This window comes from Mixophyes fleayi, chromosome 11, assembly GCF_038048845.1.
Source record: "Mixophyes fleayi isolate aMixFle1 chromosome 11, aMixFle1.hap1, whole genome shotgun sequence".
NCBI classification, from domain to species: domain Eukaryota; kingdom Metazoa; phylum Chordata; class Amphibia; order Anura; family Limnodynastidae; genus Mixophyes; species Mixophyes fleayi.
Genome location: NC_134412.1, coordinates 8,470,033 through 8,758,390, shown reverse-complemented (window position 1 = coordinate 8,758,390; position 288,358 = coordinate 8,470,033). Strand labels below are relative to the sequence as shown.

The 288,358-nt window shown below is 38.0% G+C and overlaps 4 protein-coding genes across 5 annotated transcripts; 3 read left to right on the top strand and 1 right to left on the bottom strand.

Moving 5' to 3' along the window:
* Positions 1 to 58,454: 58,454 nt before the first annotated feature.
* On the bottom strand, positions 58,455 to 282,304 carry LOC142107450 (uncharacterized). Its single transcript, XM_075190884.1, has 14 exons — positions 282,272 to 282,304; positions 281,737 to 281,896; positions 281,127 to 281,225; positions 280,220 to 280,344; positions 279,624 to 279,905; positions 279,368 to 279,493; positions 277,413 to 277,572; positions 276,806 to 276,904; positions 267,870 to 267,994; positions 267,272 to 267,553; positions 64,178 to 64,315; positions 62,031 to 62,190; positions 58,563 to 59,534; positions 58,455 to 58,483 (listed from the first exon to the last, which is right to left on the bottom strand). The coding sequence occupies exons 1-14, from the start codon at positions 282,302 to 282,304 to the stop codon at positions 58,455 to 58,457; spliced, it is 2,790 nt and encodes a 929-aa protein (XP_075046985.1).
* Positions 100,906 to 112,794, top strand: LOC142106912 (lysozyme C-1-like). Of its 2 annotated transcripts, none has more exons than XM_075189964.1 (5): positions 100,906 to 100,981; positions 105,481 to 105,646; positions 107,198 to 107,356; positions 108,704 to 108,782; positions 112,598 to 112,794. In XM_075189964.1, the coding sequence occupies exons 2-5, from the start codon at positions 105,508 to 105,510 to the stop codon at positions 112,656 to 112,658; spliced, it is 438 nt and encodes a 145-aa protein (XP_075046065.1). In that variant the 5' UTR covers positions 100,906 to 100,981; positions 105,481 to 105,507; the 3' UTR covers positions 112,659 to 112,794. The 2 variants fall into 2 exon arrangements, with proteins under 2 accessions (XP_075046065.1, XP_075046066.1); XM_075189965.1 differs by lacking the exon at positions 100,906 to 100,981 and adding an exon at positions 102,021 to 102,120.
* Positions 173,801 to 181,262, top strand: LOC142106914 (lysozyme C-1-like). Its single transcript, XM_075189966.1, has 4 exons — positions 173,801 to 173,945; positions 175,559 to 175,717; positions 177,916 to 177,994; positions 181,119 to 181,262. The coding sequence occupies exons 1-4, from the start codon at positions 173,816 to 173,818 to the stop codon at positions 181,177 to 181,179; spliced, it is 429 nt and encodes a 142-aa protein (XP_075046067.1). The 5' UTR covers positions 173,801 to 173,815; the 3' UTR covers positions 181,180 to 181,262.
* LOC142107407 (lysozyme C-1-like) lies at positions 205,430 to 216,687 on the top strand. Its single transcript, XM_075190839.1, has 5 exons — positions 205,430 to 205,436; positions 205,807 to 205,962; positions 209,106 to 209,264; positions 211,485 to 211,563; positions 216,486 to 216,687. The coding sequence occupies exons 1-5, from the start codon at positions 205,430 to 205,432 to the stop codon at positions 216,544 to 216,546; spliced, it is 462 nt and encodes a 153-aa protein (XP_075046940.1). The 3' UTR covers positions 216,547 to 216,687.
* Positions 282,305 to 288,358: the final 6,054 nt, after the last annotated feature.

Here is a 288,358-nt window from a genome sequence, read left to right as displayed (position 1 = left end):
TCATGTCGGAACAGCGCGTTCGATAGAGTCATGAATGCGCAGAAGCCATTTGCAGAAAACAAAGTAGAGAAGAGCAGCAATGCTGCCAGAGAGGGATTCGAAGATCTATCTCCTGCAAACCTCTCCCCATAGGATTCAAAGGCCAACACCATCTTTAGATAGCGTTACCCATCGGGGTCAAGCTCTGAAAAGCTAAGCTTAATATAATGGCCCAGACCGCAGTCCCCATTGAGTATTATGGGGACTGTGGTCTAAAGCGGTAAATGCCTAATACTTAAAAATGCCTAAACTATGTGGAAAAGCAGTTTCCCCATGGGTTAGGGCTTCGTAAATAGGCCCCTAAATTCCTAAGAAGTTGCGGATATTACCTGTCTCATCTAAGTACTACGCTCCAGTGTTTCACATAGTGGGAATAGTAACAAAGTGATATCTTCCATATTTATCAGTCACTTTTGGCCAACTGTAAATTTACTTTCTCTGCTTAACAGCAACATCTAAAACAGTTCCGGTCGCACAGAAATTGGCGTGTAAAAAAGACCGCCGGCACTCTTACAGAAAGAACTGTGCAAATGTTGTTGGGAAACGTGTGCGCTGCAACGAAGGATCCACGATGACAGCCGAATTTACGTGTATGTAGATTTCAACATTCATATTTATTTAAAAAAATGTTTGATGATAGTTATTTATTGCTGTAAACATTTCAATAAAATGTGCTCTTCGAAGATGCAAATGAATTTCAATTTTAATTTTCAATTTCAATTGAAAACAGTTGATTTTAATACTTGAGATCAATAAAGAACTCATTACAGTTGCTAATTGTCACAATTTAGTTTTCTCTATCTTTTCGAAACACCAGCCAAAAGAATTGAGCCATGTAAGTGGTTGTACAGATAAGTGTCTGAGCCCTTATGCGAGTAATATTCTACTCACCATAAATTTTCTCTGACAGAAGTGTTCAAATATTCCACAAAACATTAGAAAGAAAAGAAGGTGACACTAGTGGGCTGTTATTGGCACTAGTTATAATACATACCATTCCCATGTTCACTAGAATTTTCAGTTGACAAACTCTACACTTACCTATTACCCCATTTGGGTCTTCTGGATGCAATTTGTCTACTTTGAAAGCCCATCGTCCAGTGACGTTTACATTACTCGTGGATGATATATTGGCAATTTCTGGTGACAGGGAGCCTGGGATTATGTAGTATCCTGTTTTATATCCACTGTTTAGACCAGCCTGTGGAGTGCAAAATAACATATATAACTATCTATCTATCCACTCAGTGTCCTCTTTATTAGGCACACCTTTCTAGTACAGGGTGGGACCCCTCCTTTGACCCCACATATCTTCTTGGACTTTGCCAATACATTCTTTCATCCGCACTTTGTGGTTCTCCATCAGCCTGGGGTAACTACCTGTTTCTCTTTTGTATCATCTTTCCCGCTGAACATAGAGCCAGGACACTTGCCCCCTCATATTTGCAGAGTATTATAATCTGGAAACAACCCTGTTTTTGGTGTGATTTTGCTCCTCCTACCCCCCTTTGTTATTTCCAACTCCCTTATCATTTTTTTACTTTTTTAAACTGGTGAGATTATCATCATCAACATGATCATCGTGGTTTATTTAGGTGCCACAAAATTCTACGGCACCGGAAACCTCAGATTTACCAATCATACAAAATGTAAATCCACAAGAGAATAGGTGAGGTTGAGCAAGGAGTTACAGACATGAGTCAAAGGGTATAAAGTGCCCTGCTTGTGAAAGCCTAGAGTCTAGATGACTTATATGGAAGGTTGGGCACATAGCTCATCTTAAGTACATCCATCTCCAATTGCCATCTAACTGCAAATGAAAAGGACAGATAGTCATCATCATCTAGCTTTACATCAGGCCTTTAGTAACCACAAAAGATACGCCTGTGAAGAAGGAAATCTGCTTGAAAGCACCTGCTATGAGCCTATAAATTGATTGAGCAACTTTCACTTTCACTGTATTTGCCTCAGATATCCGTAAAGTCATCTACCAGGAAATGTTGTATGTTGTCAAAGAATAACTGGATATAGTTGTACAAAAATAGACCTTGTGATTTAGGTGTAAACTATTTCCCTGTGAGTGATACAACACAGCAACAAGTGGCCAATTTAGATGTGCTGGTGAAGCCAGTAAACTTCAACCATACAATGAAAAAATCCAGAAGATATTATCTTTCTTACCAGTGCCGGGGTGCCTCCAAGTCCTGTAAGATTGTCTCCACCACTTGCAGTGCCTGTTGTCCACCCAATGGCTTCATAATTAAACAGAACAAAGGTGGAATTCCAATCTGTAATCAGGACAGCCTGAAAAGTGTTCACCTATAGGTACAGAAAACGGGATAGAAATATTATAATGCATGTCAAAAAAAAATATGAGGAATAAGTCTTTATACAAAAGCAAATGGTGAATATAATAATGGAAACTCAGACAGTAGCCTGGAGTCCAGGGAACTTTAGGCTCTTTGACCTTACAAGGAATATATGGCTTGCTATATTAATGTGTGGTAATACATTTGGCTGAGGAATTTGCAATAAGTTTTAATGTAAATTACAACAATTGTTGTAGAGAGGATATTAATTTACATTAAAAATCACAGGTTGCATTTAATTTCTAATATGTCCCTGAGAACAGCAGTCAGTGAAATGCAATTCTCTTTAACAGCCAAATGAACCTAAATATAGCCATACTTGCCAAGTCTCCCAGAATGTCCGTGAGACTTCCGGATTCCGGATGGGTCTCCCATACTCCTGGTAGAGCATGGCAGCCTCCCGCATATGCCCACTTCATAGCGAAGTGGGCAGAATTAGATCCAAAATGCCGCGAATCTCAGAGAATCGTGGAATTTGGCTCCGCTGTAAAATGACGCGTTTGCGTCATTACAACATAGCGTGGGGCCAAAATGATGTGATTTTCTGATCCCCTTCCCCTGATCGCCCACCTACCCTCGACAACAGCTCCCGGACGCCGACTGCTAGATGTTGGAAGGTATGAATATAGCTGAATGCTCCAATGTACCTAATTAGTAAACATGCTTAAATTTAATCATAATTTAGGAATACTGTAATAAAAAAATTGATGGGAGTGAGCCAGTTAAGGCTGATTACAACCTTAACTAGCTATGTTTCTGTACTCTTTTGTTTTGAGTAGAATCTTAAGTTTCTTCAATTTATATCTTCTTTCATTCTTAAAGTAAATGTGTAGAAACATTGAGCCTGATTCATTAAGTTAAGTAAAGCAAAAAAAAAAATTATGAATAACTTTGCACCTTGGCAAAACCATGTTGCATTGGAGGGGGTGGTAAACTTAAAATGTCATGGGAGATTTATAGTTGGGGTAGGGCATGCCCTAGATCAACTTTAAATGTCAGTGTAAAAGTAAAGCTAGCAAGTATTTGTGTGCTACATGACATAACAGCCAGTATTAAACTTATGTGCAAAATAATAAACTAATTTGCACCCCTTGCATTGCAACATGGTTTGTCCTACTTTCCTTAATGAATCAGGCCCCTTGTGTTCAACAGTGTAAAATACAATGTTTTACATTTAAACCACCCTTCACATAAATAATCAATCCCTTGAACAAAAGGCAAGGCATTGAAGGAACTTGTTGCCTCACCTACTTAATCTCTGCTCATGATAATTTAATGTGAAGTTCTATGGATAACTTTTCTGTCACTTTATGTAATTTTATAGCTTTTATGTTATTTTGTAGCTTAAAAATGACATAGTATGAATCAAAAAAGTTAGAAAAAAATCCCCCTCTATTCTTAAAATCACTTTAAAATAAGAAATACAGAAGAGTCAGCCAATATTTCTTTACATGACAATTTTAAAAAAATATTTAACATTGGTGCACTTTTAATTATTATGATGATATGATTATAATTATTTTATACTCTAAAAATGTTATATTTTATATCATAATGGTCATGATGAAAGCATAATGAAATATTCCTTATTCGATCAATCATTAATATTATTAATATTTTATGATTATTTTTATAAAAACATAATGAAAGGTACCTTATTTGATTTTGATCCAAAACAGGCAACTTTATCCCATGTCACCACTAAAACCCATTGTGCAGTGAAGTTCAGGTGATGGAAGTAAGTTGCAATATCAGATGTGGCCCGGGACAAGATACTTGGAACTTTGCTTATCCGTGCATATATGTCTCCTGATATCCGATTGTCTACATCAGCCCAGAAAGGAGCGATCAAAGGAATCCTCTTCTCCACGGGGAGATTTTGGGGCGTGTATTGCATTAGAAGTTTGTTGAATGAAAAATAACCATTGGTGTGCAGCTGGGGGTCAAATAGAGCAAATAGAGTGCAATCAGAAATGCACATGACACATTGAAATATGAAATGTCTAACCTGTAATAGCAAATATTACTCTCAATCAGTTGTATTTAGAGAGTTAAAATTCTTACATATATAAGTGAAGAGACATTCCCGAAGATTGTCATAGAAGTAGGTAGATTTGCAGAGACATATCCATCATCAATTTTTTGAAAGGTATAATCAACTCCAGGTCCATATGGATAGAGGAGATCTATGGAGCATACACAAGACAGAAATACTTCAGCCGTGGAACCTGGACAAAGGTTGCTACCGCAGGATCCATGTACTTTGTATAAATATCAGTGAGAGGGTTATTCAGCTGCTCATCAGATTACAATTAAATTTGATTTGCCAGCAGACTTACTAGGCAGTTGTTTAAGAGTTAATGGCAGACAGGGTCTCCGTACCATACTGACCATACAATTAAAAAAAAAAAATGTATATAAATAAGTGAAATAATTAATTACATTTGCATCTATTATTGCAAAATTGAATGAAAGGATTTATCTTATTAGATGTATTGGTTTAAAATATTTCATGTTTCTTTAACCTACTTGTTGAAACATCAACCTTAATTGACAAAGACAAGCTTAGGATGATGAATTGTACAGACAGACATGCTGTATATTTTGGTTAACTGTTCTCATGACAATTAAATTATGTTGGCTGACATTTATCATGTAATGCTCCTGTGTGCAAAAGTATGTAAACAAATGATTTCTATTGCACACAGACTGCTATTTACATATGCTATGGGAAGCCATCTTAAATACTAACAACTGTGTTTGATGGCTTCACAATAAATATATTTTGCTATATCTTTATACTATACCTTTTATATACTTAAAGGATAGTTCTGATCATTAATATAAGTCTGATGTTTTTCTTGGTGTAAAGGAGATTCATTGTGTTGCATGAATCATACTGTGCAATGTTTGTAATACATAATGATATATGAATAAAGTTTTATGGTACTACAGATTACTGGTATAGTCTGCATTGAGGATTGTAGGAAATATTTGGAATGCAAGTTCTGTGATTTAAGGAGTCCAATAAGAGACAAATGGTATTATTTTGGATGCCAGAATGAATTCAGGAAATCTTAAGAAATGCGTGACAGCTTATTTGCTGGGCTACTGGCCTTTTCTTAGGACTTATTGGGAAGGGGGGTATTTCCTGAATAGGTATTTTGCATGTGTGTGTCTATGTGAATTGAGGTCTAAAGGATAGGGTAAGGGAATACCCTATTTTAATGAAACAAGGAAAGATTTCAATATACCATGGAAATGCATAAGATAAGTGGTTTAAGAAAAAAAATAAGACACTGGAAATACATGCTGTGCAAAGTATGAGGTTTTTTTTAGCTCACAAGTATCTTTAGAAAATATATAACTATAATCAGTTTCATTTTTAGTTTAAAATGCCATTTAAAGGTTCTTGCTGTAAAACAAGCCCTTTTAAATTAATTGATCTCATCAGTATTTACATATTTATGCAAAAATGGTTCTAATAGCATCTTAGACATTTTTTTTAGGTTTTTTATATTGTGAAGATTTTTTCCCTGTAATCCAGTGCGTATTTCCATGATAAAATTACAGGGTATAGCTACTTTCTTGTTTTTAATTTTTTTGTGTTGCTTAGGTTTTCTCATTCTTTATAATGTAGTTATGTAGCTGTGGTTGCAGGTAGAAGTTTCATTTATTGTCATGCAAGCTAACTAAATTACAAATAAAGTAGATGGTATGGGAGAAAAAATATTTTTCTTTTTCTATGAGCATAAAAGTATTCTGTATTAGATTTAGATAGAACTTTATCTACTTAAATAACCTGGAGAGAAGACTTAAAATAACCCCTAATGGCAGATGAGAACAATGGGGAAGACTCTTTCTGATTGACTGATTGCGTATTGAGCTTTCTAGCTCATTGAAATTAAATTAATTGTGTCGCAGTTATATTATATCAAGCTGTGCTTATTTATATAGATATTTTGCATTTGTGTTAATTACTTTTTAGACTTAAAATAAGATTTTCTCATTCATTAATTACACTGTCAAGACAGTGTTCTCTCTTCTGTACATGACACTTCATTTCATTATTATATTGTGTACAAATAGGGTAATATGACTTTAGCATTTACTACTAAAACTGTATGATATTGTGGGGTATATGTAAACACATTTCTAATGCTTGACGTACGTTTGTTCCAAAAGCTCCTGTTTTTGTGCTGGACGCATGTTGAGATGCGACCAACTCAACATATGCACTTAAAAACACATTTTTGTGTGCATCTTTTTCCCTACATATGTCCTGAGCACATAGGTGCCCACCTCTAGATGAGCCTCTCTATATAAATAGAAACAGCATCATACCGGTTCCATAAACTGGCAATGTAGTTGGAGGAGTAGTTGTTGTGCTAGCTGTGGTGCTCGTTGTCTCCTGGTTGACAACTGTAGTAGTTGACATAATGGTCAGTAGGTCTGCGATGATGGTAGGAGGAGGAGTTTCACCTGAAATAATTGGATAATAATCATTCCAGTTATTTTAACATAATCAATTCTCAGGATTTTTTTAAACACACTCTGAATGCCTTGACTGTTCATCATCATCATCTTCATCATCACCATCTATTTATTTATATATATAGCGTCACTAATTCCGCAGCACTGTACAGAGAACTCACTCACATCAGGGTTCACATAAACAAGAGTCCTCCAATGAATGAGAAATACTTTCCTCAATGGTACCTTTCTCATCATTCATTGTTTTAATAGTTAAAGCTGTTTCTTCTGTGCTAAAATCTCTATTCAGGAAAAAAACTGGTTCATCTGGAAGATCGCAAAAATCAAGATTTTTGTAAAAAAAAATTCTAACGATGAATTGTCTATTTTCAAATTTATCTATGTTCAGATTTCTATAAATCTGTAGATAAACAGATGAACAAGTTTATTTCCTAAATAGAGATTTTAGTACAGAAGAAATAGCTTATATAACTCACAATAAAAATTCCTAAAAAATAAAAGTTATCATTGGGATCTTCTAGGTTAATTATTATATTACATATTTTTCTGGTTCTAATTATATTTGCCAGGATAGTTTTAGATTGTTTAGCTTTTTCGTAAAAATTGTTTAAGGCATTTTAATGTATTAGCTGTTTTTTTAGTTATAAGTCTATTTAATTGAACAATTGTCCAAATATCTCCAGATATGTTTTTAAGATATAATTTAAGTTTATTTTTAAGAATAGTTAGGGTATTTTCCAGATCAATACTTTTCTTATTAAATAGTGTCTTTTCATGAGATATTATGCTTATCAGTGTGCCTCTAATGTACGTTTTAAGAGGTCCCCACTTAGTGACACAAGAAGGGTCTTTAAAAGTCCTTAACAATATGTGGATTCTTTGAATTAATCTCTATAATCCTCTTGAATGTATCATTCTTAAGTAATATATTATCACTTAGTCTCCATATAATGGGTTAAGTATCACCAATAAAGCGAAGATATTGATATATTTTAAAGAGTGTTCTGTGTATTGTAGTGATTGTCTTCTTTGTCAATCACTTTTTGCTAACTAGTGAACTATAATACATATTTAGCTATAGCAGGTGGCTAATCTCCACTGGGCATATACCATTGTCTCTCCTTAAAGGACCAATATGCTTTCCCCAAGAGAAAGCTCCCACAGAATATGGCTGTGCCTGTATAGAATGGGAGCGGAATCAGAATAGAACAGGATTGAACTATGCCAACAGGATCTCCACCATAATATCACACAATCTATACGATGGGCAGATCCATAAACACGTTTAAAAATTTCTTGCACACTATGGGGCTAATTTACAAGAGTACAAATGTTTGTTATTTTGCATAAGATAATCCTTTATGTACTTCCGATGAGCAGCACAATGACTTACATATATGTCCATATATATATTTTTGCATTTTTTTCTGATTGGCTGATTGCGTATTGAACCCTGTAACAGATAGTACTTAAATAATGTGCATCACGGCTATATCCTATCATGCCATGGCCATCTATTCATATTATTTAATTGACATTTGTATTTGGATTACTGCAACATAGAAGATTCCCATTTTGTTTTTTTTTAAAGGAAGAATAATGTATCCTTTTAATTTCATTTTTATTTCTATTTTGCATTTGCTTTTGTATTTAATTCATTTTTTATATTGAAAACGCAACTTCAACATTTTTTTAATAAGTGTATTTTCTCTTGTGTATATGACACATTAAATTATTATATTGTGTACACATTTGACTGAAGCATATACTATTAAAACTGTAAAGCCACAACTCAAGGGTGAGAAAGCAAAGGCCAAGTACACTAAGGGGTATATTTACTAAGCTGGGAGTTTGAAAAAGTGGAGATGTTGCCTATAGCAACCAATCAGATTCTAGTTGTCATTTTGTAGAAGGTAGTAAATAAATGACAGCTAGAATCTAATTGGTTGCTACAGTCAACATCTTCACTTTTCCAAACCCGTGGTTTAGTAAATATACCCCTAAGGGTGTTTTCATGTAATTGTGACACAATAAAGAGTTGACTTATCTGCAGATACATCTTTTAAGACGTGTTTCCCCCAAACAGAATTGAACAAGTCCAGCAGGAGCTACACGGACAACGTTAAATGGTGAGCTTGTCCATAAACATATAGAAAAATAACTTTCATATTATGGGGCTCATTTAGGAGTGGATATGCATCTGTTATTTTTCATAAGATTACCATATCTGCTTTGCACGAGAGCAGCAAAAATGTGAACCACATATATCCATATATAAGATTTTACGCATTGCTGACTTGCGTTTCTTTATGACGGGAGAGGAGGAATGGGAGTGGGCAGAGGCGGAATGTTGATGATGAGCAGGACTATCTAGCCGCTTCTGATTGGCTGATTGCATAGTGACCTCTCCAGCTGATGGTGGGTAAAATATTAGCATGGCAGATATATCATATGAAGTCTTGGCCACCTACTTGTATTAATTAATTGACATTTCCATGTGGACTACTGCAGGAAAGAGGATTACCATTGGAAAACAACAATGGTGTGCATTTAATTTTATTTGTAATTCTATTTTGTGTTTGTGTTGTATTTAATTACCTTTTGCATTTATTAAAAACTGTCAAGACAGTTTTTTGTGTGTATATAAGACTTTATTACATTATTATATTGTGCACAAATTGGGTAAAATGGCTATAGCATTTACTAATAAAACTGCCAAGTCACATCTCTTCAATACCGTGGGGTGTAAGTATACTCATTTTTTATGCCTGATGTACATTTTGCGCAAACGCTATTGTTTGTTTAGCTCGATGCATGTTGAGATGCGTCCGGCAGGATATAAGCATTTTTGCATGTGTCTATACCTATCTATGAGCACAGAGACATTCGTCTCTAGATGAGCACCAATATATAAAATGAAACTGCGTTATACCTGGCGTAATAGATGTAGGAGTAGTTGTTGTGATGCTGATGGTCTCCAGGTTGACGGCTGTAGTAATTGGCATATATACGCTAGTGGTCAGTGGGACTATGGTGGTTACAGGAGGAGCAGTTGTCCAATAATCAGTAGGTCCACCTGAAATAATTGGAATATAATAATTTCAGTTATTTCAATGTATTTATTTATCAGGACTTTTTCAGACAATTCCCAGTGAATACACTGATGGTTCACATAAACAAGGGCCCTCCAATGTATGATAAAATGCTTTCATTAAAGACTCCTGTTTTCCCTTAGGGAAGACTCCCACAGAACTGTGCTATACCCACATACAATGGGAACCTATTCAGAACCGAATAAAATTGAACAAGTCCAGCAGGAGCTTCACCTACAATGTTACTTTATCAAGTCCAGCAGGAGCTTCACCTACAATGTTACCTTATCAAGTCCAGCAGGAGCTTCACCTACAATGTTACTTTATCAAGTCCAGCAGGAGCTTCACCTACAATGTTACTTTATCAAGTCCAGCAGGAGCTTCACCTACAAGGTTACTCTATCAAGTCCAGCAGGAGCTTCACCTACAAGGTTACTCTATCTCTCCGATGAGCTGGTCCATAAACATGCAGAAAAATTACTTTCATAATATCGGGCTCATACAGGAGTAAACATGCATCTGTTATTTTTTTGGAAGATAAGCATGTCTGCTGTGTGCATCAGCAGCAAAAATGTGAGCATATATATATATATATATATATATATATATATATATATATATCTATATATCTATAATATAAATGCTTAATGGCGTGTGTTAGTCTGTCTGTGTGGAAAAAATAAAACCAAGCTGCAGCCCCACCTGCTGGGCGGAGCTATACACTGACCTACTTAATTCTTAGTGTGTGTGGAAAAAAATATTCAGAAAGGGCTGAAATTTGGTATACGAAGATGTTTTTAATTTGTTAATTTAATTTGTTAATTGTTAAAAGTGTTTATAAAGATTTAAAAAATATATATATATATTTCTTGAAGGAGAAGTGACAGTGGGGAGTGGTTGGTGGTTGCCAGGGTGACAGTGGGGAGTGGTTGGTGGTTGCCAGGGGTGACAGAGTGAGAGGAGTGTGATACTCAGGACCGCTGAGAGAGATCCCTGTGTCTGGATAGACATCTGGATAGATGTGGCGATGAAAATGAAGGATGAGGTGATGGAGAAGAATGATAAGGTGGTAACATGTGGACAAAACCACGTTAAAAAAGGGCGCTTACGTCGGGAAGTAACGCTCTTCCCCTGAGGAGGCCTGGGCTATGGCCCAAATGCATGAGAAGAACCTTTTTAACACCTTAAGTAGCTTGATTTGACTAGAATGCATGAGTATCATGCACGGGTTAACTTGTATATATATATATATATATATATATATTTTATATATATATATATATATATATATATATATATATATATATATACTCATATACATATGTATGTTTATCTCTGCTGTCTCCGTCCAACAGCCACTACATTGGCTCCCCATGGCTTACAGAATTAAATTTAAACTTCTCACCCTCACCTTTAAAGCTCTTAAACTATCCTCCCCTCCCTACATCTCCAATCTCATCTCTACCTACACTCCTAGCCGACCCCTCCGCTCTGCCTCCGACCACCACCTCACTGTTTCACTGATCACCTCCTCTCACTCTCGTCTCCAGGACTTTGCCTAGGGCTGCTCCCCAGCTGTGGAACGATCTTCCACGTTCCATCAGGTTAGCATCTACTCTCAAAGGCTTAAAGTGTGCCCTTAAGACTCATTTTTTTATTCAAGTCTATCAGTCCTCCTCCTAACTCTCTCCCCCAGTTAGTACCACCCTATTTGTGTCTCCCCTCTCCTTTAGGTTGTTAGCTCTCAGAAGCAGGGCCCTCTTTCCTTGTTTGCTCCTTCTACTATTCCATCACCCTCTGTACCTCCTTGGCTGCTTCCCTAGCCATATTTTCTTAAGCTTCGGCCTACTTCTCACTGATTTCTACCATCACTTTCACTCTTTGTCCCAGTAATAATTTGATATGCATTATCATGTTACCTGTGTCTGTGTATATATTTTTGTTAATTGTTGCTCTTTCTGTATCATGTTGTGTCATGGCACACTGTTTTTGGTATGTTATGTATGGCGCTGCGGACCCTTTGTGGCACCTTATAAATTAAAGATAATAATAATATGTATTGCTGACTTGTGTCTCTTTATGGCAGGAGAGGGTGAATGGGGTTGGGGAGAGGTGGGTAAGCACAGGCCGACTACAATAAGGATCTGTTCATGTAATTGTGACACAGTAAGTAGTGGATGTCTCTGCAGATAGATCTTTAAAGAGATTATCTCCTGTGGGTGCTGGAGGGCAGGTGCAGTGGTATGCAGTGTCGATGATGACTATCAGCAGGACTATTTATTCTGATTGGCTGATTGCCTATTGACCTCTCCAGCTGATAGTACTTAAAATATGAGCATGGCGGCTATATCATAAGAAGTCTTGGCCATCTATTTGAATTAATTAATTGACATTTCCGTGTGAACTACGGCAGGAAAGAGGATTACCATTTCATTTTGTAGAGTGAAAAACAACAATGGTGCGTATTTAACTTAATTTGTATTGCTATTTTGTATTTGTGTTGCATTTAATTACCTTTTGCATTTATTAAAAACTGTCAAGACAGTATTCTTTCTTGCGTCTCTCACACTTCATTACATTATTATATTGTGTACAAATAGGGAAAAGTGGCTATTGCATTTACTACTAACACTGTCAAGTAACATTTATTCGATACCGTGGGGTGTAAGTATACTCAATTTTTATGCGTGACGCACAGTTTGCGCAAATGCTATTGTTTTTTAGCTTGATGCATGTTGAGATGCGTCCGACAGGACATAAGCATTTTTGCATGTGTCTATACCTATCTATGAGCACATAGGCATTCATCTCTAGATGAGCACCAATATATATAAAGAAACTGCGTTCTACCTGGCGTTATAGATGTAGTCGTTATGATGCTGCTGGCCTCCAGGTCGACAGCTGTAGTAATTGGCATATATACGCTAGTGGTCAGTGGGACTGTGGTGGGTTCAGGTGGAGTAGTTGTCCAATAATCAGTAGGTCCACCTGAAATAATTGGAAAATAATAATTTCAGTTATTTCAATGTAAATATTTATCAGGACTTTTTCAGACACTTCGTAAAATTTCCAGTGAATATACTGATGGTTCACATAAATAAGGGTCCTCCAATGTATGATAAATGCTTTCCTGAAAGGTTCCTGTTTTCCCTTAGGCAAGACTCCCACAGACTGGGCTATACCCGCATACAATTGGAACCTATTCAGAATCAAACAGTATTGAACAGCAGAGGCTTCACCTACAATGTTACTCTATCTATAGGATGAGCTGGTCCATAAACATATAGAATAAACACTTTTTTAATACTATCCTCATTCAGTAGAGGACATGCGTCTGTGAACATACAGTATAGGGCATGGGTCATTAAGGTAAGTAATGCAAAAAAATGAAGAAAGTTTGCTTCTGGACAAACCATGTTACAATGCAAGGGGTGAAAATCAGTTTATTGATTTGCACATAAATTAAATACTGGATGTTTTTCATCTAGCACACAAATACTTGATAGCTTTACTTTTAAACTGAAATTTAAATTTGATCTAGGACATGTCCTACTCCAACTATAAATCAGTCCCCACATTTTAAATTTAGCTCCCCCCTCCAATGCAACATGATTTTGCCAAGGTGCAAAGTTACTCCTCTTTTTGCTTTACCTTCCATAATGACTCAGGCCTTTACAGTATATCCATGTATAGGTATTTGTGCATTGCTGACTTGCGCTTCTTTATGGCGGCAGAGGCGGAATGGGGGTAGGCAGCGGCGGGCAAGCATAACTGACTACAGTAAAGGCGTATTCATGTAATTGTGACACAATAAAAGGGGACGTCTCTGCAGATATTCCTTTTAGAAGGGCAAGTGCAATGTATTGCAATGATATTGATGATTATCAGCAGAACTATCCTGCTGCTTCTGATTGGCAGATTGCAAATTGACCCCTCCAGCTTTAATACTTAAATAATTTGCATGATGTTGGCCCTCACACAATTGCATTCGGCTTGAAACACTTGGGATTTTAATAACAAGAAATATATATATTTTTGTGGGGTGTGCAGCTTAGAGACAAAGAGCACCCTTTTTTTGGGCAATTTGTGCTAAAGATGTCACCGATACTGCCCCTCACACAACTGCACTCAGATTGTAACACTTGGGAGTTTAAAAGCAAAAATTATATTTGCTTTTCTTTGGGGTGTGCTACTCACATCCTGATTTTTCTCCACTCCTGATTTGTCTATAATATGTAATATATAGTATACTATCACAAACAGTTGCCACTGCTTGTCTTCTATTCACTCTCTAACACCCAATTGATCGGCACAGAACCCCAGCAGACTGATATATAAATAAAATTTTAAGGATTGAGCAGTAAAATCACAGCTATTACAATATAAATTGCTTCCCCTGTCCAGTGATTTTCTTAGCATTTAGAATTCTAGCAAACTTCCTATCCACATGCAATCCCTTCTAAAATGGCAGATGAGATTAGAGGCAGGGCTATATATGGAAGATATCGAACCTAAACTTGCAAAATCCGTCATTCTACCGGAAATGACGTTTTGCCTCATTTTCAGATCCGAATTTGTCATGACTCAACCCGGAACCCCAAAATTCGGATCTGTCGGATTTCTCCAAATACGAACCGCTCATCTCTATTATACAGAGGCTTCTGATTGACTGATTGTGTATTGACCCTTCCATCTCATAGTTCTTACATCAATCGAGGCGCGGTTATATTATATCAAGCTGTGCTTATTTATTTGTATCACTTAATTGACATTTCCATTTGCACAACTGCAGGAAAGAAGCTTACCAGTGCAGTCTTAACATTTGTATTTAATTTTATTCAAATCATATTTTGCATTTGTGTAATTTTTTTTCATTCATTAATAACACTGTCAAGACAGCATTCTCTCTTGTGTATATGACACTTCATTACATTATTATGTTTTGCATAAATAGGGTAATATGACTTTAGCATTTACTACTAAAACTGTCCAGCCATATCTCTATGATATTGTGCGGTATAATTATACACATTTCTAATGCCTGTCCTACGTTTGTTCCAAAAGCTCCTGTTTTTGTGCTGGACGCATGTTGAGATGCGACCAACTCAACATATGCACTTAAAAACACATTTTTGCGTGTATCTTTTTCCCTACATATGTCCTGAGCACATAGGTGCCCACCTCTAGATGAGCCTCAATATAAAAATAGAAACTGCATCATACCTGTTCCATATACTGGCGATGTAGTTGGAGGAGTAGTTGTTGTGGTAGCTGTGGTGCTCGTTGTCTCCTGGTTGACAACTGTAGTAGTTGACATAGTGCTCAGTAGGTCTGTGATGGTGGTAGAAGGAGGAGTTTCACCTGAAATAATTGGATAATAATCATTCCAGTTATTTCAATATAATCGTTTCTCAGGAAATTTTCAGACCCACTGTGAATGCATTGAGGGTTCACATAAACAAGGGTCCTCACAAGGGTCAAGACAGTAATCTATCCTGTGCATATTGTCAAAGTCAGCATATTGGATAAAGTCATTTCAATTACAATCGAGCAAACTTGGTTGTCTTTGTTTGAAAAGATGCGTACGGTACGCTACGGCGTGGAAGGGCGTACGCAGCTGCAACACATGGCAACAACAGTATTTAGTCTTTTACATACATTCGCACAAACACTCACACTTGTAAAATAGTACACATTAATGGTAGTTGCAAAACATAGTCATTTATGTCGAAATATAGTAGTATTTATATGTAATATTATCAGTTATAGGCATATCAGTAAAACATATGGTACACGTTGAAGGAATCATGTCATGTGTGGTATCATACTAATCCTCTTCGCATTTGCAACTGTCCGGTTCACTCTACGAAGGAATCGCAGAGTGCATACGCAAGTTTATTAATGTTAAGGAATTATGGACTATTAGGATGAGTAATCTTGGTGGGAAGATCAGAGCTCATCCCCTGGAGAGATGACCCCCTCCTTTGGATTCTTGAGCTTAAACTAGCCTATGATCTGCAACCCCCTGGACCCTCCTGATGCCTGGACCAATAGAAGCAAGCCACACCTTTGCATTGTTTTACTGTATCTCTGTTTGCATATAAACAGCAGCTCCTCATCCAGAGTTCAGTCACCTAAACCACAGACTTCAGGACTGAATGACTGTTCACTGGATCCAGAGCGCCTGCGATAAGTAACGGCTGTACTTACTATTATTTCGCTTGAATTATTCTGTTACTTTTTGAGAATAAATCTTTGTGCGTTGGAAACACAAATCGAGATTCGACAATCGTTATTGGATAGCGACAAAACGCTCATAACAATATGACACTTCATTACATTATTATATTGTGTACAAATAGGGGAAAGTGGCTATAGCATTTACTACTAAAACTGTCACATCTCTATGCTATTCTAGGGTGTAAGTACACACATTTCATAATCCTGAAGTACGTGTGGACCAAAAGCTTAATTTTTTTTGGCTGGACGCATGTTAATACAAGATCTGAGCACATATGCATCCATCTCTAGATGAACACCTATATGTAAAAAGAAACAGCGTTGTACCTGATGGAATAAATGTAGGAGTAGTTGTGATGCTGGTGGTCTCCTGACCAACAGATGTTGCATTTGTTGGGACTGTGGAGGTTACAGTAGAAACAGTTGTTGAAGAAACAGTAGGTCCGCCTGAAATAATAATAAAAATAATAATGTATTTGATATATAATAGTAATTTCAGTTATTTCAGCATAAACATTTCTCAGACACTTTGTAAAATGTCCATGAATGCACTGATGGCTTACATAAACAAGGGTCCTCCAATGCATGAGATATGCTTTTCTCAAAGGTTCTTATTTTCCCTTAGGCAAGAATCCCACAGAACAGGGCTGTACTCGTATTGAATGTGAACTGAATCAGAGTCTAACAGAATTGAACTAGGCAGCTGGAAGTGCATGTCACCTTATCTATACGATGAACAGGCCCATAAACATATATTAATAAAAATGGTATCATACAGTTGAAATGAGAATGTGGCTATAGTGTAGTATTGTAAAGTAGTTAAGTGTGCAAAATTACTTTTAGCGAACATTTAATATATATTTGATCCATTTATCTGATGTACTGTATCTATATCTACCTGATGTACTGTATATTTATGGGTTAGTCATAAAAATGAAACAGGTGCCACCTCCTTGTGCAGCATTAAATTGTAATTTTAAAAGAATATCGTTTAAAACCTATACATGGGTTTAGAAAACCAGAAAGCTGGAGCACATGGAAAATCAATCACTAAATTAATCTTGTAATTATTATTTCTACTTTTTATCAATTATATTGGTAAGAAGATACTGTTTGCACTAGTAAATTAGTTTCCTATGGTGCAAAGTGATCTCATAGGTTCAAAATAAGTTGATGTTATATCAAAGTAGCAATAAAATACATATTATCGAATGATCTCCTCTACCTGCCCAGACCCTCACACAGCTCCAACCAAATCCCGAACCTGTCTGGTATTCATCTTTATCCTCTGGCTCCGCATGGTCAAGATGGACATCACTCTTCATCTCTCTGGCCTATGTCAGTCCTGAAGTTTTCCCTGAACTCTATGTTCCAATACACCTCTTAGCGCTCAGGTCTCCTCTCCACTGCATGAATACCTACCTTCCTACCAAACATTCTACCTTCTCTCTTCCTGATCTCCCTCGGAACCACCTGATACCACACAATCATGGTTCTTACTCTTAGCAAACTGCTAACACCTACCTCTATTTTACTCATTACACTTAATGTCACTCACCTGTACTATAACCTAAACTAAACCGACCCACGTTATCCTACTGTCTATATTCCTCCTCCCCATTATAGAATGTAAGCTCTCATGGGCAGGGTGCTCTCTACTATCTGTCTCATGTCTGTCCCTTGTCATGTCTGATGCGGACATTGCATGGCTGTATGCTTGAAATTATGCACCTGAAAGCTAGCAAATATAATAATTTTTTTGGTTAGCCAATAAAGGTATCACTCCTATAATACTTTTGTCTTTTTTGACATAAAAGTATTTAACATCACATACCCATCATAACCAAAGCTACAAGAACATTGTGAGCTCCTAAAATTAGACGCTAGCATGACACGGAAGAGACTATCTGCTCCCATAAAGTTTGGAATAAGCCAGAGTCGAGCCCATGCTTGTGGAGGCAGAAATTGTTAGCGAAAGTGTTGAAGTCAGGATGTCCGTTAATTTGAGGAAACCTATTACATTTAGCGGCAGGTCCCATGATGGCTGTCACGTGAAATATGGTAAAGTACACAGGCAAATGCCCCTTCACCTAAGAGCTCCAGTAAAGGAAAGCTGAGCTGCACTCAGCAGCCTGGGATTGTTTTATACTATGGTTTTGTACCCCCACAATTATGATCTCAGCTCAGACTGTCTAGTGTCGCAGCTGGGGGTTTTAAATTTGGTTTACTATAACTTTGAAATTTGATCATAGAGTACTCAGGTAGGCAATAGATTTAACTAGAGTTGACTTAATGCTGGAGCTCATGGTTTGTGGGCAGTTAGAGAATGCAAAGGCTACAACACAGGATAGCTACAATACCTGGCATGCAATTATGAATGTGCATTGTATATAACCATATGCAAGACCACAAAAAGAGGCATTTTTTAAAAATTTCACTTGTCCATCATACATAGAACAAGCTCTATTGTTTTGTTTACCAGTCTGTAGAGGATGGTGCTTCTATATGATTTAAATACTTACCAAGTGTATTTCCTTTTGAGTCTTCTGGGTATAGTTTGTCCACTCTGAAAGTCCAGAGTCCTTTGACGTTTACATTACTTGTCAGTGTCACATTGATAATGGCTGAGGTTAAAGATCCTAGTATTAGGTAGATATTAGTGAGAGAGCCACCATTCAGCCCAGCCTGTGAATCAGTGGAATCCATGTATAATTAGTGGTGCTATAGAAATAACTGGTGATGATGTTGATGATGATATTAGTGCAAAACAATTATCTATTAAATTTAAGAAGCATTACATTGACACACACATATATATTTACATATATATATATACATATATATATATATATATATATATATATATATATATATATATATACACATACACAAGTTAACCCGTGCATGATACTCATGCATTCTAGTCAAATCAAGCTACTTAAGGTGTTAAAAAGGTTCTTGTCATGCATTTGGGCCATAGTACAGGCCTCCTCAGGGGAAGAGCGTTACTTCCCGATGCAAGCGCCCTTTTTTAACGTGGTTTTGTCCACATGTCACTCCACCTCATCATTCTTCTCCATCACCTCATCCTTCATTTTCATCGCCACATCTATCCAGATGTCTATCCAGACACAGGGATCTCTCTCAGCGGTCCTGAGTATCACACTCCTCTCACTCTGTCACCCCCGGCAACCACCAACCACTCCCCACTGTCACCCCCGGCAACCACCAACCACTCCCAACTGTCACTTCTCCTTCAAGAAATATATATATATTTTTTTAAAATCTTTATAAACACTTTTAACAATTAACAAATTAAATTAACAAATTAAAAACATCTTAGTATACCAAATTTCAGCCCTTTCTGAATTTTTTTTCCCACACACAATAAGAATTTAGTAGGTCAGTGTATAACTCCGCCCAGCAGGTGGGGCTGCAGCTTGGTTTTATTTTTTCCACACACACAGACAGACTAACACACGCCACTTTATATTATAGATTATATTTATATATATATATATATATATATATATATATATATATATATATATATATATATATAATGAATGCAATATAACCTGTTACTTTCGTATTGTGTTTGCTCAAGTCTTTGTTAGCAATCATTCTATATGTTGATCTCTAAAGCCACTGCTGTTTTGTCATCTGTGAAAAATATTTAATTTTACTCTGCTTAACATATTGATTTGGCTGCTTCCATGCAACTTCTACTAATAAAAATAAATGTAAAAATAAATAAAAAGTATGGGTAAGATTGTTTGTCTGAAACACATATAGGTTTTACAGATTGTAAATAGCAAATATATTCTACAGATTGAGCCAACCTTATCCCATAAGGAAGACATATTAAATTGACAAAGCCTACTTACAGATGCAGCCAATATTATCCCAAAATGTATTTTGCGTTAACTTGAGCCGTCATAATATAATTTCACATAGGAATGCAACTAAACAAATAAATTAATCTTTCATTATTTGGGCTAGCCTCAAACATTGGACTAAAATAATAATGGTTAAATCTGGCTTAAAGAGATTGTAACGGCTGGTTACCGTACGGTATACATTTATAAGTTTACACTTCGAGCAAGTTCTTATATTTTTCAAGTAATGCGAAGCTTACCATGGCTGGGACACCACCTACTCCATTTATAGGATCGGCCCCGCTGAATAGGCCTGTAGTCCACTGGATGTCCTGATAGTTGAAGAAAATGAAAGTGGCATTGCCACCTGTGATCAAGACGGTCTGAAACGTATTAATCTGTAGGTACAAAATAATAGAAGACACTTATAATAAACTAAAATAATTACATATTTAGGTTTAACATGAAGTTGGTCTTAAAATTAGATATCCATTAATGGGCCTGATTCTAGAACTAATTCACATACCATACATAGTAAGGTATGTAATTGGTGATGTAGATAAAAGTGAAAAATCAGAAGTCCATCCAGTTTATCCGTTTCTGCGTGGGTTGATCCAGAACAAGGAAGATAACCTGCATACTCCCCCTAAGTGGGCAGCTCTCAATTTAATATAATAGGGCACAAATTCCTTACAATCCAATTTCCTGGATCGGCCACCCTAATTGTGTTATATGTTAACTATTGTTACAGCTACCACTAACTAAACATAAAGGCTAAGTGCCAGCTGGGGTTTCTTCTGAATCGGTGGGTTCCAGACATAGGTGCACAGTAGTTTAACAACAAAATAACATTTCCATGGAGTAGCTATTTAATTAGTGGCTGTTTTGAATTTCTGATATGAACAAACAAACAGCAGGATGTACTAAATGCCAATGATTGTCTTTTAAAATATTTTTTTTAATGAAAAACCCAATAAAATATGGTTAAATATAGCAATACACAGAAAAATGGACATTATAAAATTTGGTTTCCTGATTTGCAAAAGGATTTACAGAACTACTGGCCTTATATCACAAATCTCTGGATGGAAACCTTGGGGGATTTGCTTTCTCTAACTCTATATAGCCTTTCAGGCTGTACAAAGATATAGAAACCTTATATTTTATTTGTACATGTCATAGTTTGCTTCAATCATTGTGAAATAGTTTTCACTGCAGGGGCAAATGCAATATTTGTAGAGGGGGGTTTCCACACTACGCCGCCAGTGTGCATGACCATTATGCATGGGGGCGTGGCTATGATTTTAGACAGTGCTTGGCTGCTCTCCAACTCTTCCTATTTCTATAATATACATGGACAATGCTGCGTGTACTGCTGTTAGGTGCAAGCAGCTCTAAGTTTTCAAGCAGAGCCGTGTGAAGCGGGGGCAGGGTCCAGCCACCTCAATTATACAGTGCCCCAGGCTTGGAGGTGGGTTTCCAGGCACTAGGAACCCCCCCCCTCTAGGTTTGCCTATGCACTGTATTAAGTTTTGCCCAGATGCAGTATAAAATGTAAAGCAGAGCTTAAGAGGGAACCACCAAATTTTTCTAGAGGCTTATTTCTTCAATGTATATTGTGTTGATTTAAAATATTAGCCATTAACATTGTTTGCTGCTCTTTCTTGAAAATTCTGTATAAAGTAATAGATAATTTCACCCATAAATGAAAAGTCAATTTTGGGTGAAATATCGTAAGCTAAAACCCACACAATCCTATTGGTCCTTTAATGTCTTGAATGTGCAAAATTGAATGAGTAGAGTCTTCTCCTACTCTTCTTCTGCACTCCCCCAGCTTTTTCCAACCCATTCAACTCATTCAGGCAGTCTGTTGAACCCTTGGCAACACACTGTCCAGAGAAGCAAACAGGGGTGAGCTGAACAGGGGTCAGGAAACCAGTGGATCGCATGAGCACTGGACTTTTGGGATCTGGTTTTACAGGTAATAATTCATACAAAGTTGAAATGTATTATTTTTTATAACCCATCTACTTGTGAGCTGGAAACTTTAGCTAACAAATCAATTCACTAAATATCTAGTAGTCTGGGCTCTCAGATCTCCATTTCTCCCCCATTTACGACAATTGAACCTGGTAGGCAGTCAAGAATAATGTTAGTTTTTAAATATATTATGATTTGGGGAATGACTTCTTTCTTTTTTTCATTGAGTGGTCAGCTCCTTTAATAACATACTTTAATAGCAGACTTAAGTTAAATGTTATTTCAAACCTCACTAGGGGAAAATAATAATAACTGAATGATACCTTTTTAGATGTTGAACCAAAAAATTTAACCTTGTCCCACGTGGCCACGAAAACCCATTGAGCAGTGAAGTTTAGATTATGGAAGTAAGTTCCTATGTCCGATGTGGCTCTGGCCAGGAGTTTAGGATCTGTGCTCTGATGATAATATATATCACCTTCACCTGTATTATCCACATCAGCCCAGAAAGGAGCGATAAAGGGAGACCCATAATTCTTTTGTGGAGTGAAATCTTCAATTGGCGCAGTGAATGACAGCAGTCCATTATTGTTTACCTGTTGAGTTAAATGAACAGTCAGTATCAAATGCTAACATTGACCAGATTATACAAAGATCACTTGACCTTTTGGACTGTTTCTCACATTTCTAAAGGGCATTAACTGATTGACCCCAGACAGGAACCATTTTATCATGTGGTTTGAGGCAGAACACCTCTGGTTATAATAGCCCTCTGGAGGTCAGCCGGTTAATGTCTGGTGCAAAAGTGGCAAACAAACCAAAGTGTTCCTAAGTGAGCATTGTAGTATCCAAAAGAATGTGAGAGTATTTAAATACAGTTTAGATTTTCTTGCATTTTTTTTTTTTAAAAAATCATTAATTTTCTTGGTTGGTCAAGAACATGTGACAGTACAATTGATCAGTAAAGAGGAAACAGCAAATGAAATACATAGTATAATAAGATGAAACATTAGCAGCATAAAAGAATCATTAGTAGAAATGAAGTGTAGAAATACATATGACCACATTTTTAAGCCAAAGGAGAACCATGGGTGTTAGTTAAAAAGGAGGATGAAGTGTGTATGTGTGTTTGGGGTGGGGGATTTGACAGAAGAGGACTAGCAAGGAGAGCGAGCCCATGATGTTTGCCAAATTTGTTTCTTTGAACGTGGAAAGAGATGGTGAGTGCAGGCTTTCCCAATTTTTGGCTATTAGGCACTTAGCTGCTAGGATATGTGTAACTAGCTTTCTATAAAATGTATTGAGGTCTTGGGAAGAGTAGCACTGCCAGAATACCCAAGAGCCCTTGCCTCAAAGAGTCTATTCAAGAATATGTGTATTTTATCTCAAAAGTGAGTTATTACAGGACATAACTACCACATTTGAACCATGGTGCCCTTGTGGTCTTCTCCAGCAATCAGGAGGAACAGGGAGAAACATTTTTGGAGCCTCACAGGAATATAGATCTACTGTACATTTTGTAGGAATATTCCTTGATTTTAGTTGAGATGGAGCTTTTAGCGATTCCCAGCCGTAAGTTCTCCCAGGCCAACTCATCCGTTGGGGCCCCAAGGACCCCCTCCCATTCCACCTGCTAGTTCTGCAAAGCTAGGGCAGCATTGACCAGAATACCATAACTTTGGGAAATTTATGATGTCGGTAAATATTCTTAAACGTGATAATATCTTGAAGAACGTTGATTTTGGATGGGGCCTACATGTTAAGTATGGTAAAAGCTTATTATTTATTGTTCCTACTACGCTTAAATAGATACCTTCTTTATTTATGAGGAATCTTTAAGCTCGAAAGTTAGATGGTGGACAAATATAATTGACACTCCTCTCTTTTTTGTTTGGTCACAGGCATAAGATTCGGGATATGCTTTACAGTGTAATTCAATGTGTAAGCCATGTAGGAAATACATCTCCTGAAGGAAGATTAATTCTCCCTTGTAAAGTTTAAAAGTGGCAAGATTTTACCCTCTTTTCTGAGGGCTATTGAGTCTTCATACATTAAACAAGAGAACCCTAAGACCCAAGCACGGTGGACAGAATAGAAGTTTGAGAAGAACTTGGGCTTCAAGAGCTATAACGGCTCCTAGGGTGAAGTAGACATAACAAACAATTATTAAGAACACAAAAATTTGAAGAGTAGGGTCTGAGTTTCTTCCAGGGACCAGGAAACGTCCATCTTCACTGATGCCAGATCATGGTGCAGAAGGAGTACCCCCCCACATGTACTTGATATCACACTACCTTAGAATAGCGGTGACATGCATTAAGACTCTCCTTTTGGCTAAAGTGGTGGATGAGATGTCCTGGTAAACCTACAGGCTAATATTATTGAAGGTAACAACCGGTAATTTATGTGCTTCTCGCAGCATGACTTCTTTTGCTGTGAAATAATGAATTCTCAGAATGACATTTCTTGGCTGAGATGGGTCCTGAGAACTAGGGTTTAGAGCATGGTACACTTAGTCCAGGAGGAGATGGTATTTTGGTGTCAAGGGGGAAAACTGGGAGAAGAGTTTCTTCAGTTAGAGGTTTGGTGGGTAGGTTTGACCTCCTTAGCAATCCCCAAAGATCCACATTCTTTTTTTTAATGAGTCCTATAGTCCTTGTCTTCTTGGACCTCCTGTAAGTGTGTGTCTCAAAGGCTTGCTTGCATATCACCACCTCCTTTCCCTGGTATTCCAATTGATATGTTTTACTGCCTATTGTGATATCTGCTTTCAATGCAGATTTTTTTCACACCATATCCCTCTTAAGGAGGGATAGACAGCATCTATGTGTGATTGGGGTAAGATCATCACCTTCACATTCCGGGTCTGTGAGTTCATGGGGTGACCCAGGTTTGCCAGTTTTAGCCAAAGAAGGAGTTTTCTGTTCAGTTAGGTAATGATTAAGACCACCATCTGCTGATTTGTTACCTCCAGGCCTTTTCTGATAAGGGTTGACTGGTTTGAGTAGAATATTTTGCTAATGTGACTTGGGGTTCCTTTATTTATTAGTCTCAGGATCAAGAGGGAAGATAGACATTCTGGAACACAGTCATTATATTTTGATGGATAATGGTTTAATATAAGTATAGATGAATTAGAAAAAGTCCTTTTGCAGTTCTAAAAGTTACCACAAGAGGGCTGTAAGGATCTGTTGGTGAACCACCTATACTAATTAAGTGCTTTAAGGCTAGAAGGTGGCAGCAGAGGATCTAATTTTCAGCAAAAGTGTATTAAAGGAAAACTGTGCAGATGGTCAGCAAATTTTACTATATCAAATATGAGCAGCAGGTGTCAGCAGAGCTCTGAAGGCGAGAAAAGTAAGGCTGAGTAATGCAGGATAGAATGGCTGTTGTTTAAATGCAAAGGTTACTGCAGTGAGCTAGAGAAATAGATCTGTAGGAGTTATCAGGTAGAGTGCTGAGAATCAGCGGCTCTATATCGTATTTGAGAAAACTGGAAAGAGTCTCTCCTTTGTATTATTCCAGTTCTGCAGTGTTGTTAAGTGGTTCAGGAGAATTCCCTAAAATGTGCTGTAAGGAAAAGTGCCATTACTCAAAACATAGAAGGGGGTGCTGGGATATGACCAGATTGATCGGGTGCACTTTTAGTGAAGACAGGTAACCACATCACTGTAGCAGGTCCCATGGGATGATGGGACAAGCACACTGGAGTTCCATGGCAGGGTAATCCCGCTCAGAGTATTCCCTTTTGGAGACTCACTGGACTGGTTGGAAAGATCAGAGTGTACTGTAGTCAAACCTCAAGGCTAAATCACTGGTTTGGAGCAAGAAAGGCACATCACTTTTGAAGATGACCCCTGTACATGGGGAGATGATCCTCTGTGGTGTGTTCAGGAGAGGCTGCAGGTGTTGAGCCATTAGTGATGGATGTGCTGGGCTCCGGAGGGGTCCACGATGTTGAGTGACTGGTATCAAGTAGAAGCACCTCTGCTACAGGAGCACAGGCTTCAACGTGGTTGTACTCCAGGTGGTTGTAGGACAGGCCGGTTCTGGATCTGCATTTACCTGACAAAATAAGCACCTTCACAGTCAGCTCCAGGTGTAAAGGTCCAGATTGTCATGCTTGGCAGGCTGTTGAGCGGGGTATTCTCAATGATGGTTCCAGGCAAAATTGACCCTACAGACAGAGCACTGAGAAGGCACATTTTATAACAATGTCTGCCAAGCCAATTTTATTGTATTTTAAAAATGCACTTGATCTATTTGAAGTAGCCTCATTTTATTTCCATGTCCAGAGCCCAATAAATGCAGTATTAAATATAAAAGAGAGGTAATCTTTGATATTACCATTAAAATATCCAAAAGTAAAAACACTTGATTTTGCCTCACCACTAAAAAAAAACATTTTTGCATGTACACTGCTTTTCCTTTTCATATCAATGACCCATTCATTTCAATGGGCTTTCTACACTTAGCCCCTTTGAAATTAATGGTCTATTAAAATAAATGGGAAAGCTTTGCTAATAAAGAAATAAAATTATGGAGTTTGCTCCTCATTCCTCAACCAGTCCAATCAGCATAGAGCCTGGCTGATTCCTTCTATAACAGCAAGACCATAAGTGGAATACCCCTATCATAGTGAAAATCAGCCCATCAACCAATCACAAGCAGCTTCCCACACTGACCACTTGTGATATTGGCTGGCTTTGAGGGGAACCAAAGGGACTCCGTACTTTACTTACACAGTCAACAGAGACAAAATAAATCGCTACTGTTATAGGAAAGAAACACCTAACAATTTTGTGGAGTTGCATTGATGTCAATGGCTCTATTAATTTCAATGAAGTTTGTTCATGTAGTGCATAATCCCATAAATATATAAATAAATGGGCTACTGAAATTAACAATAAAATCTCTGCTATTTCAAGAGTAAAGCTCTTTAATTGCCCAATGCCAAATGATCACTTTAAAGCAAACGGAAAAAAATAGATCTTAAGTATCATGGAATCTAAATTACATAATATTATGTTAACTGTTTTTCAGTTAGATATTTGTTTTATTTTGTGATAAACACTCACGTAAAGGGAGGAGTATTTAGTTCCAAAAATAGGGATCTTAACCGAGAGCGGTATTAATGGTGAACTTCCATCATCTGATTTTGGAGTTACAACATCAAGGGAAGGTCCATATGGGTAGAGAATACCTAAGCAATAGAAGGACTAATGTGAATTCCAAATCGTAACACAATAGACATTTGTACTCATATGCTTGGTTGGTAATTGGCAATCCCCTATCTGCTCGGCTTCTCACATCAGATGCAAAAGTTTACACTGCCACTATGGCCTGCAAATCATGCACTTTCTGCAAAACGGCTTTTGTGCAAATATAGGTATTGTGGGAGGTGTGTATTTTGCATTTCCAAAATTACTGAGTTTTTGATTATTTGGTGGCAGACTAACTTAATGTAAAAAACACATAGGAAATAGAAGCCCAAAGTTTCTGTTTTAAAATGTTGTTTAATGTCTTTTCAGAGTTCAATTTTCATCTAATTTTGTTATTTCTATATCACTAAATTAATGTTGGTTAAATGTCTTGATATCCTCCCACATTTTAAAGATGTACTGATTTTTCTCTTTAATCTGATGTTCAAGTCATTTTTTTCATAGATAAAACCATTTTCTAGCATTTGTATTTCAATAGGGATCATTTTAATATAATGTTAGCACTATTTTTTTCACAACTAATGAGGTAACTAGTGCAAATGGGGTATTGTTATCAGTGATACTGTTATCAAAAGTTGGTGTACCTTTAGATTGTGTTTCAGTTGTCGCTGTAGTTTTCATAAAAGTTGTAGGAGCTTCGGTAGTTGCAGATTCCACGATGTTTGAAAAGAGGTTCGAAGTGGTTACTTCAGTATCAGTTGTCATTAATGACGATGTCACACCATCTAAGAAAGGTCAATCATTGATACTTATCTCATCTATTTCATCAAGCTAATTATGGTTTCAGTTTACAAATTTTATAACCTTCGAGTTGATCTGTCACCTGCCATCGTGAGAGAATGTATCCTATAAATTCACCAGAAACTAATGATATCACTGAGGCATGGCAAGAATGGTTATGAAGTACCTCATTCCATAGTAATATCACTAGTTGTGGATCGATAAGTTGAATTTCGGTTCAGCACATAAAATGGCTGCCTTCACTTGGATTTTAATCTCCTTCCATTTATTAATAAACTGATTGACCAATAGCGCTGCTAATCTCGTTCTCAGAACGGTTGTTTTTTGCAATATCATTCTCTCAAAATAAAAATACATAGTCATTATTATCTCTGGCATCTCTTTTTCAATTGATTAGACAGCTGCAATGAAGGCTATTTGAGAGAGAGTTCCAGGTGAAATTATCTGTTCACAATATTTATATTACAAGGCCTATGGGATACATCAAGCAGAACTCTCCCCTACATAGGGTCTGTGAGGGTGGCAGGTTATAACAGGATCGACTATTCTATAATGTGGGTCTAGCATCCCTAAGTTTTAGCCTGCTATGTGGGTGATTCGAAAGAAGTCTTTTCTTTCCTTGGAGTAAAGACATTTTGGGTCTAAGTCATCAAGGAAAGTAAGACAAAAAAGGAGTAAATGTTCTCCAGGACAAACCATGTTACAATGCAAGGACTGCAAATTAGTTTATAATTTTTATTTTTATTTTGCATATAAGTTAAATACTGGCTGTTTTTTCAGGTAGCACACAAATACTTGATAGCTTTAATTTTACAGAGAAATTTAAAGTTGATCTAGGACATGCCCTACCCCAACTATAAATCTGTCTCCACATTTTAAATTTACTCCTCCAATGCAACATGGTTTTGTCCAGGTGCAAAGTCACTCCTTTTTTATGCTTTGCTCTCCTTAATGACTAAGGCCCTTTATCTTTTAATCTATCATCATAAAACATCATCAAAATATCATAGAAGACTATAGAAAAGCAGTAGCCGAAAGGGGCTGGCAAGTCTGCTGGAGGGCAACTCTTTTCTATGTCAGTCCCCTAGACATGATAGAGAAGGCAACATTTCTAGGGCTTACCAATCAGGAGAACCAGGAGTATGAGGCAGATATCCATATTTAGGATCTTCCAGTAGAAAGTACTTGAAAATACAGTATATATATTTTGTATTACCTATTAAAGAGAGAATGTGTAAATTTATATGGTATATAAAGGGACCGTACCCAGGGGTGTAAGTAACCTTTGTGGACACCATACAAAAAATAAATGAAGGACTCTCATGAGCTGCCCAAGGGTGAAAAAACATTTACACATGGGGCTTTTACATGGAGAGTGGGACTCCCAGCTCTGTACCCAATTGCAGCTCCCCCCCTCACTACTAAAGTAGCTATGCTCTTGACTTTACTCATATTATTCCACTACTTTACGTATCAAGTGGTTCCCCCACCTCTTAGATTGTAAGCTTGTTTGGACAGAGTCATCTTTACCTTCAGTTTCATGTCATTGTATGTTAATTGGTATCCCAATCCCCTCAATGTACAGTGCTGAGTAATATATTTGCCACTTTATAAATAAATATAAATACTAATAATAAATTTGGTTTGAAGGATTGAGTAGCACAAACAGCACAAAAGTATAGTAACTTTAAAATAAATACATAAATGAATAAACAAAAATGATAAAAGTGTGGGTGAAACTTCAAATAACTTGATCATTGTCAACAGGAAAGACTTGTCATGCCTAACAACTATGACTAGTTTCTATGAGGAGGTGAGTTTCAAACTTCACACTGGTACTGCAATTTGTATTTTTGTGATATTGTCCAATACTGTTCCACATAATAACCTGGTGCATATGATGAGAATACTGGGCCTGTTTCATTAAGGAAAGAATACTGGGACTTTATATTCCACTTATGTATTGGGCGCATTCTGTAGTCTATTGTCAGAGCAGAGCATGTCTAAACCCATATTCAACAAGAGACGTTTCTTCAGATCCATTCGTAGTTGAATATGGATGTGTGTATGCCCAAATTATGTGAATTTTGAAAGAAAAACAATTCAATTTACATTAATTTTGCTTGCCTTAATGAATCAGGCCCATTATGTCTAAAGAAAAAAGGCTGTACATTGGTTGAGACTTGTTTGCCCTTCTGGATGGCCTAGAATATAATGTGTCCTAATAAATGCACATGATGCAAAGACAGTATTGTCAATGTATTAGTGACTAGCTAAACCCCAACTTAAATACGGAGTAGAATTTTGGGCACCTCCCGGTTAGAAGGACATAAGAGAACCCAAGAGGGGTAAAAGACGTATAACCTAATTATTAAAAAGAATAAAAGAGCTAGATTATAAAAATGTGTTTTACTATGTTTGTTTACTTTGGAACTTTAGACGTAACCTAATATGTGTGATGATTATGTATTGCACCAATCACTGATTATTACTTTCCTCTGAATATTCATGTATGCCAGTGTGTATTTTGTATGCAACAATTGTGCTTTGCTGAATGACATGAGTTGGACCTGTGCAAGTGCCAAGAGTCTTTTGAAAGTAATCAGGCCAGTCAGATAACATCTCTGAAGCTTTACAGAGTTTGTGTAAACAGTCTAACCAGCCAGAGGTGAGAAATCCTGCCCTTTGAGATGCCAGACCTATATCTCGGGGAATAGATAACTCATTTCGAAAGCCTGGTGTCATTCTGAGAACCTGTCTGCTCTGACAATGGGAAAATGAATTGCCAAAGGTGGGGGTGGGAGCAGTGTGAGGAAGATTTAAATCAGCTGCCTTACCCAGTAATGTTGTTCATTCTATGAGGAGACCTACTGTATCTATGATGGAGTGCTCCATCTTTGCCAAAGTGTACTTCTCTCACGGCAAATCATAAACTAGTAAGTTAGTGACTCTGGTTTTATTTCCTATTTTATTCCTGAAACTTATTTGTGCAACTTATTTTGTATGTCTTGTTAATAACTGATTTGTAATTAAGCCTTGGAAACAGTTTTCAAATTAAATATATTTAATCTAGCATATTCTCCGTGATTCTTTGTGATTTTACGAAGCCAAGTCATGCTCATGCTACATGTGCATGCCATTTAAGTGCCAATATGACTAAAACAATATTGCTTTTCTTATCTTATGAGCAAGTCACCCAGTTGTTACAAACATAGGCAGTATTCCAGGACAGTTTGCATGAATTGACTTGCACAAGAGACTTCTTAACTCAGATAGTTGCTATGTTCTCATAACTAGTGTATACTAACAAACATCCAGCCAAACCAAAGAGTTCCAGGGTAAGCTTCAACCTAGAAAACTGGATAGAGATATGCAAATTGCTCCTTACTCCCCCCCTATTGTCCAACCACGTGTCCAGAACCTTAAGCTTTCTAGCATGGATAAACCCTGAAATACAATAAGAGATGAGTAAGACACCAGTTCAGATGCAACTTGGAGCGGCAGAACGGTTTCATGCACAAGTCAATACAGTAGTTTCCATCCTCTTCTTTGGCATCATTCACAGCTATACAACCTTCAGTAATAACACCAGGGGGTAAATGTATCATACTCCGGTTTCCTCAACTCGCGGGAGTTCGGCGAGATGACAGCTAAAATTTAAAGCAGCGCTGCCTTGTAAAGGGAAACTTGCCAGGGGTGGTAACAAAGAGGTTTTGTTGGTTGTAAGACCAGTTTTTGTTTAGTATTTCCTTAATTTTATTCTTGCCCAAAAAATCCCCAAGTCAAATAATTTTAAAAATTCATGCTCTATAGAAGGATGAAACAGCATATTTGACATACTGCATACTAGCAATATTATTAAGAGGGGTTAGCCAAAGGCAAGAGAAAAATTCTTATGCCCAACCCAACTCTTTCGCAATATAGGGTTATAGCTGGTAAGGTTGAAAAAAGACAGGTCCATCTAGTTCAACTTTCATACCAGTTTGAAATTCTTCTTCTTCTTCTTAATATTATAAAACAAACCCCTAATGTGTCAGTTGTGAATTTAGCTTCACTGGGGAGAAAATGTTTCTTCCTGACCTCTGAGAAATGGACGTTGGATACATTCATTGGATCACTTACCCAAAATATCCTCTACCAAGTTTAGTTACAGATACCATTTCTTAGAGGAAAACTAGAGAACACCTTATGTGTTTTGGGGCACTCAAAGGATAATGGAATTATATTAAAACATATCCACATTTTATTAGTATCAATTAAAAAAATATTAACACTTGATATGAGATTAGGAGTAGTGAAATATTAAAAACAAGTACATGACATAATTGACCAAAAAATATGTAACTATTAAAACCGATAGATTGACTATCGGGATGCGCTGTTTGTCCACTAATAGTACATGAGCTATATAATGGATGCTAAGTCGAATAGAGAGTTATCATAAGTTCTCTACAAAGATACATTTCGCATAAGGCTAAATGAAAGATCTATTATGCTATTATGTCATGTACTTGTTTTTAATATTTCACTACCCCTAATCTCATATCAAGTGTTAATATTTTTTTAATTGATACTAATAAAATTTGGATATGTTTTAATATAATTCCATTATCCTTTGAGTGCCCCAAAACACATAAGGTGTTCTCTAATTTTCCTCTCAGATTCTATAATTTGTGTGGGTGCACCTATCTCTAGATGTTGAACAATATATGAAATAAGAGATCAATAAATCATCACACTATATTCCTTCATCTGGAGTATTTAGGATTATCCTGGTGCGAAAGGGTGGTTCTTTAATAAATAGATACCATTTCTTGTAAGAAATGCCTCCAATTCTAAATTCTGTTAGGGAATTTGCCATCATCATCTCATGTAGTGGAGGAATTCCACAACATATCTGCCCTTACTGCAAAGAACCCCTTCCTATGCATGTATGCTCTATGAAACAATTCATTAGAACATTTTTGTAATTAGAAAATAACTAAAGCAGTATTTCTATTGGGAACTTAACCTTTCAATTTTGTTTATTATTTTGTTTGGTATTTGGTTCTTACTCTGAAGTGTATAAAACTCTAGCCTACATTTAAGAGTCAATCTACCTATTGGCTTATACAATAGATATAATATGTTTATATCACATGCATTTATGTTTATTTACCCTTGCAGTCACTGACTGGCAGTGTGCACTGCTACTTAGCTTTGGGTTCATCATCATCATCAATTTATTTATATATAGCGCCACTAATTACGCAGCGCTGTACAGAGAACTCATTCACATCAGTCCCTGCCCCATTGGAGTTTACCGTCTAAATTCCCTAACATACACAGACAGACAGACATACAGACAGACAGACAGACAGACAGACAGACAGACAGACAGACATACAGACAGACATACAGACAGACATACAGACAGACAGACAGAGAGACTAGGGTCAATTTGATAGCAGCTATCTAACCTACTAGTGTGTTTTGGAGTGTGGGAGGAAACTGGAGCACCTGCAGGAAACCCACACAAACACAGGGAGAACATACAAATTCCACACAGATAAGGCCACGGTCAGGAATTAAACTCATGACCCCAGTGCTGTGAGGCGGAAGTGCTAACCACTGAGCCACCATGCTGCCCACATTAAATAGTATTCCTAACTCCTTTTCCATGTCAGAAGTATATAGCATATAGTACTGTTTATAACTATATATGTGACAATATACCCGCTAATATAGTTTAAATGGTATTAAAAGCCACTAAGGTGTTGATTGTAGATGGTTTTAAACAGGGCAAACACCTGAAATTACTTCAATTACCCTTATAGTCTAGGATAAGAGCGTGATATTATTTTATAATATACAGGTGTTTCCATTGATTGCTGAAATGATTATTACATCACTATCTTTACAAACATCACTAGAGCCTGTATATCAATTCTGTTTCTGTTCTATAATTACAAGCTATGTACAATATACAATACATTTAAATCCTTTCTGAGTAGTTTTGCTATGACAATTTTTTATCTGATATCTAATACTTCTTCAGTAGAAGTGCTCTTCAAGATTTTGCTGGGGAAAAATTAGAAAATACATTGACAAACCTGTAGAGGAAAAATCGTTGCATCCTCACACCAAACATATCGACAGACAATCCTGAGCAGGAACCACGCCCTTCTTTAACCTTCTGTAAAAGAAAGTACTGAAAAAGGAATTTAAGGGTGTAATTACTTTTTTTTTTTAGCACACAGTTAAATGGTATTGGCATCCTGCATATTTGAGATTTTTATTTTGACAGTGGTCATAAAATTATAATAAAAGGTAAATTTTATAATCTGTTTTTGAAGGGGGTGGGGGGTGTTAGGTGCCTAACATCTGCACTAAGACTATGTTTGATTTGAATAGATTAATTGTTTCTCCTGTATATGAACACTTCTTATCCCCTAAGATGAAGGACTAAATGAAGAATCCCTATTTTTATCACTGGTACAAGATTATTATATTGTATAATGCACCCCTTCCTTTACAGTATAATGATATTGGAAATTACAGCAGAGTTTATAAAAACCTATGAACTCAAAGGTAACTGTCATTATAACAGTTATAACAATCCTCAGGGCTCCCTAACAGTGCAGGTTTTCTGGATCACATGTGACATAATTATACCACCTGTGGATCTGTTACAATGTGTCAGTCAGTAATGAATACACCTGTGCTCCAGCAAGGAGTTATGGAAAACCTGCACTGTTGGGGAGCCCTGAGGACTGGGTTTGGGAAACCCTGTTATAACTTAAAATGTACCATAAGGGGTCTTGAATTTCATTCCCACCATGACACTATCTATGCATGGACTTTACACCCAAATAGTCCAAAAAACAGAGCTATATAACTAATAGTAATAATAATAATAATAATTATTTTTTATTTAATTTTTAGTTTTAGTTTTTATAGTAAAAACAGTACTTACAGTTATTAAAGCTTTAATAATTTAAATACAATACCATGTGAGTTTAAGTCTTTTAGTCTTAGGGGTATATTTACTAAACTGTGGGTTTGAAAAAGTGGAGATGTAGCCAATAGCAACCAATCAGATTCTAGTTGTCATTTTGTAGAATGTACTAAATAAACGATAACTAGAATCTGATTGGTTGCTACAGACAACATCTCCACTTTTTCAAATTCACAGTTTAGTAAATGTACCCCATTAGTCTCTGAATATTACAAATACTCTGACAAGATGCAGTCATTAAGCTTACTGTCAGGAATAATGTTTTTGGTTAAATAATCTTCTTATTAGAATACTGCATTTAATGCACATATACCTTGTAAAACTTTTGAAACGCTTGTTTTTTTTAGTCAATAGAACATTTTCATTTGTCTCTGACATTGTATATTTTATTATTATTTTATTTGCTATTCATTTTTTCACGACCCTGACATAGCAAACTTTATTGGTCTCCTTGAAGCCCTGCATGGTTCTGCTATTTTCCAAATATAAATAAGTATATAAATCAAGCCCTCTTTTTACACCCCTCTGCCATTTACCTGCAGGGCATTTTGTCAAATGTCATGTCAACGGTATGTCAAGCATCTTTACCTCTGTAGAGAGAAAGTGACAAAAACAATATATATATGTTAATAGTGTGCATGAGTTAACATATATTTCCAGTATCTGTTTTATGCATGGAAATATCAATCAATTTAATGGCTACATTAAGTGCAAATACCTTTATTAGCTGCATTGTTCTTTTCTTTTGTTTTATAGGCAGAGTTGGTACAACTAATGAGATCACTGCAACAAAAAAAAACATAGCTTCAGAGGAAATGCTGATATTTTTCTAGTAAAATATATTACATGTAAGGGTGATTATATACGTACTTCGACCAAGGGGGTAAATGTATCAAGCTGAGAGTTTTCCGGCAGGTTTGGAAAACCAATTGGATTCTAGCTGTCATTTATTCAGTATATTCTACAAAGTGATAGCTAGAATCTGATTGGTTGCTATAGGCAACATCTCCACTTTTTAAACCACCCGGAAAAATCTCAGCTTGATACATTTACCTCCAGGAATTAATATATGAGAAAGAAAGTCCCCGTTGATTGTAGTTTAGAACTAGTTTATCTATTGTACTGAACATGGTCAATTACCTCCTTATTTTTTTTTATTTTTAGTGCGTGCCTGTAAGCGCAGACCTTGTTTTTATGTAAGCAAATACATATGGGTGCACAAATCATGTTACCTGGTTATCAGAGTTTTCTGTCTTTATTTGTCTTTTCTCTTGGGATTGTATGTTATTTGCTCTTCAAGTTGAAGTTCCATTATGAATTGTCTATGTCAAATTTATTTGTAAGTGTATATAACCATTGCATTTTTCCATGTCATGTCAGATTGCTCTCTGATGAATTCATCTGTTCTTTGCTTTTAATAGAGGAACTTCTGAACACTCAATATTATAACACCTCTGAGATAAGCAAGTTCTGCTATGACTAGGTTCTTACCAAGTAAAAAATCCTAAGCCAGAGACCCAAACGTGAGCTTCTTTATTCAGGCATGCAAGCATGTGTGCAGCACTTGGACAAAAATCTGAACAACAATGCATTTACACAGTATTAATACCGTTCTTGTTGCTTGGCAGATTTTACTTACACACCCTCTCCTGGGACTTTCTCCATACATTGTTTGACATTGCAGGCATCCACAGTACAGATAAAACATTGATAACTCCATTGAATATAGTGCAGTGCAATCCATAAACAGGGGTTCTTAAATGAAGTATTCATATTACTTTACAGTGGATTTGAATTGGAAAACGAAAACATCTTTTTTTATATCATTCCCCAAGAGCCAACCTATACTTTTGCTTTGTTTATACACAAATTGCAAAATTTCAGCAAACACATTTCTCCCAGGTATGCCACAGGTCTTGTGAAACTGAGGAAACATTGTCACCATTAATTAATGATTTTATGTGTCTTATTGTCTTATGTGAGCTTATTATACATAAATAATTATACAGCTTTGTTGGATTTTGTAAGCACTTAAATTTACACAAATATATGATTGTACAGTTCACATCAACTTTTAGCAACAAATCCTGTGTTGTCGTCAGGTTGTGGACAACAGTACCACAACATCATCACTATGATGATTATGAAATATATCTAATGACTGTTTGTTATTTTCTGTTGAATTTATGTATGACCATGTGAATATTTTTTTTGTAACCGTGTAATGTAATCTCAAAGGGTGCTTTGCTAAATGTTTGAAAATATGCAAGTGTAATTAATCTTTTGAAACTAGCCAGGCCCGGGATAGATAAGGATCTTGGAAAAGTTTGAAGCACCAAAGTTAAAAACCATCTAGCCACTCAAGTAGAGCAGAGGTGAGAGATTCTCTGAGGTGCCCAAACATATATCTTAGTGATATATGTTTTATTTTGGGAATCAGCAGGCTTAATTGAAAATTTAATTCCTAAGGTGGGGGTGAAGAGCCTGTAAGAAGAGTTTAAAATCTTCTGCTTTAGACAGTAGATTGTGCATTTTCATGAGGGGGTCTAGCAAGACTGAAATGCCCCATATTTTTCAATTGTGTTCCCTCACACACCAGGTCTTAACTAGTAAGTAGTGGCTCTGATTTCTTTTCCTATTTTATTTTCTGAAATTTATTTGTGCAACATGTTGTATGTCTTGTTATTAATTTTTGTAGCGAAGCCTTGAAAACATTTTTCAAATTAAATAATTTTAATCTAGTGTGTTCTCTGTGATTTTTTGTGAATTTACGAAGCCCAGGAGCTACATGTGTATATGATTTAATTGTGAAATATTAATAATTGGTTCTGGTGAATGTAAGGACACCATAATAAATCCTTTGTGGTGGCAGAAAAGGTGTAATCATTGCTAAGTGACTAAGATGACGCCAGTCACGGCCAGCTCTTTAGATGCTGTATCTGGGACAAGCTGGACGTTCGTGACAACCACAATTTATTTATATAGCATCACAAATTCCACATCCGCTCTACAGAGAATATTTTGTCGTTCTCATCAGTCCCTGCCCCAATGGAGATTACAGTCTAAATCCCTAGCACACACACACTAGGATTAATTTTGTCACCAGTCAATTAACTTACTGGTATGTTTTTGGAGTTTGGGAGAAAACCGGAGCACCCGGAGAAAACCAACGCAAACACAGAGAGAACATACAAACGCCACACAGATAAGGCCATGGTCAGGAATTGAACTCATGACCCCCAATAAACTTTTGAACAAGAGACATACTGTACAAAACATTCATTGTTTTCAAAACAAAAGTATGTTCCCCAGAAAAGTAATCCCATGTCAATCCCCCTTTCATCTTTCATCAAGTTGTCACCACATAGCCTATGGTAATTTTGAGATAGTTTGTTTCCTGTTTATACGATAATGTACATTATGTAGGAAGCGTTGGCACAACCAATGGTAACACTGCAACCGAGTCATTAGCATCAGTGATTGTAAATATTGATTTCCACCAATACCTCTGTACTAGTGCTATTACTAAGACTACAAGTACTAGTTTTAAATATTTTTTTAGTAAGGTAAGAGTTAAATACAAATAAGTATATTGCTTGTCGGCACTTGTTAAGCGTGCATTTAAATCCCGGAGCAGATTGTTAATTTTGCTGGGGAAAACTGAGCTTACAATCTATTTTTTTTTTCATTTAATGTATTTATCAGACATGCAAGAGTTGCTTTAAGGCAGAAGTCAATTAACTTTTCTGCATGTTTTGGACTTTGATAATAAACACACGCATCCATTGTGAAAACTTACAAACTCCATGAAGGTAACACGCTGTTCGTAATTAAACCTAAGGAACCAGTTTCTCAAAGACAGCAATGCTAACCACTGAACATCCAATGTATGCGGTGGATAGCCAAACTGCAATATGGATGGGGGCCATTATTTTTCCAGTGTGTTCATTTTTAACGTTTTGGCTATTTTTCCACTCTCACTGTATAGTTCTGAAATATCTTGGTGTTTTTGGTGCTTATTGACTTTGCTAAAACGTCCACTTGGTTGTAGTGTCACATCTGCTATATTTTTAGATCAGATCTCTGTACTTTCTCCTCCTAACACACCTATCTAATGGAACAAGCTGGTCATTTTTTTCGAAACACTCTTTTCAATGCTTGCCTTTAAGTCCCTTCTCTGTGTACCTGATCACAATGTATTCCACAATCTATTATTATTATTATTATTATCATTTATTTGTTAGGCGCCACAAGGTATCCGCAGCGCCGCACACAGTACTAACAGTAGACTATACAGGGTGAAACCATACAGAACAATGAACAAAAAGTACCAATACTTCAGAAACTCCGGCCAGTCATATGCAGTAAATACGGAGCGGAAGAACAGGTATGGAGACAGGAGGGGAGGGGGCCCTGCTCATACGAGCTTACATCCTAAGGGAGGGTAAACAGACCAGGCTCAAGAGGAGCCAGTTGAGGCAAGAGAAGAGAAGGGAGGACGAGCTAAAGGGAGGAGATGGGGGTTAAGTAGATGGTTGGTAGGCTTTGAGGAAGAGGTGAGTTTTGAGTGCACGTTTGAAGGAGCACAGAGTAGGAGAGTGACGGATGGAACGAGGGAGGTCACAGACCAGGCTCAAGAGGAGCCAGTTGAGGCAAGAGAAGAGAAGGGAGGACGAGCTAAAGGGAGGAGATGGGGGTTAAGTAGATGGTTGGTAGGCTTTGAGGAAGAGGTGAGTTTTGAGTGCACGTTTGAAGGAGCACAGAGTAGGAGAGTGACGGATGGAACGAGGGAGGTCGTTACTAGTGAAGGGGGGCTGCACGGGAAAATTCTTGGATTCTGGAGTGGGAAGAGGTGTTAAGAGTGGAGGAGAGGCGGCGGTCGTTGGCCGAGCGCAGGGAGCGGGCAGGAGTGTGAATGGAGAGTAGGTTAGAGATATAAGGGGCAGTAGAGTTGGAGAGAGCCTTGTAAGTGGTGGTGAGGAGTTTGAAAAGGATTCTGTAGGGGAAGGGGAGTCAGTGTAAGGCAAGGCAGAGAGCGGAGGCAGAGGAGGAGCGGCGTGAGAGGAAGATGAGTCTTGCGGCCGCATTGAGTATAGAGCGGAGGGGTGAGAGACGGGAGTGGGGGAGGCTGGTGAGGAGGAGGTTACAATAATCAATGCGGGAGATGATGAGTGCATGGATGATAGTTTTGGTGGCATCCTGAGAGAGAAAAGGACGGATGCGGGCATCCTGCAGAATGTGAAATTGCCTCATTATTTATTGTTTTTGTGTGTTTGTAATTAAAAAACATCCACAAAATCTGATTGTAATGTTTACATCAACTTTTATCAGCAAATCTTTCACTTGATTGCAATGTTGTCATCAGATTGTGAGCAACAGAACCCCGTCAAGGTCCTTCCTGTGTCTGTTGAAAAATTTGGGTGGAGCTCTGCTCTGCTCCTTGTTCTATACAATGGTACATGCACTGTCAAGGTTTTTGGAACCTCCTCGACCGGTACCAGAATTTACATGTTTTGTAAATACAAAAAAGAGAATGCATGGATTGGACACTTACTTCAGTTTCATATGTGTGTGCTTCATAAGGAAACAATCATCAAACCAATAAAGGAAACCAGCTCCTCTCCTTCGTTTCTCGGCAACAGATGAGCAGTATTGTCATATACTCAAGACATTGAACTAAACACGACTGAGATGATGTAGAAAAAACATAACACAAGTGGAAAGAAGATCTGATTTATATGATGAAAAGAAAGTTTGTTAACAATATTATTTCAACTTGCCAAAATATATAATTACCTACCATAAACAAAAAAACATATAATTTCAATTAGAATGTTGCTTATTTCAAATGTTACATAAAACTAAAGCAACAATACATTACAAAATATAACTTTACCTGCATTTGTTATGTAATATAGAAAATAGCATGATTTTAGTATTTTTCGGATGTCCTCCTGCACCCTATATCAGACTGTATATTCTTGTATATTTAAAGCAATCAACTTTTTTTAAAAAAACCCTATTATTAGATAATTTAACGCACGAACCGCACCCCGATTTTGCAAACACTTCATGTGAAGCCGCAATCAGTTTCCTATGGTTTACACCCCTTTTATGGTTCGATTAATCTGGATTGTTAGACAAGTTATTACAGCGATTTGAAATTTCTATTAAACCGGGTCGGATTGACGGCCTTAAAGTTGTCCTCTGGACGATTATGATTTTGGGGTCAGTTCGTTCACGGTTTGACATAAATTTGCAACAATCATATGCACTCTTCATCTGCTCTTTGACATATCACATGCACTTGTTACATGGAATTGTGAAATAAATCCGGACGCACGAGATACTGATGTGTGAAATAAAATGATAGGACAGCTGCAAATGCTGCTGGGAAAATGTATGCGCTCTAACGAAAGATCCATGCTGGCGAAGGCAGCCGAGTCTGCTTGTATGTAGGTTTCAATATTCATATTGAGTTACATAAAATAATATTGACTTTAATTATTATACACAAATTATAAAACTATACAAATAAAATGCAATTAAAGAAATGAGTAACTGTTTTGAAATTTTCTAACTTAAGAACTAATTACAGTTGGTAAATGTTACGTTTTTTAAAACACCAGCCAAAATAATTCCATCATATAAGTGGTTGACACGGATGAGTGTCTGAGCTTATATCCGAGATATATTCTACTCGTCATAACTTTTCTCCCGTTCACAGGTACAGATGTGACTAATATTCCCTTAAAGTTGTGCACACTGGAAACTATAGTGTTACATGCTGAACTTGTTATGAATAGTCTAGTGTGTCGGGCTGCACTGAATAACAATCTTAGTATAGCTTTTTAGCGTATAGATTTCATTAGTTTAAGTGTATAACTCTTTTATTTCCTGAGCACACAGCTTACAGGGAAGTAAAAGTGGCAGTATGTACAGTGGATAGGACCTTTATGAAAACTGTTCTACTGGTAATTGTGTAGAAACATTGGTGTTGCCCATAGTAACTATTCAGATTGTTTCATTGTCTAACCTGTACTTACATCTGATTGGTCAATATGGACAATACTTATTTTTACATAGTTACCTCTAGAACAGTTTTGATATCCCAAACTTACCACAGTGATCAATGAAAGCTGAAGTCTGCATTCATAGGACTGAGAGCTCAGGTGTAGGCTCACCTGTTTGCACAAGCACTAAACCTTTACCATTAAAGTATGTTCTCAGTTCATGGAAGGAATTAGAACTTTTCTACATGTCCAGGCATGTCCTTGGCAAATATTTCACAAAACATGAGATAGATAAGAAGACCACATTAGAGGGTCACTATGGGCACTAGTTAAATTACATATCACTTTCATCTACACTGAATTTTCATTTAACTTACTCTTGACTTACCTATTATCACATTTGCTCCTTCAGGTTGTGTTTTGTCCACTCTGAAAGCCCATCGTCCAGCGACATTTACATTACTGGTGGAAGATATATTGACGATGTCTGATGACAGGGAGCCTGGGATTATGTAGTATCCTATATTATAACCACTGTTTATACCAGCCTGTGGAATGCAAGAATACAGCTGATATCATTTACTGTTTGTATCTCTATGTTTAACCCATAATAGCCAACTGTCCTTAATTTCCATTGAGGGTTCCAGATTTTAAACATTTGTCCTTCAACATGTTTTCACCTTGAGATGTTCTTGTCATATCCATCTCATATGTAATGGGTTGTAACCAAAATTAACAGATCAGATGTTAACTTTGATTTGTTTAGGCTAATGAAAGCAAAGTTTTGGGATTGCCAATGTTTGCAGTACACTTGTGCTATTAATAGAATACATGTAAAGGACCACTTTATTTATTTACATACGCTAATAAGTTAAGTTTTACAAACAGAAGTCTTTGCCTGAGTATTTTCCATGGTGTGACTACACTCTCTCAAAAAAATGATCTGTACTGTAATGTCATCTGCCCAATATGCAAAATTTAGAAACTACTGTTACAAATTGAGAATTTGTAATCCGCTGGCATCAGGTAGATGACACCGGGCATATCAGAGGCCGATATATTACTCCCTACTCTCTGAAACCAGGTTCCTTGGTTGCATCGGTTGTAAGAGGGAGAGAATAACTCAAGCTCTCAAGGGCAGGTAGCTCTACCGTATGCCTCTGATCAGTTCACTCTCTATACTACTTGTTGTCACTACCATATTTTGTGCCAAGATTTGGTCTGTTAATTACATCCATTCATTTATTATTCTGCTCAATTGTAGCCTTGTTCCTGTTATTATGGATTCTGTTTTCATGTATGTTATATCTGTTCAATTTAACCATTCCAAAGAAGATAGAGAAATACTATTTTAGAGTGGCACTCCCACCATATCAAATATGGGTCTGTAGATCGAAATATTTGAACACACTTGTTGGAGAGATTCGGAGGTAAAGGGCTCAATATTTGAATCCTTTTTCATAGAGATCTGTACCAGTTGTATCTCTCATTTACGAGGATTCCCATGAGATTATCCATATATCTAATTCATCATTGTATATGGCGAAGCCAAATGGTATCACCCTATCTAGGTCTTAATGCATCAATGTGTCTCAGAAGATTTTTATCAGATTTCTTACAACAGTCACATTAAATAGAGTCAAATTTACACTTTAATGTGTCATAATCAGTAGTATGTGTTTGTCTTTATTGAGACAGATATGTCCTGCTTCCAGCCCGGCAGGTTAGCCCCTCTGAGTGGTAAAAAACCCAGAGTGTGCATTAAGCCTTACAGTTAGGATATAGTTGCGCTATGTTTGCAGTTATAGTTTCTGTAGCAAACCGAGGATCTGATTCATTAGGGAGAGCAAGGCAAAAAAAACGAGTAAGATTTCTCCTGGACAAACCATGTTACATTGCAAAGGGGGCAAATTAGTCTATTATTTTGCACATAAGTTAAATGCTGGCTACTTTGTTATGCAGCACACAAATACTTTATAGCTTTATTTTTACACTGAAATTTAAAGTTGATCTAGGAAATATCCTATCCCAACTATAAATCTGCCATCACATTTTAAATTTACCTCCACGCCCAATGCAACATGGTTTTGCCAAGGTGCAAATTTACTCCTTTTTTTGCTTTACTTTTATTGAATCAGGCCCCTAGTGTGCAGCGTCAATATTTCTCTTAGATTCCCCACCCACTGGATGAACTATTCCAATGTGAGAGACACAGAGCCAGTCTTAGATGTTTTGGTGAAACTAGTGAACTTAAACCCATGCAATGAAGAATTCCAAAATAGATTTTCTTTCTTACCAGTGCTGGGAGGCCTCCAAGTCCTGTAAGATTGTTTCCAAAACTTGCAGTGCCTGTTGTCCACTCAATGGCTCCATAGTTAAACAGAACAAAGGTGGCATTCTGATCTGTAATCAGGACAGCTTGAAAAGTGTTCACCTAGAGACACACAAACAGCTTATAAATATTATAATGCATGTAAGATGTGTATATATATATATATATATATATATATCTACTATATAAATGCCTAGTGGCGTGTGTGGAACAAAAAATCAAGCTGCAGCGCCACCTGCTGGGCAGAGTTATACACTGACCTATATATTTCTTGAAGGAGAAGTGACAGTTGGGAGTGGTTGGTGGTTGCCGGGGGTGACAGTGGGGAGTTTTTAACACCTTAAGTAGCTTGATGAAGGATGTGGCGATGAAGATGAAGGATGAGGTGATGGAGAAAAATGATGAGGTGGTGACATGTGGACAAAACCACGTTAAAAAAGGGCGCTTGCGTCGGGAAGTAATGCTCTTCCCCTGAGGAGGCCTGGGCTAGGCCCAAATGCATGACAAGAACCTTTTTAACACCTTAAGTAGCTTGATTTGACTAGAATGCATGAGTATCATGCACGGGTTAACATATATATATATATATATATATATATATATATATATATATATATATGGAATAGGGCATCTTTAAATAACAACCAGTGGTAGATTGTAACACAATTATTTTGGGATGTATCCTGTGGACAATGGCTGTATGTGGTCTATGATCTTCCCCAATTCAGACTGTGTTAATGTGCCATAATGCACTTGGCTTAAGAAGAGCTCATGTGTTATTGGCATAGAATATGCAGTTTCTCTAAAATGTCTTTAGAAACAAAACTAAAACACAGGGTGGGTTGTTTATCTACAGTGTAAATATTACTGCAGCATTGCCAGATTGTCTGAAAGCACTTAATCCTGATGATGAACTGCTGGCATATAGGCAGTAGACGCTTTATCAATGGCCAGAATGATCCAAATTTGCCAATTGAAATAATTTCTTGCCCTTGGTCTACAGCTTTGTAGATCTACAGGTTTTTATGAACGTGTCTTCTGTGATGAAATTTCAATTGAAAAATGCACTTTTGTTTCCCCAAAAATTGGGAATTTAACAATGGATAACCCTCTGCACAACACTAACAATAACAGAAAACAAGCCCTTTCTACAACCAACACCTGTGATAATATTCACAGTCTTTTTATTGTTATCATCATCTCAGGATGGTGATAGCAAAATATAATAAATGAAAAAATACCTTATTTTTCGTTATAAAGCATGCTTTTAATTTGGCAATAGGATTAAAATATTTATTTTTTACAATTTTTAAACATTTCTTTTCCAATTACTGGAATTGAAAGTCCAAGCTGAGCATGGGCGAATTGACTAGATGGGTTATGCATGCGCCTATCCATCATTGTGCTGCGCAAGCAATATTTTACTTTGGGTTATAGGCTTGACATCTATAATAAGTGCCAAATCCACTTCAGGGATGTCACATGCAAAGCCAGTGCAGGCCTCTTTAATCCCATTTTGGTCGAGCTGGGCTGGCTAACATCGACACAATCATCATCATCATCTATTTGTAAAGAGCCACCAACTTCCGTAGCGCTATCGGGAAGGCCCCTTTCAAAGTGGTCAGACCCTGGACAACTCAGTCCTGGGTAGAGGGATACAGGGATAGAAGTGGGAGATAAAAAAAAAAGGCTGTGGTCCATTGTACTAAATATAATCACCCCCAGTGCTGATATGCATAACTTGCTCCTTCTAGCCACTCTGATGACTGTGTTGGGTAAGGGAACATGGTTGAACCTCTATGAGGTGGCATTACATCACCTTTCATGTCCCTTGTTGTTATGGTCCAGGGGATCAGAAACAGATTCTCAATAGCCAATTTTGATTTGTTAGCATTGTTTTGGGGATAAACACTATGTGGACTCTCACACAACAATTTCTAGAACCTGGATATTCAGTGCTAGGCTCTTTGAGTTTAATATATTGGGGCAAAAAAGAGAGTTGCTCCCATCTACTAAATACAACTTTCGTGGCGTCTTTAGCAGAAATGGGGCAGAAAGAAGCCATCCAGGGGTAAGAATTGTGATTTCCCGGTCCCCTGTTGTATTCTATATATTTTTTTATTTGTAGCAGAGCAAGCTCACAGACCTGTCTCACACGTTCAGCTTCTCACTGAAACACTACTAGACCTCATTATTAAATCTTCACATTTAAATTTCTCTAAATTGTTAAAAGTTAGAAATGCACGATCCAGCACAAAAACTACACTCATGTCAAGTTTTATGGATTACTTTGCTGTCTTTTTGTAGCTGAAGAGTGCCAAAAAAATCTGATGAAATTCTTATCTAGTTTTAAACTAATTTATTTCAAATTTGACTGAATTCCCCTGAAACTTTCCTAAAAATATATTGAAAAAAATCAATAGTTCTCCATTTCATTTCTTATGATTTAACTGCTCTAAAGTTACTAGTATGTGAGTTTTGTGTTATAATGAAAAGATCAGTTAAACCATAACGATACTGATGTATAATATACTGTATACATACTTTATAGTCAGTCCTTATACTGCCATACATCAGACTAAAGATCTGAATACAGCCTCCAAAATAATATGAATTTAATACACATATAAGCAATTGTTAAATGTGCTGCTTTGATACTTATTTTGATTTTTCAGAATTGTCAGAAATACATTGTGAGCACTATTATTATTATATGATGATTATTATAAAACATAATGGAAGGTACCTTATTCGATTGTGATCCAAAATAAGCAACTCTATCCCATGTGACCACAAAAACCCATTGTGCAGTGAAGTTCAGCTGATGGAAGTAAGTTTTAATATCAGATGTTGCCCGGGACAAGAGATTTGCATCATTGCTTATCCGATAATATTCATCTCCTGATTTCACCGTGTACACATCAGCCCAGAAAGGAGCGATCATTGGCACAGTCACCACTGAGAGATTTTGGGGTGTGTATTCTGTTAGAGGTTGGTTGAATGTAAAATAACCATTGGTGCCCACCTGAAGGGTAGAAAGAGTAAAAGCAACAGACATTGAAACATTGAAATATGATCTGTTTAACCTGTAATAACAAGTATTGCTGTTAGTTTACGAAATTTACAGAGATAATTCTTACATATAATACTGAAGAGACTTTCCCAAAGATTGGCAAAGAAATAGATAGATTTACAAGTACGTATCCATCATCCACTTTTGGAACTTTAAAATCAATTCCAGGTCCATATGGATAGAGGAGATCTATGGAGCATACACAAGACAAAAATGATTCAGTTTTGGAACATGGAAAAGGATTTATGTACATTGTATAAATATCAGTGAGAGGGTTACTCCCCATCAGCAGTTGACCACAATGCAATTAAATACAATTTGCCAGTAGTCAAAGTTAGCCGTGGATGGCCTAAGAGTTAATGGAAGACAAGGGGCTAATCAGATTCTAGTTATCATTTATTTAGTACATTCTGCAAAATGACAACTAGAATCTGATTGGTTGCCTATAGGCAACATCTCCACTTTTTCAAACCCGCAGTTTAGTAGATCTAGCCCCCAGTCTCCACACCATACTGACCCTGAAATAAAAAAAATGTATATAAACAAGTAAAACTCTAGAGCAAAAAAAAAATAACAAGAAACATTGGCAAGAAAAAAACAGTGCTAGAAATAGTTTATCTTAAAAATATAAATATTAAAATAATTATAATACGGCAGAATTAGTAGACAATGTCTTTGGAACTGGCTTATGCATTAAATTATATTTATTCTTAAATACACACAGAATACAATTATAAAAAATATTAAAATCAAGTGATCAGTGAGTGAAGAGATTCAAAACAGATCCAAACATAGAAATGCAACTGTGCAATATTAAAACCACATAATTGTATATAGTATTAACCCCAAATTAGTAACAAATTATTCCAAAACAAAAATTATAGAGGGCCCTCCATCTGGAAATTCAAAATGTTCTTGGTCCAGTCCAGATAAATTGGAAAAATTCCCCACCTGGGATATTGTTCTTATTATCCGATAAGGCCATAATAGATTTTCTAAAGTCAATTTAGCTAGGTCAGAATAAATAGCTATAAAACAAATTAGAAGGAATAAATCTAATGTAATCAAATCTGCACACCAATGGAGGGGGGGGAGGTAGTCATACAAAATGTACAGGACTGCACAAAAGAAGCAGGAAGACAACTACAAGACAATTGGTTCTACCATCCTGTTTCTGACTTGCCTTTCCATTTAAGATGTAAAGTCTCACAAGCAGGGCCCTCGTATCTTGTTTTCCTTCTACTATTCCATCACCCTCTCTACCTCTTGACCTGCTGCCCTAGCCCTGTTTTCTTGAGCTCAGGCCTACTTCACATTGGACATTACAATCACTTTCACTCGTTGTCCTGTTAATAATTTGATCTGCATTTCCGTGTTATCTGTGTACTTCTTGTTTACTCGATATGTCTGAGCTTTGTGTTTTGCTTTTGATTTGTTAGGTATTGTTTAAGGTGTCTGTATATGTCATGTACGGCATCGTGGACCTTTTGTGGCGCCTTACAAATAAAGATAATAATTTCTGCAAGAATTCTTTTAAGATTTCTACAGTGACGGGATCATCTCTTGTGTCTTCCAACAGTGTGCAATGGCTCCCACTGACCCTGGAAAAAACCTTTGTATCAGACAATGGAGAGTTGTCACCTATAGTAAGCCACCTTTCTCATATCTAGCAGTATTCTCACAAGTTCTTGCATGCCCCCCCCTCCCCCAGATTTGAGCTCAGAGTAGTAATAATTTATTTTAGATTCCAGTTAGAAGTCTGGAAACTAGCAGTAGCTGGCCAACTGAGGAGGAATACCAAGTGGTAGTCAAGAGAGAAACAGAGATAATGCAATGGTCGAGGCAGGCAGAGAACAAGGATAACCAGAGACAAGTCAAGTTTGGGTCAAGCAGCAAGCAGGAGAGGTCCAGCAAACAAAACCAAAGGGTCGAGATGGGCAGCTGACATAGAATAACCAGGGACAGACAAGGTAAGTCAACAGGTAATAAGCAGGAAATAAAGCAACACAGCAAGTTCACAAATGCAGGAACAAATGATATATAACTGGCAGGGAGGCTAAGCCTTCCCTGCTACGTAGGGTATAGAGAACCTGTGAAACACGCTCCTCATAACGAGCCTGCACTTCTCCCTATAGGTAATTTGTAATCATGTGATCATCCAGCGGTCCCAGAGTGTTTTGGTTGTTCTAAATTTTACAAAGATATGCACCCTTGATTAAGGTTGCACCAGGATTTTTTATATATTTTTATATTTTTTATAGTTTATAGTTATTTTTATGTCACCTTGGGTTTTAGTGCACAAGAGTAGTTGTATCTAGATATTGAAGAGGAGACTGATCTGTCATGAGTAGCGGAGTCATCATTACACTGTAGTGCACCAAAAGAGGTGCCAGTTTCTAATGACTGTTTTTCTATTGGTGGCCGATATTGCTTCTACCTTACAATAGCCAGACAGTCATTCCTGACCAGCAGGCACAATTGTTATCTAGATTTCCCCAAACCTCTTAGATTGTATGTCCATTTGGGCAGGGGCACCTTTGCCTTCTCTTTCATATAATTTAAGGTAATTTGGTTGCGTACTGAGGACTGGACTGATTCACTGCTGTCTACAACACCTGTTATAGCATTTACCAGCCTAGGTGTCCTTGCTCTGTCTTGTGTTCCTGTCTGCTCGTTACCAACCCTGCTGGTGTTTGAACACTCTATTTTGTCTGCCACCTAACACAACCTCTATAACTTATTGGTTACCCTTTCTGCTGCCTGTAGTGACCGCTGAATGTTTTCTGGCTGCCACCTAGCTTGTTCTTTGTGTGTTTATCCTACCTGCTTCCCATACTACAATTATTCCTGACTGTGGGATATATTGACTTTTGCTTGTTACTAATAGTACTTGTTAGATGCCTGCCCTGACCCTGGTTTATGACCCTTAACACTCAATTAGTCTCCTGTCCTGTTTATATGCTAGTCACCACTGTGGATGCTTATTACAAAATACAATATAAAGAAAATAATATAAAAATATATAGAAAACTATGTCTATTAATTTTTTTTATAAATATTAAAACATTAATTAATCCTATTACACTGCAGTGTCACTAAAAATAGTGAATACATACAACGTTTTATTATTGTATTCTTCGTATATTTAGAAATAAACACAATTTAATGTTTTAGACAGTTTTATAGCCATTGTCTAGTAATTCTGCCATATTATAAGTATCGTTATATTTTTTCATTTTTATATATTTTAGATAATTAACTACTTCTAGCTATGTTTCCTCTTTCCAAGTAACACTATAACGATTATGCCAGATACTTTTGAATAGAAATGTGTGAACATTTACTTTTTAGTTTTGCAAAGTATTACAAGCCATTGGACCATTGAACAATTTGCTCAAATCTTAAGCTTTGGTTGAAAATGTGGTTCAGTCAACAGTGAAATAGTTGTGTATTTTAGATAATGATAAGCATCATAAGAGCTCACCGATGTCCATCCAACAAGTGTGTGAGTGGTTAATACACAATTGCTGTCTAAGGGGTTAATTGACATGTTATTAAAATGATAAATTTCTACGGGGCATATTCAATTGTCGCGGTTTTCCGTGGCATTAAAACTACTACCGTTATTACGGTAATAGTTAGCTGGATTTCAGCTCGCGGCTCAGGGAGCTGTGAGATAAAATCCAGCAAGAAAACTACCGTAATAAAGGTTTTTATGCGTACTATTACCGTTATTACGGTAATAGTGCACGTGTTGCGGGATTTTCAGCGTTTCCACCAACAATTGAATATGCCCCACCATGTCTTGTTGATACTTTAGACCACAGCATGAAATCATAATGTCCTTGTTGCTTACTATAAATCAAGAGACGCAGCTGATTCCGAAATAGCTGGAGTTACTGAGAACAGGATGGAGATATTGCTCATGAAACTGTCTGTAGAAGCTCTATGGTAATAGATGTATTTATTTATGATCATTAATTATATTTTAAATTTCATAAACTGCTATAATATAATTTCTCTTTTCATGTTTTTTTAAAAAAAATTCTGTTTACAGTTTCAGTTGTAATTTAAACTGTTCCAACAATGGACTTTTCAAGCATCGCCCACTTAACACACTGTTGAAATGTTGCAGCAATTTGTTTAGTGGCTTTTTTTTTAATTGGGATAAAGTGGCAAGTTATTGTTTTATTGGAAATAATTGTTTGAGTTTGTATTTTTATGATCATTGAAATAATCTGTAATTTTGTACATTATTATTTTACACAATACAGTTTTAAGAATTTTCTGAAAGAACATGTTCAGCTGTATGTGTTTAAAAAGATATATAAGCGACTTTCACAGATTGTTTTTTAACCAATCAGGAGTCTGCTCTGTTTGTCTAATAGGAATTAGAGCAAGGTCATTTGATCTTTTGACCAAACCAGTGATGTCTAGCGACAGCAATACCTCTAATACTCTCATACAAAAAAGTTTTAATATCACTTGCATTTGAACATTAGGTATACTATTACTATTTTTGGTCATGATATATATAGTTTTAGTATATATTTAATCAAAGGTTTTTTTGAAGATCTTTGCATACTTTTTGTTTACGTTATGTGATACTTTTTATTGTGATGTTTTCCCTGGATTATCCAATATCCAAATAAAATATGATGACTTTTTCTTTGTACCATATTTTGTTCATATATTTCATTTCGTAGCAGGATTTGGCTTTATATATTTACATATTTATATTGATGATCACGGTTTGCTAAGCTTTTGCGTGGCTGTAAATTACTTATATACATACATAAAAATCTGTCTGAGATAATCGTAGAGTCATTGTGCCAGTGTTTGTTTTTTTTTTGTAGTATGCCTATAAAGTGATTACCTTTACATCTTTTTTTACCAGTGTGTTGTACAGTGTTCTGAGCATTTTTATACTCTTTATGTTAACTCCAGTGATCTATAAGATTTTACCGGGCATACACCATGGAAACTAAACAAAACAAAACTAGACCAGTGGGAGCACACATCATTTCACTGTATCTCAATAATTAACAGGTCCGTAAATATATATAACAATAAATTGCTTACTATTTAAAATAGAAGCAAAGTTATACCTGTTTCATATATTGACTGGTTATATGTTGTGCTTGTTGTAGTTCTGGTAGTTGACATACTTGTGGTAGCAGTCACATAAGGAGAAGGGGGGACCGTGGTGGTCACATGAGGAGTCATTGTTGAATAAACTGTATTTTCATCTGAAATAATTTTAAAATAACCACTTCAGTTGTTTCTATCATGTAAAAATTTCACACAATGTTCTTAGACACTGTTTTAATAAATAATCAGAAATAAACAAGGTGATCTTGTGGAAAATGAAACTTGTAAAAATATCTCCGATTCAGCATTGCCATATTCATGCACAGTACAGGCACCACCAATGACCATAACTTTGACATATGGGCGCTATTTGTCATCATAATGTTTATCACAGCAAACAGTGTTCGTTTTTATGGCTACTTGTCGCTCTGCTGCCATGCCGAAAAATATTCCTTGAGAGGAGATGTTATGCACTCATCATTTCCCGTCTTGATTACTGTGACCTTCTCTTCTCCAGCCTCCCCCACACCCGCCTCACACCCCTTTTGCTCTATACTCAACATGTCTGTAAGACTTATCTTCCTTTCACGCCGCTTCTTCTGCCTTACCTCTCTGGCTCCCCTTCCCCTACAGAATTCTTTCAAAACTCTTCACCCTCACCTACAAGGCCCTCCACCTACTCCATTGCCCCATATATCTCCAAAAATTCTTTCCATTCAAACTCTTTCCCATTCCCTGCAATCGGCTAATGACCATCGCCTCTCTTCCACTCTGATCCCCACATCCCATGCCAGAATTCAAGACTTCTCCCGAACTGTTGCTCTCCACTGGAACATCCCCCATGCTCTATCCGATTGTCCCTTAATCTGTGCTCCTTAAAACGGCACTTAAAACTCATCTGTTCCTCAAAGGCTACCAACCTTCTACCTAACCATATCAATGCTTGGCCTCCTCACCTCTATCTTCACCTGTCCATGTACATACTCCTTTTCTGCGTGATCCCCTCCACTGACTTCCCATTGTGCCTGCATCTGTTTGCCCTCCCTTTAGTATGTAAGCTCTTGTGAGCAGAGCCCTCTTCCCTCCTGGCACCTTACCATTTCTTCTCCTCCAACTTCACTGTACTAGCTAAGCTTGGAGCTGTTGGAGTCTTGGTTTTACTTGTTTAATGTTGTGTACTGTTTTACCCTCAATGGTCAACTGTTTGCATTCTGTACAGCGCTGCGGAAACCTTGTGGTGCCTTATAAAAGAAGGATAATAATAGTAATAATAATAATAATTAGGGCTACTTTTAGCCCGGTAGTCCTCCATTCTGGTCTATCAAGCATGCCTAGGTTAGAGCTTCAAGGTAAAATGATCATCATCAGCAAGGTCCTTTGTGCCAAGGGTCAAGCACCCACAAGAGATATGCCTGCTGACAGGCGTATCTACAGATGCGTCCACTACTAATATCGCCGCAATTATAGATATAGACTTATAACTTGTTTCTGTATGCAATTAATAAGAATCGATAATACTACTGGAATTGAAATTCCATAAGACTTTTACATGCCACCATCATTCATATCGAAATATCTATATTTAAAAAAAGTTAATTGCTTCACATACCTAACTTGAATCTACATACAGTGCATTGTTATTAGCATTTCTTTGTATTTTCCTTTCCAGTTTACATTACAGTGATTCATAAGTCTCTACTGGTCATTTAACTTTGTCCCTTTCAAAGGACCACTACACTTTGCCTTAGACAAAATTCCCACAGAACAGTGGTATACCTGGATATGATGATTACTGAACAGAAATAAACTAGGCCAGTGGGAGCACCCATCACGTCACCCTGTCTATATACAATAAACATGTCCATGAACATATTTAAAAATCAGTTGCATACTATATGTATGAATAGAAAGTCATACCAGTTTCATATCCTGGCCAAGTAGATGTTGTGCGTGTGGTGGTCTCCAGGTCAAATACTGTACTTAGCATATCTGTGGTAGTGGCTCCAATTGAAATAAAATCAGAAATAAAAAATCACTTCAGCTGTTTCAATCATACAAACATTTCTTAGGACATTTTATCAGACACAAAAATTAAAAAAAAAATCTAAATAAATACCGTTATATGTCAGAATCTGAAAATAAATTTCTCTGATTCAACATTGCCATATTAAATTGTGAATAAGTACAAAATGTAAGGGTTACAAACGCCCAATGTCGGATCAGAACAGTAACAGTCAATCATAAAAATGAGCTGATTCCACAGTACAGTAGCTTAATACAAGTACGTTTTGACTTTCTTCCTGGTTGTATAAGATAAGAAACATCTCCCTATGTGGGGCCTATTTATCATCATAATGTTTATCACAGCAAACAGTGTTAGTTTTTCTGGCCACTTGTCATTCAACTACCGTGACAAAAATTATTCCTTGAGATAAGTTACTTGAGCTACTTATATTATTTTCTTTTTTGCTGATCAAATAAATTTGAAAGACTTAATTTATTTTTAATTTTTATATTATTAATATGTTTAAATACTAGAACCTTCTGAATATAGATTAAAACAGCGTTAAAACAGAAATAATTAGGACTGCTTGGAATAACTAACACATTTTATATTTAATTGGTAAACGTCGAACTGAGTATATATATATATATATATATATATATATGTAAAGCCCATAGGTCAAATTATATTTAAATATTTTAGGAAATTTTAAATACTTTTTTTTTTAGAAAAATGCTGCATGCAGAGAAACGTGTCAGATTCACTGTATTTAGGATTCTATACACAAAACTAGAAAATAGGAAATATCAATAGTTTATGGATCCGTCGGCCTGTCTGGACATTTAGGAGTGGTGAGACTTACACTGATCTGTTTGTTAGAAGACTGATATAATGAAACATAGTTTTGTTCCATGTTCAGTCCACTAGAAACACTGGTGAACGTTTTATTCCTATGGCTCTCTCTGCTATTTTTTAATTAAGGAATTTCAGATTTTACATGAATCTTTTGATATATTTATTTATTTCCTAGGGTATGTAATCATTGTATAATTGCCTTTTTATTATAATCCTTAAGGAGTTTTATGCTATTGATATAAATGTATGTATGTTTAATCACTTTTGATTTATTTTATATTGATTATATTTAATATATGAGGGATATATATGAATAAACATGCTATTTTTATCAGATTTCTTCTCATATTTGTGATTATTTTCAGAGATACCCCCAATTTTATATACTTTATTTATGCATTTATTTACTCAGAATAATTTAGTGCTGTTTTTTAAATTAGTTTAATTAAAGTATGTGGATAACCTATCATAATTGTTATGCAAACTTGGTAAAATTTAGCACTACCACATGTTTTTTTATTGGTAAGCCCATTGAAATAGTAAATAATAGATACCTAAATCCTTGTATACAGGATATGGAAATTGTCTTATGGTTCCTATAATGGTGCATGCAGGTAGTTTTATTTTTTAGTATAACTTTTGCAAAGTTATAAAAATAATAATAATAATAATAATAATAATAATAATAATAATAATAACAACAAGTAAAAAGCACATATTGTACGGAATTGATCCAACTCTGTTTACGTGTAAACACGAACTGGGACCACTCACTTGCTGACATATGACTTCATGCAATTTGAAGCTATGAAATGTAACTATTTAAGAAAAATAAATAATATTAGAGCTGAGGAGTACATTATATAGAGTTTGCTAATTGTTCCAAAATGTATTTTTATGGATTAAGAAATTCATGTGACATTACAAACAGAACACTTCATAATGTAATTTTATTCTGCAAACAAATAAGATTTCATTGTTAAAGACTAAATAACACACAACTGTAGTACATACCATCCCATACAGTAGTTGATGTGCTGAGGATGTATAGCATTGTAGAATCAGTTAGAGTAACGTACGTGGTTTCTGGTGGTTTAGAGTCTGTTGGAGTATTAGTTGTGGTATCTAAAGGTTCACTATATACAGGAGGAATGTTGGTAGTATCTAAAGATACAGTCTCAACAGGAGGAGTGTTGTCAGTGTCTAATGGAGTATTATCAACTGAAAGAGTACTGGTGGTAAGCAATAGTGTAGTATCAATGGAAATAGTGCTGATAGTATCTACTGGTGTGTTATCAGTTGGAAGAGTGCTGTCAGTATCTAATAGACTAGTATCAGTGGGAAGAATGCTGGTGATTGCTGATGGTTTATTATCAGTGGGAGTAATGCTGGTGGTAACTAATGGCATAGTATCAGTGAGACGGGTACTGGTGGTATATAATGGTGTAGTATCAGTGGGAGGACTGCTGATGGTATCTAATGGTGTAATATCAGTGGGTGGAATACTGGTGGTATCTAAAGGTGTAGTATCAGTGGGAGGAGTACTGATGGTATCTAATGATGTAGAATCAGTGGGTGGAGTACTGGTGGTATCTAATGGTGTAGAATCAGTGGGTGGAGTACTGGTGGTATCTAATGGTGTAGTATCAGTGAGAGGAGTACTGATGGTATCTAATGATGTAGAATCAATAGGAGGAATGCTGATGGTATCTAATGATGTAGTATAAGTGGGCGGAGTGCTGGTGGTATGTAATGGTGTATCAGTGGGAGGAGTGCTAATGGTATCTAATGATGTAGTATCAGTGGGAGGACTGCTGATGGTATCTAATGATGTAGTATAAGTGGGCAGAGTACTGACGGTATCTAATTGTGTAGTATCAATGGGAGGAGTGCTGGTGGTATCTAATTGTGTAGTATCAGTAAGAGGAGTGCTTCTGGTATCTAATTGTGTAGTATCATTGGGAGTAGTGCTGATGGTATCCAATGGCATAGTATCATTGAGAGGACTGCTGATGGTATTTAATGATGTAGTATCAGTGGGAGGAGTGCTGATGGTGTATAATGATGTAGTATCAGTGGGAGGAGTCCTGAAGGTATCTAATGAAGTTGTATCAGTGGGAGGAGTGCTGATGATATATAATGATGTAGTATCAGTGGGAGGAGTACTGATGGTAGCTAATGATATAGAATCAATGGGAGGACTGCTGATTGTATTTAATGATGTAGTATATGTGGGAGGAGTACTGATGGTATCTAATGATGTAGAATCAATGGGAGGACTGCTGATTGTATTTAATGATGTAGTATATGTGGGAGGAGTACTGATGGTATCTAATGGTGTAGTATCAGTGAGAGGAGTACTGATGGTATCTAATAATGTAGAATCAATGGGAGGACTGCTGATGGTATATAATGATGTAGTATATGTGGGAGGAGTACTGGTGGTACCTAATGGTGTAGTATCAATGGGAGGAGTGCTGGTGTTATCTAATGGTAAAGTATCAGTAAGAGGAGTACTGATGGTATCTAATGGTGTAGTATCAGTGGGAGTAGTGCTGATGGTATACAATGGCATAGTATCATTGAGAGGACTGCTGATGGTATCTAGTGATGTAGTATCAGTGAGAGGAGTACTGGTGGTACCTAATGGTGTAGTATCAGTGGGAGGACTACTGGTGGTATCTAATGATGTAGTATCTGTGGGCGGAGTACTGGTGGCATGTAATGGTGTAGTATCAGTGGGAGGAGTACTGATGGTATCTAATGATGTAGTATCAGTGGGAGGAGTACTGATGGTATCTAATGATGTAGAATCAATGGGAGGACTGCTGATGGTATTTAATGATGTAGTATATGTGGGAGGAGTACTGGTGGTACCTAATGGTGTAGTATCAATGGGAGGAGTGCTGGTGTTATCTAATGGTAAAGTATCAGTAAGAGGAGTATTGATGGTATCTAATGGTGTAGTATCAGTGGGAGTAGTGCTGATGGTATACAATGGCATAGTATCATTGAGAGGACTGCTGATGGTATCTAGTGATGTAGTATCAGTGAGAGGAGTACTGGTGGTACCTAATGGTGTAGTGTTAATGGGAGGAGTACTAGTAGTGTCTAATGGTATAGTATCAGTGAGAGGAGTACTGATGGTATCTAATGGTGTAGTATCAGTGGGAGGACTACTGGTGGTATCTAATGATGTAGAATCAGTGGGCAGAGTACTGGTGGCATGTAATGGTGTAGTATCAGTGGGAGGAGTACTGATGGTATCTAATGATGTAGAATCAATGGGAGGAGGGCTGGTGTTATCTAATGGTAAAGTATCAGTAAGAGGAGTACTGATGGTATCTAATGGTGTAGTATCAGTGGGAGGAGTACTGATGGTATCTAATGATGTAGAATCAATGGGAGGAGTGCTAATAGTATTTAATGATGTAGTATCAGTGGGAGGAGTACTGATGGTATCTAGTGATGTAGTATAAGTGGGTGGAGTACTGACGGTATCGAATTGCATAGTATAAATGGGAGGAGTGCTGGTGGTATCTAATGATATAGTATCAGTAAGGTGAGTGCTGATGGTTTCTAATGGTGTAGTATCAGCTGGAGTAGTGCTGATTGTATACAATGGCATAGTATCATAGAGAGGAATGCTGATGGTATCTAGTGATGTAGTATCAGTGAGAGGACTGCTGATGGTATCTAATGATGTAGTATCAGTGAGAGGAGTACTGGAAGTACCTAATGGTGTAGTATCAATGGGAGGAGTACTAGTAGTGTCTAATGGTATAGTATCAGTGAGAGGAGTACTGATGGTATCTAATGGTATAGTATCAGTAGGAGGAGTACTGATGGTATCTAATGATGTAGTATCAGTGGGAGGACTATTGGTGGTATCTAATGATGTAGTATAAGTGGGCGGAGTACTGATGGTATCTAATTGCGTAGTATCAATGGGAGGAGTGCTGGTGGTATCTAATGGTATAGTATCAGTAAGATGAATGCTGATGGTTTCTAATGGTGTAGTATCAGTGGGAGTAATGCTGATGGTATCTGATGTTGCAATATCAGCTTGAAGAGTCCTGGTTGAAGTGTGAGCTGTACTTGATGTGACACCATCTAAAAAAGATGAACCATTTATCATTATGAGTTTTTCCTCATCATGTTAATTACATTTTCTATGTTCACTTTACAAATGTTATGATGTTCATAAAAGATTTGTGCCTTTTTTTTTTTATAAATAAAGTTCTCTCAATAGATCTATTGCAAGGCCAGTGATTTTTTTCCAGCTTACCAACACTTATGACAAGGCTCAAGATATCCCAAAGTCAAGGTTCTTGCTATAACACCTACTTACTTCCAACATTATAAGTTCATTCAATTTCTTAATTACTTGACAAGTTTCATCACAAATCTGTTTTATCCATTATCAGATCTCTCCTGAAATAGCTCCATTGTGTTCTGTACTTTCTGAGGAAGGAGGAAGTTTGTATCTAGTCTATTACCACGTAGGAAAGTTTATTTTAAAAACTCTGAAGGTTACCATCTTTTCTTAAATCAATTCTTACATACAATTGTGCTTCCTTCTCTGCTCAGTGAGATGGCCATATATGGAACCTCTTGTCCTAGAGGATACCTCCTTGTCATGTAGATACGGTCAAATCTTCAATTAGACTCATATGCCATGAAAAATAAACACATAACAATAGATAGTGTAACATGTAATGACCACAACTGAAAAATGTCCACCACCACTATTTAAACAGTTCTTTATCCAAATTGGTGATTATAGCTATCAACGATAGGAATCCACCAGTACATTACCTTAATAAAATGTTTATTAACAAACACATGTATAAAATACACTCATACTTATACATTTGTTTGTTAATAAACATTTTATTAAGTTAATGCACAAGGATTGTTTCTGTGTTACTCTTCATTGTATGTGTCGACATGAATATCATTGATGTTTGAGCTCAGAGGAAGGAAGGGAATTTGAATAGGAGCTGATTTTGAGAGGCGCATTGTAAAGTGCTTTCCTGTAAGCAGACACCCTAAGGGGTTCAGACAAGGAGGATATGCACTGGTGGATCCCTATCGTTGATAGCTAGAATCACCAATTTGGATAAAGAACTGTTTAAATAGTGGTGGTGGACATTTTTCAGTTGTGGTCATTACATGTTACACTGTGTATTGTTATGTGTTTATTTTTCATGGCATATGAGTCTTATTGAAGATTTGACCGTATCTACATGACAAGGAGGTATCCTCTAAGACAAGTGGTTCCATATATGACGATCTCACTGAGCAGAGAAGGAAGTACAATTGTATGTAAGAATTGATTTTTGACATTGTGTATTTTTGAATATTAGTGGTTATTCATATTTACATACCAAGCTCCCATACCTGAGTGGAGCGCCTGAGAGATCTTATATATTTTTGTTTACCATCTTTTATTGTGTTCTACATGCCTTTAAAAATCTTCATTCAAAGAACAATTTCTCTATTTTTCTCCTAAATTACCCCTTGGATATTCTTAATGCCAGGTTTATAGTATTAATTTCTAGATTGATATTAATTATTAGTTTTCTCTGTTATTTGATGTTTCAGTGATAATCTTATTATGACCAAAAACCTGATGACCAAAAATTTAATATATTATGTACTTTATTGTGAACGGAAGTTATTTTCAAATCATTTAAGTTTACACTTAAAAAAAAAAAATCTTTGAACGTAGCACCCCCCACCCAAAGTTAAAACCTAATTTATATACCTATTGTAGAAAAACAAATTTGATCTAAAGTTCCATTCCAAATGCACTCTTTCTTATAAAGATTACTAAACTCTGCTATTTACCTACTATAGAAAACCAGATTTAATCTGAAAGTTCCATTTTAACTTCACTCCTTATAAAGATGACTAAAAACTCATTGTCAAAGATAAAATATTTATAATATTTATAGTAAAATTTCGTAATATTTAGTAATATTTATATTATTTTTTATTTATAGATAATATATATTATTACATCTAAAATATATATCCAGTGTTTTAGGAACCCATCATCAGAACCCAGATATTTTTTAACAATTAGGATACAGTTACTGTGTGGTATATTCATATTCTACTCTTGCACATCCCATAATTATTACAATATTTATAACTATTATTTATTTATTGATACGTTAGCCAAATGTAGCTTTATTTCCATTTATTACTCATAGCTTCCTACGAACCACTGTTGTGTATTTAATGTAAGATCTCAATAAAAAAACATCTGCTTGTTAAAAGTGGTATCCAAAAAGAAATATTTAAAGTTAAAGAACTAAACCCCAAACTAATAGACCAACCAGATGGAGCTATAAGGTACTTGTGTATTTTAGGTGTAGGCTCACCTGTTTGCACAAGCACTAAACTTTTAGCTTTAAAGAATGTTTTCAGTTCATGGATGGAATTAGTAGTTTTCTATATGTCCAGGCATGTCCCTGGCAAATATTCCACAAAATATGAGATAGGTAAGAAGACAGCATTAGAGGGTCACTATGGGCACTAATTATATTATATATCACTTTCATCTACACTTAATTTTCATTTGACTTACTCTTCACTTACCTATTATCACATTTGCTCCTTCAGGTTGTGTTTTGTCCACTCTGAAAGCCCATCGTCCAGCGACATTTACATTACTGGTGGACGATATATTGACGATGTCTGATGACAGAGAGCCTGGGATTATGTAGTATCCTATATTGTAACCACTGTTTATACCAGCCTGTGGAATGCAAGAATACATCTGATATCATTTACTGTTTGTATCTCTATGTTTAATCCATATTAGCCAACTGTCCTTAATTTCCATTGAGGGTCCCAGATTTTAAACATTTGTCCTTCAAAATGTTTTGACCCTGAGATGTCCTTGTCATATCCATCTCATATGTAATGGGTTGTAACCAAAATTAACCAATCAGATGTTAACTTTGATTGGTTTAGGATAATGAAAGCAATGTTTTGGGATTGCCAATGTTTGCAGTACACTTGTGCTATTAATAGAATGCATGTAAAGGACCACTTTATTTATTTACATACGCTAATAAGTTAAGTTTTACAAACACAAGTCTTTGCCCGAGTAATTTCCATGGTGTGATTACATGCTCTCAAAAAAATTACCTGTACTGTAATGTCATTTGCCCAATATGCAAAGTTTAGAAATTATCTCTACAAATTTTGAATTTGGAAACTGCTGGCATCAGGTAGATGACACCGGGCATATCAAAGGCCGATATATTTCCTGAATACTGGATACTGCTTGACCTCTTGTTGCTCCAGACCTCGGCCTGATTACCGGACTATGCAAGTTTGCTTGTCACCCTGTACTTTGCCTAGACTCTGTTTGCTTCCCTGGACAGACTTTTGCATCCTGGAATTGGGTAACTCACCATTCTTATCCCTGCATTTAAACTATAATTACATTCTCTGGAACATGTTATATCTGTGCACCTTCCTGCCACACCTGTTCATATTTATGTTGGGAGTTATACCTGTTTACGAAAACCTGCATGTTTCCTTGAACTGAATCTTTGCTTATATATTTTGCCGAAATAAAAACATTTGTATTATACTTCCGTGGCCACTTCCTGAGTTTACTAGGAATCATAACATTATATCTCAGTAAATCTATATGCTCTTATTGTTTTTACAGATCCTTTAGGATATCAAAATACAGTGACTTATTCATATTTTAATGCTTGAACAATAGGCTCAATGTGTATTTACACCATTTTATTACACCAATATGTTACTATGGGTGAAAGATCTTGGTTATACTGCACCTCTCATTAGTGCTCTGTCCTCCTATTTCCTAATTCCAATGAGTATATTTATATATCGTTGTATATGGGGTAGCCAAATAGTATCACCCTATCTAGGTCTTAATGCATCAATGTGTCTGAGAAGACTTTTATCAGATTTCTTACAACAGTCACATTAAATAGAGTCAAATTTACACTTTAATGTGTTATATTCACTAGTATGTGTTTGTCTTTATTGAGACAGATATGTCCTGCTTCCAGCCCGGCAGGTTAGCTCCTCTTAGTGGTAAAAACCCAGCGTATTGAGCCTTAGAATTACGATATAGTTGCCCTATGTTTGCAGTTATCGTTTCTGTAGCAGACCAAGGGCCTGATTCAATAAGGAGAGTAAGGAAAAATAAGGAGTACGTTTTCTCCAGGACAGAAACAAGTTATAATGCAAAGGGTGCAAATTAGTTTATCATTTTGCACATAAGTTAAATACTGGCTACTTTTTCATGTAGCACTTAAATACTTTATAGCTTTAAAGTTGATCTAGGACATAACCTACCCCAACTATAAATCTGCCGTCACATTTGAAATATACCTCCCCCTCCAATGCAACATGGTTTTGCCAAGGTGCAAAGATACTCTTTTTTTTGCTTTACTTTCCTGAATCAGGCTCCGAGTGTGCATCTTTAACATTCCCCACCTACTGGATGATGTAAAAAACACGTCATAGTGATGTATTGTTAGTTCCCCTCATACACATTCCTTTCACGTGGACAATGCCAGCGTGTTAAGGATGCTTCAGACATCGTGTCTTTCAGTTCCATAAGTCGCACAAAGACAGATAGTTTGGTGTGACCTATTCCAATGTTAGAGACACAGAGCCAGACTTAGATGTTTTCGTGAAACTAGTGAACTTTAACCAATGCAATGAAGAATTACAAAAGAGATTTTCTTTCTTACCAGTGCTGGGATGCCTCCAAGTCCTGTAAGATTGTTTCCACCACTTGCAGTGCCTGTTGTCCACTCAATGGCTCCATAGTTAAACAGAACAAAGGTGGCATTCTGATCTGTAATCAGGACAGCCTGAAAAGTGTTCACCTAGAGACACACAAACAGCTTAGAGGTGTTATAATGCATTAAAGATATATATATATATATATATATATATATATATATATATATATATATATATATATATATATATATATAAATAAAGAGGGTGCTCCCATCTACTAAATACAACTTTTGTGGCAAGAAAGAAGCCATCCAGTGATAGGAATTGTAATTTCCAGGTCCCCTGTTGCATTCTATATATTTTTTTAAGCAGAGCAATCTCACAGAACTGTCTCACACTTTCCGCTTCTCACTGAAACACTACTAGACCTCATTATTAAATCTTTACATTTAATTTTCTCTAAATTGGTAAAAATTAGAAATGCGCGATCCAGCACAAAAACTACACTCATGTCATGTTTCATGAATAACTTTGCTGTCTTTTTGTAGCTGAAGAGTGCCAAGAAATCTGATTCTTATCTAGTTTTAAACTAATTCATTTCAAATTTGACTGAATTCCCCTGAAACTTTCCTAAAAATATATTGAAAAAATCAATAGTTCTCCATTTTGTTTCTTATGATTTAACTGCTCTAAAGTTATTAGTATGTGAGTTTTGTGTTATAATGAAAGTTAAATCATTGATACTGATGTATAATATACTGTATATATACCTTATAGTCAGTCCTTATACTGCCATACATCAGACTAAAGATCTGAATACAGCCCCCAAAATAATATGAATTTAATACACATATAGGCAATTGTTAAATGGGCTGATTTGATACTTATTTTGATTTTTCAGAATTACCTTGTGAGCACTTTTATTATTATATGATGATTATTATAAAACATAATGGAAGGTACCTTATTCGATTGTGATCCAAAATAAGCAACTCTATCCCATGTGACCACAAAAACCCATTGTGCAGTGAAGTTCAGCTGATGGAAGTAAGTTTTAATATCAGATGTTGCCCGGGACAAGAGATTTGCATCATTGCTTATCCGATAATATTCATCTCCTGATTTCACCGTGAACACATCAGCCCAGAAAGGAGCGATCATTGGCACAGTCGTCACTGAGAGATTTTGGGGTGTAAATTGTGTTAGAGGTTGGATGAATGTAAAATAACCATTGGTGCCCACCTGAAGGGTAGAAAGAGTAAAATCAGATATATACTTGAAACAGTGAAAATATAATATGTTTAACCTGAAATAACAAATATTACTGTTAATTTACAAAAGTTAGAAAGATAATTCTTACATATATTGCTGAAGAGACATTCCCAAAGATTGGCAAAGAAATAGGTAGATTTGCAAGTACGTATCCATCATCCACTTTTGGAACTTTAAAATCAATTCCAGGTCCATATGGATAGAGGAGATCTATGGAGCATATACAAGACAAAAATGATTCAGTTTTGGAACATGGAAAAGGATCTATGTACATTGTATAAATATCAGCAGTTGACCACAATGCAATTAAATACAATTTTCCACTAGACAAAGTCAGCTGTGGGTGGCCTAAGAGTTAATGGAAGACAAGGGGCTAGATTTACTAAACTGCAGGTTTGAAAAAGTGGAGATGTTGCCTATAGCAACTAATCAGATTCTAGGGCCTGATTCATTAGTGATCTTATCTGCCGTTTTTTGCTTATCTTAAGCAAATCCACTCTGTGCATGCCCAGAAAAGGGAGATAATAAACAAAATCCACTGCGTAAGTGAAGAATTTCTTAAGTTAATATGAAAATCCATCTTAACTTCACTCTTCTCTCCCCGTTTTTTCCTAAAATAAGCATCTTAACTTTTACACAAGATAAGGGGCCCGATTCATTATGGATCTTAACTTGAGAAACTTCTTATTTCAGTCTCCTGGACAAAACCATGTTACAATGCAAGGGGTGCAAATTAGTATTGTGTTTTGCACATAAGTTAAATACTGACTGTTTTTTCATGTAGCACACAAATATCAACTTTAAATTTCAGTGTACAAATAAGCTGTCAATATTTGTGTGCTGCATGTGGGGTATATTGACCTCTGCTTGTTACCAATTGTCCTTGGTAGATGCCTGCCCTGACCCTGGTTTATGACCCCTAGCACTTCATTAGTCCTCTGCACTGTTTATATGCTAGTCAGCATTATGAATGCTTATTAAAAAATACTATATAAACAAAATAATCTAAAAATATATAGAGAACTATGACTGTATTAAAAAATATTACCCATGTAAAAACATAAATTAATTATTTTACACTGCAGTGTCACTAAAACTAGTGAATACATACAACGTTTTATTATTGTATTCTTCGTATATTTAGAAATAAGCACAATTTAATATTTTAGCCAATTGTACAGTCATTGCCTAGTAATTCTGCCATATTTTTTTGCCGTATTTTTATATATTTTAAAGAGAAACTACTTCTAGCTATGTTTCCTCTTTCCAAGTAACACTATAGAGATTATACCAGATACTTTTGAATAGAGATGTGTGAACATTTACTTAACTTTACAAATTATTAAAAGCCATTGAACAATTTGCCCAAATCTTAAGCTTTGGTTCAAAATGTGGTTCAGTCAACAGGGAAATATTTGTGTATTTTAGATAATGATAAGCATCATAAGAGCTCACCGATGTCCATCCAACAAGTGTGTGAGTGGTTAATGCACAATTGCTGTCTAAGGGTGTCGTAAACATAGAGAGCTTGCAGTTATTTATAAGGGATTCATAACTGCAGTGTAAATAGGTTGTATCAAATGAATCCGTTGTAAGGTAGTGTGAAAGTTAAAGACGTAGGGGGTAAATGTATTAACCTGCGGGTACTTCAACACCCGCGAGTTTGGCATCTTCAGCGCTTAAATTTAAAGCGGCGCTGCCTTGTAAAGGGAAGTTTCCCTGTGTTTGGGGGCGATTCCGTAGGTCTAGAACCTGTGTGATAGGTGAGAGAGACTGCGGGCTGAAATCGTGTGTGACCTCATACAAACACCCCAAAGTCACGGCAGCTGGGAGCGTGTTCGTGACAAAGGGGTTAATTGACATGTTGTTAAAATGATACTTTTCTACATGTCTTGTTGATACTTTAGACCACAGCATGAAATCATGATGTCCTTGTTGCTTACTATAAATCAAGAGACGCCGCCGATTCCGAAATGGCTGGAGTTACTGAGAACAGGATGGAGATATTGCTCATGAAACTGTCTGCAGAAGCTCTATGGTATTAGATGTATTTATTTATTATCATTAATTATATTTTAAATTTCATAAACTGCTATAAAAGCATTTTACTTTCATGTTTTTTTTTAAATTCTGTTTACAGTTTCAGTTGTAATTAAAACTATTCCAACGATGGACTTTTCAAGCATCACCCACTTAGCACAGTGTTGAAATGTTGCAGCAATTTGTTTAGTGGCTTTTTTTTTAATTGGGATAAAGTGGCAAGTTAGTGTTTTATTGAAAATAATTGTTTCAGTTTGTATTTTTACGATCATTGAAATAATCTGTAATTTTGTACATTATTATTTGACACAATACAGAATTTTCTGAAAGAACATGTTCAGCTGTATGTGTTTAAAAAGATATATAAGCGACTTTCACAGATAGTTTTTAACCAATCAGGAGTCTGCTCTGTTTGTCTAATAGGAATGAGAGCAAGGTCATTTTGATCTTGTGACCAAACCAGTGATGTCTAGTGACAGCAATTACTCTCATACAAAAAAGTTTTTAATGTCACTGCATTTGAACATTAGGCATCCTATTTCTATTTTTGGTCATGATAAATATAGTTTTAGTATACATTTAATCAAAAGGTTTTTTTGAAGATCTTTGCACACTTTTTGTTTACGTTATGTGATATTTCTTATTGTGATGTTTTCCCTGGATTGTCAAATATCCAAATAAAATATGCTGACTTTTTGTTTGTACCATATTTTGTTCATATATTTCATTTCATAGCAGGATTTAGCTTTTTATATTTACATATTTATATTGATGATGGCGTTTTGATTAATTTTACAGCCACACAAAAGCTTCTTATATACATACATAAAAATCTGTCTGAGAATATCATTGTGCCAGTGTTTTTTTTTTCTATGTTGTCTATAAAGTGATTATCTTTACATTTTTTTTTACCAGTGTGTTGTACAGTGTTCTGAACATTTTTATTCTCTTTATGGTAATTGCAGTGATCTATAAGATTTTACCGGGCATACACCATGGAAACTAAACAAAACTAAACTAGACCAGTGGGAGCACCCATCATGTCACCGTATCTATATAATTAACAGGTCCGTAAATATATTAACAATCAATTGCTTACTATTTAAAAATAGAAGCAAAGTCATACCTGTTTCATACATTGACTGGGTAGATGTTGTGCTTGTTGTAGTTCTGGTAGTTGACATACTTGTGGTAGTGGTCACAGGAGTAGTCGGTGTTGAATAAACTGTATTTTCATCTGAAATAATTTGAAAATAACCACTTCAGTTGTTTCTATCACGTAAAATTTTCACACAAAGTTCTCTGACACGGTTTTAATAAATTATCAGAAACAAGGTGATCTTGTGGAAAATGAAACTTGCAAAAATATCTCCGATTCAGCATTGCCATATTCATGCACAGTACAGACACCACCAATGACCATAACTTTGGGCGCTATTTATCATCATAATGTTTATCACAGCAAACAGTGTTCGTTTTTATGGCTACTTGTCGCTCTGCTGCCATGCCAAAAAATATTCCTTGAGATGAGATGTTATGCACTCATCATTTCCCATCTTGATTACTGTAACCTTCTCCTCACCAGCCTCCCCCACACCCGCCTCGCCCCCCCCCCTTTGATCTATACTCAACGCTGCTGCAAGACTTATCTTCCTTTCATGCTGCTTCTTCTGCCTCGCCTCTCTGGCTCCCCTTCCCCTACAGAATTATTTTCAAACTCTTTGCCCTCACTCCATTGCCCCATATATCTCTAAACTTCCTTTCCATTCACACTCTTTCCCGTTACCTGAAATCGGTCAATGACCGTTGCCTCTCTTCCACTCTGATCCCCACATCCCATGCCAGAATTCAAGACTTCTCCCGAGCTGCCCCTCTCCACTAGAACATCCCCCATGCTCTATCCGATTGTACCTGAATCTGTGCTCCTTAAAACGGGAACTTAAAACTAATCTGTTCTTCAAAGGCTACCAACCTTCTACCTAACTATCTCCACACCTCTATCTTCACCTGTCCCTGTAAATACTCCTTTTCTGCGTGATCCCCTCCTCTGACTTCCCAATGTGCCTGCATCTGTTTGCCCTTCCATTAGTATGTAAGCTCTTGCAAGCAGGGCCCTCTTCCCTCCTGTCACCTTACCATTTCTTCTCCTCCAACTTCACTGTACTAGCTAAGCTTGGGGCTGTTGGAGTCTTGGTTTTACTTGTTTATTGTTGTGTACTGTTTTACCCTCAATGTTTAACTGTTTGTATTCTGAACAGCGTTGCGGAAAACTTGTGTTGCCTTATTAAAAAAGGAAAATATTAATAATAATAATAATTAGGGCTACTTTTAGCTCGGTAGTCCTTTATTCTGCTATATCGACAATGCTTAGGTTAGAGCTTCAAGTTAAAATGATCATCATCAGCAAGGTCCGTTGTGCCAAGGGTCAAGCACCCACAAGAGATATGCCTGTTGACAGGCGTATCTACTGATGCGTCCACTTCTAATGATGCTGCAATTATAGATTATAACTTGTTTCCGTATGAAATTAATAAGAATCAATACTACTGCTGGAATTCAAATTCCACAGCACAGTAGCTTAATACATCATCAGAATTGTTATGCAAACTTGGTAAAAATTAACACTACCACATATTTTGTTTTTGGTAAGCCCATTGGACAAGTAAGTAATACTTACCTAAATCCTTGTATAAAGGATATGGAAATTGTCTTAGCGTTCCTATAATGGTGCATGCGGGTAGTTTTATTTTTTATTGAAATCTTTGTAAAGTTATAAAAATAATAATAATAATAATAATAATAATAATAATAAGTAAAAAGCACATTTTGTACGTAATTGATCCCACTCCGTTTACGTGTAAACAAGAACTGGGACCACTTGCTGACATATGACATCATGCAATTTGAAGGTATGAAATATAACTATTGTCGAAGTAATAATTAACAAAAACCCTACATTACCAATTAGTTCAATAGAATGAACTAATGAACTTGAATTTTATGTGTCTGTGCTTTTAAGAGAACGGGAAAAAAAACATGTATTGCACAATAAAAGAACAACAAGTTATATGATTGTCACATGATCTTCATTTCACAACATAAGTCCAAAAGACATATTTGATCCAAATAAGGTCAAGGCGACCCTTCCAAAAGACCCCTCCAAGAACATGTCACTTTAATGAACACTGATGATAATAACTTAGAGTGCAAGCAGTGATGTAGCTGGGAAGGTGTGTTTTAAAGTAATTATGAGTAACATTTTCTATGAAAGAATGACTTAATAAAATATAGATTGTCAATTGGCATTTGAGAGCCTGGGCATATGTCTGCTTCGTCCAGTATGGCTGTATCTATGCATATCTTTTTGATAAAAAATAGAAATATTATATTTTGGAAACCTGCTCATCTCATTGATTTATTTAAAGAGAAGAATAGAAAAATCTTATACACTATTTAAGAAAAATGAATTGTATTAGAGCTGAGGAGTACATTATATAGAGTTTGTGAATTGTTCTAACATGTCCTTTTGTGGATTAAGAAATTCAAGTGACATTACAAGCAGAACACTTCATAATGTAATTTTATTTCTGCAAACAAATACGATTTCATTGTTAAAGACTAAATAACACACATTTACAGTACATACCATCCCATACAGAAGGTGATGTGCTGAGCATGTATTGCATTGTAGAATCAGTTAGAGTAATGTGCGTGGGCAAGTGGAGCAGTAGTTGTGGTATCTAAAGGTTCACTATATGCAGGAGGAGTGTTGGTAGTATCTAAAGATATGGTCTCAACAGGAGGAGTGTTGTCTGTGTCTAATGGAGTATTATCAACTGAAAGAGTACTGGTGGTAAGCAATAGTGTAGTATCAATGGAAATAGTGCTGATAGTATCTACTGGTGTGTTATCAGTATCTAATAGACTAGTATCAGTGGGAAGAATGCTGGTGATTGCTGATGGTGTATTATCAGTGTGAGTAATGCTGGTGGTATCTAATGGCATAGTATCAGTGAGAGGGGTACTGGTGGTATATAATGGTGTAGTATCAGTGGGAGAACTGTTGATGGTATCTAATGATGTAGAATCATTGCGAAGACTGCTGATGTTATCTAATGATGTAGTATCAGTGGGAGGAGTACTGGTGGTATCTAATGATGTAGTATCAGTGGGAGGAGTAATGATGGTATCTAATGATGTAGAATCATTGCGAAGACTGCTGATGTTATCTAATGATGTAGTATCAGTGGGAGGAGTACTGGTGGTATCTAATGATGTAGTATCAATGGGTGGAGTACTGATGGTATCTAATGATGTAGTATCAATGGGTGGAGTACTGATGGCATCTAATGATGTAGTATCAGTGGGAGGAGTAATGGTGGTATCTAATGATGTAGTATCAATGAGTGGAGTACTGATGGCATCTAATGATGTAGTATCAGTGAGAGGAGCACTGATGGTATCTAATGATGTAGTACCAGTGGGAGGAGTGCTGATGGTACCTAATGATGTGGAATCAGGGTGAGGAGTCCTGGTTGAACCATTTACCAGTTTTTCTCATCATGTTAATTACATTTTCTATGTTCACTTTACAAATGTTATGATGTTCATAAAAGATTTGTGTATTTGTTTTATACATAAAGGTTTCTCAATAGATCTATTGCAAGGCCAGTGATTTTTTCCAGCTTACCAACACTTATGACAAGGCTCAAGATATCCAAAAGTCAAGGTTGTTGCTATAACACCTACTTACTTCCAATAAAGTTCATTTAATTTCTTAATTACAGGACAAGTTTGATCACAAATCTGTTTCATCCATTATCAGATCTCTCCTGAAATATGTCCATTGATTTCTGTACTTTCTGAGGAAGGAGGAAGTTTGTATCTAGCCTATTACCATGTAGGAAAGTTTATTTTAAAAACTCTGAAGGTTACCATCTTTTCTTGTGTTCTACCTGCCTTTGAAAATCTTCATTCAAAGAACAATTTCTCTTTTTCTCTCCTAAATTATCCCTTGGATATTCTTAATCCAAGATTTATAGTATTCATTTGTAAATTGAAGTTAATTATTTGTTTTCTCTGTTATTTGATGTTTGAGTGATAATATTATTTATGACCAGAAACCTGATAACCAAAAGGGGAATTTGTTATGTACTTTATTGTGAACGGAAGTTATTTTCAAATCATATAAGTTTACACTTAAAAAAATCTTTGAATGTACCATCCCCCCACCCAAAATTAAACGCTAATTTATATAGCTATTATAGAAAACCAGATTTGATCTAAAGTTCCATTCCAAATGCACTCTTTCTTATAAAGATTACTAAAATCTCAGAGTGATTCCTATCTACCTACTGTAGAAAACCAGATTGAATCCGAAAGTTCCATTTTAAGTGCACTCCTTATAAGATGACTAAAAACTCATTGTCAAAGATAAAATATTTATAATATTTATAGTAAAATTTATTGTAATTTTTCTTTATAGAGAATATATTTAATTAAATCTAAAATATATATCCAGTGTATTTTTGGGATTCCATCATCAGAACCCAGACGATTTTTTTTTTAACAATTAGGATACAGTTGCTGTGTGGTATATTCATATTCTACTCTTGCACATCACATAATTATTGCTATATTTATAATTATTATTTATTTATTGATACGTTAGCCAAATGTAGCCTTATTTCCATTTATTACTCATAGCTTCCTACGAACCCCTGTTGTGTATTTAATGTGAGATCTCAATGAAAAAAACATCCGCTTGTTAAAAGTGGTATCCAAAAAGAATATTTAAAGTTAAAGAACTAAACCCCAAGCTAATAGACCAACCAGATGGAGCTATGTTTTCCCCTGTTTGGACAACATCCCATAGCAAGAGCTGTCCTTAGTACATCTTGTATGTTAACCTTATACTGTGGGCTAGAGACCATAATAGGCAGATATAAAAGTTGACATAATTAAATTTATCTATATGATTCCACCTCCTTTATCTGCTGCCTAATTATGAGTGAATCTTCAGAAATCATTTGTTTCAATGCTCTTGTTTCCATATATGTCAAAGTCAAATTTGTTTTAGATATTTTATTACAGCAACTCGGTCTGAATTCTTCCATTGCAATCTTTTAAAAGCTTTCACTCTTATGTTGTAAGAAATTCAGACTTTTAGGCTTATTTTTTTTTTACCTAATTGCAATATTATAGTTTGTTTCTACATGTTCATCTTTAGACATTCTTAGCTACACAATCATCAAAACCGGTATGATTTCTAAATTGTTTACCTTATAAAACATTATTAAATCTCCTTTACTACAATATTTTCTTCCCACAAGGCGTCAAGTTCATCTAAACCTTTCAAATCAATTAAATTTAATAAAAATGAAATTGCATGCAAATTTATTTATTTTTATGTTTTTGAGATAATTATGCAAAATGTATTTACAATTTCAATTCCTAACATATCAATTGAGTTCCACAAAGTGACTGAACAAATTAGGATCCAATCAGGAGACACTTTATTAAGCAACAATATCTGTTGACCTGATAGAAACTTTGACGATAAATTGTATATTCCTTTTTATTGTTAATTAATTCTTCTTTTAATGTGATTTACACCCCCTTGTCCCCTCCTTTGTCTTTATTATACTTTATTTCTCTTTTTGGAGCTCCCAAACATTTTTGGATTTAGATGAATGAATGATTTTGGATGGTCTATTTTCAAAAAGTTAATGTATGCTTATGAAAGAGAATAGACAATTTGTAGGACTTACCAATCACAAGAACTAAGAACATGAGGAAGAGGTCCATAGTTTCCATTTTCCAGCAGTAAGGACTTCAATTCAGTATATCAATTTTGTTTTACCTGTTAAATAGTAAAAATGTGTTGGCATATGCAGTACAACTCAAAAATATTCCGTATCCATATTAAGCTTACTCCTAAGCACTGAGAAGAGAAAGCAGGGAGTAGAATTATGACAGGTCATCATTTATTTATATAGCGCCAGCAAATTCCGTAGCGTTTTACAATTGGGAACAAACATTAATAAAACAATACTGGTTAATACATACAGAGAGGTAAGAGAACCCTGCTCGCAAGCTTACAATCTATGACCTTGTAGATGGATTATAATGTAGGCTATCCTAAAAAAGGCTGATAAGTGCATAAGCACAGTATTAACATTGTATAAGCAAAAAGGTATCGTACAATTAACCTAATTAATGTTCATAAATATATTCATACTGATAGCCATACAGAGGGCAAGGGGTCATCAATTGCAAAAAGAAAGAAAGACGTTTTGACCATCAGCGTAGGAAATGACACTTCACTCATACCACAGGAGGTAGTGATGATTATTTTGCTAACAGAATTTAAAAATGGATTGGATGCCTTCCCTATAAGTGGTGGTACTTAAAACTATAGTTAGAAGAGCACATTACGGGGGTGATTGATCCAGGGAACTTATCCAATTGGCATTTTTCCCTTTTGAGGCTTAAAATGACAAATGTCACGTTGGGGTGTTTTTTAACCTTCATCTGCACCCAACTCTCCTGTTCGGAGAGCACGAAACTTAAGCGTAGATCCGACTGCCTTCAAAGTGAAGTGATTCTTAAGATGAGTTTCTATATGAATCTGAGTGTACCTACGCTCTGCCTAAACCGTACTTAACTTATGTAGACAGACAGCACAGACTACAGTATATGTACATTTGTATGTGCAATATAAGGTCACATCAGAACACATTAAAAAAAATTGTATTATAAAATAAATGATCAACTATTACAAGTAAGATCATTCATAGAAATATGAATTTTCAAATCTTTTTTTATATTTAATACATAAATCAAGATGATTTCAAAAATATATTTTTAAAACCTATAGACTTTATGTCTATCTTACTTGAATGCAAATGTTCTGTGCTAGCTAATGGCAGGCATGTAGTTTTTAAACCAAAGACTATGCTGTGTCAATCATCACTATCCGAAAGCACTTACATCTTCCCTGTAGCTTAGCTGGCACACATACGTGGGAACACCCTCGGCACGCCCTTACTGCACATTGCCTATGTTAATCTGCCCCTTACCTCCCCTGTTCCATCATCATCACCATTTATTGATATAGCGCCACTAACTCATTCACATCAGTCCCTGCCCCATTGGAGCTTACAGTCTAAATTCCCTAATATAGACACACACTTACACACAGGCACAAACAGACAGAGAGTGAGACAGACAGACAGACAGAGAGGGAGAGACTAGGGTCAATTTTGATTGCAGCCAATTAACCTACCAGTATGTTTTTGGAGTGTGGGAGGAAACCGTAGCACCCGGAGGAAACCCACGCAAACACAGGGAGAACATACAAACTCCACACAGATAAGGCCATGGTCGGGAATCGAACTCATGACCCCAGTGCTGTGAGGCAGAAGTGCTAACCACTAGGCCACTGTGCTGCCCGACCACCGCTCAAGTCGTAGGCTATCGTAAGTGTCATTTGAGATTGAACATGAATTGTATGCAATTGTATTCATTGCAGTAAAGTCCATTTCTGAGTACACACAGAGTTATTTCACGTAATGTACGGCACACAAGCAGATATACGTCTGAACATGCAATCACATTGGGGACATGTTTTGAAATTATGGTTTGCATATAATGAAGGGTCATTGGCATATAAATGTTATTTATTTAATATTGGGTGTAGATGACACTCCGTATATCCTGGGCTGTACCAATAAAGAGTGCTTAGGAAGTCTATTGTAATAAAATTCCTCCAATTGATATAAAATGGAAAACTTCAAATGACGCTGCTTATATGAGAACCGTACACAAATGTTCATTTTACAAATAAAACACTAACACTGACACTGAAATTATAAATATATTAATGAAGTGAATTTCAGTAAATCAATGAACTTCTATATTTTGCAATTAGTAAATCCCTTTTTGAAGGTTGTTCACAAAAAATAACTTTTTGGTTTAAACCAGGAAAAGATTTATGAATTTGAGAAACACCCATGTGTGTTATTGTGTGATCTCTTGTACTGCTGTGACTTGCATACAATATATATACATGAACTACATTATGCATGGACCTGTATAGCATATGTAATATAAAAACTGATCACATGACTGCAAATGATTCAGTATCTTGTTAAATAAATGGAAGTTTGGGCAATAACAATATGATATTTGCTATGTTTTCTTTAACTGGCTAAAAGGAAATAACTAATTTGTTGTTGTAGACAACTAAAGCTGGAATTATAGGTTGTGAAATCACAACTTATAACAGATAGTTAGCCCGACTTCGAAGCCTGCGTGCCCTTACACAAATGTAATGACCAACAATTATCTGATTTAAATTGATCAGATATTTTAGATTGTTATTGAACACGGGTGTCCAGCCTTCTGCCAAACACACCAAAAAGAAACTTGTATCTATTTGAACTTGATGGACTTTGTTAATAGCAGCACTTGGCTTACATCTCTTGAATGTCTGTGGTTGAATATAGTATTCCAGTGGAAGCAGTCATTTTACTCATTTATAGACAATAAGCATATACATTAAATTATTGATAAGTACAGTAACAATATCACCAACGTACACATGTACATAAATAATGACAGTTGCGGTACTACACAATCAAACATAGAAATTTAAAACCTTTGAATGCACTCAAAATACATAATACATTTATAAAACATATTACTATTTCAATGATATTTTCTTAGGTATCTATTTCTCTTTAGAGACAACTTTAAAGTTATGTCCATTGTCTCCACACATTGGACTTCTCAATAGTTTTCTGACTACACAACTTTTACTAGTTTCCTGGTAACCCCAGAGGTGACAAGAGTCAGAAAACGGAATGTGCTACTTGTCAGTCCCGTATTTATTTAATTTACATTATTGCTTATACAATGGACTTTTGCAAAAAAATCAAAAACAAAAGAATTCAAATAATTTTAAAATAACGTTAAGTTTATCTGTTTCATAAATATGAATCAGCATATTTGACTTTCTGTAAATTAAAAACATTAGCTTAAATAGCAGTGTCATAGGGTGTGTTTCGCCAAAGGCAAGAGATGTCTTTCATGCTAGAAGAATTCTTCTGCTAAAACCCCACTCACTGATAAATGTTTACCTAACTTTCCTAAGGTTAACACAGTTCCATCGAGTTCAACCCTTCTAGTTGAACCAGAAAATTGCACAAAAATTGCACAAAATTGCAGAACAAAACCCCCCAATGTGACAGTTGCCAATTTAGCCTCACAGGGGAAAAAGTCTCCTTCTTGACCTCATAAATGGTGCAAAAAAAAAACAACAGTCCAATAAATTCCCTGGAATGTCCTCTATTAATTATAGTGATAGATATAATTTCTTGTAAGAAAAGGCATCAAATCCATTTCATCTAACTGCAAAGATGTATTGAAATGTTTCTGACAACGCACACTGGAAAACTATTGATTTCATTGTTAACTTACTATTCACAGCCCGTTAATTGTATACAATATAGAAGTAGTTCCGTTATATTTCAGACAGAGGACCATGTGGATGGTACCTCGATTTATTGGACATTATGGCAAAAGTAAAATGAGACAATAAAATTTGTTGATAATTAACTACAGTTAATGACTTAACTACTTAACATGACCAGTTTTCCAAATGACAGTCTCTATTGTATTACTGTGAACTTGAGCATAAATAAAAGGGTATATAAAAACCAGATCATGATGATGATGATGATGATGATAAAGGATAAGGCTTTACACTAACCTGTAATATATTGCCATGTTCAGCTAAAAGTTTCTAATGATACATCCATTGAGCGCAGTGCATAGCAACACATTGTTGGCGGATACAAGCCATAAAGAGGGGGGATTTAAATTAAGTATTTATATTACTTTGCCTAAAGTGTCATTGCTTCTGATTTGGAAATCCAAAAGATTTAATTTGAGCCCCAAAGTGCCAGGCTATCATATGGCTTAATTTGCACGCACATTAAAAAAATCCCGCAAACCACATTCACTCATTTTCCACTTGTCTGAAATATCATAACTTAGCTAGTTCAAGATAAAGGTTTCCACTGGAATAACAGGCGATTTTGAGGAAAGCTGGGACGATCGGCTAATGTTCGTCGTTTCGGCATTTATTTTAAAATGACTGTCTCACCAACAATCAAGAAACTACATAATTCCCGACGGTAAGTCTAGTTGTTTTTTCTAGATGAGTATTTGGAATATGCAGTGACTAAGAACTGGATAGTATCTCACTTCGGCTCACATTTTATCATGTATGAAATAGCTGCCAATTGTACCTGAAACAATGCCATTAAATTAGCCTTATCCTCTTAATACAATCTTTAAAAAAGTTTATTAAGGCTGCAGTAATTCTAAGCACTATATAGTACTGTGCGATAATATCCTTAATGCAGTGATGGTCAACTTGTGGCCCTCCGTGGCTTCTCCTGTCCCCATCTCCTTCCTGTTTTAGTGTTAAAATTGTTAATAGTATATAGTATATTTATTTGTCATAGCTTGTAACACTTGTTTAAAATGCATGATGATGTGTTATTACAAATAGGAGTCTCTTTCTTTGATTGAATGTATTATTTTAACCTATTCCCCTTCTATTGTAGAATAAAATCATGATGTTCTTTTAGAATACACTGGTGTTTATAATGATTGCTGCAATAACGGCATCGCTGAGCAACAATTAGAGACTACATGATATCTTTACAGACATATTCTACAGCAATTTACATATTTCTATTAATGCCATGTGTGTATTATTTTTGCAAGCTTTGTACAGTACAGTAATCATATAAATCCTTATGGGTATTTTTGCTGTGAGAGTTTTTTGACTGATACCCATTAATATTCTAGTGGTCTTAAAGCTGCTAACTTGCTGGACTGTGGGGGGAAAGAAAAGTCATTGACATACCTGCACAGGACAGTGTGTTGCATCCCCGTACAAGACATTTCAAAAGATAATGGTGTCAAGTTCATTTCTGCTCTCTTATTGCTGAAATAGGAATTTCAGGTATGCTGGTTTTTTTACATTGTTATGTATTATTGATATTCTACATTTTGTCTCTTTGTCAGTATTTAAAGTTTTAAGATTTCCTAAAATTATAATAGAAGTTCTAGAATTCATTTCTGAAGGGGGGTAAGACTGTGCAGATATTACCAACCTATATTGTATATAAATAAAATGTTATGTATTGTTATTAATTGCATTCCCTAGATATTGGGCCTGATCCATTAAGGAAAGTTAAGCAAAAGTAAGTAAGGCAAAACCATGTTGCATTGGAGGGGGAGTAAATTTAAAATGTGATGGCAGATTTATATTTGGGGTAGGGCATTAGGTGTCTGTTATAACTTAACAGATGTAGATTACAATATGCAATGTTTCCAAGTTCTTTAGTTGGCTTGTGGTCTTAGGAAGCCTTACCTTTAGAGAGAAAATGCCGCTAACCCAACACAGGAAGAGGTGAACAGTGCACTTTAGTAATGTACAGTTATTGTGGGGTATAGATGTTGAAGTGGGAGAAAGGTTTGTTGGAATGGGGAACAAATAATGTTGAAGTGCAATTATCACAACAGAATAATTAAATCATTTTAATAGTTAATAATTAAGCCATTGACCGGACTGTGATTTAAGGCAATATATTAATAAATTAAGGTTAAAATCTCAAGAACAGATTATGTTTTATTTCTCCAGTCTCTTATCCTATAGACAATCATGTTGGAAAGGCCCCAATTTTAATCACTATTTGTAGTAATTTTAGCGTCCTAATGACATCACCCTTCATCTGGCTGTAAGCACACTGCAGAATTGGAACAACATCGTTCCATCGCTGAACAAGATTTTTAGTCCATTTATAAAATCAAATCAAATGATACAATGTGCCTTGGAATGATAGTCGTTGATTGTGGGAGCGAACACATTACTGTGATATTGAGCTGGACAGTCGTTTATCGTGTGATTGCCCTGATAATTAGGCTGGATAGTGTGTATCCAGCCTAATGCTCAAGCCAGCTCTGGCGCCATGTGAATGGATGGAAAAAGGGCGTGGCAGGTGGCTGACACAGGTGCGGGTCCCAGGGCACTGATAGGCTGTCTTGTTCGCTCTCATCATAGGTAGTTCCCCACTTACTGTTTATTGAACACAGTTTAGCCTCTTCAGTTATCACTCCCTTTACATTTAAATGAGTATAATTTACATTCACAGTTAAGTTGAATACCTACATATTTATACATAAAACCAATAGTTCATTACAATAAAAAAAATCCTCCTTTATGTTTTAGAGGGTGTTAAAATAAAAAAGTTTTTCTTTTATTTATTTTGTTTTGCTTCTTTTTTTCTTCGAGAAAGTGACACATAGGGACAGAGAGATGCATATCTTTATTTAGTTTATAATATTTACAAACTTTATCAATTGTATTTCTTTTTTTTACATTAATCTTTTTATTGTCTATTTTTCCTTAGATACACACATCTTCATACTTTGTTTTAAAAGTCTGTTAGACTTACTACATCTGTACCCTGGTATCTCTTGATACCCATCATATGACCAGCTGTGTGCATAGGCACGGGGACTGCCCCATTCCATCTAATTTCTACACTGTTCTGGACATAATGTGAGATGTTCAAATGGAATCGGTCTTGGAGCCACGGTGTTCGGTTAGCAGGAACTGTCAATGTACAGTAATGGACACTCATTAGGATGTATAACTGTCATGTTCTGATACCAGAATACACTAACTATGTGTCACTCACCGGACCGTGAGTGCCTCTTCCCGGACATTTAGGAACCGTGGTCGTCCACCATCCTGAGGGTCTGCGCATGCGCAGCCCTTTTCTATACTTCAGTGTATACCCCTTTAACTCAATTGGCAGATCAGGCAACCTCCCTATATTAAGCACCTGTGGTCAACACCACGTTGCCTGATCTTGGAGTCTCATTCCTCATGAGTCTCTGAAGGTGTTCCTGTATTCCTCGTGTATTCAGCGCTGCTGATTCCTGTGGTTTCCAAACCACTTCTATTCCTGTGGTTTCCATACCACTTCTACCATCAACTGTATCATCAGGACTGTTTGCTGATTCCTATCCGCTGCCTCCGTGCACTACAGTCTTCTAAACCACTTCTACCATCAACTGTATCATCAGGACTGTTTGCTGATTCCTATCCGCTGCCTCCGTGCACTACAGTCTTCTAAACCACTTCAACGTTATTTTATATCAATGTGACTGTTTGCTCATTGCTATCCACTGCCTCCGTGCACTCCAGCTTTTACTTCACTCACCTGCTTCTCATCAAGTCTGTTTGCTGATTTCTATCCGCTGCCTCTGTGCACTACAGTCTCCTGCTTGCAACTCGCCTGTGTTCATCATCGTGACTGCCAGCTGACTACTATCCGCTGCCTCCGTGCACTACGGTCTCCTGCTTGCAACTCGCCTGTGTTCATCATCGTGACTGCCAGCTGGCTACTATCCGCTGCCTCCGTGCACTACAGTCTCCTGCTTGCAACTCGCCTGTGTTCATCATCGTGACTGCCAGCTGACTACTATCCGCTGCCTCCGTGCACTACAGTCTCATCTCATCTTTGCTGTGGCTTCCTCGAGACTGCCGCTTTCATGACCACCTGCTACACTTCATGATCAACAGCTCCTGCCCTGCGCTGCACTCCTGTTTCCCATCGCTGTTGGTTCCTGTGGTTGCTACTGGTTACCTCCGTGTGCCGCTGAGCCCTGCTGCTGTGGTCAGCGCTATCATCCATCTCCTGCTGATCCACTCTCCACGCCTTCACGTGTTCCACTGGTCTCTACCCTCCTGTCAGCATTGGATTTGTATCTCATCTACTACCCTCTGCTGGATCATCTCTATTCTCCTGGGTCCCCTATGAGTCCAGTTCCACGTGTTGCTGACTCCTGTGGATTCGTGTCCCTGTTGGTCTACTCACCTGTGCGCTGCACCTGCTAGACCTCTGCCTCACCTGTCCAGGGACTTTCTATCCAGTCGGCCTCTAGCCGCTCAGGTACCGCTACTATCCCATCTGACTGCTACTGCTGAACCACGGTATGCATACTTCTCATTGACTGTGCTGTGTATTGCATATCTTGCTGGACTGTGTTTGGTTCTCTCTGGAGTCTGCTATCCGCTGAGTCTATTGCCATCATTGACTGTGTTATCATTGTGCTGGACTACTTCAAGAGACTTTCTAGATTGCAGACCTGCTCAGTCATTTATATATATATATATCTATATTGTGCATATTACTGTGGATCGTGTATAAGGTGCCTGTGTATATCCTGTGTTGCAGTCTTCCCCCGTGCACCTCCTCACATATATATTCAGTGGTACAACTTGCTGATGTCAGACCACTGATCCCTGTTTCCGGTATCACCTGTTCCATCCTCCTCTCACATAGCAGTGGTACAACTTGCTACCGCAGACCACTGACTACCTGGATACCTCCACTTGGATTCCATTCCTTCACTCAGACAGCGGTACAACTTGCTACCCGCAGACCGCTGACTCTCATCACCTCCTTGTTTCTGTTGGACATTCCTCCTCACTATAGCAGTGGTACAACTTGCTATCGCAGACCACTGACTATCTTCACGTGTCCTTGTCCATACAGTTCCTTGTGTATTATTATCTCATTATTACCAGTGTTGCTAGTCATAGACTTTCCTGAGCATCTCATCGGCCATCATTTCATGTTCCGTGATCACCCAGCTACCAGAGTACCCTATTACCATCTACATTGCTCTGGTAAGCCTACCATCTGGTGATCCCTGGTTAAAGACTCCTAGTGCCCGTGACACTATGTAAAATATTATTTACAAAACAAGTTATAGCTTTATTTTCCTGTTAACACATTGGGGGCCTAGAAATTTATGAACTGTCCAAAGTTCATAAATTCAACTTTTTTCTCAGTCTCAGACATTCAAGAGTTTATTATTATCTTTTTGATCACTCCTTTCAACAAACACCTAACAAAGGGAGCGATTTGGTGCTGTTATTTGCTCAAAATAAGTAAGAAACTAAAGGACCTTCCTTTCAGCGGTAGAATATATATGTACCCAAGGGCCAGATCTATCTTAGCCCACCTGAGCCGGCCTGGATGGGCTCTGCCTTCATACATCATCTATCACCTTGCTTTGGTATTTTGTGAAGGGGTCAGATGACTACTTTTTTATACAGCAGCTTTCAAGTGTAGCTCCATTTGAGCAGAAGGAGCCTGTACAGAGCACCGTTGATGCCATCAGCAGGTGTTACTGTTGCAGGCACAGTCTCCTTCTCTTCACATGGATGAGGAGGTACTGTATGACCCATGTTGAACAACCAGCCCTCAGACCCCCTTCTCCCCTATACACTAAAGCAGAGTATGTTTTGGTGGATGGGGTGTTATAATTATGCAACAAATGAACAGTTAGTGGATTAAGTGTAACATTGTATATGGGGGGCTCATGTGTGACAAGAGTAGGGTGGGAGGTATAATGTGTCATGAACAAATGTTGGGCGGCTTAATGTGTGTTGAGGGAAGGTTGTAGACTTAATGTGTGAGGAGAGGAGAGTTGGAGGTTCATAGCATTTGAGAATTACTTGCAATTGTCCCCCACCAAATGGTGTCAGCCCTCTCTCTTTACCCCCCTCTATCATTTGTATGTCACTGTGGGGCTTTTTTTTTATAAAATATCATGTCAACTGAATGTCAAGTGTATTTATCTTTGCAAAGAAAATTTTATTAACAGTATATCTGATATTACAGCTGTTTCCAGGAACTGTCTCATGCACGGAATTTTCAAAGTATGGGTGGAATTTTTCTGGCTTTACAAATTTGACTTAATACTTGACTAAAGCTTTGTGTAGTTTTTGTCTCTGAGAAAGGAATCTCCTTTTTTCTGAGATCTTCCATGTTTGTATTATTAACATTTATTAGCATATAACCTACAACGTCTCTAAAAAAGGCTCCAAATCTGATGCGGTTATCGTGGCAATACGGAAAATGTAGACAATCTACTCAAAGCTTTGGCTGCTGAGAAAATTTTGCTAGATTTTGAGGAGAAGAAGAGGAGGAGGTAGGTCGATCACCATCACCCGGATTAGGGTCTGCAACTATCTCTTTGGACATGTAATTTGTTTTATATGCTTAACATATGCTTACTTAAATGTATGTGTAATAAATTTAAGATCGGAAGAATAAATTGTATTATATCTGATCTTTGAGACAGAAACTTCTAAATATTTTTATTAATCTTCCTGATTTGGGATTTATCTCATTAGAGATTTTTTTGAAATCCATATTTTATTCTGCTTTGGACCATGTAGTTTTATATAGTTGTTTGCATCCTTACTAGAAGTGTTAGTATCATGCACATATCTGTGCAACATCTGATGTCTGGTATTTGAATTATTTAGCAAGAAAAATTCTCCTCTGCTCACTCTACTCCTTTAACTCTCAACTCCCCTATCAACTAATATAAGGAAGTAGTTAGGCTTTTCTAGTGCTGTGAGGTCAGAATCATGAGTGTTTACAGTGGTTAATAAAAGGCAATTAGAAACATGAAAATTTGCAAAAATGCTGCTTTTCCCTTAAACCAATCGCGGTTTTGGAGTTTGCAAACCATCGCACATCAAGGAAAATTACCACGATTTGAATTTTAAACCTCAAATCCATGGGATAATACTTTTGGAGTATTAGAGGTCAAACAGTTGGTGATATGCGAAGGGTTCAAACCCCCCCCCCCCCCAAAATAAAATCACAGCTTGATACATTTCCCGCAGACTCAATTTTTATGACACTTTCAGCTGTTGTTCCATTTTTATACTCTGCAACAATAGCATTTAAAATGCAAAACACATCAGGAATTTAGCAAAAATGAAGTTCAACAGCTTGTCTTGTCAAAAACATCGTAACTTAAATGAGTGCTTGAGCACTCTGTCACCCGGTGTCACAGAGTGCTCAAGCTGCAGCGCCACCTGCTGGACGGAGTTATATACTACACTGACCTACTAAATTCTTAGCATTATCTAATATCTAATATATAAAAGCCTAGCGGTGTGTGTTAGTGTGTGTGTGTGTGTGTAAAAAACTATTTTCTCAGAAAGGGCTCATCCAATTGACCTGAAATTTGGTATACTGACATTATTTGACAAAAAAATTATAATAGTTAAGCCAGTAAACTTCCATCATCCCCCTTCCCCCAATGGGAGGGGTAGTAAAGGCTAAATTTACAAGTTGAGGGCTCAAACTCATTTTCGTGAGGTAATTTTACCTCATGAACACACATGCTGTGTGTGTGTGTGTGTGTGTGTGTGTGTGTGTGTGTGTGTGTGTGTGTGTGTGTGTAAAAAACTAACACACGCTGCTAGGCTTTTTTATATTATATATATATATATACACACACACACACACACAAAAAACTCAAAGGAAAATGTCAGTGTTCCGATGTAACACACAACGGCAGGATACTGTACACCATCAACTCCTTCCAACGCTTTTCCATCATAGAACACATGCCCATGAAACACTTTCCTGCTCATGTTCTTTGGCAGTGTATGAACATGGGTTCAGTGATAGCGGTAAAATTGTAACTGAAACCTCAAAAATGTGGAAATTAATAGACAATGGACAACCACCTGAACAATATTTACAATAAGGGTGCTGTTTAACACAATTCACAGTACCAAGGTGTAACATTATTTTAACCCAACAAATATTCTCAGACACAAACAAAATCAATGCCATAAGGTATTAATGTATCAAAGTTTGCATCATTAAGGTTTAACTTTTCAGTAGAAACCTCCTGAGGTATGTTTACTTGATCGTCAATGTCAAGAATGTCAGTCATGATGCTGAAAAGTGCTGATGCAGTGCAAAATTCACTCTGATGATGTCATGCACCTCAGGTTATGCTGATGCACCTAGTCTTCCATCAAAGTGCATGAGTTTGTCGCAAAAGTGACAGAAATTGCTCTGGACATTTTGAGGAGTTGAAGCAGTACAGTATTCCGGACAGAAAGATTATTAACACAATATAACACGGTAGAGAGTGCTCAAGTTTAGGACATTTCATACGTTCCAGAGGGGTGCTCAGTGATTTCCATTCTATAAAATGAATTAAGGTCTAAAAAACGGACAAGGAAAAATGTGATTTACCATTAGAAAATACATTTTTTGGGTAATGATGTGCTATTTACAAATCTACATTCAAATCTTGGAATCTCATACCTCTCTGACCCTATTCTGGGCAAACTGGGCTGGTTAACATGATTTCAGGAAGGCCCCAAAGCCTGGACAACTCTGTGTTGGAATAAGTGTTATATGTATAGTAGATGGAGTAAAGCAAATAAGGTTGTCCCATTCTACTAATGACAGCCACACCCAGTACAGATATGCAGAGAGGCTCCTACAAGCCACCTTGGTGCCTGTGTTGGGTAAGGAAACATAGTGGAACCCTCATGAGGTGGCAACAATGCCAACTTTCTAGGGTCCCTCTGTAACGGACCAAAGGACACCTAACCGATTGTCAACAGCTCATGCAGTAACCAAATTAGACTTGCAAGCATCATTTCGGGGATGAACACAATATGGAGTCTCACAACAAAAATTTATAGCCCCGGGGATACTCAATGCTAGGCTGTTTGTGTGATTTATTATTAAATTTCTCTAACTAATTTAACCAAAAGCCCACAGTTCAGCATAAAAGCTTGTCTTCGGACAAGTTTCATTGACAACATTTCTGTAATTTATTAGCTTTTCTGTCATTTCTTAGCTGAAGAGTGGCAAAAATTCAGATAACATTTGTAAAAGAAGAAAAATCATTTTGTAGCTCTCCATATCAGTTTTCTTGGATATTGGTGTAACTGCTCTACAGTTATTATCTGAAAAAATGTGTTATAATGATAGACTCGGTTGAACCAGAATAACACAGATGTCTAAACACTGTATATATAAATGGTACACTTGATTTGTGATATTCAAAGAGAAAATATTCTTACATTTGTAACCGAAGGAAAATTCCTGAAGATAGGAAACAAACTTGGAGGATAGGCAATAACATTTCTGTCATGAATTTTTGGAAAGATAATGTCAACCCCAGGTCCATATGGATAGAAGAGATCTATGGAGAATATATAAAACAAAGTTACATCAGTTCTGGAACATTAAAAGGGCTCCTACCTCAGTCCTCATGTACATTATGTAAATATCAGTTTAACACATTACAATTAAATAAGATTTGCCAGTAGACTAAGTAGGCAATGGTCTAAGATATAATGGAAGACATGGTCTCCACAACATGGTGACCATAACATTTAGAAAGTGTAAATTGAAGATTGGGAACAATATATAGAGAGCCTGGATGTATCATAATTTAATTGTATCACATAGAAATAATTTTTGAAAAACAGGTGACTCAATACTCCTTTGGTAATTAATTTCGCTAGTTTAGCTCTACTTCCTCTAGGGTTCCTCCCCAGACCTACGTATCACATTGCAACTGTAAATAAGTTATTGTTTGATTGGAGGTGTTAACTGCGAGTTTCTGAAACATGTACAATAGTCTTGGTAGAATATTAATCTTAATTGCATTAATCCCACCAAACTAAGATCTATACCATTAAGCCAAATATTTTTGAATAGCATGCAATAAAAGATTGTCATTTGCTGGATATAATTGGGTATATTCTTTATAGTAGAAGCTACTCCTATTACCTAGCTAGTGGATTGCCTATAAAAAGGGGCCATAGAAATGTAAAATTTAATTTGAACCCTTCTTGCACTTGATGGGGCAGGCGGAGCACAAGGGCTTCCGAATTTGATTGACTTATTTTATATCCTGAAAGTGAACCGTAACGGTTTAATTCTAAGTTTAAAATCTTCATTTAAAGAACAAATTTTCTTAATTGTCCTAAATTGTTCATATAGAATATTCTTAATACTAGATTTACATTGTTGACTTCTAAGATGAAGATAATTATTAGCGTCATCTGGTTTTTCAAAACTATATTATAATCTCATTATTTATAACCTAGAGGGTTAATATTGTGAATAGAATTGAATTTCAATTTATAAAAAATTATTTTTTTAAAAGAAACACAATCTATAATAGAACACATATCTCCTTCCAATAACAATGTCTATATATCGGTCATAGAAGACCAGGTTTGTTCCAAAACGTCCATTTCAAATGCACTTCTGCTTAAACATACGTTTATAAAGAGCAGCAAAAACTCCACATATAATTTATTCCCCTTAGTGGCACTGAGAATTTGTAAATAAAGTGGATTTGTCAAATATAAAATAGTTGTGAGAGAGCATACATTTAATTAAATCCAAAATAAACATCCAGGGCTAGAGTTACTAAACTGCGGGTTTGAAAAAGTGGAGATGTTGCCTATAGCAACCAATCAGATTCTAGCTATCATTTTGTAGAATGTACTAAATAAATGATAGCTAGAATTTGATTGGTTGCTATAGGCAACATCTCCACTTTTTCAAACCCGCAGTTTAGTAAATACACCCCCCAGTGTTTTTTGGGGTTTTTTTGAGACCCCATCATCAGAATTCAGATAATTTTAACAGATAGGACATGTTCATTGGGTGCTGTGTTCATATTTAATGCTTGTACATCACGTGTTGGCCATTTATAGTTTTCCTTTTATTTAATATGAGATTGTTTCCGAAGATCTGCTGTTGCATCTTTGATATGATACCTCATAGAATAAACATGTGCTTGTAAACAGTAATGAACTTAAGAAATATTTGTCCAATTTTTTTAAAAGCTGTCAGAAATTACGCTTTTATATTGTGAGACATTCAGACTTTGATTTAATCTTTATTTGTGATCTATGTGCAATATTAGAGCTTTTATCTATATGTTCATCTTTGGACAAACATTCTAAGCTATGCATTCCATTAATATCACAAACCAGTAGGATTTCTAAATGATTAACCATCTCCTCTACTATTTTCTTTTTCTTGCCATGAGGTTTCAGGGTCATCTAAAGCTTTCAAATCAATTTAATTTGATAAAATTAGACCTGCTTGAGTTTTTCTCTTTTTAAGGTCCTTATATGCAAAATATCTTTTGTGACTTAAATTAAAAATATAGCTATTGAGTGGCACAAACAGATTTAAGAAGTTTGGATCAGATGAAGGGGCAAAGAACAAGCTTTTATTAAGGAACACTATCTGTTAATTTGTTAGAACTTTTGATGTATTTTCTTTTTCTTGTTATTTCCTCTGCTTTTTTCATAGATCTCAAACTGAAAGATTCATATGGAATTAGATGAATGAAAGAATGAATGAACGAACATGTATGGTCTGTTTCAAAAAGTTAATCTGTAAATATGAAACAAAAGCAACAATGTATAACACTCACCAATCAGGAGAAGCAAGAATAGGATGCAGAGGTCCATATTTAGGACTTTCCAGCAGTGAGGACTCCAATTCTGTATATACATTTTATTTTACCTGTTAAATAGAACACATTTGTAGGTTTAACGGATGTATATATCACAGTTTCAAAGATATCATACCAATATTAAACTGAATTCTAAGCATTGAGAATTAAAAACAGCACAGAAGTATAAATACAGTATTTAACAAAACACATTTATAACTAAACATACAAATATTGTAAAACTTGGGTTTGGGTGAATCTAATTTGATAAAAGTGTCAGCAGGATTTTTAAAGCTCTTTATAAAGTTTCCGTTGTTCTAGTTGTGTTTTCTTATGTAGTCACTTTTTCTATTGACTTCTTGTTAAAATCAAGACAAATTCTATTGTTTCCCTTACTCCATACTTATTTGTATAATAGCTATGGCTCCTTAATCAATCAAAAACTAAGATGACGGTGATGGTTTTATGAAACCCGGTATTGTCTAATAAATGCAGTAGGATTAGATTTTATGAGGAGGGAAGTTTCAAATCGGATTTTACTTGTGCAATTGAGCAATTTTTGTGATATATTTGAATTTTGCAATAGCTTCCAATACAGTTCCATATAACAGGCTAGTGCATAAGATAACAGCATATTTACACATTTCTGGGGGAAAAGTATATACACGGGTGGAAAACTAGTTGATTGATAAAAGATTAAGGGTAGTTTTAAATGGAGAAATATTAGACCGGGCTTTAGTTATTAGGGGTGTACCATAGGGAATGGTATTGTGCTGTGTTGTTTTAAACCTCTTTATTAATGACCTCGCCGATGGATTAGACATTACGGTGTCTTAAAGGGGACTTCATTAATAAATATAAATATATTTGAGGTCAAAAGTTGGTTAACTAATTTTCATATTAATAACCATATAGAAGACAAGGGGTCATCGATGGCAAAGGGATGTACGATGGTTTCACCATCAACACAGGAAGGGGTTCTTTTCTGTAAGGGTGGTCAAGCTGTGCAACTCCTTCCCACAAGAGGTAGTGATGGCAGATCATATAATAATGGATTCAATGCCTTTCCTACAAGAAATTGTATCTATAATTATGGATCGAGGTGCGTATTATTAGCTGACTGATATGGGAAATGTTTCTGATTGCCATTTTTGTGGTCAGGAATAACCTAGGCTAAGGCTAGGCTAAAATGACAATTGTCACATTGGGGTGTTTTTTTAACTTTTGTTTTCATCAATTACAATTTATCAATGTTTGAACTCAGTGGAACTATGCCTTTTTTTCAACCTTACTAATTATATAACTTTTGTGTGAATATTTGTATGCAGCACAGTACTATTGCTATCTCTCTTTTATAATTAAATTGACATAGGAGAAACAAATGTCCCCCAGTTGTTGTCTGGCATTAACTGTGGTTGTCCACATAGTCTCAGCTTCGCCCCCCCTTTGTTTTGTTTCATTAACTGCCTGCAATGCACTCTATGGGTCTGCACTGACTAACTTAGGCACTGTACAGTAAGGGCATGCCTAGGCGAAGCACACTCACATTTGGCCATTTCAAGTTCAGGGCAACTCTTAGGTATGTGTTTTTTAGCTGTATCACTTGCACCAGCTACAGGGCAACAAGTGCCGACTGATAGTGATGACTACAGGTATCATCATCATCATCATCATTTATTTATATAGCACCACTAATTCCGCAGCGCTGTACAGAGAACTCACTCACATCAGTCCCTGCCCCATTGGAGCTTACAGTCTAAATTCTCCAACATACACACTAGGGTCAATTTGTTAGCAGCCAATTAACCTACCAGTATGTTTTGGGAGTGTGGGAGGAAATCGGAGCACCCATAGGAAACCCACGCAAACACGGGGAGAACACACAACCTCCTCACAGATAAGGCCATGGTCAGGAATTGAACTCATGACCCCAGTGCTGTGAGGCAGAAATGCTAACCACTAAGCCACCATGCTGCCACATATGCATGCCATAACATGTCTTTATAAGTAGCAGAAACTTAAATGTGCATTTTATAGCCAGTGCGCATAAAGAACAACCTTATTTATGTACTTCATGTAAAAAAAAATAAAAAAAAAATGTTTTTTTAAACATACATTTTTATTAATGATTACAGTATTAAGATTTGTTAATTTATTTTATAAAATAATTTTGCTTTGTGATGGGATTTTATAGTGCACATATGTATGTGCGTATCCTGCAGTCTTCTGTCTGCATACATACGGCAAGTAAGGCATAGCCAGAGCATATTCATACCCAGATTCAAATGGAAATATATCTTGAGATCCGCTTGTATCTGAATACGTATGTGTGTGCATAGTACGCAAGTTCTTTTTAAACGTAAGTTGCGTTCACATTGAGTTCAAAGATGAATCATCATCATCACCATTTATTTATATAGCGCCACCGATTCCGCAGCGCTGTACAGAGAACTCATTCACATCAGTCCCTGTCCCAATGGAGCTTACAATCTAAATCCCCTAACATACACACAGATCGAGAGAGACTAAGGTCAATCTGATAGCAGCCAATTAACCTACCAGTATGTTTTTGGAGTGTGGGAAGAAACCGGAGCACCCGGAGGAAACCCACGCAAACACGGGGAGAACATACAAACTCCTCACAGATAAGGCCATGGTCGGGAATTGAACTCATGACCCCAGCGCTGTGAGGCAGAAGTGCTAACCATTTAGTCACGGTGCTATATGTTGAGGCATCATTTTTAACAAAAATTAAATGTGTGCCTCTATTTGTGCTAAGGGTGTGACCATGTTGTGTTTTGTGCATGAGAAAATTGTGTGTAGCTAACTTATGTGCAAAGTTACATTGAGCACAGAAGTACATGTACAAAAGAGTCACAAACTTGTCCATATAAATACCCCCCCTTGGGTTTTATATTTTATATTTAAATTATTTCTGCTTTAATAATATATCTACTGAAATCTACTTGAAGTCACGCTGTGCGAGTCTTTTATCCTTGTAACTAAGTGTTAGTTTGTTGCCAGTCATCCAATGCATGATATCGAACAACAGTTTGTACAATAAATCATTACACATTTCTGGCAGCGAGCCCAGGCTGAAATGCTGGTTAGGTTTCTATTGTACTTGTGAAATATGTTTTTTTTTTATAGTTTCATATAGCCTCCAGGGCTTTGAAATCAAATAGATTTCAACACACGGAAGACATTAATAACACAACAATTAGGATTATAGTCAGGTGGCTTGGAAGCAGCTCAATAACGGACTTTAAGATAAGCATCAACTTTGCTGTGTGTTCAGATAATGTAAAATCATTGCTTTATGTGTTATAAAGGATAAAGGGCAAATCAAGGCTTATATGAGCTCCTCATATAGAAGAGTACATTTTCTAGAGCTACATTTGTGCGTCTGCTAAATACCTATGCTTGTTATTGTGTAATCTATAGTAAACTGCTGTGACTTGCATACAATATATGTACATGTATTGCTTTTTTCATACACGGTACATGTGATGTAAAAAAAGAATCTGGGATCATGTAACTGCAAATTATTCACTGTCTTGTTAAAGAAATGTACGTTTGGGTAATAACAATTTAATATTTGCAATGTATTTGACAACTAAAGCTGATCACACAGGCTGTGAAATCTCAAGTTATATCAGACAATTAGCCCTAAAAAATGTGATGGCTGATAATACTGATCTCAATTGAGCAGATCTATTCTTGAACTTGGTTGGTGTGTGTGAGCAGTCAACTGCTGAACACAATAACAAGGGAAAAAATTGAAACCCACTCTTCCTAAATGCACTTTATCGACATTGTTGATTGTAGCAGGTTGCAACCATCTTTGCATGTCTGTGGTTAAATTTACAATAGTTGGGAAAATTGCCATCTCACTCACCCATATACGCTACATTACTGATCACTATAGTAGCGATACTGCCGACGTACATAAAAATGGCAAATGTGTTCCTGTACAACCAAATATATATCACTATATTACGCAGCACTGTACAGAGAACTCACTCACATCAGTCCCTGCCCCATTGGAGCTTACAGTCTAAATTCCCTACACACAGACACACACACACTAGGGTCCATGTTAGGGCCTTGGTCAGAAATCAAATTACCGACCCCAGTGCTGTGATACAGCAATGCTAGCCACCGTGCCACCATGCTGCTTCTATGAAAACCTTGAATAGAATTTTTAGTCTTATGCACTAAAATTAGTGACAGGTTTATTAAACTATATTATTGTATTATTGTTCTTTTGATTATAATTTCTAGACTCAGTGACATCACCAGACCTGGACACAGATAGTGTCTCAATAATATAATTAGTTCCTGGCAAACTGATTCATGAGAGCACAAAAAAATAGCTGCATCCTCTATACATACAGTAGGCAATAGGTGTGTTCGGCGGTGCAGCAACAGGGGATGCATTGGTTGCCTTCAGGTGAGGGGAGTCGATCCCTACCCTCTGAGACTCATTCTCCCCCTGATGCTGACATTTTGCTCTCAAAAGAACAGAAGTGAGGCCTCTCCTGAGTGATGTATGCATATTGTTACATGCTCAGAAGCGTCATGCTACTCTCTATTAAGAGCAGAGCAAGGGGCTGGGAGTCAAGAATGGCATAGACAGTACCCTACCCAAATTTTGCTACAGGGCGCAGTGTTGCACGATTCTGTCCCTGGATGTGTTGCCAAATTCCTTGACTGCATGATGTGGTCATTTTAAGCATGTTCCTACTCATGCCACAAATTTTTCTCTTTTCCTATTTGGGGGACACTGCCTATGTTGGGGTTATAAAGAGTGGGCTCTGCTAAGGAGGAAGTGCCCCCAAGACATGGTACTGTCAGAAGTCAGGTCCACTTGCCATGTTCAGCCTTAGTGGGGGCTGCTACAGTGGGAGCCCCCAGCTGACCTCCCTTGGCCACCAGAGACCCTATTTACCCTACCTGACTGAGACCCGATGACTGAGGCTGACAGCTGCAGGCACCATCACAGCTCCTGGATGAGGGAGACCCGGCGGAGATACTGGTCAGCATTGCAGTTGCCCTGGAGTACTGTCAGCAGCACAATTCTGTGGTCTGAGAATTACTAAAAAGCATGAATGAGGCTTCTTATTCCAGGTGCTTCTTAATCACTTCTTATTCCTGCTCCAGCTTCTTATTCAGAAAACTTTATATTTAAAGGATTAAATCAAGTTTGATCACTGATTTAACATTAGATTAAAACTAATGAGTGTCTATTGCACAAATTGCAATTGTATTAAGCCTGGCCCAACATGGGTTAGGACATGAAATCAGGTGGCAAAGTGGGCACAGTGACCATATTTTATCATTTGGAAAAACTAGCTGTAGTGTTGCAAGTGTTAACTCCCATTGGGTCACACACTTGATAGTGGGAATTAACAGAGGGTGGTCAGTTACATATTACCCACTTGTATTTTTCCTGGCCCGACAATGTTTTGGGCATGAAATCAGTTGGCAAAGTGGACACAGATACTATTTTGATCATTGGGAACAAGTAGCTAAAGTTTGCTTATCTCATATTTCTCATTGGATACCAAGCCATGCACTTCAGACACAGTATCATTCATTCATACATACCAGATGAAGTTGTTGTGATCAATTTAACTTACTGGGGCCAGAGAAGCTGTCCCTACATAAGGTCCATTTCTCTTTCTATTTCTCTTTAAGGTCCATTGCCAAGTGACACATTGCTCAGACCCTCTCACACACCACAGACATGCCTGTAACGCAACATTAATTAATGGTTAATTTAATATTTTTTAGATCTATCCTTAAGGGTAATATAAGTGGGACCAACACATCTTTTCTTTACTTGTCTATTGGACTTCTCAACCGAACACTCCCGACTTTTGCAATTAATATGGGGGGAGGAGGGAGGAATCATCTCCTGACAGACCAATATATTCTGCAAATGAAAAGAAGGAAAGAGCTCTATATTGGAGGCACTCTCAATCCATACTGAATTTATAACAAAAAAATATTAGTTTAAAATCGTGTCTTTATTTTTATTCATGAAAAGATTTTTTTTGACAAACTTCTTTTTTCTCTTTTCTCTCCCAAATAAAATATAATTAAAGTTATAGGGAATGTTTGAAATATAAAAAAAAGGTAGGGGTAGAGAGTTTCACCCCTAAGGTGGTCAATAAGTTATTTAGTTATTGTTTTAGTAGATCTAGATAATTGTAATTTCCTTCCTCCAATCACTGCTTTAGATCCAGGTTTAATATCTAATATTTCCAAAAACATTTGTTTAGTTACAGGATATTAAAGGATATTACATTGATATGTTTGTATTTATAATTCATTTGGCTGCTTCTATTAGATTATATGAAGTAATATTTACTTACTGGCATTCCTGATAGCTTCGTGGTAGCTTGCAATATTTTCATAAAATATTGGGTGACTTATTTGCATAATAATCTTTTAAATCATTTAAATCTATAATTACTTCCTCACTGGTTCGAGAGCCATTATAGCATAACAATAGATTAGACAGGAATGCCAGTAGATTTTGCAACACTGAAATATCTTCCAATATAATCTAATAGATGCTGCCATATGAAATATAGGTAAAAAATTTTTATCTAAATCATGAAACTTAGATTTGTTTGGGGGGGGAAATATCAAACTCTGAAACTAAAGAAGTGATTGGTGGAGAAATATTATAATATCTAGATCTACTAAAATAATAATAAATAAAAAAGAAATAAAATGCGCTAAATAAAATGTTGATAAGCTATGGGGTAAAACTATCCCCCCTATTTTTAATCTTTCACACATCTTCTATAGCTGGTTATCACATTATTATTTTAAATTATATTTCACTTGTGAGAAAAAAAAAGATAAAAAGAGTCTGACAAAAAAATCTTTTAATGGATGAAAATAAAAAGACATGATTTTAAACTAATATTTTTTTGTTATAATTTAAGTATGGACTGAGAGTGCCACCAATATAGAGCTCGTTCCTTCTTTTCTTTTAGTAATAGTGACACTTTATTCTGGAAGTGAAGCCCCATAGAAAAATAATATTAAGGATTAATATAAAATAAAAGTGAGAATCCACTGATAATGGTCTCTATGTGACTAATGTGGTAAGACTAACTACCTTCAGATTCTATGACTATTTATTCTTCCTTTGAGGCTTACCCATCACTAGGGAATTATGACCCCCACCCACCACTCCCTTCCCTTTCAGGATTTGCTAATATCTGCCTTATACCAGGGTTCATTATTTTTTCTTCTTCCAGAAATTACTGCTACCATCAGTTTCTCTAGCCATGACTTTCCCACCACTGACACTTGAGTTTTAATTACTCTTTGTGCTCTACTCCTCAAGCCCTTTCCTTCTCCCAATAAACTCTCCTTTTTACCCAATACTAGCCATTTCCTGCTTCTTTTATCCTTACCAATTTCTGCTCCAGAAACATCCTTCTTTTTACTTTTCTTTTTTATACCTTATACTGATGTTTACTTGAGTACTAGAGACCCATCATTTTCTCCAATAATTTCCTCTTCCTCATCAGCGGTACAAGAAGAAGGGAAAAACAATGTAAATTCTTAGTTTGTTCTTTTGGTACCTGCTCTTTCTCCTTTTTCTTTGTTCTGTTGTTACCCACTCCTCCCATGAAAGACCTACTGTCCCCTTTGCAGCCTTAATAGTTTTAGACTTTGCATTTTGTCCTCTGGAGGAGACACCTAAGAAGTGTTTAATATGTTTTTTTAATCTCTAACATCTTTAAAATCGGTCACTCTAAGGTGCCCTAGAGCGTTGCATTTATAGCACTGGTAGGGTTGCCCGGGATAAAGGCACTTGATCTTGTCCTGCCCTATGTATACGGCTATATAAATGTGCGCTGTACGCTGTACAGTGAGACTTTAAGGCACTCAAAGGCTTGACTCTCATCGTCGGGCTCCTTGCTCAGTGATGATTCAAAATATGCATTTCTCTCCAGCCAGTATGTGGGATCAGCTGTACTAAAATGGTGACTTTAACTCTCTCCTGATGGGTAATAGCGATGTGGGGTACACTCCATTATTTTGTATATGATTATTTCCTATCCAGGTTTAATCTAATATACATTTTTCTAAGTTAAAACCCACATACCTTTTTTGGGTATCAATAGGGAAATGCAATTGCTGGCTGTCAGGTGCCGTCCTCGCTGTTCCTCCGTGAAGTGGAGACGGCCGCCCGATAGTTTCGGTCGGAGGCGTCCTGTTGCTAAACAACAAGTACGCAGCGTACCCGGCCGTCCTTGCGCCGTCGGGCACATGCGCAGTAGTGCGTCCCTTTGCTAGGCAACGTGACGCTTTTCTTGAATCAGCGGTCAGCATGGCTGACCACCCACATACTCCTCCTATCACCTCCTTGCTGCCAATATTTTAACTCGCCTTTGGCACATTTTGGGTGCCAGAGTATCAGGTCTCCTGTCTCCAGCTACTGTTCCTGTGTATTGTTGTCTTGGTTGTGACCTCGGCTTCCTTTGACCATTCTACTAGATTATGATACTCCATCTATTTGTTGTGACCTCGGCCTGTCTGACCTCTTTTTGGATTCTCGTTTATGGCTTGACCGGGATTGCCTGGCTCTTCTCTGCCACCACAATGGTAGCTGTCTTGGTTGCAAGGGATACACATGTTGCAGTACTCCAAGTCCAAACCTCCTTACGGGGGTCCCTGGTGAACACCAGGGATTCGATAGACTACGTACCCCCTTGTTCAGTAGCGCTAATATCAATTGGTGATTCTGATACATCCCTGAGTCTGACAGTGGTATCTTTTGAAGTCTGACACTGGCAATGTGCCGTCAGACATCACCTCGACATCCAGCTATGCCCATTGCCGGATATTATGGTACAGAAATCTCTGCTCATTTTCCCTCACATCTCTATGGGGCCAGAAGGAAAATAAACAAAGATTTAAGTAAAATTTCTACTTTGTAAATAGTGGTATAACTAACAATAACTAACAATAACCAACATGTGCAACTCAAATATAGTTACTTAAAATGGTGTATTAAAGTAGACATTATTTGCAAACAGGATATAAGCAGTAAATGGGACATGGTCACTACTACATTTATTACACATATGTACTGCACACAGCATTCTCACACAAACACATGTGTGATACCCCAAAATCTGAGTACCCTAGGGTGTATCTATATGTTTTTAATTTGTTAAATGTTATAAGTGTTTATAAAGATTTAAGAAAAAAAAAAAAAATTCTTGAGGGAAAGTGACAGTTGGGAGTGGTTGGTGGTTGCCGGGGGTGACAGTTGTTGGTGGTTGGTGGTTGCCAGGGGTGACAGGAGAGAGGAGTGTGATACTCAGGACCGCTGAGAGAGATCCCTGTGTCTGGATAGACAGAGAGAAAAATAGGGACAGAATGACAATGGGACAAAGTGATATATAACCAGATTAAAAGTGAAGAAAGTGTAAGAAGAGAAGAAGATAAGAAGTGAGCCAAAGAGAGGTGTGAGTAACAAGGAAAGTGCTGAAAACAAATAAGCAGTATAGAGATCTGTGACATCACACTAAACAGAGACTGAGCTATGTACTGAGAACAGTGTGAGAGGAGAGAAAGTAGAGAGGTCTGTGAATACACACAACAGAGACTGTGTAATTCAGTTTATATGGCGTGAAAAAGTAATTTATGGGCCCCAACCTTGTGCACCACTGCTACAAATAATTATCGAAATATATGATGTGGGTCTTAAAGTTGTATGGAGAAATGAAGTTATACATTAGTTTTAGAGATATCAGTGGTAATAGTAAGGTGAATTTATAGGTTTGCCAATTGTAAATAGTTTTAAAGTGATAAGATATTGGTTAAAAATAATTGTGTGCTTCTAAAATGAATATCAGAATAAGTAATAATAATAAAAGAAAGTTAGTTCAGAACACACTTGTGTCATTTTAAATCTCTGAATAAATCTCCTGACCTCTCTGGTGCATAGAGAATCTGAAGTGTTAAAACCAGAAAGAGAACAATCTAATACTGGTGAGGTGCAATTTCAACGTATTACTCTAAATAACACCACGCGGGGTATTACACATGTACACAGATTTATAGATGTATATACATTATATTATCAAGCACGACATTTATAACTATGCAAAGGCTATTTTAAATGTTCATACTTTAATTTTTTTTTTTTTTATATATATCATATGATATTGTATACAGCGTACAATAAATACACATGCAAACACAGTGGTTACATCACGAGCACATCATATACTATTATTACTTACATTTATATGGTTGTTCTTCTACGGACGGAGTTACCCCATTGCACTCGCAGGCATACTACCAATTCATCCATAATGGTCCACTAGACATAAACAGACTCCTAACAGTGCAAAGAGAAACTTCTGATTACGCATGTTATGGGAAGAACAGCAAGACCCCAGGTTTCTCTGCACAGTCAGATATGTGCTTATCAACCTAGTCATGGAACCATTAATGATGAATTGTCCAAAAACATACTGGTAGGTTATTTGGCTGCTAACAAATTGACGTCTGTCTGTCTGTCTGTCTGTGTTCGTGAAAATTAGACTGTAAGCCCCAATGGGGCAGGGACTGATGTGAGTGAGTTCTCTGTGCAGCGCTGCGGAATTAGTGCCGCTATATAAATAAATGGTGGTGATGATGATGATGATGATGAATTGTCAAAGTGTCTGTTAGTGCAAGAAGGAAATTTAGGAGCCTTTTACTCTCACTGAACTCTTTGACACTCGCCACCAATCCAGGGTCCCTTTTAGGGGTGGGTTTGGGGTTTCTGTTGCCCAGGACCCCCCCTACCTCTATACTCAACTGTACAGAGGTGATGGAAATAAATATAAACCTACTATGTGAAGCAACTCTGGATTTTCCCCCCAGAAGTTCCCCACAGTGATTATGCAAAAAAAGAGAGGTGGGAGGTTCAATCAGCTGAGAACTTATCAGTTATGTGCCAAGTGCCTTCCTTATATAATCAAGGGACACCCAGCATAGATCTAAAGGAAATAGGGAATTTCTAGCTGACTGAACTGCAGAGAAAGAGGGTGAGTAATGTCAGTCTCTCTGTCTCCCAGTCTTGTCTGTGCGTCTGCCTGTCTCCCAGTACTGTCTGTGCGTCTGCCTGTCTCCCAGTCCTGTCTGTGCGTCTGCCTGTCTCCCAGTCCTGTCTGTGCGTCTGCCTGTCTCCCAGTCCTGTCTGTGCGTCTGCCTGTCTCCAAGTCCTGTCTGTGCGTCTGCCTGTCTCCAAGTCCTGTCTGTGCGTCTGCCTGTCTCCCAGTCCTGTCTGTGCGTCTGCCTGTCTCCCAGTTCTGTCTGTGCGTCTGCCTGTCTCCCAGTCCTGTCTGTGCGTCTGCCTGTCTCCCAGTCCTGTCTGTGCGTCTGCCTGTCTCCAAGTCCTGTCTGTGCGTCTGCCTGTCTCCAAGTCCTGTCTGTGCGTCTGCCTGTCTCCCAGTCCTGTCTGTGCGTCTGCCTGTCTCCCAGTTCTGTCTGTGCGTCTGCCTGTCTCCCAGTCCTGTCTGTGCCTCTGCCTGTCTCCCAGTCCTGTCTGTGTATCAGTCTATTTCCTAGTCCTGTCTGTTTGTTTGCATAAGGTATGCAGTGTATTGTCTGTTAGAGCAGACCTAGACCCGTATTCAACAGAGGTTTCTTCACATCCGCTACTTGTTGAATATGGATGCACATGCATTTTTTAAAAAAAATGCACATTATTTTCTTTTTGCGTTTCTTAATGAATGAGGCCCTATGTCTCTAGATAGTAATAATTATATTGTTGGTGAGTAGCATCTCTTTTCTCCCTTTCATTAATTATTTTTGCACTGCCCCATTCCGTTCAGACACGCCTGCTTCTACTTGTCGGCTGGCACACAATCAATAGACTGTGCAGTGTAGCACTGCTTGTCCTGTGCTTTGCTCTCACTGCACAGTATACATGCTGCTAGTAAACTGAAGCTGATTGTTTATACTCAAGTGTCTGATGATCTCCAACTGACAAGAAACAAGCTTGTTACACTATGAAAGAACGGTTACATTTACAAAGACTTGATGATCAACTACAATCAGAGTGTGAATCATCAACTTCAGCATCAACATTTATTTATATAGCGCCAGCAAATTCCGCAGCCCTTTACAATTGGGAACAAACACAGTAATAAAACAATACTGGGTAATACAAACAGACAGCGAGGTAAGAGGGCCCTGCCCAGGAGCTTGCAATCTATGGGAGGAGTGTGAATGCTTTTGCCTGGCTTCTGTAACACATTGCTGGAAGATGTTTTCTCCTGTGAGCTCATATGTGTTTCTATGTTATCTGGATCTCACTATCTGGCTTTTCGGTCTATTGACGAGAGTGGGTTCTATCCTAGATCCTGATTCTTCTTCTTCCCTTTTAAACTGATTGATAACATTCTTTTCAACAGTGGATCAGTTATAACTTCCAGATTTATATGTTCCATGATCGCAGCTTGTTTGTTTAGTAGCCAACTAGGCAGATTTTCTCTTATGGCCATTATATGTTTTAACTGTTATTGTTTTATAATGCAATATTCTGAAAAAAATACTTTTAGCGTTGGCTGTAAACCATTACATGGTGATCAGATTTGTTAAGTTTAAACATGACAATCTAATTCTTCTTCTTCAGATGAAAATAGTGTCTAGCAAGGTGCGCTGGGAGTTGTAGTTCCAGAACAGCTTCCAAGCTTATCTCTGCTCTAAACTTTCTCACAGTAGTGAACATTCATATCTACCTGTCTGACATCTTAAATATTTTGTAGCATAGGAGAAATACAGATATTGATCTTCACATACAAGCTGTCTTCAGTTTATGTAGCAAGTAGAATATTTTTGATATTGGTCACCAGACACTTGAAACTGACATTTGTCCATACAATTTACTTGATATGTACAGGAAGAGTTTGCAGGTCTTTAATATACTAGTCTAGACCACAAGTTAAAAGATAAATAGCAACAGATCCCAGAAGGATTGGTATATTGACTTTAGTACTCAGAACTGTACACTGCATACCATAGATTCTTCATAAACTCCTAAATGCCCTCATTGGCATCCAGTATCCCTCTTTATCTTCCAAAAGTTCCGTTTGTGCCTATTATTGGCTGAATGTGCCTGATTATATACACTATATATGGATTTTGCATGTGAAAGTGGAGAGGTTTCAGGAGGTGCAAAATATTGTGGGTATGGAGCGTTGACAATTATCTGTGGGCTACATGATGCACTCGTAACACTCATTGTGTGCCCAAGTTTAATTTATCTATATAATGTTAAAAAGAACCTAAAACTAATTTCACAATCAAAATTTCTAAAGTTTACAATAATATATATATATATATATATATATAATATATAAATGCTTAGTGGCGTGTGTGTGTGGGAAAAAAAAAACAAGTTGCAGCGCCACCTGCTGGGCAGAGTTATACACTGACCTACTAAATTCTTAGTGTGTGTGGGAAAAAAAAATCAAAAAAGGGCTGAAATTTGGTAGGGCTCAAACTCATTTTCGTGAGGTAATTTTACCTCATGAACACACATTAAAAAGGCCGCTTGCGTCGGGAACTAACGCTCTTCCCCTGAGGAGGCCTGGGCTAGGTCCAAATGCATGACAAGAACCTTTTTAAGACCTTAAGTAGCTTGATTTGACTAGAATGCATGAGTATCATGCACGGGTTAACATATATATATATATATATATATATATATATATATATATATATATATATATAAAGATTCAAGCAACAAATAGATATAACATGGCGCGTAACTCAGCAATGATAATTGTCCCAAAAATTCTGCATTTAGAAGGTACTTTGCCAATGTCCAGGCGGCTGTCAATTCCCATTAAACCAGATGGTGGACTGGAGGAAATCTATGACAAAACATATAGGATAGGATGCCAAAATAGTGTAGTATTGTTAAATAATAGAAAATATTACAGTGACTGTCACCATAAACCAATGAACAGAATGATCCACAAGTGCTGTATAATAGGATATTCCAAATTTGATAGCAGAGTCAACCAAGGATACCAGTGAAAACAGAGAGTAATAATTTTCATGCAAACGCTCTTATGCACCAAGCCTCTTCCATAGTGATATGCATACCAGAAAAATAACTTTAATGCTTATCTGATTGTAGTCATGAGGAATACACTTGTCTCCTGATTGTTCTCAAATATAGGTTACAAAGAACATGGGACCGGATTCATTAAGGATCTTAAATGTAGAGGTATCTTATTTCAGTCTCCTGGACAAAACCATGTTACAATGCAAGGGGTGCAAACTAGTTTTCTGTTTTGCACATAAGTTAAATACTGACTGTTTTTTCATGTAGCTGCAGATTTTTAAAAATGCTTTGTGTGGCAGACTCCTCTCTCTGCCTCCAGCAGGGTATCTACACTCTAGTGAGTCAGTAGCAGACCCACATGTGCTAAAGGAATGGAAGAGCAGGAGGTGTGAGAAGGGGATAAAAAAGGGTAGGGGCGGGGAATCATTAGGAAGAATGAGCATATCTTTTGGCTGTGCATCCTGTTTAGTAGCCTAAGCATTCTGTCCTAGGCTGACCCACGGTGACAGGAAGGGAGGTGAGCCAGACAGTAAAGGGGTCTCATTCACATTGCCAGCAGTAGGACATTTAACATGGTGGTCAAGCCCGATAAGCCTGGGACAGCAAACCAAGGCCCCCAGACCACTCACTTTCCACACACAACTGTGGATATAGGGTTGACCCATAAGTCAAGGTGATGGTATGGGGCAACCAGTAACTATAGGGGATACACCACTGGCTGCTTGTGCTTTAAACAACCCTGGAATATATAATCTTGAAGGAATGTTTCCATCATTCAAATTTTATATGTAGCTTTTGCTTTTTTTTTCTGTTCAGGCGGTGTGATCTCTACTCGGCTTGTACCAGAATAAAAATGTGAATTTCTCATGCAGTACAAGAGAGCAAAGTGGTGTTGCTTAAATTGACATTATAAGGAATAATGCACAAATTACTATCATTTATAATAATTCCAAGACATGTATAAAAGCACTCGGCATATGGCTGAGTTTCATTGTATTATTATTATAATATCACAAAATTTCTTACTTACTTTTAACATTCTTATAACTTACAGCATGAAATGCATTATTCCATATATAATAAACAACACACCCAGTATCCCAAGCAGTTTGCCTGGTCAAAGAAAAATCTCCACTGTTTGTCCCACCCCCTATGACCATGCTTGATACCAGTTAGCAGAATTGGTTTAAAAAAATGCTGATTAAACCCAGGCAACGTTCAATACTTTTAAATAATACAAATGCGATTGACAAGAATCACACTGTTTGACACTACAATGCCAAATTAGAATCAATTATTTTTATAATCAATGTACTTTTAATGTGTTTTAGGTTTATATTCCAAATTATTAATGTAATCATATTGCTTTCCTATGTATCACTTTTTTATATAAAAACAATACTAGAATTCTTCCTCAGATCCTTTTGAAACATCTGTTTTGCTGTTTCTACTATTATTATTGTACAGAAATCACCCCGAATTACTCTAAACAACATGAAGGTCATCCTGTGCCTTGCTTTCTTTCTGTGCTTGCACCTCGGATCAGAGGGCAAAGTCTACACCAAATGCGAATTGATCAGGATCTTCAAACAAAGAGGGCTGGCTGAATATCTTGGACATAGTCTAGCCGACTGTATGTATACTCAATACTAAGATGAGATAAGTAATTTGACAATGAAAAGTTGTATATATAAATGTAGCAGGAATTCAACAAGACATAGTCAATTTTACATTTGTCTTTAAAGGGCCTTATATTTCTAGGAGGGTTAGATATCCTCTTCACCCAAAACATTTGCTCAATTCAGCATGGTACCAGGATTTCCTGTGACCAAGGACCTGTACTGACTGGTTGAAGGATGTGACACATTGCTCAGTCGATATATATTTATTTATTCTTATTTATTTATATTTTGCCACCCTATTAGAGAGCACTGCAGGGAGAATATTTAATCACTCATACATCAGTCCCTGCCTCATCGGAGCATACAATTTAAATTCCCTACCAAACAAACATACACTATGTGCCATTCCCATTATTATTATTATAATTATTGATTTCTAAGGCGCAACAGATTCCGTAGCACCAGACAGTCATACGAATACAGACACGGGGGCTTAGTGGTTAGCACTTCTTCCTCACAGCACTGGGGTCATAAATTTGATTCCTGACCATGGCCTTATCTGTGTGGAGTTTGTATGGGTTTCCTCCAGGTGCTCCGGTTTCCTCCCACAATCGATAACCATACTTGTAGGTTAATTGGCTGCTATCAAATTGACCTTAGTCTGTCTGTGTGTGTTAAGGAATTTAGACTGTAAGCTCCAATGGGGCAGGGACTCATGTGAGGTCTCTGTACAGCGCTGCAGAATTTGTGCCGCTATATAAATAAATGATGATAACTAATATAATAAGTAAAATCACAAATACAAGAAGCAGTTATGCATAAGTAAAACAGATGAGTGTGAGCAAGACTGTAAGTACTCACAAAGAGTGTAGGTAAAGACATGAAAAAGACATTCAAGGGAGACGGACAATAGACAGACATGAGAGAGCGGACCCTGCCCTTGAAAGCTTACATTCCTACTAAACAAATATACACTATGGTCAGTTCTAGGCAGCAACCAATTAACCATTATGACTATTAGGAATGTTAGAGGAATCCCATTCAAAAACAGGGAGAACATACAGAATCTACACAGATTTGTCCCTCCACAGAATCAAACCCGTGACCCCAGTGCTGTGAGGCAGCAATACTAATCACTGTGCCTCCAGAGTGTCAGACAAGCCTGACTAGATGGCTGCAACGCTGGTGCAAGTAGAAGCCATTCCAGTAATTCCATTAATTCCCTTCCTCCTGCAACTCTTTCTTTATTATAGAGTAGATCTAGAGTGGTCCCTCCAGAACCCTGGAACTGCTGAATTGAGCCCATGTGGATTGTCGTAGGAGAGGGACGCCCACATATTTGTTAGTGTAAGAAAGAGAAATGTGTAAAATCCCATCCAAAGGTGGATATCAAATAAAATGTCTCAATGATGTAAATGATCCTTAGTGTATTGATTGACTACACACTCATGATTATTAGTTAAGCCAAGAAAATAGCAGCCACAAGTTGGGTGTAGTCAATGTATACACTCTTCAGGTTGAAAATGCTGAAATATTCACTGTGTAATTAAATCATGTAACAGGGGTGTGCCTCGCCTTTCATGAAAGTGGCTACAACACTAGACTTGTGAACAACAATGGCCCAAGTCGAGACTATGGAATATTTCAGATTAACAGCAAATATTGGTGCAATGATGGGAGGACACCAAGAGCAACCAATGGATGTGGCTTGAGTTGTCAAAGTAAGTATACCGTATAGATTGCTTTGTACAATTAATCTGGACACAAAGCCAATACTTTGTAAGATACCAACATTTTAGGTTGAAATGCCAATTAGCCTGGTGCAAATTAGAAAATTAAATTGTCTGATTGGATGTTATGGTTTAGTAAAAATTTTACACCCGAGAATAATAATAATAATACTAAAAGACCTTCAATCAGTATTTAAGCTAGTGCTACATTAGAAGTCAGAGATATGTAGAACAAAGTATATTCAGTGAGGTTCTCCTACCAAGATATATCTCAACACGGGCGTACCCACAAGCTACTTGCCCATGCCGACTGGCAGAGAGTGTACCAGGGGTTAACAGGCAAAGGTTTCCACACTGTCAGTGCTCACTGGGATACCATCAAGCCTGCAACCTGTATTCAGTACCGTGGACGTGGGAACATATTTTCAAACTTAAGCATATACCGAATAAAGAATGCTAAACGTTTATTAAACATAAATCACAAATAGAGCTAAAGAGCTTTGATGAAAGAGTTAAATCAATACTATAACTTAAAACAAACAGAGCACAATACGATACAAGACAATTCTCTTTATGGTGACCGTGAGGTATCCGTGTCCAACATAAGCTCGTAGATGCTGGGTACAAGGATTGCCAGTCCTTATCTCATGGGGTTACCTATCTCCTTCCTGGGGGTAAATGTATCATACTCCGGTTTCTTCAACTCGCGAGAGTTTGGCGAGATGACAGCTAAAACTTAAAGCGGCGCTGCCTTGTAAAGGGAAACTTGCCTCTACAAGGCAGCGCCGCTTTAAATTTTAGCTGTCATCTCGCCGAACTCCCGCGAGTTGAAGAAACCGGAGTATGATACATTTACCCCCTGGACTTTGGATAATTATTGTGAGTTAAATATTTCTAGTGGAAAAAGAATTTGGCTTTGGTAACCTGGAACACAACTCCAACACTCCATCATAAGAGGCATCAAGTCAGCCATATAGAAATTATAAATAGACACTTTAATTACACTGTTCCGCAATGTCTTCATTTTGTTCCCTTGCGGGTAAGTATAACCTATAAGAAAGTATATGTTCTATAATAAACTTTTAATGTTAAAAAGTGTTATGTAAAGAGGTGAAGGAGGCTAACAAGTCTGCACTGACATATGATACTAACAGTGTGTTTAATGATAGAAATCAATGCCATTTTGAATAAACCTTCATATAAATATGGCAGCATGTGGTGAACATCAATTGTTCCATCATTTAAGAACAGGTGAGACAGTATTGCTTACTTTCCTGTACAACATAAACAATGTTTTTTACTATTATTCTGACCCCAACATATGATTTTGTTATTTAGGTCTACTGAATGATGACATCAATGATGATATTGAATGTGCTAAAAGAGTTGTGAGAGATCGCAATGGTATTTCAGCTTGGTAAGTAAATGCTGATATTGTTTCAATGTTATTAAAAGTGACAGAGCTGTAGATAGTAATGATGGAGCTGCGAGTGAACTGAAAGAGGCAGCAAGGTGGGATTATTGATAAAGATGTATTTAAGTCAATAACAATCACATGAAAAAGAAATCCTAGTCTATTACTTAATGTTGTCTTTTTTCCCCTCAAAGATCTTGAGTAAACAAAAAAGATTATCTTATGATCAAATGTCACAAGACAGGTCAGGGGATCATGGCAGTAAGACCTTGTAGTGATACCCAATGTTGGGGTACCCACTCCACGTGTAGAAAACTCAGCCCAGGCAATTAGGAATAAATTAAACACATTTATTAAGTGCCAGAAGGTATTTATAGCTGACTAATAACCAAAAAAAATGGAAAAAAAATTCTCTCACAAAACACACACAGAGGAAATGCAAAGAATTACAGCCAGGATGCAATATATGTTTGTACTCCTCTTGGGAGCTTGAGCTTGGGAAAATATCCAGTAGCTGTCAGAATGGCATTGACACTATAGATGTCAAATCCCAAAAAAGCTTTGGGGAAAATGGTAAACAGTTCTCTTTGGCCTCACTGTAGGGTGCTAAATCCTCACTGATCTTTCCCCTTTACTTTTAGTGAACCAGAACAGCAGTTAGCTGCTCAGCCCAGGAGTATTCCTGCTTTTTTATGGACTATTATGGCAGACTGAGCCTGTTCCCTGTCACACCAGTCTGGCCTCTCACTAGCACATTCAAAGTACAGCACTGCCTTCAAGTCTCTCAGTAAAACTCAGCCCCTAGTTCTGACCATATACGATACTGCTCCAGAGTCTATACACAGTCCAACCTGATGGGACTTCATTCCATAGTCTCTGCCTGTCTGTATTACCCAGTATTGTTTCATTACTGCATTTGCTCTGCATTTGGAAAGCGCTACATACATTATTTTCTAGTGCTATATAAATAAATGATGATGATGGTCGGCAACAGTGGGGACATCTAATACAGTACAACACATCGACACCCATAGCCTAACCCGATCCTGTGTTAAGCAACAGAAACTAAATCAATTACATTCATTTCAGAAATACCTACCAATAAGTCTCCAGTTATTAGATCTCTCCTTCTCCACTCTCTCCTGTTATAGTTCACATGAAAAAAGGAATTTGCTGTCCTCACTGCAGGGGGTAATCATAGGAGGATTGAGTTAAACAGGGTAACACAAATTACACTCTCTCATTTAACAATATTAACACACAAATAAATATTATAATCCATTAACAGCAATATATTAATACATATTAACAGTATACCTTTTTTTGTTTTGGACACTAACACACTGAAAGAGAAAATGTCTCTGACTACTGCTAAGAGTACGAGTCCCGGGCGAGCTTAGCCTGTATTGAATGTGACTGGTATCAACTCCTTTTTGCACCAGGGGTTTGGAACCTTGAGATTTTGAAAACCTAGCAAGGTTGGGTAAATCTGCAAGGCACCAATCTATTCAAGCTTCACGTTACAATTGTGCCCGTGTCCAAATTCAGCTTTACAACCCTTCCACATGTAAAACGGTCACAATACCTGGTTAGTCCTGACATTTTACTCTACTTTATCTGGCAATGGGGTTGTCCAAATTATTACTAAAACAACGTACCCATGCATGAGTAGCGCTACCTGAGCTACACATTAGACTATGGTGCGGGTTAAAAACAAACACTTCGCATGGTTTCCATAAAACACTAGGGGGCACATTTATCATTATTCGGCAAAAGTGAGAAATAGTTATCAATCCTTATCGCAAGGATAAGGATTGAACTATTTCTCACATTTATTAAAAAGGGAACACAGAAACAGCAGTTCCGAAAAAAATCACACTTACTTCCCTCTTCGGACGCGCTGTGTCGGGATCTCCTCTTCTTCCTTCAATTGCACATGCGCACAAAGTCCCCACTCTGTCTCTGCAACTATCGTTGCAGAGAGAGCGCGCTGAGTGACAGGGAGGGATCATGTGATCCCTCCACACATGCGCTGTCCAGCTCTGCTCTCCGAAGCAGAGCTGACAGCAGTGGATTTCTTCAATTCGGATGATGTACGCCAGCTTCAGCTGCTGGTGTACATTATCAAGACAAGTTCCCGAAAAAAAAAAATTTTTTTCCGGGACTTGTTAGATTGCGGCCAGGAGCAGTCACCATTCTGTTGAATGGTGACTGCTCGCAAAAACGATCAGGAGTGCAAAGCAGCAGATATCCATGATATCTGCTGCGATGCACCTTTAATAAATTTGCGGAGGGCACATCGGGACTTTAATTCCACGGTAAGTGCACAATAGTGCATTACCGTGATTTGTTAAATATGTCCCTAGGAATGATATATTATAACAATATTCACCAAAAGGGTTACAATTACTAAATTACCAAATAACATTTTCGATCATACAATGCACAGTTGTTCCCATGAAGGGAATTACATACAGTACATGAAAGAGCGCAGCCCATGTTACCTAATTGCTAACTCTGGGTCCCATCTGCAGTGGCCGTAGGATTCCCTACCTTGTTTTCGGAGCATCAGTGGTCACGTACAGTGTCACCCATTGCAGTGATAACCAACAGGCTCATTTAAACCACAGAGTGTGTATATTATCGACTATTCTCTCATGGTAGTGTTAGCCCAGGAAAACTTTTATCCTCCAGGCAGTATTGTCAAAATGAATATCCTTTTATCAGGGGCATACTTTCATTTATTCAGGGGAAGCAGTCGTCCCAGCTCTTCCCTGACATCCCTATGGCTGCCCATGCGCTGCTCTAAAAATAAAAAAGAGCAGAGCAAATCCCTCTACTGATGTGTGCATGCTCACTGGGAGGGAGGAGAGAACGGCATTGCTGAGCCCCAACTCCAATTTTGCTATGGGCCTGGCAAACCACAGTTCTGCCACTGCCTTCAATCTCTGGATTTGGGTGATATACTGTGTATCTCCTGGGTTACATTCGATCATTCTTTTGGTGTAGAGAAGTCAGGTCTTCAACACTAACATTCATTGGTCCCGCTTATCTCTGGTTTATGGCACGGGGGTAGATCGGAGGACTTTACTTTCTGCGCAGTAGTCTTTGTTCCCTGTTGATGATTGTTCCAGTGAATCAGGCAATACAGTTTTAGGACAATGGAGAGCATACTTAGGGAACAATGGATTAGTGATTAAATCACAGAGGATGGGGTCTCCTCAATAGTTTAACCTATTATGTGAAAACCTAGTGAGCAGCTATCCTAGGAAGGATTTTACATGTTCAAAGCATAGACAGTTCGCCATTAACAGACATTACATTTATTAACAGGTGCCATGTACCTGCCTCTCCTTCACAGAAGCCATCATTTATCTAAGATTTTCCTCACAAATTCTGTAGCCTATAGACTTTTTCCTTTTGTCACTATTTATTTTGCTCTTAAAATAGATTCCCTTCCTAATGACCCTCACCCAACCCACTAACTTCTGATCTGACTACAAATCCCCAATCATTAACTTCAGCAGCCATTTCTCCTATCCCTGGTCATGACACCATCCACTTACATTCTTCTTTTGCTACAGATCTACTGGATTACCATTATTTTTGAGGCAGGAAAAGAGACAAGGACAACAACAATATTCTACAACATGGCACTACCTCTATATTACCATTATGTAGCACATAACACACAGGTTGTTTTTCACTTTTCAGAAAACAGTTCAAACAAAGCTCCTGGGACTGACACACCCAGATACTATATACAGGCAGTCACATTGATGTATCCTAACTATTTTTTTTGCATTTTTAACTGACAGGGTCGCCTGGAGGAACAAATGCAGGGGAAAGGATTTGCGTCAGTATACAGCAGGATGCTAAAAATGATGAGCAGGAAAGTGCCAGTGTCTCTCATTATACCCTACTGCTCTTTAAATAATTGAAGATTAAATCACATTATCTGATCAACACATACTCAACCAATGTATTCATAAATTAAACATGTTCTGGCACAAAACTGTGTGGTTATTCCTTAGACAATATGAAGAATGTTTAGTAATAACTGAAGTTCTAGCCTATCAACTGGGTTTAGGACTATTTAATTTACAGTAACAGAGTCAGATGGTTCTGTTGAAACAAATGGCGCAATCCAGCACCAGCCTCACAGCATAATAATTTCACCATTTGAACTTTAACCTGCCCCGTAGCCAATTAAATAAAATGGATCAAAATAGTGTACATCTGTATGTTTATTCATAAGGTATTTTAACAGGAAGAAACACATTGAGAGTCACCTACTTTTACAGCATGTCCTGTCATTCAAATGCCTTCTCTCCCAGAATGTCTGGTGGTCTTTTGAATTTCAGGAAGTCCTCCTGGACTCCTGGAAGTATGTGTTTGTGTGTATATATATATATATATATATATATATATATATATATATATACATACAACTCAGCATATTATGTTAAATTTGTGTAGTGAATAAAGGTTTGTTCAAAACCCATCAAAGGTTTTAGGGTATCATCTGTAGAGGTGCCAGTCATAATCAATTTGATGGTGATAACTGACATTTTATTGTTTCTTAAAAAAAAAAAAAATTCCACCACCACCCCAAGACATATGTAATTCAATTAAATCAAAGAAAGAACTCTATTATCACCTACGCCTATGCCACTCATATACACATCCAAAAATGGATATTAACAATTAACCCTTAATAAATTAACGAGACATATCTAATCTAATTCAGACTGAATACACTTTGAATTCTAATTAATCAAGTCCCAGTACAATTGGCTTTACACAGAACGCTTCACATTCATAACATTTTCCATTGTTTCCTGCTGAAACTGGCTTATAGAACCCGAATCTTAAGAGAACTCCACCCAACGCTTTACCTTCTTTGCTTGTAGATGGATCTATTGAGTATGCAGTGGAGAAAATATTAGATTCAATAAGGGTACAGAACCGAATATAATAACTGGTCCATTGGAGGTAGTAGAAGAAGGTGAAATGGTTTGAATCAAAATCTTATAGATATTAGTGTATATATATATATATATATCTATATATTGCATAAGATTTTCTCTTTCCGTCTTTTTAAATAATAAATGAGATGAGCAGGTTTCCAAAATATAATATTTCTATAGTTTATTATTAAAATGATATTATACATAAATACAGCCATACTGGACGAAGCAGACATACGCCCAGGGTCTCAAATGCCAATTGACACCCTATATTTGATTAACCAATACATTTATAGAGATGAAATTCCTTATTACTTCAAAACACACCTTCCCAGCTTACATCACTGCTGGCAATCTAAGTCTCTATAATTAAAATGGCATGTTCATCTTGGACGGTCATCTTGACCATTTACGGTGCCAATATTTCATTGGCCATATCCGACGATATTGTGCAATAATGGAAATTTACTGAAAACTTGTCTCTTGTTATGTAATTTCTGTATTGTGCAATATGTGTTTTTCTGTTATCTTAAAGCACAGAAACAAAATTCAAGTTCATTGGTTCATTCTATTGAACTAATTGGTAATATAGGGTTTTTTGTTAATAATTACTTTGACAGTTTCCCACCCTTTTATATACACATAAAAAAGTACTTTTTCATGTGACTATAATTAATTGAATGAGAGTATTTATATCTGTCAGCACTGATGTGCTCGGATTGGTTTGGCTTTCACAAATATTTGCATACGATACAAACCATACTTTAAACAAGTATACAATATTGCCATAATTATTATCACAATACATTTCATGTAAATATACAATAGGTTAGATAGCCACTTTCCAAGTCCAAAGAACCATATGCTTGGATATAACCATGTCCATGATGAATCATTTTAAAAGTCTTTATAATAATTTTGTCATCAAAATCCTTCTTCATATTATAGGCGTAGGTTATATAACATGTAATTATAGCTTCTGGATCGGAAGTGTCGTTGATTAGGTAATAAACAATGGACTCCAAGTTCAGTTTCAAGGATTAAACTTCATCCTCCTGATTGAGTCGTTAAATAGTCCAAAACTACTCAATGTTGTAAAAGTTCATATTTAAATACCTGTAATCCAAGTTCAACATAATGAAAGGTATCATGATAAATTTCAGTCACATTATCAATTAAATCCTGACAATTTCATATTGATTAGTCATAAATTTATAATTTCCCTAAGTAAACATATTAGCAATATTTATACCCACTGTATTTCTTACCATCTTATTAATGAGTAGAACATATTTTTATTAATAATATCTTTTTCAACTCATCGTACAACACTGTATAAAACTGAGGAACCACTTTTCCTAAACAACATAATTCATAATTAATTTAAATTTATATTTTCCATATTATATTTATATAATAAAGTTTTCCTGGTAAAAGAAATAAACCACAATATTCTAACGCCACGGTTGAGATTATCATACCCAAGTGACATTTTTTATCTAGTATCGTTTTCTCTTCGCCTGAGTCTGGTTCTTATAGTGTATGCTTAAAAAGTCGATTATACTAATACAAAGTGCCTTGTGTACATATTTTACACTTTAGTGCTTTGGTGTTATACCTTTCAAACTTAGTTACATCTGTTTGATGTTCTATCTTTAGTTTAGCTTTCTCATTTTATGTCATTTCTAAATCTCTGTCTATATCAAACATACAAGGTTCTTTACCCTCGGGGCCATATGTTTTGGGCACTGTAACCACTGTGTTACACTTATTCATGCAAACTCTTACAACTTGCAGTATTTATTGTTCTACGGCAGCAATGTATATACCTGATGCTGTCCTTTATCTGAGGTGTTATCGTTTTAACCTCATTTATTGTTTTATTAAACAAAAAAAAGAAATGTATTCAGTTAGGTGGTGCTAAAACTATAACCGGAGGTTTAGTCAAGTTACATATATTTCCCCTAATCTACACATATAAATTCTACATTTGTGAGCAGAAATTATTTATAAGATTGTATACTGTATATAAACGGAATAAACCATACCCTTCATTCAAACTAGATGAGTGATCGCAGTTACTCGTTTGTTACATGTATAAATATTTTTGCTGAGAAATGAAATACATTTGTTACCTGTTAAGAAATCATCGAGAACTGAACGGAATGGTTAGACAAAACCTGACATCAAAGGCTCTCGTTTTTGCTCTTACTATGATTTCTATGATGCATTAGCTGGAATAGAAGCAATAGTAGACTTATGTGTTCCACTGCTTCTCAGCTCGTGAATTGGTTGTCTGGACATTCCCTCATTCACATGTTACACCTTGCTCGTTACTTTGTTTTAGCATTTGCTAGTCTGGGTAGTTGTGCTCTGTCTCATGTTCCTGTCTTTGTTACTGACCCCGGCTTGTGTTTGACCACTAGATTTTGTCTGCATCAAACTCTGCTCATTACTAACTACCCTTTCTGTTGCCCATGATGACCTTTGCCTGCCTCTTTGATTGTGTCTGCTGCTTGCCTCCACCTCTGCTAGTAACTGGTCATATTTCGTGCCACCTGGACCAACCTATGCTTGTTACCATTCTTTCAGAATGCTTCATATGTTGACCTCTGCTTGTTACCATTCCAACCCGTTAAGCTATCCGCCCTGACACTGGTTGGTGACCTGGCCCGTTTATACATTGTGTACCACAGTCACCAGTGCATTTTACTTGTCCCATTTTGTATATAGTTACCTTTTGTATTATCTGTATTCTATTGTTAAGACTTCTATATATCTTTGTTTGCATCAGACCACAAATAAACCTATACTACTGCATTGAAGGGGTGGGGTACCTTCTAACGATAGTGACAACAACGACTGTGAGGAGGCCGACATGATTACACCGGAGGTGTAATCCAGGACAGGCTTATAACACTGACAGCTTGAAAACGACACTGGAAACAGCTCTGATGAAGAAACATCCCGGCAGGCTACAATGACGTCAGTTTCAAGTTCCCCACTGTAATTCTGGCTGTTAAGGTGGTAATTTAAAGAAGCGGTGGCTGCACAATGTTGTAGGCTTTGTAAAGAGCAATGTACAGACAGAGCCTCCTTAAATTAGCAGTGAATGACAGTGCCTATTAACTGTTCAGTGTTGCATTATAGTCTTGTTTTGTGTCTCCTGTTATGCAAGGAAGTATAAATAATTAGAATTATTGTGTTTTTAATCTTGTAATCTGTATAACTGTAAATAAATAATTATTAAAAAAAAGAACTGAGTTTCCATGTCAAATTACATTTTTGGAATCATTAAAACTATAGATATATAGCAAAACTGCATACAAATATATTTATGTCAGATTGCAAAGGTTTGGACAAAATTTTCACAGTCAAAGAGCTAAGATTATACATCTGTGTATATAGTATATTCATTATTGCATAGATATATTTCTTGGACCGTAGTAAAATAGATCCCCTTTTAAAAACCTATGAGCCAGTCATATGCACATACGGGATAAATGTGTTTATATAATGTATGATTGAACTAGAAGTAATTTCGCCCCTTTTATGAACCAACCAATTGCAAGCCTGAAATAATATATCTGCAGATAAATAGGAGAGATATATAGGATATATCTATATATACACTATGTTAAATAGAAATAAATACATATAAATAGCCACACCACAACACACATATATATATATATATATATATATATATATATATATATATATATCTAATATATAAATGTCTAGTGGCGTGTGTTAGTTTGTCTGTCTGTGTGTGTGTGTGGAAAAAAGAAAACCATGCTGCAGTGCCACCTGCTGGGCGGAGTTATACACTGACCTACTAAATTCTTAGTGTGTGTGGAAAAAAAAATTCAGAAAAGGGCTGAAATTTGGTATACTAAGATGTTTTTAATTTGTTAATTTAATTTGTTAATTGTTAAAAGTGTTTATAAAGATTTAAAAAATATATATATATATTTCTTGAAGGAAAAGTGACAGTTGGGAGTGGTTAGTGGTTGCCGGAGGTGACAGTGGGGAGTGGTTGGTGGTTGAGACCTGGGCTATGGCCCAAATGCATGACAAGAACCTTTTTAACACCTTAAGTAGCTTGATTTGACTAGAATGCATGAGTATCATGCACGGGTTAACATATATATATATATATATATATATATATATATATATATATATATATATATATACATACATATATACACACGCACACGTATACTTTGAAGACAGTTTAAAAACTAAGCCATATAAAGCCCATTTCCTAAAAAAGATAAGCATTAAAAATGCTTTACAACATGTGGTAGTGGTATATCATAAGAGAGCAGCTAAAGATATTTCCAAATTAAGACCTCCAGGGATAGTGTTGAAAATCCTTTGCGAGATTTTCCTGTGGTGGTAACCTCTGCTGCCCTTAAAGACTTGTTCTACCCTCATTGGTTTCAAATCAATAATACTTTTTAAAGTTTTTATTAGAGATGGGCAGGTTCGGTTTCCCAAGAACCAAACCCACCCGAACTTTGGGTATCCGAGTACCGAGCTGAGGAGCTCGGTACTCTCCCGCCTGCTCCGAATCGAAATCGAGGCCGAACGTCATCGTGACGTCGTCGGATCTAGGTTCTCGCGATACTTGAAGATTATAAATACACGCCTCCACAGCAATCCATCGCCATTTGACAGAGGCAGAGAGCAGGGTGTAGTCACAGGCTGATTAGAGCAGGGACAGAGAATACAATATTCTTCTTGCAATTGCTCTAACAAAAATCGCTAGAGAAGAGAGGAGGGTAGAGGTTTATAATTTTGTTTTAATATTTGGCACTCCCCAGTGCTTTTGGGGTGTCCCCCATAATTGTGCATAAATATTTCTGGATGTCAAAAGTCATATATGTCAGCAGTATGTACCAAATAATTTTTACCACTACAAGTGCTTTGCGCTCAGAATGGATTCAAAGCAGTCCACATATGATCAGAATGAGCAACCAGGTTCTGTCACCAGTCCTGATGTTAGTGTTCCCAGTACGTCATCTGGGCAAGGCGATGTCAAACTACAGAGTGTTTTGAAATCAGTCCAAGAAACAAAATAAAATATTTTTTTTTTACTGTGTTGAAGCGAAAAAGAAGTGTAACTGAGGAAAAGTTAAGTGCCGATAAAAAAAAAATTGCCAACATGCCATTCTACACACGCAGTGGCAAAGAGAGAATGAGGCCTTCACCTTTGGCTATTAGTGGCAGATCCCAAAAAGTTACCGAGCCTACAATTGGTGCACAACTACTGTTACGCTTCAAAGCCGAGCTGCAAGATAACAGTAAGGCATTAGAGGATAATGTTTGCTCGGATTCACAAATGACACCAATCCCTGTGGAGAGTCCATCCAACAGTGGTATGCTACAAGTGGAGGGCAAGGGGGGACATAGATAGCCACCAAAGTACCGTGGTCCATTTAATTTTACTTTCTAGCTCCACAGTCTATGCAGGCTGCTTTTTTTATATTCAACTACAAGTGTAGAGTGTAATATACACCCAAAGACGATGGCTACATTGCCAATAATCAAAGATGGAGGAGGTAGACAACCAGGTTTGACTGTATAATTTGCAGACAAGTGTTCGCATTAAGGACGGCCTACCAGGGATTAAACTGTTTTTTCATAATTTATTAGCTTTAGAGTTACCTCACTTATCTAAGAAACTGGTGGAGCACAAAATTAGGTTATTTTAGACCAAAAAAATGTTTTTTTTTCAAAAACAGTAAAACAAAACCAAACAAAACCAAAGCCAAAACACGCATGGGCAGTTTTGCAAAACCAAAACCAAAACATGAAGGTAATCCAGATCCAAAACCAAAACCAGTGATACTTTTTACATTTTTGTCCAAAACGTGTTTTAGTACAATGTGGGCCTGTATACCCTTTTGGGTAGTCAAAAGATGCTCACATATCTTTATAATTAAGCGACTTTTATTCCTTTAAAATTTAAAGTTTGGTTAAGTGTTTCGACACTTAACCTGCGAGGTTTGACATTGTCGCTTTAAATTAAAAGGAATAGAAGTCGCACTGACGTTCAAATCTCTTGACGGACACCTCAGTAGTAGGGATGAGCGGACTCGGATTCTGGCAATCCGAACCCCTCCGAACAGTGCGGATCCGAGCCCGATCCGAGCACTGTTTGGGTATTCCCGCCGATGGCCAAACTGAAAACGAGGCTGAACGTCAGGATCCCGCCGTCGGATCTCGCGAGATCCGGATTCTTTATATTCCCCGCTTGCCGCTGCCATCTTCACTCGGGCATTGATCAGGGAAGAGGGAGGGTGTGTTAGGTGGTCCTCTGTCCTGCTCTTTTCTCGTGCTGTGCTGTGCTGTGCTGTGTGCTGCTCAGTCCAGTGGTGCTGTGTCCTGTGCTCTGTCCTGCTGAGTCCAGTGGTGCTGTGTCCTGTGCAATCTATAACTACGTTTCCTGTACTGCAGTATTAAAAAATAGGTACTGCAATCTCAAAATATGTTCACTGTTCCTGCAGTACAAAAAAATAGGTACTGCAATCTCAAACTACTTTCACTGTTCATGCAGTATTAAAAAATAGGTACTGCTGTATAACTCCAGTCCAGTGGTACTCTCCTGTTCCGCATATAATTTTTAAAGGCTTTGCCGAGTGTGTGTGGTTTAGGGGTACGCTCTCTTGTGCTACATATAATGGAGTACAAAAATTTGGAGGATAAAGTAGGGAAAGATCAAGAACCACTTCCTCCCAATGCTGAAGCTGCTGCCACTAGTCATGACATAGATGATGAAATGCCATCAACGTCGTCTGCCAAGGCCGATGCCCAATCTCCTAGTAGAGGGCATGTCAAATCCAAAAAGCCAAAGTTCACTAAAATTAGCAAAAAAAGAAAATTAAAATCATCTGAGGAGAAACGTAAACTTGCCAATATGCCATATACGACACGGAGTGGCAAGGAACGGCTTAGGCCCTGGCCCGTGTTCAGGACTAGTGGTTTAGCTTCACCCAAGGATCTAAGCCCTCCTCCTCCCCCCCTCCAAAAAATTTAAGTGAGTTAAGCTGTCATCAACAACACAGCAAACAACTCTGCCTTCTAAACAGATGGCATCACAAATCCCCAAGGCGAGTCCAAGGGTGTTGGTGGTTGCGGTGTGTAGGAGTGAAAAAAAAACAAAAAATATGGATTTTTAGCACTTTTTATGCTTTTTTAAAAAAAAATCAGAACCCAAAACCAGAACCAAAACCTTTAGTGGGGTGTTTTGGCAAAACCAATCCGAATCCAAAACCTCAAGCTAATCAGAACCCAAAACCCAAAACACCAAAAGTGGCCGGTGCACACCCCTACTCAGTAGTCAGACTCACTTGCGGTCAGCATCCTGCGCCAATCGGACATCTGCAACTTCGGAATACAGGTAAGTCTGCTTTTCTTTACATCGTTTTCTTACAGATTCGTCTTTTTAGTTGGAGGACGTCTCGGTGTCCAAATATTCCACACCGAAAACGCGTACCCCCCCCGTAGTATTGATAGCATTCAACTTACTTTTATTAAGAAACAAGATGGAGTCTGTCATTGATTTTCCGCTGTTCTTTCACTTTCTTTACTTCTCTTTATGGCCACGTTGTTCCTAAAACTAGAGCGTTGGCCTATGTCCTGCAAACTCAGCTTTTTAGGCAAATTAGAACTAAGTCAGACAATGAATATTTACAAAATTAACTTAACGTTGATTTTAGAACAGGGATATTACAAGTATTTGCATATTCTTAAGTACACTTTGTAATGTTTTTTTAGAAGTAACAAATGAATTTATGAAATGCTTAAAATGCTAACTTAGCTGTTATACTTAGAATAATGCTGCCATCTACAGCCCGTATTGAATTAGTATTCACTTTAATGTAAGGATTATATAAGGATGGTATTGTTCAGACGTTCTTTAGACCTCACTGGTGAGTTATGAAAGCTTTGCCAGATGCCCTCCATTAAAGTATCCTGTGATGCATGATTCAACTTGAGCGCTGCTTGTTGAATATGGGGTCTCCATGCACGGATTCCGAGGAATGATGTGTTTGTCTAGCAACTTCTTGAAGCTAAATAATTTTAATTGATAATAATAATTATTAAATCATTTTTTACATAGCATGTGAGTGTATCATTTTTTCTTTATGCTATTATTTCAAGATTGTAATCCTATATATGTTTAATTCACAACCTAACCTATCATAGCCCACAGGCTGGTTCTGGTTTCAGCATGGGGGGGGGGGGTAGGACCATACTGTTTGTCCTCCCCCGTCTACCTTCAACCAGCCTGGGCTCTGAACAATAGTGCTTGGAGAATTTTTTTGGGAGGGTTTCATTCTCAGTTATTTTATGTTAGTAATAGTTGTTTCAAAAAAGCCTAATTTTATTCTTTTGCACATAATCTACTTTTTACCATCTACTAATATTTGTAAACAGTGTCAATGTTATGACATAACATTGGATGTAAGCTCGTATGAGTAGGGCTCCTCTTCCCTCCTGTCTCCATACCTGTTCTTCCACTCCGTCTCTACTGTATTTCCCTGCCTGGAGTTTCTGAAGTTCTGGTACTTTGTGTTTATTGTTCTGTACTATTTTACCTTGTATAGTCCACTATTTGTACTGTGTACGGCGCTGCGGAAACCTTGTGACAGATCTGAAGGAGGACACTTTTACATAACAATAGTGAAATAAACTTGAGTGTAATAATAATACCATAAAGAGTGTTAGTACAAAGTCACAGTACACAAATCATACTCAATGCTTATGTAGCATTACCCTACTCATACACCATATATATGTAAGGAAAAGTCACATACATAAGAAGCAACAATCTATTTACCATGGTCTGTCTTAATTGAAAAATGTGTCATATGCTCTGTTCTGCATTTTTAATCTGCATTAAATTACACTGGCCGCATCTGCACACCAAAGGTAGAGATGGATGTATGTACGCTGGTATACCCCTGACGTAAACCTTCCATAAACACTAGTATTGCATCCAGCTCTACATGAGCCCCATTATGTGGGTCAAACATGAAAGTTTTCCGCACTGTAAAGTATGCAAAAAAGGAGAGGTGAGAATTTGAAACAGCTCCAGAACCTATCAATTATGTGCCAAGTGTCTTCCTTATATAAACAAGGGACACCCAGAATAGGTCTAAAGGAAATAGGGAATTTGTAGCTGTCTGAACTGCAGGGAACGAGGGTGAGTAGTGTCAGTCTGTCTCTCCGTCCTGTCTGTGTATCTGTCTGTCCCCCCCCCCCTTCCAGTCTGCGCATCCGCCTGTCTCACAGTCCTGTGCGCGCATCCGCCTGTCTCACAGTCCTGTGCGCGCATCCGCCTGTCTCACAGTCCTGTGCGCGCATTCGCCTGTCTCACAGTCCTGAGTGCGCATCCGCCTGTCTCACAGTCCTGTGTGCGCATCCGCCTGTCTCACAGTCCTGACTGTGTACCTGTCTGTCTCCCAGTGGTAAATGTATCATACCCTGGTTTTCCCTTTACAAGGCAGCGCCGCTTTAAATTTAAGCTGCGAAGACGCTGCTCTCCCGCGAGTTGAGAAAACCGGGGTATGATACATTTACCCCCCAGTCCTGTTTGTGTATCAGTCAGTATGTCTGTTTCCTAGTCCTGTATGTGAGTCTGCATATTGCTCTTATGATAAGAAGTGTAATACAATAAAACAATAGCATTTTATCTGCTGTCCAGTCTGCTGCACCGAACGCATGAGGTTATAGAGATCTGTGGTCTGTATGATAAATGTATCTGTCATACACGCTGCAGAGCCTACCTGAAACACTGTGTGATGGTCGCAGCTAAATTCACCGTAGGTAAAATGTTATTGTACAATGTGTAAAAATCCTCATTATCTATCTATAAACTGCACAATATTGCCAATTTTTTGGAGTAGTCAGTGAAGATTTTATGTCCAGCAATCACAGTATTGGGGTCACTTCCATCACTAGCCCTGCAATAAGTTGCCTTTAAGAAACTTCTGATTTCACCCTGGTGTTTCCATAAATTCTTTATGGTCAATGTGTTTTATAATTATTTATTAAATTGTGGACTTTTTGTAAGATCTTTTTTCATTACAGTATATAATGTAGGATACATTACAGAAGCTCAGTATGTTGTAATCTCTCTACTGTGTTTGTAATGATCTGTAGAATGATAGAATGCATTGCATGAAGAGCAGTTTAACTTTAAATTATATAGTACTTTTTGAATTACCGTATTTCCCCATGTATAAGACGCACCTTTTTCCCCCAAATTTTGGGTCTAAAAAAAAAGGTGCGTCTTATACACTGCAAGCGCTACTTACCTCAATGAAGAAGTCGGCACCTGGTGTGAGAGAGGAGTCCCCGCTAATCGGAACAGCATGTCCCCGCTGGCTGAATGGAACAGCGTGTCCCCGCTCCGAGAGGTAAGGCACTCAGCTAGGAGCCACCATTGCCATCCGACCATTTGAAATGGTGTCTTAGCCCCCCCCCGCTGGCTGTTTGGAACAGCGTGTCCCTGCTGATTGATTGAAACAGCGTGTCCCCGCTGATTGATTGGAACAGCGTGTCCCCGCTGATTGGCAAAAGAACCTTAAGGTCCTTCAGGCGCCTCCCACAGTCTCGGAGCTGTCAGTATTTATGTTATACATTTTTTTTTCATTTTGGGCCCCAAAATTAAGGTGCGTCTTATACCTGGAGAAATACGGTAAGTGTTTTTAAAACTAAGACTGGGCATATGCACGTAGTCAATGTCTGATTCAAGCTTTGGGCATCTCTAAGGTACTTGATTTTCAATCGTATCACTTGCACCAACTACAGGTCTGTGTAAGAGCAAGTACTAGTGATGATGGCTGTTTATACAGCTAGAACATGTGTTTGTAATCAGGAGCAACTGTAAAAATGCATTTTATGTACAGTAGACATTCATAGCATGCTAATAAATGTTGAAATAAATTCTAATAAATCTATAATAAATCTAAAAGCCTCAAAGGCTAGTCATGAATAAAATATAACATTATATAATAAATCCTGAAAAATGGTCACGAATCACTATAAAAAATATTTATTGATAACATACTATATAGCAACTAAACGAAGCGTACAAATGGATGTTGATAGACCTAAAATAAGTCGGCTAACACAAAAAATAAAAACATATATATTATAAAACACAATCAAATGGAAAAACGCCATTTATAAGAAATAATAATGGAACAGTGCACTGTAGTCGAAATTGGCAAATAGAAATAGAAAATATACAAATCCCCTTTTATCGCTACAATATTTCACATTCTAATAAATGTACAGTGTTTTATGGGGTAAAAAACTACCCCAGTTTTATCCTGGCCAGATTTTAGTGGGATTAGGGTCCTGGTCAGACCACCAGTTAGCAGGGCTGCCAAGTGGAATTCAGGGCCCGGGTACAACAAATTCATGGGGCCCCCCCTCAAAGTCGAGTAAGCCCCCAAAAATTCTTGCGCCGCCCAACGGCGGCAATTTTTTTTATTGTGTAGTTATACATTCTGGGGCGTGGCAATGCGCCGTTGGGGCGTGGCTAGCCTAACGGCGGTGCAAAATTTTTCGGAGGTGTGGTCATGCATTTGGGGGCATGCCAAATGCGCCATTAGGGCGTGGCTAGCATCAAAATCACTAGACTCTCAATTCGCCGGAGCGTCACATATGTTCAAGCACTCCTGACTTTCAGGACATCTACCACCACAGTGTAGTATACAAAGAATGCAGTGTGTACACAAACAGTTCAGTCTTGGCCTACACCTTACATTGGGCACAACATTCACCAAAAATTGCCATTGTCCCTACTAGAATCACAACATTTCACACTCTGTGCTGCTCTCTCCTACCTGTTGTTCTCACTTTCTCCACCTGTGGCTGCTGGTTTCTTTAGTTGTGGCTTGTCCGGATCCAGGAATGCTGAAGGACCTATTTTGAAAAAAAAAATGGCTACATTTAGATAATTACAGCCAGCCCCGGCGTTAAATCAATAGCACTTACGATTAATAATTAGGCCTTCCTCCAGCCCCAACATTAAAATAATACTATTCACATTTAATAAATAAACCTATTTCCCTTCCTGCAAACAGCCCCAGCAATACCTATTTCCCGCAACCATCACTGCCATTAAATAATTCATAGTCACATTTAATAAATAGACCTCATTCTCCCTAAACTCACCCCAACATTCAATAGCCCCCAAACCACCCCATCTTAAATTATTAGTCCCCACCATCACCCTACAAACAAAATAGCACCCATTAATTAGCCACCACCTACCTCACACTCACTACATTGCAACAAGCCCCCTGTGCCATCACACACACACACACACACACACACACACACACACACAATACTGTGCCCCTTCTTCACAACTACACTGTGCCCCTTATGCTCACACTGCACCCTCCATGCTGCCTTCCCTCCTTTTTCCCTTTGTGCCTCTCTCCCACTTTGTTTTATTCCTCTGTGCCTCTCTCCTTTTTTTCCTCCTCTGTTCCTCTTTCCTTTTTTTCCTCCTCTGTTCCTCTCTCCCACTTTTTTTTCCCTCCTCTGTTCCTCTTTCCCACCTTTTTTTTCTCCTCTGTTCCTCTTTCCCACTTTTTTTTCCTCCATTGTTCCTCTTTCCCACCTTTTTATCTCCTCTATTCCTCTCTCCTTTTTTTTCTCCTCTGTTCCTCTTTCCCACTTTTTTTTTTTATTCCTCTGTGGCTCTCTGCTTTTTTTCCTCCTCTGTTTCTCTCTCCCCTTTCTTTATAGTACTGTCCCTCTCGGTTTTCCTCCCCTTGCCTCTCCGTTTCTTTACTTACCTTTTGTCAACTTCTTTTCTTTCTTTTCTTCTCTTCTCTTCTGTCTCCTCTTCTGTCTTCTTTCTTCATGCTGGCTGCGGCGCTCCTCACTGACTGACGGGCGTGACTTGATGACGTCACGCCCGGCAGTCAGTGTGAATGGAGAAGAGGAGAGGAGGGACACGGCGCCGCGCGATCACGTGAGTATCGGGGTTTTTTTTGTTTTTTTTTCTTCCAGCTCCCCCCAGCAACGAATACCCCCCAACCGCCCGCCTCCCCGCGGGAAAAAAAATAAATAAAAAAATTAAATTAGCGGAGAGGGCCCGGCCCGGGCCCCCTGGCATGGCCGGGCCCGGGTAAAATGTACCCGCTCCCCCCCTCTCGGCGGCCCTGCCTGTTAGTGTACGATAGGCAGAAGTTTAATTAGTGAGCCTGTTCTGAGCCTGCATTCGGACACCCCTGCACCAATTGGGGTAAAACAAACGCATGGTGATTCAGTTGGATCCTGGCCAGGTTTTAGGGGGTTAGGGTCCCGGTCAGAACTTCTGTTGGTATACACTGGGCAGAACATTGACTAGGGGAACTAATTCTAAACCTTCCACTGGATGGATTTGGATGAAAACTTCACAAACTGGTAACATTAGATCCCAGAAGACACTTTAGGGAGTTGAGGTCCTGCTCAGACCTCCTATTGTTGTACGCTGGGTAGCACTTTGAGCCTGTTTTGGGTCTTCACTGGATGGATTTGGATGATATTCAATATAAAAATAAAAATTACACTGGGCAGCCACTTCATGGGTGTGTTGGAAGAGCTGCTAATGATTTTTAAAATGTTGACAGTAATAACTTAATAACTTCAAGATTAAAACCCGGGCAATGCTGTGTACTTGAGCTAGTTAAATATATATGTACTGCCCCATTCCGTTCAGACACAACTGAATGGAGTTGTCGGCTGGCCCACAATCAATAGACTCTGCAATGTAGCACTGCTTGTCCTGTGCTTTGCTCTCACTGCACAGTATACATGCTGCTAGTAAGCTGAAGCTGATACATTGTTTATACTCAAGTGTCTGATGATCTCCAACTGACAAGAAACAATCTTGTTACACTGTGAAAGAACTGTTACTTTTGCAAAGACTTGCTGGACGATCAACAACAATAAGAGTGTGAATCATCAACATTTATATAGAGCCAGCATATTCCGTAGTGCTTTACAATTGAGAACAAACACAGTAATAAAACAATACTGGGTAATAGACAGACAGCGAGGTAAGAGGGCCCTGCCCAGGAGCTTACAATCTATGGGAAGAGTGTGAATGCTTTTGCCTGGCTTCTGTGACACATTGTTGGAAGCCGTTTTCTCCTGTGACCTCTAATGTGTTTCTATGTTATCTGGATCTCATTATCTGGCTCTTCGGTCTAATGACAAGAAAGTAGGTTCTTCCCTGGCTCCTGATTCATCTACTTCTCATTTAAACTGATTGATAATATTTTTTTCTACAGTGGATTACAATCATTTCCAGAATTATATGCTTCATGATCGGAGCTTGTTTATTTACTAGCCAGCTAGTTATATTCATTGTTCTTTTGCTATGGCTATTATAGGTTTTAACTGTTATTGTTTTATAATGCATTATTATAAAAAAATGTTTAGCATCGACTGTAAATCATTATCTGGTGATCAGATTTGTTAACGTGGACCTTAGCTTTTTTTTAAACTGAGAACACTGTTCCTATACAGCCTGTCCTCTCTCTGTTTCCACTCACAGCCCCTTAGGTTTCTAAAAAGAGGTTTGTGAGCCCCTCCAAATTGTGGCTATACTGTGTCATTGGGGTAGGTTTTCTGACACACTGCACAAGACCTACAGAACCTCTTCACTGCTAGGTAGACTCCAGACCAGTAAATCCTGCGCAGAACATGTTCCCTTGTTCTCCCTTCCCCTAAGTGTCCGCCGCCCACCTGTGTGTGTGCAGCCTCCAACACTAGGGGTACATGAACCCTTGGAACCACCACCAACTGTTCTACTCTTCTTCCCGTCACAGTAGCAACACGAAACAAAACATTTTCTTTAACAACATATGTTGGCAAGCAGTTCCAATCTCCACTTGCCAGCCTACTACAGATTATTCCAGCCAATGGGACTAACATACTCATACCGTCTCCCAGGGAGCAAGAACATGGGAAAATGTGAGAATTCAGTTGGGATCAGAAGTAAATCTGCCTATAGATGTGGTTGATAATATCTCCAAATGAGAAACAGGTGTATTCCTTGGTGTAGGCATCGAACCACTTTTAACCAGTCTAATCCAATTAACCAGTTAATCTAATGCAAAGCTTTAGATGACACTGCATAGGAGGGATGTCTTTATGCAAAGAATACACACACACACACACACACACACACACACACACACACACACACACACACACACACACACACACACACACACACACACACACACACACACACACACACACACACACACACACACACACACACACACACACACACACACACACACACACACACACACACACACACACACACACACACACACACACACACACACACACCCTCTGCTAATCCCAGCAAATATTTCTATAAAGTATGACCATAGAAGTAATATATGTGGACAGATTGAACTAGGTTTAGTTTTCTAAACTTAGGTCAATCTGTCCACATATATTACTTCTATGAAAAAACTGTCAGAATTTCCCTTATTTGCAAAATAATCAACTCATTGTTCTCATTTTCTTCTATCAGCTCCAAAAAAACAAGAGATAGTCCATTGTACTCACCAATAATATGGAAGATTGAAGCAAATGACTGAAAAGGACACAAATGTCTGAATTTAAGATTCTCTTAGGCTCCTGAAGTCACAAAATGGTTGGGCTGAATGAGGATCTCACCAGTTCTTATATTGATCATGCAGGTGTGTTTTAGTGTGATTTAATTCAGTTGCATTCATTTGCAAATGACATTGCTGCTATTATCTTTACTCCTGATCATGTTTTGCTGCATTAACATAGAGAGCCTAATTCATTAAGGAGAGTAAAGCAAGAAGTAACTTTGAACCTTGGCAGAACCATGTTGCAATGCAAGGGGTGCAAATGAGTTGATTATTTTGCAAATAAGGAAAATTCTGACAGTTTTTTCATGTTGGACACAAATACTTGATAGCTTTAGTTTTACACTGACATGAAAAGTTGCTCTACCCTAATTATAAATCTGTCCTCACATTATAAATTTCCCTTCCCATCCAATACTATATGGTTTTGCCAAGGTCCAAAGTTACTCATTTATTTTGCTTTATTTCCCTTAAAGAATCAGTTCCAGATTCACACTCCTAATGATAGTTTGATTTCAGGTTCCCTTTTATTTGGGGGGTTGGGGGGGGGGTAAACACCATTGTTTTGTATACTATTATTTCTTATACAGGTTTGATCTAATATATTTTTTTCTAAGGTAAAACCCATAAACCTTTTTTATTTATTTTTAAGGGAAATTAACTATGGCTGTTTAAACAGTAATGCATATGCAAATTGTCTTTTTTTTAAGTGTTGTGAATACTATTAAAATAATGTAAGGTGCTAAAAGCACAATTTTTGAATATAATAATAGTCATGGATCACGTTCACAAGATCATTTACGCATTAGCACTGTACACTACATTCACACACACATACTTATACACATGTACACACAATTATATATTTATATACATTATATTATCAGGCACACTATTCATGCATAATGATCCATCACTATAGAGCAGGAAGAATCCCAGGTTTCTCTGTTCTGTCAAATGTGTGTTTATAAACCTAGTGAAGGGGTCTTTATCAATGAATTTGTCAGGTTTCTGTTAGAGCAAAAAGGAAACTTATTGGTCTTTTGCTCTCACTGAACTCTCTGACACTGGCCACCAAGTCAGGGTCCCACGGTCCCATTGTTGCCCACGACCCCCTACCTCTAATCCAAAGTTTACAGAGGTGCTGAAAAGTAATGTAGCTATACTCTGTAAAAGAGCAACTCCCAGAGGGTTCAAATTGGGTTGTGTGCAGAAGGAGAGAGGTGGGAGGTTCACATAACAGCAGAACCTACCAATCATGTGCTGAGTGCTTTCCCTATATAATCAAGAGGCACCCAGCATATAGCTAAGGGAGATAGGAAATATGTTGCTGTCTGAACTGCAGGGATAGAGGGTGAGTTTTGTCTCCCAGTCCTGTCTGTATATATGTCTGTCCCTCAGTCAGGTCTGTGTATCTGCCTGTCTCCCAGTCCTGTCTGTGTATCTGCCTGTCTCCCAGTCCTGTCTGTGTATCTGCCTGTCTCCCAGTCCTGTCTGTGTATCTGCCTGTCTCCCAGTCCTGTCTGTGTATCTGCCTGTCTCCCAGTCCTGTCTGTGCATCTGCCTGTCTCCCAGTCCTGTCTGTGCATCTGTCTGTCTCCCAGTCCTGTCTGTGCATCTGTCTGTCTCCCAGTCCTGTCTGTGCATCTGCCTGTCTCCCAGTCCTGTCTGTGTATCAGTCTGTCTCTCACTCCAGTTTTTTATCTGTCTGTCTCACAGAACTATCTGTGTATCTCCCAGTCGTGCTTGTGTATCAGTCAGTATGTCTATTTCCTAGTCCTGTCTGTGATTCTGCATAAGTTATGTTGCTCTTATGATAAGAAGTGTAATACAATAAAACAATAGCATTTTATCTGCTGTCCAGTCAGCTGCATCGACTGCATGGTGGACACAGCAAGAACTCCTGGTGTTATAAAGATCTGTGGTCTGTATGTAAATGTATCTGTGATACATGCTGCAGAGCCAACCTAAAACACTGTGTGGGGTGGACGCAGATAAATTCACCGTAGGTAAAAAGCTATTATGTAGTGTGTAAATATTATTATTCTTTATATATATACTGCACAACATTGCAGTTTTTTTTAGTCAGTGGAGCTTTTATTTCAAACAATCACAGTATAGGGGGGTGTGAGAGGGGTGGGGGGCACTTCCTTCACCAGTCCTGCTGATATCACCCTGTTTCCATTATTTCTTTATGGCCAATAAACTTAAAGTACAGCTGTAGCATAAAAAACATGTATAGAATATAAAAATGTATTGTTTGTTTCAATCTTGTTATTAGATATTACTATGTAAATAAACAACACTTTGTGATTCAACCGTACTTGTTATTTACTACAATTTGACTTAAAAAAAATGTCTTGGGGTAAATTTACTAAACGGCGGGTTTGAAAAAGTGGAGATGTTGCCTATAGCAACCAATCAGATTCTAGTTATCATTTATTTAGTGCATTCTACAAAATGACAGCTAGAATATGATTGGTTGCTATAGGCAACATCTCCACTTTTTCAAACCTACAGCTTGATAAATATACCCTTTGGATTCTTGTTGAGGCATGTTTTTATGCTTTTTTAAGCTTTTTTTCCCCCAAATCAACCATTTTGAATCCCCCTCCTGTAGAAATCCTGTGTTTACTCTAGCAATCAGTCATAATATTTCAACTTTTTCCATAGGGTGTATCTAAACTACCCTCCTTGCCTCCCAACATTGGATCTGGATATAAGTGCTAAGCGTATTTACTATAGCAAAGCAATAGCAGTCGTAAAACTATTGTTGCTGATTTCATAGTTGTGTAGAGCAAATCTGAACATGTCTGCACAACGATGAATTACTTAAATACATTTTACAATATAATAATTTCATGGGCATGTTCCATCTACCATACCCTTGAGTATTTATTTTACAAAAAACAAGGGCAACCATTGGAGAATCCATTAAACAAGAAGTGGGTTACTTATCATATTCTACATAATAATGTTTTTAAAGAGCGCATCATTAATTGTATTATAATGCATAATTTATTTTCTTACAATAGTTTTTTCTGTTAATAGTTGCCCCATTGACACCAACAGTGCAAACAATTGTTCCATTCAGATAAACAAAAAGCAACACAGACTCTCTTGCTGTACACTCTGGAAGAGTCCTGAAAAGGGAGTACCGCGGTAATACTTTCATCTCCTCTCTAATGTTTCAAAGTTTACTAATGTACTTTGTAATTCATTTTAATATATTGAGAAGATACAAACATTGAAATAATTTTTCTTCTAACACACTGTGTTAAATGAAATTATATTTTTTCATTGCAATATATATAAAATGTAGGAGAAACTATAGAAGGTTAATTTGTTGAGATCTTTCTTTTGTGTTTATGTGTTTATAATGAACCAGAGGATAGGATGCAATGGATGCAGAAAAGTGTAACTTTATCATATGGTTTAGCTCCTACTTGCCAACATTTGTTTTCTTTCTTCCGGGAGATGCCGGCTGGGACGTGGGCGTGCAGGGGGTGGGGCGCCGAAATCGCGTCATTTTGGCCCCGCCCCTTGACGTGATGCCGCAAATCGCGTCATTTTACAGCGGGGGGCCAGGGTTAGGCCAAACTTTCCGGGTGAATCGCGCCGTTTAAACCGAATTTTGCCGATCAGGGAGATTGCCACACTCTCCCGGGAGTCCGGGAGACTCTCGCAAAATGCGGGAGTCTCCCGGACATTCCGGGAGAGTTGGCAAGTATGATTTAGCTTTCCAGCTTGTGAAAGTGAATTAATGTATAAATATTGGATTAAACTTACTGAATTAAATCTTTCTAAACTAAGATGTGACATGTTCAGTGCTTTTGTTATTGGTTTTTATTTCTCTATAAAACACAAATATGTCTGTCTATCTATCTCTCTCTATTTCTTTCTCTATCAGTCGTAGTGCCCCAACTCCCTTTGAAGCTACTCCATGCTCTGTAGACAGGTACTTTGCTTGCTTTACATGTGAGAACAGGATTACAGCTGCAGCAGACAGAGGATCCAGGTTCTCGTCTTTAGTGTGTGTTACGGAACCGCCCATGTCATAGCGGAGATTTAGAGATGGAGATTTGGAGACTTGATGGGTAATCAGTGGGCACAGGACGGAACTCCAAGGGCGCAGCAGTGTGACAGAGCGCATCAGTCACAACTGTCACTCTGCACCTTTCCACGTGAACAGTTTGTGGCAGTGTAACTCCCTCTCTCTTCCTCATTGTTTCATTGTGTAGAGCAGCTGTTCTCTGCTGGCACCGGACTCTTGTACAAACACTGGGCCTGAATTATCTTTGAAAGCAAAGTGAATGCGTTTATAAAAAAAATTACACGTCACTTGCACACACGTGTGCTCACATTCAAGTGTAAGCGGATCTCAAGAAATGCTATGAATATGGGTATAAGCACGCTATGACTGTATGGTCATATGCGAACAGATAGCACAGACTGCACAATGCGCACATGCATATGTGCAATATAAAGTCCCATTAGAATGCATGCCCAAAAAAATTCTCAAAGAAATGAACAACTTTAATACTATAATCATTAATAAAAATATATGTTTAAAAAAAAAAAGTTTCTTTTTTACATTAAATACATAAATTAGGATGTTTTTAATGTGAACTGTACATATAATGCATTATTATAGATTCTCTTACTTGCAAGCACATGTTTTGGCATGCATACATGGGAGTTATCGCTCTCAGTTGGCACTTACACCTGCCCTGTAGCTGGTGCAAGTGAAGCGGCTATAAAACACGTACCTAAGAGATTCCCAGAGCTTGAATTGGACAAATGTGGTGCATTCGACCTCGGCACGCTATTACTGTACATTGCCTACGCGTGTTCGCACCACGTTCCACCTATAAAGTCATAGGCAGACGGAAGATTTTCAAACTTGTGTATGATGGATAATGCCAGCTGAAGCTGGTGTTAGACTTTGAAGCCTATGAGGAGAGGATTGCAGTAGAGGGATCTTCGGATAACTCACCGCATCTACCTGCTCTCCCCTCCGGGCAATATCACAAAGGTGGCCACAGAGGACATAGGAGACAGGTCTTTACAGGAATAGCAGTTTTTCATTCCAAAAGAAGAATTTTAATAAATACAATACTTAATTCCTTATCTTTGCAGTATGGAATGAAAGAAAACATGTTTGAAATGTGGTTCATAATAAATATGCCCCTTAGCCTTCAAACAAATTCATATGGGACTAAAATGTGCCACAGGCACAAGCATACCTGAAGTCCTGTTTCATAGCCAAAAGGTTGCCAATTAACTGATCATGTGTCCATCCAAACCAATCAGAGCTCTGAATGCTTGTGAACACTAAAAGCAGAGTGCAGTGTAAATATTTGTAACTGGTGACACAAGGTCACTGCAGCAAAAGTTCAAATCTGCTATCTGAACCAAAAATGTATATAAAACAGCCACAGAAGAAAACAGACACGTCACCAAAGGCTTATAGATGTTCAAGACAAACACGAGCAGTAAATAGCAAACGGTTTCTAGCAGCATCTTACATTAAAGTAATATTTAGGGTAATGGTCAGGTGATCCACATTTCAGAGAGGTATATATACCGTATTATTTTCTTCTTTTTTTTTCAGTATTCCTTTGTAGTTTTTGAAGGTTATATTTAAATTATTGAATTTGTTTCATTTATTCACACGTGTTTTACTGTTTTTGGGGTTTTTCCCTTTGTTTAGTAGTTTATATTGTGGTGTGTTTTGTGCTTGTTTTGCTGGTGGTCTATTGCTTAGAAATAAATTTGTTTTTGTTCATCCATGTTTAATGGGCGTCCTAATCCCTTTTTCCAAACGCATTTAATAACAGAGCTATTTTGGCTACATGATTATATAATGATATTGAACATGTTAATATCTTTGTTTATTTTTTTTATCTTGTAACACAGTTGCTAGGCAACCGTTTGCTATTTATTGCTCGTGTTTGTCTTGAACATCTATATCAATAACAAATATTGAAATAAACTAATATTTAGAGGCACATGAATTTACTCCGCTTGCATAAGAAGTCAGATCTTTATTACACAAAACATAATAGTTATATAATGTGACCAGCTGATAATATAAACAAACACAGGCATCACATAAAACTGAAAATCCCGGCAGCTACATAGAGATCAAATAAAACAAAATGTATCTCATCAACCAGATAATAAGTAAAATTCCAGATCTGAAAGGCTAAATTATTACACAATATCTGAAGTTGATGCTTCGGATGGAGAAATGATTGACACATTCTTGGAACAACGAGACTCACAGGATTCACACATGGAGTTATGGAGTTTTTAGGCAAAAGCCAGGGGAAATAATATGGGGATATATGTCTAAATAACTAAAAAAGGAGGGGACAGAACAAACATTACAAACAAGGGATGGAAGGAGAGCTAGAGAATATAAAGAAAACACAGATATTAGAAAAGAATACAATTCCTATTAAAATCATCAATCTCACAGATACAAATCTAAGCAAAACACAAAAAGAACTCCTAAGTAAGGATGATCATTTTCACAGACTCAATCCTTTGACAGTTTCAAGATAGAAAGAGACCTGAACCTCTTTGTAAGAAAGTTAATATTAGAAACTATATATAAGAATGGAAGATTAAATGAAAATAGGATACATAATTTTAACCCTACAACATCTCTTCCCTCGGTCAGTCCAGATGATGCTAGGATTTTTCAAACTCTTATGAACAAGAAGCTTTTCATATTCTAGAGGAAATATCTAAAACAAATGTACAGTATACAGATGTATCATCCTTATCTTTTAATAAGTATGACATAATTATGAATATAAAGGGCCTGATGCAACTTGCAAATAAGCGTTTTAAAAAAAGAGAACTGAACTTGTGCTCTTTTCCGATCTTATTCAAATCCAATATACAAAGATACATTTCCATTTTAGTCTGGGTTGCAGTACGCTACGTTAACTGCCGTATGTAGCCAGACAGAAAAGACTGGAGTATTCGCACAAGCGTTTGTACAATATAAGGTCACATCAGGAAACATGCAACAAATTATATTATAAAATAAATGAACTACTCTTAACACCTTCATAATTAATAAAAATCTGGATTTAAAAATATCATATTTGTTTTAACATTAAATACATAAAGATGCCTTTAATGCATACTGAACATAAGTTTATATATTTTATAATGCGTTTTTATAGTCTCGCTTGCTCATTTTCTGTGCTATCTAGTGGCATACATACATGTAGTGTTTAAAACAAAGACTATGCCGTGTCAGTCATCACTATCAGTGACTATCGGTCGGCAGATACACCTGGCCTGTAGCTGGTACAAATAATACAACTAAAAACAAGCGTTTTTACATTTAACTCAGGACTTGAATTGGCCACATCAGCATTGGAATGCCCTCGGTACACACTTACTGTACATGGTCTGTTAGTCCGCTCCTTCCCTCCATTGTTCTGCCCCCCAAGTCGTAGGCACTGGTAAATGTCATTTGCATTCAGAAATCAATTGGATGCAATTGCATTTAATGGTGTAAGGTCCATTTCTGAGCATACACAGAGCTATTTTATGCAAGATGTGCTACGCAAATGGACGTACGTCCAATCAAGAATCCCATAGTGTCATCTCTGAGATATGAACAAAATAAAATCAACAGATATGGATATATGAAGAGACAATATGAATTTAAAAACCAAACAAGCCAACAAAGGGGTGTGTTGTTCTATTAAATAGAACTGAATATATTGAGTGATGAATGCTCATATACCAAATAAAAAAAAGCATCCAACTAATAATTATGTTTTTGATTTATCAATGAGTATAAATATATGTTGCAGAACCACCTAAAAATTCCAATACTGTACCATCTACCCAAAGTTAGAATGGCACAGCTGCCTGTAAAGAAATTTTAATGGATGATCCTCGTATTGAAGATCATTTTAGATTTTTTATTTGTGATCAAATGCTATTTATTTTAACTCACAATGGTTTTCAATTTTTAGATTAATTTTATCTAGAAGTATGTGGTACTGATATGGGGACGATTTTTGCCCCTAGCTTTGCTTATTTACTTATGGGAGAATTGTGTCATGTACAGTAACAATCCTTTTAGCCATATGATCAAATTGTTTAAAAGATGAAAAGATGATATCATTAAGTTATGGAATAATAGAGTAGTAATTTTTTGATATTTTGAAGTATAGTAGTGATAATGATTTAATCTGAATTTTACTAATATAAATAAGTTCAAGATTGAATTTTTAGATTTTATTCTAGCAGGTGATGAAGACAGTAAAACCTGCAGTTACTTTAAGCCTGTAGATATGAATAGCTATGAGCATATTAGAAGTGGAAATATGAGGAAGTGGCAGAGTAACATTCCACTATCTCAGCTTTGAAAGATTAGATGCAACTGTAACTCAGACAAGATTTGTGAAGAACATATTTCTCCTTACGCACAATGATTTCTGGAGACGTTACCCTAATGATATTATTACTGATGCATTGATCAAAACTGAACAGATAGGAAAGCACTTTTTGGAATATAATTATATAGACCACCAAACAGAGAAATTATACCCTTTATTACAAAGTAGAATAGTCAAAAGTAGCTTTCATTTATTTAGTACTTTCTACAAAACCACAGATAGAATCTGATTGGTTGCTATAGGCAACATCCCCACTTCTTCAAACCCGCAGCTAGGTAAATCTAGCCCTGAGTGTATATAATATAGCTTAGCTCCACTGGCTTCAGTCATTCTCTGACCACAGTACTCTGGAGTGAAGTACTGTACGCTGGTACCAGTGGAGCACAGCTTTGCGCAGCGGTATGTATTTATCTTTGGTATCGGCTGTATTGTACTGTAATGTATTATAATTATGTATTGAACTGCTAAATTTTGCATCTGCTAAATAAATTACTTTGTGCTTTGGAAACACAAATGGCTTAGACAATGCTTATTGAAAAAACGATAAAATTACTTTACTAGTTCAGTGGGGGTGATCTCTACTCGACTTGCACAAAGAATAAAAATGTGAGTTTCTCTTGCAGTACAGGAGTGCACTGTGCTGTTGTTTAAATTTATATCCGTGGTCAACGTGGGCTGATATACTGTGGTATGCCATACCGCCACTTCTCCTACCGCCTTCATTGCCTTACATTTTCCATTCCACCACTTCTAAATTTCCACTTCGATCACTGACCTATATTATAAGGAATTATGCAGCCCTTACTGTAATGTATAATGTTTCCCATGACCTGTATAAAAGCACTCTGCCTACTCATTTACATTCTTATAATTTACAGCTTAAAATGCATTATTCCTTATTTTATAAACAACACACCCAATATGCCAAGTAATTTGTCTGGTCAGAGATAATTCTCCACTGTTGGTCCCACTCCCTATGACCCTGATTGATACCAGCAAGCAGCACTGGTTTATAGTAATGCTGATTAAACCCAGGCAACATCAATACTTTTATGTAATATAAATGTGATTGACAAAAATCACACTGTTTAACACTACAATGTCATAATTATAATCCATTATTTTTATTTTCAATTTAATTTTAATGTATGTTTTAGGTTTATATTCCAAATTAATAATGTATTCATATTGCTTTACTATGTATCAGTTTTTCTATAATAACACAATACTAGAATTCTTCCTCATATCCTTCATAAACAAATATCTGTTTTGCTATTTCTATTGTTATTGTACAGAAATCACCTGGATATTAGGTTTCCCACATAAACAACATGAAGGTCATCCTGTGCCTTGCGTTCTTTCTGTGCTTGCACCTCGGATCAGAGGGCAAAATCATCACCAAGTGCGAGTTAATCAAGATCTTTAAAGAAAGAGAGAATGTTGATCGTTACTTCGACAGCTGTATGTATATCCTAAAATAAGATGAGTACATTTCAATTTGCAAAGTTGTATATATAAATGTAGCAGAAATTCAACAACAAGACATATGCACCTTAAAATAGTCATTAAAGGTGTTAGGCTGCCGGTCTGATAATAAACTTACAGAACTGCTGGAAGAGGTCTTCACCTATAGCAGCCGCCTTTACCATAGAGCTTTATGTGCTCACAGGTACTCGGATGCCCCAAGGACTTAATGTAGTGTAAGTTTATTAACAACACCGCAGCGGCAGCCGGCAGGGCTACACAAGACACTGCAGGAGACATCCACTATGTAATATGTAAATTCTCTAAAGAACGTACAGAAAAAAAACTATTCAATTAATGTTACCTGTTAATAATATAAACATTATTGATGAAACATGTAAAATAAAAGTTTTCTTTTTTTTTTTGTTGATGAAAAACATTTATTAGGATGTTCTTAATGTGTACTGTACATAACCTACATGTTTATAGTTGCCCCTGATTGCAGTCACATGTTTTAGCTGTATACTCAGCTGTCATCACTAGTACTTGGGACTCAGACGAGCCCTCTAGCTGGAGCAAGAGATACACCTAAGAAGCAGCATACTTCTGCGTGCGCTAGAGGTTGAATTGGACGTTGCTACACGGGAGCGCCCTTACTGTACATTGCCTACGTGCATCTGTCCCTTTCCCACTCCGTTCCCTCCCTGGAATTGTAGGCTGTCATAGATGTCCTTTTGCGCTCCAAGGTGAATCGGACTGCGCTCTTTGGCATATATAGTTCGGTTCTGGGAATGTGCAGAGTGAATGTGCGGATGATACGCACAAAATTGGCAGATACGCTCCTGGATAACTTAGGCTCACAGACTCTATACAGACAGGGCGCTCCACAGAATCAAACTCATGACCTCGGGGCTGTGAAGCAGCAATGCTAATCATTGTGCCACCAACATGTCAGACAATCCTGACTGGATGGCTGCAAGTCTGGTCTAAGTGGAAATTGAAGGTCATTCCGGTAATTACATTGATTCCTTCCTTCCTGCAGCTCTTACTTCATTATAGAGTAGGTGCAGTAGTTGTCTCCAGAACCCTGATGAATTGAGCACATGTGGATGGTTGTAGGAGAGTGACCCCCACAAATGTGTTAGTGTGAGAAATAGAAATGTGCCTCAATTATGTAAATGTAACTTGTGTATTGATTGACTACACACTCATGATTATTGGTTAAGCACACAAAATGGTTGCCACCACTGTAAGTAGACAATAAGTACACTTTTAAGGTCGAGAATACTGAAATATTCACTTTGTAATTAAATCATGTCACAGCGATATGCATCATCTATCATGAAAGTCGCAAACACAGGTCAAGACGAAGCAATGGACATTTTCAGATTGACAGCAAATTTTCGTGCAATGACAAAATAACACCAGGAGCTGAAAATATATGTAGGATGCTTTGTAAAAGTAAGTATACTGTATATATTGGTTTGTACAACTATTCTGTATGCCAAACCCATATTTTTGGGTGTCACCAACATTTTAGGTTGAAACATCAGTTAGCCTTTATCTGTCTGGTGAAAGCTAGAAAATGAATGCAATTATCTGATTGGTTGTAATGGTTTAGTGCAAAATTAGCAAAAAAAAAAAATCACTTCAGACAGTTTTAAGGTAATGCGATATTAGAAGTCAGAGACATTTAGAACAAAGTATATTCAGTGAGGGTCTCCTACTTAGATGTGTCACAATACAGAGGCACCCACAAGCTATTTGTCTGTGCCGATTGGCAATGAGTGAACCTGACACCAAGTCAATGCTGACTCGGCTACCTTACAACCTACCACCTGCTTCCAGTACCGTGGACGTAGGAACATCTATCCAAATAAAGAATGCTTAAGTTTATTAAACAGAAATCACCAGTAGAGATATAGAGCTTTTATGAAAATGTGAAATTAATAACATTGTTGGTGACCATGGGGTATACGCTTTGGACTTTATCTGGTGTTAGCGAGAGTACTCTTCAATCACTGCCAGAGGTGGCAGTGGCCCTGCTCAATGTTACCCCACCTTCAGCATTAACACACAACCACAAGATCCACAGGGAAGACTGAAGAAGATTGCTGGTCCTTGCATGCCTTGTGATGTAATTTCCACTTATTGGTTCAGACAACAAAAGCCATAACCTCACACCAGACTTTACTTTCAACTTCCAAGATCTCACCGCTATATCTCTCAGAGTATCTCTTCTAGTCTCCAGACAGTCTTTTATCTTGGCCCTTGGTGCCAAGCTCGTGGCTTCTGAGTATATGGATTGATAGCCCTTATCTCATGGGTGTTTGACAAGGACTGAAGCATTACCAATTTCACTCCTGGACACCCAGCCAGTGCCGGCTCCATGAAGATTGGTAAAAAGAGGCTCACACAATGTTTCCTTAACAAAGGATCATAATCAGTGATGATAAAGTTAGCTACAGTAACCACCCCAAGTTAACCCCTCGCAGTCTTTTCGTGCCTAGTCCTATTACAGTCAATGGTAAGAGCAGGTGCATTTAGGGAGCAGGATGCACTTGGAACAGTCTGTGCAGGATCACTCTCCCCAGGGTGACATAACCTCTTTCAGAGATATTATTACACTGTACATGCACAAATCACAGTTTAGACACAGTATACATAGTATATCAATACAGTTAAAACATGTGTAGAGTATCTAAATAAATGCCCAATACCAAACTCTACTTATTCAGGGGATTATGAAAAGTAAAAAGTGCCCTGACCATAGTCCATACTTTGTTTTAAACGTGGCAATAGTGAACCCCTTGTTTTATCTTATTGATATCTCTTAGCTGTCATGAAACCTCTTCATGCCAATAATATATCTCTAATTTGGGCTCTAGATACTAACGTACATAGAGCCCCAGCACTCGGTTTATGGAGCAGAACTGCATCATATGTAATATGTAACTATTATATATAAAGCATCTTTGCTCAAAATTAGGGATGATGGAGGATTTTGACAAAAATAGTAGTCCTCATGGTAATGATTAATATTATAACTTTCACTCTGTTCTGACTCCACGCACCCGGCTGGACAAGAAGAAAATATGGAGATAAGAGTAAAAAAGGGCACCTCTTTCCTCCATATTTGTCACGATTTAGAAGCCTCATTGTTTTGGAGGCAAAATATAGCAAAACAGCTATAGTGACCTGTTTCTTTATAGGTCGTAGTGGAGTTTGAATTATGGGAAATTAATTATTGGGTTAAGTTTTCTAATGGAAAAAGGATTTGGTCTTGGTAAACCAGGTCACAACTCCAACAATCCATCATAAGAGGCATCATGTCAGCCATATTGAAATTATAAATAATCATTGCTCTACAATGTCTAAATTTGGCTTTCTTGATGCTTCCTATGATTTATTTTAAAGTGTGGGATCTGTTTTCTATATACTAATCAGTAAGTATATCCTATAAGAAAGGAAATGTCATAAAATGAACTTATACATTTTAAAAAATGTGATATGTAAATAGGAGAAGGAGGTAAACAAGTCTGTTCTGACAAATGATGCTAACTGGGCAGTGTGTTTATTGATAGAAAATAAGTGACTTGACAATTTGGTGAGCAACAATAGTTCCAAGAACAGGTGAAACAGTGCAGCTTACTCTCCGGTACAGCATAATATTTCTTTTTGTTTTTTTCCATGATTTATTCTACATCTACTAAATATTCTGACCCCAACATATTATTTTTATATTTAGATCTTCCGAATAATAATCTAGAAGATGATATTAAATGTGCTAAAAAAACTATGAGAGAACTCGATGGTATTTCAGCTTGGTAAGTTGTTGTTTCAAGATTGTTATAACTGATAAAGCTGTAGGTAGTAATGGTGGTGTTGTGAGTGGATTGAAAGAGGCAGCAAGGTCTGATTATTGTTAAAGTTAGAAGAGGTATTTATAAAGGGAATAATGATCACATGACCATGAAATCCTAGAATATTAATTAATGTTGTCTTTATTTCCACAAAGAAAATGAGTAAACAAACAAGATTATTGTCACACATGGTTCACATAAAACACACAGTTTAAATGATAACATTTATAGTCAGGATGCAATGTATCTTTTTACCCCCCCGGGAATTTGTGCTAGGAAATATCCAGTCACTGTCAGTGTGACACTGACACTATAAATGGTAAACCCCCAAAAAGCAATGTGAAAAACCATATAGTCTTCTACACTCAAAGTTGGCAAATAATCCTCAGTGACCTCACTGTAGGTTGCTAAATCCAGGCTGATCTATACTGCTTGCAATCCACAAAAGCTAAGTATCAGATTGGGGAAGAGAGAAACTGTGTTATGAGGCACTCATGGGACTTATCAAAATGTATTAAAATATAACTTTTAATCATACTTTAAAAAGAGATATGTATATTCCCTGTTACTAATAACGTCCTCTATGAGGATAATACTTGGCAGCGAAATATTAAAAACTGAATAAAGTGACAATAAATGAAACAAAACAAAAAAATTTTTTTTTAAAAAAAATGTAAGTGCTGTAAAATAGCAATTAAGTGCTAATCTGTATTAATGCCTATTAATTCCCTATTAAATATAATATATATACATCCACATAGGGATATATATACTAATTAACCAGTATGAGGACGTCTGGAATCACATTGAAATAGGTGTAAATTTTAATAGAGGAATTTATACGAAATAGTCCTCCATCTGTAATATTGTGAAATTGAACGGATGCACACTATATAGGTTAAATACCCCTAGTGCTGTAATTGAATTGATATTTGTGTGTGCTAAACTGTTAAGTACCAACTTTATAAATGGAACATTGTGGCTGAGCACATGTTGAATAATTTCCTTGATTGGATAGCTACAGCGTGAGTGATCACAAGTCACTATCACTAGTACTCAGTATTTAAGACATAAGAATGTCTAAGAACCAATTCATTCTGAGCTTATAAGAACCCTAAAGACATCACCCTCACTGTCACTTAATAGGATGCTGTAGTGTAGGAGTTATTTCACACATGCAGGTATTAATATTGCGGTTATATAGTAGATTCGTTAGCCACACTGCAATCTGAAATGTCCCCACAGATGTCCTGTGTATTAGTGAAAAGATTGTCTACAATAATTAAGGATTCAGCCCTCGCATATCATTGGTTATATATTGGTACTCATACTCGATAGAGATCAAAACCCTAATAGTGGAATAGAATGTTTGTAATCATATAACGGGAAAGCAATAACACAAACGCCTGACGCGCGTTTCGCTGAGAAGCTTAATCAAAGGCAAGCAGCCTTTCAGAGCGCTATTTTAATGTAGAGGTTCACGCCCCTTCTGACGTGAACCTTAGAAACAACGTTAGCAACCATATGGATTGACAGGGGAATATCGTTCTTATCATTGGATGCCTAAATCGCGCCCCCAGTGATGTCAGCCTTAGTAACGTTTGTAGTAACAGCGTTAACATAAGAACCAACTATGAGACGGCCTGGTTTATCAGAAATGCTTGTTCACGTCGGATAGTAATCTTGAAACATATTCACATTATGATGATATAACATCAAATTGGAGACAGTAATGGGATTTATGAATAATCAACAAAAGACAAATAATCATTCATAAACGAATTACCGGCAATGTAACAGGATATACATAACCTTGCATTCTAAGGTTATGGTTATTTATTCTTAAATTAATCAAATACTAATTTTTGAAAATGATGATTGTGATAATAAAATCTTATAGGTAAGTATAATCATTTTAATAATGCAAACAGGGCCTTAATGACTATAACAATTTCATGATATATCTATGAATTATGGTAGTAATCATGAACTTTAAATATCGACAGGTATCTATAATTTAATATACTTGGGTATAATAATGACCAATAGGGGAATTACCTATATTATTATTTAACTTATGAATATATCTTTAGTTCACATATCATAGTAATTTTCAATACTACACAAGACCTGTTCACTTCTTAAGAATGTTATTTTCACCTTCTATTCGTATCTTTACATACTCTATCACATAGCAAAGCACATAATTCATTTACAATATCATCACTATAATTCATGATTGAATACAATCCAATATATCACCTGTTTATTGTCTATAAACACTACAGGATATAGGCTGTGGCACTCACCAGTTACACATTTTATTAATTTTTCACGTTTAATATATTAAAAAGTTAATTGACTATTGAAGTTTATGATATACCCTCTATTTTTTATACCACTTCATTTATGTAAACAAAGAGATTATACCACCCTGTTTGCATTATTAAAACGTTGATGTATTCTAAATAATTATTTATATTTTTAACTGACAGGGACGCCTGGAGGAGGTTTTGCATGAGAAGCGATCCGAGTTGGGTTACTAAAGGATGCTAAAAAGTACGAGCAGAAAAGTGCCAGTGTCTCTGATTATCCCCTACTGCTCTTTAAATAATTGTATTTAAGATTAAATTGCTTAATCTGATGAACACATACTCAACCAATGTATTCAAAAATTAAACATGTTATGGCACACAACTGTGTGGTTATTCCTCAGACAAAATGTAGAATGTTTAGTAATAACTGAAGTTCTAGCTTATAAAATGGATTTAGGACCATTTACTTCTTTCATTTACACAGCAGCACAGTGGCCTAGAGGTTAGCACCTCTGCCTCACAGCACTGGGGTCATGAGTTCAATTCCCAACCATGGCCTTATCTGTGTGGAGTTTGTATGTTCTCCCTGTGTTTGCGTGGGTTTCCTCCGGGTGCTCCGGTTTCCTCCCACACTCCAAAAACATACTGGTAGGTTAATTGGCTGCTATCAAAAATTTGACCCTAGTCTCTGTCTGTTCCCCCCTCTCTGTCTGTCAGTGTGTGTCTATATTAGGGCATTAGACTGTAAGCTCCAGTGGAGCAGGGACTGATGTGAATGAGTTCTCTGTACAGCGCTGTGGAATTAGTGGCACTATATAAATAAATGATGATGATGATGATGATTTACAGTACACAGAGTCAGAAGGTTCTGTTGAAACAAATGGCGCAATCCAGCATCAGCCTCACAGCATTACAAAAAAAATGGAGCAAAATAGTGTAAATCTGTATTGTTTTTTAATAAAGTAATTTTACTGGGTAGAAACACATTGAAAGTCACCTCAAACAAAACCACAGGACCTATCGTCCGATTTGTGGCAGTTTGTAAACCCCTAAACCACATGCAGTTCCGGCCAAACGGCATGGTAAACCTTTGCGGTTTGTCTATGTGGATTACCTGGCACAGAGGACTGGGTATCACCCTTCTAGGCTCATTTGTCTAATGACATCAAAAAAATCTTTTTTAAAAAATGCCTTAAATACCTTTAAAAACCCGGCATACTCATCGAGCCTGGTCCTCTCTTGTGGGCCCGAAAAAATGATCAGGCCCATTCACCTAGAGAGTATTGGCACAATTAACAATAGGCTCTCTGTTGGGTACCAGGGAAAAAGTTCCAAAATATAGTACAAGCTCTTGCTCATACACTTAAAATCTAGGAGTGCTTGTAGAACTACAAGAGCCAGCATGCACTTGCGTGCAAGAGTAGAGCCTCAAGTGTGTAATATAGATATTGTCCTGTCCTAATAAAATAAATGTTGCCCCCGTAATAATACGCTACACTAAATGGCGTAGTACTCACATCAAACCCTTTAATTGTAAATACATTTTTCTAACCAAACTTTGCTCTAGTATATTATTGTCCACAAACTGCTAAAGCATTCATGAGCGCTTGGCTCACAACATTTGAACACACTAGCTGACAAACTCTCTCATCTGTTGGTGCTGAGGAGCAGGGAAGATCACATGAAATCTTTCATAAATAAATGGGCATTTTATATCAAAGATTGTTTTTCAATGACTATAGATAGAATTAACTTATTGCTATAATCCCTACTCATGTACTGCAGTAGCTCTGGTTTACTCATTCAAGCTGAGTACACACTGTCGCATTTTCGTCTGTTAATCGGGCAAATGAGCTGACATACGACCGTTGGGTCGGAAGTCGGGTTAGTGTGTATAGTGACACGATGGTCGAAAGTGGTTCCAAAGTGTCGATTGTCGGCTCATTTGGTTGGTCGTACTGTTTAATATTTTCCGACCAATCAACGGCCGATCATGTAGTGTGTATACACTCATGCTCACGATCTCCATAGAGTTTACAGAGACGCATTCTTTTCAGCTGATGCTAGCGATGAATGTCCCGGTGAATAAATGTAGAGAGTGCTGTAAAAGGAATAATTAATTTGTTCATTCTGAGACAGAATGTTTTGTTTCAGTGACAGAAGCTAACAAAATTCGTTAGGACATGTGGATAGCTCTAACAAGGTGGTTTTAATCAGTGTGACAATAATGAATGAATATTGTGCTGTCATTCTCTGAAAACTAGAGGACCAGATGAAGAACCAGATGAAGAGCACAGATCTGAAGGTAAATCGTGTCAGTGTGTACACATAAATCGTCAGACTGATTGGACCTTCAGTCGTAGGTACAATCGTTTGAGATAACACGTTGGTTGGAATATTCTTCAGTGTCTACTTAAACTAAGTCATTTCCTACTCCTTTTACTGCAGAGACTCTGCAGTTGCAGGACCAACAATATAAAAGTTTACCCTCCCTTAGGATGTTATGAGCAGGGCCCCCTCCCCTCCTGTCTCCATACCTGTTCTTCCGCTCCGTCTTTACTGCATATGACTAGTCGGAGTTTCTGAAGTATTGGTACTTTTTGTTCATTGTTCTGTATGGTTTCACCCTGTATAGTCTACTGTTAGTACTGTGTGCGGCGCTGCGGATACCTTGTGGCGCCTAACAAATAAATGATAATAATAATAATATAAAAGAACAGTCAAAGTGTTTCACTACAAGTTGACAAGAAATAAAATAACACATATAATGAGCAGCACACATATATGTAAAAATAAATGCTTTGCTAAAACAAAATAACAGTGACAATCTTGAAAATGTCACACAATGATGTACCTTAATTAGGATTCCTATTTATTGACTCATAAACCAAGACACTCATGTGAAATGCAGTTTCTTTAGTCACTAAAAGTCACTTTGTTATTTGTTTTTCAATGTCAAATGCAGTAAAACAGTCACACAACATTGTTTTAATTATCAGGTGAATTAGAATTCTGGATTAATAGAAAATAATAATTCCTTATTAATGATTTTACGGTTTCTCTGGTACTTTCTTATTGTCTGGTATTGAACGCTACTTTAAAATGTAGCTAAGTTTATGAAATTCAATAACTAACTTGTTCAAATAAAAGTGCAAATATCCTACATATGAATATCTAAAAGCCCCCAACTAGTTTTATAGCAAGGATCATCATCATCATCATCTATTTATTTATATGGCGCCACTAATTCCGCAGAGCTGTACAAAGAACTCATTCACATAAGTCCCTGAACCATTGGAGCTTACAATCTAAATCCCCTAATTTACACACAAACACAGATCGAGTGAGACTAAGGGCAATTTAATTAACCTTACAGTATGTTTTTGGAGTGTGGGAGGAAACCGGAGCACCCTGGGCATCCAAGTGAGGGGACTATCAGGGATAAAGTCAGGGGAAAAATAGCGACACAGAGCACACATATATATACCACTCCTTATATATATGCTACTTTATTAATTTGCCACTCCAGGGGTTCCACTTTTGCAACTTACCCCGACTACCACAGAATAGTGATGCTATGAAGGGCCCCAGGCCTTTCAGACCGGTGTTGGAAATATTTGGAAGTAGGCAGACTGCTTCGCTGCTGCCCCTAATCAGAGAGGCTCCGCCAGTTGTCAGGAGAAAATAACCACTTTAATATTTTTTTAACATATTGTACAGAACAGAAGCAAGAATGTATTTTTGCAGAAGGCGGCATCTAGAGGCCACAGCAAGCACTTTCATAGAACAATAAAATATTGTTATGCTTTGAGCGTTTCCTGATGTGTTTCCCTCAAATGTACAATGGGAATAAAGTTAGAATCAAAATGGCTACATCTGTATCATTGCTCAGGTGTATGGTTATTCCAAGTCACATTGGTGCATAAAGATCACACAAAGCTTTTCATGCCAACAAAATTTGGATACCATTAAAATTTCAAACAATCTCAGAGGATTACTGCTGTCATGTAGAAAGCACTACATGGTTATACTGTGAAGATATATATATATATATATATATATATAATCATTAACACTCACCAGTATCTGACTGGATGAATATTGTGGTTGATGCAACTTGCTACAAATATCCACATTGCATTGAACATCAGTTTAAGTGCAGGATTTGACACCATCGCTGGATGGCAGTGTGATACTACAATTTATTTATCACCCTAAGGCAATCGGCAATGGTACAGTCTACACCAAGAATTTTATCAAGCTATATTGATTATTGTGATGTTCATATAATTACAGTCTATAAATACATAATGTAATGCAATTAGCACTGTGATATAATTTCTTTTTTATACAAATGTGTATAGATTAGAACAGTATAGAAATAGGATGAAATAACACTGCATAGTTACAATGTATGACCCACAATGTGTTAAAATGTTATCAACCTTAATAGCTCTTTCATGTTCACCTTTTATATAATTCACACAAGACAACAACCCTCTGACTCCAGACCGACATTGCTGTGTGACTGGATCACATAGCATACAAATCCCTTTTTATCCTTTGCAATCTAGCTGGACCAATATGAAGTATGTAGACTTAACCTCAAGTATCCAACTCCCATAGATTGTAAGCTTGCGGGCAGGGACCTCTTACCACTTTGTCCATGTTTCCCAGTATTGTTTATTACTGTTTGTCCCCAATTCTAAAGCACTAGGGAATTTGCTGGCGCTATATAAATAATTGTTGATGATGATGATGTTTTCAGTAGCCATCATCTTCTCATTCAATGGAACTGCACAGGTGTTTTTGCCAAAGTATCAAGAAATAAGGTCTCCTGTAAATCAAGAATGAGCTGATCTAATTATCTGCACAAGTCCAGTCACCATGGCGGATATAAACAAGTTACTATTCCAATGTTAGAGATAAAGATACAAACAATGAATTATATGAAAATAAGTTATACAGCACGTGCAAAAAGGGGGGGACACAAAAAATACATCAAATTTAAAACATCTTTGACTAAAATAAAAACAACACATATATGAGGTAGAAAATAGTAGAAATATATTCCCCAACAACAAATTGATAATAGAAATAATTCTATAGATATCTAAGCAATCTTTTTAATAACTGCAATTTCACATCCCTGGAACTGACGCATTCACCTAGAAAAGCCTGTTTTATGGAGATGGTTATGTTAAAATGAATAGGTAATTAAATCATAAAACATTAGTTGTGGGTGACAATAAACGTTTAATCTCTATAGAGGTCTATTGAACATGAACAAGGCAAGTATTTTTTAATCTTGGATTATACAAAAAATGAAGCACACAAAAAAATGTTTTAATTCATTTTGTTCATTCTTACCCATAAATATCTAACATTTTTAGACAACTTTTGTTTTCAGATATTAGGGACAGCTATGGGGATAATTTTCCCCCCTGCCTTTGTTAATCTTCATATGGACAGTTGGTAAAAAAATATGCATATGAAAATAATCCTTTTTATAAGAATATAAAACTATATAACTATACGCAGTACATAATTGATATCATTATGTTTAAAGCATTTACTTGGAGAATGTTAGTGAATTTATGAATCACACTAGTAATAACGATTGTAATCCCAAATCTCTTTTTGATATACAGAGTTCTTATTAAAATTTGCATAAAATCAGTGGACAGTAATAGATATTTACACTTTAAAAGTATACAGCTAACCAAAATGGTACACCAATATTGTAAATGGTAGCACAAGTAACACAGGATATGATATACATATATACATATATATATATATATATATATATATATATATATATATATATATATTGTTCTGTTAATTTTTTCGATACCAATAAACATTATCCAATGCGATTATTGTGGTTCCAACGCACAGAGAATTAATTGCAAATCATAGCAGGATTTACAGCAAGCCATGCTGGAGCATAAAAGATATAACAATAAACAGGAAAGTATAAATGCAAATACATTATATATGTGCTTCTCCTGGGCCCAGGTTCAGATACAGTCATGTGGTCTGTTCTCAGGAAGAGAGAGGAAGAAGACACTGGCCCATGGAGCTTATATGCAGTTTCAGTTAACAAAAACAGGGATGATGTCACGAATACACACAGATAACATAAAGAGAGGACATCACTGGTCCAGTGTTGAAGATGTTTCAGTTGTCTGCTGCTCATAGGTCAATTCATTTGATCTTTTCCACTGGTGGGGGACAACTTACTCCAACTGTTGCCAACATGTCTTCCTGCCAAATAACCAGTTCAAACTGACCCATAAACAAAGTACTTTTGAGTATTATCTTATATTGCTCATAATTTGCGACCGCTAGATGTGATCGCTACTCTGTCGAAACCGGGTTAATGCTGGTGAAATAAGCCTGAGACCAAACTCTTTACCTTTTACCTGAAACATAAATACCTGTACTATATTTTTATCTATGTATAAATAATCTCTAATACATTTTATTAATAAATAAATGTGGATTGGAGCATTAATATACACACACATTTGCGCATTAATACTGTATACTACATTCACACACACATACTTATACACCTGTACACACATTTATATATTAATATACATATATTATCAGGCACACTATTCATAGCTATTCATCCATAATGATCCATCACTATAGAGCAGGAAGAATTCCAGGTTTCTCTGTTCTGTCAAATGTGTGTTTATAAACCTAGTGAAGGGATCATTATCGATGAATCGGTCAGGTTTCTGTTAGAGCAAGAAGAAAACCTACTGGTCTTTTGCTCTCACTGAACTCTCTGACACTGGCCACTAATCCGGGGTCCCACAGTCCCATTGTTGCCCAGGACAACCTATCTCGATTCCAAAGTTTACAGAGGTGTTGAAAATTAATGTAGATCTACTCTGTAAAAGAGCAACTCCCAGAAGGTTCATATTGTGTTGTGTGCAGAAGGAGAGGGGTGGGAGGTTCACATAACAGCAGAACCTACCAATCATGTGCTGAGTGTCTTCCTTATATAATCATGTGGCACCCAGCACATAGCTAAGTGAGATAGGAAATCTCTTGCTGTCTGAACTGCAGAGATAGAGGGTGAGTATTGTCTTCCAGTCCTGTCTGTGTATCTGTCTGTCTCCCAGTCCTGTCTGTCTATCTGTCTGTCTCTCAGTCCTGCCTGTGTATCTCCCAGTCCTGTCTGTAACTCTGTATATTTCCTAGTCCTGTCTGTGATTCTGCATAAGTTATGTTGCTCTCATGATGAAAGTGTAATACAATAAAACAATAGCATTTTATCTGCTGTCCAGTCAGCTGCATGGAGTGCATGGTGGACACAGTGAGAACTCCTGATGTTATAGAGATCTGTGGTCTGTATGGTAAATGTATCTGTGATACATGCTGCAGAACCAACCTGAAACACTGTGTGGGGTGGACGCAGATAAGTACACAGTAGGTAAAAAGCTATTATGTAGTGTGCAAAGATTCTTATCCTTTATATATAAACTGCACAATATTGCAGTTTTTTTTAGTTAGTGGAGCTTTTATTTCAAGCGATCACAGTATAGGGGGTTGGGGGGGCACTTCTTTCACCAGTCCTGCTGATATCACACTGTTTCCATTATTTCTTTACAGCCAATAAACAAAGTACAGCTGTAACATAAAAATCATGTATAGAATCTAAAAATGTAAAATGTACTGTTAGTTTCAATCATGTTATTAGATATCACTATGTGAATAAACAACATAAACAACATTTTGTGATTTAACCGTACTTGTTATTTACTACAATTTGACTTAAAAAAAAATGTCTCGGGGTAAATTTATCAAGTTGTGGGTTTGAAAAAGTGTTTCAAACCCACAGCCTGTAGCCACCAATCAGATTCTAGTTATCATTTATTTAGTACATTCTACAAAATGACAACTAGAATCTGGTTGCTATAGACAACATCTCCACTTTTTCAATCCTGCAGCAATCCTGGATCTTCGGATCCCTCACCGCAACTACCTGCTCTCCCCTCCGGGCAATATCGCAAAGGTGGCCACTTTGTGATAGTGACCATAGAGGACATAGGAGAGAGGTCTTTACAAGAACAGCAGTTTTTGTGACTGCTGCTCCAAAAGAAGAATTTTAATAAATAGTCACAATATTTCATTCCTTAACTTTGCGATAAGGAATGAAGGTGAACGTGTTTAAAATGCGGTTATTAATAAATATGCCGCCTTCAAACAAATTCATATGAGACTAAAATGTGCCACAGGCACAAGCATACCTGAAGTTCTCTGTGATAGCCAAAAGGTTGCCAATTAACTGATCATTTGTCTCTCCAAACTAATCAGGGCTCTGAATGTTCGAGAAAGCCAAAAGCAGAGTGTTGTGCAAATATTTGTAATTGGAGACACAAGGTCACTGCAGCAAAAGGACAAATATTTTATCTGAACCAAAAATTTATATTTAAAGGCCACAGAAGAAAACACATATGTCACAATAGATGTTCAAGACAACACGAGCAATGAATAGCAAACGGTTGCCTAGCAACATCTTACATTATAGTAATCTTTAGGGTAATGGTTAGGTGATGCATATTTCAGAGAGGTATATATACCATATTATTTTCTATTTTTTCTTTACAGTATTCCTTTTTAATGTTTGAATGGTATATTTATATTATTGAATTTGTTTTGCTTATTCACACATGTTTTATTGGTTTTTTTGCTTTTTTTCCCCAGTATTTAGTATTTTGCATTGTGGTGTGTTTTGTGTTTGTTTTTGTTTGCTGGTGGTCTATTGCTTAGAAATAAATTTGTTTCCGCTCATCCATGTTTAATGGGCGCTCTAATCTCTTTCTCCACACACACTTGCAACAGACCAATCATGATTCAAGATAACCAGGTTGCCAAGCAACCAAACCTAGGAGATGATACCAGTACATATGTTAACAAACCAATCAAAACACCGAAGAGACTGGTTGCCAAGCAACCAGACCTTGAGACCAATCATACCATGAAATGCCACATTACGGAAAAAAAATGATTACCTGTATAACAAGGATTTGATGGAATCAACCAGATAATTAGTATAACTCCAGATCTGAAAGGATAAATGATTACACAACATCTGAAGTTTATGCTTCAGATGGAGAATTGATTGACATGTTCTTGGAACAACGAGACTCACATAATTCACACATGAAGTTATGGAGTTTTTAGGCAAAAGCCAGGGGAAATAAGATGGGGATATATGTATAAATAACTAAAAAGAGGGGCGGGGGACAGAAGAAACATAACAAACAAGGGATGGAAGGAGAGCTAGAGAACACAAAGAAAACACAGATATTAGAAAATAATACAATTCCTATTAAAATCATCAATCTCACAAATACAATTCTAAGTAATACACAAAAAGAAGTTCTAAGTAAGGGTGATCATTTTCACTGACTCAATCCTTTGACAGTTTCAAGATAGAAAGAGACCTGAACCTCTTTGTAAGAAAGTTAATATTAAAAAATATATATAAGAATGGAATTTTAAAAGAAAATAGGATACATAATTCTAACCCTACAACATCTCTTCCCTCTGTCAATCCAGATGATGCTAAAAATTTTCAAACTCTTATGAACAAGAAGCTATTCATTATCTAGAGGAAATATCTAAAACAAACGTACAGCATACAGATGTATCATCCTTATCTTTTAATAAGCATGACAAAATCATGAGTATAAAGGGCCTGATTCAAGTCTGAATGCAACTTGCAAATAAGCGTTTTAAATAAAGAGAACTGAACTTGTGCTCTGTTCCGATCGTATTCAAATCCAATATACAAAGATACATTTCAATTGTAATCTGGGTGGAAGTACGCTACTTTAATTGCCATATGTAGACAGACAGAACACACTGCAGTATACACACAAAAGTTTGTACAATATAAGGTCACATCAGAAAACATACAACAAATTCTATTATAAAATAAATAAACTACTCTTAACACTTTAATAATTAATAAAAATCTGGATTTAAAAATATATTTGTTTTAACATTAAATACATAAAGATGCTTTTAATACACATATGTTTATATATTTTAAAATGCGTTTTTATAATCTCTCTTGCTTCCAAAACCATTTTCTGTGCTAGCTAGTAGCATACATACATATAGTTTTTTAAAACAAAGACTATGACGTGTCAGTCATCACTATCAGTCGGCAGATACACCTGGCCTGTAGCTGGTACAAATAATACAACTAAAATCAAGCGTACTAACATTTAACACTGGACTTGAATTGGCCACATCTTCATTGGAATGCCCTCGGTACACCCTTACTGTACATGGTCTACGTTAGTCCGCCCCTTCTCTCCTCTGTTCTGCCCCCCTAGTCGTATGAACTGGTAAATGTCATTTGCATTCATAAATGAATTGGATGCAATTGCATTTAATGGTGTAAGGTCCATTTCTGAGCATACACAGAGATATTTCATGCAATATGCGCTACGCAAATGGACGTACGTCCAAACATGAATCCCATAGTGCCATCTCTGAGATATGAACAAAATAAAATCAACAGATATGGATATATGAAGAGACAATATGGATTCAATAACCAAACAAGCCAACAAATGGGGGGGTGTTGTTCCATTAAATAGAACTGAATTTATTTAGTGATGAATGCTAATATACCAAATAAAAAAAGCATCCAACTAATAATTATGTTTTGGAGTTACAAACTCCTTAATCAGGGTTGTGAAAAAAAAGGTTTTTTGGATATCAATGAGTATAAATATATGTTGCAGAACCACCTAAAAATTCCCATATTGTCCCATCTACCCAAAGTTCATGAAAGTTTAATAAATCCCCTTGGTAGACCCATTGTGGCTGAGATAGATTCATTGACTATCAGTTTTAAAATTGTTTGAGAACTTTAAATGAAATTCCAGAATTCAAATGGGTTACTATTGATGTACAAAAGCTATATACATCGATAGTGTATAAGAATGGCACAGCTGCCTGTAGAAAAATTCTAATGGATGATCCTCTTAATGAAGATTATTTTAGATGTTTTATATGTGATCAAATGTTATTTATTTTAACTCACAATGATTTAAAATTTTTAGATTAATTTTATCTAAGTATGTGGTACTGCTATGGGGACGATTTTTGCCCCTAGCTTTGCTTATTTACTTATGGGAATATGGGAGCATTGTGTCATGTATAGTAACATTCCTTTTAGCCACATGATCAAATTGTTTAAAAGATGAAAAGATGATATCATTAAGTTATGGAATAATAGAGTAGTAATTTTTTGATATTTTGAAGTATAGTAGTGATAATGATTTTAATCTGAATTTTACTGATAATATAAATGAGTTCAAGATTGAATTTTTAGATTTTATTCTAGCAGGTGATGACCTTTGGCTTGAGAAAGTCTCATTCAGGGACGAAACGCGTCGCCTATTGCTGTGGAGCATATTACCGCTTATCACTTGGAGTTTTGAACACATATCCAATACACGGACCCAATCTGAGAGGGACCTGAAAAATTTGATTCCCTGTTTCTGCCCAGGCAGATTTTCTCAGCACACATAACCATGTGCTGACAGCTGTACGCTGTAGAGAGCTGTTACATATGTTTAAGGAGACATCGTTTCTCAGGACACTGTGGACATCTAACAGCCCAAGCTGTAACAACATTCAATCCGGAGAGCCGTGAACTGAGCTGAGATTAGAGGATCGTGAGTACCGCTGGTTTTCGCTATCCCTATCTATTGCTGGACACTTGAATTGAACTCTATACTCCGGTATTGATTTTAGTACCCACATTCATCGTTCTACCATGCTCTCTATTTTTATCCATATATATATATATATATATATATATATATATATGTGATTGTGGCCTTGGCTTGTACATTATTGTGGCCCATTAATTATTTTTGTGTTCAATTGACAAGTTGATTGCGGTTTTTTACATACACCTTAGGAGTATTATCTCCTTATTTTATTATATTGCTGGATTTCAATACATGTATGTGCATTATTAAATGTTTGAAGTATTCATTTATTCTGCCCTGGTTTTTGAGACCATTTTTACTATCTACATCGTTTATCCCAGAGTGTCATTTAGCGCTGTTATCTTTTGTTCTATTGATATTTCTAGTTGGGGATTAGCAATTTCCCCTATGTTTACAGCTGCTTTATTTCACCTGGATTACAATATATAATACTTTTTTAGCCCAGCGCGGAACCCCCTTGCTTTAATGACCCAAGACAGTCCAAACGTGCAGTTACTTTAAGCCTGTAGATATGAATAGCTATGAGCATATTAGAAGTGGAAATATGAGGAAGTGGAAGAGTAACATTCCACTATATCAGCTTTGAAAGATTAGATGCAACTGTAACTCAGACAAGATTTGTGAAGAACATATTTCTCCTTACGCACAATGATTTCTGGAGACGTTACCCTAATGATATTATTACTGATGCATTGATCAAAACTGAACAGATAGGAAAGCACTTTTTGGAATATAATTATATAGACCACCAAACACATAAATTATACCCTTTATTACAAAGTATAATAGTCAGGAGAAATATATTAAGCAAGTATTTAAGAAACATTGGGGTGTCTTGATATTAGATCCCATCTTGTGTGAGATACTACAAAAACACCCGGTTATTATTTTTAGAAAAGCAGAGAACCTAAAAAACATGCTGGCACCGAGTATGACTAGGGAAAACTATATTAAAGGGAAAGATATAATGTAACAAAAAACATGTTTATCATTTTAAATGTGAGAACTGTAATATTTGAAAATATGTAAACAGAAGACACAAGAGTTTCCTAATCATTGATGGGTCCAAAATGTATAGTATTAAGAGGTTTATGATTTGTTTGACTATTTATGTGATTTATATGTTAAAGTGCACATGTAGTCTTAAATATATAGGAGGTACCAAGAGACACCTGAAAATTAGGGTGCAGTAACATGTGAAAAATATAAAAAAATGGACTAGAGAACTATTCAATCCCTAGGCATTTTAATGTTAAACATGGTTCTGATCCACAATTTTTATCTTGTGAGGCCATTGAACGTATGTTTGGTGTAGGGATTGGAGTCATAGAAAGGCTACTCTCACAACAAGAAATGTATTTGATGTATCAGTTAAACACATTGTCGCCATTATGACTTAATGATGGGTATGGTATTGCTCCTTTTATTTCATTTATATACATTGGAATTGGTTTTAAATTTGAATATAAGTGTGATTGTTTTTTGTAAATTGATGTGTGTGTGTGTATTCTAGTCAAATCAAGCTACTTAAGGTGTTTAAAAGGTTCTTGTCATGCATTTGGGCCATAGCCCAGGCCTCAACCACCAACCACTCCCCACTGTCACCCCCGGCAACCACCAACCACTCCCAACTGTCACTTCTCCTTCAAGAAATATATATATATATATATTTTTTAAATCTTTATAAACACTTTTAACAATTAACAAATTAAATTAACAAATTAAAAACGTCTTAGTATACCAAATTTCAGCCCTTTCTGAATTTTTTCCCCCACACACACTAAGAATTTAGTAGGTCAGTGTATAACTCCGCCCAGCAGGTGGCGCTGCAGCTTGGTTTTATTTTTTACACACACACACACACACAGACAGAATAATACACGCCACTAGACATTTTATTTATATATATATATATATATATATATATATATATATATATATATGTATATTCCCATTTGTCATGTTTCTTGAATATGATTCCCATAGTAAATGGCTGAAATGTATTCTAAATATATTAGAATTGTTTTTAAAATAAAATGTATATATGATTATGTCCACTAGGTGTTGGTATGCAAGAATATTTATTTTGTGATTATGTTAAGGTATATGCTATTGAAAAACTAGATAAGTAACTTAGTGTAATGATATATAGAGAGCAATTTCAGATTATAGGAATTTGCCTGTCTGTCATTTTGGCTTAGTCTAACATGTATGACTGTTGAACACTACATTGTACTAATCTGTTATAAACAGAAGTTCATTTGAAGCCATTTTTAGCATCGATGAATGTAGACAGTTAGTCGAGATTTTATAATATGCTGTTTGTATCCGCTAGCAATTGCTCTATGGGACCTATTTCTTTATTAACCTGGCTGTACATGAGAGGATCTTTAAGTTCTGTCTGAGTTATTATATTTATTTATTGCCATTAAAGTGTACATATCAATTTATATGTTATAACTATATATACAAGCTAATAAATTGGAGATATCTACTATACAGACAGTGACTACAAAGTGTTTTTAATACACATTTTCTTACTTTTTTTTTCACTTTATCTGAATTTTATTTCACTAATTAATAGTTTGATGCGTTTATCGAACTGGAGCCTTTTAATTTTTTTTTTAATGCATACCAATAGAGTGTTTACTTAGATTTGATACTTTGCGTGCACTTCATATAAAAATAACGTCTAGTCCCTACATGGGAACTGTATAGGATTCTTAGCAAGCTGGCATACATACAAACAGTCAAGCTTATTGCACGACTTGGATTGTGTTAGGCCCAGGCCCGGCGCTCCCATTAGGCAAGGTTAGGCAGTTGCCTAGGGCTCTGGAGGGCGCCACACAATTAAAATTACTTTAAAACTGTGCGACCGCTGACCATACCTTCCCCGGCCGGGGCACAGCTTCAGATAAATCCACGGGGAGGGGGGAAGCGGCTATGGATAACCACCGCGCCTCTCTGCCATATCTCCTCCCCTCCACTCACTGACTGTCGGGCGTGACATCATCATCATGGCCCAACAGTGTCAGTGAGTAGAGGGGAGGAGATGGAGCAGAGAGGAGCAGCTGGGGGGTGCCGCCGATTTCGACAGTGTGCCGGGTGGGGGCGCCGATTTTTAAAGTGTACCGGGTGGGGGCGCTGATCTTGAAAGTGTGCCGGGGGGGGGCTCCAATTTTGACAGTGTTCCATGTGGGGGCGCCGATTTTGAAAGTGTGCCGGGTGGGGGCGCCGATTTTGAAAGTGTGCCGGGTGGGGGCGCCGATTTTGAAAGTGTGCCGGGGGGAGGGGGGGGCGCCGATTTTGAAAGTGTGCCTAGGGCGCCAATGACCCTAGCACCGGTCCTGGTTAGGCCACACCCCTTATGCCTTTCATCACTGGGACTTCAACAGACAGGGGTCTGTTTCCCTTAGCCCAATAAAATGATTACATATCACACAGAAATACAATACCTTTACATAAATGGAATAACTTATAAATATAATAAACATAATTTTAAACCAATAAAAAAAAAAAGTTCAGGGACAATTTTAAAGTCTCATAGTCATGCTAATTCTTATATTAATACTCACCGGCGGATGAACCGATCATATGTCCGCTCACTATATACAGTTTAACACCAATCTTAGCCCTTAAAAATTTTACATGTAACCAGTGAGTTATAAAATCTTTAAAACTTATATCTTCAAAATTACATGTAATCCCAGGATTTTCCATCTTTGTATTCCCATCCTCCTTGGGCTGCCAGCACAGATTCAGATCTATTATTAAAAGTTGGGTGGCTAATCAATCGCTGTATTAGAGGTGTGTCTGTTTGAGCCAATGGGAAGCATCCATTATTGGAGCTGACAGTAACGCTGCTTTAAATGGACTTCTAGCTTGTATATTCTTCTTTGTTTAATTTAACAGGAACATGAACCGATTCTAGTGACCCACAAACACTGAACACTGGTTCTGGAGAAAATCTAAAAACTAAAAATATGAATACCATATAAGTGAAATTAAATGCAAGTCACATAAAGTCCTAAAACAATTCAGCCTTTTAATAGCATCCATCTATACTCCGTAAAGCTACCACTACACCATTGTAAGGTTAAAATTCCCTTACATATTACACAATTCACTTATAACATTAATTATATAAAAAAGATTATAATATGATTATAATATGTCTATTAAAAATTAGGGATGTGCACCGGACACTTTTGGTGTCTCGTGTTTTGTGTTTTAGATTCGGATTTCCTTGAGGTTTTGGGTTTGGATTTGTTTCGCAAAACACCTGACGAAAGGTTTTGGTTCGGATTTAAAGGTTTTGGATTCGGATTTATTTTGAAAAAAACATAAAAAGTGTTAAAATCAAGTTTTTGGTTTATTTTCACTCCTACGCTATTATTAACCTCAATAACATTCAATAACAATCATTTCCACTAATTCCCAGTCTATTCTGAACACCTCACACCTCACAATATTGTTTTTAGTCCAAAACAGGCTCTACTGAGGCAAGATGTCGTCCTCATCCTCAACCTCTGATTCCTCTCCCCCTACAGTGTGTACTTCCTCCTCCTTACACATTATCAATTCGTCCCCGCTGGACTCCACAACCACAGGTCCCTCTGTACTATCTGGAGGGCAGTGCTGTACTTGATTGAGGAATTGATAATTCATTTTTATGAACATCATTTTTTCAAAGTTCTGAGGAAGCAGCCTCCTTCGCCGCTCACTGACCAGGTTCCCCGCTGCACTAAAAACTCTTTCCGAGTACACACTGGAGGGGGGACAACTCAGGTAAAATAGAGCCAGTTTGTACAGGGGCTTCCAAACTGCCTTTTTTTCCTGCCAGTAACAATATGGACTGTCTGACATGTCTATTTGGATGGTGTCAGCAAAATAATCCTCCACCATTTTTTCTATTGTGACAGCATCCAATGCAGCAACAGTAGACATGTCTGCAATGATTGGCAGGTCCTTCAGTCCGGACCAGATGTTATCAGCATCCCCGCTAGCGGGTCTTTTAGGAAAACTGAGCTTTTTCCTCGCAGCTTTATCCTCCATTATATGTAGCACAAGAGAGCGTACCCCTAAGCCACACACACTCGGCAAAGCCTTTAAAAATTATATGCGGCACAGGAGAGTACCACTGGACTTATACTGCAGAATCAGTGAACTTTGTAATATTGCATTACCACTGGACTAATACTGCAGAATCAGTGAACTTTGTAATATTGCAGTACCACTGGTGGACTTTTACTGCAGAATCAGTGAACTTTGTAATATTGCAGTACCAATGGACTTATACTGCAGGATTGTTTTTGGATATTTTTTTTTAATTTCTTTTTTTTTTTATAATTATTTTTTTTTCATTTTTTTTATAACTTTTTTTAAAATTTATATATTTATATATAAATTTTATAACTTGGGAATAATGGGGAAATAACAATGCCCTTAGAAGGACAGAGCACCACTGGACTGAACAGGACACAGCACAGGACCCAGCAGCACCACTGAACTCAGAAGGACAGAGCACAGGACACAGCACCACTGGACTGAACAGGACACAGCAGAGGAGCCAGCAGCACCACTGAACTCAGAAGGACAGAGCACAGGACACAGTACCTCTGGACTGAGCACAGCACAGCACAGCACAGGATATAGCAGGGCAGAGGACCACCTAACACAACCTCCCTCTACCCTGATCAATGCCTGAGTGAAGATGGCGGCGGCCAGCGGGGAATTTATAGAATCCGAGTATCGCAAGATCCGACAACGGGATTATGACTCGGAGCCTCGCTTTCAGTTTTGCAATTGGCGGGAATACCTGGATCTGTCTCGGATCTGGCTCGGATCGGCAAGGTTCGGGTGGGCTCAGATTTCAGATATCCGAGCCCGCTCATCCCTATTAAAAATCAATTTAAAAACCTATTGAAAGAGTATATAAAAAGAGATGGCTAAACTTACTATATTAAGTTAAATTTTTATTCATAAAAAGAGATAATTTCATACCCTTCATTTAGACCTTTTGGTTATCAAGTTTTTAATGTTTAATGTCAAAAAGTGAAACTTTATGGATTTAGTTTGGAGCCTAACACCCCTATTGTCACACTGGACTTGTTTGAGGCTCATAAATCTATTAGGCTTACTCCGTGTACTTTTTGAAAACCCTTGGAACACTATGATTCTTGATACCATTTTTTATATTTCTAAATCCAGTTACTTTAAACAAAAAGGAATTTACAAGCTGGGAGTCTGTGTAAAGCGGCATTGCTGTCAGCCTACCAACCATCCACTTAACCTCTCACCTCTTCTGTTTCTCACTGGCTCCTTTTTCTCTCCCCTTTGCGTCACTGGCTCCCTCTTGTGCCTGATTTTGTCTACCCTCCCTTAGGATGTAAGCTCGTATGAGCAGGGCCCCTCTCCCCTCCTGTCTCTACACCTGTTCTTACGCTCCGTCTTTACAGTATTTGCCTGCCTGGAGTTTCTGAAGTTTTGGTACTTTGTGTTTATTGTTCTGTATTGTTTTACCCTGTATAGTATACTGTTTGTACCATGTACGGCGCTGCGGATACCTTGTGACGCCTAACAAATAAACGATAATAATAATAATAATAATGGATGCATTGGCTCAAACACACACATATAAATAAAGGGTGAAAGAAAGCAGTGTATCAAGAGGCACTCCACAGCAGTGCTAAATAAAACATAACTTTTATTGATATATAATAAAATGTTATGGAAACAATATAAATGGAATGAGGCGAGCGAAATATTGTGAAAAAAAATTTGAATAAAAAAGTGAATAAGTGATTAAAAATGCAAAATAAATTGCATAGCCTCACTTATATCCTCCATGGAATATAATTATATGTATTAGGGTAAAGCGCTAATTGGATGCGCCTTCTTAGAGCAAATGAAAAAAGTAAACCAACAACAATCTTATAATCTTATAGTAGAGTTGGTATAAGTAATGTCTGGAGTTCCCTCTATAGAGCACTATGAGGATATAAAATATATCATATTAGAGATGTATCTAAGTAGTACTATATATTAGGGATGTGCACCGGCGACTTTTGAGGTCTCGTGTTTTGTGTTTTGGATCCGGATTTTCGTTATTTTTGAGGTTCGGATTTGTCTCGCAAAACACTTGACGAAAGGTCTCGGTTCGGATTTAAGGTATTGGATTCGGATTTTTTTTGAAAAAAACATAAAAAGTTTAAAAATCAAGTTTTTGGGCTTATTTTCACTCCTAGGCTATTATTAACCTCAATAACATTCAATAACAAGCATTTCCACTAATTTACAGTGTATTCTGAACACCTCACAATATAGTTATTAGTCCAAAACGTTGCAAAAAGGTATCTTTCTGGACTGCGTAGAGGAGTGGGTCACCACAATATATATTAAAAACCCTGAACTTTTATGATTCGCACCAATAATTGTACCTGGACTGCGTAGAGGAGTGGGTCACCACAATATCTTAAAAACCCTGAACTTTTATGATTCGCACCAATAATTGTACCTGGACTGCGTAGAGGAGTGGGTCACCACAATATATTAAAAACCCTGAACTTTTATGATTCGCACCAATAATTGTACCTGGACTGCGTAGAGGAGTGGGTCACCACAATATATTAAAAACCCTGAACTTTTATGATTCGCACCAATAATTGTACCTGGACTGCGTAGAGGAGTGGGTCACCACAATATCTTAAAAACCCTGAACTTTTATGATTCGCACCAATAATTGTACCTGGACTGCGTAGAGGAGTGGGTCACCACAATATCTTAAAAACCCTGAACTTTTATGATTCGCACCAATAATTGTACCTGGACTGCGTAGAGGAGTGGGTCACCACAATATCTTAAAAACCCTGAACTTTTATGATTCGCACCAATAATTGTACCTGGACTGCGTAGAGGAGTGGGTCACCACAATATCTTAAAAACCCTGAACTTTTATGATTCGCACCAATAATTGTACCTGGACTGCGTAGAGGAGTGGGTCACCACAATATATTAAAAACCCTGAACTTTTATGAATCGCACCAATAAATGTACCTGGACTGCGTAGAGGAGTGGGTCACCACAATATATATAATAAGAAAACCACCAACTTGTTTGATTCGCACCAATAAATGTACCTGGACTGCGTAGAGGAGTGGGTCACCACAATATATTAAAAACCCTGAACTTTTATGAATCGCACCAATAAATGTACCTGGACTGCGTAGAGGAGTGGGTCACCACAATATATATAATAAGAAAACATCAACTTGTTTGATTCGCACCAATAAATGTACCTGGACTGCGTAGAGGAGTGGGTCACCACAATATATATAATAAGAAAACCATCAACTTGTTTGATTCGCACCAATAAATGTACCTGGACTGCGTAGAGGAGTGGGTCACCACAATATATTAAAAACCCTGAACTTTTATGAATCGCACCAATAAATGTACCTGGACTGCCTAGAGGAGTGGGCACTGGGCACCACAATAAAATATATAAAAAACCTTCAACAGGTCTGCATTACACTACACATACGGCTGCTCCTCCATCCTCTCCATCATATACATGTTGGAGTTTTAGCGTGTGACAACCTCTTGTTTTTGATAATGTCAGTGCATTTTGAATATTTTTCAATTTGCCCCACACCACTGAATGTACTTTATCTATGATACGCATCTATCTATCTTGACTGCGTAGTGTGGTGGCCCCGGTACACAATTTGGTACCGAGGCCACAATATAATTAAAAAACCCTCCATGTGTCGGAATTCCACCAAACAAGTATCTGGACTGCATAGTGGGGTGGCCCCGGTACCCAATTTGATACCGGGGCCACAATACCTCCTCCAAACATGCTCCAGACAATTCGTCATTGACAGACCCCAGACAGACAGGGTCGTAGTGTTATTGTTTGACTTTGTAAACCCAAAAAAATGTCCCTGTTGCACTTGCACATAGTCGTGCAATGAAGACTGACTTTTTCATTTAAAGGCACGATCTTTCAAGTGTAGTGTTTGTAAGTCTAAGTCATATTATACTTTTGGTAAAATTGGTTTTTTTTGTTCCTCTTTATGTTAATTAATTAGTAATAGAATTAAAGTAGGAAATAGAATTAAATAGAATTAAAGTAGGAAATAGAGTGGTATAGAGTTGTAGTGTGGTATAGATAGAGTGGTCCACACAATATAATAATAAAACCCTCAACTGGTCTGAATTCCACCAAACAAGTATCTTGACTGCGTAGTGTGGTGGCCCCGGTACACAATTTGGTACCGAGGCCACAATATAATTAAAAAACCCTCCACGTGTCGGAATTCCACCAAACAAGTATCTGGACTGCATAGTGGGGTGGCCCCGGTACCCAATTTGATACCGGGGCCACAATACCTCCTCCAAACATGCTCCAGACAATTCGTCATTGACAGACCCCAGACAGACAGGGTCGTAGTGTTATTGTTTGACTTTGTAAACCCAAAAAAATGTCCCTGTTGCACTTGCACATAGTCGTGCAATGAAGACTGACTTTTTCATTTAAAGGCACGATCTTTAAAGTGTCAGAAAGAGAGAGAAGACACAGGAGAGGAGAGTTGTAGCTGGGGACCTGGGGTGGAAGCTCCCAGGCTCCCCCAGCATTGCCTGGAAGTCTGAGCGTGGTGACTGAGCCAGGGCAAGGAATGTGTGCCCTGGATGAGGGGGAGAACTCCATGCCACTATAGTGAACCCAAGAGAGAGGGGGACACTGCACATGGAAGAGGCCCTGGAGTGAGGGCTGCTACAAGAGGCATGGTAGCTGTAGTGTCAGATCCTGAGGCTGAGAGTACACAGAGTGACGTGTCAGAGCACAGGAGACATTATCCCCGCAGAGGAGGGATGAGCTGCAGTTGAGAGGTCTGTTGTTGAAATAGGACATGCACACTTTAACAAACCAATCATTTCAGCGACAGGGCCTACCAAACAACTTTGACTGAAATGATTGGTTTGTTTGGGCCCCCACACCAAAAAAGCTATTCATCTCTCCCTGTACAGACTAAACAGGCTCTACTGAGGCAAGATGTCGTCCTCATCCTCAACCTCTGATTCCTCTCCCCCTACAGTGTGTACTTCCTCCTCATCACACATTATCAATTCGTCCCCGCTGGACTCCACAACCACAGGTCCCTCTGTAGTATCTGGAGGGCAGTGCTGTACTTCATTGAGGAATTGATTATTCATTTTTATAAACATCATTTTTTCAACGTTGTGAGGAAGCAACCTCCTTCGCCGCTCACTGACCAGGTTCCCCGCTGCACTAAAAACTCTTTCCGAGTACACACTGGAGGGGGGACAACTCAGGTAAAATAGAGCCAGTTTGTACAGGGGCTTCCAAACTGCCTTTTTTTCCTGCCAGTAACAATATGGACTGTCTGACATGTCTACTTGGATGGTGTCAGCAAAGTAATCCTCCACAATTTTTTCAATTGTGACAGCATCCAATGCAGCGAGAGTAGACATGTCTGCAATGGTTGGCAGGTCCTTCAGTCCGGACCAGATGTTATCAGCATCCCCGCCAGTGCCTCTTTTGGGAAAACTGAGCTTTTTCCTCGCAGCCATAGATGTGGAAGAAAATGAGGGTGGAGCTGTTGGCATGTCACGGTCCTCTTCAGAGGACAATCTCCTGACCAGCAGGTCTTTGCACCGCTGTAGATTTGTGTCCGCCGGAAACAGAGACACAACATACGCTTTAAACCGAGGATCGAGCACGGTGGCCAGAATGTATTCCTCTGACTTTAAAAGAGTGACCACCCTCGGATCCTGGCAAAGCGTACGAAGGGCTACATCCACAAGAGCTACATGCTTGCTGTAATCGCAATGGCTTACCAGCTCCTCCCTCACTTTCTCCAGCTGCTTCTGCAACAGCCTGATCAGGGGAATGACCTGACTCAAGCTGGCAGTGTCGGAACTGACTTCTCGTGTGGCAAGTTCAAATGGCTGCAGAACCTTGCACAACACGGAAATCAGTCTCCACTGCGCTTGACTCAGGCGCATCCCCACTCCTTTGCCTATGTCGTAGGTGGCTGTGTAGGCCTGAATGGCCTTTTGCTGCTCCTCCATCCTCTGCAGCATATAGAGGGTGGAGTTCCAGCGCGTCACAACCTCTTGTTTGAGGTGATGGCAGGGCAGGTTCAAGCTTTTTTGATGTGCCTCTAGTCTGCGGTAGGCACTGGCTGAATGCCGAAAGTGTCCAGCAATTTTGCGGGCCACCGCAAGCATCTCCTGCACACCCCTGTCACTCTTGAGGTAATGCTGCACCACCAAATTAATGGTGTGGGCAAAACATGGGACGTGCTGGAAATTGCCCATATTTAATGCCCGCACAATGTTACTGGCATTGTCTGACACCACAAATCCCCATGAGAGTCTAAGTGGGGTAAGCCACTGGGAGATAATTTCCCTCATTTTCTCTAATATGTTGTCAGCGTTGTGCCTCTTATTAAAGCCTGTAATGCACAATGTTGCCTGCCTTTGCATGAGCAGCCATTTTGTAGATGCTGCTACTGATGCAGCTGTTGCTGTTGCTGCGGAAGGGGATGCATCTACCCAGTGGGCTGTCACAGTCATATAGTCCTTCGTTTGCCCAGAACCACTTGTCCACATGTCCGTGGTTAAGTGGACAGTGGGTACAACCGCATTTTTAAGAGCACTGAGGACACTTGATCGTACTTCTCTGTACATTTTTGGTATCGCCTGCCTAGTGAAGTGGAATCTCGAGGGGATTTGGTACCGGGGACACAATACCTCCATCAACCCTCTAAATCCCACTCCACTGATGGCGGACACCGGGCGCACGTCTAACACCAACATTGCAGTTACAGCCGCAGTTATACGCTTTGCAATAGGGTGACTACTATCGTATTTGGTGGTCATGGCAAACGACTGTTGGACGGTCAATTGTTTGGTGAAAGACTTAGCGGTCTTACGACTTCCCCTCTGGGAAGATGACCGACTAACAGCAGCAACAGCAGCAGTGGCAGTAGTAGGCGTACCGCTGCAGGATTCCTCGGATGAATCCCGTATTGAGGAGGACTCAGTCTGGCTGGTGACTTGGGCTGCAGGACTGAATCTGATGGAGATTGTGGAGGAAGTTGACGAGGAGGGTGTTGCTGGTGTGTATCCAACTGGACCACGGGATTTAGGTGTCCCTGTACCGATGAGGGTCCTAGCCCCAGTTCCTGAACTAACCACTGAACTATGAAGGTTATTCAGGTGACGTATAAGGGAGGATGTTCCTAGGTGGGCAAGATCCTTACCCCTGCTTATTTGAGCTTTACATAAGCTACATATTGCCATACATTGGTTGTCTGGATTTGGATAAAAATAACTCCAGACCGAAGAGGTGCATTTTTTGGTCTTCTGACCAGGCATGACGATGGGCTTTTTCATCCCATGGACATCAGCTGTTTCCCCCCCTGGTGCCTCATTTACAATAACCACATCACCATCCTCATCATCAAGTTCCTCCACAGCGCCAGCTACATCATCAATAGCCTCCTCCCGAGCCACCTCTTCCCGTACAGTGATGGGAAGGTCAGGCTTGACAACCACCAACACCCTTGGACTCGCCTTGGGGATTTGTGATAATTTCTCTTTAGAAGGCAGAGTTGTTTGCTGTTTTGTTGCTGACAGCATAACTCTCTTCAATTTTTTGTAGGGGGGGGGAGGAGGAGGAGGGCTAAGATCCGTGGGTGAAGCTGAACCACTAGTCATGAACACGGGCCAGGGCCTAAGCCGTTCCTTGCCACTCCGTGTCGTAAATGGCATATTGGCAACTTTACGTTTCTCCTCAGATGATTTTAAGTTTCTCTTTTTGCTACTTTTTCTTAACTTGGGCTTTTTGGATTTTACATGCCCGGTACTACGAGATTGGGCATCGGGCTTGGAAGACGACGTTGATGGCATTTCATCGTCTATGTCATGACTAGTGGCAGCAGCTTCAGCATTAGGAGGAAGTGGGTCTTGATCTTTCCCTACTTTATCCTCCAAATTTTTGGTCTCCATTATATGTAGCACAAGATACTGCAGAATGTGTGAACTTGGTAATATTGCAGTACCAATGGACTTATACTGCTGGATTGGTTTTGCAAATTTGGTTATAATTATTATATATTTTTTTTTTTTTTTTTTTTTACTTTTTTTTTATTTTTAAAAAACTTGGGAATAGTGGGGAAATAACTATGCCCTTAGAAGCACAGAGCACAGGACACAGCACCACTGGACTGAACAGGACACGGCACAGGACCCAGCAGCACTACGGAACTCAGCAGGACAGAGCACAGGACACAGCACCACTGGACTGATACTGCAGAATGTGTGAACTTGGTAATATTGCAGTACCAATGGACTTATAATGCTGGATTGGTTTTGCAAATTTGGTTATAATTATTATATATTTTTTTTTTTTAAAATTTTTTATTATTTTTTACTTTTTTTTTATTTTTTAAAAACTTGGGAATAGTGGGGAAATAACTATGCCCTTAGAAGCACAGAGCACAGGACACAGCACCACTGGACTGAACAGGACACAGCACAGGACCCAGCAGCACCACTGACCTCAGAAGGACAGAGCACAGCACACAGCACCACTGGACTGATACTGCAGAACACAGCACAGCACAGCACAGCACAGCACTAAACAGCACAGCACAGCACAGCACTAAACAGCACAGCACTAAACAGCACAGAACTAAACAGCACAGAACTAAACAGCACAGAACTAAACAGCACAGAGGACCACCTAACACACCCTCCCTCTACCCTGATCAATGCCCGAGTGAAGATGGCGGCGACTAGCGGGGAATTTATAGGATCCGAGTATCGCGAGATCCGACAACGGGATTATGAGTCAGAGCCTCAGTTTCACTTTTGAATTTGGCGCCAATACCCGGATCTGTCTCGGATCCGACTCGGATCCGCAACGTTCGGGTGGGCTCGGATTTCAGAAATCCGAGCGCGCTCATCCCTACTATATATAGAACTCATACATACTCTATAATGGGAAACTAATTGTGCCTGGTGCGGTCTTTCCACCCCTTTCTATCAAACACACACATCTCTAATATCTGCTGTGTCATATCTGCTTTTTATGAATTAAGTGGGTATGTGTGCAAGAGAAGTGCCCACCCGATATGTGACGAGGGGAGTATGGTGGGAAATACGTGTGACAAAGAGAGAGTGGGGATGGAATATGTGACAGATGCATTTTTCACTCTTCCCTTGTCACATACACTCTCCCACAATTCTCCTTAGTTAAATGTGCACCCAGGGCCGTAACTAGGGCTGTGCGACAGGGGCGACCACCCAGGGCGCAATGCTGAAGGGGGGCGCAATTTAGGAATATTTTAGGTTAATTTGGTTAAAATTGAGGGCTAGGGGGGTGGCATTTGTCTTTCTCACCCCAGGCTCTAGAATTCTAAGTTACGGCTCTGTGTGCACCAAGCGTTTGTCTCCCCCCCACACCGGTTCATACCAGCTACAACATCCAGTGGAGGAGTGTTCTGGTCATCATTGTAGCTCCCACCTCGGCTGCTCTATGTAGGAAGTTGGTCTGTGAGAGTGCTGGTAATCATGAAGCAGAAGTGAGAGATTCTGCTGTATAGTGCAGTGCAGCAAACTGACACCTTCTCCACTGAACACCACAACAGAGTAAGAGCCTGTAGGGAACAGTTTCCCAAAATGAAGACTGTCGTGCCAGATCAGGACAGGTTGCAGGCTTAGCCCACTACATAGTCTTTATAACCTATGCTATACCCATTAAATTCATAGTCACACATATTATATTAATGTTCATTATCGTGCCCACATTACATTAATATCCCCACTGCATAACCTTAATATCTTCCCACACACATTACATTACAACCCCTACTATGTTGCAATAATACCTCTACAACAACACTTTACATTAGCACCCTATGAACACACAATACATTAATTCCCTCACACATTATATTATTATTCCCACTACATTACATTAAAACTCTCCCCCACAGACACAAAAGCAATAACTCCACACACGTTACATTAATACTCTACCCAACACTTATTATACTAGTACCACTACAATTACTTGATCGGCAGAGCTTGAATTCTGTGTGCGGCATAATCCTCTCTGTGCCTCCTGCAGGGTCTCCACACACTGGGAGTTGACAGCAGCCCCACATGTCCTGAAGGAAAGAAAGGAGCAGGAAGGGTTAGAAGGGGAATGGAAGTGTTGAGCCATGAGGGTGGAGGAGCATTTCGGCTGTGCATCCTGTTTGCCAACCTAAGCATGCTGCCCTAGGCTTACCCAGGCTGACAGAACGGGAGCTGAGTTAGGTAGGACAGGGGACTGACCTACCACTGCCAGCTGTAGGACATTAAATATGGTGACAAAGCCCAATAGGACTGAGTCAACAGACCAGGGCCCCAGGCTCCCCACTCTCAATGCACAACTGTTGGATTATAAATCAAGGTACTTTTTACAGTCCTGGGGGTAAATGTATCAAGTTGCGAGTTTACGTGGGTTGAAAAAGTAGAGATGTTACCTATAGCAACCAATCAGATTCTAGCTGTAATATTGTAGAATGTACTAAATAAATGATAACTAGAAACTGATTGGTTGCTATAGGCAACTTCTCCACTTTTCAACCCCGCCGGAAACTCGCAGCTTGATACATTTACGCCCTGGAATATAATCCCGAGGATGCTTGTCCTTCATTCAACTTTTGTGTGTACCTTTTGCCATTTTTTAGTTAAACATCTGAGGTTCAGTGGGGGTGATCTCTTGAACAATGAATATAAATTTGAGAATATCTTGCAGTACAGGAGTGCACCGTGGTGTTGTTTAAATTTATATCCATGGTCAAAGTGCGGTGATATACGGTGGTATGCCATACCGCCACTTCCCCTATTGCCTTACATTTTCCATACCACCACTTCTAAATTTGCACTTCGACAACTGACTTATATCATAAGGAATTATGCAGCCCTTACTGTAATTTATAATGTTTCCCATGACCTGTATAAAAGCACTCTGCCTACTCATTTACTTCTTACATTCTTATAATTTACAGCTTAAAATGCATTGTTCCATATTTTATAAACACACCCAATATGCCAAGTAATTTGTCTGGTCAGAGATAATTCTCCTCTGTTGGTCCCACTCCCTATGACAATGCTTGATACCAGCAAGCAGCTCTTGTTTATAATAATGCTGATTAAACCCCGGCAATATCAATACTTTTATGTAATATAAATGTGATTGACAAGAATCAGACTGTTTAACACTACAATGTCATAATTATAATAAATCATTTTTATATTCAATTTAATTTTAATGTATGTTTTAGGTTTATATTCCAAATGATTAATGTATTCATATTGCTTTACTATATATCAGTTTTTCTATAATAAAACAATATTAGATTTCTTCCTTGCATCCTTCTTAAACAAATATCTGTTTTGCTATTTCTATTGTTATTATTGTACAGAAATCACCTGGATATTAGATAAACAGCATGAAGGTCATCCTATGCCTGGCATTCCTTCTGTGCTTGCACCTCGGATCAGAGGGCAAAACTTTCACCAAGTGCGAGTTAACCAGGATCTTTAAAGAAAATGGGATTTATGATCGTGACTTGGACAGCTGTATGTATATCCTAAAATAAGATGAGTACAGTTCAATTTGATACCGCAAAGTTGTATATATAAATGTAGCAAAAATTCAACAAGACATAGTCACTTTAAAATAGTCATTAAAGGTGTTAGGCTGCCGGTCTGATAATAAACTTACAGAACTGATGGAAGAGGTCTTCGCCTATAGCAGCCGCCTTTACCATAGAGCTTTATGTGCTCACAGGTACTCGGATGCCCCCAGGACTTTACTCTTAATGTAGTGTAAGTTTATTAACAACACCGCAGCGGCAGCCGGCAGGGCTACACAAGACACTGCAGGAGACATCCACTATTGATGTACATTGGAAAAAAGAACGTACAGAAAAAAAAACTATTCAATTAATGTTACCTGTTAATAATATAATCATTATTGATGAATCATGTAAAATAAAAGTTTTCTTTCTTTTTTTTTAATGAAAAACATTTATTAGGATGTTCTTAATGTGTACTGTACATAACCTACATGATTACAGTTGCCCCTGATTGCAGACACATGTATTAGCTGTATACACAGCCGTCATCACTAGTACTTGGGACTCAGACGAGCCCTCTAGCTGGAGCAAGAGACACACCTGAGAAGCAGCATACTTCTGCATGCACTGGTGGTTGAATAGGACGTTGTTGCACGGGAGCGCCCTTACTGTACATCTACTCCGTTCCCTCCCTGGAATCGTAGGCTGTTATAGATGTCCTTTGCACTCCAAGGTGAATCGGACTGTGTACTTTGGCATATATAGTTCGGTTCTGGGAAATGCGCAGAGTGAATGTGCGGATGATACGCACAAAATCGGCAGATACGCTCCTGGATGAATCAGGCTCACAGACTCCATACAGATAGGGCCTTGCACAGAATCAGACGCATGACCCCGGTGCTGTGAGACAGCAATGCTAATCATTGTGCCACCAACATGTCAGACAATCCTGACTGAATGGCTGCAACACTGGTGTAAGTGGAAATTGAAGGCCATTCAGGTAATTCCATTGATTCCTTCGTTCCTGCAGCTCTTACTTCATTATAGAGTAGGTGCAGTAGTTGTCTCCAGAACCCTGATAAATTGAGCACATGTGGATTGTTGTAGGAGAGTGACCCCCACAAATGTGTTAGTGTGAGAAAGAGAATTGTGTAAAATCCCATCCAAAGGTGGAAATCCCATAATATATCATCATCATTTACTTATATAGCGCCACTAATTCCGCAGCGCTGTACAGAGAACTCACTCACATCAGTCCCTGCCCTATTGGAGCTTACAGTCTAAATTCCCTAATATATACACACACAGACAGATACACAGACTAGGGTCAATTTGTTAGCAGCCAATTAACCTACCAGTAGGTTTTTGGAGTGTGGGAGGAAAACCGGAGCACCCGGAGGAAACCCACGCAAACACGAGGAGAACATACAAACTCCTCACAGATAAGGCCATGGTTGGGAATTGAACTCATGACCCGAGTGCTGTAAGGCAGAAGTGCTAACCACTTAGCCACCGTGTAAATGTTACTTAGTGTATTGATTGACTAGGTACTCATGATTATTGGTTAACACACAAACACTGAAATATTCACTTTGTAATTAAATCATGTCACAGGGATATGCCTCGCATATCATGAAAGTCGCTACAACAACGAATTGGTAAACAGATACACGACAAGTCAAAGCTATGGAATTTTTCAGATTGACAGCCAATTATGGTGCGATGATGGGATGACACCAGGAGCTGAAAATATATGTAGGATGAGTTGTCAAAGTAAGTATACTGTATATATTGGTTTGTACAACTATTCTGTATGCCAAACCCATATTTTTGGGTGTCACCAACATTTTAGGTTGAAACATCAGTTAGCCTTTATCTGTCTGGTGAAAGCTAGAAAATGAATGCAATTATCTGATTGGTTGTAATGGTTTAGCATAAAATTAGAGACATTTAGAACAAAGCATATTTAGTGAGGGTCTCCTACTTAGATATGTCAAAATACAGAGGCACCCACAAGCTATTTGTCTGTGCCGACTGGCATAGAATGAACCTGACACTAAGTCAAAGCTGGGCTACCTTACAGCCTACCAACTGCTTTCAGTACCGTGAATGTAGGTACATCTATCTAAATAAAGAATGCTTAAGTTTATTAAACAGAAATCAACAATAGAGCTATAGAGCTTTTATGAAAATGTGAAATCAATAACATTGTTACATTGTTGGTGACCATGGGGTATACGCTTTGGACTTTAACTGGTGTTAGCGAGAGTACTCTCCAATCACTGCCAGAGGTGGCAGTGGCCCTGCTACAATGTCACCCCACCTTCAGCAGACACACACAACCACAAGATCTGCAGGGAGCAAGGAAGAAGGAAGAAGATTGCTGGTCCTCGCATGCCCTGTGATGTAATCTCCACTTATTGACCCAGTCAGCAAAAGCCATAACCTCACGCCAGGCTTTACTTTCAACTTCCAAGATCTCACCGCTATATCTCTGAGTCCCTTTTCTAGTCTTCATATAGTATTTTATCATGGCCCTTGGTGCCAAGAACGTGGCTTTTGGGTATATGGATTGATAGCCCTTATCTCATGGGTGTTTGACAAGGACTGAAGCATTACCAATCTCACTCCTGGACGCCCTGCCAGTGCCGGCTACACAAAGACTGGTAATAAGAGTCTCACTTAATGTTTCTTAACAAAGGATCATAATCACTGATGATAAAGTTAGCTACAGTAACCTCCCAGAGTTAACCCCTCAAAGTCTTTTCGCGCATAGTCTCATTAAGGTCATTGGTAAGAGCAGGTGCATTTAGGGAGCAGGATGCGCTTGGAACAGTCTTTGCAGGATCACTCTCCCCAAGGTGAGAACTTCTTTCGGAGATATTATTACACTGTACATGCACAAATCACAGATTAGACACAGTATACAGAATATCTTAATACAGTTAAAACACGTGTAGAGTATCTAAAGAACTGCTCAATACCGACCTCTCCTTGGTCAGGGGATTATAAGAGGTAAAAAGTGCCCTGACCATAGTCCATACTTTGTGTTAAATGTGGCAAAAGTGAACCCCTTGTTTCATCACAATGATATGTCTTAGATGTCATGAAACTTGCTCATGCCATAATATCCAATCTATAATTTGGGCTCTAGATACTAACGTACATAGAGCCCCAGCACTCGGTTTATGGAGCAGAGCTGCATCATATGTAATATGTAGGTATTATATATAAGGCATCTTTGCTTAAAATTAGGGATACTGGACGATGTTGACAAAAATAGTAGTCCTCATGGTGATGATTAATATTATAATCTTCACTCTGCACTGACGATACACACCTGACTGGACAAAGGAAAAAATGGAGGAAAGGGTGGAAATGGGCACCTCTTTCCTCCATGTTTGTCTCGATTTAGAAAATCCTTTGTTTTGGAGGCAAAATATAGCAAAACAGCTATAGGGACCTATTCCCTCTTAGGTCTTAGTGGAGTTTGAATTATGGGAAATTAATTATTGTGTTAAAGTTTTCTAATGGAAAAAGGATTTGGCTTTGGTAAACCAGGTCACAACTCCAACAATCCATCATAAGAGGCATCATGTCAGCCATATAGAAATGATGAATAGTAATTACTCTACAATGTCTTCATTTTAAAGTGGGGGATTTGTTTTCTGTATACTAATCAGTAAGTATATCCTAGAAGATATGGAATAAAATATACCTTTTAAAAAATGTGATATGTAAATAGGAGAAGGAGGCAAACAAGTCTGTTCTGACAAATGATACTAACTGGACAGTGTGTTTATTGATAGAAAAAAGAGAGAATTTGGTGAGCAACAATAGTTCCATCATGAAAGAACAGGTCAGACAGTACAGATTACTTTCCTATACAACATAATATTTTTTTGCTTTTTACATGATTTATCCTACATCTACTAAATATTCTGACCCCAACATATTATTTTGATATTTAGGTCTTCAGGATGATAACCTAGAAGATGATATTGAATGTGCTAAAAGAATTATGATATCTAGCAATGGTCTTTCATCTTGGTAAGTTGTTGTTTCAAGATTGTTATAACTGATAAAGCTGTAGATAATAATGGTGGTGTTGTGAATGGATTGAAAGAGGCAGCAAGGTGTGATTATTGTTAATGTTAGAAGAGGTATTTATAAAGTGAATAATGATCACGTGACTAAGAAATCCTAGAATATTAAATAATGTTGTCTTTATTTCCACATAGAACATGAGTAAATAATAAAGATTATCTTATGAACAAATGGCATAAGATAGATCGGGGGTCATGACAGGAAGGCCTTGCGGTGATACCTAAAGATTGGGTAATGCTGCGCAGGTAGAAAACTCAGAACAAACAATTAGGAATAAATTAAACATTTTTATTGATCACCACATGTATTTATAGCTGACTAATAACCAATGAACTGTCACACATGGTTCACATAAGAAACACAGTTTAAATGATAACATTTATAGTCAGGATGCAATGTATCCTTGCACCCTTCCGGAAATTTGTGCTAGGAAACATCCAGTCACTGTCAGTGTGACACTGACACTATAAACGGTAAACACCTAAAAAGCATTTTGAAAAACCATATAGTCTTCTATACTCCAATTTGGCAAATAATCCTCAGTGACCTCACTGTAGGGTGCTAAATCCAGGCTGATCTATACTGCTTGCAATCCACAACAGCTGTTAGCTCCTCAGCCCATGAGTCTTCCTGCTTTTGGATGGACTACATTGGCAGGATGGAGCAAATTCCCTGTCAAACCTGTCTGAGACAGGACTCAGCCACTTGTTCTGGCCACATGAGGTACTGCTTTTAAGTCTATGTGCAATCCAGCCTGATGGAAGTTCACTCATTAGTTGGCTACAGTAGGGACATCCAAAACCCCTAGTTGCCTATCACATGAACCGCCCTTCCCTCCCAGAACCAGTGGCGCACGCAGGGGGGGTTTCTGAGTCTCCAGAAACCCCCCCCCCTGCGCTAACCAAGTGCCCACCATAGCGGCACTGTCCTATACAGCAGCTGCGGCGCTGTCAAAGAAGCGTCCGCGGCGGTGCTGTATTGTATACAGCACGGCCGCGGACGCTTCTTTGACAGTGCCGCGGCTGCTGTATAGGACAGCGCTGATGAAAGGTTTTTACATGTTCAAAGCATAGACAGTTCGGCATTAAGAACAGTGGTTGTCCTTTTAATGAAGGGGGTTCCAAGGTTGGATTTATTATTTATTATAAGGTGCCATGTTCCCAGAGCCGTAACTAGGCAGGTGCGGACGGTGCCGTCGCCCAGGGCGCAAGCCCAAGGGGGCGCAGCCGCCCGACACCTGCCTCTGTGTCCAGGCTCAATCAGTCCACACAACGCCGTACGAGAGCCCCACCAGCAACAATTCATTTCCGGAATCTGAATCAGTGGAACGCATGTGCGTTCCAAATGCCGAACTTCCTGCTTTCGGTGGAACGCACATGCGGTCCACTGATTCAGGTGGCCAATCAGGAGTCCTTGGCATCAACTCTTGGCATGGGACACGCCCATCAGTGACGTCACATAGGAAAAAGAACTATGCGTTCCACTGTGGAACGCATGCAGCGTCCTGCTTGGCTGTAGCAGGTTTCACTTCCATCTCCCTGCTGCCGTTAATACCAGCGTCTGAAGTTTTTCCATTACAGACGGGATAACCTGCATCTGTATCTACGCCCGGAACCGCCAACAGAGGCAGTGAGTTTCGAGTCAGTCATTTTTTCACCTTTGTTTCTTTCTGGTACCAGGTAACTCTACTATTGGAAATTGAGCTTAATGGATAATAATGGACTGTGTGCAAACAGAAACTAAACAGTCGGTTTTAAGCTGCTAGTATTGGTTCTACACCTGCATCTGAGTAACTGGATTGAAACAGACTGTGTGTAAATATACATCTATTAGTTGCCAATCCCTTTGTCTATTATATTATTAATACCGTATCCATCAGTTGGTTGCCAATGGTTGTTTATGTTACAATCTTTGTATCACCTAGATTGTGAATTTTAATATACAATCATTGTTGTTTTAGATAAAATCACCAATAAATGTATGGTTATTCGTCAAATGAAATTGTGACTCAATTTCAATATTTCATTTAATTGCTTGTGTTGCGGGATGATTTTTCCAATGCTGCCTGCTCCATTTCTTGCATTCAGTGAATGAACTGGGGTAATGCATGGTCCTCTATTGAACCCACAGACCACAAGCGCAAATACTAGTTAACCACTGTGTTTGACATGTGGTGCCACTGGTATTTAACCCAGTGTCAGTGGGTAAGGGCCTTTATATGTGGGCTTTTCAAATATTTCTAATAATGAAGCATCTACAATGACTCTAACGTGCTGCATTATTAAATTAACATGCCAACCCCACCCCCACATTAGATTGGCCACACCCACTCTGCAAATGTCACTCCCACATAGATGGGGAGCGCCGATGCCCTGTCTCGCCCAGGGCACTAAAATGTCTAGTTACGGCACTGCATGTTCCCTCCTCTCCTCCACAGAAGCCGTCATACAGTTAAGATCTACCTCACAAATTCTGTAACCTACAGACTTCTTCCTTTTTACACTATTTATTTTCCTCTTAAAATAGATTCCCTTCTTTATGATCCTGATTCAAACCATTAAGCCCGGGCCCCTAATTTCTGCTCTGGCTGCAAACTCTCCCCTCCCCCCACTAACTTTATCTCCCTCAGCAGCCATCTGACCTATCCCTGATCATGACACCATTCACTTACACTCTTTTTTACAGATCTACTGGATTACCATTATTAACAAGGTAGGTTTCAGCCAGTGTATAAGACAAGGACAGCAACAATATGCTATAGCAGGACATTATACTACAGTGTTTTACTACTATGTAGCAGATATATAACACAGGTTGCTTTTCACTTTTCAGAAAACAGTTCAAACAAAATAAAAATTAAATCTTGTTCATTTAATCTCCACTTTTCCAGCGCCTCTTAAAGGGGCAACAAATAAAAAAAACATTTAATCAAGAGTTTGGCAAACTTTTGCTCATAGTCTGTTTTTCTTGGAGTGTTTATTTGCTGGCAGCCTCTGCTCCTGGGACTGATTCACAAGCAGTCAGGTTGATGTATTCTAAAAAGTTTTTTGTTTTTTTTAACTGACAGGTTGAACTGGAGGGAGAATTGTATGAGAAGGGATCTGAGACGGTTTACTGCAAGATGCTAAAAAGTACAAGCAGGAAAGTGTCACTGACTCTCATTATACCCTACTGATCTTTAAATAATTGTATTGAAGATTAATCGCTTTATCTGATCAACACATACTCAACCATTGTATTAAAAAAAATAAACATGTTATAGCACAAAACTGTGTGGTTATTCCTCAGACAAAATGAAGATTGTTTAGTAATAACTGAAGTTCTAGCCTATAAACTGGGTTTAGGACCATTTACTTCTTTAATTTACAGTACACAGACTCAGAAGGTTCTGTTGAAACAAATGGCGCAATCCAGCACCAGCCTCACAGCATAACAATTTCACCATTTTCCGTAACCGATTAAAAAAACCCAATATAGTGTAAATCTGTATTGTTTATTAATAAAGTAATTTTACTGGGTAGAAACACATTGAGAGTCACCTCAAACAAAACCACAGGACTTATCGTCCAATTTGTGGCAGTTTGCAAACCCCTGAACCACATGCAGTTCTGGCCAAATAGCATGGTAAACCTTTGCGGTTTGTCTATGTGGATTACCTGGCACAGAGGACTGGGTATCACCCTTCTAGGCTCATTTGTCTAATGACTTCAAAATAAACTTTTTTTAAAAAATGCCTTACATTCCTTAAAAGCCCGGCATACTCATCGAGCCTGGTCCTCTCTTGTGGGCCCAAAAAAATTATCAGGCAAATTCACCTAGAGAGCATTGGCACAATTAATAATAGGCTCTCTGTGGGGTACCAGGGGGAAAAAGGTCAAACATATAGTACAAGCTCTTGCTCATGCATTGAAAGTCCAGGAGTGCTTCCAGAACTGCAAGAGCCAGCATGCATATGCGTGCAAAAGTATACACGTGGAGCCTTGAGTGTGTAATATAGATATTGCCCTGTCCTAATAAAATAAGTGTTGCCCCCGTAATAATATGCTACACTAAATGGCGTAGTTCTCACATAAGACCATTTAAGAGTAAATAAGTGTTGGCTGCACCTATGAAATGCCCACATACATCAAGGCATTTTATACTAGTTCTAACCAAAATTTGCTCTAGTGTATTATTGTCCACAAACTGCTAAAGCATTCATGAGCATTCAACATTTTCACACTAGCGGACATGTCCATCATCTGTTGGTGCTGAGGCGTAGGGAAGACCACATGAAATCCTTCATAATAAAATAGGCATTTTATATCAAAGATTGTATTTCAATGACTATAGATAGAATTAACTTATTGCTATAATCCCTACTCATGTACTGCAGAAGCTCTGGTTTACTCATAGAGGCTGGGAACACACTGGAGCATTTTCGTCCATCAATCAGGCAAATCAGCCGACATACGACCGTTCGGTCGGAAGTCGGGTTAGTGTGTATAGTGACACGATGGTCGAAAGTCGTTCCAAAGTGTCGATTGTCGGCTCATTTGGTTGGTCGTACTGTTTAATATTTTCCGACCAATCATGTAGCGTGTATGTACTCATGCCCACGATCTCCATAGAGATTACAGAGTCAGGCTCTTTTCAGCCGATGCTAGTGATGAATGTCCCGGTGAATAAATGTAGAGAGTGCTGTAGAAGGAATAATTCATTTGTTCGTTCTGAGACAGAATGTTTTGTTTCAGAGTCACAGAAGCTAACAAAATTCGTTAGGACATGTGGATAGTTATAACAAGGTGGTTTTAATCAGTATGACAATAATGAATGAATGAATGAATATTGTGCTGTCATTCTCTGACGACTAGAGGACCAGATGAAGGACCAGATGAAGAGCACAGATCTGAAGGTAAATCGTGTCAGTGTGTACGCATGAATCACCAGACTGATCGGACCTCCAGTCGTAGGTACAATTGTTTGAGATAACATGTTGGTCGGAATATTCTTCAGTGTGTACCTAACCTAAGTCATTTCCTACTCCTTTTATTGCAGAGACTCTGCAGTTGCAGGACCAACAATATAAAAGAACAGTCAAAGTGTTTCACTACAAGTTGACAAGAAATAAAATAACACATATAATCAGCAGCACACATATATGTAAAAAGAAATGCTTTGTAAAAACAAAATGACCGTGACGATCTCGAAAATGTCACACAATGATGTACCTTAATTAGGACTCCTATTTATTGATTCATAAACCAAGACACTCATGTGAAATTAAGTTTCGTCAGTCAATAAAAGTCACTTTGTTCTTTTTTTTTTCAGTGTCATCATCATCATCTATTTATTTATATAGCGCCACTAATTCCGCAGCGCTGTACAGAGAACTCATTCACATAAGTCCCTGCCCCATTGGAGCTTACAATCTAAATCCCCTAATTTATACACAAACACAGACCGAGTGAGACTAAGGGCAATTTAATTAACTTTACAGTATGTTTTTGGAGTGTGGGAGGAAACCGGAGCACCCTGGGCATCCAAGTGAGGGGACTATCAGGGGAAAGTCTGGGGAAAATAGCAACACAGAGCACATATATATATTTTCCACTCCTTATATATATGCTACTTTATTTATTTGCCACTCCAGGGGTTCCAACTTAGCCAACTACCACAGCCTAGTGGTGCCATAATGGGTCCCAGGGCCTTCAGGCTGGGGTTGGAAATATTTGGGAGTAGGCACCCTGCTTCGCTGCTGTCCCTAATCATAGAGGCACCGCCAGTTGTCAGGAGAAAATAACCACGTTAATATTTTTTAACATATTATACAGGACAGAAGCAAAAATATAGTTTTGCAGAAGGCGGCATCCAGGGGCCACAGCAAGAACTTTCATAGAAAAATAAAATATCATTAAGCATTTCCTGATGTGTTTTCCTCAAATTTACAATGGGAATAAAGTTAGAATCAAAATGGCTACATCTGTATCATCGTAAAGGTGTCTGGTTATTCCAAGTCACATTGGTGCATAAAGTTCACACTTAAAGCTTTTCAAGCCAACACAATTTAGATACCATTAAAATTCAAACAATCTCAGAGGATTACTGCTGTCATATAGAAAGCACTGCATCGTTATACTGTGTAAATATAGGTTATATATATATATATATATATATATATATATATATATATATATATATATATATATATATATATATCATTAACACTCACCAGTATCTGACTGGATGAATGTTGTGGTTAATGCAACTTGCTACAAATATCCACATTGCATTGAACTACAGTTTAAGTGCAGGATTTGACACCATCGCTGGATGGCAGTTTGATGCTACAATTTATTTATCACCCTAAGGCAATCAGCAACAGTACAGTCCACACCAAGAAGTTTATCAAGCTATATTGACTATTGTGATGTTCATATAATTACAGTCCATAAATACATAATGTAATGCAATTAACACTGTGAAATAATTTCTTTATTACCAAATGTGTATAGATTAGAACAGTATAGAAATAGGATGAAATAACACTGCATAGTTACAATGTATGACCCACAAAGTATTAAAATGTTATCAACCTAAATAGCTCATTCATTTTCACCTTTTATACAATTCACTCAAGACAACAACCCTCTGACTCCAGACCGACATTGCTGTGTGACTGGATCATATAGCATACAAATCACTTTTTATCCTTTGTAATCTAGCTGGACCAATATGAAGTATGTAGACTTAACCTCATTTATCCAACTCCCATTGTCCCATAGATTGTAAGCTTGCGGGCAGGGACCTCTTACCTCTTTGTCTATTTTACCCAGTATTGTTTATTACTGTTTGTCCCCAATTCTAAAGTGCTACGGAATTTGCTGGCACTATATAAGTAATTGTTGATGATGATGATGATGTTTTCAGTAGCCATCATCTTCTCATTCATGGGAACTGCACAGATGTCTTTGCCAAAGTATCAACAAACAAGGTCCGTTGTAGATCAAGAAAGAGCTGATCTAATTATCTGCACAAGTCCAGTCACCATAGAGGATATAAACAAGTTACTATTCCAATGTTAGGGATAAAGATACAAACAATGAATTATATGAAAATAAGTTATACAGGATGTGCAAAAAAAGGGGGGGGGGGGACACAAAAAATGCATCAAATTTAAAACATCTTTGACTAAAATAAAAACGAAACATACATGAGGTAGAAAATAGTAGAAATATATTCCCCAACAACAAATTGATAATAGGAATAAGTCTGTGGATTTCTAAGCAATCTTTATAATAACTGCAATTTCCCATCCCTGGATCTGGAGCATACAACTAGTAAAGCCTGTTTTATGAAGATAATTATGTTAAAATCAATAGGTAATGAAATCATAAAACATTATTTGTGGGTGACAATAAACGTTTAATCTCTATATAGATCTATTGAACATGAACAAGGCAAGTATTTTTTAAGTTTGTATCATACAAAAAATGAAGCCCACAAGAAAAATATTTTTAAATTAATTTTGTTCATTCTTACCCATAAATATTTAATATTTTTAGACAACTATTGTTTTCAGATATGTGGGACAGCTATGGGGATAATTTTTTCCCCCTACCTTTGTTAAACTTCATATGGACAATTGGTAAAAAAAATATGTATATGAAAATAATCCTTATTATAAGAATATAAAACTATATAACTATACGCAATACATAATTGATATAATTATGTTTTAAAGCATTTATTTAGAGAATGTTAGTGAATTTATGAATCACATTAGTAATAACGATTGTAATCCCAAATCTTTTTTTTTATTCAGATTAGATTATTCAGATTTTTGTTCTGATTAAAAACTACATACAATCAGTGGACAGTAATAGATATTTACACTTTAAAAGTATACAGCCAACCAAAATGGTACACCAATAGTGTAAATGGTAGCACCAGTAACACAGGATATGATATATATATATATATATATATATATATATATATATATATATATATTTGTTCTGTTAATTTTTTCGATACCAATGAACATTGTCCAATGCGATTATTGTCGTTTCAATGCACAGAGAATTAATTGCAAATCATAGCAGGATTTACAGCAAGCCATGCTAGAGCATTAAAGATATAACAATAAACAGGAAAGTATAAACGTGAATACATTATGTATGTGCTTCTCCTGGGCCCAGGTCCAGATACAGTCATGTTGTCTGTTCTCAGAAAGAGAGAGGAAGAAGACACTGGCCCAAGGAGCTTATATGCAGTTTCAGTTAACATAAACAGGGATAATGTCACGAATACACACAGATAACATAAAGAGAGGTCTTCACTGGTCCAGGGTTAAAGATGTTTCAGTTGTCTGCTGGTCATAGGTCAGTTCATTTAATCTTTTCCAAGGGTGGGGGGCAACTTACTCCAACTGTTGCCAACGTGTCTTCCTGTCAAATAACCAGCTCAAATTGACCCATAAACAAAGTACTTTTGAGTATTAATCTCATATTGCTCATAACTTGCGACTGCTAGATGTGATCGCTACTCTGTCGAAACCGGGTTAATGCTGGTGAAATAAGCTTTATTATGAGACCAAACTCTTTACCTGTTACCTAAAACATACTGTAAATACCTTTACTATGGTTTTATCTATGTATAAATAATCTCTAATACATTTTACTAATAAATAAATGTGGATTGGAACCTTATTATATATACGAATGCGCGCATGCGCACATATATATATATATATATATATATATATATACATACAAACACACACACACATATATATGCACACATATACACACACACACACACATATATATATATATATATATATATATATATATATATATATATTTATATATATACACACATGGGTAAACTCCATTGTTTTGTATACGATTATTTCTTATACAGGTTTGATCTAATACATTTTTTTCTAAGGTAAAACGCATAAATCTTTTTTATTTACTTTTTAGGGAAATTCATTATGGCTGCTTAAACAGTAATACATATGCAAATTGTCTTTGTTTAGTGTTGTGAATAATTTTCAAATAAGTTAAGGTGCTAAAAGTACAGTTTGTGATTATAGTGATTCAAATTGACTTTCAAAAACAACAAAATAGTCATGGGGCACGGTCACAAGATTATTTTCGCATTAATACTGTACACTACATTCACACACACATACTTATACACCTGTACACACAATTATATATTTATATACATTATATTATTAGGCACACTATTCATAGCTATTCATCCATAATGATCCATCACTATAGAGCAGGAAGAATTCCAGGTTTCTCTGTTCTGTCAAATGTGTGTTTATAAACCTAGTGAATGGATCATTATTTATGAATTGGTCAGGTTTCTGTTAGAGCAAGAAGGAAACTTATTGTTCTTTTGCTCTCCCTGAACTCTCTGACACTGGACACCAATCCGGGGTCCCACGGTCCCATTGTTGCCCAGGACCCCCTACCTCTATTCCAAAGTTTACAGAGGTGTTGAAAAGTAATGTAGATCTACTCTGTAAAAGAGCAACTCCCAGAAGGTTCAAATTGTGTTGTGTGCAGAAGGAGAGAGGTGGGAGGTTCACATAACAGCAGAACCTACCAATCATGTACTGAGTGCCTTCCTTATATAATCAAGAGGCACCCAGCACATAGCTAAGGTAGATAGGAAATCTCTTGCTGTCTGAACTGCAGGGATAGAGGGTGAGTATTGATTCCCAGTCCTGTCTGTGTATCAGTCTGTCTCCCAGTCCTGTCTATGCATCTGTCTGTCTCCCAGTCCTGTCTGTGCATCTGTCTGTCTCCCAGTCCTGTCTGTGCATCTGTCTGTCTCCCAATCCTGTCTGTGTATCTGTCTGTCTCCCAGTCCTGTCTGTGTATCTGTATAAGTTATGTTGCTCTTATGATGAAAGAGTAATACAATAAAACAATAGCATTTTATCTGCTGTCCAGTCAGCTGCATCGACTGCATGGTGGACACAGCGGGAACTCCTGATGTTATAGAGAGCTATTATGCAGTGTGTAAAAATTATTGTTCTTTATATACACACACTGCACAATATTGCAGTTTTTCAGTTAGTGGAGCTTTGATTTCAATTTCAAGCAATCACAGTATAAGGGGATTGGAGGAAGGTGGGGTGGGGGGGCACTTCCTTCACCAGTCCTGCATTAGGCTGCTTCTTAGGTGCTGCTGATATCACCCTGTTTACATTATTTCTTTATGGCCAATAAACATAAAGTACACCTGTAGCATAAAAAACATGTATAGAATATAAGAATGTAAAATGTACTGTTAGTTTCAATCTTGATATTAGATATCACTATGTGAATAACACTTTGTGATTCAACCGTACTTGTTATTTACTACAATTTGACTCCAAAAAAATGTCTTGGGGTAAATTTCTCGAGCTGTGGGTTTGAAAAAGTGGAGATGTTGCCTATAGCAACCAATCAGATTCTAGTTACCATTTATTTAGTGCAGTCAACAAAATGACAGCTAGAATCTGGTTGCTATAGGCAACATCTCCATTTTTTTCAAACCTGCAGCTTGATAAATTTAACCCTTGGAGTATTGTTGAGGCATATTTTATGTTTTTTTATGCTTTTTTCGCCCAAATCAACCATTTTGAATCCCCCTCCTGAAGAAATCCTGTTTTTCTCCTTGCAATCAGTAAAATATTTCAACTTTTTACATAGGGTGCATCTCAATTGCACTCCTTGCCTCCCAACATTGGATCTGGATATAAGTGCTAAGCGTATTTACTATAGCAAAGCAATAGCAGTCGTAAACCTATTGTTGCTGATTTCATAGTTATGTAGAGCAAATATGAACATGTCTGCACAATGGAGACTGACGTAAATACATTTTACAATATAATAATTTCATGGGCATGTTCCATCTACCATACCCTTGAGTATTTCTTTTACAAAAAAAACAAGGGCAACCACTGGAGAATCCATTAAATAAGAAGTGGGTTACTTATCATATTCTACATAATAATGTTTTTGAAGCGCGCATATCATTAATTGTATTATAATGCATAATTTATTCTCTTACAATACTTTTTTTCTGTTAATAGTTGCCCCTTTGACACCCACAGTGCAAACAATTGTTCCCTTCAGATAAATAAAAGCAACACAAACTCTCTTGATGTACACTCTGGAAGAGTCCTGAAAAGTGAGTAAAACTTTCTTCTCCTCTCTAATGTTTCAAAGTTTAATAATGTACCTTGTAATTCATTTTAATATATTGAGAAGATACAAACATTGAAATAATTTGCCTTCCAACAGACTGTGTTAAATTATTTATTTATGAAATCATCTTTTTTCATTGCTGTATATATAAAATGTAGGAGAAACTATAGAAGGTTAATTTGTTGAGATCTCTCTTTTATGTTTATTATGCATTTATAATGAACCATAGAATAGGCTGCATTGCATGCTGAAAATTTTAACTTTATCATATGGTTTAGCTTTCCAGCTTGTGAAAGTGAATTAATGTACAAATATTGGATTATACTTATTGAATTAAATCTTTCTAAACTAAGATGTGACATGTTCAGTGCTCTTGTTGTTGGTTTTTATTTCTCTATAAAACACAAATATGTCTGTCTATCTATCTCTCTCTCTATTTCTTTCTCTATCGGTCTTAATGCCCCAACTCCCTTTGAAGCTACTCCATGCTCTGCAGACAGGTACTTTGCTTGCAGTACATGTGAGAACAGGATTACAGCTGCAACAGACAGAGGATCCAGGTTCTCGTCTTTAGTGCGTGTTACGGAACCGATCATGTCAAAGTGGAGATTTAGAGATGGAGATTTGGAGACTTGATGTGTAATCAGTGGGCACAGGACGGAACTCCAAGGGCGCAGCAGTGTGACAGAGCGCATCAGTCACAACTGTCACTCTGCACCTTTCCACGTGAACAGTTTGTGGCAGTGTAACTCTCTCTCTGTTCCTCAATGTTTCATTGTGTAGAGCAGCTGTTCTCTGCTGGCACCGGACTCTTGTACAAACACTGGGCCTGAATTATCTTTGAAAGCAAAGTGAATGCGTTTATAAAAAAAATTACACGTCACTTGCACACATGTGTGCTCACATTCAAGTGCAAGCGGATCTCAAGAAATGCTATGAATATCGGTATAAGCACGCTATATGGTCATATGCGAACAGATAGCACAGACTGCACAATACTCACATGCATATGTGCAATATAAAGTCCCATTAGAATGCATGCCCAAAAAAATTCTCAAAGAAATGAACAACTTTAATACTATAATCATTAATAAAAATATATGTTTAAGAAAAAAGTTTCTTTTTTACATTAAATACATAAATTAGGATGTTTTTAATGTGAACTGTACATATAATGCATTATGATAGATTCTCTTACTTGCAAGCATATGTTTTGGCATGCATACATGGGAGTTATCACTCTCAGTTGGCACTTACACCTGCCCTGTAGCTGTTGCAAGTGAAGCGGCTAAAAAACACAAACCTAAGAGATTCCCAGAGCTTGAATTGGATGAATGTGGTGCATTCGACCTCGGCACGCCATTACTGTACATTGCCTACGTGTGTTCGCACCACGTTCCACCTATAAAGTCATAGCCAGACGGAAGATTTTCAAAACTTGTGTATGATGGATAATGCCAGCTGAAGCTGGTGTTAGCCATTGAAGCCTATGAGGAGAGGATTGCAGTAGAGGGATCTTCGGATAACTCACCGCATCTACCTGCTCTCCCCTCCGGGCAATATCACAAAGTTGGCCACAGAGGACATAGGAGACAGGTCTTTACAGGAACAGCAGTTTTTCATTCCAAAAGAAGAATTTTAATAAATACAATACTTGATTCCTTATCTTTGCGGTATGAAATGAAAGAAAACATGTTTGAAATGTGGTTCATAATAAATATGCCGCCTTCAAACAAATTCATATGGGACTAAAATGTGCCACAGGCACAAGCATACCTGAAGTCCTGTTTCATAGCCAAAAGGTTGCCAATTAACTGATCATGTGTCCATCCAAACCAATCGGAGCTCTGAATGCTCGTAAACGCCAAAAGCAGAGTGCGGTGTAAATATTTGTAACTGGTGACACAAGGTCACTGCAGCAAAAGTTCAAATCTGCTATCTGAACCAAAAATGTATATAAAACAGCCACAGAAGAAAACAGACACATCACCAAAGGCTTATAGATGTTCAAGACAAACACGAGCAGTAAATAGCAAACGGTTTCTATCAGCATCTTACATTAAAGTAATATTTAGGGTAATGGTCAGGTGATCCACATTTCAGAGAGGTATATATACCGTATTATTTTCTTCTTTTTTTTTCAGTATTCATTTGTAGTTTTTGAAGGTTATATTTAAATTATTGAATTTGTTTCATTTATTCACACGTGTTTTACTGTTTTAGGGGTTTTTCCCTTTGTTTAGTAGTTTATATTGTGGTGTGTTTTGTGCTTGTTTTGCTGGTGGTCTATTGCTTAGAAATAAATTTGTTTTTGTTCATCCATGTTTAATGGGCGTCCTAATCCCTTTTTCCAAACGCATTTAATAACATAGCTGTTTTGGCTACATGATTGTATAATGATATTGAACATGTTAATATCTTTGTTTATTTTTTTATCTTGTAACACAGTTGCTAGGCAACCGTTTGCTATTTATTGCTCGTGTTTGTCTTGAACATCTATATCAATAACAAATATTGAAATAAACTAATATTTAGGGGCACATGAATTTACTCCGCTTGCATAAGAAGTCAGATCTTTATTACACAAAACATAATAGTTATATAATGTGACCAGCTGATAATATAGACAAACACAGGCATCACATAAAACTGAAAATCCCGGCAGCTACATAAAGATCAAATAAAACAAAATGTATCTCATAAATCAAAATAAATAATCTTACATCGCAATTGCACTCAACTATAGCGCTATAAACGAAGAAACTTCAGCCTCACCACACTTCCCTGTTCGCAACAGACCAATCATGACACAAGATAACCAGGTTGCCAAGAAACCAAACCTAGGGGACAATGCCAGCACATATGTTAACAAACCAATCAAAACACCGAAGAGACTGGTTGCCAAGCAACCAGACATTGCGACCAGTCATATCATGAAATGCCACATTACGAAATAAAAACAGTTACCTACATAATACGTTTTTTTTGGAAACAACCAGATAATAAGTAAAATTCCAGATCTGAAAGGCTAAATTATTACACAATATCTGAAGTTGATGCTTCGGATGGAGAAATGATTGACACATTCTTGGAACAACGAGACTCACAGGATTCACACATGGAGTTATGAAGTTTTTAGGCAAAAGCCAGGGGAAATAAGATGGGGATATATGTATAAATAACTAAAAAAGGGGGGACAGAACAAACATTACAAACAAGGGATGGATGGAGGGCTAGGGAACACAAAGAAAACACAGATATTAGAAAATAATACAATTCCTATTAAAATCATCAATCTCACACATACAAATCTAAGCAATATAGAAAAAGAAGTTCTAAGTAAGGGTGATCATTTTCACTGACTCAATCCTTTGACAGGTTCGAGATAGAAAGAGACCTGAACCTCTTTGTAAGAAAGTTAATATTTAAAAATATATATAAGAATGGAAGGTTAAAAGAAATAGGATACATAATTTCAACCCTACAACATCTCTTCCCTCGGTCAGTCCAGATGATGCTAGGATTTTTCAAAATCTCATGAACAAGAAGTTATTCATATTCTAGAGGAAATATCTAAATGAAATGTACATTATACAGATGTATCATCCTTATCTTTTAATAAGCATGACAAAATCATAAAAATAAAGGGCCTGATTCAACTCTGAATGCAACTTGCAAATAAGCTTTTTAAAAAAAGAGAACTGAACTTGTGCTCTGTTCCGATCTTATTCAAATCCAATATACAAAGATACATTTCCATTTTAATCTGGGTTGCAGTACGTTACGTTAACTGCCGTATGTAGACAGACAGAACAGACTGCAGTATACGCACAAACATTTGTACAATATAAGGTCACATCAGAAAACATACAACAAATTATATTATAAAATAAATTAACTACTCTTAACACTTTAATAATTAATAAAAATCTGGATTTACAAATATCATATTTGTTTTAACATTAAATACATAAATAAAGATGCTTTTAATGCACATATGTTTATATATTTTATAATGCATTTTTATAGTCTCTCTTGCTTGCATGTCTATTTTCTGTGCTAGCTAGTAGCATACATACATATAGTTTTTTAAAACAAAGACTATGACGTGTCAGTCATCACTATCAGTCGGCAGATACACCTGGCCTGTAGCTGGTACAAATAATACAACTAAAATCAAGCGTAGTTACATTTAACACTGGACTTGAATTGGCCACATCTTCATTGGAATGCCCTCGGTACACCCTTACTGTACATGGTCTACGTTAGTCCGCCCCTTCTCTCCTCTGTTCTGCCTAGTCGTATGAACTGGTAAATGTCATTTGCATTCAGAAATTAATTGGATGCAATTGCATTTAATGGTGTAAGGTCCATTTCTGAGCATACACAGAGATTTTTAATGCAATATGCGCTACGCAAATGGACGTACGTCCAAACATGAATCCCATAGTGCCATCTCTGAGATATGAACAAAATAAAATCAACAGATATGGATATATGAAGAGACAATATGGATTTAATAACCAAACAAGCCAACAAATGGGTGTGTTGTTCTATTAAATAGAACTGAATATATTGAGTGATGAATGCTCATATACCAAATAAAAAAAAGCATCCAACTAATAATTATGTTTTGGAGTTACAAACTCCTTAATCAGGGTTGTGAAAAAAAAGTTTTTGGGGATATCAATGAGTATAAATATATGTTGCAGAACCACCTAAAAATTCCCATATTATACCATCTACCCAAAGTTCATGAAAGTTTAATAAATCCCCTTGGTAGACCCATTGTGGCTGAGATAGATTCATTGACTATCAGTTTTAAAATTGTTTGAGAACTTTAAATGGAATTCCAGGATTCAAATGGGTTACTATTGATGTACAAAAGCTATATACATCGATAGTGTATAAGAATGGCACAGCTGCCTGTAAAAAAATTCTAATGGATGATCCTCTTAATGAAGATTATTTTAGATATTTTATATGTGATCAAATGTTATTTATTTTAACTCACAATGATTTTCAATTTTTAGATTAATTTTATCTAGAAGTATGTGGTACTGCTATGGGGACGATTTTTGACCCTAGCTTTGCTTATTTACTTATGGGAGTATGGGAGAATTGTGTCATGTATAGTAACAATCCTTTTAGCCATATGATCAAATTGTTTAAAAGATGAAAAGATGATATCATTATGTTATGGAATAATAGACTAGTAATTTTTTGATATTTTGAAGTATAGTAGTGATAATGATTTTAATCTGAATTTTACTGATATTATAAATGAGTTCAAGATTGAATTTTTAGATTTTATTCTAGCAGGTGATGAAGAGAGTCCAAACGTGCAGTTACTTTAAGCCTGTAGATATGAATAGCTATGAGTGTCGAAGTCAGTAAATTGGATAAAGTCATTTCAATTAAAGTCTAGCAAACTTGGTTGTCTTTGTTTGAAAAGATGCGTACGGTACGCATCGACGTACAAGGGCACGCTACGGCGTGAAAGGGCGTACGCATCCACTACACGTGGCAGCAACAGTAATTGGTCTTTTACCATACATTCGCACAAACACGCATACTTATAAAATAGTACACATTAATGGTAGTTGCAACACATAGTCAGTTATGTCGAAATATAGTAGTATTTATATGTTATATCAGAGTTACATGCATATTAGTGAAATACACGCAACGGGTTAAAGGAATAACATCATGAGTGGTATCATAATGAACCTTGTTACATATCCTACTGTTTGGTTCACTCTGCGAGGGAATCGCAGAGTGCATACGCAAGTTATGAATGATAGGGAATTATGAACTACTTAAGACTAAGGAATCCTGGCGGGAAGAGCAGAGCATACCCCCTGCAGAGATGACCCCCTCCTTTGGATTCCTTAGGATGAACCAGCCAATGATTGACGACCCCTTGGACATTCCTGAGACCCGGACCAATAGATGCAAGCCATACCATCTTCATTGTATTACTGTATTTGATTGTGTATATAAGCAGCAGCTTGTGATCCAGAGTGCAGACAACTTGTCCCCAGACTTCAGGATTGAATGACTGCACTGGATCCAGAGCGCCTGCGATAAGTAACGGCTGTATTTACTATAACTTCGCTTGAGAATATTTATTCTATTATTTGCGAATAAATCTTTGTGCTTTGGAAACACAACTCGAGGTTCGACAATCGTTATTGGTTAGCGACAATACGCACATAGGGTGGAGACGCGTCATAAACGGGTAAGAACGCATGGTGTTCAAAACCTGAATTTTACTCTGTGTTGCGAAACCGAATGTCCGTTTTGCATTATCTAGGGCACGCTAACTAGAACCTAGGGACAAAAGAGAAAACTGTTTCTTTTTTCTGTCATTGTGCGTTTTAACTGTATTGCATTGTTTAGCGTATGTGTACTTCCTGCTGTGCGTACGCGAACTTCCGGTAAACTTGCCACGTGGTTAAACAATCGTTTTGATAGTTATTATACATGCATAGTATAATTACTTGTGAAAGCCTCTGAGACATTATTACTATTGTTGGGAACTTTTGATTTTCTGTGCAGAAAAGGTGTATAGTGTGTGATGTTGTAACGTAGATACACTGTTTTATTGTTGAGGTGCTCAGTTGCTGTCTGACGATTGCCCAACTGAAGGACGGTATACAGGGCAGGTATACTGAATGCGAAAACTGGGTTTTCGCAAAGCGCTACCAATAGATCGCAAGGTTTGCTAATAATTAGTATTGGTAGGCAGTGCGATCCGGTCGCACCGTTAGTGCGAATTGGTGAAGCAGCTAGGAGGAATTATACTGGAAAGGCAGGTTGATTGTATCGACTTTGCGCTCCCAGCGATAATAAACTCAGCAGATTTTTGTGGTTGAGCCAGGGTATCGAGGAGCTGATAGCCCTTGGGGCCCACAGTGATATTTCTGTATTAGGGACCCTCGCCAGGGGCGAGAAAAGCGAGTGAGCGCGGCTAAAGGAAATACGTTCACCGAGCATTATAGATCTCTAGCGGTGAGTATAGCAACAGAGTTGAAATTATTAGGTGGAAAGAACAGAGCATTGCGGTGTGTCTGTATTTCACATTTGGCCGGAAGGAACAGAGCATTGCGGTGTGTCTGTGTTCCGGGTAGAAGGTATATTGTTCAACATGGGTGCTAAGCATACGCTAGAGATGGTCAGTGTACTGCCTAAGGAAGGCCCTATTGGTTCAGCGAGGTTTCTCATGTGTAAGAAATATGGTGCATATGCAACTGTGTATTGTGACACGTGGGTCGGGATGACCAAAGCTTGTGATAGGCCTTTCCCAACAATAGGGAGTTTTAATGCAGAGGTACTAAATACTGTAAAAGATAAAATATGGTTGATCAAGTCAACGAAAAAGAGAAATAGACATAATGATTGTTTAAAATTGTGGCAAATGGAAGGTAACACGTGGCAGAGCAGCGAATGCAAACCGGAAATAGGCGTGGCGAAAAGCGCGCGCGAGGCGGATGTAACCATTGAGAAGCGTGGCGAACTCAGCGCAAGCGCGCCCCCGCCACCTTATGTGGCGGGAGGGGTAAGTACAGCCGTTGTTAAAACTGAAAATAGAAAAATTACTAAGTTGTACCCTGTTTTAAATCAGTTTCAATCAAGTGTATCTGAAAATGAAGATGAACCCACTGTGATTTCGGCCATTGCCCATGCTGTTAATGTACTAGAGGCTCAGCGCAAGTATGAGAAAATGGCTGAGATAGGTGAGAGTAGCGTGATCACTAGGAGTGAAAGTGTTCTAAATCTAGGGCCTGTAAATCCTGTAGCGTCCCCTGAAGTTAGTGTACCAGAGGGTGTGTTCCCGGTCCGCACAATATCAGTTCCCAATGGGAAACCGGATAAGGATGGTGTAGTTCCTTTAAGAAATGTTACAATGCATTGTCCCTGGACTAGATCAGAATTACGTTCCATTATGACTGAATTCCCGGACCCTAGAAAGGAGTTAGCTAAATGTCAGAAATTTGTTAAAGACTTAGGAAATGCTCACGAACCAACCAGTAAGGATTGGCGGGTAGTGTTGAGGGCGTGTCTTCCTCCCAATACTAACATACAAAAATTTATTGGAGATTGTTTGTTGGAGGAAGATGACACCTTGACTGATGAGATTAACCAACGGAATATAGAACAAATTGTCAAACACTTAGCCATCTGTTTTCCAGTAGTGGTAAATTGGAGTAAGATTTTCACCATTAAACAAAAGGATAGTGAAACTGCCTCAGATTACTTTGCTAGAGCTATAACAGCGATCGCACGATTTACTGGGATATCCAACATAAGTGAGGACCCACATCACAGAGAGGTAGCTGTAGGGGTACTGATGGATGGCCTTAGGGAAAATTTAAAGACGAGAGTACAAACCACATTACCTAATTGGAGAGGCGTCATGGTAGACTTCCTTAGGGAGTCTGCTGTGGAGCATGACAAGAACCTTTTCAGAAAAAGGGAAGAGAAAAGTGATAAGTTAATGACGGTAAGTATACAGGCTCTAGAAGGGGTGCACACACGACCACCAGCATACAACCCATATAACAGGAAACCTAAAGTGATCAGGTGTTTCAACTGTAACGAGGAAGGACATTACAGGAGAGATTGTAATAAAGAAAGACTCAATACACATAGGGGTGGGTCACATAGATATCCTCCAAGAAAGGATTCACATAGATTAGAAGACTCACATCTACCCGCGCATATTACGGCAGCAAATGCTGCGCGGGAAATTAATAGTCAGCGCTAGGGGTCAGGTCATACCTGTAGTCTACAGCCAGTGAGGTTAACTGAGAGTCAGAGTGAAGAACCAACAATGATAGTTGACATAGCTGGCAGGAAACAAACTTTTCTTGTAGATACAGGGGCGGCCCGATCTGTGATAACCTCTCCTTTCAATCTACAGGTGACCAGCAAAACTATTCCAGCTATGGGGGTGACGGGAAAAGTGTTACATTATCCTCTAACTAAACCCGCCGAAGTTACTATCGGGCCTCTGCATACTAAGCATTCGTTTCTCTTGGCTGCAGCGGCTCCTACTAACTTGCTAGGGAGAGACTTGTTATGTAAAATGGGATGTGTCATATACTGTACTTCAGATGGTGTGTTCCTAGATATACCCGAGAAGGTTGCACATGAGGTACAGGACATATTGGACACCCCTCAAAGGTTAATGTTACACTCTCCTGTTATAGAACAAAGTCCATCTCAAGTAAAGGGGATGTTGCTGGAAATACCAGGTTCCCTATGGACCAGAGATGGACAGGACACTGGACTGATGGCAAACGTAGCCCCTGTCATGGTCAATCTAAAAAGTGGTAGGATAGCTCCAAAAATCCCACAGTATCCATTAAAACCGGAGGTGGAACTAGGGGTATATCCTGTTATTGAGAGGCTGTTACAACAAGGGATTTTAATTCGTACAGCCAGTACAGCAAATAGTCCCATTTTCCCTGTGAAGAAGAGTGGGGGGAGGGGCTATAGATTAGTCCAGGACTTAAGGGGAATTAACAAAGTTGTTGAGAGCCAATTCCCCGTAGTGCCGAATCCAGCTGTCATCCTCATGCAGATTCCACCGTCTGCCAGTCACTTTACTGTCATTGATCTATGTTCTGCTTTCATCTCAGTCCCTCTTCACCCCAACTGCCAATACCTTTTTGCATTCTCCTACAGGGGAGTGCAATACACATGGACCAGACTGCCCCAGGGGTTCATTGACAGCCCCAGTATTATCTCCCAAGCCTTACATGACTGTTTGCAATCCTTTCAACCCCACAATGGGTCTGTTCTAATTCAATATGTGGACGATTTGTTGTTGTGCTCTGATTCTTTTATGTCATGTTTACATGATACTAAATTGTTGTTGCTTCATCTTTCACAAACAGGGCACAAGGTGGCAAAGGATAAATTACAGCCATGTCAGACTAAGGTCAAATACTTAGGACACTGCCTCACTAAGGGGCTAAGACACCTGACAACCGACAGAATTGAGGCCATACAACACATGACCCTGCCGCAGAGCCAGAAGCAGATTCGTTCTTTCTTGGGGATGTGTGGATACTGTAGGTCCTGGATCCCAGGTTTTTCTATTCTGGCATTACCATTGCAGGAGCTAGTCTCTTCCTCAAAACCAGAACGTGTCGTACACACAGAAGAGTCAGAGCAAGCGTTCTTTAATCTTAAAGATAGTCTGACAAGAGCACCTGCATTGGGAATACCTGATTAGGAAAAGCCTTTTGAGCTATTTTGTACAGAAGCTGATGGCTGTGCAGCAGGTGTCCTCGCACAGAAACATGGTGACGCTAGCAGACCGGTAGCATACTACAGTGCACAATTAGACAATGTGGCAAGGTCACTCCCAACATGTCTCAGAAGTGTAGCAGCAACGGCCCTTCTAGTAAGTAAGAGCGAGGATGTAGTATTAGGACATAATTCAACCATCTATACACCCCATGCTGTATCAGCTCTGTTAAATTCAGCCCAAACCAAACATGTTTCTTCAGCTAAATTCACAAAGTGGGAACTAGCCCTGATGGCACCCTCAAACATCACCATCAAACGATGTAGCACCCTAAATCCAGCTACATACCTTCCGTATGTGTCTCAAGAGAAACAAAGGGTGGGAGGTGAGGAGACCCTGGTTGATGATGAGTTAGGCAAGAATACTGACACGCATGACTGTATGGAACACCTGAATCAGACCTTTACTGCAAGGCCCGACATACGTGACACCCCCTTAGAAAATGTAGATTTTACGTTTTATACAGACGGAAGTTGCCATAGACAGACAGAGACAGGAGAGCTATGTACTGGTTACGCTGTTGTAGACGATCAGGATGTGGTAGAAGCTGAACCCCTTGGTCCACCTCACTCAGCCCAGGTTGCGGAACTAGTAGCACTAAAGAGAGCGTGTGAACTGGCAGAGGGTAAATTAGCCAATATATATACTGACTCTAGGTACGCCTTCGGGGTAGTGCACGATTTTGGGGCCCTTTGGCGTCTTAGAAACTTTACGACAGCAGCAGGTACACCAGTGGCACACTCACAACACATAAAAGGACTTCTGACAGCGATACAGTTACCCAGAACAGTAGCCGTCATAAAGTGCAAAGCCCATACCTTTGAAGAAGACCCAGTGTCATTGGGCAACAACAGGGCAGACGAAGCTGCTAAATGGGCAGCAGGGCAACCTATGATTGTATCGACCGAGACTATGATGGTTTTTCAGACATTAGACACGCAGAAATTAATTGAAATGCAAGATTTGTGTTCCCTGCAGGAGAAGGCGGTCTGGAAGGCGAAGGGATGTGGTCAAGAGTCCTCAGGACTCTGGAGGGATGGACAAGGTAAGCCTGTAGCTCCCCGAACATACTATCCAAGCCTGGCTGAAGCAGCACACGGCCTGACTCACCTGGGTAAAGAAGGTATGTGCAAACTGGTGAGAGCATACTGGTGTGCTCCCGGATTTTCCTCTCAAGCTGGTAAGAAAGCAATGTCATGTCTTACTTGTTTGAGGAAAAATGTTGGGAAAACTATTCCAACTGAGCCATCCCACATCCCTCCTACAGACGGACCTTTTCAGGTAATACAAATTGACTATATCCAACTACCACCGTGCAGGAATCTAAAGTATGTGTTAGTGTGTATTGATGTGTTTTCCGGTTGGGTAGAAGCATATCCGGCAGCCACTAATACTGCTGTGTTCACTGCAAAGAAAATTGTACAAGACTTTGTGTGTAGGTTCGGTATCCCTAGAATCATTGAAAGTGATAGGGGTACCCATTTTACTGGTGATGTCTTCCAAAATATGTGTAAACTCATGGGAATCAGTAGCACACTTCACACCCCTTACCGACCACAAGCCAGTGGTAAGGTGGAGAGAGCAAATGGTAGTATAAAGAACAAACTAGGTAAGATAATGGCTGAAACTGGGTTGGCATGGCCTGAGGCTTTGCCGTTGGTCCTCCACAGCATTCGAACCACTCCTAGACCTCCTCTTAATCTGTCCCCCTTTGAGATACTGTTCGGACGACAACCTCATTTGATCGTGAGTCCACAAGACGACTTAAAGTGTAATAATGAAGTGACTGTACAATATCTTATAAGAATGAGTAGACAGCTGAAACAACAACAACAAAAACTAAAAATGCTGTCACCTGGTATGCCAGAGACGAACTGTCATGATGTTGAACCTGGAGACTATGTTATGATCCGCAATTTCTTACGTTCAGGTTGTTTAACAGACCGTTGGGAAGGCCCGTACCAAGTGCTGCTGACCAGTACTACTTCACTGAAGGTTGCAGAGAGAGACACTTGGGTCCATTCCACCCACTGCAGGAGAGTCCATAATCCGGAGAAAGTGCAAGACAAGACTCAGACCGACGACATAGAGCTGTCACTTGTGAGCCTGTTCCGGGAGACCTAAAGCCTGCAGTTGAGACACCTGAACCAGAGACGTTGCCTCAGAACTATCTTTCCAGCGATGGAGTGGCGGTTTTTGTTTTTCTTTTGTTCCAGGATTTTACTTGTTTTTACTTTTTCTAGGACATTCTATTTTTGTGAAGGAGGATGGAGGACGGAGGAGAGTTCTGGGAGTGATACGGATGAAATGGAGGCCGAAGAAAAGTTAATAGGATATCCTGAGCAGCCCATTATCAAACTTGGTCCAGGGGTTATGAAAAGGTCTGCTAGCTCAGGAACTCGGAGGCAGTGTGAGGGGCTATTGTCTGATGAGTATTGTATCTGCAAGTTCTGCAACTCCCTAGTTGACGAGAGATGCATCCAACGATGCCAGTCCCCCAGTACTCTGAATATAGGCGGGCATCCTTTGGAGGATTATCACTCCCTGGTGGGTAAGGTGCTAAACCAAACTGAGTGTTGGGTGTGCTCTCACGTGCCTCAAGGGCAGCATAACATAGGACTAGTGCCATTCCCTCTAAACATATCCGAAGTACTCGAATTAAGGAGTGGGAGGCCCATAGAAGGGAGGTACAATAACACTAGGTCCCCTAGTCTGACGCTTCGACAATACGCCATAGGCAGATCTTTGCTGTGCCTAAACATATCTCATGCAAAGCGCCTGGAGAATTGGGAGGCTGACCTATCAGATCAGACAATGGCTCGCCACACTCATTTTAGAGAGAGACTCACAAGGTCACTACTAGGCAGGAATGCTGATGGAAGTCACAAGTTAGGGCGTATAACCAAACATAAGAAGGTATCTATTGGAAAAGTCTCTACAGATAAATGTGAAAATATCATTAATGCCGACACGTGTCTAGAGCAGATGGAGACACTAGGCATGGGTAGTTTTATCAAAACTCTGTGTGATATAATTCATGGGCATACTGTTCCTTATGTTCTCCCTGATGATGTGTATTTTGTTTGTGGAAGGAAAGCTTATTCCTGGGTGACTCCGAGTTCCAAGGGCTTGTGTTTCATAGCTAAACTGGTTCCTGAAATCATGACTATTATTCATGAAGAAATGGTAGATATTCACAAGACTACATCACCACCATACATACACACACAGTATGAACACTATGGCAAGAGAAATATGATTCCTGGTGAGGAACCCATAGCTACAAAATTGATTAGTGAAACTGCTGGTTTCCAAGTTATGGTTGCTCTAGATCTCACCAGGACCGCTCGGGGAACATTAAACTTTAAATATATCCAAGACCTAGCTAAATTAATAGATAATATCACCGAGATGTATGATGACACTTTCAGGTATACTGGAAGGGAGCTACAAGCGTACAAGAAGGAGTTGGTGCAACATAGACTGGTACTAAATTATCTCACCTCTATTACTGGTGGGTACTGTGTGACACTGGCCACCCAGTTCGGTGTCAAATGTTGCATGTACATTACAAATAATACGGAAGACCCTAAAGAGGTTATAGACCGGAAGATGGATGAAATTTTGCAGCTGAAATGGGAATTTCGAAAGAGCCATAATTCTTCGTTATATGAGGTCGGGGAAAAGGTGGCGGGTTGGTTCTCATGGTTGAACCCAGCAAAATGGTTCTCCGGTCTGGGGGAGTGGGTACAGGAAATGATTGCGAGTGTAGGTAAGCTCCTTCTCCTTATACTGGGTGTCATCTTAGCAATTGGTTTAGTTGTCAAATGTGTTCCTACTGTGTTGAAGTGTGGAAAACGGTCTCATAAGAGTAACACTGAGAAAGAGACTGAAAGGGTGGTACCAGATACCGAGATCATGGTCTGTGGAGAAGTATTGTACAATCCTGAACTTGAAACGGTGATTGGGTGATAGTTTATTACACTATCAAAGGGTGGAACTGTCAAAGTCAGTAAATTGGATAAAGTCATTTCAATTAAAGTCTAGCAAACTTGGTTGTCTTTGTTTGAAAAGATGCGTACGGTACGCATCGACGTACAAGGGCACGCTACGGCGTGCAAGGGCGTACGCATCCACTACACGTGGCAGCAACAGTAATTGGTCTTTTACCATACATTCGCACAAACACGCATACTTATAAAATAGTACACATTAATGGTAGTTGCAACACATAGTCAGTTATGTCGAAATATAGTAGTATTTATATGTTATATCAGAGTTACATGCATATTAGTGAAATACACGGAACGGGTTAAAGGAATAACATCATGAGTGGTATCATAATGAACCTTGTTACATATCCTACTGTTTGGTTCACTCTGCGAGGGAATCACAGAGTGCATACGCAAGTTATGAATGATAGGGAATTATGAACTACTTAAGACTAAGGAATCCTGGCGGGAAGAGCAGAGCATACCCCCTGCAGAGATGACCCCCTCCTTTGGATTCCTTAGGATGAACCAGCCAATGATTGACGACCCCTTGGACATTCCTGAGACCCGGACCAATAGATGCAAGCCATACCATCTTCATTGTATTACTGTATTTGATTGTGTATATAAGCAGCAGCTTGTGATCCAGAGTGCAGACATCTTGTCCCCAGACTTCAGGATTGAATGACTGCACTGGATCCAGAGCGCCTGCGATAAGTAACGGCTGTATTTACTATTACTTCGCTTGAGCATATTTATTCTATTATTTGCGAATAAATCTTTGTGCTTTGGAAACACAACTCGAGGTTCGACAATCGTTATTGGTTAGCGACAATACGCACATAACAATGAGCATATTAGAAGTGGAAATATGAGGAAGTGGAAGAGTAACATTCCACTATCTCAGCTTTGAAAGATTAGATGCAACTGTAACTCAGACAAGATTTGTGAAGAACATATTTCTCCTTACGCACAATGATTTCTGGAGACGTTACCCTAATGATATTATTACTGATGCATTGATCAAAACTGAACAGACAGGAAAGCACTTTTTGGAATATAATTATATAGACCACCAAACAGAGAAATTATACCCTTTATTACAAAGTATAATAGTCAAAAGTAGCTTTCATTTATTTAGTACTTTCTACAAAATGACAGATAGAATCTGATTGGTTGCTATAGGCAACATCCCCACTTCTTCAAACCTGCAGCTTAGTAAATCTAGCTCTGAGTGTTTATAATATAGCTTTGCTCCACTGGCTTCAGTCATTCTCTGACCACAGTATTCTGGAGTAAAGTACTGTACGCTGGTACCAGTGGTGCGCAGCTTTGCGCAGCGGTATGTATTTATCTTTGGTATCGGCTGTATTGTACTGTAGTGTATTATAATTATGTATTGAACTGCTAGATTTTGCATCTGATAAATAAATTACTTTGTGCTTTGGAAACACAAATCGCTTAGACAATGCTTATTGAAAAACGATAAAATTACTTTAATAGTTCAGTGGGGGTGATCTCTACTCGACTTGCGCAAAGATTAAAAATGTGAGTTTCTCTTGCAGTACAGGAGTGCACTGTGCTGTTGTTTAAACTTATATCCGTGGTCAACGTGGGCTGATATACTGTGGTATACCATACCGCCACTTCTCCTACTGCCTTCATTGCCTTACATTTTCCATACCACCACTTTTAAATTTTCACTTCGACCACTGACTTATATTATAAGGAATTATGCAGCCCTTACTGTAATTTATAATGTTTCCCATGACCTGTATAAAAGCACTCTGCCTACTCATTTACTTCTTACATTCTTATAATTTACAGCTTAAAATGCATTATTCCATATTTTATAAACAACACACCCAATATGCCAAGTAATTTGTCTGGTCAGAGATAATTCTCCACTGTTGGTCCCACTCCCTATGACCATGATTGATACCAGCAAGCAGCACTGGTTTATAATAATGCTGATTAAACCCCGGCAACATTAATACTTTTATGTAATATAAATGTGATTGACAAGAATCAGACTGTTTAACACTACAATGTCATAATTATAATAAATTATTTTTATATTCAATTTAATTTTAATGTATGTTTTAGGTTTATATTCCAAATGATTAATGTATTCATATTGCTTTACTATAATTTAGTTTTTCTATAATAAAACAATATTAGATTTCTTCCTTGGATCCTTCTTAAACAAATATCTGTTTTGCTATTTCTATTGTTATTATTGTACAGAAATCACCTGGATATTAGATAAACAGATGAAGGTCATCCTGTGCCTGGCATTCCTTCTGTGCTTGCACCTCGGCTCAGAGGGCAAAACCTTCACCAAGTGCGAGTTAATCAGGATCTTTAAAGAAAAAGGGATTTTTGATCGTGACTTGGAAAACTGTATGTATATCCTAAAATAAGATGAGTACAGTTCAATTTGATACCGCAAAATTGTATATATAAATGTAGCAGAAATTCAACAACAAGACATAGGCACCTTAAAATAGTCATTAAAGGTGTTAGGCTGCCGGTCTGATAATAAACTTACAGAACTGATGGAAGAGGTCTTCGCCTATAGCTGCCGCCTTTCCCATAGAGCTTTATGTGCTCACAGGTACTCGGATGCCCCCAGGACTTTACTCTTAATGTAGTGTAAGTTTATTAACAACACCGCAGCGGCAGCCGGCAGGGCTACACAAGACACTGCAGGATACATCCACTATTGATGTACAATGGAAATTCTCTAAAGAACGTACAGAAAAAAAAACTATTCAATTAATGTTACCTGTTAATAATATAATCATTATTGATGAAACATGTAAAATAAAAGTTTTCTTTTTTTTTTGTTGATGAAAAACATTTATTAAGATGTTCTTAATGTGTACTGTACATAACCTACATGTTTACAGTTGCCCCTGATTACAGACACATGTTTTAGCTGTATACACAGTCGTCATCACTAGTACTTGGGACTCAGACGAGCCCTCTAGCTGGAGCAAGAGACACACCTGAGAAACAGCATACTTCTGTGTGCGCTGGAGGTTGAATTGGACGTTGCTACACGGGAGCGCCCTTACTGTACATTGCCTACGTGCATCTGTCCCTTTCCAACTGTGTTTCCTCCCTGGAATCATAGACTGTCATAGATGTCCTCTTGCGCTCCAAGGTGAATTGGACTGCGTTCTTTGGAGTATAGTTCGGTTCTGGGAATGCACAGAGTGAATGTGCGGATGATACGCACAAAATTGGCGATATTCTCCTGGATAAATCAGACTCACAGACTCCATACAGATAGGGCCCTGCACAGAATCAAACTCATAAACCCGGTGCTGTGAGACAGCAATGCTAATCATTGTGCCACCAACATGTCAGACAATCCTGACTGGATGGCTGCAACACTGGTGTAAGTGGAAATTGAAGGCCATTCCGGTAATTCCATTGATTCCTTCCTTCCTGCAGCTCTTACTTCATTATAGAGTAGGTGCAGTAGTTGTATTGAGAACCCTGATGAATTGAGCACATGTGGATTGTTGTAGGAGAGTGACCACCATAAATTTGTTAGTGGGAAAAATATAAATGTGTAAAATCGTGGTAACAGCTGTTGAGTTACAATAGTGGTAGCAGCTCTGAGTGTAGTGATGAGAGAACCGGAGCTGTCACGATAAAGTACACTGGAGATGGTAATAGAGGTACTGAAGCAGCGATAGTTCAACTCAGGCCACGAACTGAGAGCAGACTGGAAGAGCGGAGGCAACTCGTGGAAACAGCTTAGGAGTCACAGGTGTAATAGCAGCTCTGAGTGTAGCGATGAGAAAACCGGAGCTGTCACGATGAAGTACACTGGAGATGGTTAGAAGAGTACTGGAGCAGCGATGGTTCAACACAGGCCACGAACTGAGAGCATCCAAAGGTGGATATCTCATAAAATGTCTCAATTATGTAAATGTTACTGTCACGGTTGGCTTATAGGAAATTGATCCCTAGGCTCTGCTGGACATTGCTTAGCCCACCCACAGGTGCGGAGTCTAACAGGCCGGTGGTTTTCGCCAGGAAGCCCCCGCAAGGAGGTATGGACTTTGCGGCACCAAACCTGCAGGTCGCGGTCCTGTGAGTGGGTGTACAGCAGAACGGTGTGGAGGAGCCAGGTGACACGGGCAGCTACAGATGAGGCACAAGGAGAGTAGATGTCCTGTGGTGCAACCAGGAGAAACAGAGGCTGTCACAAGGGTGATAGGTAGAGGAACTGGAATTGTGCAGACCACACGAGGAAGTGGAGATAACTGGGGAATCAGGCGATGAGTCACAGACGCAGTTGCGGTCCACAGTGGTAGCGGTCAGAGAACTGGGGCTGTCACAATGAAGTACAGGAGAGGTGGTATAATAGTACTGGAGCAGCAATAGTTAAATACAGCAGGAGACTGAGAGCAACTGAAGTGGCCGGGGTAACTTGTAGCAACAATAGATGCGATGCAGTAGTAGCGGCTCTGAGTGTTAGCGGTGAGAGAATGGAAGCTGTCGCGATGTAGTACAGTTGAGATGGAAAATAGCAGTACTGGAACAGCAGGAGTTCAATACAGCCAGAGACTGAGAGCAGACTGCAGCAGCAGGGGTGACTCTTGGTAACAGCTGATGAGTCACAATAGTAGTAACGACTCTGAGTGATAGCGATGAGAGAACTGGAACTGTCACGATGAAGTACACTGAAGATGGTAGTAGTGGTACTGGAGCAGCAATAGTTCAACTCAGGCAGAGACTGAGAGCAGACTGAAATAGCGGAGGTATCCCATGGTAACAGCTGATGAGTTACAATAGTGGTAGCAGCTCTGAGTGGTAGCGATGAGAGAACTGGAGCTGTCACGATGAAGTACACTGGAGATGGTAATAGAGGTACTGGAGCACCGATAGTTCAACTCAGGCAGAGACTGAGAGCAGGCTGGAATAGTGGAGGCAACTCATGGAAACAACTGAGGAGTCACAGGTGTAATAGCAGCTCTGAGTGTAGCGATGAGAAAACCAGAGCTGTCACGATGAAGTACACTGGAGATGGTAAGAAGAGTACTGGAGCAGCGATGGTTTAACACAGGCCACGAACTGAGAGCAGGCTGGAATTGAGGAAGATCCACAAGGAGCACAGAAACCAGAACCACAGGCTACAGGAAGTGAGCTTGAAGAACAGGCATCAGACAGGTGAATCCAGGAAGTTTAAATAGTGCTCTAGGAATGCTCAGCCAATGAGAAAGGGAGGGAGGTCCAAAAGTGCAATGGATTTGCACCTGTGCTGAACTGAGTATAGCTGAATGAAATGAATGAAGTTTGTCTGATGCTGGAACATGGCAGTTTCCAAAACAATGACATGCGGGTAACAGAACAGGTACTACTTGCGGGACCGAAGCGTTACAGTTACTTAGTGTATTGATTGACTACACACTCATGATTATTGGTTAAACACACAAAATTGTTGACACCACTGTAAGTAGACAATAAGTACACTTTTAATGTCGAGAATACTAAAATATTCACTTTGTAATTAAATCATGTCACAGGGATATGCCTCGCCTATCATGAAAGTCACTTCAACAACAAATTACAACAGAGAGAAATGACAAGTCGAAGCTATGGAATTTTTCAGATTGACAGCAAATATTGGTGCGATGACGGGAAGATACCACAAGCGGAAAATAGATGTAGGATGAGTTGTCAAAGTAAGTATACCATATATATTGGTTTGTAAAACTATACTGAATGCCAAACCCATATTTTTGTATGTCACCAACATTTTAGGTTGAATCATCAGTTATCCTTTATCTGTCTGGTGAAAGCTAGAAAATGAATGCAATTATCTGATTGCTTTAAATAGTTTAGCACAAAATTAGTAAAAAAAAAACCTTCAGACAGTTTTAATGTAGTGCTATATTAGAAGTCAGAGACATTTAGAACAAAGCATATTCAGTGAGGGTCTCCTACTTAGATGTGTCACAATACAGAGGCACCCACAAGCTATTTGCCTGTGCCAATTGGCAAAGAATGAACCTGACCCTAAGTCAATGCTGACTAGGCTACCTTACAACCTACCACCTGCTTCCAGTACCGTGAATGTAGGAACATCTATCCAAATAAAGAATGCTTATGTTTATTAAACAGAAATCACCAGTAGAGTTATAGAGCTTTTATGAAAATGTGAAATCAATAACATTGTTGGTGACCATGGGGTATACGCTTTGGACTTTATCTGGTGTTAGCGAGAGTACTCTTCAATCACTGACAGAGGTGGCAGTGGCCCTGCTCAATGTCACCCCACCTTCAGCAGTAACACACAACCACAAGATCCCCAGGGAGCAAAGAAGTAGTAAGAAGATTGCTGGTCCTTGCATGCCCTGTGATGTAATCTCTACTAATTGGTTGTCAGCAAAAGCCATAACCTCACGCCAGACTTTACTTTCAACTTCCAAGATCTCACCGCTATATTTCTCAGACTACCTCTTCTAGTCTCCAGACAGTCTTTTATCTTGACCCTTGGTGCCAAGCTCGTGGCTTCTGAGTATATGGATTGATAGCCCTTATCTCATGGGTGTTTGTCAAGGACTGAAGCATTACCAATCTCACTCCTGGATGCCCTGCCAGTGCCGGCTCCATGAAGATTGGTAAAAAGAGGCTCACACAATGTTTCTCAACAAAGGATCATAATCACTGATGATGAAGTTAGCTACAGTAACAACCCCAAGTTAACCCCTCGCAGTCTTTGTGTGCCTAGTCCTATTATGGTCAATAGTAAGAGCAGGTGCATTTAGGTAGCAGGATGCGCTTGGAACAGTCTTTGCAGGATCACTCTCCCCAGGGTGACATAACCTCTTTCAGAGATATTATTACACTGTACATGCACAAATCACAGTTTAGACAAAGTATGCATAATATATAAATACAGTTAAAACATATATAGAGTACCTAAATAAATTCCCAATACCCACCTCTTCTTACTCAGGGGATTATAAGAAGTAAAAGTGCCCTGACCATAGTCCATACTTTGTTTTAAACGTGGAATTAGTGAACCCCTTGTTTCGTCCCATTGATATCACTTAGTTGTCATGAAACTTGTTCTAGATACTAATGTACATAGAGCCCCAGCACTCGGTTTATGGAGCAGAGCTACATCATATGTAATATGTAACTATTATATATAAAGCATCTTTGCTCAAAATTAGGGGGTGATGGAGGATGTCGACAAAAATAGTAGTCCTCATGGTAACGATTAATATTATAACTTTCACTCTGTACTGACTCCACGCACCCGGCTGGACAAAAAGAAAATATGGAGAAAAGAGTAGAAATGGGCACCTCTTTCCTCCATGTTTGTCTCGATATAGAAACCTCATTGTTTTGGAGGCAAAATGTAGCAAAACAGCTATAGGGACCTATTTCTTTTTAGGTCTTAGTGGAGTTTGAACTATGGGAAATTAATTATTGGGTTAAATTTTTTTAATGGAAAAAGAATATGGTTTTGGTAAAACAGAACACAACTCCAACACTCCATCATAAGAGGCATCATGTCAGCCATATAGAAGATTTTGTTTTCTTGGTGCTTCCTATGATTTATTTTAAAGTGGGGGATCTGTTTTCTATATACTAATCACTAAGTATATCCTAGAAGATATGGAATAAAATGAACATATACCTTTTAAAAAATGCGATATTTAAATAGGAGAAGGAGGCAAGCAAATATTTTCTGACATATGATGCTAACGGGACAGTGTGTTTATTGATAGTAAAAAGTGACAATTTGGTGAGCAACAATACTTCCATCATTAAAGAACAGGTCAGACAGTACAGATTACTTTCCTATACAACATAATATTTTTTTGTTTTTTCCATGATTTATTCTACATCTACTAAATATTTTGACCCCAACATATTATTTTGATATTTAGGTCTTCAGGATGATAACCTAGAAGATGATATTAAATGTGCTAAAAGAATTATGATATCTAGCAATGGTCTTTCACCTTGGTAAGTTGTTGTTTCAAGATTGTTATAACTGATAAAGCTGTAGGTAGTAATGGTGGTGTTGTGAGTGGATTGAAAGAGGCAGCAAGGTGTGATTATTGTTAAAGTTAGAAGAGCTATTTATAAAGTGAATAACGATCACATGACTAAGAAATCCTAGAATATTAAATAATGTTGTCTTTATTTCCACAAAGAACATAATTAAATAATAAAGATTATCTTATGAACAAATGGCATAAGATAGATCGGCGGTGGTGACAGAAAGACCTTGCGGTGATACCTAAAGATTGGGTAATGCTGCGCAGGTAGAAAACTCAGAACAAACAATTAGGAATAAATTGAACATATTTATTGATCACCACATGTATTTATAGCTGACTAATAACCAATGAACTGTCACACATGGTTCACATAAAACACAAAGTGGATATGATAATATTTATAGTCAGGATGCAATGTATCTTTTCACCCCCAGGGAATTTGTGCTAGGAAATATCCAGTCAACGTCAGTGTCACACTGACACTATTAATGGTAAAGCCCCAAAAAGCATTGTGAAAATCCATGTAGTCTTCTACACTCCAAGTTGGCAAATAATCCTCAGTGACCTCACTGTTGGTTGCTAAATCCAGGCTGATCTATACTGCTTGCAATCCACAACAGCTGTTAGCTCCTCAGCACAAGAGTCTTCCTGCTTTTGAATGGACTACATCAGTAGGATGAGCAAATTCCCTGTCAAACCTGTCTGGGCTCTCACTACCATATTCAAAGTATAGCACATTCACGTCTGCCAGTGAGACAGGACTCAGCCACATGTTCTGGCCACATGAGGTACTGCTCTACAGTCTATGCACAATCCAACCTGATGGAATTTCACTCCTTAGTTGGCTACAGTAGAAACATCCAAAACAGTCCAACTCCATGGGAACAAAACGCCTAGTTGCCTATCACATGAACCGCCCTTCCCTCCCAGAACAGACCTGTTTAAAGTCTTGGATGTTCCCACCTCTCCTTTGTCAGAGATTAGGCAAGTAACTGTAGGAGGGCGTCTTTCATTGGCCAGGCGTTTTGGAAAAGACTGGCTCAGACAGAAGCATGCTGATAGGATTTCCATCCTGCCACCTGCTGAGAGGCCTCCAAAGTGTATGGGCATGGGTTACTTAAATGTGGTCCCATGAACAAGCAACACAAAATTATCCTATGTCAGTTCACTGGGGACAAGCTGGGAAGAAAAATATTTGGAGAACATAAGGATGAATAGCGATAATAGAGAACATTGTACACTATATTTCCCTTGTGATTGACCTTGATTAATATTGCACAGGTACCCCATTTTGACACAGATCTCTAGGTTCATTTAATCTCATGTGATTCACATATACATGACCAGAACAGGGTTATTTTGCTATAACAAATAACCAAACACACACATTATATAATTATATATTATACATTTATTAAATACATAACAAACACTTAATATTAATAATAAAAATACCTAATCATTTTTCACAACAAATACAAACAACCAAACAGTTTCTTGACAATGTCACTCAAGCATAGCAAACCAATAGTCAAACAGCTCAGTGGGTACAATTATTAATTAACTTTGATATATTTCAAAACATAAGATTAATAATTGCTTGCCAGAAAGCATCCACCTTAGAGAAGCTTGCACCAGGTAAATTGATAGAACCAAAGTTACCTTTCACCACTTAATAAAGCAACTGGCTTTTATATCAACATCATCAAGAATCATCCACAGAATACAGGGATAAAAGCCTTAACCCTTCTACACTTTGAAAACTAAATTCAAGCCGTCACTAAGGCCAATTTTAAAAACATCCAAACCACCTTCTGTAAGACGCACCCTCTCCTCCCAAAAATATGTTTGGCCTCCAGCAGTCGGTGCCATCTGTGAGCAAGATAAATTTACACACTGCTGTAAATATCTTAATTTTGGTCTTGTACATCACAATGGGAGATTAAACTAGCCGTCATTTTAGGTGGGGAAAAATCTCTGCTCAAATAACCATCATATTAGGGAATTGATCCAACAAATGTACAAAAAACATACAGTACAATTTTCCCACCACTCATTGAGACAACCCGCCTGGTTCTATCAGAGAGTTTGCAGATCCAGAAGTCCCACATTTTGGACTTGTTTGATATAATCCTGTAATATTATTCAATAAAGATTATCTATTGTCCTGGGCAATTATTCCTGCTAACCTACAATAGCATTAGCAGAGCTGGTTCAGTATCATTATATAATATACACAATCAATCTATGTAATAAAATTACTGTCAAATTAGCACACAATAGGTGGTTGTATATTTTTATTACAATTTATAATAAAGAGACATTTAACAACAAATATTATTTTATATTAGACTAATTATTGTATCACATAGCGAGGTTTGGTGGTATATCTATCATTTTATTAAGTTTTCTTTTTCTATTTGAACTTTTTCACTTTCTATGTTCTTAATTATTTCGCTACTAGCTATGATGTTGGAATAATTGGGAGTTGTTTAATTGAATCTAGGAAAGCATCGAGTTTTAAGGGTATATATAAACAATTAGTTCACAGAGTGCCCCATATAGTACATACTCCTTTTTTTTTTAAATCCTGGTTCAATATCAGCCCACTCCACAGACAAGACAGCCAATAAAGTTACTGATTCCCTCTGCCTTAAAGAATCCACCAGCACAATCAATTTCAATAACCACCTCCTGTTCAAATCGTCCTGCGATTTTACCAGCACCTGCCACCTTAAACTTACTGTCTCTAATTACCTCTATACTAAACTGTCCCAACTCCCTATGCAGACAGCCCCAGATGGCCATATGGATCCTCGATCATTTCTTCCAGCACTTCTGTAACTGAAACTTTATTACAATACTGGAGAACCTACAGGCTATCTAGTTGAACCAGCCCATGGAGAACGTACCCGGAGTTAATAGACGATGATTCCAGCACCAAGTCAGCACTTACTGGACACTTTTCAGCTTTTTTGCCTTTTCCAATAACGTGCACGTTTGAAAATATTTTTATACCCGGGCAAATATCTAAATAAAGAATATTATAGTTTATTTAACACAAATGTTCACCAAAAGTGCTATAGTACTTTATAAAAACAGATAAGCAATCCCACTGCAAACACTGCAATACAACATGAAGAGAAAACAGAACATAACGATTGCCAGTCACTTTAGGTCAAGTGTCACCTCCCACACACTATCAGAAAAGCCAAAACATATGGTATTTGGGAGTTTTTCAAAACAGAATGGAGAGTCCACACAGGAGACAATACCCTTTAAAACTCATTATCTGGGGAGAACTGAGTTACCTTCCTGAGTTTAACCTCTGAGTCCCCAGCTTTCAGTCGTTGGAGTCCCCCTCCTCCACCTTCTCCTGTTATAGTTCATATGAAAAAAGGAGATCTGCTATCCTCACTGCATGGGGTAATCATAGAAGAATGGAACTAAACAGGACAACACACAATTGACATTGGACCAGATTCCTTAAGGAAAGTTAAGCAAAAAATTGAGTACGTTTTCTTACTTAAGTGTTCTGGACAAAACCATGTTGCAATGCACAGGATGCAAATTAGTTTATTATTTTACACATAAGAAAAATACTGTCTGTTTTTTCATGTAGCACACAAATTCTTGATAGCTTATTTGTACACTGAAATTTAAAGTTGTTCTTGGAAATGCCCTACCCCAAATATAAATCTGCCATCACATTTTAAAGTTACCTCCCCCTTCAATGCAACATGGTTTTGTCTGACTTAATTTTGCTTAACTTTCGTTAATGAATTAGGCACATTGTCACTTTGTTAACAATATTAACGAACACAAAAACAGACTTATCAGGTAACTGTATATAAATAAATATCATAATTATATATATAATTTAAAAGTGAATGGCATCCCTATTTAGGGACACTGCAAAACAGTGAACACCAACACCACAGTAAAATACCAAAGATTACATTTACACACTCAGTCATTACGGAAAGTAAGACAAAAAAATGAGAAGCCGTCATACAGTTAAGATCATACTTGCCAACTCTCCCGGAATGTCTGGGAGACTCCCGAAATTCGTGTCAGTCTCACGGGCTCCCAGGAGAGCTGGCAAATCTCCCGCATCCTGCTGCAGCCACCACTAAATGACGCAATTCGGGGTGAATCGCATCATTTGGCCCCGCCCCTTGTGACAAAACGGCATTTTCACAGCCCCCTCCCGCCCTCCAGTCATGCCCATCTCCTGGAAACAGAATAGAGAAAGTAGGTAAGTATTGTTAAGATCTACCTCACAAATTCTGTAAGACTTCTTCCTTTTCACACTACTTATTTTGGTCTTAAAATAGATTCCCTTTCTTGTGATCCTGTATCAAACCATTAAGCCCTGGCCCCTAATTTCTACTCTGGCTGCAAACTCTCCCCTCCCCCCACTAACTTTATCTCCCTCAGCAGCCATCTGACCTATCGCTGGTCATGAAACCTTTCACTTACACTCTTTTTTAGATACAGATTTACTGGATTACCATTATTAACAAGGTAGGTTTCAGCCAGTGTATAAGACAAGGACAGCAACGATATGCTATAGCAGGACATTATACTACAGTATTTTACTACTATGTAGCAGATATATAACACAGGTTGCTTTTCACTTTTCAGAAAACAGTTCAAACAAAATAAAAATTAAATCTTGTTCATTTAATCTCCACTTTTCCAGCGCCTCTTAAAGGGGCAACAAATAAAAAAAAACATTTAATCAAGAGTTTGGCAAACTTTTGCTCATAGTCTGTTTTTCTTGGAGTGTTTATTTGCTGGCAACCTCTGCTCCTGGGACTGATTCACAAGCAGTCAGGTTGATGTATTCTAAAAAAGTTTTTTTATTTTTTTAACTGATAGGAACGCCTGGAGGCAGAATTGCAAGGGAAGGGATCTGAGTCGGTTTACTGCAGGATGCTAAAAAGTACAAGCAGGAAAGTGTCACTGACTCTCATTATACCCTACTGCTCTTTAAATAATTGTGTTGAAGATTAAATCGCTTTATCTGATCAACACATACTCAACTACTGTATTCAAAAAATAAACATGTTATAGCACAAAACTGTGTGGTTATTCCTCAGACAAAATGTAGAATGTTTAGTAATAACTGAAGTTCTAGTCTATAAACTGGGTTTAGGACTATTTACGCCTTTAATTTACAGTAACAGAGTCAGAAGGTTCTGTTCAAATAAATGGCACAATCCAGCACCAGCCTCACAGCATAACAATTTCACCATTTGAACTTTCACCTGCCTCGTTACCAGTTAAATAAAATGGAGCAAAATGGAGTAATCTATGTTTATTCACACCGGGAAGAAACACATTGAGAGTCACCTCCTTTAAAAGCATGTCCTGGTATGTGTCTATACATTCATTTCTTCTCTCCTAGGATGTTCGGGAGTCTCCTAATGTCATGCAATTTGCAAAAAACCACACATCAGATCCAAACCACAGGACTTATCGTCTGATTTGTGGCAGTTGGTAAACCCCTAAACCACATGCAGTTCCGGCCAAACGGCATGGTAAAACTTTGTGGTTTGTCTATGTGGATTACCTGGCACAGAGGACTGGGTATCACCCTTCTAGGCTCATTTGTCTAATGCCATCAAAATAAACTTTTTTTTAACAAAAATGCCTTACATACCTTAAAACCTCGGCATACTCATGGAGCCTTGTCCTCTCTTGTGGGCCCGAGAAAATGATCAGGCCCGTTCACCTACAGAGTATTGGCACAACCAACAATAGGCCCTCTGTTGGGTACCAGGGTAAAAGTTCCAAACTATAGTGCAAGCTCTTGCTCATGCACTGAAAGTTCAGGAGTGCTTGTAGAACTTGTGGAACTACAAGAGCCAGCATGCACATACGTGCAAGGGTATACACATGGAGCCATAAGTGTGTAATATAGATATTGCCCTGTCCTAATAAAATAAGTGTTGCCCCCGTAATAATACGCTACACTAAATGGCGTAGTACTCACATCAGACCCTTTAAGAGTAAATAAGTGTTGGCTGCACCTATGAAATGCCCACATACATCACGGCATTTTATACTAGTTTTAACCAAAATTTGCTCTAGTGTATTATTATCCACAAACTGCTAAAGCATTCATAAGCGCTTGGCACGCAACATTTGTTTATACTGGCTGACATGTCCATCATCTGTTGGTGCTGAGGAGCAGGGAAGACCACACAAAAAAATATAAAAAAGTAGGCATTTTATATCAAAGATTGTTTTTCAATGACTATAGATAGAATTAACTTATTGCAATAATCCCTACTCATTTACTGCAGAAGCGCTGGTTTACTCATAGAGGCTGGGAACACACTGGAGCATTTTCGTCTATTAATCGGGTAAATCAGCCGACATACGACCATTCGGTCGGAAGTCGGGTTAGTTTATATAGTGACACGCTGGTTGAAAGTCGTTCCAAAGTGTCGATTGTCGGCTCATTTGGTTGGTCGTACTGTTTAATATTTTCCGACCAATCACCAAGCGATCATGTAGTGTGTGTGCACTCATGCTCACGATCCCCATAGAGTTTACATAGTAGTGCTCTCTTCAGCCGATGCTAGCGATGAATGTGTTGGTGAATAAATGTAGAGAGTGCTGTAGAAGGAATAATTCATTTGTACATTTTGAGACAGAGTCACCGAAGCTAACAAAATTTGTTAGGACATGTGGATAGTTATAACAAGGCGGTTTTAATCAGTATGAGAAAAATGAATGAATATTGTGCTGTCATTCTATGAAGACTAGAGGACCAGATGAAGAGCACAGATCTGAAGGTAAATCGTGTCAGTGTGTACACATGAATCACCAGACTGATCAGACCTTCAGTCCTAGGTACAATCGTTTGAGATAACACACCAGTCTGAAAATTCTTCAGTGTGTACCTAGCATTAGTCATTTCCTACTTCTTTTACTGCAGAGACTCTTCAATTGTTAGCGAGTTCGCTAAAATACTCGTGCTCGAAAAATATTACCGTTAATACGGTAATCTGCGCGTAAATACCAGTAATACGGTAATTTACTCCCTGAGCTGCGAGCTGAAATCTAGCGGGAATTACCGTATTAACGGTAATATTTTTCGAGCGCGAGTATTTTAGCGAACTCGCTAACAATTGAATACCCCCCAAAGTGTTTCACTACAAGTTAACAAGAAATAAAATAACACATATAATCAGCAGCACACATATATGTAAAAATAAATACTTTGCTAAAATAAAATAACAGTGACAATCTTGAAAATGTCACACAATGATGTACCTTAATTAGGATTCCTATTTATTGACTCATAAACCAGGACACTCATGTGAAATGAAGTTTCTTCAGTCAATAAAAGTCACTTTGTCCTTTGTTTTTCGGTGTCAAATGCAGTAAAACAGTCACACAACATTGTTTTAATTATCAGGTGAATTAGAATTCTGGATTAATAGAAAATAATAATTCCTTATTAAGAATTTAATGTATCCTTGTAAAATCAGGAATCCTGGGAGATCTACTACATAAATTAATTATTTGAAGGTCTCCAAAGTTCTTAGTGACGCGATGGTTTGATGTTTCTTTCAGAATTGAGGTTTGAGGTTGCTGGATTATTAATCATGTTTATATCTTGATTGACGTTTAAATTTTACTGTTTCTCTCGTACTTTCTTATTATCTGGTATTAAACGTTACTTTATAATGTAGCTAAGTTTATAAAATCCAAAACCTAACTTTTTCAAAAGAAAACTCAAATATCATATAAAAGTAAATCCAAAAGCCCCCAACTAGTTTGATTGCAATATCATCATTCAGAATATTCTCACGGCATTCAAGTGACAGGACTTTCATGGGAAAGTCAGGGGGAAATAGCCACACGGAGCACATATATTTGCCACTCCTTATATATATATATGCTACTTTATTAATTTTCCACTCCAGGGGTTCCACTCTTGCAACTTACCCCGACTACCACAGCCTAGTGGTGCCATGAAGGGTCCCAGGGCTTTTAATCTGGGGTTGAAAAATATTTGGGAGTAGGCATACTGCTTCGCTGCTGCCCTTAATCATTGAGGCACCGCCAGTTGTGAGGAGAAAATAATCATGTTAATATTTTTTTAACATATTGTTCAGAACAGAAACAAAAATGCAGTTTTGCAGAAGGCAGCATCTAGAGGCCACAGCAAGCACTTTCATAGAACAATAAAATATCGTTATGCTTTAAGCATTTCCTGATGTGTTTTCCTCACATTTACAATGGGAATAAAGTTGGCTACATCTGTGTCATAGTTTAGATGTCATCATCATCCTCAACATTTATTTATATAGCGCCAGCAAATTCCGTAGCGCTTTACAATTGGGAACAAATATTAATAAGACAATACTGGGTAATACATACAGACAGAGAGGTAAGAGAACCCTGCTCGAAATCTTACAATCTATAGGACAATGGGAGTTAGAAACACAAGGGCATGTGCTATGTCATATTGCACAATGGACCAGCCAGACTGCAAAGGTAAAAGTATTGAGTGGGCTATGTGTGTGTTGCAATGTTGGTCAGAAGGTTGTTGTCTTGCGTTAGCAGTGTAGAGGATGGTAATAGGGTAATCTAGGGAAATTAAGATGATGGTTGAGGAATATCATAACCTTGTCTGAAGAGGTGGGTTTTCAGTGAACGCTTGAAGGTTTGAAGACTAGAGGAAAGTCTTACTGTGCATGGGAGGGAATTCCACAAAGTAGGTGCAGCCTGGAAAAAATCCTGTAACCGAGAATGGGAGGATGTGATGAGAGTGGAGGAGAGACGTAGATCTTGTGCAGAACGGAGGTGTCGAGTAGGGAGATATTTCGAGACAAGTGAGAAAATGTATGTCGGTGCAATTTTGTTGATGGCCTTGTATGTTAGTAGTAGATGTCTGGTATTCCAAATTACATTGGTGCTTAAAGTTGACACTTTTCAATCCGACAACATTTGGACACCATAAAAATTCAAACAATCTCAGAGAATTGCTGCTGTAATGTATACTGCATGGCTATACTGTAATATATATATATACTGCTACCCCTTCTGTATTGAGCAATGGCGCTGGATTTCCCGGGGATGGAGGAACTTATGGAAGCCAAAACCCTCCTTCAGCCTTTTTCAGTTAAATGCACTCTAATAACATCAATGGGTTTTTCATCAACTTTTGTGGGGCGGGCTATTGTCTGTTTATTCTGTCCAGTCTTCCAACACTCCAGTGTCTTTGTATGTGAAACAGTGATCAGTCTACCGAATATTGGGAAACTTCAAACTAAGGAACCTAGCTTCTATTACCTTCCCTCTGCTGGCCTCCCACCCCATAATTTGAGCACCTCAGAAATATTTAGTGGAAAGATAACTAGTCCTACATAGTTTAGTCCCTGAGGCTAGTGAGAGCACACCCAGCATTCAGTTTGGTCTAAAACTTTACCCACCAAAGAATGATAACCATTCTCATGGATACACGCTCAAGTCCAAATTATTACTGGACTGGCATCGCTGGATGCACCTCTCTTTAACTATGGGGTCACAGTACTTACAGACACAATACTCCTCAGACAATAGCCCCTCACACTGTCTCCGAGCTCCAAGGTTAGTAAAACTTTTCTTTACTCCTGAAATGAATAGTGTAATTAGCTGGACCGATTGTGCCAACACCTTCTCCTTCATCCCTTCATCCTTAGTATCACTTCCTGAACCAGTCTCCATCACCAATGAAAGAATTGACTGTCCTGGAAAGAGGATAGGTATGAGAGAAACACTGGCAAGAGAAAAACAGTAAAACCGCTCCTCCATTATAGGCAAACAGTCTATGCAAAGTCCTTGGCTCAGGTGTATTAACTGCGATCTTGGGTCTCCGGACAGAGGTTCACAAGTGTCGTTCTCAGCTGTAATTTGAACCTTCTCCGGGTTGTTGACTCCTCTGCAGTGAGTGGAATGGGTCCAAGTGTCTCTGTCTGCCATTCCCAGGGAAGTGGTGCTGGTTGTCAACACTTGGTACCTGTCTGTCAAACAACTTCAGCGTAAGAAATTACAGTCCATAACATACTCTCCCAGTCCAACATCATGACCGTTAGTGTATATCATATCAGGAGACAGTGTTTCGAACGCCCTTTGTTGCTGTCTCACTATTTACTCAGATTTTCAACAGTCTCTCCATTATGAACTCCTCTCGGGAATCTAAGATCAAGTAAGGTTGCTTGTCAAAAGAATTTCAAAAGGTGACAGGTTAAGAGGCAGTTTAGGAGCGATTCTGATAGTGGGGAGGACTAGTGGCCAAAGCTACTGGCCACTCCAATCTAGTTTCAACTATCACTCTATTCAATTCATTCTAGATAGTACCTTTTACTCTATTTTCCCACTGGCTTGTGGCTGATAAAGAGTATGTAGCTTACTATCACTGCCCATACATTGTACTCATTATCTAAAAGTTATTACCAGTAAAATGAATACCCATATCATATTCTATAGCTCTAGGGATGCCACATCTATTAACACAAATCCTGAGTATAACACAGCAATATTAGAAACATTTGAAATAACCTATTCCCAGATATACTTTTTTAATATTAGTTACAGACTCTTTAAGAGAAGAAATCGAAAATGCTCAATCAATTTATAGGTTCACAGCAGGTGCTTAAAAGGGTGGGTTTATCCAGAAAGAAATAAACACAGAGAAAAATCCACCACAACACTGCTGTGAACCAGTAAAAGAGCTGCTTATCTACTTGTACATAAAATGCAGAAGTCTTAGTTACACAAAGTTGCAAATATATAATAAGCCACTCGCCCTATGAAGGAACTTCTGCTAATAGGGTGGACCTAACTCTGAACAATGCGATTCCCTCTCATACATTTTGGGACACAAATAGTACCAGATTTGGCTCTTTGGGGCTTTGTTGCTCCCACCCTTCCTTCAACATTTTAATGATACCCCTTGGCTATCTTCCGAACAATAACGCAAAGGGACTAAACCCTGTTGAGGCTTGAAGTATATCTCGGGTGGCAAACATCAAACATAGGATAAGAGTGTACCAATATTTTTTCTCCTGTGCCACGGCTTTCATCAGCATGTGTTTAACTTGTGGTTAAAGTGCTCCACCAAGCCGTCCATTTGTGGATGATACATGGAGGTGTAAAGAGCTGTCAACCCTACTAGCTGACACATGTCCTTCATCAACTATCATCCAAAGCTAGGACAAGATTTTGGTTGAAAAGCACTCAGAGCAAACAAGGACTTCCTGATGGGGGACTCATAGTACAATAGCTTGGATAGCAGTACCAACATGTGCAACAGAACAGTCCATGAGTTCTAGTAGTTCAGAACACTTGGCCCAAAAGTCGCCTGGGTAACCTTATTCAAATGACTTCGGATTAGACAACTTTGTAACCAGCCCTCTATCAATAGCAGTTTTACCATTGGGCCCTGTAGCAAGGATTGTCAAACCTGGCTTTTGACGTGGCATCGGTTTTGATGTGAATGCAGGTGTCTTGGTCACTTGCTGTAAAGCACAAAACCTCTCTACCACTGTGGCAAGCTCGCCATAAGTCTGTGGGTCCGACTGCGGCACCCATCTTTTCAGAATGCGGTCCAGCCCCCGAAAGCAGGGATCTATCCCCAAAACTTCAATAATCCGAGCAGGTCAATCCTCCTCTAGCTGCAGCCATATTTTTAAAATTCTGGATAGTTCACACACATGTGCTTTGACCAGTTTTTACTTGGTCATAGAACCACTCACAGTAGTACAGGGATCGGTCTGGCCTTAAAACCCTGATGCAAGCCAATTCCTCAGACTTTTCTCAACATGGATAACCTTGCTTTATTATTAGGATGGCAAAGTAATTGACAACATTAAGTTCCCCACAATTTCTTGTGAATTTAATGCTAAATTAACAGAGATTAGCTCTCTAGACACCGTCCGACTTATTCAGCATCACACTGTATAAATTGTGGTAATACTATTAAAGAAAAGACTAATAAGTTTCGTGGGAATCTGCAGGCTCAGGCTAGAGACAGGGTTAAGTCTGCACACTCTTTCACAAACACAGCACAGGAAAACTTGTGGAGCACCTGGGTGTAATTAATTAAGGGAACAGCTAGTGTAGTGTCTGGGAGGAAGCTTAAATAGCTGGACTTGTGCTGTGGGTTGTGAGACCGATGTCAATGAATGGCTGGTGTCCAGTTAGGGGACTAACTGTCTAGCAAGTGTTATAAATATTTTTTGTCTGATTGCTGAAAGAAGCTGTTCATTCCATCTTGACAAGACTGAATAAACCTGCAAAGTGGTTCGGCAAACGTGTGTCAGCAGCATTTCTTTGGCGTGCTTTTTACAAGATGAAAAAGACATGTTTAAATAGGTTACACTCCTCCCAAAGTCCTATCTTGATGAACAAATGACATTCCCACAGTGCCTTTAAAAAGGAGTTCTCTGCAGGTGTTCTGTTTGATTGCAGATACACCCTATCAGCCTGCTGTTAACTGTGGAAAAGATGCTTTTAAACCTCTTCAAAAATGTAAGCTAAATCACACTATCTTTGAACTAGGTGGTGCACTGCTGTATGTACATCCTCTCTTAAAGGCTTGTGCCTTTTTAATTTTGCTGTGCAAAGTCGCCGAATATTGGTGATTTGCAAAAAGCGCTGCTTAATACATTTACCCTATAAAGTCTTTTCAAACTTTAATAATTCTAAAAAAATAAGATACAAAACTTCTTGAATGGTACAACATTATCTGTGATATATCAAATGAAGTGTACATGTGGCTTTAATTATATTGGGAAAATAAGTTGCCTTTCTTAAACAAAGAATACAGGAATATGTCAGATATATTAAAATATGGTTGAAAATCATTCTGTTACTATTCATTTTAGTATAAAACTCTGCTTCTAAAATGTTAATTTTAAAGCTATTAAGAATGCTATATATACACATGATGATGATGATGATGATTAGAAAATTGTCAAAAAAGGAGCAGGCATCCAAAGATTTCTATCCCAGAGGGAAGGAAATGTTTGAGATTTACAAACTTAACACTTTGTCTCCCCATGGCCTAAATAAAAGTTATGAAATTGTCCCTTTCTTATAAATTTAAATTTGTACTTATTTTATATTGTGTTTCCTTTATAATGATTGCTGTGAGGGACAGGTAAGTATAATTTCAACTTCTTTGAACCCCTTGTGTGCTAAAGACAGATCCCGCTCATTGTTAGCACTGAAGGGGTTAAGATATAAAAGAAAATGAAAGAGAAACAAACTAGTACATAACAAAAGACTCAACCTTTGTAAGTAATTGCATAAGCACTGGTCAAAGGTAAGGTAAATAAATATATTACTGGAGTTAATAATATTTTTATTTGTAAAATAACTGACTCTGTGTGGTATTTGATGTCCAATATTAATAAAGATTAAAGAATGTAACATGTATCCTACTTTGATTATTTTTTATTATTGTATAATTAATAACATTCACACAACATCTGGATTTAGATGTGATTTGTTTTTCGAACAAATATGCTATTGTCAGAACTGATGATAAATGTTGCAACCTCATAGTTCTTTAATAAGATTTACATTGTTGAGGCATGTCCTTTGCAAGTTACTTTCGTTTCTAAAAGTGTGCCTTAATATAAAAAGGGAAATGAATGTTAACGTTACACTAATAGACTACGACTAGTACAGCAGAAGAGATGCACAAGTTTTCTTAGTAATTGCAGGATGACTGGTTAAAGGTAAGGCAAAATTAAATTCTTGGAGGTAAATGTATTAACCATCAGTTTCAGCAAATCTCTGATCTTCAGCGACTTTGCAGAGGAATTTTAAAATGGCAATGGCTTTTAATGTTTTTTTATATCTGTATTTGCATTGTATTTGAAGTTCACTATTAACAGAGAGTTTAAACAATCATATGTATCCTAGTATAATTATGTTTATTGTAGTTGTATTAGTTTTCATATAGATAACTGTCCACTCCACCTTCTTTACTCGTCCCTGTCATGTCTTAAGCTGAATTGTTTGTGTTCCATGTGAGTTGTTCTGAATTGGATCCATGCATTTATAAATCTGCTTATCTCTACCCTTGTATGCTTACTGTTCTCAGATATGTCCCTTTTCTCTGATGTGTTAAGTGCTCTTTTAAGTCATAGCTGTATACTTATTGTATATAAGTAATAAAACTTGTTTATCCTTAGTAAAGGAAAGACAAGGTGTGAAAACAGAGTGTTTTCCTTCCTTATGGAGTTTTCCACAAGAGGCGTAGAAACAGGATTTTTTCATGTATTTTCTTGCAATTGCCAAACAAAGTTAAGCCAATGAAGATTTACTTCAATTAATGGTTCAAGAAAAGATTAACAATAAACAGCCATCTTAAACAGAGAATGTACACATCTCAGACAGATTTAATCTAAAAGCATACACACCATGAACAGGTTATTGATCCTGGAATATTGGATGCCCTATCATGAACAGGTTATTGTTCATTTTCAGTTATTCAGCTTATGCATAATGTAGTAATATTCATTTACACTTATGCCCATTCTGAGAACCTCTCAGGACTTGGTGACTTAAGGAAAACATTCTTTATTTTCATTAGTTGACTTGATTGAAGAGGGTCTTATAGTCTTTTCTTATTTGTCCACAAAGACCTTAATTCCACACATTACCACACATTATCATAATTAAAAAAAGATTATTATTGCCAAAAGCAGACTTCTGTTATACAAGCCAGCATCCTGCTTATGTCAGGATGTGGTTAAGACACCGGATACTAATAAAGTGCACTTGTATTTTACTTTCAATATATGTTTATTTCATAAAGCAAATATTCAACATGATAATATTATATACAGTATATCTTTTTCTTAATTAAAAAGATTGATTAGGTACCAATACCAGATAGAGTCAAGGAATAATATATTTTCTCTAACAATTTTTAAAGGAAATATTATAAAATGTACGTCCAACTGAAGGCTTTGTCCATAAAATATTCAGGCTTTTCTTCCACCTTTTAAAATTTAAAAGGTGGAAAAATTTTATATTTGTATAATGCTCCTTGCAATTTGCAAACCCCAAAAATATTTAGTTTGACATCTTTTTTTTTCCCACATTTCCCTTCTCAGGTCTCACATCTACAGTAAGACTTGTTGGACATGCTTAGCGCTGCAGAATCAGTGGCGCTATATAAATAAATGGTGATGATGGTGATGATGATGTACAAAACTCTGTAACATTTGGATATAGAGTAGTGAAAAAATTTGACAACATGACCTATGAACTGTATTTCAAGGTTCAGGGCGAGAGTTGATGCATTTACGGTGCATGACCCAAAAAGATGGACAATATTTGCTCCTAACAGAACCATGGCATGAATTAATTAACTCTATTCACCTGGAGAGATTAATAGCTGCTCAGCCAATCAGAAGTTGCTAGGATAAGAAAACTGCTCTGGCTGAGTGACTGTTGAGGATTTTTAAGTTTATTAATTAATTCACACATTGCTTTTGTCTTGGCTCTGTTAGGAGTAAGTTGTATCCATCTGTTAAGTTTTTCTGTTAAAGCTTCCTAATTACTACTTTAGGAATATATTGAGTTCCTTTTGGAGTACTTTAGGAACAAATATTTCCTTTGGTTTTTAAAGTGTAATAATAAAATCCCTGAATTACCTTATTTTTATTAAACCTCTTTATACATCCCAAATGCTAGTACAGAGAAATCAATTTCAATATAATGTATACACACATGTATGCCAGTATTCACATCCTGGAAATTAGCATATTAAACAAATCGTTGTGTGCGAGGTGGGTGGAGTCCTCTCTCCCCCAGCCCAGTAGCCATCCAAGTGTAAGAGGCAAGATAAGAAGATTTATTGTAGTAGTATTCTAGTTAGAGTGTACATTTGAAGTACAATGCGTTGGTCTGGAAGGTCTGGTAGGGAATGTCTAAGACAAGGGAATGAGTAGTGGTCTAGAATAACTGGAGAACCCAGAGATCCAGGTTTTATTCAACTTATTGAGTGTATTGTGTAATTCAGAGGTATTATCTCCATTCTCACTATATGGTAGACAGTTATGTGAACTGGATTAACTTCAGGAGATGAGTGACACTTCCAGTATCTGGCCACTTCACATCTCTATTGCTTGTTTTTTGCTTATTAAGACCTGGGGGTAAATGTATCATACTCCGGGTTCTTCAACTCGCTGGAGTTCGGCGAGATGACAGCTAAAATTTAAAGCGGCGCTGCCTTGTAAAGGCAAGTTTCCCTTCACAAGGCAGCGCCGCTTTAAATTTACCCCTCTGCTTTAACTAGCTCAGCCTATAGCACTGGTGTTCATTACATATTTTGAGATGGGCCCTATATAATTTTTAAAAAAAAATTTACATCAAGACTTGTGCTGATACTGTCCTTAGCACGTATCTTTACATCAAATGATACACCCTTTATGACACTTATTTAAAGATCATCATCATCATTTATTTATATAGAGCAACTAATTCCGCAGCGCTGTACAGAGAACACATTCACATCAGTCCCTGCCCATTGGAGCTTACAGTCTAAATTCCCTAATATAGACACACACTCAAACACAGACATAGACAGAGAGGGAGAGACTAGGGTCAATTTTGATAGCAGCCAATTAACCTACTAGTATGTTTTTTTTGTTTTGGAGTGTGGGAGGAAACCGGAGCACCCGGAGAAAACCCACGCAAACACAGGGAGTACATACAAGTCACATCAACATCAACAAGGTGCACTCATGTAAGCACACCCCTATTTCACTCGAATTGCCCTTGTTCAGTCCTGTTCAGTCATAGCAGGCCACATAGTGCAAATTGCTGAAAACTTAAAATCTGCATTTTACTGTGCATGTACAGTGGGAAAAGCGGGTTTTGTTTTTTTTGGGTGGGGGGGGTAGGCCTGAAGTTGGTCCAATGCTTAAACAGTCCCTTGATATTCACATCTATGCTCTCATGAGGCTTAGTTAAATACAAACATATTAAATTCTACTAGTGTATGGAAACACATATGCATATATGTGAATTTTAGAGGATTTTCTAGAATAGAAATTGTTTGTGTTTAATATATGACTTCCATTCAACTTTCCATGTTTCTCTATGTTTAGATTATATGTTGCCAATTGATGGCTGCAAGAAAACAATCACAAAAATTGCATGTTCAGAGATCAAAATTAATTGCAGAGAGTAAACAATTAATGGCTGCACAAAAGCAACTATCGAAGGAGAGGGAGCAATTACCTATGAGATTCCAAAAACATACATTTCTTACATCTACTTAATATAGCCAGAGAGTGGCCAAAAAATAATCCATCCAATATGTTATATAATGTGGAAGTGCGATTATCTCTTCTACGGCAAATTTCCCCTTTGTCCGCTCTTGCAATAAATAAGCCCAAACTTCAGAACAAATCTAAAAAAATGAGTGTATCAAATTAAATCAATGGTTTTATTCCATGTAAATTTTTAAAATAAAGACCCCCGTCTGTAAATAGATATCATCTATCCTGCAAAATATATGATAGACAAAACTTCCGAAACCAATAGTTCTGACAAGAAAAATATGCCCAAAAAAACATTCTACCATATAAAATGGAACATTTTCAAGCATAACATAATACTGGTGCCCCAACCCATTAGAATACATTATTAAATTATGCATAACATTATATATGACTCCCCAAGCTATACTAAAATATTATTTATTTATTTTTAAAATGTAGAATATTTTTATTTAAAAAATAAAACTATTTTCATTAGTACCCTTCCCCTGTATTTGAAAAATGGGAAGACATTTTTCTGTCATGAAGAGGAAGAAGGAGGAGGAAGGAAGAAGGAGTAGTGTGATAACTGCAGAATGTTCTTATTTCTTTTACCGTGTTTTATTGTTTAATTACTATATAACCCCCCAGATTATTTGTATGTACAATCTGCATATGTCTTCTATGCCAGCGGAATATGGCCATATTTAGTATTGTACAGCTGATTGAGTGTAGCCCTAATTATTGGATGCCCCTATTCCCATCTGTACTTTATATGTTCCTGCTTATAGCAGATGTAGTAACAATATTTAAAAAAGGACCAAAATCTGAGCCAGGGAATTGTAGACCGGTAGGGTGGACTTTACGGGGCGATTTAATTCTCAGGGATGAGCCACCGGACATCACCGCAGTGTTTGGCTGCACTCATTTCCAGGTACAAGGTACCCGAACATCATTGTTTCGCTGCAGAGTGCCCTGACAACCATTGCTAGAGACACTCCAACAACACATTGCAGAGAACGGAATTGGCCTTCATGGATGTTTTTTTTTTTTAACCTTTTTAATTGTGCAACTATGTAACTGTGGCGATTACACACTTATTGCAGTAGTTCTGGCCAAATGAACTGGTAAAACTTTGGGGTTTGGCTATGTGGAGTGTATGGCAAGGTGTGTTGGTGTCATCCTGCTAGGCTCATTTGTCTAATGACATTAAAATAAACAAGTCTACTCATCGGTCCTCTATTGGGGGACGGAAAAAGTTAGGGACAGGGTAAAAATTACAAAATATATTGCCATCATGCACCGACAGCCCATGAGTGTTCTTGCATGCGGATGCTTGTAGAACCACAAGAGACAGCATGCCTATGGGCGCAAGTGTATACTAGCAATTATAGAGCCACAAGTGTCTATTATACATGATGCCATGTCTTAATAATATACACAATATGGACAAAAGTATTCGGACACTTGACCATTACACCAACAGGGACTGTAATGACATGTCCCCCTTTTGCGGCGAAAAAAGTTTCCACTCTTCTTGGAAGGTTTTCCACAAGATGTTGGAGTGTTTCTGTGGGAATTTGTGCCCATTCATTCTATAGAGCATTTATGAGGTCAGGCACTGATGTTGGACGAGAAGGCCTGGCTCGCAATCTTCGTTCCAGTTCATTCCAAAGGTGTTCAATGGGGTTGAGGTCAGGGCTCTGTGTGGACCAGTCAAGTTCTTCCACACCAAACTCATCAAACCATGTCTTTGTAGTCCTTGCTTTGTGCACTGGGGCACAGTCATGTTGGAGTAGAAAAGAGCCTGTTGCCATAAAGTTGGAATCATAGCATTGTGACTTGGTATGCTGACTTGGTATGCTGAAGCATTAAAATTGCCCTTCACTGGAGATAAGGGGCCTAGCCCAAACCCTGAAAAACAGCCCAATATTATTATCCCTCCTCCAGCAAACTTCACATTTGGCATAATGCAGTCAGGCAGGTAACGTTCTCCCAGCATCCGCCAAACCCAGACTTGCCCATCTGACTGCCAATTAGAGAAGTGTGATTCGTTAATGTCGGTGTGCTTTACACTACTCCATCCGACACTTGGCATTGGTCTTGGTGAAGTGAGGCTTGCATGCATCTGCATTCCATTAATCTACCACCGCACAGTTTTTGTGCTTACATTAATGCCAGTATAAGTTCGGAACTCTTCAGCTATGGAATCAGCAGAGCGTTGGCGACTTTTACTCTCCATGCGCATTAGCAGTCGTTGAACCCGCTCTGTGATTTTACGTGGTCTTACGCTTCATGGCTGAGTTGCTGTTGTTCCTAAACGCTTCTACTTTCTAATAATATCACTTACAGTTGACCGTGCAATATCCAGGAGGGATGAAATTTCATGAACCGCCTTATTGCAAAAGTGGCATCCTATAACTTCCGGTCTAAGTCTCGCAAAGTCACTTCCGGTTTTTAGGCAACAAGCAGTAGTCAGAATATTCATACATCACCCTATTACCTCTCTTCTTAGTTGTTAGAAGTGACATTGCGGTACTTAGACCGGAAGTTTCGTCATATAAAGAAACCAACATCGGAAAGAATGATTTTCTGTCTATCGCAATATTACAATCTTTTATAGATATTTGATTTTACTTGTAATAATTGCCAAATGGGATTTGTCCAAGTAATTGGCTTAAGTTTAGGTAAAATAGTACATGTTTTATATGGAAATTTTTCCCATCCAGCCTATTGGCTAAGAGCAGTATTTAAGAAAGTAAGTTTAGGGCTCTCTATGCACCTTGAAAAAGACTTTCATAGTGGAAACATGTTGGAGCAAGAGAGCTAATTACTTATAACATTACATCCTTCTACTTCTACCATTTTGGATGTGAGGGGGTCCCAGTTGCTTGGACTGATCCAAGGGCCCTTGTGAATATATCTTTGTATACATAACACCTATATCATTTCTGATAGTAGTGTATATACTATTACTTATCTGCTTTTTACTTTTGATGTGAGTTTATTCACATATGTTTTTTTAATACATGTTGAATTTTATACAATAAACGGTATTATGCTAGATACCACTCTTTCTATTTTATACTTATTGGAGACTACAATCTGATTTTGTGCAACATCGAAATAGAAGGACGAAGTTTGAAAGATTTGATCCAAAGGCTAATAGTCTATTATTGTCTTGTGAGTACCCTAACAATGGGGGACATGATCTTGGAGTTATCATATTTTCCTTATGGACATTGAATGAATTATCTATATGATAACCTACAATTGTGTAGATTGCAGCACTCTCTACAGTATTACATTATTCTATATATTTTTTCTTCTTCTATGTGGCTGTGCCAATATTGAATAAACCTGCCTCATCACTGACGTATAGAAATCAATATACCAAAATATAGGTATTTTCTTGAGAATACATTTGCGCTTATTAAGATTTCATTTATTTATTATTGTGATATACAAATGTATTATTGTTACCATTCTTATCGGCTTAGTCAGAAGATCCATGATCATGTAACTAAGTAAAATGGACTCAATTTAAAAATATCAGATCCTCTGACTACTTTATTTTAACAGCTACGACAAATGTTGTTAAATTGATGCAATTCAATAACTAACTTGTTCAAAAGAAAAATCTAATTTCCAATATAAATGTACCCAACTAGTTTGATAGCAGGGATCATCCCTCAATTTATTCTTTGGGAGTCCAAGTGAGGACTGATGGCAGTTTTTCCAGCCAGCTGAGGCACTATACTTTGAGCACTCATGATTTTTAGCTTTACTAGAGACAACAATCACCAATTCTGTCCATTTGTAGATAGTACAAATGAACATAATTGGGAAGGCACATTATTAATTTTATTTATTTGCCACTCTTGTAATTGACCCCCCCCCACCACACCTACAGGTGCCAGAAACGGCCCCGGGGCTTTCAGTCTGGGGCTGGCAACCTCTGGCAGTAGGCACATTGCTTTTCTGCTGCCCCTAATCATACAGAAGCTATCAGGTGTGACTTATTGAACAGTCAGGGATACGTTTCAAGCTGAAAATAACCATGTTAATCTTTTTTTTAACATATTGTACAGGACGGGAACAAAAATGTATATATCTTGACAATTAAAGAAAGTACAAGCAAGAAGTTGTCACCATCCACCATCAGTTTCTAGTTCCCATGCATAAAAATTTCCATATCAAAAAGATAGGTGACTCTCTTGGTCTTAAAATATATTGTCACAAAAATGTAAATTCAAGGGGGCGTGGCCTGACTGCCATATAGAGCGGACGTGTTCTATCTGAGCTCCGCTCATCCACCTTAAATATCTTCTTATATTAGCGGTTTTCCCCAAAGTAACATTTATTAAACAGCGCCATAAAAGTCATTAAGTTCTGGGCTGAGTAGCTGGGGTCTCTTAAGCCCAAACGTGGAGCCTGGTCAGGTGTTTTGAGGACGCAGGGACCCGCTCAGTGTGCGCCGCAGATCGCTCTGATCCGCCTGGAGGCGACAAGCTGCTGTACCCAAGCACACGCTGGATGCTGTGGAAGCTGCAGGCTGTGATAAAATCAACCCAGGGGACGCAGCATCAGGAAATATAGAGGTGAGGCAGCGCGGGGGGAGACACGAGAACGAGCAGTGTCTGCCTATTCTAACTACCTGCATGAGCTGTGGGGATGTCTGCGCTGACGAGCGGCTGCCCAGCGGTGGATCCCCTCCCTTTCCCTAGATCCCGGTGTAAGGATTGAGTGACCGGATATCACTGGCGCCATTACCACCTTCACTTCCGCTACTGGAGCCAGTGCAGTGTCTGCTGGGAAGTCCTCCGGGGCTCACAGAGAAACCCCTATCCAGTCTGCCTAGGTGGCCCAGCGGTGCCCGATTATTGTAGTTCCCTAAGCACATACCAGGTTTGCACAACATCATATAGTGCTGAACACCCTCACTGTTATTGTGCCTCTCAAGAAAAATTTTACACTGTCTGAAATATCGCACCTAAAGTGAGGCTTTATGTCTTTACCGAGCAGTTTACACACTGAAAGTCAGTCTTTGCTGCCACCTTGTGGCGTTTTTGTGCTACTACACCTGTAAAGGAAAAAATTTCAAAGAGTTGGTGCTGCCATCTTGTGGCTATATTATACACTATATTCTCCACAAGTCTTATCCGGTGCCCTACTGCCATCTAGTGGCCAACTTGTGTAGGTCATAAATTTGGCAATCTAGACTTTCTTCAACACAGTTTGTTGGCCTCTGACGCCATCTCGGGACGTTATACATATTCTACTGCTCACGGACGAGAGGAATGAAGATTTATCACCCTCTACTGCTAACTCAAAAATTGCAATTGAGGGGCGTGGCCTGACAGCCATAACGCGCGGCTGGATTACTGGAGAGCTCCTCAGCTCCAGAGCAAAAACCCGGGTGTGGTGACGGTGAACAGCGGGACACTAGAGCATATACTACCCCTCTACTTAACTGTCCCACAACTTACTATGTCCACTTAACCCACACGGGTCTGTCCCCCGCCCGTCTGCCTCATATTCAACATTAGCAAACGGTTTCCCAGAGATTCTGCACTCAACATGAATAAATCTACTGGTAAAGGCCGCAAAGGCGCACCAGTTGAGATAACTCAGCACTTCTCCCGCCAGGACAAAGCACATACTTCATCTTCTCCTAACTCACCCTCGGAGTCCCAGAGCGACCGAGACCCTCCTACCACTGCTTCTCCCTCAACCAAGGCGGACTTTGCTGAATTACGAAAATTAATAGTAGAGCGCACTAACGCCTTTTCCGTTGATCTTCAGAAGGCTATAGGCGATCTCAAAACAGAAATGGTCGCAATCTCCAAGAGAACCTCGGTTCTGGAAAACAAGATGGAGTCGTCACTTACATTCCAAAATGAAGCCTCAAAAGATATAGACTTCCTGCTAAAGGACAACGATTTCATGAGGGACAAACTGGAAGATGTTGAGAACAGGGAACGTCGCAATTACCTCAGATTACGCAACATCCCCGAATCAGTGGAACCTACGGATCTGGAGCACTATGTGAGTAGGTTCTTCTCTTCTCTGGACTCTGCCTTATCCAATCACCCAATGCAGATCGAACGGATTCATAGGGCCTTGAGACCACGCCCGAAAGACTCCGAACCCCCTCGTGATGTGATATTGAGACTACTATCCTTTAAGACCAAGGAACTTATTACCAAAGCGGTTCGGAATTCTTCATATACTCTCTACGAAGGGTCCCGTATCCAAGTTTTTCAAGATCTTGCCCCTTCAACGATAGCCAAGAGACACGACCTCAGGGAGGTTACCAGCATCCTTAGAGAAAATGGTTACAAATAACGCTGGGGTTTCCCTTTCCGTTTGATTATTGAAGTCAAGGGCCGTCAAGTGTCAATCCGAACACCAAACGAAGGAAAAGACTTACTCCGCAAGCTCCATCTCTTCCGTCTTGACAGGACCGTGGGTGGCGATGCCCAGAGCTCCTCGCAACAACCTCCTTGATTTGTAAATCTGTGTCTCTGTTAGAGGAGACGTGAAGTAATATTGTGCCTTAACTTGCTCTGTCTGTATCTTCTTTTATTCTTCTAACAAATGTCAATATTTTCACGTTGCTCTCATAATTTCCGTAGATATTGTTGTCTCTGGTTACAAGTTTAGCTTTGGTTTAACCTTATTATGTTATTTATGTACGGGCGGGGGACGTGTCCTGTCCTCCTAGCCACGCACCCACATACCTTGGGATTTTCTTAGCAGTCTATCTGATAGTTTATATTTTATACGCACTCCCGTACTCTGTGCCTTGGTTCTGATAATTGAATAGGCAAATTTTGCCTCGTTTTTAAGTTAACATAGCTCTTTTAGGCATTATCCTAATAGGTCTCTCCTCTGCTATTGAGGCCTGAACCTACACCCTTGCCTTTCTTCTTTCATAACTCCTCCTTCCTTTACTCTTCTTTCCCTTCCCTTCCCACTCCCCGCTCCCCCCCTCCCCCTAAGAATACCGATCATGACTCTCACAACACTCTCCCTCAATGTTAAAGGCTTAAACACACCTCAAAAGCGCTCTATGCTATTCCATACGTTACGAAAACTTAATGGTGATATAATTTTTTTGCAGGAGACTCACTTCAAAGCGGGTGGCCATCCCTCCCTGTCCTCAAGAGGATATCCTGATGCCTACTATTCCTCTCACTCAACAAAGAGGAATGGTGTTGCCATTCTTCTCCGCAGTTCAGTTCCGTTTGTCGTGTCAGCAGTTAAGGACGACCCTGAAGGCCGGTTTCTCTTCCTGTCGGGAAAAATTGGCCATCTAGATATAACCTTTGCCAACGTTTACGCGCCTAATACAGGTCAGACAGCTTTTTTCACACACTTATTCTCGGAACTACACCATTTCCGTAAGGGTTTGCTTTTACTCGGGGGTGACTTTAACACTGTTATGTCCCCCCTCTTAGACAGATCAGCATCTAGGCACACTTCCCCCCCATCTTCACATACAAAACACCTGCAGAAACAAGTGACTGAGGCCGGCCTATTTGATATTTGGCGAGCGTTATATCCCTCTTCAAGGGACTACACATTCTACTCCTTTCCCCACCAAACCTACTCCCGGATCGACATGTTTATGGGCTGCTCAAACATCTTCCAACATATAACTAGGGCTGATATAGTTCCCAATACGTGGTCCGACCACTCTATATTATCGTTAACGGTTGACCTTTTTCAGAACCCTCGGGGCAGAACCTCCTGGAAATTGAACGAGACTCTTCTTAAACTCCCCGGGTTTAAAGATCTCATATCTGATTCTATCACGAAATACTTTGAGATCAATTCAGACCCAGAGATTCAGACCTCCACTATTTGGGAAGCCCACAAGGCAGTCATTCGGGGGGACATCCTTCAGTTTGCCTCCCGCAGGAAAAAAGAACGTAACGCAACGCTTGATAAACTCACTCTTCAACTTAAAAATCTAGAAACAACACATAAGGAGTCTAACTCCCATTTAGTTTTGAAAGAAATCCAAAAGACTAGAGCGAAATTCAGTCAATTCTCGCAGAGAGAACAGAACGCCAGCTTAGATGGCTTAATCAAACATTTTTTGAAAAAGTCAACAAGGCCGATTCTCTTTTGGCTAGGAGACTGAGAGCTAAACGTGGCTCCCAAATAATCAATTCTATTAGAAACAAAAAAGGGGACTTATCTTATGATCCTAGGACCATAAATGAAACATTCCACAAATATTATGAAAATCTGTATAACCTTCAAAAAGACCAAACCTCATTTAAAGCCCCTCCTCAAGCCATCAATACCTACTTAGATAATTGTTCTCTTCCTTCCCTATCCTCCCGCCAGGCTTCTACTCTTAACGAGGTTATCTCCAGCGAAGAAGTAATCCTTGCACTAAAGTCACAGAAGAACTCTAAAGCCCCCGGCCCTGATGGCTTTATGATGCTTTATTATAAAACATTCTCCAAAGAACTAGTCCCTCATTTGACACATTTGTTTAATTCCATTATGTCGGGGGGTAAATTCCATATGGAATCCACGCGCTCCACTATAGTGGTGATTCCTAAACCTAACAAGGACCCGACCTGTTGCCCCAGCTACCGCCCCATTTCACTAATCAACTCTGACGTTAAACTTTTTGCCAAAATTCTGGCAAATCGTTTAAATGCCTATTTACTAACACTGGTCTTCCCAGACCAAGTAGGTTTTATCCCCACCAGGCAGGCTTTAGACAATACTAGGCGTACTATAGACATCATCGCCCACATAAACCAGAATAAGATCCCGTCAGTGGTTGTGGCATTGTGGCCGAAAAGGCCTTTGACAGACTCTCGTGGCCTTTCATGTTTAGCACGTTAAGTCATTTCGGTTTAAATGGGGGCCTTTCTTTCAGCCATCCAGGCCCTATATCACCGCCCCACCTCATCGGTATTGACCAATGGGCTCCTATCCCAGGCTTTTTCACTGGGTAATGGCACTAGACAGGGGTGTCCCTTGTCCCCCCTCTTATACGCTTTATGCATAGAACCTTTAGCTGCCGCCATTAGAAGAAACCCGGACATATCAGGGATCCAAATTGGCCCTCGTCATTTCAAAATCTCCCTATTCGCTGATGACGTACTATTAACACTCGCAAACCCCCTCATTTCACTCCCAAATCTTCTTAAAGAACTTAAAGAATATGGATCCTTATCAAACTATAAAATAAATAATTCTAAATCGGAAGCCCTTTCACTCCAAGTCCCTATTGTCACCAAAAATATTCTCGAATCTTCGTTCGATTTTCAATGGCGCCCAAAGGCGCTACGATATTTAGGGGTTCAGATCACGAAAGAATACAAACAGCTATTCCACGCCAACTACACCCCCCTATTTGACTCAATAAAAAGAGACCTGGCCAGATGGGACTCGCTTTTTGTCTCCTGGTTTGGTAGGATTAGTGTGATAAAGATGAACGTTCTGCCTAGAGTCTTGTATCTTTTCCAGACCTTACCCATTCCAATCCCAGGTACCTTTCTAACAAATCTGCAATCTTCATGCGGTACATTTATCTGGCAAGGGAAAAAATCGAGACTCAAAAGGTCCTGCCTAGCCAAGCCCACCCAATCAGGGGGGTATGGACTTCCGCTCTTTGAGCGCTACTATCATGCAGTTAACCTCAGTCACATCATTTCCTGGCAGTCTGCTCCGGGGATCAAGAGATGGGTCGATCTAGAGAACGCACATACAACAGATCACAATCTGAATTCGCTCCCCTGGCTCCTTAGAGCTCAAAGGCCGGCCTCAGTGTACTCGCGCACCCCTCCATACAGTTCACACTCAATCTATGGGACAAGCTCCATAGAAAGTGGGAGCTCACCTCATTTCCTTCTCCTCTTACCCCACTGTGGCATCACCCGGATTTTCCAGCAGGAAATATGCGGTCGTTCTCGCGCCCCTGGCAAAAGGCGGGTATCACTCAGTTTACTCACATTATGGGAGATTTTGCTCCCCGCACTTTCCCGGATCTAAGAGAAAAAAAGGGCCTTCCTTCGTCCTTACATTTTGCTTACACTCAAATCCGAAGCTTTATTCAATCACTCTGTAGATCTTCCAAGCTACGTACCCTTACTCCTTTTGAGAGGAGCTGTGTGTATAGGCCAGGAGATTCAGGATTAATATCCCTGATATATCATAATTTCCTGGAACCAAAATCTGACACTGCGGAATCGTTTGAGGTGGCATGGCTCCGGGATACTGGTAGAGCTCTGGATCAGAAGGGATGGTCCCGGCTACGGGTGAGAATCTCCAAAATCTCCATTAATACTTCAATACGAGAAAACACATTTAAAGTATACACAAGATGGTATCTAGTGCCTTCAAAGCTCCACATAATATATCCGGGTACTTCTGACTCATGCTGGAGAGGGTGTGGGGAGGTGGGCTCATTTTACCACATCTGGTGGACATGCCCTAGAGTTTCAAATTTGTGGTCCCAGGTGGCTAATCTAATGACAAGAATTTTAGAGGTTGAGATTTCACCTGACCCAATGGTTATGCTGTTATGCTCCCGGGTCGAAGGCTTAACCAAACAGGCAGATAGACTTGTTCAACACATTTGTGCAGCTACTCGCCTACAGATAGCGAAGGAATGGAAGTCCCTTCATCCACCCAGCCTCCAAAGTGTAATCTCTCGTGTGTGGTACATGGCCTCTATGGAATATATCACCAGCCTTCTCCACGACAAAATTATAAATTTCAAAAAGGTATGGAATTTCTGGTATTCTTTTCATCAAGCAAACATGCCCGCTACTTAAAAGGTTGTTTCTTCAGAAGCTCTTACTAGGTCCTTACCCCCCCCCCCCCCACCACCACCCCTCCCCCCCTTTCCCCTCTTTTTCCCCCTTACTTCTCTCTCTAAAAAATAAAAAAATAAAGCAGCATCGATTCATAGTTCCAAGGCAGCTGATCTTCCATAATCTCTGACTGGGTCAGCCTATTTCCTCTCTATGGGTTAATTTACTGCTTCCCTTTATGTTTAGGAATTTGTTTAATAATATGTCATTTGCCTGACTTTCTTCCCGTTTCTCAATTGTCATGTTCTGGCCCTTATGTTCAAATGCTTTTCTTCCCTGTTATCTGCTATATGGAACCTCTGTTTTTTTTTTTTGCATAAATAAAGAGTTAAAAAAAAAAAAATGTTTCAGAAAATGTTACAAACTTTCAACTGAGATATCTATCTCTCTCTCTCTCTGTATATATATATATACACATATTCACATATTTATTAACAGATTATTTCTCAGCATTTTTAAATGTATAGTATATGGCAGTATACTGCTACACTATATGGCCAAAAGTATGATGACACCCCTTTTAATTTGAGTGTTTTGGCCATTTCAGCCACACCCATTTATAACAGATGCATAAAATTAAGCGTACAGCCAGCAGTCTCCATAGTAAGACATTAGCAGCAGAATGGGCCGTACTGAAGAGCTCAGTGACTTACGTGGCGCTGTCCTAGGATGCCAGGTTTCTAACAATTCAGTGTATGTTCAAAAACTTGTTAGACTAGAAAATCAATTGACAAAAATCCATATATGTTGAGTGTCTCATGACTAAATTTCCCACTTTCATTTTCTTTTAAATCCCTTAAGGCTTAGAGAAGGGAAACAAAACTTACAAAGACAAGTACAGAAGAATAGACACACAAAGCTCTATTAGTAACTGCAGAAGGACTGTATAAAGGTAAGGCAAACAAATACTAAAGTCAAAATAATATTAGTTTTGTTAAATAACCCATGTCAGATTTGTTACACCTGATTCTGTAGTACTTTTGAAATTCGCCATTAACAGAGCTGTAAATTTCAAAATGGATCTTAGTGTGATTGTTTTGTTTTAGTTTTCATGTACATCAGGTTACATTGCAATAGTTACAAAAACAAGCTCTGAATGTAGATGCGATTTGTATTTACAACTGTTACTGTGCTGAATGATTTTATCAGATTGTTCAATAATAAAATGTATACCATATTTTCCTTTGTGTAATGGTAATGTTCGTCACCGTCTAGGCTCTATTCAGAAACAATAAATTCAGCTAAATGCAAATTTACAAAAACAGCGCTGAAAGATATTCTGCAGAACTGATAAGTAACATCACAATTGTAAGGTTGTGTAACTGATACTTCATACCTCTGTTCAATGACCTGTTCCACCACAAAACTTGATATTAATTCCCAGATGACCCATCAGACACAATAGTGCAAGTTAAATATACGTATTGGGGGCTCATTTAGAGCAAGGAGCTAAGCAAAAAAAAAAAAGGTTTTGCATACAGCGGACAAATTCTGGACAGCTTCATTTTTACACTGCAATTTAGAGTTCAGCTAGGACAGGCCTCTCCCAACTCGAAATCTATCCACATCTTTTAAATTTGCCCCTGCCTTCAGTGCTACACGGTTTTACTAAGGTGCAAATGTGCTCCTTTTTTTGCCTTTCTGCTAAATATAAGTGAGGCCCTATATGCTCAACATAGAAGTACCCTCAGTATAAATTGTGAACAAGTAACATATTGCTACTTCCACCTTTCTGCTGTTAGTTGGGAGGGTCATATATATATATATATATATATATATATATATATATATATATAATATTACATTTGCTAAGCAAACGTAAGCCATAACTGACTCCTTAAATAAGTCAGTCTGGTTGTCTTATTTAAGTATATGGAAAACCTGATGAGTGCTGAACCCCATCATACATTATAAATTCAGGCCAAATTTACAGTTGGTGCTACCCCCAAATAGTAAAGTGATCTCCCAACGAAATTAGCTCCTGTGCACCCCACATTCCTGAGTCCCGTTACACACGTCCCCTTCTCCATTATTTTATGGGATAAAATGGGTGATGGTAAAGACTAAATAGCAAAAAAAGAATATTGATATGGGGTAAATTCATAAAAGGAACTTAATACTATTCCTGTGCTGCCCTAGACGCCTGACATGCTAGTTTGAATTTATGGATTTATGAGCAGCTAATTAATCAAGTTTTCCTTTGTTTTAGAAGATCTGACCTTACTGATATTTTAAACACGATCAATAATGGAACCTACACATGTAAGTATTACATATCGTGTTCAACTCTTTGACTACATATAGATTTAATTAACCCCTTCCCATAGCAGGACAGATGTATGCCCTAATGTGCTATGTCATAGGAAACCACAAACTGCATCTATGTTCTGGACAATCTCAGGTAGCTCTTACACAAGAAATGGGATGTCACTGACATCTCATGGTCCCTGTGCCTCAGAAGTGAACTATAACAATTATTGGATCACTAGTGGGCAGCACGGTGGCTCAGTGGTTAGCACTTCTGCCTCACAGCACTGGGGTCATGAGTTCAATTCCCAACCATGGCCTTATCTGTGAGGAGTTTGTATGTTCTTTCCATGTTTATATGGGTTTCCTCCGGGTGCTCTTGTTTCCTCCCACATTCCAAAAACATACTGGTAGGTTAATTGGCTGCTATCAAATTGACCCTAGTGTGTGTGTGTGCTAGGCTGTAAGCCCCAATGGGGCAGGGACTGATGTGAGTGCAGTGTTGCGGAATTAGTGGCACTATATAAATAAATGGTAATAATAATAATAATAGTGTTCTTTCTCCTCTGCAAAACTTAATGTCATCACTGGTGGTATTAATAAAGAAGGAAGAGTCTCTGTGTCTCCTCGGATATCTCCATTTGAGCTTGAACTTTTTTTTGTATTATGTGTTACATACATATAAATGTTTTGATATATGTAATTATATGGTATTTCTATTAACAGTTAAGTGGGTTTACACCTTCACAAAAGAAATCACTAAGCCCGTCCCTTCTCAATAATAACCATGTGAATGTGTGCTCCTTGAGACTCATTATTTGCATTATTTGAGTGTTCTGACCCTAACATACAGCCCAGATTTCCACCAGACACCTTCAGTGCTATTCAGGTCCCTCTATGGTAGGAGACATCCGACAAGCTAAGGCTTCCAACTAGACCAGGGGTAGGCAACCTGCGGCTCTCCAGGTGTTGTGAAACTACAAATCCCAGCATGCCTTGCCATCTATCTGCTGGTTATCTACTCGCAAAGCATGCTGGGGCTCGTAGTTTCACAACACCTGGAGAGCCGTAGGTTGACTACCCCTGAACTAGACCTATTGCATCAGACCTCTCTTGCTACGGTGAGGCCCAAGCAAAGCTGAAGTGGACCAATAGTGTCGGACTTGTGACTAACTCCTTTAGACAATGCATAACTTTGACAACAGCTTATTGATAATTATTTTTTTAGTTTGTCCCCAATAGGACACATTTTGGGATATAAAGCTTTGCAATACCTCCTCTGGGATATACTATTCATCTCAAAAGTGCTAATCGCACCTTTTAGAGAACATCACAAGCTAACTCTGTACCTCCTAAGATGGAACAAGAGCGGTAAATGCTAAGTGTTAATAAAATATCACGGATTAACAAACATTGAAGCATGATATAATTATTTTTATGTTAGATGCTGCTACTTATTAGCACAAGATCTTGTTACTTAGCATCACAAGTTCCCTCTAGTGGAGTTTTTTTTTATATTTAAGATAGATCTTGTTACTTAGTATAACAAGGGCCCTCTAGCGGAGTCTTTTATCCATCACCGAATTTCAGTAAAGATATTCATTAGCATAGATAAGTGAGATATTGATGCCATGAAAAATTAAAAGATGTTATATGAAGGTTGTAAAATGATTTGGGACCTCTATAGGGGCCATTGCTTGGCACACCCCCTTAGTAAACATTATGAGAAATAGCGATATAAATAATATTGCTCCTAAATTAAATATTATTGCCTAAGTGTTTAAAATAATTATATATGAAGGAATATATCCTCATTTACCATTGAATTATTAATAGACATATACACCCTGATTTGTCATCTTGATTTTAATGTTTCACCTTTTTATTATGTTAACATGAAGCAGTAAAGAGATAACTTTTATGTGAGTTTGTACTTTGTTATTATCACCTTGAGAAGACTCCTGTGTCCATTCAGACATTCTGAACTTTCTGTGTTTTCACCAGAGATGTAAAATTACTCTACTTAACTTTTCTGCAAATCAGGTGTAAACATTAACCCTTTGAGTACCTCTCCTGCATGCTAGTACTTTTTCTTTCTTTTTACTTTTAGAGTACTGATTCCACCAGCACCCCAGCTTGACTGGATAACAGTTTCTATATTGTCTTTAACAGAAGACATAATGGTTTTCAACGCTTCACAACCCACTTTTCCATATAAATTGTTCTACCACCATCTCTGTTTTACTGGCATTTGTGTCGGACTATATATATTCATAATCTAATTTATACATGGGGAAGACGTTTGAACAATTTTGGTTTGGTCTCTTTTTGGTTTTACAGTAAAATAGCTTAGAGATGATTGCTACATGGAACCCTTGTAAATAATTGGGGGTCCCATGGCAGTGACTCCACCAAAGTACTGTCATAAGCCAGGGAGGAGGGTTAGTGATTTGTTCTGTGAAAGTGAAAAAATTCTAAAAAAAAAAACCCTAGAAAGATTTGGTCCCTACTAAAACACCAGTCTGCATTACAGTGAATACTGTTTGTGTAGGTGTACTTCAATAAAAACAAACAGTTATATACCTTGTAACAAAGGAAGGCATTTAGCTGGCAGTGTGCAGTGAAACATGCAAACAGAGTAACACATTTGTGCAGCAATACATCTAGAGTAACGATAAACAATTTGAAGACATATATGACAAACAGTTTAAAGTTTGATTTCATTTATATGGATTTACTACAGCAGACTAACAGGGTGTGCCTGAAAACTGGGCAAACAGAGCAGCTGCTGGGAGTTCCCTTTTAAAGGGATGGTAGGTGTGTCACCTGCACACCAAGCTATGGCTGTGGGAGGAGTGTCAGGTATAAAAAGCTGTCTGTTACACTGTTCAAGGTGGCTAATGGTGGAAAAGCTGGATGGGTTTAGGAGAACTGGGGTTTCTTTAGCTAGTGTTTAGGGCAGTGTTGGCTAACCTGTGATACTCCAGGTGTTGTGAAACTACAAGTCCCAGCATGCTTTTCCAATATATAACAGCTTATTGCTGGAAGGGTATGCTGGGACTTGTAGTTTCACAACACCTGGAGTGTCACAGGTTAGCCCAGGGTTTCCCAAAAACAGTTCTCAGAGCTCACCAACAGTGCAGGTTTTCTGGATCACATGTGACATAATTAGGACCACCTGTGGATCTGTTACAATGTGTCAGTCAGTAATGAATACACCTGTGCTCCAGCAAGGAGATATGGAAAACCTGCACTGTTAGGGAGCCCTGAGGACTGGGTTTGGGAAACCCTGGGTTAGCCAACACTAGGGCCACAAGAAAAGAATCTGTGTGGTGTCAAATACCTTTATCATTTTGACATTAAAACTAAGTAAAAAAACAAAAACAAGAAGCTGTTTGAATGTGTTTTACCAGAAGTGTGCTCTTTCCACAACCTATTGTTACTTATTTATTATGGTTTTGGAGTCTTGTATAAAACCAGTAACAGGCAAAGAGAGCAGGTCCTAAAAGTGCCCACTTTTTTAAAGTTTTGGAAACTTTATATTACAGTTGCTACTTTTCAGGGTCAGGACTATACTATTAGCAGAAGTGCGGTGAAGTGATGGATGGCTTATCATATGTGTGTAACTAAGATTTATGTATCTTATTTACAGATGTGTGCAGACCCAATGTTTTTGTTTTGATTCTAAAATCATCCTCTTGTTTTGGATCTGGATTTCATTAAAAAAAAAATGAAAAATTATGTAATCATGTAATTTTGAGAAGATTTTGTTTCTACACTAGATTTTTTTTCCTATATTAGTATTTATACATTAACATTCATTTGCAGTCTATTTTCCAGTGACCACCTCACAACTATCAATATTGTCACCAACATTAGCCAAATGCTGCTATGAGCGGGCTGGCTAAAATTAGTGAGAGAATAGTGGTACAAATACATGAATTTTTAAAAAAAAAAAAAAAAACATAAGAACTCTATGAAACATAGTGGCGGAGTACTGGCTAATAGGATGGTCTTTTTAGAAAAGAAGAATAGCAATGGTGGGACAAAGACCATGGACACAATATTTTCAATGTTAGTCAGCGTATGTGACACAATAAATAGAGGCATTAATTAAAGATTATTAGATGGATAGCAGCATCCTTAGACATTTTAGACAAGTAGATAGATGAAGGTGGACTGCATGCAGAAGTTAAAAGGTGGGAGAAAGACCATCACCTTATTTGTGATTCACAATGTTAGTCAGCATGTGTGACAAAATGAAGAGAAGCAATAAAAACTCAGTGGCTAGCAGCGGCATTAATAGAAAATTTAGAAAAAGATGATAGACCTAGGTAGCCTGCATCCAGTGAAGTGGTGGGAGAATGAGCATGGACACAATATTTAAAGTGTTAGACAGCATGTGTGATATATTGTAGAAAAGCAGTAATAAAAACTCATTAGACTGGATAGCGGTGGCAGCAGAAAACTTTTTAGCCAAGATGATAGACCAAGGCCATAATGTAAAATAGTGCAAGATGGAATTGTCTTTTTTCTCCTCCCAGAATTCAAAGGGACTGTCTGAGATGTTAATTTGTACATTATCATTAAAGTAATCCTTCTCCATTCTACAAATGCAAGGTGTATCAGATTGAGATGTGTTAGAGGTGTCAAAATATTTGGGCATTTCTTTTAAGCCTGACCAGATGTCATAATAATCTTTCACATTGGTGGGCTGTGTTGAATCATCACTAGTGTGATAGTAAAGGTAATTTTTTTCTGGCATTAGCATTTGATAGGAGAAGCTGATACAGGGGGCGTGTCATGTGCAAACTGGGCAGACAACTTGCTCACAAGAAGCTGTTTGCATCTGTGAAGATTTGTATCAGTTGGATAGAAAGTCATTGCATATGAATTAAACCTAGGATGCAGCATGGTTTCCAAAATGTCATGAGGACTTTGTCTACGGGGCCAACATACTTAGCAGAATCACTCATTTTTATTTCCTCCTTCAGTTTCTCCAGCTACTTTTTTAGTCGTTTGATTAAGTATACTATTTTACTCAACCTGGCAGTGCATGAACTCACTTGCACCGGGGTACCCCCTGCTATACAATACCAATTTTGGTTTATTACAGCAGGGAGCGGGGCCAGGGTAAAGCAATCTATCCTCGACCCCAACCACTACACTTAAATAACTAGCAGGGTCACCCGGCGTTGCGCAAGTCCGATTTATAATGTGTTGCAGTTTTTATTCATTAGCCAATTATTTGGATAATAGACCCAAAATGCTGTTTAGAAAAAAAGATCTGTTGCGTTGTCGTTATGTCATGTTGTGACCAGGTTTCCTTCCAGCAGTCAAACATTTGTTTATAACTAAAACATGATGGTTTCGATATTTGTCGCTCTGTCGCTTTGTGGAATTGTCAGGTTATAGTCATGTGGTCTAATAAGTTACTGTTTCGATACTAAATAACTGTGTAAGATTTGGCAACTTTACCTTGAGAGCTGTGGAAGATATTTGCAAACAAACTTCTTCTTTTACATATATGTAAGTATTTGTGACAACAATAACAAGAAAATCTAACTATAGTACAGTTCAGTGTTGTCTTTATAATATAGTAACAAATATTCAACTTTAGCCATCTTTTAACAAACAATATACCATATTGGAATCCCAATAAGTGGAGGATAAGTGATATAATAATTGGTAATCTGTTGGTGATTTGGACAAACATGTAAAATAAGGAGATATAGACCCTCTTTATAAATAGTGTTGCTATTTTTACTATATGGAGAAATGAATGTGCTAGTAACCAAAGAACACAATGTCATGCTCTATATAAATGTGCTGTTTCTATTATTAATGGATTCTTACAATATTATTGTACATTACAGAACTGCACAAAGAAAAGTCCAATTAATAATCTACAGTATGCATCTATATTTGTCTTTTCAGAAACTAAAATCAAAACAGAAAGTGGAGCATCGTTTGATGATTCAGCCCAATAAGTTAATTACTCATCTCTTAAAACCTATTCTGTATCTAGCTCTGGTGGTGTTTATACTAATAATGGTAAGTTATTAAATGTAAAGAATAATGCTGTACAGATAGAGGCATTCCCTTTCACTCTGAAATTGGTCCCTGACAATATCATGATGAAGAGGCTTCATTGTGGCCTTTTAATGTGTTTGCAAGATTGCAGTACATACACGCAAGCTGACCATGGATATGTTCTGATGACATTTACCAATAACCCGCATAGGCAAAGCAAGGGGGGGTTATCTAGTCCCTGGAAACCCCCCTCCAAGCCTGAGGCACTGTATAATTGAGGTGACTGGACCCTGCCCCCGCTTCACACGTCTTTGCTTGAAAAGGGAGAGCTGTGCACCTAACAGTAGTGCACGCACCATTGCCCATGTGTATTATGGGGATAGGAAGAGTTGGAGAGCAGCTAAGCACTGTCTAATATTATAGCCATGCCCCCATGCATGCTGGTCACGCCCACTGGTGGCGTGGTGTGGAAACCCCCCCTTTACAAATCTTGCGTTTGCCCCTCATCCGGTTTGATTATCATTGAATTTGTTTTAGAACCTCACGCATTGCCCTAATATCACTTCAGATGTTGCAGCTCTTGTGGACATCATAACTTTTAAAGAGAAGTATTAAAAGATGTGAGTCCAGTTTGAAGGTTTGTCCATAAGCATATACAATTTATTACCCTCCTTTTTTGATTTTATTTAAAAAAAAAAAAAACATTTTGCAATTTACTAACAAAAAATATAAGATAATTCCCTTGGGTGTCCTTCCCATCATATGTTTCCTTACTTCTCCCACATCTATGGTAAGCTTTGTTGGAATTGCTTAATAACAATACATATATTACTTACAGAAGTAACATTCTCATATAAAGTGGAAAGCAATTTGGCAGTCTGAAAAAATGGAACAATGATTTCTTTTCAAAATAGGGACAACTATTTCTACTTGTTTGAACAATAAAATATTGAACTAATGCGCTATTTACGGTCCATCTTATTTGTCAATATAATTTCAAAATTTAATAAATTGCATATACTTTACGTAGCAAGTCTGATGCCTGGCTATTTTCTTTGCTTTGCATTTGAACACTACAAGTCTTTAAAGGTTGGTGTCAGGAACATGTAGTTGTTTTGATGGCATTACGGGCTTGGTCTTCAGTCACACCTATGTCCATACCTCTAGGTCTAGGGCAATTGACATGATAGGCTGTGCTTCATTAGTGAGCAAGATCCAATAGAGACAAAAATTCTTAAATTCTGTCCAGTTCCAATGTTAACATTTAGGAAACGAATATACCTGTAAAACTTGCAAATTCATCCCAAAAGCATATTTTTTGCGGCCTACCACTACTATGGGAAAAGAAGTGGAATGCGGCTCCCGTTTTATTTTATTCTGTTAAATGACTTAAAAATTCACTGAATATGACAGAACAGTTTGCATGTGAGTCCAGTCAACCTTCCCCGTCAGTGTCACGTGACAAATATGCGCGCCGATTCTGCTCGTCTCCCTCCACCCGCGCTGTATGTTGTCGCATGCAGTCAGAACAGTGCGCTTTCGTAATTCAAGCGCACTGCTTGGTACTTGGTGGTCTGTGACTGTTTGTGCTCAAAACATTATCATTATTTGTTTGGTAAGTTGGTGTCCAAGTACATTTATATGTCAGTTTGTCGATTGTTTATCAAATGTATTACCTGTTTGTGCTGATGATGGTTATTTATTTCTTTTTAGTTTCCTTGCGGCCCACACAATGTTAGGCTTTAATTATTTGGCCCAGTTGGGGTTTTAAGTTTGACATGCCTGCTGTAGAAGGAGCGTAGTGCCTGGTTGTGTTGTGTGGTCCGTGCTATATGTGCCCATGGTGGCGGCAGCCCCAATGCTAGCAGTGATCAATATGTAGCCTGACCACTGAAATCTCAGCGACAATTAGAGTCCTTCTTTTTGTTCAGCAACAAATTGTATATTCATAAAAGGATATTGCAAGTGGGCATGTTCTCAGGTGAAAGGAATCTACTTGTGACCGTATATATCCACCCATGAAGCATATTTAAATACAAACTTCTTAAATTCTGTTAATGAGTGGAAGTGTGCGTGCATGTGCGTGATTGTCGCATGATTCTCTATCATAGATGAACTGTGTTTAATTTATGATTTTCATTCCACTTTCCATATATTTAGATTGTGATGAGTTACCAGTTGGTTAATGAAAGGTTACAGTTACAAGATGAAAGGAAACAATTACTTAGTGAGAGAGAACAATTGCAGGAAGAGCTGCAGCAATTTCAAAAGGAGCAGAAGCTGCTAATGAATGCCTGGAAGAAACTGGTGACTTTGCAGGAAGATTTTCTGGTTGTGGTGAAGCAAAGGATTGAAAAGAAAAGCACATATGCTGAATACACATATTATGAATATTTTGATAGGGCAATGAAAATTTTAGACCATGTTAAATCATTAACAAAATTCTTCTCTTAGCTTCACATAATTGTTGTCCCTTTGTAACAAAAATAAAGAATAGTTGGTTAACTATGTAAATAGACTTAATTCAAGTTTATTTCTCAAACTCCTATCTAACGTTTAATTCTAATGAAAAAAAGAAGGCAGCGTCCCAAGAAAATAATAATAAATCATTTTTTTAAATATTTTTTTTAAATATCCCTGATTACTATCTTTATCTATTTTATTTTAATCTATGCTTTGGCTGCAAATATCTAATGGCATTGCCTTCTAATTATATATTTTCAGCAACACTGGCAGTCATCCATTGTTTTAGGTACCACCTAGCCATCGGCACTCTAGGCAACTACCCTGGTTTGCCTAATGGTAGCGCCGACCCTGGATAAGATGTATACATTATAAAGTGCATTATTCTAGATGACCATTTGTTGCTAAAACTTCCTCTTCTTAACTTCTCTAGAGATTACTTAAAAAGGAAGTCCACAATAAAATAATTATAATGAATAAGACAACATACAGTATAAGGTGGGGTATTTGGGTACATTTATAACTATACAACAGAGCTGTTGTTATATATCTAAGAGCAACAAAAATAAATTCCTATTCATGATGAAGACCATGTACAGGGTGAATCAGTCATTCGGAGGTTTGCTTCATATTAGATGATACCACTCTGAATGTTACTTTTGGTAGAGAGGGTGGAGGGTTGGTGTATACACTATTCAAGGTGAACTTTATTTACAATTATATTTTGCTACCTATATTCCTAGGTCATAAATGTGTTAGTTCTGGTCTGAGGTGTATTCTGGTAGAATCCTTACTACAATCCTCCCCACTGAGGCTTCTGTGCACTCTGCACACAGGCACTAGACCTGACAAAGAGATGAGATGTACATTATTAGAGTGTAGATGCTGAACCAGTAGGGGGAGACATATTATTTAGCACTAACCACAGTTTCTGCATATTACTAATCACCAAATCTGCCCAGACTGTTTCTCCTTTCCCGTACTAGCACTTAGTTTCAACCTTTAAACTGGAAATGGATCTTTTATGTTTCTGTCTGTTTACTTACTGTACCACCAGAATTTGTGTGATTTTAAAATGATCAAATAAAGTAAATTTTTCTGCCCACTCATTGCATCACTGGTTATATTTTTCATGCGTTCAGTTCAAACTTAGTACAGAGGTGTGTTCTGGTGCAATAGATAGGGGTCCTATCATCCTCTGGATGATTCATTGGTCTGTTCAACCTTTTAAATAACAATTAGAGAGCAACTAGAGATGAAGGGAAGTTTTGAGTTTAACGGGAAATCTCAGTTTTAATTCCATTGATTAAATGCAGTGTTGTCGCATAATTTCACAAAAAGTGGACCCATTATGCCATAAGCAATTAACACTGGTAAACATGGGCATTGAGACTAATAAGACCTACAGCTTTCGCCATGGACTCCTGTAAGAGAGCAATGCACTTCACAGAAAAGGCGTTAGCCAGATATAGACCAAGGTCTGGTCTAGCACCTAAACCACAGTATTATAATACTGCTCCAAGTTCAGCAGCAAACAGCACAGATTCATAAATCCATAAATGGATAACCAAGTCAAAGGTCAAGGTTACAAGCAAGCATGGGGATTAAAAGTCAGAATAGTAAACAATAATACACTCAGACAAATGAGGACCTCAGACAACTGTTAGTACAAAATATATTGTTAGTAAAAGAGCAAATCAAGTAAGAGGGCAAATCAGATTAAATAGATGCCTGGTTGATGTCATCAGCATATGCCCAACATGGGCAAACAAGCCATTTGCTGCTAATTAGGAACTATAGTAAACCAAACACTTATTTGAGCACATACATATGACTATATAGGTGAGTTTCCCAAGTGTCTTTGTGTTATCCACAGCTCTCTGGGGCTAGTAATTAAGTACAAGTGCCAGCACTACAATGGTAACCGCTGAGTCACATTGAACCTTCTTAGTGCTCAATGCCCCAAAATTCCAAAGAAGAATAGTCAATAGTGGATAGTCCAAGAAGGCTTATTTAAATATTTACCAGTATCATCCACCAGACAGGCCAAGAAGAGTCTAAGTCAATGGCAATTTGTTATAAATCACATCCCCATCTCATGGGAAGCATTCCAATCTTGTTTTCGCATATGATATATACCAGTGTTTTTAAATAGGCTTTTCTCACAGAAAAAGGATTCTGTGTGAAAACATCTCTTTGATAGAGATAACATATGTCCCTTATATGTGAAAATATTTAATGCATGTTTTGTTAGCATGATCACATGGTTGAGATTATTTTCATTGTACACAGAACATACTGAAGAAAGAATCGAGCAATCTAGATTATAAATGTGTACATTAGCAGACTCTTATGTTTTGTTATACCTTCAGGAGTGATTATTTAAAATTATATTTAAATTTTATGTTCCCCTTGTTAGTGATCGTTCATATAAATAACAAAAATGAAGTGCTCTGTTAAAAAATGACAGAGGTTGATGGTGCTATATTTCTAGCAAAGATATTTTTTGAGACACACAAAGTACTATCACTCCTACTTCTATTGTTTAAATAAAATTCCCGAAGATCTGACTAACCCACCAGGAAGACCTATTATTTCAGGGATTGGGTCTCTCATATCTAATCTTTCTCAACTTGTTGATTATTTTCTCCAGACACCACATAGTTTCTCTGTAATTTTATATAAAAGAGACCTCTTCTATATTTAAAATAAGCAATAATTGAAAATGGCAAGATAATTATTATTGGTCGACATGATGTACAATCGATTATATATATATATGTATATATATATATGTATATATATATATATATATATATATATATATATATATATATATATATATATATGTTTGTCCCCAATTGTAAAGCGCTATGGAATATGTTGGCACTATATAAATAAATGATGATGATGATGATGATGATGATATATATATAATATTTTTTTTATTATTTATTTTTTTATTATTTTTTTTTTATTTTATTTTATTAGTAACGCTAAATTTAACGCCAAGCTATGCTAACCTTAATATAGCAATGTTTTGATAGATTTTCAGTTGCTCTGATCCATTTGTGGGAAATCTTCTATGGCAGATACATAGATAATTTACTTTTTATTTGGCAATGAGATATTGTTTATTTCACAAATTTTATTGTTTAGGATTCACATATCACTATCACCCACCCACAGAATATTTTAAATAGCACTGTCGGGCTTGGTAGTTATGAGCCAGTTATTGCCACAAAGACCTGTATTAATTAAATCAAGCCTGGCAACTATATATATTGTAGAACTAACCAATATTCCATGGACTTGGACAAAAACACCAAAATACAGAAAAAGAAAAAACAACTAATAGCCATGGATTGATCAATTATTGGGGTAAATTTAGAAGAGTTAATAGAAAATTGTTCAGAGTGATCAACATCAATATAGGTTTGCTATTCTAGGGAATTGACCAGAAATCAAGCTCTTGCTGATATAACTTAATATAATTTTTATCTGGCAATGTTTCTTTAATATTTTGAAATCTTTATTTAAGAAAACTGATAGATTCTTTGTTTTTACTTCTAAATTTAGCTTTTATTATTCTATATTAAAAGATTCTTATAAAATTATTATTTTCTTCAAAAACATAGCACTAAGTCCTTGTCATTAGTCACCTTTAGAAAGGCCCTTTACAATGAGCACTATCTTTAAACAAAAACGAATGATAAATATTGATCAAAGTTGGTTTACATATAAGGTTCACAGATATTTTTAATTTGGAAATCCATTTATTTTACATGTGTTTGTCAAAATGAATAATGTTTTTATTTATTTCATAAAGCAAGCTCTATGATCCCTAATTATATTAATTTTGAAGCTAAACTTATGATTTTTCATTTAGAAAGTCCATATGGTCTACAGGAAATAGGATGCACTGCTAATTCATTATAATGTACTTTTCTAGAAAATAGAGGAAATATTATTAAAAAATTTAAAGTATGCCGACCCATTTTACATTAATACATAACAGTGATTCAAGCGTAGTTTTTAATAAGAGGATTTTAAGTGTTTAAAAGGCGCACATTAGATTTCCTGTTTATGTTTTCCTCCTCTGCATAAATTTGTAATTATTATGGAGAAATAAAGAAGGAAGAAAATCACATATAACGATGACGATGATTGATATGATATACTAAAAACAAAGCATCTCTTTATTGGAATGTTATGTAACCACAAGAGTGTGCTTTTTGGTCTCATATTGGAACCAGTCAAGTCTAAAGTGTGTGAACTCATTTATCACTCGAAGTGGGGCACTACATATAAAAAAATTTTTTTCACCAAATGGCTTGTTAGAGCTATTGATATTAGAGCATATTTAACATGAAGAAATATTTGGAGAGTCATGCATCCACCTGAAAACATGGAAAGGGAATTTTACTTCCTAAGTAACACAATATATTATAATTTTAGTTTGTTTATGTTTGAGAGGATATACAACAAGAATGAACTGCTTTGTGAATATAATCAATGTATTGATATATAAATGTATGTATGAATGAATGTATGGATCTAAAGAAAGATGGGAGCTGCTGAAGTAAACAGAGGTGTCCATCCTCTTTGGATTTTTACAATAATGTAGCGCTTAAGTATTTCCTATTATTGTTCTGTGTTTAGAATAATTGAGCCGGAAGTTCTAAAGGTGTTCACCTACTTTTTGTATTATATTTTTCCATCTATTTAGAGCATTGGGATCAAATTAAGGGCAGGAAATCTTTCCTGCATATTGAGCACTGGGGATACTCACTGGGACAATACCAACAAGGTTTCTAAAGGAAATACGTCTTTACTCCAGATATGTATATATCAAACACTATTTTAGTACTTTATTATATTATTAGTTATCCACAATTACTTTTTAAATGACTGCATTATAGACCATTTTCCCTATTCTATGTCTTAAAAAAAGGCTTCAAGACCACTGTAGATCCCAAAGAGCTTCAATTCATCCTCATACGAAAGGAGCAAGTATTTCATTCATCAGATTAAATCTGCATATATATTTAAAGTTATACAATGCAATATGCCAAGTAAAGAGAATGCATCAACTTAACTAGTACAAAAACAGCGAGAATTATGTAGAAGACAGTTTTTGCGTCTAAAGATTCAGGAAGTAATTGATCAGAACATACTGAAAATTAATTTAATCTGTAAAATAATTAGTTAGTTTAAAAAAATCGGGCTTGACATTTAATATTTTAAAAACACTAATTGAATACTGATAATAATAATTATTATTAATAATAATAATAATAATAATAATAATAATTATACCTCAAGATAGGAACATTTCACAACAAAATGTATCAAATTACTTCTATGTTACAGATATATTTTTCACTAAATAATGTAACCAATAATATCAAAGAGTTTTAATCATTTTTTCTTTCAATCTAGTTAAAATTAGGTATGGGGTGAAGGAAGCAATAAAAAATAAAGCCTCTTGACTATTAACTAGGTGGATGGGTATGTGCTATACATGTCTTATATGTTGACTTTTAAACAATTACAACCAAATATATACTGAGCTGACATTAAACGTGACAATATTTGTCAGATAACACTTCAGTTATTTTTTTTTTTGAGAAAATATTTTCAATTGAAATTATGACTAATTGCAGTAATCAATTCAATCCTTTTTGCAGTTTGCAGCATATGGAAAACATGTGCTAATGCTATTTCTGCCCATAAAATTAGACACTTTGTTTTGATTAATTAAAAACTTATGAAAATATATAATTGCAGGACTATGTCACTAAAAGACCAATTGTAACAATATACAGTACAATACAGTGTTAATCAGCTTTCTTTTTATAAATAGAGGTTTACTTACAACATTTACCCATATGGTCTATGTTACACATTTAACCCATAAAAGTCCATGAAACAATATTTAGCCTTTAACTTGATCCAAACTAATTGCTGGTTGTTTGCTATGTGTTATGGCCCTTTTGCATTGTACTAATAAAAATCATCTAATGACTGGAATGAGCGACAATCAGCAAAGCTGTTCTAACAACTAAAATAGATAGATATCACTTAGGAGTTCTGGGGGTAAATGTGTGAACGTGCGGGTTCTTCAACACCCGCGTGTTCAGCGTGTTCGGCGATTAAATTTCAAGCAGCGCTGCATTGTAAAGGTAAACTTCCCTTTACAATGCAGCGCCGCTTGAAATTTAATATTTAACATATATTGTTTGCAACTCCCACCTTTTTCATCCAGCTTCCAAAATACCTTTAGGTGCACTTGTTATGTATCCAATTTCAGCACTATAATGGTATAAATATGATGATTGGTTCATATTGTGGAAGTTGAATAGCAATCTGGATACAAAATGGAGTTTAGCAGCCATAGTGTACATAGATCTCTCCCTTTTATGAACTTGGTTTTGCAAGAGATGAATATGTTTATGCAAAATGTTCTTCTTGTTTCTAGGAATGTGATTATGTAATACATACTAACTAGCACCAGTGATTATTTAGAAACACTGATAAGAGAAATAATGTCTTCATACACCAGGGATAGGGCCTCATTATGTTTAAGTCAGAGAGGCAGATTATTTGGATAAAAATGCACATAGTTAATATTTATCTAATAAGTGTAAATGCCAACCTGAAACACCCCTCTGCAAAGGGTGCCAAGATTATTGTTATAAAACTCATGTGAAACTGTATAATCCTTGCCTTCTGATCTGATTAAGACTTGATGGGCCGTGTACACGCAAAACAATCAACTTGATTTTTTTTCTACATCAAAACTTCTAAGACTCCTTGGGTCAGATGGTTAAATTATGTGGTGTCATCAAGCCTAATCTAAGGGTCCGAAAAAAGGGAGTGCAGGGAGACCTATTACTGGTGGAAACATAACTGCTGGCAGACCAGGTAAGAACTTGTTTACTGCTCATGTCTTTTGTTTGGGAACAGTTTGATTTTGAACACCCTTAACTGTGCTCTGATAAACGTTACATGGTGTATGGGGGGGTCTTATGGTTTTGACACCTATGTTTTAATTTTGTGTTTTTAATTGATACTGTTTTTTTGTCATTGTCATTGCACTTGTAGTTGTATAGCTCACAGACATTTGTTTATTTACTTCCTGGTCTTGTATTAGAACCCTTTTCACCAGACTTGGATGCTAAGTCAAGGGTAACTTCCTTTGCCAATATTACTGTGATTACAGTACAGTGCCCAGAAGTGACTAGCACTGTGATATCTGTTACTAATGGGTTATAAGCAAGCTTTGCTGGAATTACCAGATGGCTAGTCACATGTATAGGAAGCATAGTTTAATTGCTGTACCTTAAGCGGTGGCATCAACAGTCCTAAGACAAATTAACCTTCCCCATAACTGTTAACTTTAATGTTGAAATATTGGACAATTTGAAAAATGTTTTAAGAATAGAGGTTGATGAAAGGAATGGAATATAATCTGTGGGTTGTAGATTGTAAACAAGCAAAGGAATGTTCATCAGCTTATGCAGGTGCTAAAAACTATATACAAATATTCTATATATTATTGCACAAAAAGAAGCAAGAAACACAAGGTTTTAAAAAGTCAAAAATAAATTAGTAGAAAAGACACTACTGTTAATTGTCAGGCATTAACAGGAATCCTTAATTTATACTTTCAACATATTAAACAACTGCTGGAGTACAAACTACTCCTAGAAATTTGTCTTCAAATCATGTTTATTTAATGGCTATGCAACTCACCTCAGTCCTATATCCAATTCTGAGGGATAGAATATCCTGGAAACCTCTACTAAGATGTCTCTGATACAACTGTTCTATACGCTACATATTGTATTACCAAATGTTGTATATTTAAAAAAATCTTATTTATGCCCAATGTCAATGTCCAGACATGATATAGTTCTACAACCTCTGAGATGTAGCTTTCTAGAAATATTGGGGTTAATTACCCACAATGTGCCATGGAGTCCCTCCGGAATGTCCTCTGTAACATCACTGATCTTTCCTTGGACCTCATAGAGGTGCTCAGGAAAATTCAAGATGTTTGGGTAATCTAGTACCCAGAAATTAGTGCAACCGAACATCATAGCGATGTCCGACAGCTCATGGTGAGTAATTAAATTTTCCCCATTACCTGTTTAGAACTTTAATATTTTCTCCTCTTATAATATAAGAGAAGAAAAATATTTTAAGAGGAGAAAAATATTAAAGATCTAAACAGATAATGGGGCGAATTCAATTACGAACCATGAGCTGTCCGACATCACTTTGATGTTCGGTTGCACTAATTTCTCACATTAAACTCTGGCTTTATAGCCTTATATTTATCATTAATGGTCCCCATTTTCTGCCTCCCCTAAAATAACCTTATTCCTGTCCCCTCACACCTCTTCAGCCTACAAAGATGTCTCAATTCACATTTATTTCTTTATGAATTTTTATTTAAGTTTTATATATAGTTTTCTGTATGCATTTTGTTTCTTTGCATGCTCTTCTACAAAAGCATAATTACAGGTAGAACTTACAGATTTGTAAAGGTATTAATATTAGTGTTGATATCAAGCATTAAACAAATACACAGGGTGGATTTATTTAACTAGATTTCGAGTATATTTCAGCTGTTTGGTTCTGTTATGACCCACCATTAAGAGGGATCATAGTAAAATAGCCGAGTATAAGATTTGGTACTTCGTCACATATAACTCTAGTAATGTGATTTATCAACTCCTGTAAAAGTCTAATAAACAATACTTTGGAAAAACCAAGCACTTTTGAAAATAAGACTTGATAAACATCTCCGTAATACAAGGAATGGCCTCTCTACACATTCTCTATCTGCTCATTTTAAAGACACACATTCTATCAACTCTCAGGATTAAAAGCATAAAAGAGAATTGGCGATGTCATAACATAGAGTACAAGCTAGCGAAGGTGGAAATGCAGTGTATTTATAATCTGAAAATACTTTCCCAAAATGACCTCAACACCAAATTTTAATTAAAATGATTTCTATCATTTTCTAGATGGTAAGGTCTTCAAATGAAATGATGGATTATTTATTATAACAAAAGGCTTAACTGTCTGTGAAGATTCCAAATAATACTTTTGAATATGGACAATATTATATAAATATTAGATCTTCTTTCTATTCAGACTGATAATGTATATGATCCCTAGGTTTAATGCTAATAGTAATATTTATTTTTAAGAATTACTGTATGTTTAATCAGTAAGAACTTCATAACCTTTACTTATAATTATTATTATAGTAACCTTTACTTATGAATATATAGTATTCTTTTTCCATTCACTTAACAGCTGGAATGTAACCATTAGGCCATAAAATAGGTAACTTAGCACAGTGTGTATTCAATCGGTGATTCTAAAGGAATGTGGATGTGTTTGTATTTAAATTACTATGTGCATGACACCAATTTTTGCATTTAATTATCCTAGATGCTGGCATGTGTTTATACTGCTTCTGTGCAGCTTTCACAAATATTCAGAAGGGACTGAAATGTTGCAGATATTGTAAATAGTAAAAAGAAAATTGTCAGGCGCTATGAGACAATATGGAAATAAATCACACTCCCACAGTGCCTTACTGCAGCTGTAGAAGGAAAGTGTTAATCCCATAAAAAGGAGCAGCCAAGTACAATAGTATAAACAGCGCAAAAAAGGGAGCTGCCTAATTAAAACAAATAAGATGCAACAGATCGCTGTACTTAAAATATATAAATATTTATTAAGCAAAACTATTTGAGAGCCAATATAACCATCTAATATATAAATGTTTAGTGGCGTCTGTCTGTCTGTGTGTGTGAAAAAAAAAAAACAAGTTGCAGCGCCACCTGCTGGGCAGAGTTATACACTGACCTACTAAATTCTTCGTGTGTGTGGGAAAAAAAATTCAAAAAGGGCTGAAATTTGGTAGGGCTCAAACTCATTTTCGTGAGGTAATTTTACCTCATGAACACACATGTGTAGAAGCGTGCATTAGTGTTTGTGTGTGGAAAAAACTATTTTCTCAGAAAGGGCTCATCCAATTGACCTGAAATTTGATATACTGACATTATTTGACAAAAAAATTAGAATAGTCAAGTCAGTTAACTTCCATCATCCCCCCTTCTCCCCGTGGGAGGGGTAGCAAAGGCTAAATTTACGAGTTGAGGGGTCAAACTCATTTTCGTGAGGTAATTTTACCTCATGAACACACATTAAAAAGGGCGCTTGCGTCGGGAACTAACGCTCTTCCCCTGAGGAGGCCTGGGCTAGGTCCAAATGCATGACAAGAACCTTTTTAAGACCTTAAGTAGCTTGATTTGACTAGAATGCATGAGTATCATGCACGGGTTAACTTGTATAATATATAATCAATATTAACATGTATTGTAACAAAAGGAGGCATTTAGCTGGCAATATGCAGAGAAAGCAGGGAAGTAGAGTAAAACATTTGTGCAGTAATGCACCTAGATTGAATATAAAGACCTATGTATGAAAAGCAATAGTTTAAGTTTAGTTTAACTTACATGACTTGAAATTATTCCTCTCAGCAAACAGACAGGGTGTGTCTGAATTACAGAGCCAGTGCTGGGTGGGTCACCTGTCCATCAAGCTAAGGCTGGGGGAGGAGTATCAGGTATAAATGCTTGTTTATATCATTTGTGCACTGAGACCAATGCTGGGTGAGCTGGCTGGTCCTGAGAGAGAGCTGGACTATGTATAGCTAGTGTTCAGGGTCTCCATGATTGCTGTGCAAGTATACGGTGTCAAACATTTACCATCCTGACAATAAATCACCATAAAAAGGAAGTTGTTGTTTGCGTGTGCTTCTGCAGTAGCGGGCTCTTGCCACAAGTGGTGTCAGGAGTGGGATACTCCGGGAAGCAAGTTTTCGTTACCCAACCCGCGCAGACCTCAACATGGAGGAAGTACTGAGAACCCTCGTGAATGTGACTGCTGTGCAGCAACAGCAGCAAGCTCAGATGCTACGAGTTGCCGAGGCACAGGTGGAAAACACAAGGCTCTTAAGAGAAGAGTTAAGCCAGGTGAGGCATGACGGAAATGAACCACCTGGTCCTGTTCTCCTGAAAATGTCGCCAGGTGATGACATAGAAGCATATCTGGTGTCCTTTGAGAGACTTGCAAAAAGGGCAAAATGGCCTCCTAAAGATTGGGCTGAGAGGCTGGCGCCATATCTGACTAGTGAAGCTCAGCGAGCGTATATGGATCTAGATGAGGAAACACCCATCACTGGCTCTGTAATTCAGACACACCCTGTCTGTTTGCTGAGAGGAAGGATTTCAAGTCATGTAAGTTAAACCAAACTTAAACTATTGCTTTTCATACATAGGTCTTTATATTCAATCTAGGTGCATTACTTCACAAATGTTTTACTCTACTTCCCTGCTTTCTCTGCATATTGCCAGCTAAATGCCCCCTTTTGTTACAGTATAAATAACTAGAGTATAAATAACTAGTGAATAGTATTAATTAATAGGCTTGCTAAATGAGCTCAGAGTACAATTTCACTAAATATAATAACTCAGAATGATCTGATATCGGACTCTCCAAAAACAGTCGATATAGTATAGTGTAGTATATAGTATAGTATAGTGGTAAAACCACTATAGACAAATAATCAAAGAAGATAAGATCCTGACCGTCATGAGGGAGATTAGATATAGTATTCCTCTATTAGGGAAAGATATCCCATTTGAAAAAAGGTCTCCTGGAAATTATTCAAGTAGTAGGAAAGGAAAGCCAGAATTATATTGGTATTGTAAATAATGTCATATTTAATTCATTGGAAAGTTATTTATTTAGCGTCACAATTTGATTTGTATCAATCAATCAGTTATTAATGTTGGCATCGATGGCTCAGTGTTTTCATGATATGGAAATTTATTTAGGTCGTCAAGTGTTAAGTTGCAATATGCTTCTAAAAAATGGTGTCTACAATGTGCATTTTCTTGTGTTTATGTTGATTTACTGAAAGGTCGGGTTTGAGCAAAAACGGCTGTACATATCTAATTACCTGCACAGCTTAAGTGGTTGTTATTGCTTAAAGCTGCTTTGCCGATTCTAATGGCAACTGAGATTGGTGAGAGCATTAGGACCAATAAGCTCTGTGTTTGTGACTTCCTATTGGTCCGTGCAGCCAAACCCTACTCCCAAGTTTCGCACAGCCTTGGTTTTTGGCCAGAGCTTAGCAATGAACAATAGATAAAAATGGTTCCTAAGAGAATTGGTGGGTAGAGTGATTTTTTTTTTCAATGTTCGTTAGAATACAGCCAATCTTGTCTCTTGTAAAGACCACATTAGAATGACAGGTAGATGGAAAGAGACACAAGAGGAAATACTGAGTATCCAATTCTTTGAAGACTTGCAGCAGAAGATCTAAATAAATTTACTGTGACATTATCGTAGAGCTTGATTGTGTCCTTTATAGTACTGGAGTTTAAGGTACTCTGGGAGTCTGTAGTCATGGACATTGACGTTAGATTTGACAGACCTGTAAGAAAAGATAATAGTTTTATGTTCATAATATTAGTTTCTACATTTCTAACTCACTTTGGAGACTATGCAGGGAAAATGTTTATATTTAAATGTACTATATAATAAAACAAAGTATAAATAACAGATTGACGCAGTGGATAGCATTGCTTCCTCTCAGTACTGGGGTCATGGGTTTGATTCCAACCAGGGTCCTATCTTTGTAGAGTTTGTATGTCCTCCCTGTATTTGTATGTGTGTGAAAGGGAAATAGATTGTAACCTCCATTGGTATATGGACTGATGTGAATGATTACATATTCTGTGCATAAGATGATTGGTACAATAAAAATAAACATTAATAATAATAATGCATGAATAAATTAATTACCATCAAAATCTATAATAACATTTACATAAATAAATTATTCAAAACTTTCTTATTAAATTAGGTGTATTCTTTATTTGTAAAAAGTCTTCTACTGCATATACTACAACTATTACTAATATTTTTACCTGTTAATGTAATTAGCAGTAACGACAAAGAAATAAAACCTTCACGCTTACAATCAGAAGATACTTTTGATTTACTTTTGAAAGACTTGTTCTAATGACTACATGTTGGACATTTTATTGAAAAATTATTTTGCAGAGTTGCACTATTGTTTTATTTTAGTGTAATTAATGCCTACTGAATAGTTGAGAAAACAGAATTGACTGGCAACCTTGTATATTCCTGTTTTACACATGTATGTGTTCCCCACTGCCCAGAGTGCTGTCTCACCCTACAAATTAATGACAATATTAATAATATATTGATTAAAATGCCAGATAATTGACAATTTTGCTATGGAAAGTAGAAATTTTAGTTAAAAGAATTTATTAGAGCTCCAATTTCTTAGCTAAGACTCAGCCTTAGCATTCACTTTGGACCTCTGGGTACTGTTAGTAAATAATGTTCACTTCTTATAATAAGCTAGCTGTATACACAATAAACACAAATGATTAATATGAATTCAGCATATTTCATGCTTTATGCAATACCTGAAGAAGAAATAAAAGGAAGGACAGTAGAATGGTTGCGATTCGTGTAGAATGGCACTTGTGTGGTTGTGGGATCCACAGGAATGTCTGTAGAATTATCTGCAAATGAAAACAACAAATGTCAACATCTCTACGTTAGTTTTCTCATTGACATGTTGCGGTTGCTGGTTTATTTCAGAAGAGTTTTCTTTGTCTGTGATTGAGGATGCAGTACATTTATATGATCAAATAAAATACTCATACAGTAATACAGTCTTACCGATCATGAAGAAAATATTTTTCTGTAAAAAGTTCCATTGATTTTCTGTATTTGAACCCATCATCTATACTAGAAAGCTCTTTCACTAAACAAGTCCCAAATCTCTGAAATATGTGTATGTGACCTTCATACCTTATTACTACAACCCATAGGAAGCCAATTGAAAACATTGACTGGAGAAAACTGCAGTCAACACTCAGATGATAAAAAAAGTGTTATAAAACCGTAAAGATCTGATAACTACTATGTCCAGTCACAATTAAATAATGTCTAATATGGAAAAGACCTAAAGTGGTTAAAATATATGCTTCCTTGATGAAGATAATGTAATTTCCTCTTACCTATGTTCCCATTGACATCTTCAGGATGGAGTTTGTCCACTCTGAATGCCCAGCGCCCAGTTACATTGACATTAGTTGTGTGCGATGTGTTGCCGATAGCAGGCGAGCGGGATCCTGGGATTGTGTAGTATCCTGTGTTGTATCCACTGTTGAGTCCAGCCTTTCAAAAAAGAGAACAGACTGAATGGCTCTTTTAAAGTCTGAGCAAATAACACTCCACCCAAAGACATTTAAAGTGCCTGTCCTGCCCATAGAATATCCAATATATCAGTCATGTTACTGATTGCCTATTTGCAAACTATCATCATCATCAACAACATTTTTTTATTTAGCGCCAGCAGATTACATAGCACTTTACAACCAGGAAGAAAAAGTAATAAAACATACTGGGTAACACATGTAACACATACAGAGAGGTAAGAGGGCTCTGCTTGCAAGTTTACAATCTATGAGACAATGGTTTGATACACAAGGGTAAGTGCTACATCATATTGAATATGTATCAAGCTAAAATGCAAACTTTATAAAGTATTTAGTGGGCTGTCTGCTCAGTCACACAACTATGTTGTTAAGAGGGTTGTTGTCTTGTGTTAGCTGAGTAGAGGTTGGTAATACGGTAACCTAGGGAGATAAAGTGGGTGGATGAGGAATATTATAAGCTTGTCTGAGGTGGGTTTTCAGAGAGCGCTTGAAAGATTGAAGATTAGAGGAAAGTCTTGTGGTGCAAGGGAGTGAATTCCATAAAGTGGGTGCAGCCCGAAGAAAAGTCCTTTAACCGAGAATGAGAGGAAGTGATGAGAGTGGAAGAGAGATGCCGATCTTGTGCAGAATGGAGGTGTCGAGTTGGGAGATATTTTGAGACAAGTGAGGAGATGTATGTTGGTGCAAATATTGTTGATAGCCTTGTATGTTAATAGAAGAATTTTATAATGGATTCCTTGAAAAACAGGCAACCAATATAGAGAGTCTGATTTTGGCAAGACCAGTAAGGAGGGAAATGCAATAGTCGATGTGGGAGATGAGGAGTGCATGAATTAAAGTTTTTGCAGTGTTTTGTGAGAGATATGTATATATTCAGGAAATATTTTTCAGATGTATGCAGCATGATTTAAATATAGAGTCGATGTGGGGAACAGAGGATAGTTGTGAGTCAAAAATTACATCTAGGCAGCGAGCTAGAAGGGTGGGATTTATGGTCATGTCAACAGAAATAGATATGTCAGGCAGGAAGTTTCTATTGTTGGGTGGGAATATTATTAATTCAGTTCTTGATAGATTAAGTTTGAGTTGGCGAGAGGACATCCAAGATGAAATGGCAGAAAAACAGTCATTAAAGTGAGACAACACAGATGGTTAGATATAAGGAGAGGATAAATAAGTTTGTGTGTCATTTGCATAGAGATGATACTGAAGTCCAAAGGAGTTATTAGATTTCCAAGAGAAGTGGTGTAGATAGAGAATAGCAGAGCACCTAGGACTGAGCCTTGTGGTACTCTAACCAATAAAGGAAGCTAAGTGGAGGATATTCCAGAGAAATTAACACTGAAAGAACAATAAGATAGATAGGATGATAACAAGGATAAGACAGTGTTTTGAAGGGATTTTAGCTTTTGTATGAGAAGAGAGTGGTCAACAGTGTCAAATGCAGCAGAGAGATCCAGAAGAATTAGAAGAGAGTAATGATCTTTAGTCTTTTGAATGCTCTTAGTGAAAAGTGAAAACTTCTTTTTGATTTTCTTTTTACACCGCACCCCAACATCAACTATATAACTGGAAATGTATTTTTTGTGCTTCTAAATTTCAAAATATTTGTTTCAGTATTCTTGCCTTATTAGGACGGAATGCTCTTACAAGAAAAACTATCTGTTTAAATCAACAATATTTTGACTACAGTTCTCTGGTGTGTGCCTCATCCTTATAACTGTATTAAAGGCTTAAAAAATTAGGAATCCTTGATTGCTCTGAAACATATTGCTAATGAATGGTATGCTCATCATACCATTATAATCCCTTAGATTATACACTCCTCTGAGCAGGGCCATCTCTCCTCCTGTTTCCACCACTTCTAACTCTGCTCTCCAGCTACTTAGCCCTCCTCCTTGAGGGTCCCCCACCCCACGTCCACTCTCCCTCCCTCCTCCCCCCTGGGGGTCTCCCTGTCTTCCGCGCCCTCCTTCTTGGGCCACGTCGTTTGCGGATCCTCCCTCCCCCTTCCCCGCCCTCTCTAGCTGTGCATTGAGCTTACTGAGTTGCTGTGTTTACTGTACTGTGCTGTCTCCCATTGTATTGTAATTTTGTTTGTCTCTGTACGGCGCTGCGGATGCCTTGTGGCGCCTTATAAATAAATATTAATAATAATAATAATAATGCTCACCAGTGCAAATGGTCCTATATATACTGAACTGTTGCCGTCCACACTCGGCCACTGAATGTCTTCATAATTGAATAAAGCAAAAGTGCTATTTCCATCTGTGCACAGAACAGCCTGAAATGTGTTGACCTAAAAGTACACAACAGGATAGGTCATTTAGATGTCTGCATTTAAATGTAAGATAAGTTGCATCACACATTCATGGACTCAAATGAACACAATACATGACAGAAGATAGCCAGTGTAGTAGATTGCCCACCTTGTTGGTTGCAGATCCATAATAAGCAACACTGTCCCATGTTGCCACAAACACCCACTGAGCTGTGAAGTTCAGATGATGGAAGTAAGCTCTGATATCAGATGTTGCCCGATACAGAAGTGCAGGATCTGTGCTCTGGCGGAAATATATGTCACCTGCTACCTGATTATTTATGTCTGCCCAAAAGAGAGCTAAGAATGGGTTTCCAAAAGCCACAGGCAGTTCTTGAGGTACATATTGCCCGATTGGCGAACGGAATGAAAGTAAACCATTATTGTTCACCTGTGAAGAAAAAGATAAGGCAAAAGATTAAGGACAAAAAATCTTAAGATAAAGCTTCAGAAGTTAAATGTGTGTTCTAAATAAAGTTGGAACATTTTCTCAATAGGTACATGGACAATAAATTCAATATTTAATATATCTCTAGGATGAAAACTGTTGTTTTATTTGTCTGGACAAAAAACACAAATTATCTGCATAGTATTAGGAATCAAGTTGATACAGTTGGGTCATTGCATAATGCAGTAGATTTCTTCTGTTTGTATGTCAGGAAATTGGATATAAGTATGTCTGAAATCAGTGGGATACAGCTACCTACATAGAGGGAAGAGTAGTTACTCCCAAAAAGTGGAATTGCTGTAGAAAGTCTTATTATTGATGAAGATCCATCATCAGACTTTGGATTGATAGTGTCAATTGCTGATCCATATGGGTAGAGCAGATCTGAGGCAAACAAAAGTCCTGTGTTATTATTACTTAAAAAAACATAAATAAATAATTCTTTACAACACTGACTATATTATAGCATCTTCTATTACACATTACTATGAGATACATTACTTGCAGATGTTAGGTGAAGTGAAAAATTTTCTACATGCCATACATAATCAAAGCGAAACTTTGCAGCATTAAATGTTTACTTTTTTTAATTAGTCTATAGATACTTTCACATTTGTCATTAAACTCAGATATGGAAAACCTCATTCTGTACAAGGTAAGTGATGATAGATTTTCTTTGACTTCCTTGCAGATAAAGATGTGCCGGTTATTCTTATCCAAGACATACTCAGTTTGGGTATGAATTCCCTTACAGACAAATTCAAGACATACTCAGTTTGGGTATAGTTTCCTTTACAGACTATTCATTTAAAAGACCTCTGGCATAGGAGTCTTTAACAGAATTGTGCTAAAATTTGTGATAATATCCTTTTGAATGTTGACCTACTTTCTTGCTTATCGCAATCACTGAGGGATAGTAAATCACAATGCTGAAGGTTGTACATTTACATGAAATCAGGATTTCTAATCAGCAATTATCTTTCACCTCTTTAGAGAATACTAGTCAATGAAAGACAATGTCTGACTGGTGGGTGAGTTTGAAGTGCTGATTTGTGTCACTCACCGGACTGTGAGTGCTTCTTCCCGGACTATTAGGAACCGTGGACGTCCTCTATCCTGAGGGACTGCGCATGCGCAGCCCTTTCCAAACCTTCAGTGTATGTTCCTTTAACTTAATTGGCAGATCAGGCAACCTCCCTATATTAAGCACCTGTGGTCAACACCACGTTGCCTGATCTTGGAGTCTCATTCCCCATGAGTCTCTGAAGGTGTTCCTGTGTTTCCTTGTTCATTCAGCCCTGCTGATTCCTGTGGTTTCCAAACCACTTCTACCTCTGTGGTTTCCAAACCACTTCTGCTACTGTGGTTCCCATACCACTTCTACCATCTACTGAATCATCGTGACTGTGAGCTGATTCCTATCCGCTGCCTCCGTGCACTACAGTCTTCTAATCACTTCAACTCTACCATGTATCATTGGGACTGTTAGCTGATGCCTATCCGCTGCCTCCGTGCATTACAGGCTTCAACCACATCCACTCACCTGTTCATGATTGTGACTGCCAGCTGATTCCTATCCGCTGCCTCCGTGCACTACAGGCTTCAACCTGCAACTCGTCTGTGTTTCATCATCGTGACTGCTAGCTGATTCCTATCCGCTGCCTCCGTGCACTACAGTCTTCAACCTGCAACTCGTCTGTGTTTCATCATCGTGACTGCTAGCTGATTCCTATCCGCTGCCTCCGTGCACTACAGTCTTCAACCTGCACCCGTCTGTGTTTCATCGTGACTGTTTGGCTGATTCCTATCCGCTGCCTCTGTGCGCTTCAGTCTTCAGTCCTTGTCAACGCTCCCGTGTTTCCTTGAGTCTGCCTCCACTATTGCTACCCGCTATTCTCCGTGATCAACAGTGCCTGTTCAACTCTGCTCTCCCGTGTCCCATCGTTACTGCACCTGCTGGTTGCTATTGGCTACCTCCGTGTTCCCGCAGAGACCCGCTGCTGCTACTCCTCAGCACTACTCATCCATCTACTGCTGATCCGCTCTCCACGCTTTCCTGTGTTCCCTGCTGGTCTACCTTCCCGTGCGCTGCACCTACTAGACCACCGCTTCACCCATCCAGGGACTTCGCATCCTGCCGGCCTCCTGCCGTTCAGGTATCTCTGCACTCCTGTCTGACTGCCTCCTGAACCACGGTATGCATACTTCTCATTGACTGTGCTGTGTATTGCATACCTTGCTGGACTGTGTTGGTTCTCCTCTGGAGTGTGCTATCCGCTGAGTCTATTGCCATCATTGACTGTGTTATCTTATGCTGGACTACTTCAAGAGACTTTCTATATTGGCAGTATTGTTCAGTCATTTATACATTTATATTGTGCATATTACTGTGGATCAAAGTCAAGGTGCCCGTGTATATATTGTGTTGCAGTCTCTCCCCGTGCACCTCCTCACATATATATTCAGTAGTACAACTTGCTAGTGGCAGACCACTGACTCCTGTTTACAGTTTCACCTGTTCCAGTATCCTCTCACATAGCAGTGGTACAACTTGCTAACGCAGACCACTGACTCCCCGGATATCTCCACTTGGATTCCATTCCTTCACTCAGACAGCGGTACAACTTGCTATCCGCAGACCGCTGACTCTCATCACCTCCTCGTTTCTGTTGGACATTCCTCCTCACTATAGCAGTGGTACAACTTGCTACCGCAGACCACTGACTACCTTCACGTGTCCTTTGTCCATACAGTTCCTCGTGTATTACTACCTCCATATTGCCAGTGCTGCTAGTCATAGACTTTCCTGAGCATCTCATCATCTGCTATTTCCTGTTCCGTGATCACCCTGCTACCAGAGTACCATATTACCACCTATACTGCTCTGGTAAGCCTATCACCTGGTGATCCCTGGGTAAAGACTCCTAGTGCCCGTGACAGTAAGATCAGGCCATGACAGACCCAGATACGGAACCTACTGCTAAAGAGATGCTGCAGCATCTGGTCAGCCGTGTGGAGCAACAGGATGCTCGCCAACAGCTGTTACTTCAATGTTACCAATCGTTAACCTCCCAAGGAACATCTGGACAGACTGTTACAGCTAGTATTGAAGCTCCTGTGCTTTCCTCCGTTTCCCCAGTGCCATCCCAGGTGTCTACAGCTCCTACGCTTCACCTGCCTACTCCGTCAAAATATGACGGGGACCCCAAAACTTGTAGAGGTTTCCTTAACCAATGTTCAGTCCATTTTGAACTCCAACCTCAAAATTTTTCTACCCATCGTTCCAGAGTGGCCTATCTTATCTCATTGTTTTCTGGACAAGCCCTGGCTTGGGCCTCCCCTCTGTGGGAAAGAAACGATCCAATTCTACAAGATAGTGCCAAATTCATTTCCACGTTCCGAAGTGTGTTCGATGAACCAGGTCGTGTGACTTCCGCTGCTTCCAGCATTCTTCGTTTGCGACAAGGCTCCCATACAGTAGGACAGTATGTCATTCAATTTAGGATCTTAGCCTCTGAACTTCAGTGGAACACTGAAGCATTAGTTGCCGCCTTCTGGCAGGGGCTCTCCGATAAAATTAAAGATGCACTGACTACCCAAGAGCTTCCTTCGTCACTTGAAGATCTGATCTCTCTTTGCCATCGTGTTGATATGAGATTTCGTGAAAGAGAGGCTGAGAAAACAACTTCTGCTAAAGCACCTCTTCGTTCTAACCCTCAATTTCGTCCAGTTTCACCCTCTGTGATTCCCATGGAGATAGGACGTTCCAAATTATCTTCAGAGGAGAGGAAACGAAGAGTAAAGAATAGACTCTGTATCTATTGTGCTGATTCCACTCATATGCTCAGCTCTTGCCCTAAGAGATCGGGAAATGCCAGGCCCTAACTAGTTCTGGAGAGGTGAAGTTAGGGTCCCTGGAGTCCTCTCCATCTGCCATGAAATCCAAAGTCTGCGCCTTTGATGTTACAATTTCCTGTGCTACCAAAACCTTTGAGTCACAGGCATTGATTGATTCCGGAGCAGCAGGAAATTTTATTTCCAAATCATTAGTAAATCATTGGTCCCTACCAGTGATTACCTTAAAAACACCCATTACTGTGACGGCTATAGATGGATCACGTCTCATCAACGGTCTCATCACTCAGAGTACGTCTCCAGTAACCCTTCAGATTGGTGCCCTGCATCATGAAGAAATATCGTTTTTAATCCTTTCTGTTACGACAAGTCCAATTGTCTTAGGCCTTCCATGGCTTCAGTGTCACTCTCCCCAGATTGACTGGCGCACCCCTCAAGTCACGTCTTGGGGGTCTGAATGTCACCATCGTTGCCTTTCCCAAGTCATTCCTCTCAAAGTACAGCAATCTTCCATCTCATCTACCTCACCGGGACTCCCTCCTCAATATGCTTCATTTACTGATGTTTTTGATAAAGCTCAGTCTGAACGTCTTCCTCCTCATCGTTCTTGGGATTGTCCGATCGACCTTCTACCTGGCAAGACTCCTCCCAGGGGTCGGGTCTATCCTCTCTCGTTACCTGAAACTCAAGCTACATCTGAGTATATACAGGAGAACCTCCAGCGTGGGTTTATTCGACCTTCCACCTCTCCCGCTGGAGCTGGGTTCTTCTTCGTTAAAAAGAAGGATGGATCTTTACGCCCTTGCATAGATTTTCGTGGACTCAATGCCATTACTATCAAGAATCGGTACCCCATTCCGCTGATAACTGAGCTATTCGATCGCATCAAGGGAGCCCGTATCTTTACTAAGTTGGATCTTCGGGGTGCCTACAATTTAATCAGAATCCGTTCCGGTGACGAATGGAAGACCGCGTTTAACACCAGAGATGGGCATTACGAATATTTAGTAATGCCCTTCGGGCTGTGTAATGCCCCCGCGGTTTTCCAGGGTTTCATCAATGAGATCTTTCGGGACTTATTATATGTATGTGTCGTTGTCTACCTGGACGACATATTGATCTTCTCACAGGACCTGCCTTCTCATCACCAACATGTGGCAGAGGTCCTCTCCAGACTACGGAAAAACTCATTGTTCTGTAAATTGGAAAAATGTTCATTCGAGTTACCCCAGATTCCATTCTTGGGGTATATAGTTTCCGGAGTTGGCCTGAAGATGGATCCAGACAAAGTAAATGCTGTACTACATTGGCCTCAGCCAACTACTCTTCGTGCCATCCAGCGTTTTTTAGGTTTTGCCAATTACTATAGACGCTTCATTCAAGACTTCTCATCCATTGCATCTCCCATTGTGGCCTTAACTCGGAAAGGGGCTAATACTAAGCAATGGTCATCTGAGGCTCTCCAAGCCTTTCAAATCCTCAAAGAGTCCTTCTCGTCTGCTCCCATTCTGCGACAACCTGATGTGACACTCCCCTTCTTCCTAGAAGTAGATGCCTCTAATGTGGGCTTAGGAGCTATTCTCTCCCAACGCTCGGAGCAACAAAAATTACATCCTTGTGCCTTCTACTCTCGGGGTCTTCTGCCCGCAGAGAAAAACTATACTATCGGGGACAAGGAGTTGCTGGCCATCAAAGCTGCATTAGAGGAATGGAGATACTTGTTGGAAGGAGCTCGCCATCCGGTGACGATCTTCACGGATCATAAGAACTTGTCATATTTGCAATCTGCTCAATGCTTGAACCCTCGTCAAGCAAGATGGTCTCTTTTCTTTTCCCGTTTTGAATTAATTATAACCTTCAAACCAGCTGCTAAGAACAAGAAAGCTGACGCTCTATCTCGAGCTTTTGTGACGTCCTCTGATGTAGAAGAGGTTCCCAACCATGCTATTCTAGACCCCAAATGTATTTCTCTGGCTGCTTCATCCACCAAAATGCTACCATTTGGGAAGACCCTCGTGCCTCCTACTCTGAGGAGGAAAATCCTTTCGTGGTTCCATGCCTCTCGTTTTTCTGGACACGCCGGTGAACATAAGACCTTTGAGATTCTCTCTCGTAGTTACTGGTGGCCTTCAATGAGGAGAGACGTCAAAGAGTTTATTGCTTCCTGTGATTTATGTTCTCAGTTCAAATCCTCCCGCAGAACTCCAGCAGGGTTGCTGCGACCACTACCCATTCCGTCCAAGCCTTGGACCCATATTAGTATGGATTTCGTTACTGATTTGCCACCAAGTAAGAATCACAATACTATTTGGGTAGTGGTAGACAGATTTTCGAAGATGGCTCATTTCGTCCCTCTGTCCGGTTTACCTTCCTCGTCTACTCTGGCTGAACATTTCATTAAAGAAATCTTCCGCATCCATGGATGTCCGTCTGAGATTGTGTCAGATAGAGGAGTACAATTCGTTTCCAGATTCTGGCGGGCCCTTTGTAAAACCTTGGGCATACGATTAGCACTCTCATCGTCTTACCATCCGCAATCTAACGGACAAACGGAACGAGTCAATCAAGATCTTGAGACTTTTATTAGGATGTTCTCTTCAGCCAACCAAGACAACTGGGTAGAATTGCTCCCTTGGGCTGAATTCGCCCATAACAACATGTACCATGAGTCATCATCCAAAACTCCATTCTTTGTGGTTTACGGTCACCATCCGTCTTTTCCGGAATTTCCTGCCCTCCCACCCACCCAAGTTCCTGCTGTGGAGACTGCTTGTCAGACCTTCAAAAATATCTGGTCTCAGGTCAAAACCTGTTTAAAGAAGACATCTAACAAATATAAGTCTTTCGCAGATAAGAAGAGGCGGGCTATTCCACCACTAAAAATTGGAGATCGGGTTTGGTTATCTACCAAAAATATTCGTTTGAAGGTTCCATCTATGAAATTCGCCCCTCGTTTTATTGGTCCATATAGGATCATTCAAGTTATCAATCCAGTATGTGTTAAACTTCTTCTTCCCAAGAATCTTCGGATCTCCAATGCCTTCCATGTGTCCTTGCTCAAACCTCTCATCATCAATCGTTTCTCGACTCCTCCCTCAGCACCGCAGCCAGTTCAAGTTCATCAGGAGGAGGATTTCGAGATTACTGAGGTATTGGATGCAAAAATTTCGCGAGGAGTCCTCCGTTTCCTCGTTCATTGGAAGGGCTTTGGTCCTGAAGAGCGTTCATGGATCAAAGCTGAAGATCTTAATGCTCCTGCCCTTCTGAAGAAGTTTTATTCCAAAAATCCGGACAAGCCCGGTTCCAGGCGTTCTGTGCCCACCTTTAAAAGGGGGGGTACTGTCACTCACCGGACTGTGAGTGCTTCTTCCCGGACTATTAGGAACCGTGGACGTCCTCTATCCTGAGGGACTGCGCATGCGCAGCCCTTTCCAAACCTTCAGTGTATGTTCCTTTAACTTAATTGGCAGATCAGGCAACCTCCCTATATTAAGCACCTGTGGTCAACACCACGTTGCCTGATCTTGGAGTCTCATTCCCCATGAGTCTCTGAAGGTGTTCCTGTGTTTCCTTGTTCATTCAGCCCTGCTGATTCCTGTGGTTTCCAAACCACTTCTACCTCTGTGGTTTCCAAACCACTTCTGCTACTGTGGTTCCCATACCACTTCTACCATCTACTGAATCATCGTGACTGTGAGCTGATTCCTATCCGCTGCCTCCGTGCACTACAGTCTTCTAATCACTTCAACTCTACCATGTATCATTGGGACTGTTAGCTGATGCCTATCCGCTGCCTCCGTGCATTACAGGCTTCAACCACATCCACTCACCTGTTCATGATTGTGACTGCCAGCTGATTCCTATCCGCTGCCTCCGTGCACTACAGGCTTCAACCTGCAACTCGTCTGTGTTTCATCATCGTGACTGCTAGCTGATTCCTATCCGCTGCCTCCGTGCACTACAGTCTTCAACCTGCAACTCGTCTGTGTTTCATCATCGTGACTGCTAGCTGATTCCTATCCGCTGCCTCCGTGCACTACAGTCTTCAACCTGCACCCGTCTGTGTTTCATCGTGACTGTTTGGCTGATTCCTATCCGCTGCCTCTGTGCGCTTCAGTCTTCAGTCCTTGTCAACGCTCCCGTGTTTCCTTGAGTCTGCCTCCACTATTGCTACCCGCTATTCTCCGTGATCAACAGTGCCTGTTCAACTCTGCTCTCCCGTGTCCCATCGTTACTGCACCTGCTGGTTGCTATTGGCTACCTCCGTGTTCCCGCAGAGACCCGCTGCTGCTACTCCTCAGCACTACTCATCCATCTACTGCTGATCCGCTCTCCACGCTTTCCTGTGTTCCCTGCTGGTCTACCTTCCCGTGCGCTGCACCTACTAGACCACCGCTTCACCCATCCAGGGACTTCGCATCCTGCCGGCCTCCTGCCGTTCAGGTATCTCTGCACTCCTGTCTGACTGCCTCCTGAACCACGGTATGCATACTTCTCATTGACTGTGCTGTGTATTGCATACCTTGCTGGACTGTGTTGGTTCTCCTCTGGAGTGTGCTATCCGCTGAGTCTATTGCCATCATTGACTGTGTTATCTTATGCTGGACTACTTCAAGAGACTTTCTATATTGGCAGTATTGTTCAGTCATTTATACATTTATATTGTGCATATTACTGTGGATCAAAGTCAAGGTGCCCGTGTATATATTGTGTTGCAGTCTCTCCCCGTGCACCTCCTCACATATATATTCAGTAGTACAACTTGCTAGTGGCAGACCACTGACTCCTGTTTACAGTTTCACCTGTTCCAGTATCCTCTCACATAGCAGTGGTACAACTTGCTAACGCAGACCACTGACTCCCCGGATATCTCCACTTGGATTCCATTCCTTCACTCAGACAGCGGTACAACTTGCTATCCGCAGACCGCTGACTCTCATCACCTCCTCGTTTCTGTTGGACATTCCTCCTCACTATAGCAGTGGTACAACTTGCTACCGCAGACCACTGACTACCTTCACGTGTCCTTTGTCCATACAGTTCCTCGTGTATTACTACCTCCATATTGCCAGTGCTGCTAGTCATAGACTTTCCTGAGCATCTCATCATCTGCTATTTCCTGTTCCGTGATCACCCTGCTACCAGAGTACCATATTACCACCTATACTGCTCTGGTAAGCCTATCACCTGGTGATCCCTGGGTAAAGACTCCTAGTGCCCGTGACAATTTGACCATCTGAGTTTTCTAGTAAGTAATGCTCACTGCTTATAATAAGCTGTATACGCAATAAACACATATGATTAATTTGATTTCAGCATATTTCATGTTTTATGCAATACCTGAAGAAGATATAAAAGGAGGGACAGTAGAATGGTTGCGACTTGTGTAGACTGGCACTTGTGTGGTTGTGGATACCACGGGAATGTCTGTAGAATTATCTAGAAATGAAACAACAAACATCAACATTTCTCTTTAGTTTTCTCTTTGACATTTTTCTGTTGCTGGTTTATTTCAGCAGTTTTCTTTGTCTGTGATTGCGGTTGCAGGACATTTGTATGACCAAATGAAATACTCATAAAGTCAATAGTAAAGTAATACAGTCTTAATGATCATGAACAAAATATTTATCCGTAAAAAGTTCCATTGATTTTCTGTATTTGAACCCATCATCTATACTAGAAACCACTTTCACTAAACAAGTCCCAAATCACTGAAATATGTGTGTGTGTCCTTCATACCTTATTACTACAAAGTGTAGAAAGTGTAATGAGAACATTGACTTGAGAAAACAGCATTCAACACTCTCTGTTGATGAAAAAGTGTTATAGAAACTTATATATCTCATAACTACTCTGTCCACTCAAAATTAAATGTTGTCTAATATGGAAAACAGCTTAAGGGGTTAAAATATGCTACCACAAAGAAAAAAATGTAATTTCCACTTGCCTATGTTCCCATTGACATCTTCAGGATGGAGTTTGTCCACCCTGAATGCCCAGCGCCCAGTTACATTGACATTAGTTGTGTGCGATATGTTGCCAATAGCTGGAGAGCGGGATCCTGGGATTGTGTAGTATCCTGTGTTGTATCCACTGTTGAGTCCAACCTTTTAAAAAGTAGAACAGATTGAAAGTCTTTTTTAAAGTCTGAGCAAATCACACTCCACCCAAAGACATTTAAAGTGCCTGTCCTGCCCAAGGAGTAACTATGATATCAATGATGTTACTGGACGCCTATCATTGCAAACTATCATCATTATCATCAACATTTTTTTATATAGCACCAGCTGATTCCATAGCACTTTACAATTGAGAACAAACAGTAATAAAACAATACTGGGTAACACATACAGAGAGGTAAGAGGGCTTTTCTTGCAAGTTTGCAACCTATGAGACAATGGTTTGATACATAAGGGTAAGTGGAAACTCATATTGAATATTTGTCAAGCTAGAATGCAATGGTTACAAAGTATTTAGTGGGCTGTATGCTCAGTCACACAACTATGTTGTTCAGAGGGTTGTTGTCTTGTGTTAGCTGTGTAGAGGGTGGTAATAGGGTAACCTAGAGAGATAAAGTGGGTGGTTGAGGAATATTATAAGCTTGTTTGAGGTAGGTTTTCAGAGAACGCTTGAAAGATTGAAGACTAGAGGAAAGTCTCGTGGTGCGAGGGAGTGAATTCCATAAAGTGCGTGCAGTCCGAAAAATAGTCCTTTAACCGAAAATGCAAGGAAGTGATGAGAGTGGAAGAGAGATGCCGATCTTGGGCAGAATGGAGGAGTCGAGTTGGGAGATATTTTGAGACAAGTGAGGAGATGTATGTTGGTGGAATTTTCTTGATGGCCTTGTATGTTAGTAGAAGAATTTTATAATGGATTCCTTGAAAAACAGGCAACCAATATAGAGAGTCAGATTTTGGGAAGACCAATAAGGAGGAAAATCCAATAATCGATGCAGGAGATGAGGAGTGCATGAATTAAAGTTTTTGCAGTGTCTTGTGAGAGATATGTATGTATTCTGGAAATGTTTTTCAGATGTATGCAGCATGATTTAAATATAGAGTTGATGTGGGGAACAAGGGATATTTGTGAGTTATGGTCATGTTGTCAACAGAAATAGAAATGTCACACAGGAAGCTTCTATTGTTGGGTGGGAATATTATTAATTCTATTTTTGAAAGATTGACTTTGAAATGGCGAGAGGACATCCAAGACGAAATGGCAGAAAGACAGTCAGTAACGCGAGAGAAAACAGATGGTGAAAGATCCGGAGAGGATAGACAAATTTGTGTATCATCCGCATACAGATGATACTGAAATCCAAAGGAGTCACTAGTTTTCCAAGAGAAGTGGTGTAGATAGAGAATAGCAGAGCACCTGGGACTGAGCCTTGTGGTACTCCAACTGATAAAGGAAGCGAAGTGGAGGTTGTTCCAGAGAAATTAACACTGAAAGAGCAATTAGATAGGTAGGATGAGAACGAGGATAAGACAGTGTTTTAAAGACATAGGCATTGTAGCGTTTGTATGAGGGGAGAGTTGTCAACAGTGATGAATGAATCAGAGAGATCCAGGAGAATTAGAAGAGAGTAATGATCTTTAGTCTTTTGAATGCTCTTATTGAAAAGTGATAAAGTGAAAACTTCTTATTGATCTTCTCTTTTCACCACACTCTAACATCAACTATATAACTGGAAATATATTTTTTATGTTTCCAAATTTCGAAATATTTTTCAGTATTCTTGCCTTATTAGGAAAAAATGCTCTTCCAAGAAAAACTATCTGTTTAAATCAATCATACCATGACTACAGTTCTCATCTTTATAACTGTATTTAAGGTTTGAATATAGGAATCAATGATTGCTCTGAAACATAGTGCTAATCCACAAATGAATGGTATCCTCACCAGCGCAAATGGTCCAAAATACACTGAGCTGTTGCCTTCCACACTGGGCCACTGAATGTCTTCATAATTTAATAAAACAAAAGTGTAATTTCCATCTGTGCACAGAACAGCCTGAAATGTGTTGACCTAAAAGAAAACAACAGAATAGGTCATTTAGATGCCTGCATTTATACGCAAGATAAGTTGCATTACACATTCATGAACACAAATAAACACAATACATGACAGAAGATAGCCAGTGTAGTAGATTGCCCACCTTGTTGGTTGCAGATCCAAAATAAGCAACACTGTCCCATGTTGCCACAAAAACCCACTGAGCTGTGAAGTTCAGATGATGGAAGTAAGCTCTGATATCAGATGTTGCCCGGTACAGAAGTACAGGATCTGTGCTCTGGCGGAAATATATGTCACCTGCTATCTGATTATTTATGTCTGCCCAAAAGAGAGCTAAGAATGGGTTTCCAAAAGCCACAGGCAGTTCTTGAGGTGTCCATTGTCCAATTGGCAAACGGAATGACAGTAAACCATTATTGTTCACCTTTGAGGGAAAAGATAAGGCAAAAGATTAAGGACAAAAAATCTTAAGATAAAGCTTTAGAAGTTAAATGTGTGTTCTAAATAAAGTTGGAACATTTTCTTAATAGGTACATGGACAATAAATTCAATATTTAATCTATCTCTGGGATGAAAACTGTTGTTTTATTTGTCTGGACAAAAAAAAAAATTATCTGCTGAGTATTAGGAATCAAGTGGATACAGTTGGGTCATTGCATAATGCAGTAGATTTCTTTTGTTGTATGTCAGTAAATTGGATATAAGTATGTCTGAAATCAGTGGGATACAGATACCTACATAGAGGGAAGAGTAGTTACTCCCAAAAAGTGGGATTGCTGTAGAAAGTCGTATTATTGACGAAGATCCATCATCAGACTTTGGATTGATAGTGTCAATTGCTGATCCATATGGGTAGAGCAGATCTGAGGCAAACAAAAGTCCTGTGTTATTATTACTTAAAAAAACAACATCAAGAAATAATTCTTTACAACACTGACTATATTATAGCATCTTCTACTACACATTACATTGAGATACATTACTTGCAGATGTTAGGTGAAGTGAAAAATTTTCAACATGCCATACATAATTCAAGCGAAACTTTGCAGCATTAAATGTTTACTTTTTTTAATTAGTCTATAGATACTTTCACATTTGTCATTAAACCCAGATATGGGAAACCTCATTCTGTACAAGGTAAGTGATGATAGATTTTCTGTGACTTCCTTGCAGAAAAAGATGTGCCGGTTATTCTTTTCCAAGACATTCTCAGTTTGGGTATGGATTCCCTTACATTCATATTCAAGACATATTCAGTTTTGGTATAGTCTCCTTTACAGACTAATCATTTAAAAGACCTCTGGCATAGGAGTCTTTTACAGAATTGTGCTAAAATTTGTGATAATATCCTTTTGAATGTTGACCTACTTTCTTGCTTATGGCAATCACTGAGGGATAGTAAATCACAATGCTGAAGTTAGTAGATTTATATTAAATCAGAATATCAAATCAGCAACTAGCTTTCGCCTCTTTAGAGAATACTAGTCAATGAAAGACAATGTCTGACTGGTGGGTGAGTTTTAAGTGCAGATTTGACCCTCTGAGTTCTTCTAGTAAGTAATGCTCACTGCTTATAATAAGCTGTATACACAATAAACACATATAATTAATTTGATTTCAGCATATTTCATGTTTTATGCAATACCTGAAGAAGATATAAAAGGAGGGACAGTAGAATGGTTGCGACTTGTGTAGACTGGCACTTGTGTGGTTGTGGATACCACAGGAATGTCTGTAGAATTATCTGCAAATGAAAACAATAAACATCAACATTTCTCCGTTAGTCTTCTCTTTGACATTTTTCTGTTGCTGGATTATTTCAGCAGTTTTCTTTGTCTGTGATTGCGGTTGCAGGACATTTGTATGACCAAATGAAATACTCATAAAGTCAATAGTAAAGTAATACGGTCCTACCGATCATGAACAAAATATCTATCCATCAAAAGTTCCATTGATTTTCTATATTTGAAACCATCATCTATACTAGAAACCACTTTCACTAAACAAGTCTCAAGTCCCTGAAATATGTGTGTGTATCCTTCATACCTTATTACTACAAAGTGTATAAAGTGTAATGAGAACATTGACTTGAGAAAACAGCATTCAACACTCTCTGATGATAACTAAAGTGTTATAGAAACTTATATATCTCATAACTACTCTGTCCTGTGAAAATTAAATGTTGTCTAATATGGAAAACAGCTTAAGTGGTTAAAATATGCTTCCACGATGAAAAAAATGTAATTTCCTCTTACCTATGTTCCCATTGACATCTTCAGGATGGAGTTTGTCCACTCTGAATGCCCAGCGCCCAGTTACATTGACATTGCTTGTGTGCGATATGTTGCCGATGGCTATAGAGCGGGATCCTGGGATTGTGTAGTATCCTGTGTTATACCCACTATTAAGTCCAGCCTTTCAAAAAGAAGAACAGATTGAATGGTTCTGTTAAAGTATGTGCAAATCACACTCTACTCAAAGTCGATTAAAGTGCCTGTCCTGCCCTTGAAATAACCACAATATCAGTCATGTTACTGGACTCCTATCATTGCAAACTATAGTCTTTTGTATGTTCTTAGTGAAAATTGAAAACTACTTACTGATCTTCTATTTCCACCACCCCCTATCATCACCTATATAACTGGAAATTTATTTTCTGTGTTTCCAAATATCAAAATATTTGTTTCAGTATTCTTATCTTCTTTGGACGGAATACGCTTTCAAGAAAATCTATCTGTTTAAATCAATCATATTGTGACTACAGTTCTCTGGTGTGTGCCTCATCCTTACAACTGTATTTAAGGCTTGAAAATAGGAATCCATGATTGCACTGAAACATATTGCTATTGAATGGTATGCTCACCAGCGCAAATGGTCCAATATATACTGAGCTGTTGCCATCCACACTCGGCCACTGAATGTCTTCATAATTTATTAAAACAAAAGTTAGATTTCCATCTGTGCACAGAACAGCCTGAAATGTGTTGACCTGAAAGTACACACCAAGATAGGTCATTTAGATGTCTGCATTTAAATGTAAGATAAGTTGCATTACACATTCATGAACACAAATGAACACAATACATGACAGAAGATAGCCAGTGTAGTAGATTGCCCACCTTGTTGGTTGCAGATCCATAATAAGCAACACTGTCCCATGTTGCCACAAACACCCACTGAGCTGTGAAGTTCAGGTGATGGAAGTAAGCTCTGATATCAGATGTTGCCCGGTACAGAAGTACAGGATCTGTGCTCTGGCGGAAATATATGTCACCTGCTATCTGATTATTTATGTCTGCCCAAAAGAGAGCTAAGAATGGGTTTCCAAAAGCCACAGGCAGTTCTTGAGGTGTCCATTGTCCAATTGGCAAACGGAATGACAGTAAACCATTATTGTTCACCTGTGAGGGAAAAGATAAGGCAAAAGATTAAGGACAAAAAATCTTAAGATAAAGCTTCATAAGTTAAATGTGTGTTCTAAATAAAGTTGGAACATTTTCTTAATAGGTACATGGACAATAAATTCAATATTTAATCTATCTCTGGGATGAAAACTGTTGTTTTATTTGTCTGGACAAAAAACACAAATTATCTGCATAGTATTAGGAATCAAGTTGATACAGTTGGGTCATTGCATAATGCAGTAGATTTCTTCTGTTTGTATGTCAGGAAATTGGATATAACTTTGTCTGAAATCAGTGGGATACAGATACCTACATAGAGGGAAGAGTAGTTACTCCCAAAAAGTGGGATTGCTGTAGAAAGTCGTATTATTGATGAAGATCCATCATCAGACTTTGGATTGATAGTGTCAATTGCTGATCCATATGGGTAGAGCAGGTCTGAGGTAAACAAAAGTCCTGTGTTATTATTACTTAAAAAAACAACATCAAGAAATAATTCTTTACAACACTGACTATATTATAGCATCTTCTACTACACATTACATTGAGATACATTACTTGCAGATGTTAGGTGAAGTGAAACATTTTCAACATGCCATACATAATACAAGCAAAACTTTGCAGCATTTAATGTTTACTTTTTTTTAATTAGTCTATAGATACTTTCACATTTGTCATTAAACTCAGATATGGGAAACCTCATTCTGTACAAGGTAAGTGATGATAGATTTTCTTTGACTTTCTTGCAGAAAAAGATGTGACTGTTATTCTTTTCCAAGACATACTCAGTTTGGGTATGAATTCCCTTACAGACATATTAAAGACATACTCAGTTTGGGTATAGTTTCCTTCACAGACTATTCATTTAAAAGACCTCTGGCATAGGAGTCTTTTACAGAATTGTGCTAAAATTTGTGATAATATCCTTTTGAATGTTGACCTACTTTCTTGCTTATCGCAATCAGTGAGGGATAGTAAATCACAATGCTGAAGGTTGTAGATTTACATTAAATCAGAATTTCTAATCAGCAATTAGCTTTCGCCTCTTTAGAGAATACTAGTCAATGAAAGACAATGTCTGACTGGTGGGTGAGTTTGAAGTGCTGATTTGACCATCTGAGTTCTTCTAGTAAGTAATGCTCACTGCTTATAATAAGCTGCATACACAATAAACACATGTGATTAATTTGATTTCAGATTATTTCATGTTTTATGCAATACCTGAAGAAGATATAAAAGGAGGGACAGTAGAATGGTTGCGACTTGTGTAGACTGGCACTTGTGTGGTTGTGGATACCACGGGAATGTCTGTAGAATTATCTACAAATGAAACAACAAACATCAACATTTCTCTTTAGTTTTCTCTTTGACATGTTGCTGTTGCTGGTTTATTTCAGCAGTTTTCTTTGTCTGTGATTGCGGTTGCAGGACATTTGTATGACCAAATGAAATACTCATAAAGTCAATAGTAAAGTAATACAGTCCCACCGATCATGAACAAAATATTTATCTGTAAAAGTTTCATTGATTTTCTGTGTTTGAACCCATCATCTATACTAGAAACCACTTTCACTAAACAAGTTCCAAATCACTGAAATATGTGTGTGTGTCCTTCATACCTTATTACTACAAAGTGTAGAAAGTGTAATGAGAACATTGACTTGAGAAAACAGCATTCAACACTCTCTGTTGATGAAAAAGTGTTATAGAAACTTATGTATCTCATAACTACTCTGTCCACTCAAAATTAAATGTTGTCTAATATGGAAAACAGCTTAAGTGGTTAAAATATGCTACCACACAGAAAAAAATGTAATTTCCACCTACCTATAATCCCATTGACATCTTCAGGATGGAGTTTGTCCACTCTGAATGCCCAGCGCCCAGTTACATTGACATTAGTTGTGTGCGATATGTTACCAATAGCTGGAGAGCGGGATCCTGGGATTGTGTAGTATCCTGTGTTGTATCCACTGTTGAGTCCAACCTTACAAAAAGTAGAACAGATTGAAAGTCTTTTTTAAAGTCTGAGCATATCACACTCCACCCAAAGACATTTAAAGTGCCTGTCCTGCCCAAGGAGTAACTACGATATCAATGATGTTACTGGACGCCTATCATTGCAAACGATCATCATTATCATCAACATTTTTTTATATAGCACGAGTTGATTCCATAGCACTTTACAATTGAGAACAAACAGTAATAAAACAATACTGGGTAACACATACAGAGAGGTAAGAGGGCTCTTCTTGCAAGTTTGCAACCTATGAGACAATGGTTTGATACATAAGGGTAAGTGCTACATCATATTGAATATGTATCAAGCTAAAATGCAAAGTTTAGAAAGTATTTAGTGGGCTGTATGCTCAGTCACACAACTATGTTGTTCAGAGGGTTGTTGTCTTGTGTTAGCTGAGTAGAGGTTGGTAATACGGTAACCTAGGGAGATAAAGTTGGTGGATGAGGAATATTATAAGCTTGTCTGAGGTGGGTTTTCAGAGAACGCTTGAAAGATTGAAGACTAGAGGAAAGTCTTGTGGTGCGAGGGAGTGAATTCCATAAAGTGCGTGCAGTCCGAAAAAAAGTCCTTTAACCGAAAATGCAAGGAAGTGATGAGAGTGGAAGAGAGATGCCGATCTTGGGCAGAATGGAGGAGTCGAGTTGGGAGATATTTTGAGACAAGTGAGGAGATGTATGTTGGTGGAATTTTCTTGATGGCCTTGTATGTTAGTAGAAGAATTTTATAATGGATTCCTTGAAAAACAGGCAACCAATATAGAGAGTCCGATTTTGGGAAGACCAATAAGGAGGAAAATCCAATAATCGATGCAGGAGATGATGAGTGCATGAATTAAAGTTTTTGCAGTGTCTTGTGAGAGATATGTATGTATTCTGGAAATGTTTTTCAGATGTATGCAGCATGATTAAAATATAGAGTTGATGTGGGGAACAAGGGATATTTGTGAGTTATGGTCATGTTGTCAACAGAAATAGAAATGTCACACAGGAAGCTTCTATTGTTGGGTGGGAATATTATTAATTCTATTTTTGAAAGATTGACTTTGAAAAGGCGAGAGGACATCCAAGACGAAATGGCAGAAAGACAGTCAGTATTGCAAGAGAAAACAGATGGTGAGAGATAAGGAGAGGATAGACAAATTTGTGTATCATCCGCATACAGATGATACTGAAATCAAAAGGAGTCACTAGTTTTCCAAGAGAAGTGTTGTAGAGAATAGCAGAGCACCTGGAACTGAGCCTTGTGGTACTCTAACTGATAAAGGAAGTGAAGTGGAGGTTGTTCCAGAGAAATTAACACTGAAATAGCAAGTAGATAGGTAGGATGAGAACGAGCATAAGACAGTGTTTCAATGACATAGGGATTGTAGAGTTTGTATGAGGAAAGAGTGGTCAACAGTGTTGAGTGCAGCAGAGATATCCAGGAGAATTAGAAGAGAGTAATGATCTTTAGTCTTTTGAATGCTCTTATTGAAAAGTGATCAAGTGAAAACTTCTTATTGATCTTCTCTTTCCACCACACTCTAACATCAACTATATAACTGGAAATATATTTTTTGTGTTTCCAAATTTCTAAATATATTTCAGTATTCTTGCCTTATGAGGACAAAATGCTCTTCCAAGAAAAACTATCTGTTTAAATCAATCACATCATAACCACAGTTCTCATCATTATAACTGTATTTAAGGTTTGAATATAGGAATCCATGATTGCTCTGAAACATATTGCTAATCCACAAATGAATGGTATGCTCACCAGCGCAAATGGTCCAAAATACACTGAGCTGTTGCCTGCCACACTCGGCCACTGAATGTCTTCATAATTTAATAAAACAAAAGTTAGATTTCCATCTGTGCACAGAACAGCCTGAAATGTGTTGACCTAAAAGTACACAACAGGGTAGGTCATTTAGATGTCTGCATTTAAATGTAAGATAAGTTGTATCACACATTCATGAACACAAATGAACACAATATATGTTAGAAGATAGCCAGTGTAGTAGATTGCCCACCTTGTTGGTTGTAGATCCATAATAAGCAACACTGTCCCATGTTGCCACAAACGCCCACTGAGCTGTGAAGTTCAGATGATGGAAGTAAGCTTTGATATCAGATGTTGCCCGGTACAGAAGTACAGGATCTGTGCTCTGGCGGAAATATATGTCACCTGCTTCCTGATTATTTATGTCTGCCCAAAAGAGAGCTAAAAATGGGTTTCCAAAAGCCACAGGCAGTTCTTGAGGTACAAATTGCCCGATTGGCAATCGGAATGACAGTAAACCATTATTGTTCACCTGTAATGGAAAAGATAAGGCTAAATGATCGAGGAAAGAATATCTTAAGATAAAGCTTCAGAAGTTAAATATGTTCTCTAAATACAGTGGAACATTTTCTCAATAGGTTCATGGACATTAAATTCAATATTTCATCAATCTCTTGGATGAAAACTGTTTTATTTGTTTGGACAAAAAACACAAATTATCTGCATAGTATTAGGATCAAGTGGATGAGGTTGGGTCATTGCATAATGCTGTAGCTTCTTCTGTTTGTATGTCAATAAATTGGAATAAAGTATGTCTGAAATCGGTGGGATACAGATACCTACATAGAGGGAAGAGTAGTTACTCCCAAAAAGTGGGATTGCTGTAGAAAGTCTTATTATTGACGAAGATCCATCATCAGACTTTAGATTGATAGTGTCAATTGCTGATCCATATGCGTAGAGCAGATCTAGAGCACACAAAAGCCCTGTGTTATTCTTACTTACAAAGTCAACATCAAGAAAGAATTGTTTACAACACTGACTATATTATAGCCTATTCTATTACACATTATATTGAGATACATTACTTACAGATGTTAGGTGAAGTGAAAAATTTTCAACATGCCATACATAATACAAACGAAATTATGCAGCATTTAATGTTTACTTTTTTTAATTAGTCTATAGATACTTTCACATTTGTCATTAAACTCAGATATGGGAAACCTCATTCTGTACAAGGTAAGTGATGATAGATTTTCTTTGACTTCCTTGCAGAAAAAGATGTGCCGGTTATTCTTATCCAAGACATACTCAGTTTGGGTATGGCTTCCCTTACATTCATATTCAAGACATATTCAGTTTTGGTATAGTCTCCTTTACAGACTATTCATTTAAAAGACCTCTGGCATAGGAGTCTTTTACAGAATTGTGCTAAAATTTGTGATAATATTCTTCTGAATGTTGTCCTACTTTCTTGCTTATGGCAATCACTGAGGGATAGTAAATCACAATGCTGAAGGTTGTAGATTTACATTAAATCAGAATATCTAATCAGCAATTATCTTTCTCCTCTTTAGAGAATACTAGTCAATGAAAGACAATGTCTGACTGGTGGGTGAGTTAAAAGTTCAGATTTGACCCTCTGAGTTCTTCTAGTAAGTAATGCTCACTGCTTATAATAAGCTG

Bases quoted from the DNA above. Each gene is read 5' to 3' on its own strand.
- LOC142106912 (XM_075189964.1), top strand. From the start codon at position 105,508: ATGAAGGTCATCCTGTGCCTTGCTTTCTTTCTGTGCTTGCACCTCGGA. The intron at 105,647-107,197 runs GTATGTATACTC...ATCATGTAACAG, and splicing joins TGGACATAGTCTAGCCGACT to GGGTGTGCCTCGCCTTTCAT. The intron at 107,357-108,703 runs GTAAGTATACCG...TTTGTTATTTAG, and splicing joins ATGTGGCTTGAGTTGTCAAA to GTCTACTGAATGATGACATC.
- LOC142106914 (XM_075189966.1), top strand. From the start codon at position 173,816: ATGAAGGTCATCCTATGCCTGGCATTCCTTCTGTGCTTGCACCTCGGA. The intron at 173,946-175,558 runs GTATGTATATCC...ATCATGTCACAG, and splicing joins TGATCGTGACTTGGACAGCT to GGATATGCCTCGCATATCAT. The intron at 177,995-181,118 runs GTAAGTTGTTGT...TTTAACTGACAG, and splicing joins AGCAATGGTCTTTCATCTTG to GTTGAACTGGAGGGAGAATT.
- LOC142107407 (XM_075190839.1), top strand. The intron at 209,265-211,484 runs GTAAGTATACCA...TTTGATATTTAG, and splicing joins ATGTAGGATGAGTTGTCAAA to GTCTTCAGGATGATAACCTA. The intron at 211,564-216,485 runs GTAAGTTGTTGT...TTTAACTGATAG, and splicing joins AGCAATGGTCTTTCACCTTG to GAACGCCTGGAGGCAGAATT.
- LOC142107450 (XM_075190884.1), bottom strand. From the start codon at position 282,304: ATGGATTCCTATTTTCAAGCCTTAAATACAGTT. The intron at 267,554-267,869 runs GTAGGTAGCTGT...TTTTCTTCACAG, and splicing joins GTAACTACTCTTCCCTCTAT to GTGAACAATAATGGTTTACT. The intron at 64,316-267,271 runs GTGGGCAATCTA...GTGTGTCTCTAG, and splicing joins ATGGATCTGCAACCAACAAG to GTGAACACTTTTCAGGCTGT.